This window comes from Homo sapiens, chromosome 16 (genome assembly GCF_000001405.40).
Source record: "Homo sapiens chromosome 16, GRCh38.p14 Primary Assembly".
NCBI lineage: Eukaryota > Metazoa > Chordata > Mammalia > Primates > Hominidae > Homo > Homo sapiens.
In genome coordinates this window covers 84,468,174-84,673,623 of record NC_000016.10, presented here as the reverse complement: position 1 = coordinate 84,673,623, position 205,450 = coordinate 84,468,174, and the positions used below count along the sequence as shown (strand labels likewise).

At 49.6% G+C, this 205,450-nt stretch overlaps 3 protein-coding genes and 3 long non-coding RNA genes across 20 annotated transcripts, besides 68 other annotated features; 3 read left to right on the top strand and 3 right to left on the bottom strand.

Moving 5' to 3' along the window:
* Nucleotides 644-1,145: an enhancer, noted in NCBI's record as "H3K4me1 hESC enhancer chr16:84706085-84706586 (GRCh37/hg19 assembly coordinates)". NCBI's record gives its function as "activates a minimal SCP1, AML or CMV promoter by ChIP-STARR-seq in naive and primed H9 embryonic stem cells {active_cell/tissue: H9 hESC(naive and primed)}" and the evidence as "EXISTENCE:reporter gene assay evidence [ECO:0000049][PMID:30033119]".
* On the bottom strand, nt 5,938-25,113 carry KLHL36 (kelch like family member 36). 6 transcript variants are annotated; one of them, XM_047434649.1, is made up of 5 exons: nt 24,737-25,113; nt 22,694-22,772; nt 15,680-16,753; nt 13,707-13,864; nt 5,938-12,046 (listed from the first exon to the last, which is right to left on the bottom strand). In XM_047434649.1, exons 2-5 carry the CDS (start codon nt 22,754-22,756, stop codon nt 11,491-11,493), a joined length of 1,851 nt encoding a protein of 616 aa, XP_047290605.1. In that variant the 5' UTR covers nt 22,757-22,772; nt 24,737-25,113; the 3' UTR covers nt 5,938-11,490. The 6 variants fall into 6 exon arrangements, with proteins under 6 accessions (XP_047290605.1, NP_079007.2, XP_047290604.1 ...); NM_024731.4 differs by having other exon boundaries at nt 24,975-25,113; XM_047434648.1 differs by lacking the exon at nt 24,737-25,113 and adding an exon at nt 24,558-24,684.
* Nucleotides 9,660-9,709: a silencer, noted in NCBI's record as "silent region_7790". NCBI's record gives its function as "represses an Ori minimal core promoter by ATAC-STARR-seq in GM12878 lymphoblastoid cells {active_cell/tissue: GM12878}" and the evidence as "EXISTENCE:reporter gene assay evidence [ECO:0000049][PMID:35858748]".
* Nucleotides 9,800-10,019: an enhancer, noted in NCBI's record as "active region_11252". NCBI's record gives its function as "activates an Ori minimal core promoter by ATAC-STARR-seq in GM12878 lymphoblastoid cells {active_cell/tissue: GM12878}" and the evidence as "EXISTENCE:reporter gene assay evidence [ECO:0000049][PMID:35858748]".
* On the top strand, nt 24,045-30,975 carry LOC105371376 (uncharacterized). 7 transcript variants are annotated; one of them, XR_007065153.1, is made up of 5 exons: nt 24,048-24,216; nt 24,296-24,421; nt 27,068-27,188; nt 28,320-28,440; nt 29,816-30,975. It is a non-coding gene; the product is annotated as an uncharacterized LOC105371376 (long non-coding RNA). The 7 variants fall into 7 exon arrangements; XR_007065152.1 differs by having other exon boundaries at nt 28,317-28,440; XR_007065150.1 differs by having other exon boundaries at nt 27,485-28,440.
* Nucleotides 24,540-24,819: a silencer, noted in NCBI's record as "silent region_7789". NCBI's record gives its function as "represses an Ori minimal core promoter by ATAC-STARR-seq in GM12878 lymphoblastoid cells {active_cell/tissue: GM12878}" and the evidence as "EXISTENCE:reporter gene assay evidence [ECO:0000049][PMID:35858748]".
* Nucleotides 25,030-25,219: a silencer, noted in NCBI's record as "silent region_7788". NCBI's record gives its function as "represses an Ori minimal core promoter by ATAC-STARR-seq in GM12878 lymphoblastoid cells {active_cell/tissue: GM12878}" and the evidence as "EXISTENCE:reporter gene assay evidence [ECO:0000049][PMID:35858748]".
* Nucleotides 25,280-25,449: a silencer, noted in NCBI's record as "silent region_7787". NCBI's record gives its function as "represses an Ori minimal core promoter by ATAC-STARR-seq in GM12878 lymphoblastoid cells {active_cell/tissue: GM12878}" and the evidence as "EXISTENCE:reporter gene assay evidence [ECO:0000049][PMID:35858748]".
* Nucleotides 32,133-32,691: an enhancer, noted in NCBI's record as "H3K27ac-H3K4me1 hESC enhancer chr16:84674539-84675097 (GRCh37/hg19 assembly coordinates)". NCBI's record gives its function as "activates a minimal SCP1, AML or CMV promoter by ChIP-STARR-seq in primed H9 embryonic stem cells {active_cell/tissue: H9 hESC(primed)}" and the evidence as "EXISTENCE:reporter gene assay evidence [ECO:0000049][PMID:30033119]".
* Nucleotides 55,288-55,647: a silencer, noted in NCBI's record as "silent region_7786". NCBI's record gives its function as "represses an Ori minimal core promoter by ATAC-STARR-seq in GM12878 lymphoblastoid cells {active_cell/tissue: GM12878}" and the evidence as "EXISTENCE:reporter gene assay evidence [ECO:0000049][PMID:35858748]".
* COTL1 (coactosin like F-actin binding protein 1) lies at nt 55,546-108,028 on the top strand. The gene is made up of 4 exons (NM_021149.5): nt 55,546-55,786; nt 56,041-56,123; nt 83,362-83,519; nt 106,669-108,028. Exons 1-4 carry the CDS (start codon nt 55,710-55,712, stop codon nt 106,777-106,779), a joined length of 429 nt encoding a protein of 142 aa, NP_066972.1. The 5' UTR covers nt 55,546-55,709; the 3' UTR covers nt 106,780-108,028.
* Nucleotides 55,668-55,717: a silencer, noted in NCBI's record as "silent region_7785". NCBI's record gives its function as "represses an Ori minimal core promoter by ATAC-STARR-seq in GM12878 lymphoblastoid cells {active_cell/tissue: GM12878}" and the evidence as "EXISTENCE:reporter gene assay evidence [ECO:0000049][PMID:35858748]".
* Nucleotides 58,938-59,437: an enhancer, noted in NCBI's record as "H3K4me1 hESC enhancer chr16:84647793-84648292 (GRCh37/hg19 assembly coordinates)". NCBI's record gives its function as "activates a minimal SCP1, AML or CMV promoter by ChIP-STARR-seq in primed H9 embryonic stem cells {active_cell/tissue: H9 hESC(primed)}" and the evidence as "EXISTENCE:reporter gene assay evidence [ECO:0000049][PMID:30033119]".
* Nucleotides 59,438-59,939: an enhancer, noted in NCBI's record as "H3K4me1 hESC enhancer chr16:84647291-84647792 (GRCh37/hg19 assembly coordinates)". NCBI's record gives its function as "activates a minimal SCP1, AML or CMV promoter by ChIP-STARR-seq in naive H9 embryonic stem cells {active_cell/tissue: H9 hESC(naive)}" and the evidence as "EXISTENCE:reporter gene assay evidence [ECO:0000049][PMID:30033119]".
* Nucleotides 60,065-60,204: an enhancer, noted in NCBI's record as "active region_11251". NCBI's record gives its function as "activates an Ori minimal core promoter by ATAC-STARR-seq in GM12878 lymphoblastoid cells {active_cell/tissue: GM12878}" and the evidence as "EXISTENCE:reporter gene assay evidence [ECO:0000049][PMID:35858748]".
* Nucleotides 66,606-66,655: an enhancer, noted in NCBI's record as "active region_11250". NCBI's record gives its function as "activates an Ori minimal core promoter by ATAC-STARR-seq in GM12878 lymphoblastoid cells {active_cell/tissue: GM12878}" and the evidence as "EXISTENCE:reporter gene assay evidence [ECO:0000049][PMID:35858748]".
* Nucleotides 66,856-66,915: an enhancer, noted in NCBI's record as "active region_11249". NCBI's record gives its function as "activates an Ori minimal core promoter by ATAC-STARR-seq in GM12878 lymphoblastoid cells {active_cell/tissue: GM12878}" and the evidence as "EXISTENCE:reporter gene assay evidence [ECO:0000049][PMID:35858748]".
* Nucleotides 67,076-67,195: an enhancer, noted in NCBI's record as "active region_11248". NCBI's record gives its function as "activates an Ori minimal core promoter by ATAC-STARR-seq in GM12878 lymphoblastoid cells {active_cell/tissue: GM12878}" and the evidence as "EXISTENCE:reporter gene assay evidence [ECO:0000049][PMID:35858748]".
* Nucleotides 69,621-70,185: an enhancer, noted in NCBI's record as "H3K4me1 hESC enhancer chr16:84637045-84637609 (GRCh37/hg19 assembly coordinates)". NCBI's record gives its function as "activates a minimal SCP1, AML or CMV promoter by ChIP-STARR-seq in naive H9 embryonic stem cells {active_cell/tissue: H9 hESC(naive)}" and the evidence as "EXISTENCE:reporter gene assay evidence [ECO:0000049][PMID:30033119]".
* Nucleotides 69,946-70,155: an enhancer, noted in NCBI's record as "active region_11247". NCBI's record gives its function as "activates an Ori minimal core promoter by ATAC-STARR-seq in GM12878 lymphoblastoid cells {active_cell/tissue: GM12878}" and the evidence as "EXISTENCE:reporter gene assay evidence [ECO:0000049][PMID:35858748]".
* Nucleotides 70,196-70,315: an enhancer, noted in NCBI's record as "active region_11246". NCBI's record gives its function as "activates an Ori minimal core promoter by ATAC-STARR-seq in GM12878 lymphoblastoid cells {active_cell/tissue: GM12878}" and the evidence as "EXISTENCE:reporter gene assay evidence [ECO:0000049][PMID:35858748]".
* Nucleotides 70,196-70,501: a biological region, named in NCBI's record as "Sharpr-MPRA regulatory region 4329".
* Nucleotides 70,207-70,501: a silencer, noted in NCBI's record as "tiled region #4329; K562 Repressive DNase matched - State 5:Enh". NCBI's record gives its function as "represses a minimal TATA promoter and a strong SV40 promoter by Sharpr-MPRA in K562 cells {active_cell/tissue: K562}" and the evidence as "EXISTENCE:reporter gene assay evidence [ECO:0000049][PMID:27701403]".
* Nucleotides 73,267-73,416: an enhancer, noted in NCBI's record as "active region_11245". NCBI's record gives its function as "activates an Ori minimal core promoter by ATAC-STARR-seq in GM12878 lymphoblastoid cells {active_cell/tissue: GM12878}" and the evidence as "EXISTENCE:reporter gene assay evidence [ECO:0000049][PMID:35858748]".
* Nucleotides 73,524-74,345: an enhancer, noted in NCBI's record as "NANOG-H3K27ac-H3K4me1 hESC enhancer chr16:84632885-84633706 (GRCh37/hg19 assembly coordinates)". NCBI's record gives its function as "activates a minimal SCP1, AML or CMV promoter by ChIP-STARR-seq in naive and primed H9 embryonic stem cells {active_cell/tissue: H9 hESC(naive and primed)}" and the evidence as "EXISTENCE:reporter gene assay evidence [ECO:0000049][PMID:30033119]".
* Nucleotides 73,651-73,850: a silencer, noted in NCBI's record as "fragment chr16:84633380-84633579 (GRCh37/hg19 assembly coordinates)". NCBI's record gives its function as "represses an EF-1alpha promoter that drives an FKBP-Casp9 reporter gene in an ReSE screen in K562 erythroleukemia cells {active_cell/tissue: K562}" and the evidence as "EXISTENCE:reporter gene assay evidence [ECO:0000049][PMID:32094911]".
* Nucleotides 75,088-75,587: an enhancer, noted in NCBI's record as "H3K4me1 hESC enhancer chr16:84631643-84632142 (GRCh37/hg19 assembly coordinates)". NCBI's record gives its function as "activates a minimal SCP1, AML or CMV promoter by ChIP-STARR-seq in naive H9 embryonic stem cells {active_cell/tissue: H9 hESC(naive)}" and the evidence as "EXISTENCE:reporter gene assay evidence [ECO:0000049][PMID:30033119]".
* Nucleotides 75,588-76,089: an enhancer, noted in NCBI's record as "H3K4me1 hESC enhancer chr16:84631141-84631642 (GRCh37/hg19 assembly coordinates)". NCBI's record gives its function as "activates a minimal SCP1, AML or CMV promoter by ChIP-STARR-seq in naive H9 embryonic stem cells {active_cell/tissue: H9 hESC(naive)}" and the evidence as "EXISTENCE:reporter gene assay evidence [ECO:0000049][PMID:30033119]".
* Nucleotides 79,433-79,732: an enhancer, noted in NCBI's record as "active region_11244". NCBI's record gives its function as "activates an Ori minimal core promoter by ATAC-STARR-seq in GM12878 lymphoblastoid cells {active_cell/tissue: GM12878}" and the evidence as "EXISTENCE:reporter gene assay evidence [ECO:0000049][PMID:35858748]".
* Nucleotides 82,798-83,297: an enhancer, noted in NCBI's record as "H3K4me1 hESC enhancer chr16:84623933-84624432 (GRCh37/hg19 assembly coordinates)". NCBI's record gives its function as "activates a minimal SCP1, AML or CMV promoter by ChIP-STARR-seq in naive H9 embryonic stem cells {active_cell/tissue: H9 hESC(naive)}" and the evidence as "EXISTENCE:reporter gene assay evidence [ECO:0000049][PMID:30033119]".
* Nucleotides 87,387-87,436: an enhancer, noted in NCBI's record as "active region_11243". NCBI's record gives its function as "activates an Ori minimal core promoter by ATAC-STARR-seq in GM12878 lymphoblastoid cells {active_cell/tissue: GM12878}" and the evidence as "EXISTENCE:reporter gene assay evidence [ECO:0000049][PMID:35858748]".
* Nucleotides 89,421-89,926: an enhancer, noted in NCBI's record as "H3K4me1 hESC enhancer chr16:84617304-84617809 (GRCh37/hg19 assembly coordinates)". NCBI's record gives its function as "activates a minimal SCP1, AML or CMV promoter by ChIP-STARR-seq in naive H9 embryonic stem cells {active_cell/tissue: H9 hESC(naive)}" and the evidence as "EXISTENCE:reporter gene assay evidence [ECO:0000049][PMID:30033119]".
* Nucleotides 96,280-96,459: an enhancer, noted in NCBI's record as "active region_11242". NCBI's record gives its function as "activates an Ori minimal core promoter by ATAC-STARR-seq in GM12878 lymphoblastoid cells {active_cell/tissue: GM12878}" and the evidence as "EXISTENCE:reporter gene assay evidence [ECO:0000049][PMID:35858748]".
* Nucleotides 100,769-101,301: an enhancer, noted in NCBI's record as "H3K27ac-H3K4me1 hESC enhancer chr16:84605929-84606461 (GRCh37/hg19 assembly coordinates)". NCBI's record gives its function as "activates a minimal SCP1, AML or CMV promoter by ChIP-STARR-seq in naive H9 embryonic stem cells {active_cell/tissue: H9 hESC(naive)}" and the evidence as "EXISTENCE:reporter gene assay evidence [ECO:0000049][PMID:30033119]".
* Nucleotides 110,868-111,635: an enhancer, noted in NCBI's record as "H3K27ac-H3K4me1 hESC enhancer chr16:84595595-84596362 (GRCh37/hg19 assembly coordinates)". NCBI's record gives its function as "activates a minimal SCP1, AML or CMV promoter by ChIP-STARR-seq in naive H9 embryonic stem cells {active_cell/tissue: H9 hESC(naive)}" and the evidence as "EXISTENCE:reporter gene assay evidence [ECO:0000049][PMID:30033119]".
* Nucleotides 111,636-112,403: an enhancer, noted in NCBI's record as "H3K27ac-H3K4me1 hESC enhancer chr16:84594827-84595594 (GRCh37/hg19 assembly coordinates)". NCBI's record gives its function as "activates a minimal SCP1, AML or CMV promoter by ChIP-STARR-seq in naive H9 embryonic stem cells {active_cell/tissue: H9 hESC(naive)}" and the evidence as "EXISTENCE:reporter gene assay evidence [ECO:0000049][PMID:30033119]".
* Nucleotides 113,468-113,985: an enhancer, noted in NCBI's record as "H3K4me1 hESC enhancer chr16:84593245-84593762 (GRCh37/hg19 assembly coordinates)". NCBI's record gives its function as "activates a minimal SCP1, AML or CMV promoter by ChIP-STARR-seq in naive H9 embryonic stem cells {active_cell/tissue: H9 hESC(naive)}" and the evidence as "EXISTENCE:reporter gene assay evidence [ECO:0000049][PMID:30033119]".
* Nucleotides 117,696-118,196: an enhancer, noted in NCBI's record as "H3K4me1 hESC enhancer chr16:84589034-84589534 (GRCh37/hg19 assembly coordinates)". NCBI's record gives its function as "activates a minimal SCP1, AML or CMV promoter by ChIP-STARR-seq in primed H9 embryonic stem cells {active_cell/tissue: H9 hESC(primed)}" and the evidence as "EXISTENCE:reporter gene assay evidence [ECO:0000049][PMID:30033119]".
* Nucleotides 123,983-124,732: an enhancer, noted in NCBI's record as "H3K4me1 hESC enhancer chr16:84582498-84583247 (GRCh37/hg19 assembly coordinates)". NCBI's record gives its function as "activates a minimal SCP1, AML or CMV promoter by ChIP-STARR-seq in naive and primed H9 embryonic stem cells {active_cell/tissue: H9 hESC(naive and primed)}" and the evidence as "EXISTENCE:reporter gene assay evidence [ECO:0000049][PMID:30033119]".
* Nucleotides 125,484-126,234: an enhancer, noted in NCBI's record as "H3K27ac-H3K4me1 hESC enhancer chr16:84580996-84581746 (GRCh37/hg19 assembly coordinates)". NCBI's record gives its function as "activates a minimal SCP1, AML or CMV promoter by ChIP-STARR-seq in primed H9 embryonic stem cells {active_cell/tissue: H9 hESC(primed)}" and the evidence as "EXISTENCE:reporter gene assay evidence [ECO:0000049][PMID:30033119]".
* Nucleotides 126,235-126,986: an enhancer, noted in NCBI's record as "H3K27ac-H3K4me1 hESC enhancer chr16:84580244-84580995 (GRCh37/hg19 assembly coordinates)". NCBI's record gives its function as "activates a minimal SCP1, AML or CMV promoter by ChIP-STARR-seq in primed H9 embryonic stem cells {active_cell/tissue: H9 hESC(primed)}" and the evidence as "EXISTENCE:reporter gene assay evidence [ECO:0000049][PMID:30033119]".
* Nucleotides 128,476-128,975: an enhancer, noted in NCBI's record as "H3K4me1 hESC enhancer chr16:84578255-84578754 (GRCh37/hg19 assembly coordinates)". NCBI's record gives its function as "activates a minimal SCP1, AML or CMV promoter by ChIP-STARR-seq in primed H9 embryonic stem cells {active_cell/tissue: H9 hESC(primed)}" and the evidence as "EXISTENCE:reporter gene assay evidence [ECO:0000049][PMID:30033119]".
* Nucleotides 128,976-129,477: an enhancer, noted in NCBI's record as "H3K4me1 hESC enhancer chr16:84577753-84578254 (GRCh37/hg19 assembly coordinates)". NCBI's record gives its function as "activates a minimal SCP1, AML or CMV promoter by ChIP-STARR-seq in naive H9 embryonic stem cells {active_cell/tissue: H9 hESC(naive)}" and the evidence as "EXISTENCE:reporter gene assay evidence [ECO:0000049][PMID:30033119]".
* Nucleotides 132,267-132,561: a silencer, noted in NCBI's record as "tiled region #4738; K562 Repressive DNase matched - State 5:Enh". NCBI's record gives its function as "represses a minimal TATA promoter and a strong SV40 promoter by Sharpr-MPRA in K562 cells {active_cell/tissue: K562}" and the evidence as "EXISTENCE:reporter gene assay evidence [ECO:0000049][PMID:27701403]".
* Nucleotides 139,837-140,513: an enhancer, noted in NCBI's record as "H3K27ac hESC enhancer chr16:84566717-84567393 (GRCh37/hg19 assembly coordinates)". NCBI's record gives its function as "activates a minimal SCP1, AML or CMV promoter by ChIP-STARR-seq in primed H9 embryonic stem cells {active_cell/tissue: H9 hESC(primed)}" and the evidence as "EXISTENCE:reporter gene assay evidence [ECO:0000049][PMID:30033119]".
* Nucleotides 140,514-141,192: an enhancer, noted in NCBI's record as "H3K27ac hESC enhancer chr16:84566038-84566716 (GRCh37/hg19 assembly coordinates)". NCBI's record gives its function as "activates a minimal SCP1, AML or CMV promoter by ChIP-STARR-seq in primed H9 embryonic stem cells {active_cell/tissue: H9 hESC(primed)}" and the evidence as "EXISTENCE:reporter gene assay evidence [ECO:0000049][PMID:30033119]".
* Nucleotides 141,193-141,870: an enhancer, noted in NCBI's record as "H3K27ac-H3K4me1 hESC enhancer chr16:84565360-84566037 (GRCh37/hg19 assembly coordinates)". NCBI's record gives its function as "activates a minimal SCP1, AML or CMV promoter by ChIP-STARR-seq in primed H9 embryonic stem cells {active_cell/tissue: H9 hESC(primed)}" and the evidence as "EXISTENCE:reporter gene assay evidence [ECO:0000049][PMID:30033119]".
* Nucleotides 141,407-141,701: a silencer, noted in NCBI's record as "tiled region #8267; HepG2 Repressive non-DNase unmatched - State 22:ReprW, and K562 Repressive non-DNase unmatched - State 20:ReprD". NCBI's record gives its function as "represses a minimal TATA promoter and a strong SV40 promoter by Sharpr-MPRA in HepG2 and K562 cells {active_cell/tissue: HepG2 | K562}" and the evidence as "EXISTENCE:reporter gene assay evidence [ECO:0000049][PMID:27701403]".
* Nucleotides 141,984-142,197: a silencer, noted in NCBI's record as "fragment chr16:84565033-84565246 (GRCh37/hg19 assembly coordinates)". NCBI's record gives its function as "represses an EF-1alpha promoter that drives an FKBP-Casp9 reporter gene in an ReSE screen in HepG2 liver carcinoma cells {active_cell/tissue: HepG2}" and the evidence as "EXISTENCE:reporter gene assay evidence [ECO:0000049][PMID:32094911]".
* Nucleotides 148,476-149,060: an enhancer, noted in NCBI's record as "H3K4me1 hESC enhancer chr16:84558170-84558754 (GRCh37/hg19 assembly coordinates)". NCBI's record gives its function as "activates a minimal SCP1, AML or CMV promoter by ChIP-STARR-seq in naive H9 embryonic stem cells {active_cell/tissue: H9 hESC(naive)}" and the evidence as "EXISTENCE:reporter gene assay evidence [ECO:0000049][PMID:30033119]".
* Nucleotides 149,061-149,644: an enhancer, noted in NCBI's record as "H3K4me1 hESC enhancer chr16:84557586-84558169 (GRCh37/hg19 assembly coordinates)". NCBI's record gives its function as "activates a minimal SCP1, AML or CMV promoter by ChIP-STARR-seq in naive H9 embryonic stem cells {active_cell/tissue: H9 hESC(naive)}" and the evidence as "EXISTENCE:reporter gene assay evidence [ECO:0000049][PMID:30033119]".
* Nucleotides 153,605-153,684: a silencer, noted in NCBI's record as "silent region_7784". NCBI's record gives its function as "represses an Ori minimal core promoter by ATAC-STARR-seq in GM12878 lymphoblastoid cells {active_cell/tissue: GM12878}" and the evidence as "EXISTENCE:reporter gene assay evidence [ECO:0000049][PMID:35858748]".
* LOC124903735 (uncharacterized) lies at nt 155,294-162,881 on the bottom strand. The gene is made up of 2 exons (XR_007065148.1): nt 161,902-162,881; nt 155,294-155,457 (listed from the first exon to the last, which is right to left on the bottom strand). It is a non-coding gene; the product is annotated as an uncharacterized LOC124903735 (long non-coding RNA).
* Nucleotides 158,167-158,436: an enhancer, noted in NCBI's record as "active region_11241". NCBI's record gives its function as "activates an Ori minimal core promoter by ATAC-STARR-seq in GM12878 lymphoblastoid cells {active_cell/tissue: GM12878}" and the evidence as "EXISTENCE:reporter gene assay evidence [ECO:0000049][PMID:35858748]".
* Nucleotides 158,607-158,686: an enhancer, noted in NCBI's record as "active region_11240". NCBI's record gives its function as "activates an Ori minimal core promoter by ATAC-STARR-seq in GM12878 lymphoblastoid cells {active_cell/tissue: GM12878}" and the evidence as "EXISTENCE:reporter gene assay evidence [ECO:0000049][PMID:35858748]".
* Nucleotides 158,707-158,766: an enhancer, noted in NCBI's record as "active region_11239". NCBI's record gives its function as "activates an Ori minimal core promoter by ATAC-STARR-seq in GM12878 lymphoblastoid cells {active_cell/tissue: GM12878}" and the evidence as "EXISTENCE:reporter gene assay evidence [ECO:0000049][PMID:35858748]".
* Nucleotides 158,797-158,846: an enhancer, noted in NCBI's record as "active region_11238". NCBI's record gives its function as "activates an Ori minimal core promoter by ATAC-STARR-seq in GM12878 lymphoblastoid cells {active_cell/tissue: GM12878}" and the evidence as "EXISTENCE:reporter gene assay evidence [ECO:0000049][PMID:35858748]".
* Nucleotides 159,024-159,631: an enhancer, noted in NCBI's record as "H3K4me1 hESC enhancer chr16:84547599-84548206 (GRCh37/hg19 assembly coordinates)". NCBI's record gives its function as "activates a minimal SCP1, AML or CMV promoter by ChIP-STARR-seq in naive H9 embryonic stem cells {active_cell/tissue: H9 hESC(naive)}" and the evidence as "EXISTENCE:reporter gene assay evidence [ECO:0000049][PMID:30033119]".
* Nucleotides 161,769-161,898: an enhancer, noted in NCBI's record as "active region_11237". NCBI's record gives its function as "activates an Ori minimal core promoter by ATAC-STARR-seq in GM12878 lymphoblastoid cells {active_cell/tissue: GM12878}" and the evidence as "EXISTENCE:reporter gene assay evidence [ECO:0000049][PMID:35858748]".
* Nucleotides 162,179-162,238: an enhancer, noted in NCBI's record as "active region_11236". NCBI's record gives its function as "activates an Ori minimal core promoter by ATAC-STARR-seq in GM12878 lymphoblastoid cells {active_cell/tissue: GM12878}" and the evidence as "EXISTENCE:reporter gene assay evidence [ECO:0000049][PMID:35858748]".
* Nucleotides 162,329-162,378: an enhancer, noted in NCBI's record as "active region_11235". NCBI's record gives its function as "activates an Ori minimal core promoter by ATAC-STARR-seq in GM12878 lymphoblastoid cells {active_cell/tissue: GM12878}" and the evidence as "EXISTENCE:reporter gene assay evidence [ECO:0000049][PMID:35858748]".
* Nucleotides 163,327-164,126: an enhancer, noted in NCBI's record as "H3K27ac-H3K4me1 hESC enhancer chr16:84543104-84543903 (GRCh37/hg19 assembly coordinates)". NCBI's record gives its function as "activates a minimal SCP1, AML or CMV promoter by ChIP-STARR-seq in primed H9 embryonic stem cells {active_cell/tissue: H9 hESC(primed)}" and the evidence as "EXISTENCE:reporter gene assay evidence [ECO:0000049][PMID:30033119]".
* Nucleotides 164,817-164,886: an enhancer, noted in NCBI's record as "active region_11234". NCBI's record gives its function as "activates an Ori minimal core promoter by ATAC-STARR-seq in GM12878 lymphoblastoid cells {active_cell/tissue: GM12878}" and the evidence as "EXISTENCE:reporter gene assay evidence [ECO:0000049][PMID:35858748]".
* Nucleotides 165,877-166,377: an enhancer, noted in NCBI's record as "H3K4me1 hESC enhancer chr16:84540853-84541353 (GRCh37/hg19 assembly coordinates)". NCBI's record gives its function as "activates a minimal SCP1, AML or CMV promoter by ChIP-STARR-seq in naive H9 embryonic stem cells {active_cell/tissue: H9 hESC(naive)}" and the evidence as "EXISTENCE:reporter gene assay evidence [ECO:0000049][PMID:30033119]".
* LOC124903736 (uncharacterized) lies at nt 165,945-168,822 on the bottom strand. Its single transcript, XR_007065149.1, has 2 exons — nt 168,689-168,822; nt 165,945-166,278 (listed from the first exon to the last, which is right to left on the bottom strand). It is a non-coding gene; the product is annotated as an uncharacterized LOC124903736 (long non-coding RNA).
* Nucleotides 166,650-166,886: a silencer, noted in NCBI's record as "fragment chr16:84540344-84540580 (GRCh37/hg19 assembly coordinates)". NCBI's record gives its function as "represses an EF-1alpha promoter that drives an FKBP-Casp9 reporter gene in an ReSE screen in K562 erythroleukemia cells {active_cell/tissue: K562}" and the evidence as "EXISTENCE:reporter gene assay evidence [ECO:0000049][PMID:32094911]".
* Nucleotides 166,870-166,989: a silencer, noted in NCBI's record as "silent region_7783". NCBI's record gives its function as "represses an Ori minimal core promoter by ATAC-STARR-seq in GM12878 lymphoblastoid cells {active_cell/tissue: GM12878}" and the evidence as "EXISTENCE:reporter gene assay evidence [ECO:0000049][PMID:35858748]".
* Nucleotides 167,987-168,934: an enhancer, noted in NCBI's record as "H3K27ac-H3K4me1 hESC enhancer chr16:84538296-84539243 (GRCh37/hg19 assembly coordinates)". NCBI's record gives its function as "activates a minimal SCP1, AML or CMV promoter by ChIP-STARR-seq in naive and primed H9 embryonic stem cells {active_cell/tissue: H9 hESC(naive and primed)}" and the evidence as "EXISTENCE:reporter gene assay evidence [ECO:0000049][PMID:30033119]".
* Nucleotides 168,505-168,624: an enhancer, noted in NCBI's record as "active region_11233". NCBI's record gives its function as "activates an Ori minimal core promoter by ATAC-STARR-seq in GM12878 lymphoblastoid cells {active_cell/tissue: GM12878}" and the evidence as "EXISTENCE:reporter gene assay evidence [ECO:0000049][PMID:35858748]".
* MEAK7 (MTOR associated protein MEAK7) lies at nt 168,965-197,269 on the top strand. Of its 4 annotated transcripts, XM_005256075.3 has the most exons (9): nt 168,965-169,023; nt 169,477-169,666; nt 175,513-175,690; nt 177,711-177,941; nt 184,202-184,346; nt 186,565-186,993; nt 190,914-191,032; nt 192,916-193,095; nt 193,598-197,269. In XM_005256075.3, exons 3-9 carry the CDS (start codon nt 175,538-175,540, stop codon nt 193,709-193,711), a joined length of 1,371 nt encoding a protein of 456 aa, XP_005256132.1. In that variant the 5' UTR covers nt 168,965-169,023; nt 169,477-169,666; nt 175,513-175,537; the 3' UTR covers nt 193,712-197,269. The 4 variants fall into 4 exon arrangements, with proteins under 4 accessions (XP_005256132.1, NP_065998.3, XP_016879000.1 ...); NM_020947.4 differs by lacking the exon at nt 169,477-169,666; XM_017023511.2 differs by lacking the exon at nt 169,477-169,666 and having other exon boundaries at nt 168,965-169,195.
* Nucleotides 169,055-169,555: an enhancer, noted in NCBI's record as "H3K4me1 hESC enhancer chr16:84537675-84538175 (GRCh37/hg19 assembly coordinates)". NCBI's record gives its function as "activates a minimal SCP1, AML or CMV promoter by ChIP-STARR-seq in primed H9 embryonic stem cells {active_cell/tissue: H9 hESC(primed)}" and the evidence as "EXISTENCE:reporter gene assay evidence [ECO:0000049][PMID:30033119]".
* Nucleotides 169,175-169,224: a silencer, noted in NCBI's record as "silent region_7782". NCBI's record gives its function as "represses an Ori minimal core promoter by ATAC-STARR-seq in GM12878 lymphoblastoid cells {active_cell/tissue: GM12878}" and the evidence as "EXISTENCE:reporter gene assay evidence [ECO:0000049][PMID:35858748]".
* Nucleotides 189,860-190,361: an enhancer, noted in NCBI's record as "H3K27ac hESC enhancer chr16:84516869-84517370 (GRCh37/hg19 assembly coordinates)". NCBI's record gives its function as "activates a minimal SCP1, AML or CMV promoter by ChIP-STARR-seq in primed H9 embryonic stem cells {active_cell/tissue: H9 hESC(primed)}" and the evidence as "EXISTENCE:reporter gene assay evidence [ECO:0000049][PMID:30033119]".
* Nucleotides 193,442-194,641: an enhancer, noted in NCBI's record as "BRD4-independent group 4 enhancer chr16:84512589-84513788 (GRCh37/hg19 assembly coordinates)". NCBI's record gives its function as "activates an origin of replication core promoter dependent on BRD2, P300/CBP, MED14 and CDK7 cofactors, and independent of BRD4, by STARR-seq in HCT116 cells {active_cell/tissue: HCT116}" and the evidence as "EXISTENCE:reporter gene assay evidence [ECO:0000049][PMID:35650434]".
* Nucleotides 197,270-205,450: the final 8,181 nt, after the last annotated feature.

Below are 205,450 nucleotides of genomic sequence, written 5' to 3'. Positions count from 1 at the left end.
TGGAGGCCCATTAATCATGGGCCTTATATTGGAATCCAGGCCTCTTGAATTTCAGCTTGGAGCATAAAAAGGCCCACAACACTGGTACAGTCAGAAATACAGAACCGCACTTAGGAGTTATGTATTTTTAGCACCTTTAGATGCCTGCAAGAGTGGGGCTGGGGCCCCTGGGGGGATGAATCACACTATTGCAGCATACCTGGTAAAAGGATCCCATCCGAACAGAGCATGAGGCTCTGAGCATGCTCTGAGCACACAGCCAGCGGATGCTGGACACCAGTTAAAGGGTTGGGCCATGCCACAGCCTTCCTGCTGCCATCAACAGGAAGGGCACAGAGGAGGTGACTTTCTCAGGGAGGCAACAGGTGCATGCCCCTGCAGAGGCTGACTCCAAGGCCTTTCCCAGACTTCCCAAGGCAGAAGATTCAGACCCGGCTGTGCTTAATCTGAAAGCTGCCCCTTGGTTCAGGTTTCGGCCGGAGCAAGCCAGGCACAGCTGTTGGCTATGGGCAGGGACTCATAGCTTAGGTAGGTCTGTGGGTGGAGAATGGAGACAGATACCTTTGGAGAACAGTGGTTCTCCGACTTGAGCAGGCATCAGAATCACCAGGAGAGGGCCAGGCACGGTGGCTCGCGCCTGTAATCCCAGCACTCTGGGAGGCCAAGGTGGGTGGATCACTTGAGGTCAGGAGTTCAAGACCAGCCTGGCCAACTTGGTGAATCCCACCTCACCCACCCCTCCCCTCCACGTCTCTACTAAAAATACAAAAATTGGCTGGGCGCGGTGGCGCACGCCTGTAATCCCAGCTACTTGGAAGGCTGAAGCAGGAGAATCGCTTGAACCTGGGAGGTGGAGGTGGAGGTTGCAGGGAGCAGAAATCACGCCACCGCACTCCAGCCTGGGCAACAGGGCAAGACTCCGTCTCAAAAAAAAAAAAAAAAAAAAGAATCACTGGGAGGGCTTGTAAACATTGTAAACACACGCATTGGCAGGCCCCCAGCCCAGGAGTGGCTGATTCAGCTGGTCTGGGGGTGGACCTGGCAGTTTGCATTGCTAAGTTCCCACTGTCACGGCCGCTGCTGGTCTAGGGACCGCATTTTCAGGACTGCTGCTCTAGCGCGCCCCCTGGAGGATGCCCTGAGCTCTGCTCTCACGCAGACTTGAGATGAATGTTGCCTCTAGTCTCACCGTTTTAACCCGTTTTAGAATCTAAGCAGGGAGGTTGAATTCTGCCTCTCAACCTGTACTGTCTAGGAGACCAATACACAGAACTCCGAGAATGGAGGGAAATATTGCTCTAATATTTTAAACAACTTGAGATATCATTCACATACCATACATTTCACCCATTCAAAGTGTACGATTCCATTTTTTGTACAGTCACAGATGCGTGCGACCATCACCCAGTTTTAGAACATTTTCATCACCACAAAGATAAATACCGTGCCCTTGAGCTGTTGCTCCCCATCCTTCCTCGTCCCCACCCCAGCCCTAAGCATCCACGAATCTACTTTGTCTCTATGAATTTGCCTATTCTGACGAATTCTGGACATTTCACAGAAATGGAATCATACAACATGTGGCCTTTTGTGTCTGGCTTCTTTCACTCAGCATCACGTTTCCAAGGTTCATCCATGTTGTAGCGTGGATCAGAATTTAATTCTGTATTACGGACTGGATAATAGTCCGTTGCAGGGACAGACCAGATTGTGTTTATCCATGCATCCATTAATGGGCTTTGATTTTTGTGAATAATTGGTTATTTGTTAAAATTCATAGACTTGGACACACACAAACACACACCCAGCAGCTGCCGAAGCTCTCCTTTGAAAACGAATCAGATCACCTCCTTCCCGAGCTCACAGCCTTCTGTGATGCGCCAGCTCCCATTTCTCACATTTTCAGCACTTTGCTCCTCTAACTTGCTGCACATCCTTCCCCTGCAGAGCTTTTTAAAAAAAGTTGTAGTTTGAGATTCACAAACTAATGTACTAAAATCCACTGACTTGTATACATTGAAAGTATACAATGTAGGCCAGGCACTATGGCTCACGCCTGTCCAGCACTTTGGGAGGCCAAGGGGGTGGATCACTTGAGATCAGGAGTTCGAGACCATCCTGGCCAACATGGTGAAACCCCGTCTCTACTAAAAATACAAAAATTAGCCAGGTGTGGTGTCCGGTGCCTGTAATCCCAGCTACTCGGGAGGCTGAGGCATGAGAATCACTTGAACCTGAGAGGTGGAGGTTGCAGTGAGCAGAGATCGTGCTACTGCACTCCAGACTGGGCGACAGAGGGAGACTCTGTCTCAAAAAAAAAAAAAAAAAAAAGTATACAACACAGCGGGTTTTAGTACATTCATATCACTTATCCCCACCTGACCTATGTATCTTGTTGGTCTGTTTCTGCCCCTGGGGGCAGGCAGCCTGCTTCTTTGTCCACCACCCGATCCCCAGCATCTAGTACAGCGCCTGTCTGGCACAGAGTGGAGGCTTGATGAGTACGTGTGTTGAGAGTGAACGCAGAGTTCATTCAGAACTATCGTGCTCCAGCGGGAAAGTGAGTTCTAATCGGTCTTGATTTAAGGCTGTGGGCAGGTCCTTGAGAGAGTGGCCCAGGCCTCAGCCAACAGGTAGCAACGATGGGGTCTGTGCGGGTCCTCCCTCCGCCCTCCCCTGACCCCACGAAGACGCCCTGTCCGGTATCCACTGCCTCTCTGTTCCCTTTGGGTGAGGTAACAGAAATCTCTGCCGATGGTTTTGTGGAAGTCCAGGGCTTCCCTGGTTAACCTCTCCACTCACACATTTGCATTGTAGTGGAGCCTTTGGGGACACAATTCTGAACCCTATACAGAGACTCTGGTGGTGGTTGTTTTAGAGTTGTTAAAAAATATGGCCAGGCGCGGTGGCTCACGCCTGTAATCCCAGCATTTCGGGAGGCCGAGGCAGGCGGATCACTTGAGGTCAGGAGTTTAAGACCAGCCTGGCCAATATGGGGAAGCCCTGTCTCTACTAAAAATACAAAAATTAGCTGGGCGTGGTGGTGCATACCTATAATCCCAGCTACTCGGGAGGCTGAGGCAGGAGAATCGCTGGAACCCAGGAGGCGGAGGTTGCAACGAGCTGACATTGTGCCACTGCACTCCAGCATGGGCTACAGAGTGAGATTCTGTCTCAAACAAAAAAAAATGTGGTCTTAGCTGGCAGACCTGGGTTAACATCTGCCCCTGCTGAGCAGCTACCCCTGGTGTCCTAGTGCAGGCCCTTGGCCCTCTGCTGATTCTAGCCACAGCGGCGCTGGGCACCCAGTGCAGGCTCGGGGTGGCCACGTGCTGACGGTGTCCCCTCCATCACACACTGCACTTCCGTCCCATGGCCACTCAGGCCCTGCTTGGCTGTTGGTTGGCTCTGTGTGTGCACGGCAGCCAGGAGCTGAAGTGCGCCAAGGCCTCTGGGAGCAGCCCTCACTGAGCAGCGCAGGCCCCATAAATGCTCTCCTCTCCAACCGACAGCATGCGGGCCCAGCAACATCAAACCCCTGCCGTCTGAGGCAGTGGCCTTAGGAACATACCTTCCTTCCACTGAGGGCTTTTTTTTTTTTCTTTTAAAGAACAGGGTCTTGCTCTGTAGCCCAGCCTGGAGTGCAGTGGTGTGATCATAGCTCACTGCAGCCTGAACCTCACAGGCTCAAGCAATCCTCCTGCCTCAGCCTCCCAAGCAGCTAGAACTACAACGATGCACCACCATGCCTGGCTGATTTTCCATTTTTTTTGTGGAAATCAGGTCTCACTGTGTTACCCAAGCTGGTCTTGAAATCCTGGCTTCAAGTGATCTTCTTGCCTTGGCCTCCCAAAGTGTTGGGATTACAGGTGTGAGCTACTATGCTTGAATAATTTTTTTTAAAAAAATTTTGGCTGGGCACGGTGGCTCACACCTGTAATCCCAGCACTTTGGGAGGCCGAGGTGGGCAGATGGCCTGAAGTCAGGAGTTCGAGACCAGTCTGGCCAACATGGTGAAACCCCATCTCTATTAAAAAAAATAATAATAATTAGCTGGGCATGGTGGCACACGCCTGTAGTCCCAGCTACTCGGGAGGCTGAGGCAGGAGAGTCACTTGAACCTAGGAGGCTGCAGTGAGCCAAGATCACGCCACTGTACTCCAGCCTGGGCAACAGAGCAAGACCCTGTTAAAAAAAAAAAAAAAGCCAGGCACGGTGGCTCACGCCCGTAATCCCAACACTTTGGGAGCCGAGATGAGCAGATCACCTGAGGTCAGGAGTTCAAGACCAGCCTGGCCAACATGGTGAAAACCCATCTCTACTAAAAAAATACAAAAATTAGCTGGGTGTGGTGGCGCATGCCTGTAATCTCAGCTACTCGGGAGGCTGAGACAGGAGAATCGCTTGAACCCAGGAGGTGGAGGTTGTAGTGAGCCGAGATCCTGCCACTGTATTCCAGCCTGGGTGACAGAGCAAGACTCTGTCTCAAAAAAAAAAAAAAAAAATTTTTTTTTTTGTAGAGTCAGAGGTCTCCCTATGTTGCCCCGGCTGGTCTCAGACTCCTGGGCCCAAGCAATCCTCCTGCCTAGGTCTCTAAAAGTGCTGGAATTACAGGTGTGAGCCATCACACCCAGCTCCTCCCATGGTTTGCAGATAGGGTTCCAGGGTCAGGGACGGGACACGGCTGACACCTCTCGCAGGGCCAGCAACCTGGGGGAGTTTTCTGATGGCCTCAAGAGGTGAAATGCAGCAAACTGACTCCCTGACTTCCCAGGAGGTTCTGGCAGAAGCCACGTGGCCTCTGCTCATCACACCTGGGACGTTTGCTCTGGGAGCCTTTGGCTGCCATGTAAGAAATCTAGGTGAGGCCGTGTGAAGAGACCAGAGAGAGCCAGACCAAAGTGAACAAGGAGAGAGAGAGAAAGAGACTGGGGGGGCGGGGAAGAGAAGGGGAAATGAGAAGGCAGGGAGAGAGGGAGAGAGAAGAAAGGGAGAGGGAGATGCTGGAGGAGCTGTGTGTTCTCACTCACGCCTTCAAGAGCCACTACCTGTCCATGACCATGTGACCGTGCAGGAGCCTCAGGGGAGAGCCTCTGAGCCAAGCCCAGTCAACCTGCAGAGTGGTCCGCCATGATATTGTTGGAAGCCGTGGCTTGGGGTTACTCGGCAATAAAGCACCTTCTCGTGGGCCTTCTCTCCTTCTTCATGGCATTCTGGCTTCCCGGGGACCACCTCTCTGCCCTACCTGTGTCCAAGTCCTTGTCTAAGGTTCTGCGTTGAAGAGAACTCAAACCAAGGCAACGACTGACTGGCTGGGCGGGGAAGACAATACAGTTGGGGTAAGGTAATTAACCTGAGCTTTGGATTCTTCACCTGGAAAATCGGGAGACTATCAACCTAACCTGAGATGCTTCTGAAGCGGATGCGAAAGAACCCAGGTGAGGAAGTCGGCACCGGGCAGCGGGTCCCGTTTGGGGCTCACTGGCTCAGAGGCAAATTCTAACCACCTTATCAGGTATGATGGCTGCGCAGACACCCCTCCCCAACCCTCCCGATGCTGACCTGCCGAAGGGACAAGGAAAGGGTGCACAACCGTGCCTGGGCTTCTCTGCTGGTGGCCTTGCAAAACCCCAGCAAGGCAGGGGAGCGCCCGAAGGAAAACAGAGCTGGTTCTTAGAGTATTGTGATTGCATTTTTTCTGATAAAGATAGCACACTGCTTGTCATAAGCTGTTTCCCTTGGTTTCTGTGTTTCTTTTCTAATCAAATTACCCCAGTTGACACACATTTAAGCAAATAGTTTCATTTCAGGTCACGGGGACTTAGCCCTGCAATCAAGGAACTGAATGAAATTCCTGGCAAAATACAGTAATTAGAAACACAATGAAAGCAGAATTGAAATGTCCCAGCCTCCCCACAACACCAAAAGGAAGTCTGGTTAATTTCCAAATTATATTTAGGATCAACAGGCAAGGGGTTCTTTTTCATACGGGCAGAGAAATTAGGACCAGACATCATTACAATAACCACACAAGACTAGGAATGTAATTATAAAATAAACCATACCCTAGCAAGCAAATTATTTTAATGTGTTTCAAGAATTGAATACTCTGTATGGAATTAAAAACAAAGAGAAAAAAGCAACGTGCAGAAAATTAATTAAAAAGAGTTAAGACACAGAAACTTCGAAATGTCATAAAATTACAAATACAAAAGCAACAAATTAAAAAACATACACGATTGCAGATTTCAGTAACATCAGTAGCCAGAACATACCCAATGAATCACTTAATCATCAAATATCTCGCTGATTTTGAAAGGGGGCTAGTGGTTGATGATTTAACCTCAATCAATCCAAAGGACATGACTCTTTCCTTACATTACAAGCAATCTGTAAAGATGGCTTTAAGTACCTTTGAAAAGGTGGAGTGTCCTTTCTCAAAGGAAACAGACAAGGAAGGGGTTATCCGCTCTGCCCCCCCACTACCGAAATGTGTACATTCATTCAACTCTGGTAACTAAGGCAACCAAAGGACAATTTCTTTTCTTTTTTTTTTTTTTTTTTGAGACAGTCTTACTCGGTCACCCAGGCTGGAGTGCAGTGGCGCAACCTCGGCTCACTGCAACCTCTGCCTCCTGGGTTCAAGCGATTCTCCTGCCTCAGCCTCCGGAAGAGCTGAGATTACAGGCGACCACGACTGCCTAATTTTTGTATTTTAGTAGAGACGGGGTTTCACCATGTTGGTCAGGGTGGTCTCAAACTCTTGACCTCAGGTGATCCGTCCCCCTTGGCCTCCCAGAGTGCTGGGAGTACAGGCGTGAGCCACTGCGCCCGGCCCCAAAGGACAATTTCTTGAGACCCCCACACACCTTCAGAACCACACATTCTGTTCATGTTAAAAACAAGAAATTAACAACCTCTAAAGCTAAGGACAATGATTCTGTAAAGTGCAAGAATGGTTCATTGTTTCCGCTTTTGTGGATTTCATGTTAAGAATACTTTAAAAGAAAGGGTGGGCGGGAGTAAACCAGGACCCCAGTCATATATTTGATCAAGAAATGACCCGTATGGCAAAGGTGAGACGTGGACCAGCCCTCAGGTGTCTCCAACTCTGTGCACACCACTGAGGTAGGAGCTCTAGAAGAAACGCAGACCCTCTCAGGGGGGTTAAGGTTTCCTCTTGGCAAATGAGCTGGGGGCCTGAGACAGTCATACCCACGGGCTGCATGCAACTTTGCATGCAACTTCACGAAATTCTAGAGCTGTATCACATCAGCGATGGAGAAGGGCAAGATCCAAGACAAAGCCACATGAGGCGAGGTCCTGGTGCTGCCATTTGTTGTCCAGCACAAATCAAGGGGCCGGAGGAAAGGGATGAGGTGGAAAACCCCGGCAGGCATTCTACAAAACAGTTATTAGCAAATTGTATCAAAAAGTATCAAAACATTTCAAAAAACTCTAAAAACTGCCAGGCTTGGCAGATGCGCAGGACAGGGTCTCCAAGTGCCCGTGGCGCTGCCCTATACTCCAGGCATTTATCCTAGAGGCCAGGATGCCACCCCCTCCCCTCCCCTCCTGGGCACTCAGAATCCACGGAGACACCAGGAGGTCTAAACCTCATCTGCAGCTGCCCCTCCAGGTTTGGGACCAGTGGACGGGGTTCCAACCACGGGCTCTGACAGCCACAAGGCCCATGAGATGCTGCTGCACCATGGAGGACCAGGGTGAAGGATGAAGGTCAGTGACTCTACAGGGGGTGGTGGGGGGTGTGGCAGGGGTCCCCTCACTTCCCACATTGCTGCAAGTCACTGAACGATCACTTGGCTTAGGGGCCGAGGTACACTGAACCACAGGTGAACACAACTGAGCTCACAAAGTAGGCCCCTGGACCTCAGAGGATGGACCCCACTTCCCCTCAGCATCTGGATGCCCACCTCAAAGGTGAACACCCCTTAGGGTGAGTTTCTGGGTCTCCATGAAGTCACCTTATCATGAGTGAGGGCACTCAATATAAATACACACGTGTGGTCCTGCTCAGAGCCAGGTCTGAAGTCCCACTTGATAGCCTCAATAAAATGGCAGAACAATAAAAATACCAATTGCGTGCTAACCACAGTTGATAAAATAATCTCTGTGCATTTAAAACAGCAGGAAGTTTGCTATAAGTAACAAGGGTTCATCAGCTTTCTACTCCCTCCCTTCTATTATTATAATACATCTATGTCTTAAGCAAACAGCTTTCCAACTTGGGTGAGGACCAAACCCCAAACTTACAACTAATATGAAGTTACAACTCTAATTCTTTAGAAATGAGAGAAGTCCAAACCTCAATAGAAGCCTGCCATGCTTATTTTGAAATGTTAAAAAAAAAAAAAGATCCAGGTGTCTTCAAAATTCAAGCAGAATAGCTTGAAACACTGAAAGTTTAACATGATGACATGTGTGGCTGTTTCCCTCTCAAAATGGCAGCCTGCAAGCACCTGTGCCTTCATCACTCTAGTTTAAAACCCCACATTCGTGACTGTGCGGTTCAAATGGCCACTGCATAAGCACAGCCCAAACTCTGCCCATCTGAGTTAAAAAACATTTTATTCTTTTGAGACAGGGTCTCACTCCGTCACCCAGGTTAGAGTGCAGTGGTGTGGTCATAGCTCACTGCAGCCTCAACCTCCCAGGCTCAGGTGATTCTCCCACCTCAGCCTCCTAAGCAGCTGGGACTACTGCATGCCCCACCATCCCTGGCTAATCTTTTGTAATTTTTTTGTAGAGATGGGGTTTTGCCATGTTGCCCAGGCATGGTCTCTTCCATTTTCAGTTCCATTTTCATGCACAGTAGGGTGAATTTTCAACTTAAAAAGACAAGTAACAAAAACCTGGCCCGGGCACCACCACTGGGTGCCCTTGTGCCCATCCACTGACCCCAACAAGCTCAAAAACCTTTCTTGTCACAGTGTAGCCACCATCAAATATTAGAAGTTGACCCACAAGATGAAACTTGTTTATCCTCCCTTTAAAAGGGTGGTCCCAACCTTAGTAATATTAGGGTCAAAGCCATGTCAATTACAAACCACCTTCATAGTATCAGGAGAGACACCACAAAATATGAAGCGCAGGACGTCGTATGTAACTCATGAGGCACAAGAAAATCAGAATAGAGGCCAGAAGCTCACACATTTCCAGGGACAAGTCCCAGAAGCAAAACATAAAAGAGCTGGCTTAGGCTGAAAACCAATGGCTCTCCTCTCTCCAAGGTCAAAGCTATCCCACTCCCCAAATCACTCACAGAGTCTTTCTATGTGCTCTCCCCAACTTGCCCCGAGATTCAGGCCAAACAACTGCCCGTTTGTTCATGACCCAGGCTGAGATGGGGAGAACAGCCCACGTACACCCTACCCTGCCTTCTGAGGGGTCTACAAGCAATAAAACCTTTCCCGAATAGGAAGGGGGTAAGCTATCCCAAAGTTGGCAGAAGTTCTGCAAAACATGTTTTGTGGGGGTCTGGGACTAGGTATGAGACAAACGACTTTTAGGCTCAAAGAAGTTTGGAAATGCTGGGTTGAGACTTCTCGGAACCTTTCATACACCGGAATGCTGCAGAGCTCCAAGCAGAGTTTCCAGCCTTTTGGTCTGTTTGTTTGTATGCCTCGCAGAACCTCTCAACAGTTTGTAAGCCTCCAGGGACTTCACATGCAAATAACTAGCTAGCTGAACATGCAGACTGCCCTCCTCACTAACCACAGAGGGCAGTAAGTTGGCTATTGAAGCTTTCAGTCCCCAAAATGCTCTCATCTCTTCTGGATGGCTACATAAACAGACCAGTGAGAACCACAGTAAACCCTGAAGGGAAGGGAAAGGAGGGGCAGCAAAGAAGCAGAAGAAATGGAAATTAAAGTTAACTAAGATTTTTTTCCTAGTCTAATATCAATCTTAACACATTGATCCTCATCCACTCGAGCAGCTGAGAGCCCTCTTAAAGGGCAAGTGACATCGAGACCTGCTCTCGGAACTGTCTGCAGGAAGACTGGTGTTAGACTAGGATTGAAGATGAAGCACATCTTGAAGTTTACTGATCTCTGCCATCGGATGCTGGGTGAGGTACAGCTCATTCATGCCTTCCTTGGCTCATGCTTAAAACCCATCACACTCCTATCCTCCCATAGTTCTGCACGTTTCTCATCCACTCGGGCAGCTAAGAGCCCTCTTAAAGGGCAAGCGACCCTGACACCTGCTTTAGGAACTGTTTGCAGGAGTCAGTGCAGGCCAGCTCCACATCCTGAAGGGGATGCCATCCGGGTACGAACAGCTCAGAGGCTGAATGGCCCTATCACCCGGGAGGAGCCTGGAGGGTATTCCATCTAATCCTGTGGCTAAGCGGGGTGGATGAGGGAACACACGGACTTGTTCGAGAATTTGCCCAGCAGCACGAAACTACTTAGAAGCAGAAAACTGGGGCAGGACCTGGCGTGGGAGTTAGGGAGCCCTCCACTGCCTTCTCAGGGATCCACATGTGCTCCTCTGTGCAGGAACTTTCAACAGCGCCTCAAGATAGAGTCACAGAGAACGATGGCAAATTCCATAGCACTCACTTTTTCTTTCCTGAGAAATAAACAGATTTGGGAGCTCAGTACATCAGTAATATAAAAGACAGTGGGTTCAGAAAAAAAAAAAAGGAAAAAAATGCACAAATTACAAAAAAATATGTATAAAGAGCTTCATACCTTTTTTCGTTTTTGGTTACCTGTAACGTTTTAGAATTCAAGAAGGTTTCCAATGAGGAAAGACGGAATTATTCAGAAACAGCGTTCACCTGATACGGAGAACAGCTCCCCAGCGGGAAGTCATCATGTCTCATCTGACAGTCTAGCGAGCTGCGTGGCCCCTGGTCACTCACTCACTCACCCTCATGGGTGGTCTCTGTGCACTCATTTATAAAACAAACACACTGGACCTTGCCAGTGATTCCCAGATGTGACTAATACCCAGAATTCCAAGAACTAGTTAAAATACAGCTTCTGGGCACCACCTCCTCCCCGTTCCTGGTGGTTTTGGATTCCATAATTCTGAGCGGGGCTCACGCATCTGTATTCTTAAAAGTTCAGCCAGGTTTGGGGAGGCTTGGACTAGGTGGCCTAAGAGAACCCTTTGAGGCCCAAGCTTCACTACAGAAATTTCTGTGTTACCCACGTGCCAGCTACTCTCAGGGGGACAGTCAGCAAGGACCCATGAGGAATCATAACACGGGGCAAAGACCTGTGAAGATACAAGGGGTTGCTCACTGCCTGGGCCCAGGGTTAGTTATTCAAGCAAGATATGTAAAGTTACAGATAGTATTTAATTGGTTACTGTGATATCATAGAAATACCAAGAATCATAAAAGTAAAAAAAGCTGCTAAGTTGTACATAATGTTTCCGGAATACTAAGAAGTTGCTGCTGGTCTACAGAGCCCTGGGAGGTGACGGTGAGGATGGTCCCAAGAGGCGCAGCTAGGGTCACTGGCCCCGGTCCTGGTGCCTCTTGCCTTTGCCTTTCTTCTTCTTGTCCTCTGGCCGTGGCTCCAGGGCGCAGACACAGGCGGACCCGCCAGCGATGGCCTTGGGCAGGTCGACGCCCCTGCTCCACTTGTCGGCCTCGCGGTCGTACACCTGCACGGTCTTGGAGAAGGCAGTGTTCTCCCAGCTGTAGCCGCCCAGGATGTAGATGCGGCCCTCCCACACTGCCACGCCCGACTCGCTGTTGGCGTGCAGCAGCGGCGCCACGCGGGTCCACTGGTTGCACTGCGGGCTGTAGGCCTCCACGCCCAGCACGTCGAAGCGCTCCATGGACTCGATGTTGTCATCGCTGCCCCCGATGGAGTAGATGCTGTCACCCAGGCTGCACATGCTGTGCCAGCCGCGCGCCGTGGTCATGGGCCGCCGCTCCTCCCACACGTCTGTCCGGTGGTCGTAGCATAGCAGGTTCTTGCGGTAGGGGCCAATTTGGTAGTCGTGGCCCCCCGAGATGTACACGAAGTCTTTGTAGATGGTGCCCGCGTGGCCGTACGTGAACCTGCAGGGTCGACGGGCAGAGACAGAGGGAGAGCTCAGGGCTGTGCCAGGCTTACCCCCTCCGAGCCGGGGAACAGCCTGCCGTCTTAGAGGGCCATGAGGATTTAAGAATATAGGGAGTGGGCACCCCATGAACACTCTATAGACAGTAGCCGTCATTAGCAAAGAAATGGCAGGGCAGGGCGGGGAAGTGGACAGCTTTGCAGTCAGGCCGCCTGGGCCAGAACCCAGCTTCACTCTCTCTGAGTCTCCCTTGCCCCATCTGGGAAATGGGAATAATCACAGGACCATCACCCTTTTCACAATGGCTGGAAACGACTAGAACAATGAGCTAGCAGGCACACATGCACCCGATGAATCACACATCAAAGAGGAAATACGACATACAGTCCAATTCTAACTGTGCTGGCACTCGGGAAAAGTTTTGCCTAAAACCATAGAGACAGCAAAATCAGTGGCTGCCAGGACTGTGGGGAGAGGGGAGGGAGGGATGGACAGCACGCACACAGTGGGCTTTAGGGCAGTGAAATGATTCTGCGTGATGCTGTAATGGTGGATTCATGTTGCTTTGTGTTCCTCAAAACCCACACAACTGTGCCAGGAAGTGGGAACCCTGATGTAAACCAGGGCCTTTAGTGAATAAGAAAGGATCAATATGGCCAGGTGCAGTGGCTCATGCCTGTAATCCCAGCACTTTGTGAGGGTGAGGTGGGTGGATCTCTTGAGGCTAGGAGTTCAAGACCAGCCTGGCTAACATGATGAAATCCTGTCTCTACCAAAAATACAAAACTTAGCTGGGTGTGGTGGCAGGCGCCTGCAGTCCCAGCTACTCAGAAGGCTGAGGCAGGAGAACTGCTTGAGTTCAGGAGGCAGAGATTGCAGTGAGCCGAGATCGCGCCACTGCACTCCAGCCTGGGTGACAGAGAGAGACTCTCTCTCAGAAAAACAAAAATACGAGCGCTTACCCCACACACTTCTAACTCTTACGGACACCTGGATGTATTCCACAGCAAAGACTGGTTCAGAAAGTGCACTGCTGGGTGCGGCAACAGGGAACTGGTGGAAAAAATGGTGTGCACCTTCTGCTAATCCCATGGAGATAATAAATGCTCGATACATGCACATCGGAACGCAGGGGAGACTGAGGAGGGTGAGGCGGCCACCCTGGGGCACTCCCTGCATGTGGATGCAGGTTTCACAAGCAGCACTGCATCTGCTCTGCACAACAGTGCTGTGGGGTGGGTATCATTATCGTCTACCTCTACAGATGAGGAACTAAAGGCCGAGCGGGGTGAAGACCCATGCCTGAGGCTTAGATCTAGCACATATACCCCCATCTCTTTGAACTCCTCCTGCCCAAGCTCAGGGAGATCCTCAGGTCAGGCCTCACCCTCTGAAGCTCAGCAACTGCACACACTCAGCCATGGAGGGATGTCCGTCATGGCGGCAGAGCTGACCCTTGCCCTAAGTCTGAAACCGGAGCCCGGACTGTGCACCGTCACGCCCTCCGCCCCTCATGGTGTACCCACTCTTCCTGACAAGCCGGAAGATTTCATTCCTGGAATTGGAGGCCAACATGCCCAGAAAGTGAGGCACGTGGACTGAACTATGTCCCTTAAAAACATCCCATTTGGAGAACCTTCCACCAAGCCCCAGATCACCTTGGCAAGCCGGCCACATAGGACCAGGAGTCAGTCTTGGGACTGTACGTCTCTACTGAAGAGAGCGCTCCGTTCTCATTCCGGCCGCCGATGGCCACCAGCATGTCTTCGATGGAGGCAAGGTAGAAATCCACACGGCGCTGGTTCATGGAGGCCACCTGTGGAGTTGAGATACCTGTACCTTCCCTTCCCCGAACCCGGGACAGCATCAACATCTGGCGCTGCGGTTCCCAAATGTGTCTGCGGAATGCACAACCCCGGAGAATGTTTGGGAAAGGGAACTGCACCTGAATAAAGAGGGCTTCTTCAGGTGGGAGCTCTGAGCCCCCGAGGTTTCACCAAGATGCTCTGAATCCCCAAAAGTGGGATGGAGACGCTCTGAGTCCCCAAAAGGGGGATGGAGATGCTCTGAACCCCCGAACTTCTCTGGTCATGTCGTTAGCCGCGTGGATGGGAACTCTGTGGTCACAGGGGTCAGAATTGCTGATCTAGTGGCTTTATGAAATAAAAATTCATCTTTCCTCTCCCCACATCAGATTTGTAAAGTTAGTGCTGCTCTGCCACTCCGTGTTAACAGAGCAGGACGTGGCATTCGACAGGAAATTAAACAGAAGAGGCTGGGCGCGGTGGCTCACGCCTGTAATCCTGGCACTTTGGGAAGCCAAGGTGGGTGGATTACCTGAGGTCACGGAGTTCGAGACCAGCCTGGCCAACATGGTGAAACCCCGTCTCTACTGAAAATACAAAAATTAGCCGGGCGTGGTGGCAGGCGCCTGTAATTCCAGCTACTCAGTAGGTTGAGGCGCCAGAATTGTTTGAACCTGGGAGGCAGAGGTTGCAATTAGCCGAGATCGTGCCACTGCACTCCAGCTTGGGTGACAGAACAACTCTGTCTCACACACACACACACAAAAAGTAGAAGAGCCAACTTTTTTTTTTCTTTTTTTAAACGAATCCAAGGCAAACACACTGCTGCCACTGCTGCCAGGCTTCGGGAGGAGGCTCCAAAGCCAGGGACCCTTTCCAGTGGTGACACTTCGACCTTGGAGGGCAGTCTCAGATTTCTGAGAGTAAAATCAAAAGGTCAGCTGGAGTCCATTCTGACTGGGTTTTGAGCTGAGAACAGCACTGAGCTGGGCGCGACGCTGAGGTGTGAGTATAGAGGCTGAGATGGACTGTCCCGGGGACCGAGTGGCTGGAGAGCGCTCCCAGCAGAAAGGAGACACCTTCCCTACGCCAGGGGCTTGCCAGTCAACATGAGCTACTGCACTCCCTGTCCCCCACGTATTCCCAGAAGGGGAATCCAAAATGTGGAGAGGACAAGAATCTGAAATTTCCTAGCTATGACTTAGCCAGGCTGGGATGAGACCTCAGGTCTGACATCAAGGCCCACGCTCTTCCCAGAATCAGGACACAATACATGCCCAAGGGCCAGGCGTGAGCACTAGTGGTCTCCTTAAACTATCTCCCAAAATGCTTCCAGAGGAGCCCCACAGAGACTCCAGGACCTGGGGATGTTGAACCATGGATCAAACATCTAGACCCATGCTACTGTCCAATAGGGTAGCCACGCCTCGTGCGGCCACATACACTTACACGTCAATCGGTTAAAGTGAAATAAAATTGAAAATTGACTTCTTCAGTCGCACTGGCCACATTTCAAGTGCTCAGTCGCCACATGCGGCTGTGGCTACCGTATCGGGAAGTACAGACAGACCCTTCCATCTGCACAGAAAGCCCCGCCAGGCAGTGCTGCTCTGAACGATGACGGACCCCTCGAAGGGGTGGGTCGGCTCTCCCTCTCCCTGTCCAGGATGTAGGCCCCGGGGTATTCTGCTCGTCACTTTATCATCACACCTCATTCAGAAGCAGGATAGTTGTCAAGGCCCCAGAGAGGTAAGGAAAGTCAAGGCTAGGTTAAGGAAACCGAGAGAGTCCTCAAGAGAAAAGAAATAATCTGGCTTTAATCTCACCTTGATCCACTGTTTACAGCGGGGGTCATACCTATAAAGAAGATTGGAGGCCGCATCCCCTCCGTTGTCCCGTGAGAAGCTGCCGCCGGCGATGAAGATGAAGCCCCCCAGCACCGCGACACAGTGGTGGCTCCGCCGGGCGGGCAGCGGCGTCTCTTTGACCCACTGCTCGCTCTTGGCGTCCAGGTAGCAGGTGTCGTCACTGAGCTCCAGACACCGCTCGGAGACCTCGCCGCCCACAAACAGCAGGCGCTCCTGGTTGGTGCGCAGCGCCGTGCGCTTGGTCTGCATGACGGGCTGGGCCGCCAGGTTGTTGTGGTAGCGCACGGCCTCCTCGATGAAGCCCTCGCAGTTGGCCTCCTTGGGCAGCAGCGAGCACACGGCCGGCTTGACGCGGTGCAGCAGGTCGTTCTTGGGGATGAGCGGGAAGTGGATGTTCTCCAGCACCTGGCGGGCGTGGGCCTCGCGCTCGGGCTGCTGCGTCAGCCACTGCAGGGCGGCCTGCAGGAGGTCGTGCTCACACTCCCGCTGCACCTCGCTGCTGCTCAGGTAGACACACAGCTTCTGCATGGAGACGTTCTGCAGGAAGTCGGGCGTAAAGGACAGCGTGCCGAAGTGGTTCAGGATGAAGCCATCGATGAAGGCATCAAGCCGCTTGAGGCTGTAGATGGAGGCCAGCTCCTGCAGGTACAGGTAGTTGTCCTCGCTCACCTCCTGCTCCAGGTACTCACAGCAGAAGTCTACCACCGTCCAGATCTGCAGCAGGTGAGCCGTCTCCAGGACGTAGTCAATGTTGCCGCCATCCAGCACCAGCTCCCCGCCGTACAGGAAGTCCACCACGGCCTTGAGCCCAATGTAGGAGGCGCCGATCAGCTCCACCTCCTTCTGGAAAGCTTCCCGCATGCCGATGGTGAACATGGAGTTGAAGTAGTCGCTGCACACGGCCAGCAGGTTGCGATGGGCTGGCACACGCTGCTCATCGGCCACCAGGACGACGTCGCAGAAGAGCCCGCGGAGACGCTGCTCGTTCAGCCGCTGCAGCACCGTGCTTGAGTGGTCGGCCCAGCGGTATACCTGGACAGAGAAGACACATTAGAAACGGCGCAGCAGCCTGCTCGGCCCTGGTCCAACCCAGTGGGTCCTGACCAGCATTTTCAACAAAATGAAACTGAAGAAAACAGGAAATAAAATGCTGCATCAGAGGGCACTGCAGGAAGTACAGGTGTTTCTGAGTATGCCTGTGTATCGTGGTTTTTTTTTTCCTTCTCTTATTAATATAACTTCTTTCTTTCTTTCTTTCTTTTTTTTTTTTTGACACAGAGCCTTGCTCTGTCGCCCAGGCTGGAGTGCAGTGGCACAACCTCAGCTCACTGCAACCTCTGCCTCCCGGGTTCAAGTGATTCTCCTGCCTCAGCCTCCTGAGTAGCTGGGACGACAGCCCGGCTACTGGAGTTTGAGAGCAGCCTGGCCAACATGGTGAAACCCTGTCTCTACTAAAAATACAAAATTTAGCCAGGCATGGTGGCGTGTGCCTGTAATCCTAGCTACTCAGGAGGCTGAGGCAGGAGAATTGCTTGAACCCAGGAGATGGAGGTTGCAGTGAGCCAAGAGCACACCACTACACTCCAGCCTGGGAGACAGAGCAAGAACTCCGTCTCAAAAAACAAAAAACAAACAAACAAAACAAAACAAACAAGAAAAAACAAAAAACAAACCAAAAAAACCCAAAACCAAACAACACAACAATTCAAGCCAGGCATGGTGGCTCATGCCTGTAATCTCAATGCTTTGTGAGACTGAGACGGGAGAATCACTTGAGGCCAGGAAGTTCGAGACCAACCTGGGCAACATAGCGAGATTCCTGTCTTAACAAAATATTTAAAAATTAGGTGGGCGTGGTGGCATTCGCCTGTAGTCCCAGCTGCTCAGGAGGCTGAGGCAGGAGGATCGCTCAAGCCCAGGAGCTTGAGGCTGCAGTGAGCCATGATTGTGCCACTGCACTCCAGCCTGGACGACAAAAAGAAACCCTGTCTCTAAATAAATAAATAAATGAATTCAACATAGGGAGAAACAGGTAACTGAAAACTATCACATAGATAGCTGGTCTATTCCAGGGTGACTGAGGTGAAGAACTGGCTGGGCACTAGCCTGAAGAGGGGAAATGTGGTTGGAGGAAGAAAACTGACCGAGGGCTATTAGGTATTAGCAGCTATGTGGTTCGACTTTTTTTTTTTTTTTTTTGAGACAGGGTCTCACTCTGTTGCCCAGGCTGGAGTGCAGTGGCACAATCTCGGCTCACTGCACCCTTGACCTCCTGGGCTCAAGTGATTCTCCCACCTCAGCCTCCTGAGTAGCTGGGACTACGGGTGTGTGCCACCATGCCTGGCTAATTTTAAAATTTTTTTGTAGAGACGAGGTCTCACTATGTCGCCCTTGACCTCCTGGGCTCAAGTGATTCTTCCGCCTTAGCCTCCTGAGTAACTGGGACTACAGGCACACGCTACCACGCCTGTCTGATTTTTATAATTTGCAGGGACAACGTCTCCCTAAACTGCCCAGGCTCTGAATTCTTAAAAGTTGCTTCTTAACATGTGTCCTACAGCAGTGGGTTTTATTTTTTTCTTCCCTTTCAAATCTTCTTTTTGTTGCCATACATGCGTTTGTCATTGAGACACTTTATTTCCCTGTGGTATTTCCACATCCAGTCAATTCCAACAGCAACTTCTCTGTCCATGCTACAGGAGCAGGCCACATTCTCACAGCCTGTGGAGGATGCCAGACAGATCCGACTTGGCATTTCCTTCTGAGTTCAGAGGACGGGCTCTCCCGCTCTTCCATTCCAGGCTGGCTTTTCAGTTCACAGGTCACACACGTGGAGATCTCTATTTATCCTGGTTACCCACAAAGAGAGCCAGGCTGGCCTACACCGGGCTTTTAAATTTTTTCTCATTTTTAGAAACAGGGTCTTGCTCTGTTTCCCAGGCTGGCATGCAACAGTAGATCAGAGATCACTGCGGCCTGAAACTCCTAGGCTCAGCCGGGCGTGGTGGCTCATGCCTGGAATCCCAGTACTTTGGGAGGCCGAGGTGGGCAGGTCACCTGAGGTCAGGAGTTCGAGACCAGCCTGACCAACATGGTGAAACCCCGTCTCTAGTAAAAATACAAAATTAGCTGGTTGTGGTGGCGGGCGCCTGTCATCCTAGCTACTCAGGAGGCTGACGCAGGAGAATCACTTGCACTCCGGAGGCGGAGGTTGCAGTGAGCCACTGCACTCCAGCCTGGGCAACACGAACAAAACGCCATCTCAAAAACAAAACAAAACAAAACAAAACAAAACAAAACAAAACAAAACAAAACAAAACAAAACTAGTCTCAAGCAATCCCTCCACTTCAGCTTCCTTGGCAGCTGGGACTACAGGTGTGTGCCACCATATCCAGCTATTTTTTACTTTTATTTTTTGTAGAAATGGGGTCTCACTACATTGCCCAGGCTGGTCTTCAGCTCCTGAGTTCAAACGATCCTCCTGCCTCAGCCTCCCAATGTGCTGGGATTACAGGTATAAGCCACCGTGCTAGGCCTCAGCTTCTAATTATGCAGGAATGGTCAGTGCTTCTACAGACATTGACTGGAGGCCCCTCTTGGGTGTGAGCTGAAGGAAGGAAATTAAAAAGTACTACAGTGGCGGTGATCAAGTCATAGTACAGGCTTAGCGGCCTGAGAGACGCATATGAGGGCATGAGGCGGCTATCTGCCACCCGGGGACCCTGGCTGTCTCCACGCTGGTGAGGGTGCTGGCCCTACCATGCTTAGACGGAGATACACACAACCCCAGACTGCAGTGTCAAAAGGGAAAGAGCCCAGGGGGCAGGACTGGGGAAAGCCCCAGTGAACGGCTGCCGAGGGGAGACACCAGCTCCAGTGAGCTGGGGCAGGGGGCAAGAGCAGTGTTGTTTCCAAAACTGGGTTTCTGCTCTAAGTGGGCTGGAGTGATGCTGTACCCGGGTACAATCAGCTGCAATCTGCTTCTGGTGTTTTAGCACAGCTGCATAGACAACTTTCCAAAAACACAGGCACACGAGTTCCCTTTTTTTTTTTTTTTTTTTGGATACAGAGCCTCCCTCTGTTGCCCAGGCTGGAGTGCAGTGGCTCGATCTCGGCTCACTGCAACCTCCGCCTCCCAGGTTCAGGCGATTCTCCTGCCTCAGCCTCCTGAGTAGCTGGGACTACCGGCATGTACCACCATGCCCAGCTAATTTTGTCTTTTTAGTAGAGACAGGGTTTTGCCATTTTGGCCAGGCTGGTCTTAAACTCCTGACCTCAGGTGCCACCACTCCCGGCATATATACATATATCAGTAGAGACGGGGTTTCACCATGTTGGCCTCGAACTCCTGACTTCAAGTGATCCATCCACCTCAGCCTCCCAAAGTTCTAGGATTCCAGGCGTGAGCCACTGCGCCTGGCCTATTTCCCAATTATAAAGGGACATTGGTAACAGAGTTTCCGCATTTCAGGTAACTTAGAAGCTCCAATCCACAGCATTCTCTGATGATATGAGTCTTGTTCATTTCTTTATTTCCTATTTCAGTGCCTTAATCAGATGCAAGGCCAAGTAGAGGGAGAAACTCAGGTTGTCGGGGGCTTACACCTGGGAGGAGGCGGCAGGTACCAGGTATTAGACGTGGAAAAAGAATTTAGCATCAAAAAGGAACAACACTTTTTTTTTTTGAGACAGGGTCTCGCTCTGTCACTTAGGTTGGAGTACAGTGGTGCGATCATAGCTCACTGCAACCTCTACCTCCTGGGCTCAAGTGAGCCTCCCACCTCGGCCTCCTGAGGAGCTGGGACTACAGGTGTATGCCACCAGGCTCGGCTAATTTTTGTATCTTTTGTAGAGATGAGGTTTAGCCGTGTTGTCCAAGCTGGTCTCAAACTCCGAGCTTACGAGATCCTCCCGCCTCGGCCTCCCAGGGTGCTGGGATTACAGGCGTGAGCCACTGTGCCTGGCTGAGCAACACATCTTAGGGCAGACAGGTGAACAGACACTGTGGCCACACAGTGGGAAGACACCAACATGCTGAGAAAGCAAAACCTACCACTACCAACTACATGCAGCAACACGGGTGAGGCTCAGAGGCACAATGTTGCACAAAAGAAACCACACACAAGAGTACCCGACCTCGGATCCCGTTTAGACAAAGTTCAAAAGCAGATCAAACCACAGCGGTGGGGTTGGGACAGCGACTATCTTGAGTGTAACAACTGGGAGGGTTTGGTAGTATTCTGTTTTTTACCCATCTGGGTGCTGGCAACATAGGTGTGTTTAATGTCTAGAAATTAATGGGTACACTTTTTAAAAATAAAAAGTTAGAAACAGGCCAGTCATGGTGGCTCGCGCCTGTAATCCCAGCACTTTGGGAGGCCAAGGCTGGCGGGTCACGAGGTCAAGAGATCAAGACCATCCTGGCCAACATGGTGAAACCCCGTCTCTACTAAAAATACAAAAATTAGCTGGGCATGGTGGCATGCACCTGTATTCCCAGCTCCTCAGGAGGCTGAGGTGGGAGGCTCACTTGAGCCCAGGAGGTAGAGGCTGCAGTGAGCTATGATCGCACCACTGTACTCCAACCTAAGTGACAGAGCAAGACCCTGTCTCGAAAAAAAAAAAAAGTTAGAAACATCATCCAGTGATACAGAAGCCTAGTCCTAAGAGATTCAGTTCAGACAGAAACAAACTCAGGGTCCTGGCATTAATGGACAAAGACTTCCAGTGCTGTCAAACTTAGAAAGCAGCAGTGTCTCCCAAGCTAAGCTCCCAAACAAAGCCCTTGTGAGCGAGCGGCGAGACCTCTCTGGGTTTTCACAATCGATAAAGCTGGGCTTGGCAGGAACCTTCTTGGGGAACTCACGTGAGAACAGGAGGTCATATCTCAAGAGAGCCAACCTCTCTTGAAAATGACAGCCAGTTTTTCTTTTAGAATCTGTAGAATCTCTTTCCCCCTTTTTCTCAACTCTATAGGCTGCTGCCAGCTCCCTTCATCTAAAGAAGTGTTTCTGTATCTTTTTTCATTATTGCCCCACAAGAAGGCTTTTAAGATTTTTTTCCCTAATAGCCTCCCCAGCAAAATCTTAACATCACAGATGCACTGTATGTCTGCTCATGTACTGTATGTATAATTGTGTCTTATGCATAAAAGGAGTAAAATTCCTTCCACCCTCCCGAGAACCAATTTTCTCCCACTTCAGGGCAATATCATACTCATTGAGAATCCATGATCTGAGGTAACCATAAGATTTAATCTCCAAAAGGGATACCTCTAAAGAACAGAGGGCATTACGAATATTTATAACGGGGAAACAGGTTACCAGGAACCTCATACCAATGGCTCCCCCACTCTTTACCAACAGCAGCTGTGGGGACAGGAGTTTGTGGAAAGTATAGCAGCCGGGTCTGGCTCTTGGATTTTAATGTGGCTGGTGGGAACAGGCTACATATTTCTAATTAGAACTCCCCCAGTAGCCTGGCTCTGGGGAACTTGCCCTCACTTGCTCTTAGGTCGCAGGGAATCATGACCAGGGAAGACGACTCCAGGCCCTTGGGGTCCGGGTACACGGTGTGTTGCCCTCACCCTAAGGTAGAAGGCTGGGTTCTCAATGGACCTGTCCTTGGAGTTTTTGAGCCCCCAAGCAGGCATGGGAATCCCAGTTTTCTTCCTGTCCCATCCACCTCCTTGGGTTAACGAATGAGTCAAGTTGTCACAAAAAGAAAGCTCCGGAATGTCACATGGAAAAATGAAGACATCTGGCCATAGCGTCTCTACCATCCCTCATACTTCCCACTGTCTGATTTTATGACAATTTCTGCTCCTTGCCCGTTTCCACCTTTACTTGTCATTAAGGAGACTGACAACACCAATGACAAAAAAATCAGTCTGTGATTAGAAATGAGTGAATCAGAAAAAGGATCACACTTCTTAGGCAATTTGCATAGGTGGTGAGTGAACATTCACAGACCTTTGATGATTCGCTGATCTTGTATGGCCGAGACACTCGCGTCTGCCTGCTTCCCTCCATCATTAAAGAGATTTCAGCCCTAGGAGAAGAACAGGATTTCTGAGCATGCAGTCATAACTCTAGGTCATTCATTAATTTCAGGCCCTGCTAGCAGATACCAAGGATGACAGTGAAAACAGTCACACGGAAGAAGGAGGGAGGGAGGACCGTGCACTACAAAGAACTCTTTTACACCGAGTTGAGAAATCATCGGGTTGTTAGAATTGGACAGAACATTTAACTCCCATTCCTTTATCATCTAAAATCTGATATCATGTCATTTGGTTCACTTCCTACAAATAATTACCTTTTGGCTACATCAAGGTTATAATGATAAGTTATCATTTCGGAGCCCAGACTACAGCCCTCGAACCAAGCTAAGTGACTTAAGTGTGCCATCTCATTTAACCCCCACAAAGATTATACTTGGCCAGGCTGATATCACTTATTTCATTTCACAGATGAGGATATTGATCTCATGGTCACAAAGCTAGTAAACGGCCGAGAATCACGCCTCGGTCTGTCCAGCTTCAAAACCTGGATCCATCACCATGACACGCTGCTGAATGAGGCCCGGGTTCGAGAGTATCACACTTTAAAAATATCATGATGCAGATGAGGATGTGGTACAGTGATGACTACCATGTACACAGTACATTCTAGACACACACTGTCCCCAAGTGCTTCTCTGCATCTTCACTTAGTCCCCACTGCAACCCCATGAGGCCAGCACTGTGACTGGAGGATGCTGAGAGCAGTGAGGTGAAATAAGCTGCCCGGCGTCACACAGCTGGGAACTGGCAGAATTGGGATTCCAGCTCAGGGAAGCGCCCATGCTCTTAACTCTTAGGCTACACTGCCTGGCTCTTGGGTGGGGGATCACTGCAGACAGAGTTAAGCTTTGGTGTGTGGGGGGCGGGGGAGGCAGGGGGAGGGGCAGGTGCTTCAAAGATGGAAGGGAACACAGAGAAGGGACTTTGCCAACTAATATTAGCACAAGTCACATACTGAGACGAAGGTTTTAAAGAGGATTTTTTTCCCCCGCTATTTGAGTTCATGAGAAGAGTTTGTTACCTATTGAACAAATAGTCTTCACTAATAAAGAACAATGTGACAAGAAGTCAGCACTGTTCTTAGATAACTGGGGACACAGGGAGGGCACTCCAGTGTTCCCATGGAAGGAATGAATTCGGGCACAGTCCGTCCCGTGCAACTCCCCTAGGGAGAGAAGGGGCAACTGGATTCCTCTCGACAAACTAGAAACTTTGTGACAATGACAAGCTGTTCCCACCCCGGCCCTCCCCTAGGATGCTGGAGAGCCCAGAGAGGGAAGAGAAGAAACCCAGCGTTGGTGCGGTGCCCACCGCGGACTCGACTTCATTCCACCTTCACGCTGAGAGGTGACACCGTCGTTCCCACAGTGAGACCTGGCGCTCGGGTGCCCCAGGGGGGGTTGCCCAAGGTCACAGAACAGCAAGCAGCAGGTGCCCTCTCTCTCCACCGCCCCAGGCAGCCTGCCCAGAATCAACCAGGCCTTCTAACGCTCAACGCTTTATTTTCTAGGCCAAGATACCTAGAGAGAGTTCGCGGGGCCGGAGGCTCCCTGCTGTCTCCTGCAAGTGCGTGGGGGTGGGGTCTGATTTCCACCCGTGTTGGACGTCAGCGGCCTCCGACGCTTTTTGGAAGCAGGTGAAGGGTCAAGGCCACCCCCAAGCACAGTGACAATCCCAGGTCACTGGAAAAGGTCTTCCAGTAAACATGGGACCGCAGGCCCCGTCCGGCCGGGGGTTTCCCAGAGCGCCTCCTCCCCAAGCTCCCTCCCGACCTCAGCGTTGGAGAAAGCGACGCTGCTGACACCGGCTCGCCGGCGGGGTCTCCGGGGACGCCGCTGTCGTTCGCTCGGACCCCGCAGCCCAGGCGGAACTCAGCGCAACGGCCGCCCAGCAGGCTCCAGCCGGCGGCGAGGAGGCGGAGTCGGGACGGCCCGGGGCGGGGGCCACTCACCTGCCACGCGCGGGGCGGTCCGCACAGGCCGCACCTGTGTCACCTGCGGGGGCGGCGGCCCCTCCCCCGGCCGCGGCGCCCCCACTCGCCCACCCGCCCGCCCCGGCACCAAGGGGCGCAGGGGGGTCGCGGCTCGCGGTGGCCGGGGACCCTCCCGATCTCCGCCAGCTCCCCGCCCCGGCCGGGCGCGGCTTCCTGGCGGTCCCGGGCTGGAGGGTGGGCGCGCGCGGAGGCCCACCTGGCAGGACGCGCTACGGACGCGGCGGGGACAGCCCCGGCGGCGGGGCCGGGCGGTCGGGGCGGCGGGGCCCGGGTTCAGGAGACCCCCGGCCAGCCCGCTGCGCAGCCATGGCTCCGCCAGGAAGTGCGAGGCCGAGGGCGGAGGCGGCGCGCGCGGCCAATGGCGGCGGCCGCGGGGAGGCGGGGCCGGGCGGCGCGGGGCGGGGCCTGCGGCTGAGGGCGGGACGCGGGGGCCGTGGGGTGAGCTCGCAGGGTGGACGCCCCCCTCGTCCGCGCCCCGGGGATCCCCGGTGTCCACCCCACCACGACGCCCGACTCCGTCCCTTCAAAGGCAGGCCCCAGCCCCGCCGCGCGAAATGCTCCCTGGTGCCACCCACCGTCACGGACGCAGGGCCACGGCGGGGACCAGACACGCAGGGTCCCGGGCCTCGAGGCACCGACGCGTGCGCTGGGAGCTCTTTGCTGGCCCAGAGTCGCCGGGACGGGCACCGCGCCTCTCGCCTCCTTCCGGGCTGAGCGGGAGCGTCCCTGCGGCCACCCTGCGGCGAGGCCTTTGCTGACCGCTCTGCTCGAAGTCACAGCCCCTCTCTCTGCACCCAACTTCCAACCCCATGCTTCACTTGAGCTCTTATCAGCGTCTAATATTCCAAATAATGTACTAGTTTATTCGGTTTATTGTCTCTCCTCCCTACCAGAAGCCCTCCAGGGCAGGGTTTACTGTTAGTTCTATTCCTGACTGGGTCGTCGCCAAGACTGGCACACAGTAGGTGCTCAGTAAATGTGTATGGAATGAATGAATGTAACCTTCATCGATCCATCTATCAATTGTCACACTTCGCTCATGCTACAGCGGGATGAACCTTGGAGATGTAATACTTAGTGAAAGAAGCCAGACACAAAAGACCACACACTGTATGATTCCGTGTATGTGAAATGTCCGGAACAAGCCAATCCATAGAGACAGAAAGTAGATGAGTGGTTGCCAGGGGCGGGGAGTTGCTGGAGTGGGAAATGGCTGCTGAAGGATCAGCGATTTCTTTTGTGTAGTGCTCACTACAGCCTCCACCTCCCAGGCTCAAGTGATCCTCCTGCCTCAGTCTTTCATGCAGCTGAGACCACAGGTGCCGGCTGCCACACCTGGCTATTTTTTTTTCTTTGATTTTTATAGAGACAGGGTTTCAGTTTGTTGTCCAAGCTGGTCTTGAACCCCTGGGCTCAAGCGATCCTCGTGCCTCGGTATCCCAAAGTGCTGGGATGACATGTGTGAGCCAGCACACCCAGCCCACTTACAGGATCTTTATTTTTTAATTATTTATTTATTTATTTTATTTATTTATTTATTTATTTTTTTTCTTTTTTTTTTTGAGACGGAGTCTCGCTCTGTCGCCCAGGCTGGAGTGCAGTGGCGGGATCTCGGCTCACTGCAAGCTCCGCCTCCCGGGTTCACGCCATTCTCCTGCCTCAGCCTCCCAAGTAGCTGGGACTACAGGCGTCCACCACCTCGCCCGGCTAATTTTTTGTATTTTTAGTAGAGACGGGGTTTCACCGTGTTAGCCGGGATGGTTATTTATTTTTTTGAGACAGAGTCTTTCTGTCACCCCGGCTAGAGTGCAACGGCTCAATCTCAACTCACTGAAATCTCCACTTCCTGGATTCAAGCGATTCTCCTGCCTCAGCCTCCTGAGTAGCTGGGATTACAGGCGCCCACCACCACGCCTGGCTAATTTTTGTATTTTTAGTAGAGATGGGGTTCACCATATTGGCCAGGATGGTCTCAAACTGCTGACCTCGGGTGATCTGCCTGCCTCAGGCTCCCAAAGTGCTGGGATTACAGGTGTGAGCCAAGGATCTTTAAATGATGTTCTCACTGACTGGATTGCTGTCCCCCATCTCTCTCTCTCTCTCTCCCCTTTTCTTTGGGGACTGTACACATTCACCCTGCCAAGCCTTACTTGCCTGTCTTTGACCCTTCCTGGACCTGTCCCTACCCCAGACAAAGCTAATCCTCCTGTTATTCTGTCTCCATACCGACATGTGGATGGATCTCTGTTCTGACATGAATTCATGCACTGCCTCTCATTCATCCAACAGACTTTTCAGGAACACCTGCTGTGTGGCCGGCACTGTAGTAGGTGCCAGGGATACAAAGAAGAAACTTTCAGGGCTCTTAGGAAGACAGGAAAACAAGTCAATCAGCAATGGTCCTAGCGTGGTGAGTACTGTGTTGGGGCAATACACGGAGCACCAAGAGTTGGACATATTCTTTTTTACAGCTAGAGTTAAAGATTCTCTTGATAAATAGATATAGGTAGATAAATAGATACATGCCCCTCTATATATGGGTATCTATCATATCTATTTATCTGTCTAACAAGAGATTTAGCTGTAGATATTTTAAGAGCCTATAACTCTTATATAGATAAATGGATACATGCACCTCTATATATGGGTATCTATGCTATCTATCTATCTATCTATCTATTTATCTAACAAGAGATTTCGCTGTAGAGCCTATAACTCAGCATGAACATCGGCCTTCCGGGTGTTGTGTTCATCATGAATGAGAAGACGTGCAACCTGGTGTATGGGGGCCGGAGTAAGGGCCTAAGACAAGCTCATCCACACATGACCTTGACATGAAAACGGTGTGGACTCGGCTAACTTGGCTTCACCCTGCGTTCCCCAACAGCACTTTGTGAACCACTCTCTCAGTCTTTTTCTTTCAGTAACGTTTTGTGTCCTCCCAAATTATAAAAGTAATGCATGCTTTACTCAGCTACTCTCAATACAGAAAAGTTCAAAACAAAAAACCAAACAGCCATGTGTAGTGGCTCATGCCGGTAATTCCAGCACTTTGGGAGGAAAAAGGATCACTTGAGCTCAGGAGTTCGAGACCATCCTGGGCAACATAGCAAGACTCTCGTCTGTACAAAAAAAAATTAAACATCAGCCAGTCATGGCTGCATGCATTTGTAGTCCCAGCTACTTGGGAGGCTAAGGTGGGAGGATTGCTTGAGCCCACGAGGTCGAGGTTGCAGTGAGCTGTGGTTGTGCCACTGTACTCCAGCCTGGGTAACAGAGCAAGACCTTGTCTCAAAAACAAAACAAAATAAAACAAACACTCATTTCTACATCATTCAAAAAAATTGGTTCATATTGTTCTCTCAACATTTTCCTCTTACACAATTTCTTTGCCATAATGATAATTCCAGTTTTCTAAGCACTAGGCAGTGCTGTAAGCCCTCTGCATGTATTAACTCATTTGATACTATCTCTGTACCCTGGGATGTGGATCTCCATCCTTACATGAATTCATGCACTCCCTCCTTCGTTCATTCAGCAGACTTTTCAGGAACACCTGCTGTAAGCCTGGCACTGTGGTAGGTGCCAGGGATATAAAGAAGAAAATTTCAGGGGTTTTAGGAAGACAGCCAAACAAGTCAATCAGCCATGACCCTATCATGGTGAGTTAATACCTTGATCCTTTGAGGAAGGTATCATTACTTTCCCTGTTTGCAGATGGGGAAGCTGAGTCCTGGAGAAGTTAAATCCCTTGCTCAAGGTCCCAGAACTCGTAAGGAGCAGAGCTGGGCTTTGAACCCAGGGAGTCTGCCTCCAGTGTCTGCAGCCCTAGCCTTGGCCACTGCCCAACAGTACCTCAGTGCACTGATGACAGTGATGTGTGCTCAGTGCAGACAGTTGGAAAACAGGCCCAGAAGAGGAAAACATAACCCACCTGAGGAGAACAGCTATTGGCATTTAAGGATAAACCAGCTCAATATTTTTCTCCTGCATATATTCCCTGCACGCCTATGCAAATGAGATCCTATGGTGCACACTCCTTGGTAGCTGACTTTTTCCCCATTTTGCAAATGTCATGAGTTTTTCACATGTCAGTAAGTCCTCGTTGATGACATGATGTTTAATGGCTGTGCCTGATCCTTCAGTATGGATTGTGCCCTTGACCTCCCCCCATTGTTGGGCATCCAGCTGGTGTCTCTATTATGAATCATGCCGTGGTGAACATCCTTGCTCACACATCCATATGCACATCTCTGACAGTGAAGGGGAATTGCTGGCTCCAAAGGTCTGCATATTTGTAAGACCCTAAACCATGCCTCTCCCCTGAAAGCCTGTCCTAATTGGTGCCCCCAACAGCAGCTCAACACTGTCACTTCTGAGATTCAGGCACCATCCGATGGAGCCAGCCAGCTATATGTTTTGCATGGCCCAGTGCAGGATGAAAATGTGGGCCACCTTTTGTTCCAAAAAAGCAGGAGAAAAGCTTGTTCCTTTCTTTTGCACACTCTCTCCCCAACATGGTGCCTTTTTTCCTTTTTTCTTCCTTTCTCTCTCCTTCCTTCTTTCCTTCCTTCCTTCTTTCCTTCCTTCCCTTCTTCCTTCCTTCCTTCTTTCCTCTTTCTTTTCCTTCCTTCCTTCGTTTCTTTCTTTCTTTCTTTCTCTCTCTCTCTCTCTCTTTCTTTCTTTCTTTCTTTCTTTCTTTCTTTCTTTCTTTCTTTCTTTCTTTCTTTCTTTCTTTCTTCCTTTCTTTCCTGGGTGGAACAATTGCCACTGTCACCAAAGACGACCACTCCAGGCTTAGGTTATCTCCATCCTCAATACCTCTGTGCAGAAACAAATGTCACAGAAGAGTACCCAGTGAAAGAGGCACACCATCTGGAAGCCCAGAATAGCAAAAACATGGGGCGGGGCCTGGGCAAGTTAGGCCTAGTTTGATCATAATTCATGCACAGGCCCTGTGCTAACTGCTCTGCTCCCTCCCCTGTCTAATCCTCACAGTAACCTATGGTCAATGCTATTGTTCTCCCCACTTTACAGATGAGGAAACTGAGGTTCTGAATGATTAGATGACTCACCCGATATCACACAGCTGGTAAGCACGTGAACCAGGATGAGAAACCCAGGCTATCTATGCCAGTGCCCAGTTAACCAGTTCACCAGAACACCAGAAGCCGCCCCCAGGGCTGCAAGCTGACCATGCCTGGGACACAGGAGGTTGCAGTGGTGAAGATCAACAGGCGGGGCGAGGAGCATCTCCGTCTCCCTCTGAAGACCATTTGGAAGAGGGTGTGAGAGCTGCCGCCAGGCTTTCCCAGAGAACAGCTGGGCCTGGAAGGGGCGGTCCAGGTCCCATAATAACTGCTACCTGCTGCTGCAGCAATTTTCCCTGCTGGGTGTTTCCAAGTCCGAGTCTCCTGGGGGAGGAGGCTGGGAGGAGGAGGAGGAGGAGGGCTGATTCTCTAAACTCCCCCTGCTTCTCACCAAAGGTCTGTCCTTGGCCCAGCTTCCCTTCCGAAGGTTGAGTAATCTCAAAAAATTGCAGCCTGGCATGAAAGAGCAGGCCTGCAGGCCAAGCCAGATCACGTCCGCACGCGGGATGCTTGGCCCACATGCTCCTGTACACTTGTAACTGTTAAACCAGAGGACAAGAAGCAACAGATGTCCTCAGATCACCAAACCAGCAAATGCGCAGAGCCATGGTGGGCGTCTGGCCCCAGTGCTTGGGTGGCCCCTAACATCAGATTAAGGAAAAAAGACCTCTCCTCAGCTGGAACGTCCCACTTCCTCCTCCCTCCTCCTCACCAGTATTTTTCTCTCTGCTTTGCCTGGATTGGAGTCCTGACCTGGCTACTCCCAGCTGTGTGAACTGGGCCAGCAACTTAGCTCCGTTGTGCCTCAGTTTCTCCATCTCTAAATGAAGCGCTTATTCCTCTCTCATGGAGCCGTCGTGAGAATTACGTGAATGAATACAGGCTGACTACTTTGAACAGTGCCTGGTACGTAAAGCCCTGTACACTGTAGCTTTTGCTGATGGTGGTAGACACTCTGCTATTTAGAGAGGTGTTCTTTCTCTCGAGGCTTTGATTCCTGCTAAAACAGAAATCATTTGGAAATGGACACTTTTTCTGCCATTTAGAGAGGTATTCTTTGTCTTGAGCCTTTGATTCCTGTTAAAATAGAAATGATTCAAAAATGAATACCTTTTCGTAGTCATTTATACCATAGCGTTCATCAGGTTCAGGCACTTTTTAGAGATCATGTTTGATTGGAATGAAAGGAAGACACCAGCCCCCCAGACAGAGTGATGGAGAAGGAGGGAGGGAAACAGGTAGGAGGCTTCCTGTGCATCACAGTTTTGCCTGAGCTGACTCTTGTCGTGGGGTCTGTTGGGTCAGAATTACTCTCAAACAGAATGGTCACTGAGGTCCCCAGCCAGGCTGGCATTGCCCACAACCTGTTCCTCCAAGGCACGCTGGACCTGATTGCATGTCTCTCTGACAACTATAGAAATGAAGTGGCTCAGGGACTTAGGATTTCAAGGTTGCAAACCTGGCTGGACCCCAGGCTCAGCAGGTAACCCTGTGTGAGCCTCGTTTCCTTTGGACCCGTCAAATCTCTCATATATAAAACAAAGCAACTCAGATCAAAGCCCTCCCAGCATTGTTGCCGCAGGAAGGGCACACACGCAGCTGCTTGCAACTTGCTGGTTACTTGCTGCCACTGCCAGTCACACACACACATCTCTGTATCCTGGAAACTTTTCTGTTTTGCTCTGAGATAGTAAGTTACGTACAACTCTGGGCCTCAGTTTCCTCATCTGCAAAATGAGAGTTAATCTATTTGCCAGCAAATACTTATTGAGTGTCTGCCATGTGCTAGGTACTATTTTAGGTGCTGACAACACAGCATTAATAGTGCAGATTAGAAAATTATGTTCCTCATGGTGCTGACCTTCTAAAGGAGGAATAATAATAGCATTCCTCTCCTAGGGTTAGTTTAAGGATTAAATGAGATAGAGCAGGAAAAGCATTTAACATGGTGCCTAGTACATTCTAAGTGCTTAATACGCTGCTGATTGCTAGTAATTTACCCAGCTCCCTTCTCCCATGGCTCTGCTACTCAGGATGGGGGACAGTTAACATGCATGCCTTCACTCTCCATCCCATGCCCATGGAAGCCATTGTTAGTTGATCACAGCAGACCCCAAGCTCAGAGGTCCCCATGGGATTCTAGGAGCAGAGCAGCAGGCAGCAATAACAGACACATCCTCTCAGAACTCACAGTCACCCTCTTCAACGTCACCTCCTGCATCACCTTCCCTGACAAGCTGCCTGTCCCACACAACTCTGGAGGCTGGGACCCCTTAGGTCCTGTCTGCAGAGTTCAAGCTGGAAGTCCAGGCCAGGCCTACCTCTCCTTAGGGAAATAGCAAGTGCACGGTCAGTTCCTCGTCAGCTGAGCAGCTGCTCTGACACTGACCTGGTGACAGGAAGTGGCTTCTTGCTCGGCTGCCTCTGGAGTGGATCTGGCTGTGTTCTCACCAGGGCTCCTAAAGTCTTGAATCCTGTTCTCTCCTTTATTTAAGAAAAATGGGGGCCAGGCACAGTGGCTCATGCCTGTAATCCCAACACTTTGGGAGGCCAAGGTGGGCAGATCACGGGGCCAGGAGTTCGAGACCAGCCTGACCAACACGGTGAAACCCTGTCTCTACTAAAAATACAAAAATAAAAATAAAATAAAATTAGCTGGGCGTGGTGGTGCATGCCTGTAATCCCAGCTACTCGGGAGGCAGGGGTTGCAGTGAGCCGAGATCGTACCACTGCACTCCAGCCTGGGCAAAAGAAAAATGGGGCCTAGCGTGATGTCTCACACCTGTAATCCCACACTTTGGGAGGCCGCGGCAGGCAGATCGCCTGAGGTCAGGAGTTGGAGACCAGTCTGGCCAACACGGTGAAACCCCGTCTCTATTAAAAATACAAAAATTAGCTGGGCATGGTGGTGGGTGCCTATAATCCCAACTACTTGGGAGGCTGAGGCAGGAGAATCGCTTGAGCCCTGGAGGTGGCGGTTACAGTGAGCTGAGATTGCGCCATTGCACTCCAGCCTGGGTGACAAGAGCGAAACTCCATCTCAAAAGAAAGAAAGAAAGAAAAATGGGTTGTTTCTAGGCGAGGCAAACAGTCCTGGCTGAAAGGGCTGAGTGGAACCCTGGCCCTGCGTCTGAAGTGGGAGAGGCAGGCGCATGAACATGCAATTGCAGTATCGTGAGATATAGGAAGGCAGAGGCTGGCCTTTGGCCATGGGAACCCAAGCGAAGGAGGACTGCAGGGCCCTGGGAGCCTGCTTCACACAGCAGGTGCCCATCCTCGACTGCCATCTCTGCCATCTGTAGCCAGACCCTTTAACTGGCCATCCAGGACCTTCTCTCACGCTGCAGGAACTGGCTCAGTAGGGCTCTCTTCTCTCTAGATCTTGCATCATTTTGGTGTTGCTGGTTGCATTAATTCAGTCATTCATTCAGTACAGCATGCTGGTGTAAAGATGGTCTGAGATCGACCCTTGCTTCTGCCGCTTGCCAGCTGTGTGAGCTTGGGCAAGTTACAAAGCCTCTCTGTGCCTCCCTTTCCTCCTCTGTGAGGTAAGGGTTACAATAGGGCCTACCTCAAGTGTTGCAGGGAGGATTTAGCAAGTTATGACATAGATCTCAGCACGGTGACTGAGGTGCCATAAACAAGTGACTGATACAGGCTTGCTGCTGCTGTCAGTCACACACACATCTCTGCCTCCTGGAGACTTTTCTGTTTTGCTCTGGGGATGGTAAATTCTACTAACTTTAAAAAGAAACCCTACACTTTCCTGGAATCCCTGGGATAAGGTGAATTTACTCATGATGTATAAACATTGAGGAGAGTTGTTGGAATGGTATTTGAAAGTGTAAGTGGGGGATCACCCTGCAGATGAGGGAGAGAAGGGATCCAGGTGAAGGGAAGAGCATGTGCAAAGGCCTGGAAGAACGAAGCAACATTCTGAGCCCATGAAGAGCCCAGACTGTCTGGACCACAATATGCTTGCAGGGAATGGTGGGAAATGGGGCGGAAGCAGCAGACCTTGGATTCCATGAGAGCAGAAACCACTCAGCACTGAGTTGGGTGTCTGGATGGGGTGATTAAAGTAGCTATATTTTATTGTATTTTTGTATTAGTCTGTTATCATGCTGCTGATAAAGACATATCTGAGATTGGGTAATTAATAAAGAAAATGAGGTTTAATAGACTCACACTTCCCTGTGGCTGGGGAGGCCTCACGATCACAGTGGAAGGCAAGGAGGAGCAAAGGCACATCTTACATGGTGGCAGGTAAAGAGAGAATGAGAGTCAAGCGAAAGGGGTTTCCCCTTATAAAAACCATCAGATCTTGTGAGATTTATTCACTACCATGAGAACAGTATGGGGGAAACTGCCCCCATGATTCAATTATCTCCCACCAGGTCCCTCCCACAACGTGTGAGAATTATGCGAGCTATGATTCAAGATGGGATTTGGGTGGGGACACAGCTAAACCATATCAATTTTTATTTTTATTTTTTTTTGAGACAGAGTTGCTCTCTGTCCCCCAGGCTGGAGTGCAATGGTATGATCAGAGCTCACTACAGTCTCGACCTCCCTGGCTTAAGTGATCCTCCCACCTCAGCCTCCCGAGTAGCTGGGACTACAAGTGCACACCACCACACCTGGCTAATTTTTAATTTTAACTTTAATTTTATTTTTTAAATTGTTATTTTAGGTTTGGGGGTACATGTGAAGGTTTGTTACACAGGCAAACACATGTCACAGGGGTTTGTTATACATATTTCATCACCCAGGTATTAAGCCCAGTACCCAATAGTTATCTTTTCTGCTCTCTCCCTCCGCCCAACGTCCCCTAATTTTTTAATTTCTTGCAGAGAAGAGGTCTCGCCATGTTGCCCAGGTTGGTCTCAAACTCCTGGGCTCAAGTGATCCTCCTGCCTCAGCCTCCCAAAGTGCTGGGATTACAGATATGAGCCACTACAACCAGCCAGTAGCTGTATTTTAAACTCCACAAGTAGATTGTAAACTTTGTAAAGATGAAACTCACATATTCTAACTCTTTGTCACATTCAATATACATTTGTTGTCTGCTTAAAAATCTCAGCAGCTGAGAGGCTCCTTTTTCTTATCACTTGCAAGCCACAAGCAGAGGATGCTGTCCAGGCCTCACCCACATCCCTAGTTCTGGACCCCTGCACCCATCTCCTGCCTGCTGGGACTTTCCAGCCCCTTGGGTAGGAGAATACTGAAAGTGCCTGAAAGCTTCCAGCCTCGCTCCCTGGTTGCCGAGGGCAGCGTGCAGCCGTGACTGGCCATCAGCAGGGTATAAAGGTCTGGCTCCCTTGCCTCAAGGTAGAGAGGTCAAGCGTGTGGCCCTAGCCATGCTCCACAGCTCCCTGGGGATCAGGCTGAGGCCAGGATCCTGCAGCGACGCGTCTGTGCCAGGCTTTCTCCCTGCCTTGTCATGCCCTATTTCCCTCTTCTCCCTATACATGTCTCCTGAGAGCCCCTCCTCAATAAACCACTGCACAGGAATCCATATCTCAGGTCCCGCTTCTTAGAAACCTGGCCTGGCAGGACACGGTGGCTCATGCCTGCAAGCCCAGCGCTTTGGGAAGCCCTGGCAGATGGATCGCTTTGGCCTAGGAGTTGGAGACCAGCCTGGGCAACATGGTGAAACCCCATCTCTACAAAAAATATAAAAATTAGCCAGGCGAGGTGGCATGTGCCTGCAGTCCCAGCTACTCAGGAGGCTGAGGTGGGAGGATCACTTGAGGTCAAGGCTGCAGTGAGCAGTGGCTGCATCACTGCACTATAGCTTGGGCCACAGAGTGAGAATCTGTCTCAGAAAAAAAGAAAAGAGGAGAGGAGAGGAGAAGAGAGGAGGGGAAAAGAAAGGGAAAAGAAAAGAAGAGAAGAGAGGAGAGGAGAGGAGAGGAAAGAAGAGAAGAAAAGAAAAGGAAAGGAAGAGAAAGCTGACTTAGGATGCCACAAATGAGTGACTGAATGAGTAGGCGGGGCTGGGGCTGACAGTGACTGGTTCTGTCTTCCTTCCCGCAGAGCGGTGACCCCTGCTCCCACCAATCCAGTTTTCCTTAGTCTAGGCTCCCCCTAAAGCCGCCCCTGAAGTTGGGCCTCAAGTTTGAGTAGTTAATTTGGAAAGTGCCGGAAGCACTGATTGGGAGGGGAAGTGAGACAGGGGAGAGAATGGATCCTAAAGGCATGATAAAGCGTGTCACTGATGAGGGTAACAGGGGCCTCATACCATAGAGAAGAGCCATCCCACCCAGGGGGGCGTCGGGGTACTCACACATCCATCCTGGCAGTATTGGCTGACAGCTGCTCACAGGTATTAATTAGCCCCCACTTGCAACCTGCTGGATAATTGGGAGAGCGATCTTCCGTGATTTTGGGGAAAAGCCCTCAGGCCCAGAGTCGCAGATACTGGCAGCCAAAGATTAAAGCCTAAGGGGTATGGATCAACAGCTGCACCTCCCTTTAGGGAGCTCTTTCTCCTCAATGCCTTTCCAGAAGTTTCTGTTGCAGCTGCTAATCTCTGTTGAAGCTGTCCATCTGAGAACCCCTCATAACACACCCCCATGGGCACATGGCCAGGTCCAGCCAATCATAGGCGCCTATTCCTTGGCTACAGTGATTGGCCCAAAGAATGGACATGTAGTCCCAGCAGGGCCAATCAGAATCCTTCCCTAGGATTTGTATATAGTTGTTGGGAGACAGACCTCTTCTTTCCATCTGTCACTGACTGGGAGTGAGGTAAGCTCAAAGTTCTCTGCATGGAAGAGAACTGTAGGTCATCTGTAGTAGAAGTGAATGTGGCCGGGCACGGTGGCTCACGCCTGTAATCCCAGCACTTTGGGAGGCTGAGGCGGGCAGATTACGAGGTCAGGAGATGGAGACCATCCTGGCTAACACGGTGAAACCCCGTCTCTATTAAAAATACAAAAAAATTAGCCAGGCGTGGTTGCCGGCGCCTGTAGTCCCAGCTACTCGGGAGGCTGAGGCAGGAGAATGGCGTGAACCCGGGAGACGGAGCTGGCAGTGAGCCGAGATCGCGCTGCTGCACTCCAGCCTGGGCGACAGAGCGAGTCTCCGTCTCAAAAAAAAAAAAAAAAAAAAAAAAGTGAATATGAGGCCGGGCGCAGTGGCTCATGCCTGTAATTCCAGGACTTTGGGAGGCTGAGGCAGGTGGATCACCTGAGGTTAGGAGTTCAAGACCAGCTTGGCCAATATGGTGAAACCCCATCTATACTAAAAATACAAAAATTAGCCGGGCGTGGTGGTGCATGCCTGTAATCCCACCTACACGGGAGGCTGAGGCAGGAGAATCGCTTGAACCTGGGAGGCGGGGGTTACAGTGAGCCAAGATTGTGCCACTGCACTCTAGCCTGGGCAACAGAGTGAGACTCGGTTTCAAGAAAAAAAAAAAAAAAGAAAAGAAAAATGTGACCAACACAGAGAAACAGGACTGAGAGATGAACAAGACAGAGGGAGAGAGAGGGTGAAGATGATGTTGCTCAAGTCCCCAGGTCTCTCTGTACCTCTCCTTTCTATGGGGTGTTTACCTGTGCCAGTAAATCCCCCATCTTCCCCCTGCTCCCCAAAACTGTTGGCTTAAGCTGACGTAGCTTCTGTTTCTCTCAATTGTGACAAGTGCGTCCTGACAAATGGAGGATCTAATGATATTTTAATCCCCCAAACTCAGAAGTGGCAGTATTTCAGGGATTAAGACATATTTGTCTGCTGAGAGCCCTGAGTTATGGATCTGTGTACTTGAGGCCAGTCCACGCCATTTCCATGCTGTTGATTCCCGGAAGGAAACTGGCATGCTTTGTATTTTTCTTTTCCAAGTTACATAACACGTGTAACTTGGAATGCGGGATGTGGGTGTGGAACAGGGTACTGGGGAATCCAGTCTGGGATGCACTGTCATGCCATCCAGTGTTCGGGTGACCGAGTGGTCAATCCTGTGGGAGCTCCTGGGGAGTGAAATGCATCTCAGAACTGTCCAACCAGGAGAGGAAAGGGGGACATATTCGTGTTTTTTATTCGTTTGCTTTGTTTTGTTTTTGAGATGCAGTCTCACTCTGTCACCCAGGCTGGAGGGCAGTGGCACGATCTCTGCTCACTGCAACCTGCGCCTCCCAGGTTCGAGCGATTCTCCAGCCTCAGCCTCCCGAGTAGCTGGGACTACAGGCACCCGCCACCATGCCTGGCTAATTTTTGTATTTTTAGTAGTGACAGGATTTCACCATGTTGGCTAGGCTGGTCTAGAACTGCTGACCTCAAGTGATCCGCCCGCCTTGGCCTCCCGAAGAAAGGGGGACACATTTGATTAACGGCTTTCACACTCCCATTGGTCAAGGGCCCAGCCCTGTCATCCTCTGGTTGTGCATGTATAAGTCCCTGGAGAGCTCTTCACAGTTGCACGCCATGGGGTCTGGGAAGTCCTGGGGCAGAAAACAAGAGTTCGGTGGCCCTGGCTGGTGGTCCCTGCCATTTTGCCCTTGCACAAAATATCGAGGCCTGCTCAGAGCCGCTAGCTGTGCGGCGACAGGAGGAAGATGCGAAGGATGTGTGTTTCGCCAGGACACTGTGTCTCATCTAACAGATTGACGATCACAGTCCCATGCCTACTGGGACTGCCTTGAATCAGGTTGGGAACTGTAGGGTCATCTCTGCCATCCCCTCGTGTGCCTTCTTGACCTTCAGTCTCTTCTCTTGTCTAGGTGTCACCATTAAGAACATTCCTAGATTTGTGAATTAGTTCCCTGACCCTGCCCACTGCCGCTGACCGGCTGAGAGTACTGGCACCAATAGTGGTACTGCCCTGGCTGGCATGTCCTCCTCCTGCCCCTGCCATGTCTCTTGGGTCAGTCTCAGAGAATTCTTCACATTTTAAGAAAAAAAAAAGAGGCCGGGCACGGCGGTTCACGCCTGTAATCCTAGCACTCTGGGAGGCCGAGGCAGGCAGATCACCTGTCAGGAGTTCGAGACCAGCCTGGTCAAAATGGTGAAACTCTGTCTCTACTAAAAATACAAAAAATTAGTCAGGCATGGTGGCGGGCGCCTGTAATCCCAGCTACTCAGGAGGCTGAGACAGGAGAATTGCTTGAACCCGGGAGGCGGAGGTTGCAGTGAGCCGAGATCGCGCCGCTGCACTCCAGCCTGGGAAAAAAAAAAAAAAAAGAAAGAAACCTGACTCTATTTATTAAGCAGCTTACACCACTCTTTGGCAAGCGGTGTGGGCTAGTATTCCCTGTTCACTCCCCATTTTCCACTTTCTCTGACCTTGTCTGACTTTGAAGGATGGCATCACCTGGGCTGCTCCTCCTATGACTTCTGGTTGGGTTCAGCCACTGGGAGGCACCGGAAGGAGACTGGAGGCCGGCAGGAGAGAGGTTGGGGCATTTCTCCCCAGCACACTCCCTGCTTCGGGCTGAGGTCAGCCCGTGGCCACATCCTTCCATGACCACTGCTCCTGCTGGGCGATCTTCTAACAGACAAATTATTCTGATGCTTTATTCAAAACTATTGCAATGGGGGAGAGAGACTGAGCTCAAAAACAAATGTAGCAAAGACAGCGGAGATTGGTAGCTGGTGAGCAGAGTGAGGGGTGAGTGGATGAGAAGTCACTAAGGGAAGACATTGGGGCGAGGGGAGTCCTGCTAAACCGACTTCACAGGATTCTTGCTACAGACAGACCAAGAACTTAAACAGCAAGGGTGGGGAGGATGGGGGATGTGATCAGATATCAAGGGTTGGGGCATCGTCCCTGAACTGACTTAGCAGGATTCTTTACTAAAACGGGACTCAGCAGACCAAAGACTGGATGGGTCCAAGGTCAAGGCCGAGTGGAGAGGCAGGCTCTGAGGAACTTGACTTTGGTCCAGACAATCCCTCCCCCGCGACTCCAGCTCCGCAGGCTCCAGGCACAGGCTTTCCTCCTGATCTGTCCTGCCTAGCGTGGGAACAGCGCCCATTCTTGCTCCCCTGGGTGTCTCAATTGCTCTTGTTGGCTCTTCTAACCCAGTTCTCTAAACAGTCCCTTGTTTACAGTCCCTTCAGAATTCCACCCGATATGCCTTCTGCTTGGTTTCAGCATCCTGACTCTCTACACTGGACACTTTGACTTTCAATCCATTTATCTGTCATTCTCCGGAACGGCTGCCAGGATGGCCTGTTTTCTAGGTGTCAACTTGGAGAGCCTGAACTTCTGTTCTAAAGGGAAGGTCAATCTGAACCCACAACATTTCATAGAGAGCGTATCAGGATCTACAATCAGGAGTCCTGGCTTCAGGGGCTGGCACTTTTACTTACTATTTTTCTTACTTTATTTATTTATTTATTTATTTTTGAGATGGAGTCTTGCTCTGTCACCCAGTTTGGAGTGGAATGGCACAATCTCAGCTCACTGCAACCTCCGCCTCCTGAGTTCGAGTGATTCTCCTGGTTCAGCCTCCCAAGTAGCTGGGATCACTGGCATGCACCATCATGCCTGGCTAATTTTTGTATTTTTAGTATAGACGAGGTTTCAGCATGTTGGCCGGGCTAGTCTTGAACTCCTGACCTCAGGTGATCCACCCGCCTCAGCCTCCCAAAGTGCTGGGATTATAGGCATGAGCCACCGCACCCAGCCTGCTTTTACTTACCATGTGTGTGACAATGAACAAATGGCCGAGCCTTAGTCTTACCACCAATAAAATGGGCACAGCAATACTGACCCTGCCAATCAGCCTGCAGCAAGCACTGTGTCTAGTGTTGTGAGGTCCCCAAGGGGATATTTGTTGAATGAAAAAAATGAATAGATGGGCCAGGCGCAGTGGTGCAGGCCTGTAATCTCAGCAGTTTGGGAGGCTGAGGCAGGAGGATCACTTGAGCCCAGGAATTCGAGACCAGCCTAGGCAATACAGGGTGATCTTGTCTCTACAAAAATACGAAAATTAGCTGGGCATAGTGGCATGTACCTGTTGTCCTAGAGACTTCGGAGGCTGAGGTGGGAGGATCACTTGAGCCTGGGAGGTCGAGGCTGCTGTGAGCCGTGATTGCACCACTGCACTCTAGCCTGGGTGACAATGAGACTGTGTGTCAAAAACAAAAACAAGCAAAAAGAATGAATGGATGATTGAATGAAATTAGCCAATGCATGAAAGACACCTCTAACTTCTAATGTCTAATCAAATTTTAATTATTAAGCCTTTATTTAACACGCTGTCTTAACCAACTTCTGCTGAACTCACTCACTAGATTAACAGACTTGTCCCATTTCTCCTGTGAAACATGCCAGCAGCTGCACACAGTGTGCTGAAGCCTCCTCCTGAGCATCTTCCCTAACCACCCGGGCTCTGTGCTTATCTAGAACTAGCCGCGTTTGCTCCCAAAACTGTTCGTGGCAGTTGTGTTGATTATGGTCATTAATTGATTTAATTAAATGTGACTTAAGTTGTGGGAACATGAGGATAAACAGAAGGAATATAATCGCTATAAAACTCAGATGAAACTTTGGATGACTTCAAGATGTAACTAAGACAACTGATACCGAATTAATTGCAGAAACTGGGGAAGGCTGGGTGGAGGGAATTGTGAACCCTGGAATGATTCTGCACATATATGATTTTGAAAGTGTCTTTGTGTAAAGAATAGGAAGTGGGAAATTGTAGCAGAAGGGTTACGGTTGTGGTCTATGGGAGAAGAGAGACACAACGCCTATTTCAGCCAGGCCGCTCTCAAAGAAAGGACACACTCATAAATACTAGGGCAAGAAAAAGATATACGATATAAATGAATTTAAGGTGTCTCCCTGACTTAACTGACTTTTTAGATTCACAATTAGCTGACTGACCAAAGTCCTGATTTCACAGGACAAGAAGGCTTCCACATCTTTCTGTTTTGTTTTGTTTTGTTTTGAGACAGGGTCTCACTTTGTCACCCAGACTGGAGTGCAGTGGTGCAATCTCGGCTCACTGCAACCTCCACCTCTGGGGTTCAAGCAATCCTCCCACCTCAGACCCCTAAGTAGCTGGGACTACAGGCGGACACCATCACACCTGGCTAATTTTTGTATTTTTTGTAGAGACGGGATTTCACCATGTTGACCAGGATGGTCTCGAGCTCCTGAGTTCAAGCGGTCTGCCTTTCTTGGCCTTCCATAGGGCTGGGATTACAGGTGTGAGCCACTGTACCTGGCCCCACATCTTTCTGAAGGTCTGTCTTGTCTTTGCTCCTATTCTTTCAATTTCTTTCTCTCTTTTCTCTGCTATTTTCTCTACCTATGCCCAAATATGGAACTAAAGATCATTAATTTATTATATTTACTGAATTAAATGGGGTATTCTGTGTTAATTAACTTAAACAATACTTCTTTACCTACTGCATGCCGCTGTTATAGGCTTACAGTCAAGGGCAGGCTTACTTTAGAGCCAAAGGCATGCTCGCTCACTTTAGCAAATGCTGCAGATAATTGTGGCCTTTTATTTGCACGTTGCTCACATTAATTTCTTCCTCTCTGTGGGCCTCCCCAGTGTAATACTTTCTCCTTCAGCATGTAGTAAGTGTTTCAGAAACAAACACGTATGAACCTAAAATTATATTTTTATTGTTCTGGGAAAAATTACTGTTTAAAGGACTTCTGCGGTACATTTGTGTGGTTTTGGTAAAACCAAAACCTCAGATTTTCTTTCTCTCTTGCTTTTTTTTTTTTTTTTTTTTTTTGCCTAAAGTCACACAGATAAACAAGTCTGTCTGCGGGAAACTTACAGCCTGGTAGTGGGAAATAGAACAGAGAGTTTTTACAAAGCAAGTGTAAAAACTCAATGAATGATACAAGATCCTTTGTGTCACCGTAACTTCTTTGATCCAGCAAAAGGAGAAACCAGTTCAGAATGGCCACAGCCACTAAGTCAAGAATTGACTCCTGGCTGGGTGCCGTGGCTCACACCTGTAATCCCAGCATTCCGGGAGGCCAAGGTGGGTGAATTGCTCGAGCCTGGGAGTTCGAGGCCAGCCTGGGCAACATGGTGAAACCTCGTCCCTACAAAGAATACAAACAATTAGCTGGGTGTGGTGGTGCACGCCTGGAAGGCCGAGGTGGGAAGATCACCTGAGCCTGGGAGTTCGAGGCTGCCATGAGCCATGATGACGCCACTGCACTCCAGCCTGGGCAACACAGTGAGACCCTGTTTTAAAAAAAAATTCTTTCCAAAGTACTATTAGAGGCTGGGCGCAGTGGCTCATCCTGTAATCGCAGCACTTTAGGAGGCCAAGGTGGGCGGATCACTTCAGGTCAGGAGTTTCAGACCAGCCTGGCCAACACGGTGAAACCTGTCTCTACTAAAAATACAAAAATTAGCCGGGCGTGGTGGCACATGTCTGTAGTCCCAGCTACTTGGGAGACTAAGGTAGGAGAATCCCTTGAACCCAGGACGTGGAGGTTGCAGTGAGCCCAGATCACACCATTGCACTCCAGCCTGGGTGACAGAGTGAGACGCAGTCTCAAAAAAAAAAAAAGAAAAAAAAAGCAAAGTACTATTAGAAGTAAAAATAAATAAATAAATAAATAAATAAATAAATAAATACATAAATAAAATTCTCAGAGCCCTTTGCTCTCACCGGGAACTCACTACCTCACAGAGGAGTGTATTTGGTCTCAATTGGAAAGACCTTCTTTATGTTGACCCCAACACTGTCTCTCTGTAACTGGTTTTGTTCTGCTCTCCAGAGGTTCATGCAGGAAGATGACCATCTGCGGCAAGAGAGAGCGCCTCAGGAATGGGGAGACGGTTCTCAGGTCTCATGGACCACACTTTGGGAATTGTGTTCTGATGTGCTTAAGCGGGGACTTAGCTGACACAGAGCGGGCTTAGGAGGGGAGGAGAAGCTATGGGTGTGGGTTTATCGTGCAGAAGAGAGGCTTCCTGAGGCCCTGAGACCTGAGAACCGTCTCCCGTTTCTGAGGAGCTCTCTCTTGCCGCAAAGTGTGGTTCAGCAGCTTACGGTACAGCACCCTTGTTTGGGGTGTGAGTCCCGCTATAGGGCTTGTTAGACCTGCTCCTCCCCCTTGCCCAGCCTGCTCTGCTGGGAATTGCTGTGATGCTGGGGTCTGCGGTGGGGAGGTGGAGGGGTGGGGAGGTGTCACCCTTTCAGGCTGTGTTCCTAAGTCCCTGGTCAGTGGCTCCCGGCTGGAGGGCAGGAAGGAAGAAAAGGCGGGGGTATTTCAACCTCTCTCTGGAGCAAATCTCCAGCAGCCACAGCTCTGCACTCCAGCAATCCCTGGGTGACGCTAGGTCCTGGTCTCCAGGGTCCCCCCTCCTTCCCCTGTTCTTCTGGCTGAGGGTCATTTGCTAATCTCTGTGCTGTGGCCAGTCTTGGGGGGCTTCACCAACCTGCTCAGCTTTTCAGCTTGCTTGTCCCTGATGTAGCCAATGCCAATACCTTGCATTCATTTTTTCCTAGTTTTGTTTGTTTGTTTTTTGAGATAGACTCTTGCTCTATTGCCCAGGCTGGAGTGCAGTGGTGCAATCTAGGCTCACTGCAACCTCCGCCTCCCAGGTTCAAATGATTATCCTGCATCAGCCTCCCGAGTAGCTGGAATTACAGGTGCTTGCCATCATGCCTGGCTAATTTTTGTATTTTTAGTAGAGATGGGGGTTTCACCATGTTGAACAGGCTGGTCTTGAACTCCTGACCTCAAGTGATCTGCCTGCCTCGGCCTCCCAGAGTGTTGGCATTACAGGCGTGAGCCACCGCGCCCGGCCTCCTACTTTTATATAGTTGATAGTTTCTGTTTTCCAGGGTGAAGTCTAGCATGGCGTGCTACTTTCGGTAATGTAGTTGAATACAGATATACAGGTTTGGGAAGTTGCATACAGATATACTGGTTTGGGAAGCTAGCGCTTAAAACACCTGCTATCATTACATATGTTTACATGAATTTTTTACTGTGATCCTCAAAAAATAAAAACCCTCCATGAGAGATGCTCCATTCACAGAAGAGAAAACTGGAGCTCAGGGGTATGGCAGAGCCAGGGTTTGGGTGAGCAGCTGCCCTAGCCCCTAACCATTGGAGCACACTTCCTGGCTAAGCGACCTGGGCTACCTGTGACCCCTCCCTGCCCTTCCTCACTGGAGGCTGAAGCCCCAGGTCGTGGTGCCTGGGGAGGAGCACTCAAGAGTGCCGTTTGACACTCCCTCATTCAGGGGCTCCACATCTGCATCTTCCACTGTTCCTGCGAGCCCCTTTTCAGAGATTTGACAGTCAGTGAGATCAGCACAGATTGCATAAATATCATTTTCTATAAATAGCCATTTCGTGTAAGACACCTGCTTCAGAATGACAACTACCTTGCTGAGAAAAGCAAGTTTCAGGGTTATGTTTTATTCCCAGGCTCCAATTACAGCTCAGGTGTTGTTTTTTTTTTTTTTTTTTTTTTTTAATTGGTAGCCCGAAAGAAAAAGTGGAAACCAGGACGCTGACCTTAAAGAGTCTGTGAGGTTTTTGCAATGAAAGAAATAAAGTCCATGCAAAAACCAGGTTCTTAAAAAGCCGGCACAGATTTTTCAGTTGCTTCAGGGCACATGTAGTGAGCCACCCTGGTTCAATGTCAAGGTCCCCAAACGCTACTTCTTGGTGTAGAGGCCAAGACCCTGGGTTCAAAAATGTTCAGACATGCGGAGGTGCCTTCCTGTCTTGAGGCCTGGGTTCCTTCATCTGTGTTGGGGGAACAGTTGCAGCATCTCCTCGGGTCGATGTGAGAATTCACTGGGAACATAGCCATCAGGCACGTAGCATGCAGCCTGGCACATAGCGCACAATATAGAGGAAGACGTTTCTTTTTTTTTTTTTTTTTTGAGACAGAGTCTCGCACGCACTGTTGCCTGGGGCTGGAGTGCAATGGTGCGATCTCAGCTCACTACAACCTCCACCTCCCGGGTTCACGTGATTCTCCTGCCTCGGCCTCCTGAGTAGCTGGGATTACAGGCGCACACCACTGCATCTGGCTGTTTTTATTTTTAGTAGAGATGGGGTTTCACTATGTTGGCCAGACTGGTCTCGAACTCCTGACCTCATAATCTGCATGCCTCGGCCTCCCAAAGTGCTGGGATGACAGGCGCGAGCTGCTGTGCCCAGCCAGGAAGACATTTCTATTATTAGTTTTACATAATGTGGTTACTATATAACATATATGATATGGAATATGGTTACTATTACTAATATATGTTATAATTATATAATTTTTTTTTTGGATGGAGGTTTGCTTTTGTTGCCCAGGCTGGAGTGCAATGGCGCGATCTTGGCTCACTGCAACCTCTGCCTCCTGGGTTCGAGCGATTCTCCCGCCTCAGCCTCCCAAGTAGCTGAGATTACAGATGTGTGCCACCACACCTGGCTAATTTTTGTATTTTTAGTAGAGACAGGGTTTTATCATGTTGGTCAGGCTGTTCTCGAACTCCCGACTTCAAGTGATCCACCCGCCTCAGCCTCCCAAAGTGCTGGGATTACAAGTGTGAGCCACTGCACCTGGGTGACAGAGTGAGAATCTGTTTCAAAAAAAAAAAGGAAAAAAAGTCTTCCTCCCCCTCTGGACAATCCTGTCTTCTTTGCAGGCTCCTTTCCCCATAAATGCTGGTGTTCCCTGAAGCTCTGCCCCAGACCTTCTTCTTCCACCTAAGCATCCTCCATGGGCCAACTCACACACCCTCGTGGCCTAATCACCACCGAGAGCCCTGTGGCTCCCAGAACCATATCTCCAAGCCAGGCTCTGTCCTGAGTCTCAGACCCGTCTGGCTGCTGGACGTCTCCACTGTCATGTCCTACCAGCAGCTCAAATGCAGTGACCCCAAGCATGATGCAGCACTGCCACCCCATCAACCTCCCACCTGGATGCTCAGCCCAAAACCTGGGAGCTTTCTGTGATTCTCTTTTTTTAGTTCAAAAATATAATTTTGGGACTAGTATTTTGCTGAGCTTAAAAAATATATAAGACTTTGGCCAGGCGTGGTGGCTCACCCCTGTAATCCCAACATTTTGGGAGGCTGAGGCGGGTGGATCACTTGAGGTCAGGAGTTTGAGACTAGCCTGGCCAACATGGCAAAACCCAGTTTCTACTAAAAACACAAAAATTGGCTGGGCCTGGTGGCTTACACCTATAATCCCAGGACCTTGGGAGGCCAAGGCAGGCGAATCACCAGAGGTCGGGAGTTCGTGACCAGCCTGGCCAAGATGGCGAAACTCCGTCTCTACTAAAAATACAAAAATTAGCCGGGCCTGGTGGTGTGCACCTGTAATCCCAGCCACTAGGGAAGGTGAGGCGGGAGAATCGCTTGAACCAGGGAGGTGGAGGTTTCAGTGAGCCAAGATGGCGCCACTGTACTCCAGCTGGGCGACAGAGTGAGACTCTGTCTCAATAAATAAATAAATAATAAAACATAAATAATAAAAATACAAAAATTAACTGGGTATGGTGTTGCACACCTGTAATCCCAACTTCTTGGAAGGCAGTAGAATCGCTTGAGCCCAGGATCGGAGACTGTAGTGAGCTGAGATCACGCCACTGCACTCTCTCTCAAATATATATATATATATGTATGTATGTATGCATATATATATATGACTTTTAAGTGTACAATTCAGTGATTTTTAGTGCAACCAAATTCACAAAGTTGTGCAGCCATCATCACTATTGAATTTGAAAACATTTTCTTCAACCCCTGAAGGAAACCCCACACTCACTAGCAGCCACTCCCCATTCTTCCTCCCCCGACCCTGCAGCCACCAATCGGCATTCTGTCTCCATAGATTTGCTTATTCTGGACTTTACATATAAATGGAATCATACGATGTGTGGTCTTTCGTGACTGGCTTCTTTGACTTAGCATAATGTTTTTGAGGTTCGTACATGTCGTAGAATGAATCAATACTTAACTCCTTCGTATGGCTGAATAATATCCTATTATACAGATAAACCACTTTTGTCTATCCATTCATCAGCTGACAGATATTTAGGTTTCCACTTTCTGGCCATTATGAATAATGCTGCTATGAACATGCACATACAAGTTTTCATGCGGACATATGTTTTCCTGTCTCTTGGGTATATTCCTGGGAGTGGAATTCTTGGGCCACATAATAACTCTATGTTTCACATTTTGAGAAACTGGCAAATTGTTTTCCAAAGCAGTTGCACCATTTTCCATTTCCAAAAGCACTGTGTGAGAGTTCCAGCGTCTTCACATCCTCACCAATACTGGTTATTGTCTGTCTGTCTTCTGGTGTGAAGTGGTATCTCTTGTGCTTTTTTTTTGAGATGGAGTCTTGCTCTGCTGCCCAGGCTGGAGTGCAGTGGCTCACTGCAACGTCTGCCTTCTGGGTTCCAGTGATTCTCTTGCCTCAGCCTCCCAAGTAGCTGGGATTTCAGGCACCCACCACCACACCTGGCTAATTTTTTTTATTTTAGTAGAGACGAGGTTTCTCTATGTTGGTCATGCTGGTCTGGAACTCCTGACCTCAAGTGATCCACCGGCCTCGGCCTCCCAAAGTGCTGGGATTACAGGCGTGAGCCACTGCTCTCGGCCTCCTTGTGCTTTTGATTTGCATTTCCCTAATGACCAATGACACTGAACATCTTTCCATATGCTTAGTGGCCATTTGTAAAACTTCCTTGGAGAAATCTTTCTTCAAATTCTTTGTGTATTTTTAAATTGGGCTATTTGCCTTTTTATTGTTGAGTTGTAAAAGGTTTTTGTTTTTAATATTCTGGATACTAGGCCCTTATCAGATATGATTTTGCCCGTACTTTCTTCTTTTCTGTGTATTGTCTTTTCACTTTCTTAATGGTGCCCTTTGAATCACAAAAAGTTTTTGTTTTGGCTGGGTGCAGTGGCTCATGTCTGTAATCCCAGGACTTTGGGAGGCCGAGGTGGGTGGATCACCTGAGGTCAGGAGTTCAAGACCAGCCTGACCAACATGGTGAAACCCCGTCTCTACTAAAAATACAAAAACTTAGCTGGGCGTGGTGGCAGGCGCCTGTAATCCCAGCTACTCGGGAGGCTGAGGTGGGAGAATCTCTTGAACCTGGGAGGCAGAAGTTGCAGTGAGCCGAGAGCAAGCCATTGCACTCTAGCCTGGGTGACAAGAACAAAAAACTCCATCTCAAAAAAAAGAAAAAGAAAAGAAAAAAGGAAAACAATTTAGTTTTGATGAAGTCCAATTTATCCAGTTTTTTTTAATCACTCCTGCTTTTTGTGCCACAGCTAAGAAATCTTTGCTTAATCTAATATGACAAAGATTTATGCCTATCTTTTCATCTAAGGGTAACTCTTATGTTTACGTCTGTGATCCACTTTGAGTTAATTTTTGTATATGGTGTGAGGTAAGTGTCCAACTCCATTCTTTTGCATGTGCTATCAAGTTGTCTCATCACTGTTTATTGAAAGACTGTTCTTTTTCCATTGAACTGTCTTGGTACACTTGTCAAAAATCAATTGACCAGGCCGGGCACGGTGGCTCATGCTTATAATCCCAGGACTTTGGCAGGCCAAGATGGGTGGATCACCAGAGGTCAGGAGCTTGAGACCAGCCTGGCCAACATGGTGAAACCCCATCTCTACTAAAAATACAAAAATTAGCGGGACATAGTGGCGGCTACTCAGGAGGCAGAGGCACGAGAATTGCTTGAACCCAAGGGGAGGAGGCTGCAGTGAGCCGAGATTGCACTGCTTCACTCCAGCCTGGGAGAAAGAGTGAGACTTTCTAAAAAAAAAAAAAAATTGGCCATAAATGTAAGAGTGTATTTCTGGACTCTCAGTTCTATTCCATTGATTTCTATGCCTGTGCTTTTGTCCATACCACCTTCCTTGGCTCTGCACTCCCTGTCGCTCTGCATCCTTCCATTCAACAACAAGTTGTGTGTCTGTCTGGGACTGGTGCTGTGCCGGGAACTGGCATTCAATGATGAGCAAGATGAACGTTATTCCTGCCCTCATAGACCTGATGTTCTAGGAGTGGATAGACAATATTCGAGTAAAGGGATAAATGAAAAAGGTAATTTCAGATAGTGATTAGTGAGTACTACGGAAAACAAAAAATGGTTATGGGATAGTGGCTGGAGGAGGGTTACAGAGGGGGACTTTTAAACTTTGGGATGCTGGGGAAAGCCCCTCTGAGGGAGGGGGTAACATTTGAGGTCAGAATGAGAAGTTAGCCATTCAGATTTTGGGATGGGGTGTGCCAAGCAGAGGGGTAGAATTTGCTTGAAGATGAAACTGATACACAAAGGAGGGCAAAGTAGAGACATGCAGAGCTACAGAGCCAGGAGTAAACCATGCCTGAATTCCACCTTCATCTGGACTCTTGTCAGCAGGTCTTTACTTTTTTTTTTTCCATTGTTCAAGCCCATTTGAATTGAGTTTTCTGTTGCTGACAACCAACAGTGTCCACAGTGAAGTAAATGCTTGTCACCCATAATAGACTTTAAGCCCTGAGAGGACTGGGAGATATTAGTCTAGTTCACATTTGCACACAAATAGCTCTTGTGTGCATTTTTATCACCAAAATGTAGGAATAAGAGATTTCTCAGAGACATCCAGATTTTTTGCTTTGCTGAAACAACCAGAAGCTTGGCATTGTGCATAGCAACTATGGCAGAGCTGAGAACCAGTGACTCTCTTTGGATGAGGAAGCTGCTCTGAGCATGAAACTTTCACCTGGAGGAAGACAGAACAGAGAGGATCACCTTTTCCAGAACAAATTTTCTTACATGGTCTGTGCTTGGTTCATTTACATTCCATGCCTGCCCCCTACAGGCAAGTAAGTTTGTGACCCCGCCTTGGACACGAAATAGGCTCAGTGCCAGGAAAGAATGAATGAATGGATGGATTAATTTATAGCAATTCCCAATTCCTTTTTTTTTTTTTTTTTGAGACAGAGTCTTGCTCTGTCGCCCAGGCTGGAGTGCAGTGGCCTGATCATAGCTCACTGAAGCCTTGATCTTTTTTGGTTCAAGCAATTTTCCCACCTCAGCCTCTCGCGAGTTGGGATTACAGGCACCTGCCACCATTCCTGACTAGCTTTTATTTTTATTTTTATTTAGAGACAGGGCTTTGCCATGTTGACCAGCCTGGTCTCCAAATTTTCGGCTGAAGCAACCCTTCTGCTTCGGCCTTCCCAATTGTTGGGATTACTGCGCCTGGCCTACTTCCCCAGTTCTTAACACAGTGCATAGCACATAGTTAAGTGTCAAATACTTTGATTTCTCTTAAAGAAACATGAATTGAATTAGATTGTTTTATATCACATGGATTGCAATTTAAACAAATATTTACACAGAATATTTATTTCTGATATGAGGTTTATTTTTCTCCTTTAGCTGGGCAAATGGACAGCAAGGTGCTCAAAATCAGGGTTCTCTTTCAAACCAATCCCTTACACTTTCGGTCCAGTAGAGGGCGATCGCAACAATGACTAGAAAGAGAACAGCAATGAAAGGAGGACTGAAGTGGGGCTTCCCAGTTCCCTACACATTCATAGGATTCCTCCAGGAACGCTGAACCATGGAGACTGAGGATTGAATTCAGTATGGCAGCCACGTTTCTGGGTGGTAGTTTAGCATTCTGAACAGATAATACATTCACGTGGTCGAGAACTAAACTAAAACAAGAAGGTATGTAGTAACACCCACCACCCTCCTACCCCAATCCCTAACCCTTTTTGCCTGACTTTCTGCTTCACCTCCACCACAGGTACTGTTAGTTTTCTCTTGTGTTCTCTACCAGAAGTTTCAATGCCAATGCCAATATAAACAAATGCAGGCTGGGCGTGGTGGCTCACGCCTGTAATCCCAGCACTTTGAGAGGCCAAGGCGGGCGGATCACCTGAGATGAGGAGTTCGACACCAGCCTGACCAACGTGGTGAAACCCTGTCTCTATTAAAAATACAAAAATTAGCCGGGCGTGGTGACGTGCACTGTAGTCCCAGTTACTCAGGAGGCTGAAGCAGGAGAATCACTTGAACCCGCGAGGCAGAGATTGCAGTGAGCCGAGATCGCGCCACTGCACTCCAGCCTGAGTGACAGAGCGAGACTCCCTCTGAAAAAAACAAAACAAATACAATATTAACACCCACCCCATTTTACCCAAAAGGTAGTGTTGTTCTGAACACACTATTCAGTAGCTAGCTTTGCGTATTCATGATCTATCTTGTAGAATGTTCCATACCAGCATCTAGAGAGGGTCCTCATCCTTTCTTTCTTTTACAGCTTCATAGTCGTGCATGGTTCACCAGCGTTATTACCTATTCATCTAGCCCCTCACTGATGGGGACTCAGGTTAGCCCTCACCTTCTGCCTTAAAAGTAAAGCTCAATGAATAACCCTGGATATATTTTGCACACATACAAGTGTATCTATTATCTATAGCAGTGACTTTCAGCCCCAGTCGAACGTAAGCATCACTCAGGGGGCTTTACAAAAATCCCCATACGGGTGGCACACAACTCTAATCCCAGCACTTTGGAAGGCCAAGGCGGGCAGATCACTTGAGCTCAGGAGTTCCAGACCAGCCTGGGCAACATGGCAAAAACCTGTCTCTACAAAAAAATACAAAAATTAGCCAGGCGTGGTGGCACGTGCCTGTAGTCTCAGCTACTTGAGTGGCTGAGGTGGGAGGATCGCTTGAGCCTGGGAGGTCAAGGCTGCAGTGTGCTGAGATTGCACCACTGTACTCCAGCCTGGGTGACAGAGTTTTTTGAGGCAGGCAAGACCCTGCCTTTAAAAAAAAAAAAAAAAATGCCGAGTGCGGTGTCTCATGCCTGTAATCTCAGCACTTTGGGAGGCCGAGGCGGGCAGATCACGAGGTCAGGAGTTCAAGACCAGCCTGCCAACCCCATCTCTACTAAAAATACAAACATTAGCCAGGCGTGGTGGTACGCACCTGTAACCCCAGCTACTCGGGATGCAGAGGTTGCAGTAAGCCGAGATCACGCCATTGCACTCCAGCCTGGGCAACAGAGTGAGATTCCTTCTCAAAAAAAAAAAAAAAAATCTCCATACCCAGGGCATATCTCAGACCAATTATATCAGAATGTCTGGGTGTGGGATCAGGGGACCCTGGTGATTCCCATGTCCAGCCATGGCTGGGCACCACTGACCCTATAGGGTAAATGGATTGATCAAGGGCACACAGACTTGTAAATTTGCTAGACATTGCCAACTGGCCTCTACGGCGGCTCCATGGGGGTTGTGTCAATTCACACTCCCACCAGCAATGTACAAGAGGACCTGGGTCTTCCACAGCCTCCCCAGCAAAGTAGGCTTGTCAAAGTTTTTTATTTTTACCAAACTGCTAGTTTATTTATTTATTTTTTAAAGGTATCTCAATTTTGCTTTAATTTGCATTTCTCTTACTAGGAGTTGAGGTTGAGCATCTTTTTGCATGTTTAAGATCATTTAATCTGTCTGGTCATATTCTGTGCCCATTGTTCTTTTCATTTTCTTTTTTTTAAGTTTGACTTCTCTATATTTTAGCAAGACTAATTCTTTACTTGAGTTGCAAACACTTTTTACTGCTTTGTCTTTTTATGTTTACACTTTGCATGAGGTGGTATGGTATGTTTTTTTTTTTTTTTCCTGGATCACTTTTTATGTGTTTGAATGTATTCATCTTTTCAATGGCTTTTGGATTTGGATTTGGGTAACATGGTTTATGGTTAGAAGGAAGCTCCCCATATTTTCTTCTGGCACTTTTGTGATTTCCTTTTTTTGAGACAGAGTCTCGCTTTATCGCTCAAGCTCGAGTGCAATGGTGCGATCTCAGCTCACTGCAACCTCTGCCCCCCGCCCCGGGTTCAAGCGATTCTCCTGCCTCAGCCTCCCAAGTAGCTGGGATTACAGTCGTCTGCCACCACGCCTGGCTAATTTTTGTATTTTTAGTAGAGATGGGCTTTCCCCCTGTTATCCAGGCTGGTCTCGAACTCCTGAGCTTATGAGATCCTCCCACTTCAGCCTCCCAAAATGCTGGGATTACAGGAGTGATCCACTGCGACTGGTCTGATTTCCTTTATTTGTGTTTAAATTTTTGATCCTTTTGGAATTTTCCCTGATCAAAGGATCCACCTTTGTTCTTCTTTCTAATGGCCAATTGTCCCATTACCCTTGTCAAGGAGTAAGGTAGGAATGGCTTTGTGGGGTATGAAATGTGAATTTCTTTTTGTCTTATTTATAACAGCATCTGCCTCTACTCTTCTGAAACTGTGTTCCTGTCCACCCACCCATTCAACTACCCATTGATTGACTGATTGATTGATTCATTCAATTTCTCGTTTTTGTTTTTTTGCTTGTTGAGAATTCTAACATTAATTGGACATTGTCCCTGACCTTTTGGGTTTCTATTTAGGATTTGTTTTTATCACTTAATAACCAACAATGATGACATTTTATCGAATGTCTAGTATATTTGTTCCAAGTATCATTTCAATTACACTTAAAACAAAGCAGTGATGTCAGTTATACTATTTTTCCCATTTGAGGAGTCATTTAAAAGAGGTTTTGAGGCTTTCCAATGGCCCCCAGTTGGAAAGTGGCAGTACTGGATGCAATTCAAGAGCCCAGTCTTCAGGATCCTGCCTTTTTACCTACCTGGACGCTGTAACTGGTCTCTGTGGAATGGCTGGATGAGGGAATGAATGAATGAGTCAGTGAAGGAATGAGGAAGACAGAATGAGTCAGCTCGTGCTTTCAGAGGAGCCCAAAGGGAGAGGTTAAGATAGGAATGCAAATGACCAGAATCCAGAGTAAACGCGAGCCCACCAGCGTTTTGGAAGCAGTCCACTTTCTACCCCCTCCTATTTAAAATGCTTCATTCTTTCCAGTTCCTCCCCACCTAGAATCCATGGAACCAAACGCTGGGGTAGGGACAGTGGCCAGCCTGTCTCCTTGGGTTTGACGCATTACATCATCCACGTGGAGGTCCCCTGTGGAGCTCTGCAGCCCTGCAGCCTCAGGGGCAGGGGGGTGGGGAGAATGAGGAAGGGGGAGAGGGGGAATAGGAGGAGGGAGTAGGGGACAGGGAGGGAGGAGATGCCAGGAGGGTAAGTGGAGAAGAGGGAGGCGAAGCCGGGGGCAGCAGGGGAGGGGGTCAAGGAGGAGGAAAGAGGAGAGCTTGGGGAGAAGGAAATAGGGAGGATGGAGAAGTTTTGGGCTGGGATAGGCAAGAAGAGGGAGGAGGAGAGAGGAAGAAGAATAAAGGGGGAAGGGAGAAAGAGGGGGAGGGAAGGGAGGGGGAAGAGGTCAGGGAAGTGGGGGAAGCAAGCAGTGGGGGAAGAAGAGGAAGGAGGAGGGAGAGGAGGAAGGCGGGGTGGGAAAGGGGGTTGGGGTAGTGGGAGTTTCCAGGGAGGGGTCGGGAGGGGAGGAGGGGAAGTGAGAAGGAGAAGGAGAGAGAAGAGGGATGTTGGGGGAGAAGAGAGCGGGAGGGAGGAGGGAGAGTGAGAGGGAGGAGGCAAAGCCCCTACTCCAGCCCCCACCGCGGAGTTGCGCAAGCCTTCCGGTCTGGGATTGGCCGCCAGAGAATCAAGACGCTCCGCCCCCGCAGCCCGACGGCCAATGAAGAGGCGGGCCGCCGCCTGGGCGGCCAATGGGCGCGGGGGGGCGGGGCGGGCCACGGCCTGGGGTCCCCGCGCGCTCTCCGTCCGCAGTGGAAGCCGCCGCCGCGCTCGCAGCTTGCAGGCGCCGCGTAGCCGTCGCCACCGCCGCCAGCCCGTGCGCCCTCGGCGCGTACCCGCCGCGCTCCCATCCCCGCCGCCGGCCAGGGGCGCGCTCGGCCGCCCCGGACAGTGTCCCGCTGCGGCTCCGCGGCGATGGCCACCAAGATCGACAAAGAGGCTTGCCGGGCGGCGTACAACCTGGTGCGCGACGACGGCTCGGCCGTCATCTGGTAGGAACTTTTCATTCGTCTCCACGCCCCGCTCCCCGGGCTCGCGCGGGGCCTCGTGCACCGAGCCGGCCTCCAGGCGGGACGGATTCGGGCCTCCCGCGCTGTCTTCCTCGCCTTATTCCGGGACGGCGTGCCAGGCCCCCGCGGGCTTCTCCGTGGCCAGCGCGTCTGTTAGATTGTCCTCTGCAAGCGCCGCGTCGCGCGGCCACCAGCGCTGATGTGTGTGTGTGTTTTTTTCTTCTCCCAACCCAAAGGGTGACTTTTAAATATGACGGCTCCACCATCGTCCCCGGCGAGCAGGGAGCGGAGTACCAGCACTTCATCCAGCAGTGCACAGGTAGGGAGGCGCGCCTGCCGGGCGGATGCGCGGTCGTTGGGAGGTTGTCTGCACCCGGGGAGCCCCGGCCAGAGCGAACCCGGGAGGAACCGGTGGCCACATGGGGTGCCCCTGGCGCATGGCGTGGGAGGAACCCGGTGTGAGCGTTTTAAGGCCTCATAAAACCTTCTCCCCTCTGGACATCCGAAGCAACAGAAGTGACCCACCTGCCTCCGCCATCCTACAATGCCTTCTCCAGGCGGGGCAGCTCTTTTGCCCCCTGCGGTCCACTGGTTTTCTAAGGTCAACTCCTGTGTTTCCAAACTCCAGTGTCCATCCAGCTCTTCCCACTGTCCCCTTTGATCAGTCACTGAGCCCAAATACGAACAGGCTAGGGGGCTGCTTGGAAGGGAAAGAAACTCAGCCGCGCCCTCCTTTCTCCCGCTATCATTGTCTGCCCGTGTGCTGATTTTATGTGATTTTTAATTTGACGAGTAGAATCAGATGCAAAAGAGTACACACCATATGATTCCATTTAGAAATCCTAGACAAGGCGAAACTAATCTATGGTGTGAATGTCAGAATCGAGATTAGCTTTTGGGGCTAGATAGCCACTGATGGGGAGGGGCACACCACCCGGACTGCTGGGAGCTGAAAATGTCTCTGTAGACATTTGTTGATCTGGGAGGGGGTTATGCAGGTGTGTACCCGCGTGAAAAATCATCAGACTGTATACTTAAGATTTGTGTGCCTTAGGCACTTCCCTGTGGCTTGTGAACCATGAAAAGAAAGACCACGTGGCAGGCATCGCCATAAACCCTTCGGTAGTGGCAGAGGCTCTGTGATGTTGGTAATGGGACCTTTTAAAGAGATTGGAGAATGCGACTCCCTCCCATCTCTGGTCTTTAGTTGGAAGCAAGCTTTCGGACAACGGCAGCACAGCCCGGAGGTTACGGCGTGGACCCTGAGCCAGACGGTGTGGGTTACTTATTTATTTATTTATTTATTTATTTATTTTTGAGACAGAATCTTCCTCTTTTGCCCAGGCTGGAGTGCAGTGGTACAATCTCAGCTAACTGCAACCTCCGTCTCCCGGGTTCAAGAGATTCTCCTGCCTCAGCCTCCTGAGTAGCTGGGATTACAGGCGCCCACGACCACGCCTGGCTAATTTTTTGTAATTTTAGTAGAGATGGGGTTTTCACCATTTTGGCCAGGCTGGTCTCTAACTTCTGACCTTAGGTGATCTGCCCACCTTGGCCTCTCAAAGTGCTGGGATTACAGGCGTGAGCCACTGCGCCCGGCCGACGGTGTGGGTTCGAATCCCTGAACGGCTGCTTCCTGGCTGTGTGGTTTGGAACGAGTTCCTTAATCTCTGGGGGTCTTGGTTTCCTCACCTGCACTCTCACAGTGCTGTTGCGAGGATAAGTGAGTCAGTATGTATAAAATGCTCAGAACAGTGCCTGTACAAGCTACATGATTGTTTGCGAAATAAATAAAAAGTACAAAATTGTGCCAGGGATCATGTGGGTGTTTCTTTCCTTAACTGCTTCCATAATCAAATTATATTTTGCATTTAGTTCAATTCAAAGGGTATTTGTGGTGTGACTACTAGAGGATGGGTGATACTGAGAACCCGCGTGCGCGCACACACACACACACACACACACAAAACTAAAATTACTCCTTGAGCGCTGCCTGTAGACATTCATTCATTGCTTTTGTAAACAGTTGGCCTAAAATCGCAGCATAAAGCACTGCAACGATGTGGAGAGTTGGCAGGGCAGGATTTGAACCCAGGCCTCCGTCCCTCCGCCTCTGTAGTTGAATGCTTTTGCAAGTGGAGTAAGTGCAAACTCTTAACTTTCTCCCCTCCGGTCCGTGAACAGCCAGGAGAGTCAGCAGTATTTCTGCTTTGCCGGCTCTGAGGCTATGCTTTACAGACCAGCTTCCCTCCCTAAATTCAGCTTCTTTCCTCCCGCTGGTCACCCATCCCTCCCTTCCCCCATCAAACCATGTTCTGCCTCTGAAGCTACTGTTCTCTCCAGCAAGTAGAAGGGGATGAGGAAAAGAGCATCCATCCCATCAGGAGGCTCCTGGCAGGTGCTCCCAGGCCTCAGCCCACTCTGGTGTAGTGGGAGAACACTTCCCTCCTCCCACAGGCTTGTGGTTTTCTGCTCAGACCCACCTCCTGCCCCCCAGGGATGGGAGTGGGGAGTGGCGCGTGTCTGGCGAGGAAGCTAAAAATGCTTCCCTGCTGTGTGTGGATCCTCATGAATGGGCCATGGGAGCTTCAGCTGCAGTGCTTTCTTTCCCCAGCCATCTGTTGGACAAATGCATAGGAGAATTATGGTTGCCGTGTCTGCTCTTGTTCCTCTCGGAAACGCTTGTTCCTTCCTGTCGTCGTGTCCTCATAACCCAGGGACAATGGACTCAACACTGGCACTGGCTGGATAGCAGTCACCACGCTCGACGTGCCTTATCTTGGTCATACCTCAGAACAGCCTGGTGTGGCAGGTACTAAGGTTACTCCTATTCTACAGATGAGGAAACGGAGGCCCAGAGAGGTTAATAGGCTTCCTGCATTCACCCAGCTAGAAAGTGGCAGAGTTGGGACTTGAACCCAGGCAGGCTGGCTCGGGGCAGGTGCTCTTGGCTTCTGAGGAGGTTGTTTAGATTCTCACCTCTCGTGGGATTGCTTGCAGGTTGCAAATGACATGGTTGCCCACTTGTGACTCAGAGAGGGCTCTTTTGTGGCCCCAGTTCCCTGCCAGGTATCCTGACAGGCCTGAGAAGAAAGGTTCCACTCTGGTTCGGGCTTCCTGCTTCCAAACATCTCACAAGGTGGCCAGCAGACTTGGAAGGCCAGAAACAGCACCCAGTTTCTTCCTTATAACCTCAGGGTGTGGGCCTTCCTGGGGTCCTGCTCTTCTCCCAACCCTCCCCACTCTGGCACTCAGGCATTCTCTCTGAAACACCCCCTTCCCTGGCCCTCCCACCTCAGGCTACTGTCCCTTCTCCCCTTCCTCCCCCACGGCTTTCCAGAATGGGATCTCTCCACCCAGCCTCCCCTCCTCATTTCTTCCCAGCCTCCTGGCCTGGCCTTTCCTCCCTCAGAGCTGTTTTCCAGAGGGCCACGGGGTGTCTGTGCTGCCAGGCCAGTTCCCTCCCACCCCCGCACTCATCCTCCCAATCTTTCTGCCTGCTCTGGGTCTGCGCTGCTTCTTCCCGAGCTTGCCTGGCTCCCGGCCTTCCTCGCTGCCTGCCCCTCCGCTACCTCCGCTCTTGCTTCTTGCTCCATAGCTCAGTTCGCCTGGGATGGTCAGAGACCTTGCGAGGGCGGTGAGAAATGCCCAGTGCAGATTAATGTAAGCAGAAAATCCACTGTGGCCTCTAGCCTGGAAACTCCAGGGGAAGTCCTAGCAGCAGCAAAGACTGCCCGAACTCCAAACAGCCTCTCCTCCTCCTCCTAGCTCTGTCTTCATCCTTCACCTCCATTCTTGCGGGGAGGGGGGAGGTTTAGCCCCTGGGCAGAGCCATCTTGGTGGAAAGACGGAGCAAGCCTCTTTGCCAGTGATTTTGGGGGTCCCTGGACTGTCTTTGGCCCTGAGGTCATGTGCCCATCCCTAGACCAATCATGGAGACTCTGCGTGGCCAGGCCTGGATCACATGCCCACCTCTGGAGTGGGTGGGGGGCGGGGCAGCCCCACTCAAACCAGGAGACTGACTTGAGGAGGTGGCTTCCTAGGGAAGAATGGCATGCCACTTTCACAAAAGTGTCCATTTGCCCCTTAACATCTCTGCTTTCCTCTTCATAGCAACAGTCTATTTGCCCTTAATCTTCCTTGTCTGGTATCCACTCTGTCCTCCCTTGCTGGGGTAATTCTTTCTACAGTACATTTCTAATCAAGTCACTCCTCTGCTCATTAACCTTCTATGGCTCCCTTCTGCCCCATTGGATTACACTCATGCTGTCTGCTTGGCTTTCTAGTCGGTTTGTCCCCACCCATATCTCCTCTCTAGTAGCTCCACACACCCTCCCTCACACATCTGCAGCCCAACACTGTAACATTTCCCGTCTTGGTGCTTTTGATTTTGGAGGTTTCTACCATGCGGTATTCCTCTTCCCCATCTCAACTCATTTAGGACTCAGCCACCCACCTAGCTTAGTGTGATTCCTTCTTCATTTCAACTCTGAGTACACTTTGGAATCAGAAACACTCTAGTCCGGGCGCCGTGGCTCATGCCTGTAATCCCGGCACTTTGGGAGGCCAAGGCAGGTGGATCACTTGAGGTCAGGAGTTCGAGACCAGCCTGGCCAACACAGTGAAACCCTGTCTCTACTAAAAATACAAAAATTAGCCAGGCATGGTGGCCGGCGCCTATAATCCCAGCTACTCGGAGACTGAGGCGGGAGAATCACTTGAACCCAGGAGGCAGAGGTTGCAGTGAGCCGAGATCGCGCTGTTGTACTCTAGCCTGGGCAGCAGAGTGAGACTCTATCTCAAAAAAAAAAAAGAAAGAAAGAAAGAAAGAAAGAGTCATTCTAGATTGACATCTCCGCTCTGCTTCTCACTCATTGTGTGTGTGGCCTTGGGCAAGTGCCTCCCTCCCTCTGTGCCTCAGTTTTTAGGTCTGTAAAATGGGAATCCTGACATGCCTACCTCTGAGGGTGACTGGGAGGGTTCACTGAAGTAATGCACCTAAAATGAGAGCACAGGCCACGGTGTGTGTTGGCTACCCCTACCACTGCTTTTCTTTTTTTTGAGACAAAGTTTTTCTCTGTCGCCCAGGCTGGAGTGCAGCCTCTGCCTCCCGGGGTCAAGAGATTCTCCTGCCTCAGCCTCCCAAGTAGCTGGGACTACAGGCATGTGCCACCACACACGGCAAGTTTTTGTATTTTTAGTAGAGACGGGGTTTCACCATGTTGGCCAGGCTGGTCTCAAACTCCTGACCTCAGGTGATCCACCTGCCTCAGCCTCCCAAAATGCTGGGATTACAGGCGTGAGCCACCGCGCCCGGCCTCAAATAATTATTTTTACTCTGATAGCACTCGTAGAGGCATTATGCTTTCCACTCGGAAGCTTTCAGTACACGTCCCCACTCAGCACAAAGTAGGCACCTGGCCCAGGCTGGTATGCAATAGGCATTTGGCCCCATGTGGACACGCATTAGACCCTTGGCCCGGGTCTGCATGAAGGAGCATGATGAGAGGTGCTTAGCTCAGTAGTTCAAGGTTTGGGTTTTGTCCGATTGCCTGGGTTCAAATACCTGCCATTCATGTGCTCTGGAGCAGGTGAGTTACCCATCTGGTAACCTGCTACAGTGTGGTCATTAGGAGGATTAAGGAAGCAAGTCCTTATGCTGCTTGGGACATAGTGAGCACTCCATAAATGTCAATTACTGCGATTGCCATTTTTGTTTTTGGAATTCAAGTGATGTGGAAGTAGCGTTCAAGAGCACCAAGAAGATGGAAGGGGGAGAGATGATGGGAAGGAAATGGGTGCTGAGCTGGGCTGGAGGGTCACAGGTTCACCTGACAGAGCCACTGGGAGCCTGGAGCAATCAGGGCTCAGCTGGCAGAGGTGGAGGGAAAGGGGCCATTTGCCAGACCGGTTGTATGATCTACCTGGCCACAGCAGAAAGGGCTTACAGATCACGTATGTGTGGCGAGGCAGTGGCTGGGGCTGTCTGTGAAATCACATTTTGTTTCTGCACCATTCAGATAATACATATTCTCTGTGGCATACTCATAAAGCAAGACTAAACCAAAAGAAGAGAATACCAAGTAGATATAGTTCAGATATAGTTTTGCAAACACTCAGGAACTTGTTCCTTCCTGTGTTTATTCCTTCATTCTCCTGTTTATTCATTTAATTCATTCGACATATGGGACTGCTACTCTGTGGGGCACGACTGTAGGCACTGAGGATAAATACAGAAGCAGAAAAGGCGCCTGTCCTCGTGGAGCTGACATTTTATTGTCATCTCCCAGGACAGACCGCTGGTCTCATTTTTATCTATATTCTTGAAATAGTTTTCTGTATGTAATTCTACTACAAAAGGGGATCATAGATATTTTAGAGCCACCTCCCACAACAACTGTAATGCCAAAGTTTCTTCCCTATCTTCCCCTCTTCTTCTGCAATACCAGTTTAAAAATGGCTACGTAGTTTCTCTCATACAAATGTGACATTGTTAAAGCAATCCTCTATCCATGGACCTCAAATTATGTGTTGCAAGCAGTTTTATTTTAGAAGGAATCCAGGCATCTGGGAATGAGTCCAGTTTTCTGTTGGTGCAGATTTTAGAGCTGATTGGTTAAGAGCATCAGTGGTGAGGCTGGGGCGTCTTGCTTTGAACGATAGCCTTGCTGTGCTGTGTGACCTTGGGCAGATCTCCCAGGGTCTGTGTTTTCTCGTCTGTAAAGGTGGGGATAATGATTGCATGTAGGTTGCTGTAAGGATAAACTGGCTTGTTCCATATAATGCTTGTAGAGTACTGCCTGACACAGAGTAAAGCTCAATAAATGTGGTTATTGTTAAAGTAGCACCTTCAGAAGGTGTTACATATCAATGGATAGGTTGAAATAAATTTGAGATGTGGGGTGGTTACCAGAAAAGGCTTCTTCATGAAGGGCAGCATCATGAAGATGCTTGGTTGGAGGCAGGTGCCCTGTGACATTTGTTGGATGATGGTCTGGGTGGAGATGATATTCCCATGAGGCTCTGGTCAGCCAGTAGTGTTTAACCCAAAACACCACAGAGAGAGATGTAGAGATTGATGTTTTTTTTTCTGTCCAGCATTCCCTCCTTTGGGGGAACCTCTCCCTTCCATTTCATAATAATCCTGGTCAACCAATGTAGTTCCTGTGAGAGTGCACATAACCCAGACCTGTCCAATCAGAGCAAGCCACTCTTCTGCTAACCGATTGGTTCAAGGGCCCTTGTGACTCAAATCTAGCCAATCAGATTCATCCCTGAGACTTTGGACAGAGTTGTTGGTAAAGAGTCTTTTTATCTTTCTCTGGGATTAAAACAAATAAGAATAATGAGGGCTTGGAGCTCACAGGGCATGTCTACCATTTATAGAGAGTACCTGTCTGAGAACTCAGGAACAGAGCCTGGTGGTGGGAGTGGAGACAGGTGACGTGCCAGAAAACTCTGGGATCCAGCCATGCCTGAAGCTTTCTCTTTAGACGGTTCACTTTCATGAGCCAAGTAATATTTTTTCTCAGGCCAGTGTGAGTGGGTTCTGGATTTAGTTTCCATCTAAAAGAGTCCTGGCCATAGTCTCCAGGTTAGGCAGCTGGACACAGTCTCAGAGGAGAGGAGAATCCAGGCTGGACAAGGAATTTAAAGCCTCTCATGTGAGAACTGACTGAGGAAATTGGGCATATTTAACCTTGTGAGACCAAGAGGAGAGATCCTTGGGAGACACCAGTGTTGTCTTCAGATGTTTGAGGGGCTGTCATGTGGTAAGTGTGGACTTCTTGTGTTCCTACCCCCACACCAACCCTATGTGGTAAATGGGACCACGCAGTAGGAATTCAGGGATAGTGTGTTAGTCTCTTCTCACGCTGCTATGAAGAAATACCCGTGACTGGGTAATTTATAAAGAAAAGAGGTTTAATTGGCTCACAGTTTTGCATGGCTGGGGAGGCCTCAGGAAACTTACAATCATGGCAAAAGGGGAAGCAAACACATCCTTCTTTACGTGGCAGCAGGAGACAGACTGAGAGCCAAGTGAAGGGGGAAGCCCCTTATAAAACCATCAGTTTTGTGAGAACTATCACCAAAACAGTATGGGGGAAACTGCCCCCCTGAGTCAATTATCTCCACCCCGTCCTGCCCTTGACACTTATTACAATTCAAGGTGAGATTTGGGTGGGAACCCAGAGCCAAACCATATCAGATAGATTTTGGGTTGACCTGGAGAGGAAGAGGCCCTTAAGGTAGAACGGGCTACCAGAGGAGAAAGTGAGGCCCCCATCACAGGAGGTATGTCAGGAGAGTCCGACTAACCACTTGGCATAGATGTTGAAGAAAGGATTGAAGGAGGCCTTCCTTGCCTCTGCACTCTCCTGTCTCACAGCCCCATTTTCTGGCCTGCTATGCCTCCAGGAAGACTGACTGGCCTTAGTGCAGGCCTAGGGGATGCCTCTTGGAGGTGGCATCAGCCCTACCTGGATGACAGAGACTGAGAGTGGCAGAGAGGTGGTTCCTACGGAAAACTGGAGTATAGCGACCAAAAGAAGGGAGCTGGAATGCGAAGGAGTCAAATTCACTTGCTGTCCATGACCTCTGCGTATATGGCAATACAACACACAGAGAGCCGGCAGTCTATTTATCGTGCTGTTTTGCACCTGAATATTTTTTCCCTAGCTGAACATACACACCCGGGTTTCAGAAATTTGGGCGAGAAGGGAAGGAGAGAAATTGCTTTCTTTCCTAAGGTCTAAGGGAATGTGACATCAAAAAGAAGCTCCAAATCTGTGACAGGGCTTTGGGCAGTTATAAAGTGCTGAACAGTCTGTCCGTTAATGCATGCGACAAACATTTTATTGGGTTCCTACTTTGCTCCAGAAACAATGTTGGGTTTTTAATTTAATTTAATTTTTGAGACAAGGTCGTGCCCTGTCACCCAGTCTGGAGTGCAGTGGCACGATCTTGGCTCACTGCAACCTCTGCCTCCCAGCTCAGGCGATTCTCCTACCTCAGCGTCTCCAGTAGCAGGGACTACAGGCGCCTGCTACCACGCCTGGCTCATTTTTGTATCTTTTGTAGAGACAGGGTTTCACTATGTTGTCCAGGCAGGTCTCGAACTCCTGGGCTCAAGCGATCCACTTGCCTTGGCCTCTCAAAGTGTTGGAATTACAGGCGTGAGCCACCCCGCCCGGCTGGGTTTTTGTTTTTAAGTGGTACCCTGAAGGGCTGCGAAAACATTACCTTTGTAATTTTCTGCACTATCCAGTCTCCCATTGCCTTCTTTGCCCACAGATCTGTTGCTGGGAGGCCCTGAGCCACGCTGCATAGCTTTTTTGTGTGTCCACAGGGGCGTGGGCTTTGTGGTAGCTCTTTCAGTCTACTGCATGGTGATGTTTGTGCTTTCTTTTCTGTTTGTGGCTGTGTCACCACAAACAGAAAATGATGAAGGATGATAGATGTGTATCTTCCTGGTAAGTACAGTGTCTCAAGTTCAAAAAAAGCATTCCCTAAACACTAGGTGAATTGGGTTTTTGTCCCTTGAAAATATTCAGAAGTTAATGCAAACTTTTTGAAAGCATCCCTTACAGATTTTATAGGTGTTATAAATACCTCCTTGTCTCCCATCCTTTCTTTACCCCATTTCATTCTGGTGCCCACCCACACCCAGAGCATGGAGCTCTATGTCTAGGTCTTTGGTAAATATTCCAGTTGCCAGATTTAGTGGTCATTTCTTTGTCTCTGATCCACTTTACCTCCCTCCAGCATTTGCCAGTGGCCAGCACCTCCTGAAAAGATAGTCCCCCTCGCTTGTGCTTCTGCTTCTGCGTGGCTAGACTTGCCTAGTTCTCCTTTTATGTCTCTCTCCTGTCATTCTCACTTCCTTCTGCTGCTGCTTCTGCTTCCTGCCCGATAAGTCTAGGCGTTTCTTAGGGCTCCACCCTTGATCATGACCTTGTCTTCTCCGGGACATTTCTCGAGCATCTACTATGCCCCAAGCCCTTTGCCAAGTACTGAGTTGAGTCCTTTCCCTGACCCCAGTGAGCTTGCAGTCCAGGCTAGGGGTGGCTTTCTAACCTTCAGGTCAGATTGCTCCCCCGCCTCCCACTTCCAACACCTTTTCTCCATAAGGTCCAAACGCTCAGACATGACATGGGGTGCCCTTTATGACAGGTGCTGGCCAGCCGACCCCTCCAGTGTGTGTCCCCAACACACACGATGCTGACCTTAGGGATGCCCAAGTCCCAGGCCCTACGTAGGAGCTCTGCGTGTGTTAGTTTATCTAATTTATCTTCTCTCTGAGGGAGTAATGAGCAGAGTGACACCCACAAGTAGAAATTATCCCCACTTCACTGAGGAGGAACCTGACATTTTCCTTGGAGAGCCAGAGTCGCTTGCTGGAGATGCTGCAGTTGGGAAGAACTGCACTTTGAATCCAGATCTGTGTCCGAGGCTCTCAGCTCTTCCCCTGTGCCGCGCTGGCCTGCCTTCCCGCTTCCCTAGGCCTGTGGACTCTCTTCCCTCTGCCTGCACTGTCTTCATCTGTTTCGCCTTCCTGGAGGACTCCTACACACCCGTCAAGGCCCGGTGTGAATGTTCCCTCTGCTCGGATGCCCTCCTTGTCTTTGTGGTGTTGGTGTCCCGTATGGTGGTCGTGTGCATGTCTGTTTCTTCAACTCCTTGGCGAAGTCCTCCTGGAGAGAGGGACTTTGTCCCTTTGGTGGTGGTATCCTTGGCGGGGAATCCCCATCCTTCATGGTTAGATGGCTGCCAATCTCTTTCCCCCATGGGTGTGTTGCTCCCTTGAGTGGGCCCAAGTCATGGGCTGAATCCTGGGTCATAGGCTTTTCCCAGCACGTGCTGGCTGTCCACTCCTTTGTCTCTTGCTTATAGAAGAGAACCCGTAATGCCTGGGTTCAAATTTCAGCTCTACTTCTTATGGGCTGTAGGCGCCTGGGACAGAATCCTACAGTTACTGCTGTGGGCACCTGGGACAGAATCCCTCAGGGACCCTAAGAGGAACATGGAGGGTGCAGCCCTGGGAGGCGGGGGCACGTAGCCACCGACTCTTATCCCCCATTGGTTGAGGGGTCCTTTAGGGGCTTTAGGGTTTCTGCACTCCAGGCTGTGCCTCTGTGAGGTTGAGCAGCTAGACGTGGCAGGATGTCATGGTGTACCCAAGTGGCTACGCCCACTACCACTGAAACCAGACATGGCCTTGGAGAAGGTGACAAGGAGTCAAAAAGCATCTCCTTGCAGCATTTAGCAGTGCCTAAGATCATAGCCACATGTGCAGTTATGCACCTGTTTATCTTGTGACTTTCCTGGGAGCATCCAAGCCCCGTGGGGCAACCAGGTCAGCTTTGTTCTCTGCAGTATTGGCAGCGCTGGGAACAGTACCTGGCAGCCTGCACAGATGTTGTTGAGTAGGCAAATGAGTGACAGTCCATGTAGATGTCTGAGAGCTAAGCTCACACAGGAGGGCCCGCCGTCCCCTCCTCCAAAGTAACAGCCCAGTGGCCCACAAGGCTCCCGGCCGCTACCACTGGCCATGTGACTGCTCTGGCCCCAGGCCTCTTACTCCAGAGCCCAGGCATCGCCACCTTCCTCTCCCACTTAAGCAAGTGCCTGTGACTTTTCTGATTCAGCTCAGTGGCCTCAGCAGTGGCAGGTCCCCAGAGGCTGGTTTTTGAAGGCAGGCATGGCACGTCAGCATTTAATATTTTATTTCATGAGTGCATTTTGAAATTAACCTGCCATAGATCTTGTTTTTAGTTCTGTACTTAGTTTATGGTCATCACGCTTTTCTTCATGCACTTATTCTTACTTTGTCTTCTAGGTACTTAGGTAAGCTTCCTTGCGAGCAATAAATAAATAAGTTGATAACAACAATGGTTAACAGTGGACCTTTATTAGGCCAGGCATTAGCCAGGGTCATTGTGTTACTTTCCTATGGCCACTGTAACAAATGACCACAAACTTGGTGAATTAAAACAACATAAATGCATCATCTTATAGTTCTGCAAGTCAAAAGTCTGACATGAGCCTCACAGGACTAAAATCCAGGTGTGGACAGGGCTGCTTTCTCCTGGAGGCTCCAGGGGAGAATCCATTTTCTTGCCTTCTTGTGCTTCCAGAGACTGCCTGCATTCTTTGGCTTGTGGCCACTTCCTCTGTCTTCAAAGCCAGTACTGGCAGGTCGAGTCCTCATGATGCCAGCTCTCTGGTTCTGGCCCTCTTCCCCACCCTTCCCCATTTAAGGACTGCAGTGATCACGTGGGTGTCACCCAGATAACCCAGGAGAATCTCCCATCTCAGGATCCTTACCTTAACCACACCCTCAAAGCCCTTTTGCCATGTGAGGGACATATTCACAGTTTTGGGGTTTAGGACATAGATGTCTTAGGGGCCGTTGTTTTGCCTGCCGCAGTCACTTGTGATTTCATTTAATATGCCCAGTGACCCAGCATCGCGGGCCCTGTTGTTATCCCATTTCACAGCCGAGGCAGTACGCAGGCCAGGCTGCAATTCTTACCTGGCGTGTGTGCTTCTCGCCCCCACTCCTGACACCCCCTGCACCCCAGCTTGCAATGTAAAATCTTTGTGAAACAAGAAGGGAAGACCACGGGAGGCTCTTCTGTGGAACACCGTGGGGCAGACCTAAGGCCCAGGCCCAGGCCATGGGGGGCCGTGGGAAGTGTTTAGAGGCCACTGTTGTTTAGAGGCCATTTCTGCCATTGTTGTTGACACAGAAAGCCTGTGCGTGTGTCTGGGGAGCAATGCTCCTTAATTCCTGAACCCGAGTGTTCCCTCCTGCCCTGGAGAGACTTTCCCAGGAAATCCCGATTTCCCTACTTTTGCCTGCAGGGCTCGCCTTTGGAGGTCTGCTCTGACCCGGAAGCACTTTTCTCCCCGTTTCTGGCTAGAATTCTACGCTGCTTATAAAATGGAGTGTATTGTTCATGGCTTGCAAATAAAAGCTGCTGCTGCTTCAGGCGGGCCAGGGGTCAGCTGGAGCTGGGGGAGGGGTGAAAAGAACCTGGCTTGAGATGCAAAGAGCCAGGCTCCTGGCGGCCCCTGTGTGACCCCTACAGCCACAGCCCCCTCTGGGCCCCTGCCTAACAGAGGGACAGAGAGAGGGCTGTGTCCACCCTGCAGCTCTCTGGATTTGGCCAAACCTGGCTGCTGTGTGGCCCATTCTTGGGAACACCACACTCTCTTCCTGGGTGACTTTGGTCACTCATCCCCCCAACACATATAAACTGAGCACTCACGGTCTGCTGGGCACTCGTGCTGGGAGAGCTCAGTGGGGTGCATCACCATGCACAACCTTGTGAATGGACCGAAACCCACTGAAATGTCCACTTTCACAGGGTGCAGTTCATGCTGTGTAAATAATATCTTAGGATGAAAAAGCATAAAGAAAAAAGGAGGATGAGGCTCCTGGGTGGGCAGGAGGACAGGAACCTAGTAGGGCCATGGGGTGGGGGCCGTGGGAGGGGAGCGTGGGTGGGGAGTGAGGGTGGAGAGCAGGGGGTGAGGGCTGTGGAGGGTGAGTGTGGGGTGGGGAGCAGGGGGTGGGGACCGTGGCATGAGGGCTATGGCCGGTGAGTGTGGATGGGGAGCGCAGGGGTTGGGGAGTAGGGGGTAGTGTAGGTGGGGGCCATGGGGTGAGGGCTGTGGAGCAGGGAGCATGGGTGGGGAGTGGGAGGGGAGCATGGGTGAGAAGGCGGTTGGGGAGTATGGGGTTGGGCCGTGGTGGGGCAGCGGGAGGGAGAGGGGAGTTGCGGGGGTAGTAGGGAGTGGGGAGCATGGGGTGGGGGCCATCAGGGAGGGAGGTGGGTGGGGAGTGGCGGGTAGAAAGTGGGGGGAGGTGGGTAGCTGGCAGGGCCCAGGGTGCAGTGGCCCCGGGAGCCATGTGAGGCCTCTGGGTTTTCCTGGAGCAGTGCGCATTTTATTCTGATCACTTTTGTTTCATGTCCTCCTAGAACTTTGCCTTGGCCCTTTCTGTGGCTCATTCCCAGCTGGGCAGGGTCTTATTCTGCCACTTCTTCTGGGTCCCCAGGCATGATGCGCCAACCCCACAGGCCCTGAGCAGCCCTTTTCCCTGAGCACAGCCCTGCCTCTCCCCTCTGAACTCCCGGCTCCCCCACTGCCTCCATTCGCTTCATAGTCTGTTGCCATTGTCACCGTTGGTCCCAAGGCCGCCTTGTCCTTATCATCCTCACCTAGCGCTTCCCAACACTTCCTGTGTGCCAGGCCCGATTCCCAGGGCATCACCCCCTCAGCTGGCTGATGAGGATCAACGTGCTGTGTCACCGATGAGGAGACCTCCAGGGGGAGGCTTGCTGGTCCCCTGGGCTCTCAGTGGGTCCCCCTGTGTTTACGGCAGAGCTGTGACGCCGTGTTGTACCCACGGCCGGGTTTCCAGTGTGTTCACTCAGAGCCTGGCGCAGAGCCCTGGCTGAGTCACACTTCGTTGCCTCAGTCCTTTGGGAAGAGGGGAGGTTCTGCCTCGGATGTTGCATGGGGTAATGAATAAGTGAATCCGTAGAAGAGTAAAGTGAGTCAGCTGTCCCCGTGGGGGCTGGTGTGCGCAGGCTTGCGGGCTGGAGTGTTGTTAAAGTCCACGGGGAAGGAAAACTGGCTGCGAGTCTGCCCCCACCAACCAGGGGCTCCCAGGCAGAGATGGAGAGGCCTCCGGGGAACTGGGGGGCAGAGAGGGGAAGTCGCTGGGCCATTGTTACATGGGAGGAAAGGGGCAGAGCCAGGACCTGAACCCTGGTCTCCAGGCTCTCATGCCGCTGAGGTTTCAAGCCAGCTGCGTCCCTCTGGGCTACCGTTCTTGGTGCATGTGAAAGGTGGAGAAGCAGCTTCCTTGTTACGCAGGCATCACTGACTCTGGCATCGCTGACTCCAGCAACACTGCCTTTTTGGCCTTCCCTTTCCATGCACTTTTTTTTTTTTTTGAGATGAAGTCTCTGTCGCCCAGGCTGGAGTGCAGTGGCATGATCTCAGCTTACTGCAACCTCTGCCTCCTGGACTCAAGCAATTCTCCTACGTCAGCCTCCCGAGTAGCTGGGATTACAGGTGTGCACCACCATGAATGGCTAATTTTTGTATTTTTAGTAGAGACAGGGTTTTGCCGGGTTGGCCAGGCTGGTCTCGAATTCCTGAGCTCAAGTGATCTGCTCGCCTTGGCCTCCCAAAGTGCTGGGATTACAGGCATGAGCCACTGCGTCTGGCCACATGTGCTTTTATTAAACCACAAATTTGTCAAAACAAATCAGTTGTTATGTCTGTCCATATCCATTCGTTCCTGCCTGTCTATTCATTCCTGCTCTCTGGGGGTGGAAGTCACACTTTAAAAATCCTGACAAAGAATTGGTTTTATTCTTTTTTTTTTTTAATTAAAAGAAAAAAAGTTTTTTGAGACAGAGTCTCACTGTGGCCCAGGCTGGAGTGCAGTGGTGCGATCATAGTTCACTGCAGCCTCAACCTCCTGGGCTCAAGCAATCCTCCTGCCTCGGCCTCCCAAAGTGTTGGGATTACAGGTGTGAGCTGCTGTGCCCATCTGCTTGGTTTTACTCTTATAAAATGGCACCCCCCCCACCCCCATTGAACTGAAACGCAGCTGCAAATTTGGAACTGAAAAGCCTCTGAGAAGTCAAAGATGCCATGTAGATGCCCTTCATTTATTCGGGAAGTATGTATTGAGTACATGTGGGGCATCGTCTGGGTGCTTTGGATGTGCTAGGGAACGAGATTCCTTCCCTCCTGGAGTAGGGCTGAGCAAGCTGAAGGAGGCCTGTAGCTCATTCTGAGCCTTTAAGCTCTTAGTTTGCACACAGTTATCATCAGCTGCATCATATGCCCTTCTGGCTTGTGGTGAGTCGGAAAAAGAGAGAAGGGCTGGTGGAGGAAGGCGTTTTGAACTTGCCAGCAGAGGCTGTTGCTTTGTCTGGAGTTCTGTCACAATCTCCCTCTCAAATTGTCAACAAGAACCCTCTTTGTCCTTACCCTGTTCTCTGGAGGAACTCTGAGTCATCCTTCAAGACCCTGATCAGGATGGGTGCGGTGGCTTATGCCTGTAGTCCCAGCACTTTGGGAGGCCAGGATGGGGGGATCACGAGGTCAAGAGTTCGAGACCAGCCTGGCCAACATGGTGAAACCTGGTCTATATTAAAATACAAAAATTAGCTGGGTGTGGTGGAGCGTGCCAGTAATCCCAGCTACTCGGGAGGCTGAGGCAGGAGAACTGCTTGAACCCGGGAGGCGGAGGTTGCATGAGCCGAGATTGTGCCCCTGCACTCCAGCCTGGGTGACAGAGCAAGACTCCGTCTCGGGGGGATAAAAGAAAAAGACCCTAATCAAACATCACCTCCTCTGCAAAGCCAGTCCTGGTCACAGCTGCCCAGGCAGAGCGGATTTCCTTCTTTCCTTGATGCTCCTGTAACTGCCAGTCACAACTCTTTGCCATAGCAGTAATTTCATGGTATTCACACACTACATTTTTGTTTGCTATGGTAGACTGTATATTTTTTGAAGGTAGGGATTGCATTTTCAGCAAAATCCCTGTATCACAGATTGTCAGTAAGTGTTTGTCAAATAACCAACCCACAGCGATGGAAGAGGCAGCACAACAGTGAAAAGCAGACACAAGAGTATAAAGCAGTGTGTGCCAGGGCTGTTCAGTGATTGGGAGCCAGACGCTGAACCCCTCAGTGGCGCAGCGTCTCCTTATAGATGCTATAGATACTGTAATAAGGTCCTCAGAGCCTCCAGGGACTGCTTTACAGCCACTCTTCTCTAAGTCAGAGGGTGGAGTCAGGTCTAACACACTAACTCCCATTTAAGGAAGTAGAGAATTATCATGAAAGAAAGTGCTAGTGCTTTGTCATAGGGGGAAAACCTTTAGCTCTCGGTTTAATTTGGGTATCCAGATCAGCTTATACCCTGGAGGTTCTGCCGAAGTAATCATCTTTCTTTTCCTCTGGCCATCCTGTACTTCATTTTCTTATGTTCTCTGTCAAGCTAGGAAAGCTGGGTCATTCACACCTAGTGAAAATGCAATGAATCGGGGATCATTTGAGGAGTCTCCTGCGTGGGATATCAAACCGCATTTACAGTGTGAGCTCCAATGCAGAAACAATGTGCCTACACGCAGATACCCACACAATGCGGATCACATAAAGAAACAGAGCCTTGGCCGGGCGCAGTGGCTCGCGCCTGTAATCCTGGCTCTTTGGGAGACTGAGGCGGGCAGTTCACCTGAGGTCAGGGGTTCGAGATCAGCCTGGCCAACACGGTGAAAGCCCGTCTGTACTAAAACTACAAAAATTAGCCGAGCATGGTGGCAGGTGCCTGTAATCCCTGCTATTCAGGAGGCTGAGGCAGGAGAATCGCTTGAACCCAGGAGGCGGAGGTTGCAGTAAGCTGAGATCGTGCCACGGCACTGCAGGCTGGACAACAGAGCGAGATTTCGTCTCAAAAAAAAAAAAAAAAAAGAGCCTTTATTCATGCCCTATAAGGAATAAACCAAAAGGAGTTTAGAAATAAACAGAGTAATGGGTTTCAGTTTTTACACTTTTTAATACTTTTGCAAAGTTTTTTGAGCAGGACAGGAGGGTGTTTTTGGTTTGGTTTTGTTTTTGTCAACTGCAGGGAGTTACGAAAGTCACTCTGAAAAAAGACAGCAAGTGGTATAGTGATATCAGGCCTCTTAGTAATGAGAGCTCTCCCTTCAACTTCAGCAACGAACCTGGCCCCTTCCAGCCCCAGCCTCAGGCCCCCTCCCTCTTACAGACGTGGGCGGCCACTGAGCCCTCCTTCCTCTTTGGTGGCAAGAAGACATTTCTCCTTCCCCAGCCTTGCCCTCTCTCCCCTTAGCAGCCTGCTAGAAGCCAGCCGCTGCCATGGCGACTGCCCAGCTGTCCCCTTGCTCTGGGCAGCAGGATGTAAGAATTCTTTCCCATTTCCTTTCATCCTCGCTCCAGGGAGCTCCCTCGGTGGAAGCTGACAGCTCAGCTTTTTGGTGTGTGGGTTGTTTTTTCCCTTCCTGAGCCGTGTTTGCATAACCTCTCCGGAGTCTCTGTAAAGTTAGGGCAGCTTTAGAGTGAGCTGCAATCTTGCCGCTCTCTGGGGCAACTTCCTCCTGTCCTCCCCTTCCCCCTTTCTTTGGCCTTGCTCTAAAGTTCAGTGTTGGGTGGAAATTCTGAAATGATTCTTTTTTCTTTCCATTGGCCCACAGATAACGTATAAGGTGCCTATGACATGCCTGGCATGGTGATCAGTGCTGGGGCCATAACAAGACCCAGACAGATGTGAAAGTAGCTGAAAAGATCCAAAGGACTTACGCTAAAAAGTTTCTAGGGTGGTGGGGGATCCTTAATTTCTTCATTTTGCTTTTTTGTGTTTCTCATTATTCTACACCTAGTATGTGTTTTTGTAATGAAAAAAGGTTGTTCAAAACATTTGCAAAAGTGTTAAGAAAGTTACACAGTGCTCGACCCATAGCAGATCCTCCTTCCTCGGGGGTTTGGTCCTCCAGCCAGGACTGGCTTTGGCGATACGCAGAGGAGACTAGAATCTCTTTGGGGAAAAGGCAGAGGCCCCCAGTCAATGTGGATCCTGGGTGGGGGCCGCCCTGGTGAGAACACTGGGTGCCTGGTCAGAATCTCTTCCTCAGTGCTGACCTGAGCCTGAGATTTCAAGTTTGGGTGGGAGGGGGAAGGGGGGGAGGGGCAAGCCTTCAGAGCTTAGTGGGGACCATATGCCGTTTGTAACTTTTGGGGAGTTATTAGAGCGGCTCATCCTGGTGGCTTTGGTGATTACAGGTAATTCTTGCCTTTACCCCCCTCCCTAGCCCCTTTGTGGTCATCCTCTGTTTCTGTTGTCACTGGGTTTTCTCCCACATCCCCATCCCTTTGACTGCCCAGCAGCTCCAGCCTGATCACCCCCGACCCCGCTTGGACCCCCCCTGCTTGCTCCCCCCCACCCCTGCCGCTTGGTCCCCGCCGCCCCCACTTGGTTCTCCCGCTTGGTCTCCTGCTTGGTCTCCTTGTGTGGTCCTTCCCACCCCCACTGTCTCTCCTTTACCCCCTCTGGCCTTTCCCTGCCCCATCCCTCTCTCTTCCAGAGAGGTCGGGGTTGGTGGGGGGGGTTGGGGGGGAGAAGGGGAGGAGGAGGCACAGATGGGGAGGAGGTGGGAGAGGCGTAAAGGCACCTCCAGGACCCAGGGGAAAGGTCAGAGGAGAGCCAGGAGAGGGAAAGGCCAGAGAAAAGAGCATGTAACAGCCACCAGGGCCGGCTGCTGAGTTCACAGCTCTGCGCCAGGCGGTATCCTGAGAACGTTAGGATGCTGATTTGTTGACACAGATGAACTTACTTAGTAAATGAAGGCAGAGAACCTTGAAGAGATGACCTGGGCATTGGACTGAGGCTCCCTTTACCTACCTTCAGGGCCCTGCCTGGGGCTTCTAGGTCCCCACGGGTCCTTTGCAGGAGCCAAAGCTCCATCATTGGCTTCTGATGAGGCTTCATAGACCAGTGGAAGGAAGGGTCCGGCTCTTTTGAGAGTGAAGTTTTATTAACGTTAAACATAACAGCTGTGTCTTTTCATGAACAAGACTCTCTCTGGGTGGGAAGGGGAGGGCATCCATAGTCTTCAAATCAGGGACATCCAGCGTGCAATTGGCCTGGGCTCTGAGTGCATGACACCGACCAGAAGGAAACCACCGTCCTCAGGATGGGGCTCCTGACCTTGCTGTATCCTCAGTGACGGCAGCCCTGAGATGGGGCTCAGTGTGATGCTATGATATGCATCTGAATCCTCGTGGCTTATGGGCAAGCAGAGGAGCTAGAGGCAGCACAGGCAGAAAGGCCTCCTGGTACCCAGGGCTGATAGTCAGTAGCTCTCTTGCTAATGATGGCTGTTCCCTCTCTTGGGGTGTGGGATTTTGGGGAGGGAGCACTGGAGGGACTGTCCTGGTGGTCTTTGATGGGCGTGCTCAGGAACCACGGACTCTGCAGGAAGCTGCTTCATGCAGTCATTTGCTTAAAATAAAAGGCAGACAGGCAGCAAGGAGGGCGTGGGGGCTGAACTCTGAGCACTTCAGCTTTTCTGTCCTTGAGACCTTTGTCTCGTCCCCTCTCCCAACAGTGAGTTCTCACCATTTCCTCTTCTCCACCTCTTCCTCTAAGTCAGTGGGTCTCAAGGTTTGGCAGCCTCAGAATCACCCTGGGGCTCATTCGAGCACAGTTTCAGAGCTCCACTCCCAGCGTCTGGATCAGTAGGGCTGAGTGGAGCCTGAGTACCCACATTTCTAATAAGTTCCCGGGTGCTGTGGTGCTGCTGGTCCGAGGACCACACTTTGAGAACTGCTGCTGTGGACTTCAGCAGCTCTGCAGCGGGCAGGGAGAATTGTGTGGCTCATTCTCACTTCACCTCTCCAAGCCTCAGTTTCTTCATCTGTGAAATGGGACTGCGATCTGTGCTGCCCTCACAGAGGAGAAGAATCTGCAGTGTGCAGATTCTTAGAGTGGGGACTGGCCCCTCATAAGTGCTTAGTAGACTTGGGGCTCAGTTACCTCTCAGACCTTCACTGTCTTCCATCTCTCCTCAAGAAAGACTCACAGAAGGAGTGACTCCGTGACTGTGTGCCTCGGAGTGCCTCACTCTGAAACCCAGAGCTGGATGCAGAAAGTGGTCCCCATTCTACAGCTGGAACAGCTGAGGCTCAGAGCATGAAGCACCCTCATCTGATGTTCCATAGCTAGAAGGAAGCCGGCTGGGATGCGGCCCCTGCTAGGATGCGGCCCTGGCTGGGATGCGGCCCTGGCTGGCTGATCTCTGGAGTTTGTGCTCTTCTAAGTGCTCCAGATTGCCTTAGCGAACAGTTGTGTGTAAGGGGTGCGAGGTGCCAGGAAATGGCGAGAAACAGAGGGCAGACTCTGTCCACCTTGTTAAGGACAGAGCAGTGGAGAGTTGTGAGGGCAGGGGCTGGTGCGTCAGTGTTCTGTGGTGGTAGCTGAGATCTCCCAGGGAGAGAGTGTCAGGGGAAAGGAGAGGATGAGGTGGAACCCTGGGGAGTGTGTGTGTGGAGACAGAGGGGGTGGAAGAGCCGGGGAGAAAGTAGAAGGCGGGATCAGTGCTCTGAGAACCAAGATGGCACCATGCCCTGGGTGCCGTGGGAAGGGAGAGGTTCAAGGAGGGCAGAATTGATAATGGCGTGAAACGCCACCAGTGGGCATGGAGAAGATGCTGTTGGCTTTGGCAATTAGGAGGCCCCTGTGGACCCCTGAGGGCAGTTTCACTGGAGAGGTGTTGGGGGTCAAAAATCAGCAATGATTCCCATCAGCCAACCCTTCAGATCTCATTTCTTTTTCATGTAATCCTCCCAACCACTTTATGAGGTAAGTATTTGACCCATTTTGTGGATGAGGAAACTGAGGCTTAGAGACATTCAGGACTCTGGGCTGGGTCACAAGGCTAGTACATGTGGGGGTAAGTTTCTAAAGGATTCTGGAATTTGAACTTGCACCCTGGACATTGCAGAGAAGGTTAAGGGTATAGACCACTCCCCTGTGCTGAGGGCTCCAGCAGAAGGAGCTCATGGCATCTGTCTCTGGTACCTGTGTTTGGGTGAAGTCCTGGGTCCCCCGTCCCCCACTGGGGTTGCCCAGTCTCCCTGTCTCCTCTGCGTAGACCTGGACTCTCAGCTTCAGTTTGAAGAGATGGACCATTGGCCCTGTTGGGGACCAAGTGGCACAGTGAGGGTGATGGAAAGCCCAGGTACCAACCTTCTTCTGGGCAGTTTTGCCGTCTTAGTGCATACACACACACATATACACATACATGTATATATAACACACATACACATACACATACATGTATATATATAACACACACATACACATACATGTATATATAACACACATACACAAATACATGAATATATATACACACATATATACACCTGTACTCACAAATGTATGTATATACACACATATACAAACACACCTGTACACATATAGACACATATTATACACACAAATATATGTATATATACACATACACAAATATATACGCACACACATATCACACTAATATATACAGGACAGCGTTTCTCTGTGCCCTTTAGTAGATATGCCAGTGTTCCCGCGTACAGGAGTGACAATAGCCCGACATAGACGAGGGAGCCTAGGGCTCCCCACTGCTGATGTGGGGCTGTGACTGCCACTGGGGTTTGTGGACCCAATTTGTTCAGAAGAGGGAAAGTAACTAAACCAGGGATGAAGAACTAGCGATTCCCCTTCCACTGCCCAGTGTGAGGTCAAAAGGGACCGAGAACCTCCTTCAGGGTGAGCAGGGTTGGGGAGAGGCCTCCAGTCTGCCGGGCAGCTGCAAAAACGGTGCGCAGACCAACAGGTTTTCCGTCTCCGACTCAGCTGACCCGTCACTGTCGTGCCAGATCTCTAGCAGCAAACATTTGTAAGCATAACGTGACTCGGATTTTCAAAAACAGGCCTGTCAGCAATCTTGTTGACCAAACCATTGTCGGATAAGCACGCAGCAGTCACCTAGCAAACCACGTCCCTCTTTACCCCGCTCCCCCACGATCATTTAAATGACATCAGGCTGTGGTTCTGGAAGGTTCCCAGTGTCCTTGGGGTTGTGGGTGTAACTTACTTATTGTACATCTATCTTGTGCCAGGCCCTGGGCTGGTACTTGGGACACAGGGACAATGCCTGTGGTTCTTCAACAAGAATCTGTGACCCTCCGGGGGCAAAGGGTGTTGCCCAAGGTAGACCTGGGGAGGTCTGAAAGAGGGGAAGGGTGGATGTGGAGGGTTGGAGGTGCGCAGAGCATGGCCGGCATGTGGAGGCACTTGGCAGCCAGCAGAGAGGGCAGACGCTGGAAAAGCCATGGAGCTCCGCAGAGGAGCCAGCCAGAGCCGTGGGAGGGGGCGACACTGAGAAGAGAGAGAGGCTGGGAGAGCTGGCTCAGCCCGAAGCCTTGGCCATGGGCTGAACACATGGTTGAGGTCCCCAAAAACTGCGTTGGCCCAAAGCAGGGCTGGTAACTTACCTCCATGGAGGCTTGGGCCAGGGATGGGTAGTTTGGATCCAAGTCCGGGCTGACCAATGTGGAAATGGGAACCCGAGAGCGGTTACCATGGAAACACACTCACCGTGTTCTTTTGCTTGTGAAATGCAGTCGGAGGCGGATGTTCAGCCCCTCCTCCCCCTCAGGTCAAGGCTGCCATTTAATTAAGCACTTTGGTGTTGATGCTCTGACGACACTCCTCAAAACAGAGCCCTGGCTTCCCAGACACCACGGGGACTGCTGAGAAATGCTCTCGAGCTAAAGCGCTGCTCCCCCACACTCCAAGTCTGCACCAGCCGCCTGTGGCTGCGCACTTTGCACCTTACAAGTGAGGAACTGCCATCTCTTGCACCAGTCTCGTTTCCTGTGCGCTGTGGCCACCTGGCAGCCCCGCCCTGTGTCAGGAGCTTTAGGTTGGAGGTTCCACCCTGATGGGCTAGGTGGGTTTTGTAGCTTTCACTTTCAGTCATCATGGTCAACTGATAAGGGAGGCGTGAAATCACCCCATTTTGGAAGGATCCCAAATGTCTATCAACTGATGCACTGATAAGCAAAATGTGCTCTCTCCATGCAATGGAGTGCTGTTCAGCCATAAAAGGAATGAAGTGGTGACCCGCACATGCGGCAGCAGGGATGATCCTTGGAGATGTGACGCTGAGTGAAAGCCAGACCGCAGAGGCCACATAGCATATGAGTCCATTTCAATGAAATGTCCAGCACAGGCCAATCCATAGAGACAGAAAGTGGAAGAGTGGCTGCCAGGGCCTGGGGGAATGGGGTGGAGAATGGGGAGTGACTGTTCTTGAGGACGGGAGTTCTCGTTGGAGTGGTGAAATTAGATAGTAGCGATGATGGCACAACATTGTGAGTGTCCTTAAAGCCACTGAATTGGATGCTTTAAAGTGGTTAAAATGGCCGGGCGCGGTGGCTCACGCTTGTAATCCCAGCACTTTGGGAGGCCGAGGTGGGCGGATCACGAGGTCAGGAGATCAAGACCACGGTGAAACCCCGTCTCTACTAAAAATACAAAAAATTAGCCGGGCGTGGTGGCGGGCGCCTGTAGTCCCAGCTACTCGGGGGGCTGAGGCAGGAGAATGGTGTGAACCCGGGAGGCGGAGCTTGCAGTGAGCCGAGATCGCGCCACTGCACTCCAGCCTGGGCGACGGAGCGAGACTCCCTTCTCAAAAAAAAAAAAAGTGGTTAAAATGGTGAATTTTGTTATGTGACTTTTATCTCAATAAAGAAAAGAACGTGTTTTACAGGTGAGGCAGCCCAGGCTGATGTTTGGGAATTCAGGCACAGTCCCCGGGGCATGGGAGGTGGGGCCCTCACCCCTCGGGGTCTCCTGTGCCCTGGACTCCTCTGTCCTCACCTTCTCACATCCAGTTGGTCACCAGGCCCTGTGGATTCACCTGCGCAGTGTCCCTGAGACCATCCTTCCTTCTATCCCTGCTGCGTTGTTACCTACTGACCCCCAGATAGCCATGGCCTGGTGGGGCATTTCCCTGGAGAAAGGGGGCTGAGCACACACACCCAAGGTGTCCAGGCCCTTGGCTCTGGCCTCGTGTTGAGAGTCTGGCCACATCACGTGGCCTCTGAGCCTCCAGCCCTTATCAATGAAGGTGATTTGGATGTTGATGATGAAAGTGGCCATGACGTCTCTACCTCATCTGCCTCCCAGCGTTGTTACAAAGACCAAATGAGATGAAATAGAAGCATGTTTTGTAAACTGAAAAGTGGTGTGCCAATGTGAGTGGTGATGACGATCAGTTTCCTTTAAGAAGTAAGTGTTGTGGAGTCCCTGACCCTGGACTGCAGCTAGGATCACGCATTCATGGTCTGCTGAGAGCTGCGTGTTCCTTAGCTCCCGGGGACAAATGGATGACCCGTTAGACCACCCGGCTTCTTGTTGAAGGCGAACGTGCTGGTTACCCCCTCCGGTTTTGAGATAATCACCAGGAAGTGAGCTTGTCAGCTGCAGGCCAGTATCTCCTGTAGACAGGTGGTTTGTGTCCTTGGGTCTTGGTGCTAACCTACATGCTTCGTGCGGGACTCTGCAGGGACGTACTTAGATTCTAGGAAGAAACGCAGATTGATTTTTTTTTTTTTTTTTAACTCAGTGTGATCCTTTGACCAGTAGCATCAGCATCACTGGGAAGCTTCTTAGAAGCGTAGACCCCAGAGCTGTTTAATCAGAAGCTGCGTTTAAGATTTCCCCAGTGATTCAAATCCACACAATGTTTGAGAAGCAAACATATCGCTCTACGATATCATTAGGTGCCTGAGAAACCCTCACACCAGCAACTAAACGCCCTGAGAGAGCATCAGTTTATGCAAGTGGCTAATACAAGGTGAATGACTCCAAACCAGTGGCATCCCTATGTGCCAGCAACCACCACTTAGGAATTGTAATGAGATCTTGGTGATAATGGCAGTTAAAATATGAACTGTTTGTGAAGTAAGCTGAATAAGGATATGTGATCCCCTCAAGAGGCACAGAACTTTGTTGGAAAACACAAAAGGGGTCCCAATTAAATGGGGACACCAACGGTTTACAGCAGAGGTTCTCAACTGGGGGTGTTCTGCCCCCTTTGGAGGACATCTGCAATGTATGGAGGCATTTTTGTTTGTCATAACTGGTGGGGCCAGGTGAGGGGTGCTGCTCAGCACCCTGCAATTTACGGGATGGTTCCTACCAGAGAGAATGATCTGGCCCCAGATGCCAGTTGAGCTGATGTTGAACAATTTTGGTTTATCCTAGTGGGGTACACATGCACCCGCATGCACACGCACACACATGCAATGCACACATACACATGCACGCACATATTTTTATTTTATTTTATTTTATTTTATTTTATTTTATTTTATTTTATTTTATTTTATTTGAGACAGGGTCTCAGTTGGCCACCCAGGCTGGAGTACAGTGGCGTAATCTCTACTCAACTGCAGTCTCAACCTCCTGGGCTCAAGTGATCCTCCCACCTTAGCCTCCCTGGTAGCTGGGACTACAGGTGCCTGCCACCGTGCCCAGCTAATTTTTTGGTTTTTTTTTTTTTTTTTTTTTTTTTTTTTTTAGAGAGGTGATTTCTCCATGTTGCCCAGGTTGGTCTCAAGCTCTTGGGCTGAAGTGATCCTCCCACCTTTGCCTCCCAAAGTGCTGGGATTACAGGGGTGAGCCACCATACCTGGCCAATACACACATCACTTTAAAAATTCAAAAAATCAGGCTGGGCGCGGTGGCTCACGCCTGTAATCCCAGCACTTTGGGAGGCTGAGGCGGGTGGAATACAAGGTCAGGAGATCAAGATTCATCCTGGCTAACACAGTGAAACCCCATCTCTACTAAAAATACAAAAAATTAGCCAGGTGTGGTGGTGGGCGCCTGTAGTCCCAGCTACTCGGGAGGCTGAGGCAGGAGAATGGTGTGAACCCTAGAGGCCAAGCTTGCAGTGAGTCGAGATCGCGCCACTGCACTTCAGCCTGGGCGACAGAGCGAGACTCTGTCTCAAAAAAAAAAAAAAAAATTCCAGAATATCAAATGATATTTTGATAATACAGAGCAGTGGAGGGTGGGGGAACTTAGCATAGTGGATTGTGAAACAAATTTTAAAGTCATGATAATAAAAACAGTGTGGCATTGAAATAAAACTTAATGTGGATCAATGGAACAAAATAGCCCTCAAAGCCATTTTAATAAAAATGACTATATAAGATAGAACAAGCATAACACAGCCAATGGAAATGTGTTCAGAATTCATTGTTGACCTAATTGCCCTAGTCATAAGTGAAATATCCTCGGAGCCATATCCCGGGCCAAATTAAGAGCCATTTTCTTTGTTTCCTCTTCATACCCAGCACCCCCCTTGCCCCTCCTGTCTCTCTACAGTGTAGAGTCTCATTCCAAACTGCAAAGATTGAGGCAAAAAGAGTTGATGAATTTCTGGTCTACAAAGAGGATGAATTTCTGGTCCCTAAATAAGATCCATAATTTGAGCCTTTTTAAATTTTTATTTTTAAATTTTTTTTGGCTGGGCCCTGGCACTGCTGGCGGCACCCACATCTGTGCAATGGGCCCACCCAGACTTTGAGCCTTGATTGTAGGAAGGCTGTAGGCGTTGCAGCCAGAAAGGCCTGGGTTTAAATCCCAGCATGACCTTGAATTCCCTCACAACCTTGAAAGTGCCATGTGACTTCTCTGAATCTCCATTTCCCATCTGTGAAATGGGCATGAAGCCTGCAGCACTGTTGCCAGGATTCAGGGGAGTGTGACAAGGGCAGCGGATGAGTGCTTCCCTCCTGTCCTCTGCACATGGTGCTCCCAGGGAACTGCACCGGTCTCCTGCTGTGCTGCTCCAGGCGCACTCGTGGCTCACAGCCTCTCCCCAGGGACATGACATGGGGGTGTTTTAACGCAGCACCATGTTCTCTTTTCGCTTTTGGCCACAGATGACGTCCGGTTGTTTGCCTTCGTGCGCTTCACCACCGGGGATGCCATGAGCAAGAGGTCCAAGTTTGCCCTCATCACGTGGATCGGTGAGAACGTCAGCGGGCTGCAGCGCGCCAAAACCGGGACGGACAAGACCCTGGTGAAGGAGGTCGTACAGGTACTGAGTTCCTCCAGAGTCTGGAGGTCAAAGCTCGCCAAGGGTCACCATCCTGCAAGGAGGGAGAGGGCTGGGTTCGACTCCTGGGTCTGTAGCTTAGCTGTGACTTGGGACAAGCCATGCTATGTCTCTGCACCAGTAAAGCCATTGGTGAAATGTCACCAGAATTGTTTCAGGATGCTGGCTAGGAGGAGTTAACTGTGTTTACGATCCCACCTATCCCATAACAGAAGCTTGGCAGCTGGGTGCCTGCCTCCGTGGGTGGGGCAGGTTGCTTGCTTCTAGAGACGGGAACTGGTGGGGGGACCAGAATAGCGGCCACTACCCTGTGGTGTCCTGGCTGACTGTCGGCGGTGGTCGCAAGGATCCCGTGGGAGAATTCATTTGTACCCTCTCTGAACAGTGCCTACTTTAAGTCTTTTCCATTCTGGCCATTAAAGAAAATGGACATTTGCAATGTCAGAAACTTCCAAGGTTGTTCACTTGGGGTACGGGTAACACGGTCATGTTGAGAAAAGAAAATCTGAACTCCAAAAGGTAACCCCGGGGTAGGGTAGATGAGGGAGAGAGGTCTTTCCCTACTAAAGGGATCTCCATTTCGCAAAAGGATTTCTCACAACCCATGAAGTAGGGAATCTCTCCCTCTTACTGCGCCTTTAAACTGTTGTTCAGGTGACCAGAAACAGTGTGTTACACGTCCCTTCAGCAGCTTGTCTGTTACAGAGGGCGGGGGGTACCACTGCCCATCCTCCACCATGCACATTATTTTAAAGATTCAAAGCAATGTAATTGGTCCATGATAAAACAAACGTTTAAAAACAATAGACTCAGCTGGGTGCGGTGGCTCACGCCTGTAAATCACAGCACTTTGGAAGGCTGAGGTGGGAGGATTGCTTGGCTAAGGAGTCTGAGACCAACCTGGGCAACATAGTGAGACCCCATCTCTACAAAACATAACAAAATAAAATGAGCCAGGCATGGTGGCACATGGCTGTAGTCCCAGCTACTTGGGAGGCTGAGGCGGGAGGTTCGCTGGAAACCAGGAGGTCAAGGGTGCAGTGAGCCATGATCGCACCACTGCACTCCAGCCTGGGCAACAGAGCGAATTCCTGTCTCAAAATAAATAAAAAACAAATAAAAAATAATAGTCTAATGATGGAAGTGGGTGATAGCTAAAGACACAGGGTTTCTTTTTGAGGTCATGAAAATGCTTTAAAATTGACTATCATGGTGGTTGCACATATCTGTGAATATACCAGAAATCACCAAATTGTCAAAAACAAAAACGGGCTGAGCACAGTGACTCACACCTGTCATCTCAGCACTTTGGGAGGCTAAGGTGGGAGGATTGCTTGTGTCCAAGAGTTCAAGACCAGCCTGGGCAACATAGTATTAATAATACTCCATCTGTACAAAAGAATAAAAAATTAGCCCTGTGTGGTGGTGCATACCGGTAGTCCCAGCTACTTGGGAGGCTGAGGTGGGAGGATGGCTTGAGCCTAGGAGGGCGAGGCTGCAGTGAGCCAAGATCTCGCCACTGCACTCAGACTGAGTGAGTGTAGTCAGACTGAGTGAGACCCTGTTGCAAAAAGAAAAACAAACAAAAAAATAGGCTATCTGCAATGTGCTATCTTGAATTGGACCTTAGAACAGAAAAGCTGTTGAAATATAAATAAAGTCGGGAGTTTAATTAATTGTAATGTACCAATGTTGACGTTTTCACTGTGACAAATGTACCACAGTAATGTAAGATGTTAACAGTAGTGAAATATGTATGTGTGTGTTAAGAGGAAGGTAATATGGAAACTCGGTGCTACCTCTTGCAACTTTTCTGTAACTCCAAAGCTCTTCTAAAATAAATTATTATTATTATTATTATTATTTTTAAGAGAGACAGGATCTCACTATATTGCCCAGGCTGGCCTCGAATTCCTGGACTCAAGCATTCCTACACCTCAGCCTCCGAAAGTGCTTGGATTATAGGCCACCACGCCCAGCCCCTAATAAAACTTTTATTTAAAAAATAACAATATGGCCAGGTGTCATGGCTCCCTCCTGTAATCCTAGCACTTTGGGAGGCCAAGGCAGGCGGATCACGTAAGGTCAGGAGTTTGAGACCAGCCTGGCCAACATGGCAAAACTCTGTCTCTGCTAAAAATACAGAAATTAGCCGGGTGTGGTGGTGGGCACCTGTAATCCCACCTACTCAGGAGGCTGAGACAGGAGAATCTCTTGAAACCAGGAGGCGGAAGTTGCAGTGAGCCAAGATCTAGCCTTTTTTGGAGCGAGTCTCCAAAAAAATAAATAAAATAAATAAATAAATAAATAAATAATGATAGGACATAATAGAGTCCTGTGGTCCCCCTGTCAGTTCCCGCTTTTGGACGTCCCTCCTGGCCACTCTCTGGACGGGCTCGCCTCCTGCCTTTCGGCTTTGCTGTGGTCCCAGCCTATAGGTCACACTCTCATCTGCAGCTGCTTTTTTTAAGGTTAATGTAATTTCATAAATGATATGGATGCACCACCTTTGTAATTCATGGTTTTCTGGTAGCAGAGTGTCCTGGTTCACAAGTGTACCGTCATGTACTAAATGTTCCCCTGTTCTTGGCCTCTTAAGTTGCTTCCAATTTTTATTTTTATAAAGAATGTTCCAACCAACATTTTAATACATGCAGCTCCTTTCTGTCTTCTGTTGAGTTATTCTTTTAGAAAACAATCTCGGGAGGTGGGGTTCCGGAGTTAAGAGGCGAGATAATCATTTTTAAAAGGTATGGGCATCAGATTGGCTTTGAGCAGTGCTAGCACTGTGCCTGGGACCGAGGAAATGCTGACAAAGGCCATTTGTTTCACATGTAGTCAGCGTTCCTGGTTGACACTGCTGTCTGCACCCTGTCTGGCCTGGGAGCCCTTGTTTTGGAAAACCACTTATTCAACCCTACAGGCTGTTTTTCTCCAGGCCAGTTGGGTTTTAATGGTTAACCAGCTTCCAGGGGTCTTCCGAGTGGCAGCAGGATGGAAAATGAAAAAGAAGTCCTGTTCTGTGGCCAAAGGTCTCCTGCTGAATTCCGCCCGCCGTGCTTGGCCCACTCCTGGACGTCGCCGGGAGGAAAGGGAGCAGAGGGAGGGGGCTCGCCAGGATGTGTACACGGGGCACCACATTGCAGATCTTGCAATTCTCTTTTGTCTTCCTATTTAAAAAACTGTGGTAAAATACAGGCCAGGCGTGGTGGCTCATGCCTGTAATCCTAGCACCTTGGGAGACCAAGGCAGCCGGTCACCTGAGGTCAGGAGTTCGAGACCAGCCTGGCGAACATGCCAACACAAACCCCGTCTCTACTAAAAATACCAAAAAAGTAGCCAGGCATGGTGGCACGTGGCCTGTAGTCCCAGCTACTCGGGAGGCTGAGGCAGGAGAATTGCTTGAACCCAGGAGATCAACTCAGGAGACTGAGCCGAGATTGCAGCAAGACTCTGTCTAAAATAAATTAAATAAATAATAAAAAATTGTAAAATACAATAACATAAAGTTTACCATTGTAGCCATTTTAAAGTACAATTCAGCTACATTAAACAGAGTTCCAATGTTGTGTAGCCATCACTGCTGTCTAGTTCCAGAACTTTCTCATCACCCCCAAAGGAAACCTCATACCCACTAAGGCAGTCTGCAGAGTTTCTTTCCTCTCTAGAACTCTTTTCAGTTTGGGTAGGTGCGCCGGTGACTGAGGGGGATTGGAGGAAATTAATTCCCTGCTGGGAACCTTTAGGTGGGAGTAGTGGTGATAATTCTTACGTTTGCAAGCTCAAGTAAGTTGAAGCACAAAGAGGAATTGCTTGGCTCTTGGTAGTGGGAAGTGCAGGGGTTTCGGCTTTAGGTGTGGCTAGATCGAGGGCTCATGCAGTATTTTCATCTCATCTCTCAGTTCTGTTTTTCTCTGGGGTTGGCGTCAGGCAGCCTCTGCACAGCCAAAGAAACGGTCCATGCTATGGTGGTCCCTCTGGGTCAGGATCCCAGAAGAGAGAGGCCTCTTTCCTCAGTGTCCGTCAATCTCTTAAGAGGACCCTGATTGGCCCAGCTTGGGTCACGTGCACACGCCTTTGGGCAGGGAGGCGGGGTTTCATGATTGGCAGCTCCAGCGTGATCCCAGTTGTTAGAGAAAGGGATGCTGGTGAATGAAGAAGCGCAGATGTGCATTGCAGTGGGGGAGCTGGAATACTGGCCTGAACTACAGGTGCAGGCTCATATTTTGACCATTATCATTTGCATTTTCCACCTCTCCACTTACGAATGTTAATTATCTGAAGCTGCTACAAGACCTTACATTTATACTGCAGTTGCAAATATAGCCATTTAGGTGACAAAGGGTCCATTCTGCTGGTATAATGCTGTCTTTCCACGGCCGCTAAAACCATGCAGAGACTGGCATGCCTATCAACTTCCCCTCTGCTTCACGGGGATTCAGAGCGGATGTTCTCTAAGGGACCTTCCAGATGGGCCCATTCCGGGTGCCATGTCTTGGGGACCAGGTCACTTCCCCAGCTGCACTTTTTGCCATCATTTCCATATGAAGAAGAAGTAGATTGGCTTTTAGTTTAAGATTACTGTATTAATAAACCCTTGACTTTTTGACAGTAATAAAGTAATGCACATGCATTCTTGTGCTTTGTGTGAAACGTGGAGGGTGTAAATTAATTGCACGGTCATTGATGTGGAGGAACTTGAATCCAGGGGGGCGATTTTTTTTTTTTTTTTTGGAGACAATCTCACTCTGTCACCCAGTCTGGAGTACAGTGGCACAATCTCAGCTCACTGCAGCCTCTGCCTCCCATGCTTAAGCAATTCTGGTGCTTCAGCCTCTCGAGAAGCTGGGGATTACAGGTGTGTGTCACCACACCCAGCTAATTTTAGTGGAGGGATCTGTATGTCACTAACCACCTGCCTGACCATGGGCAAGTCTCTCCCTCCCTGGGCCTCAGTGTCCTCATTTGTAAAATGAAGAATGGGATGAGTTGACTTGCTGTGTCATATTCTATTTTGGCGTATTCTGGAAATTTTTCTTTTCTTTTGTTTTAATGGAGTAATTTGTTTATGAAGGCATTTTACCTTTAAATGAACCTTATTTTACTTTGCCAAGGGGGAAGGTGTAGTACGGTGGACTTTGGAGCCAGATGGCGTGGGTTCAAATTTCAGCTCCATCACTTACTGTGTGGCCTTGGGCACATGGCTTACCCTCTCTGGGCTCAGTCACCTGATGTATAAAGTAAGGGCAATATAGTGCCTGCCTTGTAGGGTTGTGGTGGGGATTAAATGAGCAAATATAGGGAAAGTGCTTAGAACAATGTCTTAATTTCTGGGACCCGGAAGTAGTAGCTGTTATTTCCAGTTTTCTGTTTAGACAACACCGTGATGCACAGTTCACGCAAGAAATGTTTCTACACTGTAGATTATTTCCTTAGGAGATGCTAGATACAGATGCTCAGCTCCAGGACACAGGGCGTGAATCTTGTTGTTCACGGATATTGCCAGCCGTCAGCCACACAGGAAGGGTCTGGCCTCACCCACACTTGCCAGCGCTGACCTCAAAAAGCTCATACTTCACCTGTGGCCGGCACACAGGTGCATCAGCATATGGGGAAACTGAGGCCCACAGCAGTGCTAGGACCTGCCCTAAACTCACAGTTAATGAGTGATAGAGCTGGGGCTAGAGCCTGGAAGAATTAGGAGTGAAGTTCAACTCTGATCCTCTTTAATCTGTATTCAGAGCCTGAGAAACTGAGAGGCGTCTGTGGCTGGGGGAAAACAAGACAAAACAAGACAAATGCCAGCAAGGCCACGGGGCAGCAGGGGCTGCCAGGCAAGCTGGGCAGGGCGATTGCGATGCCCAGACTCCAGTCCGGGGAATGCGCTGAACGCACAGCACGCACGGCTGGCTGGCCACAGCTGTTGTCTGCCACACAGAAGTACCCGGCTGGTGCCCAGGACAGAACCTCGCTCCTATCGTTCTCGTGTCTCTGCAGGATTGTGGGGACAATGCAGTGACCGCTGGTAGTGACCTGCGATGTGCCAGGGCCAGGCTCTCTTGATTTAGAGCCATGCTTGGTCAGTGCTGCATCATGCTTGTCTTGCAGGATGGGTTCATTCACCTGATCCTTTTATTGATTCTTTAACATAATATGAACGTTCACGGAGCCAGGAATCCAGAAGGCATGCAGCTCAGCTTTCAGGAACAGAGGACAACAGAGGCTGCTGCCTCCAAGGAGAAGTGGAGGTGGGAAGGATGGACGTGCCAGGGATGGTGTGAACTAGCCAATTGGAGTCTATTCTGATAGCTTCTGAGCCCCAGGACTAACCAGGCTTAGTGGCGCACACCTGTAATCCCAACATTTTGGGAGACCAAGGCAGGAGGATTGCTTGAGCCCAGGAGTTGGAGACCAGCCTGGTCAACATAGTGGGACCTCGTCTCTACTAAAAACAAAAAAAAATTAGCTGGGGCATGGTGTCGCATGCCTGTTGTCCCAGCTACTCAGGAGTCTGAGGTGGGAGGATCGCTTGAGCCCAGGAGTTGGAGGCTGCATGAGCTGTGCTCGTGTCATTGCATTCCAGCCTGGGTGACAGAGGAAAACCCTGTCTCAAAAATAAGTAAATAAATAAATAAAAATAAACCCCAGGGGCAGGATCGGCTTCATTTCTGGGACCAGATTTAGCCACCCCTCCCCTCTGAGGGCCTCTTTTGGGTACCAATGTGGCAATAATATGAATAACAATAGTTTTATTGTGGCCCTACTATGTGCCTGACACTCTGTGAAGGACTTTCCGTGTATTAAATCATTTGTCCTTCACGAGGCCAGGTCTGCCACTTGCCCTGTTTTATAGATGAGGAGCTTGGGATCCGAAGAAGCTGAGTAACTTGCTCAAGGTCCGGGTGCTTGGACATGGCAAAGCTATGCCTGGAATCCAGGCTGTGGGCTCAGAGCCCCGACACGGCCACTTCACCACACTGCACATTTCCCAAGGCTTCTGGCACCAGGGAAGAGGTTCGAAGGCCGCAAGCAGGGCTGGATGCTCCTTTTGTAGACTCGTGTTGCACATGAAATTAGTTTTTAAATTTCCTGATTCTCGATCTTCCTTGATGGTGGAAGCTTTAAACTGGAACGTGAACTTTTTTGCTCTGTGCTTACTTTAAAAAAGTGCTGCTGTGTGAAATGGAGAAAGTTACGGCGTGTAGGGGAGTGAGACTCAAGTTGATATTCTGGCGCCATCAGCTCACAGGTGTAGGACTTTGGGCAGGTATTTATCACTAGAATTTCTGTGTTTTCACTTAGGAAAAAGAGAATGTAAAATTTCACAGAGTGGTTGGAATGATTAAAGAAAAGCAGTAGGTGTGAAAAGGGCTTCTCCATTTTGATGCCTGGTGAACTATTCATCCTTCAAAACCCGGATTTCTTACCCCATTCTCCTACCAGCCTCAATCAGAATTAATTGTGCCTATATCTGTATCTACTATGGTCTAGATAGTATTATAATTAAGGAATTATAATTAAGTAACTAACAAGGAAATAATCTCCTAAAAGGCAGAAGCCATGGCTGCTTTGTGATTGTACTCCTAGTGCTGGAAGATTACTGTGTGCTAGCACATAACAAGGGCTAAGAAATGAAGAAATGAGGCCGGGCGCCATGGCTTATGCCTGTAATCCTAGTACTTTTTGAGGCTGGAGCAGGTGGATTGCTTGAGCTCAGGAGCCTGAAACCAGCCTGGGCAACATTGTGAGACTGCATCTCTGTTTTAACATAATTTTTAAAAATTAAGAAATGGGCTGGGCGCAGTGGCTCATGCCTGTAATCCCAGCACTTTGGGAGGCCGAGGTGGGTGGATCACTTGAGGTCAGGAGTTCGCGACCAACCTGGCCAACATAGTAAAACCCCGTCTCTACTAAAAATACAAAAATTAGCTGGATATGGTGGCATGTGCCTGTAATCCCAGCTACCAGCTACTCAGGAGGCTGAGGCACGAGAATTGCTTGAACCCAGGAGGCAGAGGTTGCAGTGAGCCGAGAGATTGCACCACTGCACTCCAGCCTGGGCAACAGAGCAAGACTCCATCTCAAAAAAAAAAAAAAAAAAAAAAAAAGAAGAAATGTATCTGCTCATGTAGGCTCTTTGTGTATTACCAGGACAGAAGCTTATAAATGCTCAGTAACTGTTCTCTGCATTAAATTAAATTGTGGAAGCTAATTACACTCAGGGGACTTGGGGCTAGGTTGAAATTTCCAAATCTCTGCTTCTGTTTCAATAGAAAGCAGGAGGCTGAGCGCAGTGGCTCATGCCTGTAATCCTAGCACTTTGGGAGGCCAAGGCGGGTAGATCACCTGAGGTCAGGAGTTCGAGACCAGCCAGGCCAACATGGGGAACTCTCATCTCTACTAAAAATACAAAAATTAGGCTGGGCATAGTGGCACACGCCTGTAATCCCAGCTACTCCGGAGGCTGCGGCAGGAGAATCGCTTGAACCCAGGAGGAAGAGGTTGGAGTGAGCCGAGATTGTGCCACCTGCACTGCAGCCTCGGTGACAGAGTGATACTCCATCTCAACAACAACAACAAAAAATTAGAGAAAGCAGGAGTGAGAGCTGACTGGGGCAGCCGGGAGAACCTACAACCCTCCATGGGATGAGATTTACGAGGCTGCTGCTCCCCCTTGCAAAGCATGAGTTACCACTTAGCACTCTGCGGACCATCCACAGACTGTTCGCTGCCTTCAAAGGGTTTCAGCTGTTTATTTCTATGTGGCGTGTTTACACTTCCTTAAGCCAGTGGTTCATGGAAGGACGGTATTTGCATAACCAGAAGGGCCTTTTTGGCCTGATGCATTTCACCTGGGCCTGGGCTCAGGCCGGGGGCACTTCTTGTTGCTCATGTCATACATACATACATACATACATATATTTATTTGTTTGTTTGTTTGTTTTTAGATGGAATCTCACTCTGTTGCCTAGGCTGGAGTGCAGTGGCGACATCTTGGCTCACTGCAGCCTCCGTCTCCTGGGTTCAGGCGATTCTCCTGCCTCAGCCTCTCAAGTAGCTGGGACCACAGGCACCTGCCACCATGCCCAGCCTAATTTTTGTATTTTTAGTAGAGATGGGGTTTCACCATGTTGGCCAGGCTGGTCTCAGACTGACCTCAGGTGATCTGCCCGCCTCAGCCTCCCAAAGTGCTGGCATTACAGGCGTGAGCCACCATGCCTGGCCTCATGTCATATATTTTTAAAACACAAATTGCACAATTGAAAAATAAAAAGCTCCCATGCAGCCTGTGAATGGTGGGATCAGGTATCGTATATGGAGGGCCAGGCTTATTCATCCATGAGCCGGGGGCTGTACTGACCCCAATATACAGATGAGGAAACTGAGGCTTAGGGAGGACTAGTTCTTGAGCCAAGGTGAGTGTTCAGGTGGAAGCCAGATGGTGGGGGACTGGAGGCCACTTTAAATGTGGGGCTTTTATAATGGGAGGGCAGTGAGGAGCCCTGGGAAGATCTGAAACTCAAAAGCGATGCATCTGCTTTGTTGATCTTTTACTAAAGAGGTTAAGAGCCCTTAGGGGAGCTGAAGTGGGAGGATTGCTTGAGCCCAGGAGTTCCAGACCAGCCTGGGCAATATAGTGAGACCCTGCTGCTACAAAAAATATATGAAAAAATTAGCCGAGCATGGTGTTATGTACCTGTAGTCCAAGCTACTCGGGAGGCTGAGCCCAGGAGGTCAAGGATGCAGTGAGCTATGATCACACCACTGTGAGGATGCAGTGGCACTCCAGTGTGGGCGACAGAGCAAGACCTTGTCTCAAAAACAAGTCTTAGAGGGAAAAACAGTCTCCTAGGAGAAAGAAGGAGATCCCTGCACCCTAGGTTTGGGCCTGGCATGTAAATAAAGCCACCTGAATAAGCAAAGAATTCTGCCCAGCGGGCTGTGACCTGGCTGCCCTCCACCAAACTCCAGACCAGTGCCAGCCCTTGGCCAGCCTGCCCTAGCCTGGTACCTGCCCCAGGCACCTGCCAGCAGCTGGCCTCCGGACGCTGTGGTGCAGTGATTCCCGACACAGTCGCTAGCACGGTATACAGTCGCTGTGCCGTGAGGATGCAGCATTCGAACGTGTACAGGTCTTAACCTGAAGAAATGAATCTGGAGAGCTCTTTGTGTGTGAAGTGCATGTTTCCCAGCCTTCATGAAAGGCCGAAGGCTCACTGCACTCTACATCTTGCCCCTGTGTATGAGTGTCTTTCCTCCCCCTCTTCTCTTCCTCTTCCCTGGACCACTGCATACTTTTGTCCACCTCTTGTCATTCTTTATTCTCGGACATCTTGCCTCGTGAGATTCCCTTATGAAACAAGCACACACGCTTAGTCTTCGCCCCGTGGTGGTTTTATTCTAAGTCGCTGTGGTTTGCCGAAAGGGTTCCGACAAAATGCAGGAGCTAAGTGATCAGCCACTACCCCCCACCTCACACAGAGGGGTCTGCCCCTTCCCGTGGAGCCCTTGCCACAGCCTTTAGCAGAGCAGAGATATAGCCTGTGTCCTTTCTCTTGACATTTCCTAAATGCTTTTTGTTTTTATAATTTGTTTTTGAGATGGCATTTTGATCTTGTCACCGAGGCTTGGAGTGCAGTGGCACGATCTCGGCTCACAGCAACCTCTGCCTCGTGGTTCAAGTGATTCTCCTGCCTCAGCCTCCCAAGAAGCTGGGACTACAGGTGTATGCCAACACACCCAGCTAATTTGGTATTTTTAATAGAGATGCCATGTTGGCCAGACTGGTCGCGAACTCCTGACCTCAGGTGATCCACCTGCCTGGGCCTCCCAAAGTGCTGGGATTACAGGCATGAGCCACCATGCCCGGCCTGTTTCTATTATTGTAATGGCCAAATATTATTTTGTAAGTGGATGTAGTACAACATATGTAAGTCTGTGATACCCATTTTGTGTGTGTGCACACCTCTGTATGGTGGTGTGTGTGCATGCCTGTGTGTGGGAGTGGATGTGTGTGTGCCTGTGTGTATATATGTGTATGTGTGTGCACTACTGTGTATGAGGGTGGATGTGTGTGCATGCATGTGTATATGTGTGTACGCATGCTTGGATGTGCATGTGTGTGCATACCTGTGTGCACCTGTGTGTGCATGCATGTATCTGTGTGTATGCATGCATGTGTCTGTGTGTGCATGCGTCTGTGTGTATGCATGCCTGCATGTGTATGTGTGTGTGCATACCTGTGTTTCTATGCACCTGTGTGTGTATACGTTTGTGTGGACATATCCCTGTGTGTCTGTGTGTGTATGTCTGCACATGCCTGTATGTGCATGTGCATGTATGTGTGTGAGAGGGTGTGTGCATGCCTGTGTGTGTGCACCTGTGTGGGTACATTCCTGTGTGTGTGTGTGCACACTTGTGTGGGTGCATGCCTGTGTGTGTGTGTATGCCTGCGTGTGTGTGTGTTGGTGTGTGCATATCTGTGTTTGTGTGCGTGCATGCCTGTGTGTGTCTGTTCCTCCACCTGGTGAGTTCCCTGGCGTGGAGTGAATCCTGTGATCTGCTGGCTACTTCACTTCCTTTGTCCTCAGTTTTCTCATCTGAAAAATGTGTATGATAATATCTCATGGAATTGTGAAAATTCAATAAGATACCATGTATAATAATTGCCTGGCGTATATGAAGTGTTACGTAGATAGTATTTACTTATTTATCCAACTTTTGCTGAAAAATGGAAACAGCCTGGTATTTACTGGCAATGAACATCTTTGAGTATGTATGTTGTTATTTTTTAAAAATTCTGTTATTTCTTTGGGAAAAATCCCCAAACATGGATGTGGCTGAGGAATAAGAAATGCTGGGCACAGTTTTGATGGGGCAGAAGTTGAAGATCTGAACCTGGATTTAATCTCTAGCTTGTCAACTGATCAATAAGCTTGGGCTATTTGGAGCTCCGGGTTAAGGGAGATTCTGAGGTTAAGCCTGGACTCGGTGGGGAAAGTGCCATGATTAATTTGTGATGTCTCCTGTGGACACCGGAGAGAGGAGAGTATGTTTCCCACTTGCTTTCCATGCCTGGTCTAGATGAAGCCGTAGTTAGAAATTAGGCAAGGTGCGTTTGGGGCTTCTGTAAATCTCTGTGGTCAGGAAAGCCGAGCCTGAGACTCCAGGCAGTTGCCCAAATGCTGAAGAGGTCAGGGGCCCTGTCGGGGTCACAGATCCAGGCATAGGAACAGCCGCCTCTATTTGGTTTTGGCCAAAACACTCACAGCGTGCTTCTAGGACATCACAGTGTGCTTCTAGGACACCATGCCTTCCATCTTCATTAGATGGTTACCCTGTGTCCACCCGAAATACAGCCGTGTGCCTCTGTCTTGGCTTTTGTTCCTCAAGTACAGCAGGGTCGCGTCACTCCTGAGCTACGAGGGTTTGACACAGGTGCCTTTGTTCCTGAATCTGTCAAACCCGAGCCCGTGCCATTTTGATCTGTTAGTTTTTCCCTTTATCTATAATGACTCATGCCTATTATAAGAACCTGTTCCGGCCAGGCATGGTGGCTCGTGCCTGTAATCCCAGCACTTTGGGAGACCGAGGCAGGTGGATCACCTGAGGTCAGGAGTTCAAGACCAGCCTGGCCAACATGGTGAAACCCTGTCTCTACTAAAAATACAAAAAATAGCTGGGTGTGATGGCGCATGCCTGTAGTCCCAGCTACTTGGGAGACTGTGGCAGGACAATCGCTTGAACTTAGGAGATGGAGGTTGCAGTGAGCCGAGATGGTACCACTGTACTCCAGACTGGGCAGTGGAGCAAGACTCTGTCTCAAAAAACCAAAACCAAAACCAAAACCAACAAACAAAAAAGAACCCATTCCTTTTGAGTAAATTATACCTTGCTGGTAGAGTTTTTAAAACCTCGGTCTTTCAAGCACTTTGAATAGTTGTGGGAGGGAGGTGTAGGGGCCTCGGTGGGGTTGGCAGCAGGTGCCCAGTGGGTTTCATAGCTGTGTGTTTTCATTTGGCTCCTCTTCCTTGGGGATTGCCTTGTCTCCTAGCAAGATTCAGGGTGCTGGGGACTGTGGCTGTATTTCTTCAGCAGTTCAGAGTCTTTGGTTTATTGGTCATCATCACCCACTTGTGGAAAAGACACATTCATGTGTCCAGCACATGTCTTGTCTATCCCCGGCTCCATCTTATGCCTGCGGGAGGGGAGATTCTAGTCCCCACACCGTGTTGTGAGGGTTTGGGAAGGACCTGAAGCCAGCAGGCAGCCTTCATTGTGAGAGCTATGCTCTGATCCCAAAGCTGACTTTTCCATGCCAGGTTTCCCCATTGCCCTAGGATCTGGTGTCCCTGGTGGAACTTCGTCCCGTGTCTATGTGCTCTGGAGGCTTAGGTGTAGGATCCCTGGATGACTGGTGGGGAAAGGCTGGGGGACCCTGTTGTCCAGCCTTCTTCTTTCACAGAGGTGGAAACCAGGGCCCAGAGCCATTAAATACTGCCTTCCGGGCATTTCAGAGCCCGCTGCTTCTATTTTTCTATTCTCAGTCTGTCAGAGAGACCAGTAAGTACCAGAATTTTGACTTCCCAGAGCCTAGGAGAGTGTATGGCATATGACAGGTGTTTATTAATGTGTGTTCGTGGGAAGAACAAATTGTGTCGCTTTCATTGTCTTTCAATACAATGAAGATCAGTTCCTCTCCTGGGCCCCACTTCATAGAAATATGCATTCCTGACTTCACAAATGGAACTGCCCAAGAATCCCCACTCATGTTTTCTCCCCGGAGCTTCCCCTGCACCCACATTCTCTGCATTGGTTAGGAATATCCTCATAGGCGCAACACTCCTGAATAGCAGACCTTACACTTGTACCCCGACAGGCCTCCTTGTTCCCTGAAGCTAACCCTGGGCCTGGCTTTGGGGTTTGCAGCCGGATTTGTCATCTTCTGTCTGCCAGTTTCACTGACTTGGTTATTCCAAGGAATTCCTGGGACTTCCCTTTGTTAAAAAATAAACGTTAGGAATGAGAAGAGGAACTAGCTACTGCCTGTGTCTTCACTCTGAGTGACTGAGGGAACTTCATTAAATCTCAGATTCCCCTAACGATCCTGAGAATGAAGGTGAACCCACAGTCCTGTAGAACATTCTCTCTGACTGTTGAGCACTCCGCTTTGTACCAGGTGTTCTCATCAAGTGTGCAAGCCCCTTTTATGCTCATACGACCCTCCCAACAGCCCTAGGATGTGAAGCTGCTATTGTCCGCATTTGCAGATGAGGAGACTCAGGCTCAGGGAGGTTGAGTCCCCAGGGAGGCTCAGGCCACTGGAGATGCCTGTGGACAAGGGTGCCTGTTTGTATTTGGCCTGGACCTGCTCCCAGCATGCTGGGGTTTAAACCTGGGCAGTTGGGAGCCATTAAAAAATGAAAAGGGGTCAGGTGTGGTGGCTCATGCCTGTGATCCCAGCACTTTGGGAGGCCAAGGGGGGGAGATCACTTGAGGCCAGGAGTTCGAGACCAGTCTGGCCAACATGATGAAACCCTGTCTCTAATAAAAATACAAAAATGAGCCGGCCGTGGTGGTACGTGCCTGTAATCCCAGCTACTTCAGAGGCTGAGGCAGGAGAATTGCTTGAACCTGGAAGTGGAGGTTGTGCTGAGCTGAGATTGCACCACTGCACTCCAGTCTGGGCGACAGAGTGAGACTCCGTCTCAAAAAATGAAAATAAATAAAAATAAAAATGAAAAGGATGGGCTGGGCGTGGTGACTCACCCCTGTAATCCCAGCACTTTGGGAGGCTGAGGCGAGTGGATCACCTGAGGTCCGGAGTTCAAGACCAGCCTGGCCAACATGGTGAAACCCCGTCTCTACTAAAAATACAAAAGTTAGCCAGGTGTGATGGTGGGCGCCTGTAATTCCAGCTACTCGAGAGGCTGAGGCAGGAGAATCGCTTGAACCCGGGAGGTGGAGGTTACAGTGAACTGAGATTGCACCACTGCACTCCAGCCTAGGTGACAAGAACAAAAACTTCATCTCAAAAGATAAATAAATAAATGAGAAAAGAATGATTTAAAACCAAGACAGGAGAACATGCACTTTAAAATCCAGCGTGGCAAATAGATGGCTAGACTCTGTACAGAGCCCCTGTACCTAACCCGTACCCTCTGCTATATTACCCTCCTCAGAAAGGTGGAGACAGGTTTCAATGGATGTTTATTTTGCATCTTTGAGGCATGAATCTATAAGCACTTGAGAAAGGTCACAGGGACAAAACTTGTCTTCATTCATGACCAGCCTGGCCAACATGGTGAAACCCCGTCTCTACTAAAAATACAAAAATTAGCCAGGCGTGGTGGTGGTTGTCTGTAATCCCAGCTACTCAGGAGGTAGAGGCAGGAGAATCACTTGAACCCGGGAGGCAGAGGTTGCAGTGAGCCGATCGCACTATTGCACTCCAGCCTGGGCAACAGAGTGAGAGTCCGTCTCAGAAAAAACAAAAACAAAAAAACTGGTCTTCCACTTGCTGGTTGCATAATTCCAAACCATTCAAGCAGCTTCAGCCGCTTGGAGTGAGACTTCGTCGGATGAGGCCCTTGGAAGAAAATCCTGCTTTGGCAAGAAAAGAGAAGTCCCCCGTCTGGCAGCTATGAGAGAGCGACACCGAGTTCCCAGACAAAACAAAGAGCTTTCTTCAGCCACAGGTGACGGTGCCCCCAGACTGACACATGTTGCTGTGCAGTCTCTGGCAGGTTGTGGCAGCTGCCTCGAGGGCTTGGCAGTCTAGAGCAGCCCCTGGAGGCGGGATGTGGGGAGAAAGTGGGGCTGGCACCAGGAACGCATCCCCAGGGCCCTGCCGGGAAGTTGCTGTGTCCCCTGGGATGAACTGCGTCCCCTCTCTGGGTTGTTGCTGGTCCTCTACATAATGAAGAGGTGAATGGCAGGTCTCAAGGGTGGAGTGCAGTGGTGCGATCATGGCTCACGGCAGCCTCGACCTCCCAGGCTCAAGTGATCTTCCTGCCTCAGCCTCCCAAGTAGCTGGGACAACAGGCGCACACCACCACTGTTGGCTATTTATTACTATTATTATTATTATTATTTGTAGAGAAAGGGTCCCACTGTTCCCCAGGCTAGTCTTGGAACTCCGGGGTTCAAGCGATTCTCCCTTCTCGACCTCCCAAAGTGCTTGGGATTACCGGCGTGAGCCACAGCGCCCCACCTCCCTTCACTATTTTGTTCAGCTGAAACACAATTTACATAGAGTAAAACGCAGAGATCTTCGGAATACTACTCGTTGAGTGTGTGTGTGTGTGTGTGTGTGTGTATGTATATATATATATTTTTTTTTTTTTGAGACAGAGTTTCGCTCTTGTCACCCAGGCTGGAGTGCAATGGTGCGATCTAAGCTCACTGCAACTTCCGCCTCCCCGGTTCAAGCGATTCTCCCGCCTCTCACACCCAGCTAATTCTTTGTATTTTTAGTAGAGATGGGGTTTCACCATGTTGGCCAGGCTGGCCTTGAACTGCTGACCTCAGGTGATCCACTCACCTCGGCCTCCCAAAGTGCTGGGCATGAGCCACTGCATCTGGCCCAAGTTTTGTGTATTTTGAATGTTCATGATGCATACCTTTGAAGCCACCACCCAGATCTGGACATGGCGCAGATGTCCACCCCTGTCGGATGGGCTCTAATGCTCTGCGATTCATGATTCTGTTTGCCTGATCACATTATTCTTTCAGACGCTTTCGTGTTCTGTCTAGACCTGCGCTGTTGCTGGCCACGTGTGGCCACTGAGCGCCTGAAAGCGCACCCAGCCATATCAGTGTGTGCCGTATACCCGGAGGGCACACAGCGTTTCTAAGGCTGGGTTCAAAAGAAATGAATGTAAAGGACCTCGTCAGTACCTTTTAGCATTGATTACATTGTGGAAATGACAATATTTTGCATATATTGGATTAGATAAAATACTATTAAAATAAATGGCACTGGTTTCTTTCTTACATTTTTCAATGTGGCTAGTAGCAAATTGAAAATTCCCGGCCAGGCAAAGTGGCTCACGCCTGTAATTCTAGCACTTTGGGAGGCCGAGGTCAGTGGATCACTTCATCTCAGGAGTTTGAGACCAGCCTGGGCAACATGGTAAAACCCCATTATCTACCAAAAAAAAAAAAATTAGTCGGGCATGGTGGTGTGTACCTGTAGTCCCGGCTACTTCGGTGGCTGAGGTGGTAGGATTGCTTGAGCACAGGCGGTGGAGGTTGCAGTGAGCTGAGATTGCACCAGTGCCCTCCAGCCTGGCAGCGTGGGTGACAGAGTGAGACCTGTCTAAGAAAAAAAAGGAAAGAAAGAAAATTCAAAATTCTGGCCTTTGGGAGGCCAAGATGGGTGGATCGCTTGAGCCCAGGAGTTGGAGACCAGCCTGGGCAACATGACGAAACCACGTCTCTACAGAAAAATACAAAAATCAGCTGGACGTGGTGGCTTGTGCCTGTATTTCTAGCTATTAGGAAGGCGGAGGTGGGAGGATCGCTTGAACCTAGGAGGTTGAGCCTGCAGTGAGCCGAGATCGCACCACTGCACGCCAGCTTGGGTGACAGAGTGAGACTGTGTTTCAAAAAAAGAGAAATTAACATTCTGTGTGTGTCCGCATTGCTCTAGGCCCTGGAAGTCTCCTTCTGATGAAGGACTTGCCTCCTGAGTCTTGCCACCTGCCCCTGCCCCCGTGGGTGTTGGTGGCATGTGGGTGCTGGCAAGTGCTGTGTCTTGAGGTGTGTGTGGTGTAGGGGTGGCCACGCTTTGCATGCATATGTTCCCTCTGGTTTCCAGCCTCAGGTGCAAGGCAGACTTCAGCTGCTCCACGCAGGCTCCCTCCAGTTTCAGGCATTGCTCCCAAGTCAGAGTCTGTCTGCCCAGAGCTGTTTTGCTCAGCTTCTGCCTCGTTTTGAAAACATGCAATGAAGCCCACTCCCCAGTGGTGCTTGCAACTCCCTTATCTCATGGGAGCCGCTGGAAGGCGTGGAGGTGGAGAGGTGTGGAGGTTGTTGTCAGTTGGTTTTTAGGCTGAGGCTCAGGTTAGACATTTTGGGGACATTCTGTGGAGTCCACGCCCTGAATGGAAGGTGCTGGCTCACCTTTGTAAGCCTCTGGGGGCTTGGGAGCACCCCGTGTAGGATGGAGGCCTGCTAGTACCCCCTCCATGCGGCCTGACCACCTGGGCCCCTGCAGAGTTGCTGCTGGCCCTATAGAAGGTGGGAGCGGCTCGGTGTCCACTCAGGAGCAGGCTGGGGTCCAGCTCTGGCTGCAAGGGAACTGACCACTGTTGGTCACAGGCCCGTCTCACCGTCTCACCCATGTGTCCACGTGACGTCCAGGCAATGGGCCCGTGCATGACCAGTCTGCCGGTGAGGTGACAGCGGGGAGCCGATCCCAGGGGGATGATTGGATGGAGATGTAGACACTTTATTTGGAAGGTGCTAGGAGTCACTGCCAGGCTCAAAGAACGGGGAAGGGGTGGACAAGACACAGGAGCAGCACGAGGAGGAGACACAAAGAGGGGAGGGAAGCTGATGGGCAGGGGGGAGAGATGAGCGGACCCAGGTGCAAGGGTGGAGAGCAGTGGGCTGGGGCATGACTGCCGCTTAACCAGCCTCATGGTGTCACTCGCCGAGCCTCAGTTTCCCCTTCTGAATTGAGGGGCAAGAGATGACCTCTAAGGACCACCAACCCTGCTGTCTATGAGGCCATGGTGATACTAAGGCCCAGAGGGAGCCCGGACCTCCAGTGTCCTCCGTCCATCCCTTCTCTCTGCTCGGCTTTGCACTGGCGTGGGCTGCATCGAGTCCCAGGCTGTACACCTTGGCAGTCACGCGGCGGGGGCTCTCGTGTGAGGACGGGAGCAGAGCCAAATGCACCAGCTGTCAGCCAGACTGAAGGTGAAGGGAGCCAACAGGCTCATGTCTGAATACAAGGTCTTCAGCCCACCCCTGGAGGCAGTATGTCAGGATTCTTCCGAACAGAGAATCTGGGGTCTGTTCTAAAGGGGCCTAGAGCATGGCCATGGTCACTGTATCTTCAGAAATGTTTAAAGTTTTGTCTTTCTTGGTCATTGGAAGAGGCAAAAAAGGAAAAAAAAAAAAAGCAGGAATGAGGGAAGACTCAATTTTGCACATTCTCTCTGTGTTCCCCTGAGGATAAATTGGAAACGAAATAGGAATACAGGACTTTTAGGTATGAGCCAGTTCAGTGTGTTAAGACACTTGCTTTCTAACCCTTTGCTTTTTGGCAGTAATCGGATTGCTGGACGACTTGTCTTTTAAGACCTCTCTAAGTACTGATGATAAAAACAGCCCTTCAACAGGGAAAATAACCTTCCATTCTATTTTCTACCGAGCAGAGAGGAAAGAACATCAGCTGAGCCAGGAGGGTTATCAAGTTGCAGGATGACCCTGTTTATCTTGTGAGACTCAGTTTGCTTTAAATGTTTTCAGAGATCATATGGTTGCTTTTGTATATACTTTTGTTTGTATAACTTGGAATCATTTTTCTGCTAATCTTTTGATTTTAAATATGTCTCTGGTATGTAGTACAAGGTTTGAGGGTTTTTTTTTTGTAGTTTGAAACATAGCATTTTTAAAGATAATTTTGTTCATTTACATTTATTGTTATGTTTTACTAGATCTGCTGTCTGTTTTGCTTGTTTTTGTTTCATTATAATTTGATTTCCTAAGTACTTGTGGTTTTAGGTTGACCTGTGCCTAGCTCCATGTATCTTTCATTTGAGATTTCTTAGACCTTATCAAACTTATTTTTCTTTTTTTGAGATGGAATCTCGCTCTGTTGCCAGGCTGGAGTGCAGTGGCGCCATCTTGGCTCACTGCCATTTCTGCCTCCCAGGTTCAAGCCATTCTCCTGCCTTAGCCTCCTGAGTAGCTGGGATTACAGGCTCGCGCCACTACACCCAGCTGATTTTTATATTTTTAGTAGATTAGGGTTTTCACCGTGTTGGCCAGGCTGGTCTCGATCTCCTGACCTCATGATCTGCTCTCCTCAGCCTCCCAAAGTGCTGGGATTACAGGCATGAGCCACCATCCATGGCTCTCAAACTTATTTTTCTTAATCTAAATCTTCTAATAGCTAACCGACTGGAACTTCAAGTGTTCTTATTTCTGTAGATTGCCATATATAGCTATCACAAAGCAGAGGAACTTTGGACTTTTCTTCTATAAGCATCTTAAGCTGTTGGCTTCCTCCTTCTGAAAGCTCTCTGCCCCTCCCTCATGCCGTGGGGCTCAGGGTTGAGAAATACATTAATTCTCAATTCTCCTTTCTGGCTCTTACATCCAACTTGTGTTCTTTCATTGCACGGATCACATACACTTAGTAACACACTGTAGTGGGGTGGGAACAGAAAGGATCTCAAGGGTGTTCTGTCATTCTGGGCAAATCTCTCCAAGCCCAGCCCATGAGTCTTATCTTCAAAAAGTAAAATAAAATAAAGTTAATATACTGAGGGCTGAACGAGAACATGAGTGAGGCTGTTCCTGGCACACATCAGCTGCTTGATAAAAATTAACCTCCCGTTCTCCACTTTGTTAGTGTTCTCAGTGGCTTTGCGCGCCAAATGCATTGTCTTTTTATTGTAAAGCTTGACTTCGGGATGCTCCTGGGCTCATCATTCTTGGCAATATGGCGACTTTTTTGTTTTTTATTTTTTAATTGTGGTGGAATTCATTTAACATAAAATGAACCTTTTTATGTTTATTTATTTATTTTGAGACAGATCTCACCCTGTCGCCCAGGCTGGAGTGCAGTGGCGCGATCTTGGCTCACTGCAACGTCCGCCTCCCGGGTTCAAGCGATTCTCCTGCCTCAGCCTCCCCAGTAGCTGGGATTGCAGGCGCCCGCCACCACGCCCGGCTGATTTTTGTAGTTTTAGTAGAGATGGGGTTCCGCCATGTTGGCCAGGCTGGTCTCGAACTCCTGACCTCAGGTGATCTGCCTGCCTCGGCCTCCAAAGTGCTGGGATGACGGGCGTGAGCCACCGCACCTGGCCTGAACCATTTTAAAGTGTACAATTCAGTGGCTTTCAGAACATTCACAGTGTTGTGCAAGCCCTACCTCTGTCTGGTTCCAAAACTTTTTCATCACCCCAAAAGGAGATGGTGGCTCTTTCAAGACGCCAGCTTTGGCATCAACTGGACCTTCTGGTTGTCTGACTTCGGACAAGCATTGTAATTTCCAGCCTTTGTTTCCTCACCTTTAAAATGGAAATAATGTTGATCACCTTACGGGCCTTTTTAAAAAGAACTTGATTGAGGTATGATGTATGTACCTCAAAATCAAGTCATCCTAAGTGTACTTTTTCAGTACTTTTTCGTGAATTTGTGGAGTTGTGCACCCATTACCACAATCCCAATTTTAGAACGTCTCTATCATTTCCTGTTCCCATCTCCAGCTCTGTGTAACCACGAGTCTGCTTTCTGTCTGTATGGGTTTGCCTTTTTTAGACATTTATACCAATGGCAGCTGACAGTACATGGTCTTCATGCCTGGCTTCTTTCACTCAGCATCCTGTTTCCGAGGTTCATCCATGTAGTTGCGTGTGGCAGCGCTTCATTCCTCTCTGTGGCTGAGGAATATTCCATTGTGTGGACGGACCGTGTTTTGATAATCCACTCCTCTGTTGATGGACATAGGGGTTGCTTCCACCTTCCATGATTCATATTTACTACTGTGTGTCATTCTCAGTACTGTGGCACTGTGCTGGTACACATAAGTGCTTAATAATTGTGGTTAGCCGGGCGTGGTGGCTCACGCCTGTAGTGCCAACACCTTGGGAGGCCAAGCTGGGCGGATCACTTAAGGCCAGGAGTTTGAGACCAGCCTGGCCAATGTGGCGAAACCCTGCTTCTACTAAAAATACAAAAAATAGCTGGGTGTGGTGGCAGACGCCTGTAGTTCGAGCTACTTGGGAGGCTGAGACATGAGAATGGCTTGAACCCTGGGGGCAGAGGTTGCTGTGAGCCAAGATTGCGCCACTGCACTCCAGCCTGGGCAACAGGCTTTTCTCTCAAGAAAAAGAAAAATGGTGGTCATTGTTTATGTTATTTCCTTATGGGCTTTTTTTTTTAATGTGGATGATTTTCTTACCTTTAGACGTGTTATTTGTGGTTTTGATAGCTTTTTTTTGTCAAGCTGTCCGTCATCGTTCTGAAATTTTGTTTGTTAAAGTCTTATGATCCACATATGGCAGTAACTGTGTATCATCATGGCTTAAGGGTGTCTGATAAGCCAGGTCACCTGGTTCCCTCATTCATGCCACAAGCGTTTACTGAGTGCATCATGGGTGCCTGCGGGTTCTATGGGTGAAACCTGTGTACTGCAAGAGGAAAGACTGACTGCATCCATTTTGCTGAGCCCTGTAGCCCCACAGCCTGGCGTGGTATTTGTTGAAAGAAGGCAGAGCCTCTACCCTCGTGTAACTCAGTGCGGGTGGAGAGCCCATGGCAGACCCAGGACTGGAGGCTCCTGCGTCATTAGGAACATTGGTGGCTGAAGCTTGCTTGTCCCAGCTGGCGAGAGCCAATTACGCCTGTCTCCTTCCACCTCCACGTATGGTGACATCACTTTGATAGCTTGACGTCAGCCACTGGGGGACTATTTACATCATGGATATGGGCAAAAGACACCAATCTGAGCTTTTGTCCTTTTCTTTTTTTTGGAGTGCCTGCACACCCGTGAGCCTTTCCAACCTCGTAACCTATTATTTTCCTGACGAGATAGTTTTTTACAGATGAGAAAGTTGAGGCACAGAGAATTGAAGGGACTTGGCCAAGGTAACAGCCCAAATTCAAGCCCCAGCTTCCTCGGGCCATCCCCACGGACATGGGAAGACGCAGCATCAGATCTGCCCCACTCCCTCCTCCCAGTCAGGTTTTTTCTGCCAGATGACTCTGCTGTTCAATTTCCATTGACTCTGCTGCTGAATTTCCATTGACTGACTCTGCTGCTGAATTTCCATTTCCATCTCTCATCAGGGTTTTCAGTGCTTTGCTTCCCAGTGTGTTGCCTGAGCCACCCTCACATCCTGTGCCTTCCTTCTTAATAGGAACGCTGTGTTTTCCTTTGTTCTTGCAGAATTTCGCTAAGGAGTTTGTGATCAGTGATCGGAAGGAGCTGGAGGAAGATTTCATCAAGAGCGAGCTGAAGAAGGCGGGGGGAGCCAATTACGACGCCCAGACGGAGTAACCCCAGCCCCCGCCACACCACCCCTTGCCAAAGTCATCTGCCTGCTCCCCGGGGGAGAGGACCGCCGGCCTCAGCTACTAGCCCACCAGCCCACCAGGGAGAAAAGAAGCCATGAGAGGCAGCGCCCGCCACCCTGTGTCCACAGCCCCCACCTTCCCGCTTCCCTTAGAACCCTGCCGTGTCCTATCTCATGACGCTCATGGAACCTCTTTCTTTGATCTTCTTTTTCTTTTCTCCCCCTCTTTTTTGTTCTAAAGAAAAGTCATTTTGATGCAAGGTCCTGCCTGCCATCAGATCCGAGGTGCCTCCTGCAGTGACCCCTTTTCCTGGCATTTCTCTTCCACGCGACGAGGTCTGCCTAGTGAGATCTGCATGACCTCACGTTGCTTTCCAGAGCCCGGGCCTATTTTGCCATCTCAGTTTTCCTGGACCCTGCTTCCTGTGTACCACTGAGGGGCAGCTGGGCCAGGAGCTGTGCCCGGTGCCTGCAGCCTTCATAAGCACACACGTCCATTCCCTACTAAGGCCCAGACCTCCTGGTATCTGCCCCGGGCTCCCTCATCCCACCTCCATCCGGAGTTGCCTAAGATGCATGTCCAGCATAGGCAGGATTGCTCGGTGGTGAGAAGGTTAGGTCCGGCTCAGACTGAATAAGAAGAGATAAAATTTGCCTTAAAACTTACCTGGCAGTGGCTTTGCTGCACGGTCTGAAACCACCTGTTCCCACCCTCTTGACCGAAATTTCCTTGTGACACAGAGAAGGGCAAAGGTCTGAGCCCAGAGTTGACGGAGGGAGTATTTCAGGGTTCACTTCAGGGGCTCCCAAAGCGACAAGATCGTTAGGGAGAGAGGCCCAGGGTGGGGACTGGGAATTTAAGGAGAGCTGGGAACGGATCCCTTAGGTTCAGGAAGCTTCTGTGTAAGCTGCGAGGATGGCTTGGGCCGAAGGGTTGCTCTGCCCGCCGCGCTAGCTGTGAGCTGAGCAAAGCCCTGGGCTCACAGCACCCCAAAAGCCTGTGGCTTCAGTCCTGCGTCTGCACCACACATTCAAAAGGATCGTTTTGTTTTGTTTTTAAAGAAAGGTGAGATTGGCTTGGTTCTTCATGAGCACATTTGATATAGCTCTTTTTCTGTTTTTCCTTGCTCATTTCGTTTTGGGGAAGAAATCTGTACTGTATTGGGATTGTAAAGAACATCTCTGCACTCAGACAGTTTACAGAAATAAATGTTTTTTTTGTTTTTCAGAAAACAGTTTGGTTTCTGATTTGTCCTACAAAGTTCTTTTTTTTTTTTTGCTGTAATAACAGAGGCAGTCATCATCGCCTTCAGATTTAATAGGTGTTTGCGGAGCTGCTGAGGCGGGGCACATTCACATTCAATTGCTTATTTAATTCTTAGCAACCATAAGAAACAGGTGCTGCTTTTGTCCCCATTTCCTGAAATCTGAGGCTCAGAGGGATTCATTCACCCGAGGTCACCCAGATAGAAAGTGGCAGAGCTGGGATTTTTTTTTTTTTTTTTTTTGGTGACAGAGTCTCACTCTGTGGCCCAGGCTGGAGTGCAGTGGGGAGATCTCAGCTCACTGCAACCTCCATCTCCCAGATTCAAGAGATTCTCCTGCTTCAGCCTCCATAGTAGCTGGGATTACAGGTACCCGTCACCATGCCTGGCTAATTATTGTATTTTTAGTAGAGATGGAGTTTCGCCATGTTGGCCAGGCTGGTCTCGAGCTCCTGACCTCAGGTGATCTGCCCGTCTTGGCCTCCCAAAGTGCTGGGATTACAGGCGTGAGCCACCACACCCGGCCAGAGCTGGGATTTGAACTGAGATCTCTCAAAGTCCCTGGTGCTGTGGCTTGTGAGGGGAGCGGGGAGGCCACACATTTGGGATAGCGATGGGACCACAGGTAGTGATTCTTTTTGAGTGGCCAGAACTCCCCTGTCTGCCTGTTTAGGAAAAGCCAAGAGAAAGCATCTTCCTCGTTGGCCATGACATCCTTTCTGAGGTTATCCTACAGCTGAGAAACTGGACTTCCAGCACACCAGACCCTGTGGGAGCCCAGAATCAGGGCAGAGGAGTTTCAGACACAGACAGCGGGGCTTGGAGGAGCTGAGTGTGGGGCAGGGAGAGTGCGGAGAGAGGGCAGAAGCCGAAATCAGGGCAGGAAGGAATCCTACAAGGTATGGGCAAGGCCCTGATCATGCTGCCCAGGGTGGCAGGGGGCCATAGGTCACCACCCTCCCCAGCCCCAGCCCGCCCCAGCCACGTCTGGGTTCTAATTTCTGCTCATCTGTTCACAGCTGTGTGGATTTAGGCAATTTAGTTAACCTCTCAGCCTCGGTTTCCTCATCTGCAAAATAGACAACATTGCCTACGTGTAGAAAGGCTTAAGGAGCAGCGAGGATTGTGCAGGCAAAGGGCGCCTGTCAGGGTGCAGTGTTCTTATCTCACGCCTGCCACTGGTCTTGTTAGCTCTGTGGGCTTCCGTCTTTTCCTATACCCAGAGCTGAGGGAGCTAAACTAGGTCCGTTCCCAGTGCACGGGTTTTAGCTCCGTTCAGAACATGGGCTCAGTAGGTGCATGACTTCATGTCACTCATGCACTGCGTCCCGCAAGCCTTCCATCCTCTCCTGGAATCTCCTGGTCGGCCAAGCCCTCCTCCAGGCCCACTGCCCACCCCACTCCCTGCCCCAAAGCAGACTAGAAAGAATGAGCAGCTCTCAAATCTGCCCCTAGGCCTGTGGTCTCATCCCTGGCTGTGAATTAGGATCACTGGGAGCTTTGAAAATACAGATGAGGCCTCTATCCCAGACTAGTGAGTGAAATTGGAGTGCCAGACTCAACGAACGCCAGCTTTTCCTTTCCAGACAGCTGCAGAAGTGGCCCTGATCCCGGGCAGGAGGGGCTGGAAGGGAGGCCTGCCTCTCCCTCTGTGGGTTCCTCTCGTGAGTGGAATCTTGTTTGTTTTCATTTTGTTAGTTTTGAGACAGGGTCTCACTCTGCCACCCAGGCTGGAGTGCAGCGGCACAATCACAGCTCACTGCAGTCTCCATCTCCTGGGCTCAATCGATCCTTCTGCCTCAGCCTCCTGAGTAGCTGGGACTACAGGTGTGCACCACCATGCCCAGCTAAGTTTTGTATTTTTTTAGATAGGAGGTCTCCCTATGCTGCCCAGGCTGGTCTCAAACTCCTGGACTTGAGCGATCCTCCCACCTCAACCTCTCAGAGTGTAGGGCTTACAGGCGTGAGCCACTGCACCCAGCCATGACTGGAATCTTGAAGGGCAAGTGCAGACAGGTTTATTGAGCACCTACTATGTGCCAGGCACTGGCCTAGGTATGGGGATTTGATGATGAACAAACTCAGACAGCCCCCACCCTCAAGGAGGCTGAGTCTAGCAGGGATGATGGATATTAATCAGCTTGTCCCACCAGAGGGTGTGTGTTTCCAGATGAGGATAAGTCTCCTTCAGAGAAAAAAGCCCAGGTTCCATGAGAGCTCACAAGGGCCCTGGATCTGGCTAGGGTATGGGGGAGGGCTTCCCTAAGGAGGTGGTACCTGAGCTGAGAACGCGGGGAAAGGAGGGGAGGAACAGGAAAGCGTGGACATAAGCTCCATGGAATGTTTGCCCACGGGTGAGCCAGGGTCTGAAGCAGCTTGTTCGTGTGTCAAGGAGCTTGGCTTTAACTTGAAAACTGCAGCTTGGGCCTTTGCTGGGGATCCCAAGGGATCATGAGACCACTGAAGGCAGAGAAACCTTGCCTTTTTTTTTTTTTTCTGAGACAGAGTCTTGCTCGGTCACCCAGGCTGGAGTGCAATGGCGCTATGTCGGCCCACTGCAACCTCCGCCTCCTGGGTTGCAGCGATTCTCCTGCCTCAGCCTCCCCAGTAGCTGGGGTTACAGGTGCCCGCCACCATGCCCAGCGAATTTTTGTGTTTTTAGTAGAGACAGGGTTTCACCATGTTGGCCAGGCTGGTGTCTAACTCCTGACCTTGTGATCCACCCACCTCGGCCTCCCAAAGTGCTGGGATTACAGGCGTGAACCACCACACTCAGCCCTATTTCTCAGCTGTGCCAGGTGTTTATACCCCAGAGGTTATCTGGGGCTGGTGAGGGAGTCCAGGCCCAGGGTGCGGCCCTGGCTGGGGGAAAGTTCCCGTGCAGCTCCTGCCCTGAGGATGGGCTGCCCTCGTTGAAATCTTTCTGTTCCCCATTTCTTAGTGAACCATAAAAGAGAGAAACAAGAAGCAGAAAATGTGCATAGTCCAAGTGATGTAGAAAGAATTTTTTGAAAGAACCAGAAACGGCCGCGGCCACCAGATGACTCAGTAAGAGACAGTAGGCAGCACAGCCGTGGCTCAGAGCTCAGCCTTGGGCTCAGGTTTGAGTCCGAGGTCCGTGGTTCACCCGCCAGATGACCTTGGCCAGTAGTGTCACCTCTCTGAGCCTCAGTTTCCCCCTCTAAAGATCACAGCACTTCCCTCATGCATTTATTACAAGGACTAAGTGAGCTGAGCCTTGCCAGGTGCTTAGCGTGATGTGATCTGTTAGATTCCGATGGGGACTCTGCACAGTCCTGGGGGACCATCCTCGTTTGGAGCAAGGGCTGTGGCCATGAACAGCTCAGGCCTAACCCCGAGGCAGTGACAGAGCCGTCTGATCCTTCTACCCCTGCTTGTCAGTGTCGCCGCCCGTGGGCTGCTGCTACGAATCTAGGGCTTGGCTGGCATCACTTTGGGTACACAAATGTCTCCACCTGGGCAGGGTCTGGGAGGGAGCAAAAGACATGGCTCTTCGATCCCTGTTGGGAAGGTGGGGCTGGGACTGGGAGCCAGCACAGTGTGAGGGGAACGGTTGGAACCCGAGTTCCCCGCCTACAGGCCGTGTGACCTTAGGCAGGATGCTTGCCTCCTCTGAAGAGTTCCCAAGGTAAGTCACACAGCTATACGAGGTTCAGCCGGGCAGGGATGTACCAGTCTCTTGCAAGGGGGGTCACCAAACGTTTGTGAAGAGAAATACAGCCTACCACACACACCTAGGAAACAGCTGAGCCAGGATTTGAACCCAGGCAGTGCCGGGTTCAAGCATCTTTTCATGAGGTCATGCTGTAGGATTTCACAGAAGTGAATGAATGAGTGAGCCCTAACATTCTGTGCAATGGAAAGAGACTGGCTAGTCTGCCGGGGTCCTCAGCTGCCTCATGGACCAGGACAACAGCACTCCCCAGCACTCCCTCAGCAGGTGCTCCCTGCAGGCTGGAGGAAGGATGGAGCAGGAATTTCAGTAATCCAGGTTGCTATCCAAAGAGGAAGAAGGACCAGGCGGCCAAACTTCACCATGGCCAGGTGTCCCAACAGCATAAAAACAAAAGCTAGCCAGGCGCAGTGCGCACACCTGTAGTCCTAGGTATTTGAGGCTCAGGCAGGAGACACCTTGAGCCCAGGAGTTCTGGTCTGCGGTGCACTGTGCTGACCAGGTGGCATCAATACAGTGAGACTTCCTGGGAGCGAGAGAAGCTTGGGTTGCTTTCAGCTCCGAGATTCCTCCCAGCCTGACAGATGAGGCACCTGCAACATTCCATTTTTGTTTGAATGTAAATGAATTCCTTTTTTTTTTCTTTTCTTTTCTTTTTTTTTTTTTTTTGAAGCAGAGTCTCCCTCTGTTGCCCAGGCAGGAATGCAGTGGCACGATCTCTGCCTCCCAGGTTCAAGCGATTCTCCTGCCTCAGCCTCCCAAGTAGCTGGGATTATAAGCACCCACCACCATGCCCAGCTAATTTGTGTGTGTGTTTTGTTTTGTTTTGTTTTGTTTTGTTTTTTGCAACGGAGTCTCACTCTGTCGCCCAGGCTGGAGTGCAGTGGTGTGATCTCGCCTCACGGCAACCTCCGCCTCCCGGGTTCAAGCAATTCTCCTGCCTCAGCCTCCTGAGTAGCTGGGATTACAGGTGTGCACCACCACGCCTGGCTAATTTTTGTGTTTTTGGTAGAGATGGGGTTTCACCATGCTGGCCAGGTTGGTCTCAAACTCCTGACCTCAGGTGATCTGCCCACCTCGGCCTCCCAAAGTGCTGGGATTACAGGCATGAGCCACCACACCGGCTAAATGAATTCTTAAGGCATGAAACTAAGGGAAAAATATTTTTTAGAGCTTTTTTTCTTCAGGATTATGCCTTAATTTTGAGCCTTTCCTTGCCCATCAGAACAGTTCATCCTAAATTAAGAAAAGAATTTCACCTTTTTCCAACAGCAGCTCCATGTTAGCTTTTTGCTACCCCTCACCCACTCAGCATCCTGTGGTCAATGGCAAACTTCCGGAAGGGCTGGAGGGGCTCTGCGTGTCCCTCTAGCCAGGACCTTGTCCACCTTCCTCCTCGCATGCCCGCATCCGGGCCCTGACATCCTTCCTCTACTTTTCTGAAGGCTCCTCTCTTTCCCTCTAGAGAGAGACTGGTCTCTGCTGGTCTGCCTCTTCTAGAAGGTTCCCTGTGTCCTGTGAAGTGGGCTGAATCATGGCTCCCAAAAGATTTGTCTGTGCCCCAGAACCTGTAAATGTGATCTTATGTAGGAAAAGGGTCTTTATAGATATAATTAAAGATCATCCTGGATTTAGGGCAGCACCTAAATCCCGTAACAGGCATCACAGGGAGATTTTAGACAGAGACAAGAGGCAAGAGAGATGAGAGATGAGAGACAAGAGAGGCGGACACGTGAAGGCAGAGGCAGAGATTGGAGTGAGGCCTCTGCAAGCTTGGAGCCACCAGGAGCTAGAAGAGGCAGGAAGCTTCCCCTAGAGCTTCCAGAGGGAGCATGGCCCTGCCCACACTTTGATTTTTGAATTCTGACCTCCAGAATCGTGAGAGAATATCTTTGTGTTGTGTTGAGCCCCCGGTGTGGTGACTGACTGTGGCAGCCATGGGGAATGAGTCCGCCCTCTTCCCTCCCTCCTCCAGTTGCTTCTCCCCTCCCCCACTAACTGTGCGCCTCTCTGGGGCAGGTGCCCCATCCCAGTGCCTGGCGTGAGGCCTTGTACACAGTAGGTGCTCACTAAGTGGTCAGTGAATCAGCTTCAGTGGAGTTCCCCAGTCTGAAAGGGGAGGAGGTGGGGCCCTGCCCAGCTCTTTGAGCCACACCCAGAATCCATACCTGCTCAGATGGGGCTCGGACCTAGCCTATGCCGAACTAGGCAATGAGACCAGACGCCTTTCTGGCTTTCTCCGCCTGGGTGCTGGCTCTTGCCTCTGGCTCTGCCCCAGGGCTGGCCCTGGAGGACAGCTATCCCGTGCGCCTGTCCACCTGTCTGGCTCTTCCAACCCAGCTGCTTGACCCCGTTACCCTGAGTCCTCCACCCTTTTAATCGTCTCTGAGGGAGTCTTAAGATACCGCTACCAGGAGGGGGCTGTGGAGGCTGCCGTGTGCTCCAGGCTTTGGGTTCTGCCAAGTGCTCCCCAGGTGCGAGGTGTGGGACTTTGAATCCCTCTGGGTGGGGCAGGAGAGGCAGGTGTTGCCCTAAGGCTAAAGGCACACCAGGAAGTCTGGGGCAGGGGCTGTTCTATCTGCCTGTGCTGGGAACGTGTTGAGGGAGCTGCCACTGCAACTGGGGGATAAGCGAGTAAAGAGGCCCCTTTGGGCCTGGAGTGGTGGCTCATGCCTGCCATCCCAGCACTTTGGGAGGCTGAGGCAGGAGGATCGCTTGAGCCTTGGAGTTCGAGACCAGCCTAGGGAACAATGAGAGACTTTATCTCAGGGGAAAAAAATAGAGATGGGATCTTGCTATGTTGCCCAGGCTGGTCTTGAACTCCTGGGCTCAAGTGATCCTCCTGCCTCAGCCTCCCAAAGTGGTGGGATTATAGGTGTGAGCCATTGTGCCCGGCCAGAGACCCCATCTCTACGAAAAATAAAAATAAAATTAGCTGGGCATGGTGGCATGTGTCTGTGGTCCCAGCTACTCAGGAGGCTGAGGTGGGAGAATTGCTTGAGTCCAGGAGGTCAAGTTTGCAGTGAACCATGATCGCGCCACTGCACCCCAGTGTGAGCAACAGAGCAAGACCCAGTCTCAAAAAAAGAAAAAGAAAAAGAAAAACCCCTTTGAACTGAAGGCTACAGTCCATGGGTTATTTCTGGTAAACCTGAGAGAATGAGAGAGCAGGCACTGAATTCTTTGCTCCTTGGTTCATCCCCAGCAGTTCCCATGTCCGGTGTCACTGCGGAGGACAGGCCACACCACTGCGTGCACGCACAGGCAAGACAAGCTGTGATGGCTCTATTAAACCCCAGAACATAAAGGCAGGTATAAAAGGCAGCTTACAAAGTGATCGGGGAACAGTGATAACACTTGTGCTAAATTTCCAAACAAAATCCTCAGACCTTGGTTTTGAGTAGGTCCACCCGAGCAGAGATGCATCGGGCACAATGAAAACGAGAGGTGAGCCCTGGGAGGAGGGTGGGAGGAGGGTGGGAGGAGGGAGGGAAGAGGGGAAAGACAGTGCTGGAGTGGAGCTTTGCTGTGTCTTTCTGGGCTCATGTATTTTTTAAAAAGCTGAAGGAAATAAGTAAGATGTTAGCATCTGGGTAACAAACCTTACAGATGCATATAGTAAGATGTTATCATCTGTGTAATGGGTAGGTGGAAATTAGATAATTTTCCCTAGTTTTCTGTCTTTTTGGAGTATTAAAGTTAAGAAACGTTTTTTAAACACAGAAGGGAATTCATGTAGTACATATCAGTCAGAGGGAGGAATGTCAAACTGCTCACCTGGAACAGGTGATTTGGTTTAAAATACACCTGTTGGAAGAGTCGGCAGGATGCTAAGAAGAAAGTAATGAGGGTTCTTACAATGGGTCAATTAAGATCAGAGAGGATAGATTGCTGCTCAATGCACGAGTTCTGAGTATGAAGATTCAAACACTACCACAATGCAGCTGGTTGCTGCTGAGAACCAAATTCGTTGTCTGAAAGGTCAAGAGACTGAAGCTCCCAGTGCCCTCCTGTAGACTGCCTCCCTCAGCCCGGGAGCATTCACTGCCCAGGCCCTCGTTTCCTATACCCCTGTCCCCATCCCCCAGCCTCCTCAGATGCCTTCCACCTGGGTGCTGGCTGCCTCTGGCTCCCCGCAGTCCCTATCATCCCTAGTAGAGCCCAGGGCTGCAGCAGGGGCATGTCTTATACATCTGTCCAGCTCCTCCAGCTCCTGGCCCAGTGCCTGGCAAACAGTGGGAGCCCAGTAGCTGCTCACTTAATATATGGATGCCACCTAAATGAGTTCATACCACAAAGAGACCAGCAATCCCTCGATCCCATCTCCAGGTTGGCTTTTAGAACCGTGCTTCTCAAAGGCTGTCCCCAGAAACCACCTACAGCAAAACCACCCTGTATATTTATGAAAATGCAGGTTCCTGGGCACCGCTCCAGACCCCGTGAGTTTCAGTCTTTGGGGATGGTCCCAGGACTACATTTTAAACGAGTTTACCAGATGATTCTTAGATATTCTTATGAGAATATCTTTACAGAGGATAGAGCCTAATAAGGCTTTTGTTCCAGTGTTTGGAATGCATGGTCTGGGGACCCAAGCACTAGCGTCACCTGGATACTAGCTTAAACAGCACATTCCACAAGACCTATCCCAGGCACAGCCAGGGCAGGTAGTAATCTGTGTTTGAGCTAACTGTCCAGGGCCATGCTGAAATACGTTGGAGTTTGAAAAGCATTGCTTTTGGCCACAGTCCTACTCTCTTCCTTTTTGCTAGAAAACGAACTTTGATTTCATTTTAGAAGAATTATTGTTATTATTTTTTGAGACAGGGTCTCACTCTGTTGCCCAGACTAGAGTGCAGTGGCTCGATCATGGCTCACTGCAGGCTCGACTGCCCAGACTCAAGCGATCCTCCCACTTCAGCCTCCCAAGTAGCTGGGACTACAGGCGCAGGCCACCACGCCCAGCCTTTTTTTTTTTTTTTTTTTTTTTAATTTGTAGAGACGGGGCTTTGCCATGTTGCTCAGGCTGGTCTCCAACTCCTGGGCTCAAGCGACCTGCCCATCTTGGCGTCCCAAAGTGCTGGGGTTACAAGTGTGAGACACTGCGTTCAGCCATTAGAAGAATTTTTGGAATGAACTTAAATTTTTTAATTTTATAAGTATTTACATGCCATCAAAAAATATTGAGAAAACACAGAGATAAAGAAGATGAAAATAAAAATGACTTTATACCTCTCTGAGGTTACTGTTGTCACATTTGGGGGTGCAACCTTGCAGACTATTTTGAAAAATTTTAAGTTCTGGGGTACATGTACTGGATGTGCACGTTTGTTATATGGGTAAACGTGTGCCAAGGTAGTTTGCTACACCTATCAACCCATCACCTAGGTACCAAGCCCAGCAGGCATTAGCTCTTCTTCCTAATGCCCTCCCTCCTCTCTTTTTGCAGACTTTTTAATGCAACGTGTACATCTTTATTTTCAAAAACTAAGATTATGCTCTGTTTATATTTTTGTAATGTGCTTTTTTCACATGTCAATATATTGTGAACACCTTTTCACATCTATGAACGCTATTCACTATTTTTGGTGGCTTATATTGGTTAGTTGAACAATAATTTCTCTAGCCAGACCTCTACGGCTGGATACTTAGAATTGGAATTGGCACACTGGTGACAAGCCAAATTCGGCCCCCTGACATTACAGGACTACACACACCTGGCTGCGCAGTGTGCAGTTTACTGTAGGGAGCACTCCACACTGGAACAAACATGAAACCGACGTCCTCGGAGTCGTGCAGGGCATGACTTGCACAACAGCGCCTGGAAGTCCCAGTCCGAAGTTTGGATTGGGTGCTAACATTTAAAGATGCAAAGGTTTCACCTAAAAATCTAGCTTTCAGCTTTTCTTGACAAACCTGAAGATCCAGTAACCTTGGGTTTACATTCCTGCGGAGTAACAAGGGGCTATGATTGAGCTGCAGCTGCCTGCGTGGATGGGGGCAGGGGGAGGTGCACTACCCAGGGCCCTCCAGCCCCCAGCTACCCAATGAACCTCCCTGCCGTCCTTTCCTTAGCTCCTTTACGTTGTCTGTTCGCTTCCTGTGAGCATTTGCTTTTGCCACCCCTGGGTGACACTGTTAAACGTCTGCTGAAGGAGTCATTCTTCAAAGTCACAATAGTCTGCAGAGAGAAGTTGCTTCCTTTATTTCATTCAAATAGCCCAGATGGGGAGTTGCTATGGCAACTCTGGGACCATATTGTAGATCGCTTCAGGGAGGATCACAGAGCATCCTCCAAGAAGCAGGCCCTCCTCCCCCGAGCCCGCCTCCCACCCTGGCTCCACGGGTAGTAACTTCCAGCATGGATGCGGTCCCAGTTGCTACTGAACAGAGAATAAAGAGGCATGCTTGTAGAACAGAATGTTGGCTCTGAAATGGCACAGGGGTCACTGAGTACCACAGGCTCCGGTTCCTTCCCTACAAAGCATTCCTTTTACTATTCACCTCCCCATGCATTTTATATTTTGGGACAATTGTCTTCCAAACAAACTTGATTTAGGAAGCACAGATTTGTTTTCTTATTTAAAAATAAAATCAGAATGAATAGTGGCAGCCAATGTCATCAAGTGGTTCAGCAAATAGGTTCTAATCCTGGCTCTGTCATTTACTTGCTGTGTGACCTTGGGCAAGTTATAAAACCTCTCTGAGCCTCAGTTTCATCACCTTCTAAACGATAATAGTAACGACAGTCCTAATCATATACGGTTGCTGTAAAATACCTGATGCAGAGTAATGCACGATGCTCTCAGCACAGTGCTTGGCAAGCAACAGCCACTCAAGGCAGAACAGCCACTAAGATTGTGATGATCAATAATTACCAGAGTGCGAGCTTCGCAGGAGTGAATCTGCTCAGCTATCTGAGGTTAAAGCAGAGAAACTTGATCCCGATACTATGTTTAAAGACCACAAGGTCACCCAGGAAACCTAGACCGGGGACCAGGTCAAGGTGTCAAGGCTTTCGCTGCAGCTGGAGTGGTGATAAAGTTTGTATACTTGGCCCTGCTCAAATCTCATGTTGAACTGTAGTCCCCAGTGTTGGAGGTGGGGCCTGGTGGGAGGTGACTGGATCATGGTAGTGGATTTCTATTTTTTTTTTTTTTTTTGAGGCAAGGTCCCACTTTGTCACCCAGGCTGGAGTGCAGTGGCGCCATCTCAGCTCACTGCAGCCTCCGCCTCCTGGGTGGGGTGGATTTCTCATGGATGGTTTAGCTCATGCCCTTGGTGCTGTCGTTGTGATAGTGAGTAAATTCTTATGAGATCTCGTTGTTTAATTGTGTGGCACCTCCTCGCCGCCTCTCTTTCTTGCTCCTGCTCACGCAATGTGAGCTCCCTCTTTGCCTTCTGCCACGATTGGGAGCTTTCTGGGGCCTCCCCAGAAGCAGATGCCAGTGCTATGCTTTCTGTACAGCCTGCAGAACCATGAGCCAATTAAATCTCTTTTCTTATAAAGTGTCCAGTCTCAGGTGTTTCTGTACAGCAATGCAAGCGTGGCCCAGCTCAGACAGTGAACATGGCGTTGGACCTTGTAGCTTGATTCTCTCCCACCTCCTGGGCCCCAGTCTGAGTTCTTGGCCTCCCGTGGTGTAGTCCCCATCCTAGGTAGTGACTCTTGGTACTCAGCATCCATTCCCACTTCCTTCCAGGGCTTTCAACACTGAAAACTTAAAATGAATTACCCAGACTCTCTGACATCCGGGGTTTTGGGGGCACATTTGGTTGTGACAGTTAAGCACGTTCACATGAGATTTGGAAGACAGGAGGGAGGCAGAAGCATCTCTCAGTGGCCCATTTTCTCTTGGCAGGCAAGGTTGTGCGGATATGAGTGTCCAGTCTCCAGCTTCGTGGGTGCCTGGAGGCAGGTGCGGAGGTAGGTGCGGAGGCAGCTGTGGGGCTCCGATCCCTGGGGTGCAGCTCTGAGGGTGTGCTTGGCTCAACGGTCCCTCGGGAAGGTTTCTGATTCTCCGTATTCCTGATCATGGCAGCCTTGCTGGTGAGTCGGTTCTGCAGCATCTGGGGGGTCCTTACAGCCCTCCATCCAACCCGTCAGTTTCGTCAGCATCGAACACCTTGTGTTCAGTTGTCTTCTGCCTGAAATGCTTATGTAGGGAAGGAAATTGTTCATTTTCCTCTACCCATCTTAGGTTCCTTAACTGAGGCCCTGTGAAATGACAAAAGATTGAGGCTGCAATGAGCTGTGACAGTGCCACTGCACTCCAGCCTGGGTGAGAGTGAGAGCCTGTCTCAAGACATATTAACTAGAGAAAAACCAACAGAAGTTTATTAACATGTGTGTCACAGATACACCCAGGATCACCCACTGACAAGTAACTCCAGGGGTGGTGAGAACTTGAACTTGCATTCCACCTCAACCAAAAAAGCAACTCATCTGTACAGAAGGGACAAGACCAAAAGAAAAAAAGAGAAGGTCTTGAGAGTTTCTGGGGCAACAGAAGATTGGGGGAAGGCAAAGATGGGGAAACCGATAGAAGATAAGGGCCAGTTAGCAACATTTGTTGCGTAGATTCCTGTGGTGCCATCTGGGCAGTAAGGGTCTAGGGCTGTGTCTGGTGATGAATTTCTGCCCTTCCTGGTAGAAAGATGGCCAGGAGGCACTGTTAGAAATATATGTCCTGCTTTTAGGGCCAGGCATGGTGGCTCACGCCTGTCATCCCAGCACTTCGGGAGGCCAAGGTGGGCAGATCACTTGAGGTCAGGAGTTCAAGACCAGGCTGGCCACCATGGTGAAACCCCATCTCTACTAAAAACACAAAACATTAGCCGGGCATGGTGGCAGGTGCCTGTAGTCCCAGCTACTCAGAAGGCTGAGGCTAGAGAATCGCTTGAACCTAGGAGGTAGAGACTGCAGGAGCTGAGATCGTGCCATTGCACTTCAGCCTGGGCAACAAGAGTGAAACTCCATCTCAAAAAAAAAAAAAAAGCTGGACATGGGGGTATGCACCTGTAGTCCCAGCTACTCGGGAAGCTGAGGCAGGAGAATCACTTGAGCCTCGGAGGAGTTTGCATTGAGCCGAGATCACGCCGCTGCACTACAGCCTGGGCTACTGAGTGACACTCTGTCTCAAAAAAAAAAAAAAAAAAGAAAAAAAGAAATCTATGTCCTGCTTAAATAGGGTAGGGCAGAGCTTTTCCTTCATCTGCTTCTTCTCAACTGTCTTCAGCTCAAAATAATCCTGATGCCAGAATGGCATATTTTGGGGTGGCCTAGTCTGTGACCCTCTGGCAGAATAGAATCATTCCTACTTTGGGCACCAAGCCTGACTTATACCACCCTGCTGGGAACCCATCCCTGCTGCCTGGTGTGTGAGCCCACCCCGCTCCATCCTCTCCAGCTCTTGACCCTCAGCCTGATTCAGGTCTCAGGGGTGCTGCTGACCTCCAGTGTGGACAGTCCCTCTACCCTGCCGCTGTCTGCACAGAGGTATTTGGGCCCCTCTGAGAGAACAGAGCATCGGGTGTGGTTCTGGGTCCTCACCACGCTCTGATTTCTAGACCTCTCACTTAACAATGAGGAAGTTCAAGAGTCACTAAGAAATAGTTCAAAACTGAAAAATAACAAGTCTGGGCTGGACACAGTGGCTCATGCTTGCAATCCCAGCACTTTGAGAGGCTACAGAGGGAGGATCACTTGAGCCCAGGAGTTTGACACAAGCTGGGAAACATAATGAGGCTCCCCATGTCTACAGAAAAATAAAGATTAGCCAGATGTGATGGTATGCACCTGTAATCTCAGCTACTTGGGAGGTTGAGGCTAGAGGATCACCTGAGTCCATGAGGTTGAGGCTGCAATGAGCTATGATGGTGTCATTGCACTCCAGCCTGGGTGACAGAGTAAGACCCTGTCTCAAAACAAACAAACAAACAAACAAACAAAAAACAAAACAAAAGATGAGCTGGCTTGAGAATTTCTCCCAGTGAGGGGGAGGCCAGTCAGGGGGGACCAGCTTTCCTTTATGAACCTTAAAAATTTAGTGATTACATTGTGAGCTTGTTTTAAATTTAATGTTTCAATCTTTTTTTTTTTTTTTTTGAGACAGAGTTTTGCTCTTGTTGCCCAGGCTGGCGTGCACTGGTGTGAGCTCACTGCAACCTCCGCCTCCTGGGTTCATATGATTCTCCTACCTCAGCCTCCCGAGCAGCTGGGATGACAGGTGTGCACCGCCATGCCTGGGTAATTTTTGTATTTTTAGTAGAGACAGGGTTTCACCATGTTGGCCAGGCTGGTCTCGAACTCCTGACCTCAGGTGATCCACCCGCCTCAGCCTCCCAAAGTGCTGGGACTACAGGCGTGAGCCACTGTACCTGGCCCTTAATCTTTTTAACTGTGAAAGTAATACATATTCAATGTAACTAATTTTAATAATACAGAGTATATAAAATAAAAAGTGAGAATTCTGCTTCATACAGCCTCCCTTCTTTGAGGTACTTGCTATTTATAGTTTGGTCTATATTCTTCCAGACTTTTCTTTGTGCATGTACACATACACACACTTGTACAAGAATGCATAGATTTCTTTTTTTTTTTTTTTTTTTTTTGAGACAGAGTCTCACTCTGTCGCCCAGGCTGGGGTGCAGTGGCATGATCTAGACTCACTGCAACCTCTGCCTCCTGGGCTCAAGTGATCCTTGTGCCTCAGCCTCCTGAGTAGCTGGGACTATAGGCACCCACCACCACACCCAGCTAATTTTTTGTATTTTAGTAGAGATAGGGTTTCACCATGTTGCCCAGGGTGGTCTTGAACTCCTGAGCTCAGGCAATCTGCTTGCCTCGGCCTCCCAAAGTGCTAGGATTACAGGTGTGAGCCACCGCACCCGGGCCATGCATAGATTTTTTTTTTTTTTAACAAAATGAAATTTTATATATGTAAGTGAAATTGTACATATACAATTATACATGAAATTATATATATATAATAGGTATATGTGTAGTTTTGCAATTACATCAAGGAAACTGATGAAATTGCATCAATTATTTGCATGTCGTTAACAACACCTCAAGGAAAATGTTCATATAGAGATATCTCATTTATTGAAAAAGTCTCCAGTATTTGAGATTATGGAGATGAACTAGTCCCCTGTTGACAGACACTGTTGAGGCTGACGTCTATACCCCATAAAGGATCCTACCAACGTGATGGGGGTATCACTCTGTGATTAGATTAGAGTGTGTTTTATGACATTGTTGACTTTGAGAATGGGAGATGACCCTCAGTGGGCCTGACCCAATCAGTCGAGCCCTTAAAAGGGCTGGGATTCTTTCTGACAGGGAGATTGTAAGTAGGAGAGGGATTTGACTTCAGGGAACAGGGAAATTCTCCATTGTTGCGGGGGGTGGGTCAGAAAGGCCTCCAGGAGGTAAGGATGGCTCATGGCTCTCACAGTTGGGAAATACGGGAACCCCTGTCTTAAAGCCACCAAGTGATCTCAGAAGAGGCCCTTGGGCTCCAGGTGAGAATGCAGTGAGCTGGCACCTTGATTTTGGCCTTAGGATGCCCTGAGCAGAGAGTCCAACCGTGCTTGTCCAGACTTCTCAACTGCAGAACTGTGACATCACCAGTGACTTGGGTGTTTTTATGGGGAGGGAAGAGTGTTGTCTGAAGTCATCAAGTTTGTTGTACTTTGTTACACAACAAAAGAAAACTGGTAAGGCATTCCTATGGTTTCCAGCAATTGCGCTTTTAAGGAACACTTCTGTCTTGAACCTCCTTTCACACAAGTCTTTATTTCAGAATTTCTGTGGGGTGGATTTCTAAAAGATTTTTGGGCTAACCATTTAAATTATCGATGTGTGCTGCATGAGCAGTGGCTCATTCCTGTCATCGCAGCACTTCGAGAGGCCGAATTGGGAGGATCACTTGAGGCCAGGAGTTTGAGACCAGCTGGGGCAACAAAATGAGATCCCCGTCTCTACAAAAAATAAAAATTAAAAATTAAAACATAAAAAAGGACATTATGGATGTGAATTACCAAATTGTCCTCCCGAAGCCACGTGTTGATTGACAGTCTGCCCCCTTTCCCCTGCCCTCACCAACAATGGATATGAGTCATCTTTTTTTAACTGTGGTAAGATACACGCGACATAGGACTTACCATTTTAACTATTTTAAAGTGATCCAGTCCGTTGCATTCAGCACACTCACGATATTGTGCCACCCCCGCTGCTCTAGCCCCAGAACTTTCCTGTCACCCCAAAAGGAAAACTCGTATCAATTAGGCAGTCACTCCCCACCCCCTCCCTGGCCCCCGGCAGCCACTCATCTGCTTTCTGTCTCCTATCATTAATCTTTTACTTGTTGCCAATCGGATACACAAATAGGGGCATTTATTTCAAGCTGCTCTGATGACAGGATGTGCACACAGCTCTCTCTTCCTGGAACTCAGACAAGCGCATGTCCCGGTTGCCGACAGAACGGCCCCACCACAGGTCAGGGCTCCGGACGCATGGACACATTCTCTGCCTTTCCTGCTTCTCCCAGCAGGCCCTGTCTCTGCCACCTCCCCATCAGCCCCGTGTTCTCCAGCTTGAGACCTTGGCATGTCCTTCCTCCATCCTCCTGCCTCTCCTCCTCCACCCTCTGTATCACTGGTGGCTGATTCTAAGTGGGCAAGGCCTCCTGCGTCTCAGCCTGCCTCCCTGCTCGGTTGAGACTCTCGTCTGGCATGGGGTTGGCTGCCCCGGGGCATCTCTGGGCAGGGGACTGGGGATCCAAGGCCTCCGGGGCCTGGCAAGTACGGGGAGGAGGGCTGGAGGCTGGGCACCAAGGAGACAACAGGGAGAGGTGGGGACTGTGGCCAGGGGAGGGCGCGTGTCTTTCTAAAGAGGGCAGCTGCATGGTGACTGTGTGCTCCCAGATTTTCTTATTTTCTAAAGGAGTCCTAAATATAGATATTTATATACAAGTGATTGACATTTCATCAAAACAAGCACATTCTCATTACCCTGGCCAACCAACACGGAGGAGTCGGGGTGGTGGAAGCAGGCAGCCACTCGCCCCACAGGCTGGCTCCGTGTGAGAGGCGAGGCGTGGAGACAGCAGGTCTCCAGGTTGCTGGAGGCTTGAAAGCCTGAATAGATGCACCCGGCTGCATCTCCAGGTCCCCAGGCTCCTGCCAGGCCAGGCTCTTTGTGGATTCTAGAACATTCTCTTCAGCTGCCTGAGCCCCTGTGGCTGTTTCCATGGCCCTGCAGGGTCTGAGGGAAAAGTGAGCCCTGTGCTGCTTTTTTTTTTTTTTTTTTTGAGATCGAGTTTCACTCTTGTTGCTGCCCAGGCTGGAGTGCAATGGCACAATCTCGGCTCACCGCAACCTCCGCCTCCTGGGTTCAAGTGATTCTCCTGCCTCAGCCTCCTGAGTAGCTGGGATTACAGGCATTTGCCACCACGTCCAGCTAATTTTGTGTTTTTAGCAACGACAGGGTTTCTCCATGTTGGTCAGGCTGGTCTCAAACTCCTGACCTCAGGTGATCTGCCTGCCTCAGCCTCCCAAAGTGCTGGGATTACAGGCGTGAGCCACCGCGCCCAGCCGTGTGCTGCTGTCTTTAGAGCCTCTCGAGGCCCCGCTTTCGGCTGAGCACCCCCCCCCCTCCTATGTGACATGGAGATGCCCCAGGCCTGGGATTGTCCCCGTGGATTTGCGAGCATCTTGGGCAGATGCTGTGGGAGGGCCTGACCTCTCCTGCAGGGTGAATGAACTGTTTGTGTATGTGTGTGGGTTGGGCGGGTGGGTGCTGGGTTATTCCTGGGCTGACAAAGAGACCCCAACCCCAAAGCCCAGCCTCGGGAAGCAGGCTCAGCCCACCAGCTGTCAGGGAGGGATCCCGGGCTGGGGGAGTTGGAGGGGGCTGTCAGACAGAAGAAAATGTTGCCTCCCACAAGCCCCTGGGGGCCTTCAAACCCGGCCCCTGCTGAGATGTTTTTCTAAAAGGCTCTTCGTGGCAATAGCCATTAGGCCCAAAGGTCTGCAGTTGATACGACCTTAGGGTCTCAGGTTTCTTTGAGTCTCAGGTTTCTTTGACGTGTGGAAAGGCATTCCCTCTGGGCCTCCATGGAGCCTACAGCCTAAACAGGGGCCCCTGAGCCACAGCGCTGCTGCTGCAGAGGAGTTGGCTGGGTCTTCTGGGGGTAGGGGCAGGACAGAGGGAAGCTTCTGTTTTCACTTGGGACCTACGGAAAAAGCGCCGTAGTGGGAACTTTGGTGACATCATTCTCTCCTATGAGAGGCGGCGTGGTTAAACCATTTTACACAACAGGAGACTGAGGCTCAGAGAGACGAAGCTGGTTGCCTGAGGAGGTGGAGGAGCTGGGATTTGAACTCGTCAGTGAGCTGGACAATCTGGTGTTTCCCCTCTTCCCTCCTTGCTTTCCTCCCTTTCTTCCTTTTCTCTCTCCCTCTCCCCCTCCCCCTTTTCTCTTCCGTTACTCCCAGAACCGTCCACCGTGGCCTCTTTACATTCCAAGCTGGATTTTCTCCTGATCGCTCCAGTTCTCGAGGCGAAAAGCAAAGTCAGTGCTATGCAACAAGGCCGGCTGTGGTTGTGCCCCCAATGTCTCACTGGCTTCGTCGCCCACCACGGTCCTCATTTATTCTGTTGCAGGCCCTCGGGTCTCCTCGCTGGGCCTCCTGCTCACACAGCACCATCCTGCCTCAGGGGGACTCCTGCTGTGCCTGGAGCCCACTGACCTCTAAGTACCCATGCTGGTCCCTCATTCATGCAGCTCCCTGCTCAATGTCACCTTAGTGGAGTAGAATGTCACCTTGCCCTGACCCCATTCTAAAACAGCACCTGTGTCTTTTCGAGGTCCCCGAGCCCCACTTATGTTTCTTTGTAGCACTTATCACCACCTGATACCGTGTGTCTATTCGCTTGTTCATTGCTGTCTTTCCCCGCCAGAAGACAAAGTGTAATCTCCAGAGGGTAATCTCCAGTAGAGCAGAGACTTCATTTTGATCGTCGTTACTTGCTCAGCACCAAGAACAGTTCCAGGCATGGGGCAGGTGCTCAATAAAACTCGTTGAATGCATGACTCTGTATCTGTATCTATGTCTATATAGATAAATAGCTTAGCTTTATTTATTTATTTATTTATTTATTGAGACATGATTTTGCTCTGCTGCCCAGGCTGGAGTGCAGTGGTGCCATCACGGCTCACTGCAACCTCTGCCTCCCGGGTTCAAGCAATCCTCCTACCTCAGCCTCCTGAATAGCTGGGACTACAGGTGTGCACCACCACGCCCAGTTACGTTTTTCTATTTTTTAGAATAGAAATCTGGGATTACAGATTTGAACCACCACACCTGACCAGCATTGTATTTTTTTAATGCAGACAGTTCTGTAACTTTTTTTTTCATGTATTAGTCTGTTTTGGAGACCTTTATACTTCACTGCATATAGACTGGCTGTCCTCAACCACGGGCAATTTTGCCCCCAGGGAACACTCGGCAATGTCTGGATGCATTTCTGGGTGTCACACCAAGGAGGCTGGTGCTACTGGCATCTGGTAGGTAGAGCCAGGGATACCGCTAAACCTCCTGCAATGCACAGGACACTCCCCCCCCCAACCACAAAGGATGATCCAGCCCAAATGTCACTTGTACCCATGTTGAGAAACCCAGATATAGACATAGCATTCTTTCTTATGGTAACAGATTCCATAGTGTAAATGTACCATCATTTAACCACTCACTTACTGATGAGCATTTTAGGATATTTCCAATTCTTTACTGTTGCAAACAATGCTGCAAGGAACATCCCTGCATAAGCATCCATGCCTCTTCATGCACATGGGCAGGTATTTCCCGAGGACAGATAGCCAGCAGAGGGTCAAAAGAGGACGTGCACCATGTTTTATTTTTTATTTTTTTTGAGATGGAGTCTCGCTCTGTCCCAGGCTGGAGTGCAGTGGCGCGATCTCCGCTCACTGTAACCTCTGCCTTCTGGGTTCAAGTGATTCTCCTGTCTCAGCCTCTAGAGTAGCTGGGATTACAGGTGTCTGCCACCATGCCTGGCTAATTTTTGTATTTTTAGTAGACACGAGGTTTCACCATGTTGGCCAGGCTGGCAAACTCCTGACCTCAGGAGATTCACCCACCTCGGCCTCCCAAAGTGCTGGGATTCCAGGCGTGAGCCACCGCCCCTGGTCAGGACATGCACCTTTGACATGGAGACAGCCTCTGTCAAGTCGCCCTTCACACAGGCTGTAACCAAAGCACACTTCCAGCACAGCATGGCAGGGGTGCCAGCTTCCACCATCTGTGCTGTGGGTGATGGCTTTGAGACCTTCCCCAGGGGCCTCTCAACACAGTGCACTTAATCAGAGGGAGACTTGTCCTGAGCATGGAGCGAAGGCAATCCACTTTTGCTGTTTCTCTCTGTGCCAGCTCCTCCCCACCCTTCTCTGTGACACTTCAGATCCCAGCTCTGCCACTTATCGTCACCTCACCTCTCCGTGCCTTAGTTTCTCCATCTGTAAAATGGAGCTAACAATAGCAACTTCTGCTCAAGGAGAGTTGGGAGAATTACATAAGTTAATACTTGCAAAAACTTTCAGGCCGGCTAAGCAGTCCTCGAACATGAGCTATTATCCTGTGACATTCCTCCAGAGACAGCAGCGTGCATCATCTATAGTGCCGAAAATTGGAAGCAGGCAGGTGTCCCCCCTGTAACGGAAACACCAAGTGCTTTGCACGGCACCATGAAGCAGCGTGATATCCAGGCTTTAAAAATAATCCCAGGATTCAGGCTCAGGGGTCAGCCAGGAGGAGAGGACACCCGAGAATAGCCCCGATGGAATGCAAATCCTGAATTTACCCAGGAACTGGCCAAAGGGGCTTTTGAGCCTGAACGAGGTCAATTATCCTAAAGTGCCACCTTTCCGAGTTTTCTACTACTTCATAAGCACACGGAGTGCAGTTAGAAATTGAATTTCATTTTTGCACATTTAAACGAAATGATCCTGGGGACTCTGGGGCACAGAGGAAATGCCCAGATGGTGTGAAATGAGGGTGTGTGCAGCCCCTGATGCCCCCGGCCCAGGTTTCAGGCCTCCAGGCCCCTTCGTCTGCTTTATTTTCTTTGCAGGAGTCTCGGGCTGCAATGACATGGTTTGCTTCGGGTTCTCCGGCGCCGCCTGCCTCCTCTGTCAGATGCCGGTGTTCGGGGGTGGCTTCGTTGGCTTCCTTCCTTCTCTGTTCCAGACCTAAGAGGATGCCTGGGCCCTCGTGGGTGCTCGGCAAACAGGTGTTCCGTTCCCGTTGTAAAATATTGGCAGTGTGACAATGACTGCGGGGGAGTGTGGGGGCAATTCCGAACTGTGTGTAGATCAGGCTTCATGACATAAAAAGTGGGGAAAGTTGAGATGAGCTGTACACAGATTTCTCCAAAGGTCAAACTGGCACCTCCATGAGTTACGTGTACAGAAGTAAAAAGAATCTTTAATAAATCCAGAAAGGGAAGGTAGGGGACGGCCGAGGCCAGGGCACCAGGTAAGCAGGAAGGTGGCGTGAACGCTGTTTGTAATGAATGTTCCCCTTGGGGACACCTGGCAGGGAGGACCCTGTGCACACATCCCAGAGTGCTCTGGGAACCCCTAGGAATCCATTATAAGGACAAGACAGCTATTTAATTTCCCATGAGTCATATTTCTTTTCCAGTGTTTTTATAAGAGTTAATGTCAGAGGCTAGGCCAGGCGCAGTGGCTCGCGCTTGTAATCCCACTCTGGGAGGCTGGAGCGGGGGATCACTTGAGCCCAGAAGTGTGATATCAGCCTGGAAAACATGGCAAAACCCTGTCTCTATGAAAGAAATTTTTTTTAATTAGCTGGGCGTGGTGGCATGCCTGTAGTCCCAGCTACTCAAGAGGCTAAGGTGGGAGGATCACCTGGGCTCAGGGGTTCGAGGCTGCAGTGAACTATGATGGTGCCACTGCACTCCAGCCTGGGTGACAGAGCGAGACCCTGACTCGTAAAACAAACCAGAGAGTTAAAGTCAGAAGGCTTGTCCACGGTTCCTTAGGTTTTGTTCCAAAACGCACATCTGGGCTGTGGTCACAGAGTTGCTTATTTCAACCCTGGGATGACCTAGTGGCCCCTTTACCAAAACCACCTTTAGTGACCTCTCATTGGTAGCCTGAAATCAGCCACAATGGAAGTGTTTACACCAGGGAAATTGGAAATCAGTAAAGGCCTTCCTTCCAAGCCATTGTTAAACAGTTACCAGCACACCACTGCATGCCCACAGCTGTTCTAAGAACTCTACATAATTCACTCATTTAATCCTTTCGGCCACCCTGTGATATGTGGTATTATTATTATTCCCATTCTACAGATGGGAAAACTGAGGACCAAGAAGTTTAAGTAACTTGCCCAAAGTCACACAACTGTAGAGGATGCAGGCTTTAAACCTAGACATTCTGGATCCACTGTCTGTGTTGTTGACTGCTGAACTCTATAGCTCACTGAAACCCTGACTTCGTGGACATTATTGCTTAGAGTTATGCTGAGAAAGGCAGAAAAAAAAATCACACAGTAGGTTGACTTAAAAAAATATGGGCTGGGTGCAGTGGCTCACGACTGCAATCCCTGCACTTTTGGAGGCTGAGGCAAGAGGATCACTTGAGCCCGGGAGTTTGAGACAAGCCTGGGCAACATAATGAGACCCCTATCACTGTAAAAAAAAATTTAAAGGCTGGGCGCGGTGGCTCACGCCTGTAATCCCAGCACTTTGGGAGGCCAAGGCGGGCAGATCACCTGAGGTCAGGAGCAGAAGTTGGAGACCAGCCTGGCCGACATGGCAAAGCCCTGTCTCTACTAAAAATACAAAATTAGCTGGGCATGGTGGTGCATGCCTGTAGTCCCAGCTACTCGGGAAGCTGAGGCAGGAGAATCGCCTGAACCCGGGAGGAGGAGATTGCAGTGAGCCAAGATTGCACCATTGCATTCCAGCCTGGGCAACAAAAGCAAAACTCTGTCTCAAAAAAAAAAAAAAAAAAAGATTAAAAATTAGCTGGGCATAGTGGTGCAGGCCTGGAGTCCCAGCTACTCAGGAGGCTGAGGTGGGAGGATGGCTTGAGCCTGGGAAGTTGAGGCTACAGCCCCCACCCTCATCCCGAGCTGACCGCTGCCTGGACCTAACACCTGAGCTTGGCTTTGCTGGTTTGTGTTAATGTTTTACACACAGGGTGGACTTTTTGTCTGGCTGCTTTCCCTCCCCGTCGTGTCTGAACTCCATACAAATTTAGGGTTTAGTTGTAAATCATTCTTTCTCAACTTTTGCACAGTTTTTCATGGTTGGTTGTATATGTTTTGGGGAGACAGAAGACATCAACCAATACATGATTTTCACAAATTTACACCCCTATTTATTCACCCATTCCACTGTGATGAGTATTGGGGTGGTTTCTTATTTGAAGCTATTATGAAGAGAGCTGCTATGAACATTCTAGGACATTCTAGGCTTTTGGTGTGTACATTTCTATTGCGTATATCCTAGGAGTGGACTTGCTGGGTCATAGGAATACAAGCGTCCAGGGAAAGATGGAGTTTTATCTGAAATCTCCTGACTTTACAGTGACAGAGGCTAATGCATATATTTTTTTAAACAACAAAGACTCAGCCAAGCAAAACATTCTTCAGGCAAGTCAGACCTGCTAGTGGCCAATTTACAGCCTTTAGTCTAGATTAGACTTCGCTTTCTCTACTAGCCCAAGATCTGTTTCATTGTTTCATTTTGTTTTTTACATTTTTATAACTGTTTTCATTATAAAAGAACTATAACTGCATTATGAAAAATTCAGAAAATGGAGTAAAGAAAATAAATTCACCAAGAGTTCAGCCCCCTAAAGCAAACACAGTCATAGCTTCGTATATCTTGTTCTAGTGCTTTTTTCCTGTGCATATGTATTTTAAAATAAATTTGCAATATTGCTTCATATAAATTATATAAACTGCCATTTGATGTGATCATTTTTGCATTTGCCTGTTATTACACAGTCGTCATATTCCACTACGGTCGGTTTTCGATTCACTTAATTTTCTGAGTAGAGAAAACAATTCCTGTCTTTCTATTTTAGACTTATTAAATCTATAAATAAAAGGCTGCTGGAAAGAGGGCGTTTTCTGCTATAATAATAAGGCTTTATTCAAGGCATAAGGAATGTGGTTTTAAGAGGATGAAGCTGGACACAGTGGCTCATGCCTGTAATCCCAGCACTTTGGGAGGCCGAGGCAGGCAGATCACTTGAGGTCAGGAGTTCAAGATCAGCCTGGCCAACATGGCAAAAGCCCATCTTACAAAAATTACAAAAATTAGCCAGGTGTGGTGGTGTGCGCCTGTGGTCCCAGCTACTCAGGAGGCTGAGGTGGGAGAATCGCTTGAGCCCAGGAGGCGGAGGTTGCAGCGAGCTGAGATCACACCACTGCACTCCAGCCTCGGCAACGATGAGACCCTGTCTAAAAAAAAAAAAAAAGGATGGAGCCTGCAGCCACACTACTTGGATTCAGAATCCTAACTCTACTCAATCCCCACTGAGTGACCACTCCAGGCCTCGGTTTGCTTCATCTTGAAAATGGAGATGATAAACAGCTCCTGACTCACAGCTTGTCATGAGGATTAAATGAGGTGATACCTGTAATGTGCTCAGAACAGGGGTTGGAATGTTACAAACATATAGCAAGGGTTGGCTATTGATTACTAGGTACAATGGTCACTATTTTGTTCATCATAGAACGAAAGCCCAGCAAGAACCCCTGTGAACATTTGTGGGAATATTCTGCTGGGCTTGTATTAGTGCCTACGTAATATGCACATGCAGACACCAAATGTGCAGATTCACACATGTATACTGTTTTGTTATCTGTTTCTTGGCGACTCTAAATTTTTTCTTTTCTTTTCTTTTTTTTTGAGATGGAGTCTTGCTGTGTCACCCAGGCTGGTGTGCAGTAGAGCAATTTCAGCTCACTGCAACCTCCGGCTCCTGGGTTCAAGTGATTCTCCTGCCTCAGCCTCCCAAGTAGCTGGGACTACACCTCAGCCTCCCAAGTAGCTGGGTGCATGCCATGATGCCTGGCTAATTTTTGTATTTTTAGTAGAGACAGGGTTTCGCCTTGTTGGCCAAGCTAGTCTCGAACTCCTGACCTCAGGTTATCTAGCCGCCTCAGCCTGCCAAAGTGCTAGGATTACAGGCGTGAGCCACCATGCCCGGCCTAAATTTTCTTTCTGTGTCATTGTTGGGAGACAGTTCTCCATGGGTCTCTCAGGTTTCTACATGTCTTGCAAGTAGAAGAACTATCTTTACAAGGATGTTTATATAGCAAACAACTTTGTTAGACAGAGACAGTGTGTCCCCTCAGATCAAAGGGCAAATTTGTTTTCTGTCCAATATAGATAGATGTTTGCCCCCAGGGCAAGGATCAGGATTTCTTATAAGAAATTTGGGCTCCCTGAGCTCAGGGATCCTCAGCTGTGAGAAATGTGCTGTGTGCGCAACACCCACCCCTTCCGGGCCCCTTTGCATGGCCCCTGTGGGACTTGGGGACAAGGGAAACCGATGCAAACATAAAGCTCATGCTACTTGCTGTGCTGCGAGTAATAAAGTCACTTGTCTCTGACCCAGGAGGCTCGTGTCTTCTGCCAGCAACCATGGCACTGCAGCAGGCTCACCTGGGGGCTTTCACAGAGGGTCAAATCCCAGCTCATCCATGGGCCTTGAGAATCATGAAACAGTCTTCCCCAGCATCACTTCCAGGTTCTACCAGAGTCCCCTCATTTGGCCCCTCTATCATTCTTTGGGTTAATCTTCCATCTTTGGAAACGTAGCTTGCTTTCCATTTTGTCACTGTTTTAAACAATGCTGTAGTGTGCACTTGTAGCTGAGCTTCGTTCTCATGTGACTACCCCGATACTGTAAATCAGAGATTCTGAGGAGTGTTGGCAGGACCCCTGATGCCAGCAAGTTCAGCCTCTTGATGCCCATCGCACATTGAGGCCTAGTGGGTCCTGAGCCACTGGGAGTTCCCCTCACCCCTCATTCTCCACTGGCCTCTCTCCCTGGGCCTGTAGAATCTTCCCAGCCTCCCTCATCCTCCCGAGTCTCCCTGGGGGGCATTTAACACACTGGACTCTAATTGAGGGGTCCTTTCTCTCCAGATCCTGAGCTCTTTGAGGGCAGGGACTTCCTCATCCTTGTGTCCCCAGGACCTGGCACATTGGGTGCTCATCCAATGTTAACAGAACCTAAACAGAAACCATCAACAGATTCAAAAAGGACATCCAGGCACCGTACGTTAGGGCGTCGAGCCTACTGGTTCACTCTCGTACCTCTGTACTCCAGGAGGTATTCTGAGTGTCGCAGAATCACATCTACTGTCAGGGAGCTGCAGTCAAAGGAAACCAAGGACTGGAAGGAAGAGTTGCACTGAGGAGGGGCAGAGTCAGCTCCTTAACCTCCCTAAGGCTTCTCACAGTGAGCCCTCTAGAAAGGTTTATTTATTTATCTTTTACTTTTACTTTTTGATTTGTATTATTTATTTATTTATTTATTTGAGATGGAGTCTAGCTTTGTTGCCTAGGTTGGAGTGCAGTGGCGTGATGTCGGCTCACTGCAATCTCCACCTCCCAGGTTCAAGTGATTTTCCTGCCTCAGCCTCATGAGTAGCTGGGATTACAGGCATGTGCCACCACACCCGGCTAATTTTTGTATTTTTAGTAGAGATGGGGTTTCATCATGTTAGCCATGCTGGTCTTGAACTCCTGACCTCAGGTGATCCGCCTGCCTTGGCCTCCCAAAGTGCTGGGATTACAGATATGAGCCACCACGCCCGGCCTTATTTTTATTTTTTAAGCCCCCATTCTGAGAAGCAACTTTTATTTTTTATTGAGATACAGTATATACAGAGAAGTGCACACGTCTGAAGTGTACAGCTCCAAGAACACTCACACACTAAGCACAACCATGCAATGGCATTCAGGTCAATAACACACTAGTGTCAGCCCCCAAGCCCCACTTCATGCCCCCTATTGAGTCACCCTCAACAGTAAGCGTGACTCGAACTTCCAACAGCACAGAACCATATGCTGTGTACGCTGTTGTGTCTGGCTTCTTTCATTCCGTATTGTTTGTGAGAGTCGGCCATATTGTGTGTAGTTTGAAGCCATTCTTCTTTCTGTGTGGTTTTCCATCACTTGGACAGACCACATTTATTTAGCCATTCTACTATTGATGGGCATTTGGGTGGTTTCCAATGTGGGGCTATTGTGAACAGTGTTGCAAAGAACATTCTAGTTCAACTCCTTATCCACACACATCCCCCTTCTGGGTGTATACACAGTGAAAATGCTGGGTTATGGTGCAGATCTATGGTCTGCTTTAGTGGATGCTCTGAAATTCTTAGAAAAATATTTATTTAATGAATAACTTTCCTGAGTCAAAGAATCAGGGTGATGGATAAGTTGAAATTATAGCTACAGTCAGGGCCAGTCTCGTGGGTAATTATCTCCCAGGGCAGCAGCCAAGGGCCCTGCACTCAGAAGGGCCTGTGCTTGGGATTTAATTCTTTGAAATTCCTAATAATTTTACTGATGGGACAACAGAGCATGTCCCGATTACCCTCCGCATCCCCCGGTGGCATCGGCAGAAGGCCTGGCTGACATTTATGGCTGAGAGGTTGTCAGTCCCCTGGGGCTGGCGTGAAGGAGCCATGGGGGACATAGCCCTGAAGGGGCCAAGGGGTCTCCGACAGCTGGGCAGCCTAAGGCTGGGGAGTGGCCATTTCGGAGCGTGAAAAGCTTGTGAAATGATCTTGAGGCCCCATTCATAATGCATGAGAGGTCGGGTGGGGGAGCCTCTCTGGACACAGGGCCTTTGTTCCTGCCAGGACTATGGGAGCACTTTCTTCATAATCGTCTCAGAGAGGAAGGAAGCGAAGAAGATTTATCTCCCAGAGTCGAATCCGCTTCCTTGGGAGAGGCGGCTATCTGTCCCTCACAGAACTGAGTGCCCCCAAGAGAATTCTTTGCAATGAGTTACAAAGAGCCAGACTTTGAAGGGTCAAAGATATATAGCTTGCTGACACAGCCTTAGATAATATACATTGTGTGCATGGAGAGAGAGAGAGAAGCTTCTCCCCACACCAGCCTTTTTCACAGCTGTCTATATTGTGCGCCCTCCCAGCCTCCTTGTGAAGGAGTTTTGTTTGTTTGCTTTGCTTTGTTTTTAAACAGGAGAAAGAAAATGACAATAGAGGATAGGATTTTCTCTAAACCCCCAGCACAAAAGTCAATAGCTCAGCTAGAAATGGGCTTGAGGCCAATGGTCAATTAATCAATCACCAAACACATTTTGAGGGCATTTCTAGAAGGGGCGCCCATAGGATAGTCAGCATGAGATGGCTGGGCAGTGAGTCTGGGGCTGCTGCAGCGGGTGGGGTGGGGCCTGGCTAAATGTGTTTCCTGGAAACTTCAAGGCGAATCTGTTTTTTGCAAACTGCTGACTGTTTCCTGCTTCCATATGGGCGCCCTGTTGGCACTATGGGACCCTGCCCCGTGGGGTGGAGCTGATTGGACCAGGGCTGGACACCTGACCCAAGCTGGGCTAATCAGAGTCTCTGTCTCATGAAATTGCCATTGGGTCTGATATCTGGGACAAAGGAGATGGAGTCTTGGGTGGGGCCAGCAGCCGTGTTGTCTCTCTCAGAGAGAAAATAAGACAGAAATGGGCCAGGCACGGTGGCTCACACCTGTAATCCCAGCACTTTGGGAGGCCGAGGTGGGCGGATCACCTGAGGTCAGGAGTTCGAGATCAGCCTGGCCAACATGGTGAAACCCCATCTCTACTAAAAATACAAAAATTGATCGAGCATGGTGGTGTGTGCCTGTAGTCCCAGCTACTCGGGATGCTGAGGCAGGAGAATCGCTTGAACCTGGGAGGCGGAGGTTGCAGTGAGCCGAGATCACGCTACTGCATTGCAGCCTGGGCGACAGAGCAAGACATCATCTAAAAAAAAAAAAAAAAAAAAAAAAAAAAAACAGAATAAGACAAATGAAGCACAAGTAGAGACAGAGGGAGAGAGAGACTGTGAGCGAGTACCGGCCTCCTGGACTCTGGTTTTCCAGGCCCTGCTTCCAGTTCTCACCTTTGGGTTCTGAGAGACACCCCTTGTCCTTCTCGTAAATCTCCCCTTGGTAATCCAAGTTACCAGAATGGCTTTATGCAGGGCCAACTACAGAACTTAGAGGCTTAATGCAAAAGGAAATGGTGGGGCCTTTTGTTCAAAATGTGTTAAGAATTTCAATATGGCAGCAGCAGAACCCGAAACAAAGCATGAAGCCATTCTGAATGCGAGCCTGTGCGGCTGGTAGCTTGCGTGCCCGTGGAGGCCGCCGTGGGTTTATGTCGGCTGCAACCAAAAGAACCTTGAGCAAGACTGTCCTGTTTGGAAAGGTGGCCTTCCCGTGTGAAGGAAAGGCATTGAAATGGCTATGTTGTCTGGGGTATACACCCTGGGGTTGTTTGTCTCCTGCGGAGAAAGAATTCAGGACACGGACATATGTGGGTGAGTTAAGGAGTGGAAAGTTTAATAGAAGGAAGAAGAGAGGAGAGCAGCTCCTTGAGAGAGAACGTCGGAAAAAAAGGGGGAGGTGGCGGACCGCATCAGATTTTATAGGCAGGCTGGAGAAGGGGGTGTCTGATTTACGTAGGGCTTACAGATTGGTTCGATCATGTATGACGTTTACGTAGTGTACAGGGAAGTCTGGTTGCCCCACCCTAAACTTATTATACAAATGGACTTCCCAGTTGATTGTGCCATCTTGCCTGCTCCTTTGCACAGGTGGCTGACAAAGACAAAGGAAGATGGAGCCTCCATCTTTAAGATGATTGGCACAACTGCCAGTATCTATGTCTGTAACTCGATTTTACAGGCTGCTCTTTGTTAGAAAAGAAAATAATTTGGGGCTGCTTTTCGTTTAAAAGAAAAGCCTTACTGCGAACTCCCATACCGTTACTATCTGCCTAATTTCTTCTTAACTCCTATATCAGCATTTAGAAATCTTGCCTAGAATTACATCAAAGGGGCAGCTATAGGCAGTAAAACTTCAGAGGACAGAGAAAGTTCGGCATGACTAAACAACATGAAAGAAAAGGCATTCCTGGGGCAGGTGGTCAACAGAGAGCCTTTGGGGGGATGGGAGCAAACGCCTTTAAACTCCATGCTACTGGCCCAAGAGCAGACGGGGCCCAAGGCCCAGGGAGGGCTGTTCGTAGGGCAGATGGTACAGTCCAAGAATCCAAAAGGCACTAACACAGGCGGGATGATGAGGAGGAGTCCAGATCAGATCAGGACAAAGAGACATAGGCCTTTCTCTTCACCAAATGTATCAGCAATGCAGTGAGAGGGGCCAGGCAGGACCCTGACATTTCTTGCTAATGTGTCCAAACACTTGCAGCTTTGGCTATATTATGTTTAATTAACTGGAATTAACTGAATACCGTACTCATTCTCCATGGTGGTTTCAAATACCGCCCTCCAATTCTTTATAAACTCTTAGGTTAGAAAGAAGAAGAAAAGAAAAGAAGAAGGAGAAGAAGAAGGAGAAGGAGGAAGAGGAGGGGAAAGAGGGGGAGGGGGAGGAGTGGGAGAAGGAGGAGGGAGTAGGGGGAGGGGGGAGGAGTGAGAGAAGGAAGAGAAGTTGGGGGAGAAGGAGGAAGAAGGGGAGGGAGGAGGAGTGGGAGAAGGAAGAGGAGTAAGGGGAGAAGGAATAGGAGCAGGAGGGGAGGAGTGGGAGAAGGAGGAGGAATGGGGAGAGGAGGAGGAGGAATGGGGGGAAAAGGAGGGCGAGGAGGGGGAGAAGGAGAAAGAAGAAGATGATTTTGGATTGGATAAAACCGTTCTGTGTGCAGCATCCGAGTTGCTGGGGCTCCGAGTGGAAGGGGATCAGTCAGCGGTGACCATACAGGGGGCTCTCTTAGCTGGCTGTGTCTGCCCAGGTCAGGAGCACATTGCATCTAGGCACCATGCTGAGGGCTGATGGGGCATGGGCGTATCAGAGATAGCCTGCCTCTCTGCCTCTTTCCAGATCGCTCATTAGACTGTTGGCCAGGACATGCTGAGCCCATAGCCCTGTGACATGTCACCCCCTTGGGTGGCCATCAGTCCTGCCCATGAATCAGTAGGTTCCCATTCAGGGCTGTCTTGCAACAATTTGGAACCCACCTAACTGGATTAAATGTCAAGGAAATAATGAGAGACCTTGCCAGCCATCTGACATCCAGGTTCACTGTGTCTGTTGCCTTTTCCTGGTTGACAGCCTTTTGTAGCCTGTTGGAAATAGGTTGGCATGGTGCTCTTAGTGTCATGGAGATCAGGCTTAGGTTGTGAATGGGTCTAGATCTGAGTCACAGCATCTCCACTTATGGGCTCTGTAGCCTTGGGAAAGTCACTTAACCTGTCTGAGCTTCCCTTTTCCTCAGCTGGAAAATGAGAATAATAATATTTCTTTATCCCCCCAAGATGGCTATGAGGCATAGGGAGATAATTTGATCTTTAATGATCTGGAAATCATTCGATAAAGTTGCCTGGCATGTAGTGATGGAAATTACTAATATTATTATTAATTCATGTGACTTCGTCATGAACATGAATGATTTCTTTTCCAAGTGTTTCCCGCTTTCCAGGTCCTCCATTGAATAATCCATTCTAGAGTCCTGGCTGGGGCTCACATCAGGCTTGTTTGTTAATCATACCTGAAATAATGCTGTTTCCCCTGGCTCTTTAGTGACCAGAGCTCACCTAGTTTTTCAGGCTTGCACAATAGGTGCATAAAGAGTGAACATCAAAGAGACAACCATGCACTGTAATAAATCACAGAACATCTACTGAAGAGAACATCACTCATTTAGTAAATACTGGTGGGATGCGTGCATGATTTCAGCCACTAAAAGTTATGTTATGAGGCTGGGTGCAGTGGCTCACATCTGTAATCCCAGCTCTTTGGGAGGCTGAGGTGGGCAGTTCACTTGAGGTCAGTTGGAGACCAGCCTGGCCAACATGGCAAAACCACATCTCTACTAAAAATAAAAAAAAATTAGCCAGGCGTGGTGGCACGCACCTGTAGTCCCAGCTACTTGGGAGGTGGAGGCAGGAGGATCACTTGAACCTGGGAGGCAGAGGTTGTAGTCAGCCAAGATTACACCACTGCACTACAGCCTGGGCAACAGAGTGAGACTCTGTCTCAAAAAAAAAATTATGATATCAAGTGAAAAAAAATATAAAATTGTATAATTCTGTGTTGCTTCACTTCATGTGACAAGATTATAATTAAGATGTATAAATAGTCACAGGTTAAAAAAAGGAAAGAAAGGAGGGCGATTCACAGAACTGCTAGGGGTGGCCGTATTCCAGCTGCATATATGTGGTTGTGCAGACAGAAGTTAGTATAGCAGGCTTGAGACTGCTATCTTTCGGAAGACCTGCTTGCTAGGTTGACTCTTGGCTGGTGTCTGGGAACTTGGCACTTGAGCTGTTTCCTAAATGATAAAAGTGGTTCACTGTGCTTAGACCACAAACAATGTGGTTCGTGCTAAACACGTGCTTCCCTTCGGGAGCTGGGAATTTGGTACCTGCTAAGAAGAAGGTGCCAACTGACCAGCCCTTAGAAAAACTCTGGGGTGCTGAGTCTCTGATGGGCTTCCTTGGACAGAAGCCTTGCAGACACACAGCTGCATTTTTGTTGATGGGGACGGAATGTGCTCTGTGCAACCCTTCTTGGGGAGGGGAGGGCGTGAGAGAGCCTCATAATGGACTCCTGCAGACTCCAACTCTACGGTTTCGCCTTTTGAGCTGATTGTGTATCCTTACTGCACTGTTGTAAATAAATCTTAGCCACACATACAGCTACCTGAATATGCCGAAGCCCATATGAATTCTTTTAGCAAATCTATGAATGTGAGGGTGGTCTTCGGGACTCCCAGCATAATCTGTGTGAGGTTTCTTGCTTCTCTCTTCTGGAAGGTGGTTATGTTACTTTCATAAGGAAAAAAAATAAACACGCTTCTAAATTTTGCCAAATGAATGTGCAGCTATGATGTTCTGACAGTCATAAGGTTGTGTTCCTGGTGCCGCATCCTCAGCGGGAGTTTCCAGTAGCCGCTTAGCTGGCAGCTTCCTTCCTGCCCTGGCCTTGGCTCTAACATCCCTCCTATGGAGATTGTCAGAAGCCACCACTAACTCTCTTCCTACTGGGCCGCAGGCAGGAAACGACCCAGATAGCCTGGAGCTGAGGCCTTGCCCTGAAAGGGAACCGCACATGAATGCAACAAGACACAAGAACTCCCAAATATGGACATGAGATGTTAAGCAGCCAAGAATGTGCTTTTAGAAATGGTACCAAGTTCCTCGGCTGCTCCTGGGGAATTCCTCTCGGGAATGCGGAGGCGAATGGTCATTCTTTTCTGGAAAGGTCACTGCTTGTGTTAACATTCACCCTCCCAGTGAGTGCCCTGGCTGAGCTTGTGAATGAGAGAATCAGAATGGAGGGATTTCAGCAAGCAGAGGGGACTAAAGGGACATTTTGCCAAAAATGCAAACCCAGCAGCCAAGATTGCAGTCATTTTCAATAAATGTCAAGCTGCAATACATTTTCAAGTTGCAATCAGTTTGCAAGTTGGTAACATTTTTGGGTTCCTTTGTTCAGGTTCTGGCTTGTCTGCTTGGAGGGTGCGTTCATCTGGAGTGTCAAGACTGACCTGGGGGCGGAGGTGTGGGTGGCGCCGGGGACTTGTTCACCTGGGAAGGATACCACGTCTCTCAGCCTTTGGAAGGAGTGAATGGATGAGCAAATGAATGAGTGCATGAGCAGGCATGATGCTTAGAAACGCAGTGAACCAACTCCGATCCCAAACTGCAGCAGGCTTCATGACAAAGGGAGCAGAACGTACTGGTGAGAACAAGGGCTGTGCTGTCAGACAGACTTGGTTTCCAGACCTGCCTCCACCACAGTGAACTGGGACAAGCCATGCATCTGACTTGTGTATTGGCCACAGATATCTTGGGCAAGATCTCTGAGCATCTGTTTCCTCATCTGTCGCATGGTGCCCATCATTTCTACTTTGAGGGGCACTGTGAGATGAAATGCAATCATGCATGTCAAGTGCAGGCACTCAGGCAGCTACCGGCTCCTCAGGGTTTATTAGGAGGGCACATCAGGAGGAGGGTAAAGTTTCTACCTTCCAGCTGGGTGTGGCTCACACCTGTAATCCCAGCACTTTGGGAGGCTGAAGTGGGAGGATCGCTTGAGACCAGGAGTTAAAGTCCAGCCTGGGCAACATAGCGAGATCCCGTCTCTACAGAAAATAGGAAAATTAGCTGGGTATGGTGGCATGCGCCTGTGGTCCCAACTACTCAGGAGCCTCAGGTGGGAGGATCGCTTGAGCCCAGGAGGTTGAGGCTGTGGTGAGCTATGATCGTGCCACTGTACTCCAGCCTGGGCGACAGAGTAAGACCCTGTCTCAAAAAAAATAGTTTCTACATTATGGTGGGGGCAGAAAGGAAGGGTGGGGAAAGAAAATTAACCTTTATCAAAATCAAAATGTACCAGGAACTTTAAATTTTATTTAATCCAAATCGGAAGTCTTTTCAGGTGGGGTTGGCCTTTTCAAAAATTAATGTACACATGAATTCCTTAGAGATTTCATTAAAATGTAGACTCTGATTTAGCAGGTCCCAGGTTGGGGGCTGAGAGTCAGGATTTCCTTTTTTTTTCTCCCTGCCTGGCTAATTTTTAAATGTTTTATAGAGACAGGGTCTCATTATGTTGCCCAGGCTGGTCTCAAACTCCCGGGCTCAAGCACTTGTCCTGCCTCAGCCTCTCTAACTAAGTGCTGGGACTACAAGTGTGAGCCATGCCACTCAGCCCCACCTGCATTTCTGTCAAGCTGGAGGGTGATGCTAATGCTCCTGGTCTGTGACCACACTTTGAAAGACAAGAAGGTAGGCAACTCTTACTGTGCCCATTGCATAGATGAGGAAACCGAGGCTCAATGAGGAAACCCAGGACTGTCTGGCTCCAAAGCCCGTACTCTTTCTCTTGTGTGGCTCAAGGTTTCTCAGTGGCTGATGACCGTCTGATGGGCGTATGCCATCAGGGAAGGGTGACACACCCAGAGGATTGAAGAGTCTCTTCAGAGAGGATGGGCAGGTCAGAGGGACCAGAACAGGATGCCAGAGCACCCAGCAAGCTGCAGCAGGTGTGAGAGGAGAGAATGGTGTCAGGGAGTTTGCGAGCCAGCGACGCAGCATGGGATGAGGTTTACAGACAGGAGCCAAGACCATAGCAGAAGAATGGAGCCACTGCTGAAAGCAAACCCAGTGTGAGTGGCGCTGAGGGGAGGGTGACGGGTGCCCTGGCCTCTGTCTCCTGCCAGCCTCTGAGCTCCTGCTAGTGCCTCCCACTGGCCAAATCCAAGGGAGCCTAAGGGACGAGATCCTAGAGATCAGCTTTCCGGGCTGGAGAGCAGAGAAGAGAAAGATCGAGAATGGGTGGGGAAGGGCACACAGGAAGTAGTTGGCATGTCCTGGAATCCCAGATCTGCTACTTACTAGACACATGGTCTTGGGCCAGACATTATCATCTCTGAGCCTTGGTTTCTGTCACTGCAAAGTAGAGCAAATAATAGGCCCTTTCCCACAGGCTTATGGCAAACATCATCAAGGTACTGCACGTCACCGCCACTTGTAATAACCCTGCTGATCAGGAAAGAAGTTTTGGGAAAGGAAACTCAGATGCCAAGAGCTAAAGATACAGTGGTTCTGTTAAAAGTGTCAAGAGTTCAAGCTGGAGTTCTGCTTTGCAAATAACAAGACCTCCAGGCCCTCTGTAATGTAGTGGTGGATCAGTCCCAAATCACCAGCACTCTGCTCAAGCATAGCAACTGTCTCCACATTTTGATGGTTTACATACAGTGCAGAGGCTTTGAAGATGCTACTTGATGCAGCTTTGGCTGCATCTGATGACTCTGGTGGAGAAACAACTGAGTAGACAGGGAGCTGCAAAACAACAACCCGTTCCTGTCACTGTCTCAATGAAGGACCCCGCTACATTCCCAGATGTACATTCCAGAAACCCAGGAGGCATCTTGATGGCACCGAGTCCAGCTCCCTTCCACTTCCAGCCCTCTAGTCAAAGCCCCTGCCATCCTACACCTCCTCACTGGGTTCCACTCTTTCCATCTATTCCCATACAGCAGCCAAAGTGACGTTCCTACAATGCATAGCTCAGCATGACACTTACTGCTGAAACCTGTGAGCCCCTCCCATTGCTCTGAGAACGCGGTCCTACAGGCCCCTCCTGAGCTGGTCTTGCCCACATCTGTCCTGGCTTGCTCTTCTCCAACGAACACCTGCTTCCTTTAGACTCTCCACATGGCTCTTTCTCCTTCCCCAGGCCTCCCTATAGCCTGGACTGATGTCCATTCTCTCCCCTCATCCATCTTTTCCTCTCCATCTCCTAGGTCTCAGCTGGTCTTTCACCTCCTCAGGAAGCCCCTCTTCTCCCTGAGTGGTTGCCATCCAGCTGTTATATACCCTGTGGGCCCTGTGGTGTTTTTCTCCTCAGCACTTGTGACTAAGGGATTATGTGCATAATATGGGGTTTGCTGGTATCTTCCCTTTAGAGTGGCAGAAACCGTGTCCATCACCACACTTTGGCAGTGCTTAGCCTGGTGCCCAGCAAGGAGTAGGTGCTCCAGAAAGATTTGTTGGATGAGTGAATGAGAAAATAAAGAAATGACAGCCAGGTGCGGTGGCTGTCATGCCTGTAATCCCAGCACTTTGGGAGGCCAAGGCGCGGGAATCACTTGAGCCTAGGAGTAGCCAACATGGCAAAACCCCATCTCTACTAAAACTACAAAAATTAGCCAGGTGCGGTGGTGCATGCCTGTAATCCCAGCTACTCGGGAGGCTGAGGCAGGAGAATCACTTGAACCCGGGAGGTGGAGGTTGCATTGAGCTGAGATCGGGCCACTGCACTCCAACCTGGGTGACAGAGTGAGACCCTGTCTCAAGAAAAAAAAAAAAAAAAAAGAAAAGAAAGAAAATGAAGAAATGAGACACGCTCTCCATAGGCACCTTCTGTCTCTAGCTCCTAAGTCTTCACACTCACGGTTTCAGCACGGGAGGAGCTGAAACACTAGTTCCCTCTTTGAAGTCATGAACATCGAGGGTTTGGGTGTCCAAGTGAGAGAAGTAACCCACAGAAACAGTTGTGACCCCTTTATGACCTTTATAAAAGCCATAGGCAGAAATCACAAGCCCCCTGTGGCCCATATATGGATGGCGCTAAGTGAGCTTGGCAGCTTCTGCAGGCGGTGCAGCATCCCTGCAAATTCACTCCAGCTTTCAAAGAGGGGTCAGGTGGGGGTGGTCTGGCAGGTGTATGGAACTGGGCAGAAAGACAGGCCTATGAGAGATGCCCTGTTGCACCCTTAGGAAGAGCGGGCACTGTCCTAGGAGCTCTTGTTCGTTAGGTGCCCAAAGTCTGAAGCAGGTGTCACCCACCCACATCTTACAGATGGGGAGAGTGAGGCTAGTTAGATAGCTGGCTCAGGTCACACAGCCAGTGGATGTGCAGAGCGTGGCTCCTTGGCCCCAGCTCTTTGTCCCCACGCTCTGCTGCCTCTGGCTGATGGGGAGCACTTTACAACGAGCTGCCCCACGCACAGGCCTTCAGGATTTCTGCTCTGTCATGTGATTCAGTGAGTGACCTTGGGCATCAGCCCAACCCACTTCTCTTTTCTTGGTGTCTCCTTTCTGTTCTCTGTGATCTAGGGCAGTGGCTGAGGACATCAATTCTGGAGTTAGATCCGAGGTGTGAGCCCCCAGCTCCTCCCCTCCTGTGTGATTTCGAGCAAGTCAGACCACCTTTCTGTGCCTTGATTTCCTCATATATAATATTTGCATAATACCTGAGCTTGCTTCATCAAATTGTGGAGATGATGACATAAGTCACTGCTGGTAAAGGCCTTAGAATAGTGCTTGGCACATAGAGCAATGCGCATGCCTGCTATTAACATATTTTAAGATAACAAATCCACATTGGCTCAAAGAACGGAACTTTGTTGGAAAATTCTCTTAATCTGTTCCTGGGTGCCCTGCCAAGCAGTCTGCTCTGCTTAGAGCCAGGAGGCTCAGCTGGAGTCCCTGCCCACCCTGCCCGCCCCGGCCCCCCCTCGCTGTGTGCCCTTGGGCAAGTTGCTGGATCTTCCTGAGCATTCATTTTCACGCCTGTGAAATCAGGCGTCGTTCTTCTCCGCAAGAGGCCTCTGAGCATTCAAAGAAATACTGACTCAAAAGCAGCAAGTAGCTCAATCTGAGAGTCTTTTCTCTTCCTTCTAACCACGTCATCCAAGATTCACACGGGCACATCAAACATCCCAGGACTCACCCTGCTTCCGTGAGCGTGGCCGCCTGCCACCATTGGAAAGCCCTCGGAGTCATTAATAACATAGTCTCAAAAATAATAGCCACCGTCTTTTCCTGTTTTCCAGCTTGTGGGCTGACGAGCGGCTGGAATTGTCATCTCCACAGTGGGATTGGCAGAGGGACTGGAAGGACTTTGGGAACTCTAAGTCCTAACAAAGAAAACAGTCCGCCCGGGGCTCTCCGAGGCTGTGGCCTCCACTGTGGGTGTGTGCTGAGGCTTGGACCCGTTTGCCCCTTCCCGAGGCATCACATGACTCTCCTGAGCGGGAGAAAGGTCCCCCTTCCTTGTCGTGTGTGCAGGGGGAGCCCTTGCCTGGTTGTGCTGACCGGGTGGATTTGTGCTTTCTGACGGGGATTTGCACGAAATCTGCTTAGACCGTTAGCCCGGCTGGTGCTGCCAGACAAAAGGCAGCAGCAGAGGCGGGGTCCACGTGGCTGCAGGAAGGAGATGGAAGAGCAGAAGGAAACACCCCTCCTCCAGTCTGGAGCGGAGACACTGCCCTGCACACAGGGCTGCGGTGGGAGGCCTGATCACTTGCGGCTGTTGTGATTTTCAAGGATAGGCTCAGGGAGAAGAGATGGGGTCAGAGAGCCTTCGAGGCAGTTTCTGGAGGCAGGGGCTCTGAAAGCTCCCCTCTTAGGTTCTTCTGAGCAAATGGCCACCCGTTCCCTGGACCTTCATTTCCACAACCAAGGGATGCTTAGTAGTAATGCAGAAAGTGAGTTGTGAGGGTAAAGTATCTTAACCATTACGCTGGTGTCCTTGGGGCAGGGACAAAAATATTAACAAACAGGCCAGCATGGTGGCACACACCTGTAATCCCAACACTTTGGGAGGTAGATGTGGGAGGATCACTTGAGCCCAGTTCAAGACCAGCCTGGGTAACAAAGTGGGACCCTGTTTCTTTCTTTCTTTTTCTTCTTTTTTTTTTTTTTTGACTTGGAGTCTCGCTCTGCTGCCCAGGCTGGAGTGTAGTGGCGCAATCTTGGCTCACTGCAACCTCTGCCTCCCGGGTTCAAGTGATTCTCCTGCTTCAGCCTCCCGAGTAGCTGGGATTATAGGTGCCCGCCACCACACATGGCTAATTTTTTGTAGTTTTTAGTAAAGACAGGGTTTCACCATGTTGGTCAGGCTGGTCTCGAACTTCTGACCTCAGGTGATCCACCACCTTGGCCTCCCAAAGTGCTGGGATTACAGGCCTGAGCTATCACACCTGGCCAGAACCCTGTTTCTAAAAAACGAAACCAAAACAACAACAACAACATTAGCCGTGTGGTGGCGTGCACCTGTAGAACCAACTACCCAGGAGGCTGAGGCAGGAGGATCGCTTGAGCCCAGGAGGTTGAGGCCGCAGTGAGTCGTGATGGTGCTGCCGCACCCCAGCCTGCGTAACAGAGCAAGACCGTGTCTCCAAAAAAAATTAAAAAATTAAAAAATTAAAAGTTAACACGTCTCCATGTCCTCTGAGCTTCCAAGTAGGGCTGGTGAATGGATGAACGGTTTGGCAGGTCTGGGATCCTGGTGGCTCTGATCAGGTAGCAGCTTATGTTGACATCAGGGAGAGTGCCGTGGAAAGATCCACGGAAGAGGAGGTCATGCAGGGGTGAGGAAGAGGTGTTGGAGGCCCACGCTGGGCAGGCTGCTGCTTGGCGTGGGCCTCTGGGGCCACGTGTGAGCACCGAGGACGCTTGTTACATGTCTTTGGAATCCCATTCCTAGATTTGGGGGCAAGCACACATTATGAGTTCTGAGCTAGAAACCACTCTTTGCCAGTTCCAGTCTCATGGGAAACAGATTCGAATCCCGAGTGGGAGTTAGATGTGCCAGCAATGTACTGGATGTAATGCCCATGTGGGTCGAGGAACTGGGGAGAGGAGTGGGTGCTGAAGGGCTTCAGCCGTGGGACGTGTCTGACACTGACAGAGCGGAGGGGGAGGGAGGATGGCAGTTTGGGAGCGGGGAAGAGCCTCAGCCTGCAGAGCAGCAATGAGAAAGTCGGGGAGCCCAGAATAAAGAGGACTGAGCGGAGGGGGCGGAGTGGCCGGGCTCTAGGAGAGGACTGAGTGGAGGGGGCGGAGTGGCCGGGCTCTAGGAGAGGACTGAGTGGAGGGGGCGGAGTGGCCGGGCTCTAGGAGAGGACTGAGTGGAGGGGGCGGAGTGGCCGGGCTCTAGGAGAGGACTGAGTGGAGGGGGCGGAGTGGCCGGGCTCTAGGAGCCATGCCCTGTCTCACATTGGCTGGGAGCCGGGACACCACCAGATTCTGTCTTGCAGGGAGATCTGAGCCGTGCACCCCCATGGCCACCACAAACCCAAGAACACAGACACAGTAGCCCAAAAAGAGGGATGGATTCTGTTATTGGAGCTGGGGTAAGGTGAGGAGGGGGTCCCAGGCTGAGGGCTGCAGGGGGACCCATAGGATGGAAGCACTTTCAACACTGTTTCAAACAGGCTGCCACATGGGAACCACCTAGACCTGCAGGTTCCTAAAGCTGCCCTTTGGTGCCACAAGGCCCCATGTCTTCCCAAAGCTCCCGCCGGTGTGACAACAGATTATAGTTACATACCAGTGGTTCTTGGTGCTGCTGGTCATTGGAACCCCCGGTGCCTGCACCCCATCTCCCAGAGCTTGCCACTCAGCCGGTCTGGGAGCAGCCCTGGCAGCCGGGCTTGTCTAAGCATCCCACGAGATCCTGGCAGCAGGGCAGCGGGGCTCAGGGCTGCTGGCCACAACAAGAGCAACAGGAGGTCTGATCTTTTGACTCAACTAGCTGTTGGCTGCGGTCGACAGCGTGCGCTATCAAAGTCTGTGCATCCATGTGTGTGTCTCAGCTCAGGCGAGCTCTGAGGCTGCCTGAAGCCTGCTCACCAGGGCCATGGACCCTCCCATTCTGTGGGTCTCATCAACCCAACCCCCAGGTCCCTTAGCGTCAGGTGTTAGAGGTTTCAAAAAGCACAGCCAGATGAACGTTCTTTTTTTTTTTTTTTTTTTTTTTTTTTGAAATGGAGTCTTGCTCTGTTGCCCAGGCTGGAGTGCCATGGCGCAAACTCAGCTCACTGCAAGCTCCACCTCCCGGCTTCACACCATTCTGTCTCAGCCTCCCGAGTAGCTGGGACTACAGGCGGCCGCCACCACGCCCGGCTAATTTTTTTGTACCTTCAGTAGAGACAGGGTTTCACCGTATTAGCCAGGATGGTCTCGATCTCCTGACTTTGTGATCCGCCCGCCTCGGCCTCCCAAAGTGCTGGGATTACAGGCGTGAGCCACCGTGCCCGGCCAAACGTTCTTTTATTCAGGGCCAGATCATTTCCTGGTGGCCTCCCCTGGGTGTTGGTGCCCCAGATTAGTCCGTGAAATCTGCAGGACTGCGGGTAGGGCTGTGTCTGAAGGCCAAAGGATGCTCCCCCCATTCTGTGGGCCATCCGGCTGTGGTGCCCACATGGTATCCTTTCGAGGCGGGAGCTGCTGAGCTCCAGCCCCCTAGCTGCCCCTTTCTGCCCTCTGTTTCCTGGTGAGTGTAAAAAGCTGTCACCGGGGTTGTCAGCCAGTCATGGGAATGCACACAGCCTCCCTGCCAACTGGCAGAGGGCTGAAATCTCTTTAAAGGAGGACACAACCTTTCTTCCTTCCGGAGAAGAAAAGAGACCAAACAGATGTAAAACTGCCTGGAGAACAGTGACTTGAATACTCACAGGTGTGAGCCGCAGAGTAGGCCTGTCATGAGTTGAATGGTGGACATGTCCAGTCCTAAGCCCTGCACCTGTGGCCTTATTTAGACAGAGGGTCTTTGCAGATGAGATCATCCTAGATTAGGGGTGGGTCCTAAATCCAATGACTAGTGTCCTTCTAAGAGGCAGAAGAGGGCTGGGTGCAGTGTCTCACGCCTATAATCCCAGCACTTTGGGAGGCAGAGGCAGGAGGATCACTTGAGCCCAGGAGTTTGAGACCAGCCTGGGCAGCAAAGTGAGACCTTGTCTCTACTAAAAGTGAAAAAAAAAAAAAAAAATTAGCCAGGTGCGTTGGGGCACCTGTGGTCCCAGCTACTCAGAAGGCTGAGGTGGGAGAATCACCTGAGCCCAGGAGGTTGAGGCTTCAGTGAGCTGTGATCGTACCACTGCATTCTAGCCTGGGTGACAGAGTGAGATCCTGTCTCAAAAAAACCCACAAAAACCCAACCAAAACAGAAGAAGCAGAAAAGAAGAAGAGATGGACACAGAGAAGGCCACGTGAAGCTGGAGGCAGCGATTGGAGCAATGTGGCCACAAGCCTGGGACTGCAGGCAACCCCCTGAGGTGAAGCAGCGGAAAGGCTGGTCAGATTCTTCCTCACAGTGCTCAGAAGGAACCAGCCCTGTGGATGCCTCGTTTTGGACTTCTGGCCTCCTGAACTGTGACACAAAAGACTTTGTTGCTTTCAGGCACCCAGTTGGTGATACTTTGTTACAGCAGCTACAGGAAACAAATACAAGATCTATTCCAGAAGAAATCAAGCTCTAGCCCTGGAGCTTGAGCTCCAATACCGGTCCCCGAAGAAGGGGCTAGGCAGATGGAGGGCTGGGAGTGCCCATACCCAAGAGCGCCAAGGGTCCCCTCATCACCTCCAAGCCTGGGTCAGGGACATCCTTGGGCAGCGCCTAGTCAGCTTTAAGGTGCACACGAGTCTCCCAGGATCTTGTTAAAATGCGGATTCCGATTCAGTAGGTCCTGGCGGCCGGAGGCTGCCTTCCTAACAGGCTGTCTAGCGACGCCGGTGCTGCTGGTCCCGGATCACCCTCTGAGCAGTGAGGTCTTAGATTAGTGCTTCTTCCTGGGTGTTTCCTGGTCTACATATATCAATGTCACCCAGATGCTGGTTAAAAATTGGAAAATCCGCTGGACGTGGTGGCTCACGCCTGTAATCCAGCACTTTGGGAGGCCATGGCAGGCGGATCACGAGGTGAAGAGATCGAGACCATCCTGGCCAACATGGTGAAACCCCGTCTCTACTAAAAATACAAAAATTAGCTGGACGTGCTGGCACATGCCTGTCATCCCAGCTACTCAGGAGGCTGAGGCAGGAAAATTGCTTGAATCCAGAAGGCGGAGGTTGCAGTGAGCCGAGATTGTGCCACTCCACTCCAGCCTGGGCGACAGAGTGAGACTCTGTAACAACAACAACAACAAAAAATTGGAAAATCCAGGACATCATTCCTGACCTACAAAATCAGGCTGCTTGGGACTGAGCCCCAGACATTTGTGTGTTTAACTGCGTCCCAGGACAGTCATATAACTACCGAGGCTTAAAGTATTCAGGGTTGGGCTGGGTGCAGGGGCTCATACCTATAATCCCAGTGCTTTGGGAGGCCAAGTCAGGAGGACTGCTTGAGGCCAGGAGTTTGAGACCAGCCTGGACAACATAGTGAGAACTTCATGTCCACACATACACAAAATCAAAACAATTAGCTGGGCGTGGTGGTGCATGCCTGTAGTCTCAGCTATTTGGGAGGCTGAGGCAGGAGGAGCTCTTGAGCCCAGGAGGTCGACGCTACAGTGAGCCATGATCACACCACTGCGGTCCAGCCTGGGCAACAGAGCAAGACCCTGCCTCAATTTTTAAAAAAAGTACTCAGGGTCTTGAGAACATAAAATAGACATGCCACATCTTTGTGGGTTTCTAGGATGATCAAGGCTGAGACAGTGGCCTTTGGAGGAACCTGAGCCTTTCTACTGGAAGAGGCAGGGGAAGGAACCACCCACGTGTTTAGAGCTCCTGGTGCTGTGCCAGGCCCTGCGCCTTACATTCATTAGCGTATTTCATCCTCAGAGCATCCCGTGAGGCAGGTCCTGTCCTTACTCCCATTTTACAGACGAGGAGCCTGAAGCCCAGAGAGACAAAATGTCTACTCAATGTCGCACAAACAGAGGTGGCAGAGTCAGCTTTCCAGTCAGCTGCCTGACGAGGCACCCCTCCCAGTTTCACAGTGTGACCCCTGCCGCCTGGCTTGGTCTCAGTATAGCTCTGTTTAAGCTGGTGCTTCTCAAACTTCAATGTGGATGTGAGTCACCTGGTTAAAATGCAGATTCTGGCTCCAGGTGATGCCAGCCCTGTTGGCTTGGGACCAGGCCTTGGTTGGTACGGGGTTGCGAGCAAGCGTACCGCTCCACAAACCCTCAAGAGGCACCTATGATGGAGTGGGGGCAAGTCCTGACCTGGGCAACTCCGTCCTGTTTTCCAGCCATGGTAACACCTGGGTAATAGGAACCACTTTGCCTTGGAATTGCAGAGCAATTGGCATTTCATAGAGCCGAGAAGTTTATTTGCTTGGTGAGCACCTGCTAACAGATTTCTTTGAAAACCCGACAGCTGTCCAGTGGCCTGCTGGTCTCATTAGGCACCTGGATGGAATTACCTTCTCCAAGCACCCAATGAGAATGGACACGCTCACTCTAAATTAGAAGAGCCTGGGAAATCAGGGCGATATAATTGCAGACAGGATGGAGGGAGGCGGTAGGAGTTCCTCTTACAGAATTGTGCCCTTGGGAGGCGGGAGGGGGAGCAGCTACAGCTGGTGGGGGCTTGGGCGTGCTACTCATCTCATCTCCCCTTTTCCTTTGAAGAACCGTGTTGGAGAGCTGCAGATCCCTGGTCACGTGAGAAAGCGATGTGTTCACTTTGGTTTTTTGAATCTGTCTTTTCTAAGGTTTAGGTTAAAATGACTTTATTTTGTGAAACAGGCAATGATAAAGGGTATTACTTTTTTTTTTCTTTTAAATATCCTTAGTGGGTGAAATAAGAGACAGCTTTGGATTACTCTCTTGATGTTTTAACTTGCCTATGAAACCCACAGTCTGGGAACAATATTTAGCCATCTGTATGTAGGAAGATGTGCATACTAGGATGTTAAACAAGTGTTGTACATAAAAGCAAAAGACGGAGCAACTGAAGTGCCTCTCAACGGGAATTGGCTCAATAAATTATTATCGACTTAGACAGTGGCAGGTTAGGAAAACGTAGATTGGCGTGAGCTCCTAATATATTGTTAAACGAGAAAAAAGTCAAGGAGTAAGACAGTCGTCTGCTTCCCGTGTGTCCATGTTTAAAGGCTGTAGGTGGAGGTGAATATGCACCTCTAGAACTTTGGGAAAATCCACGGGAAGCTTCTCGTGGCGGTTGCCTCCAGGGAGCAGGTCTGGAGGAGGTGGAGAGGAAGTTGCCTTTTTCTTAAGTCTTTAGGACTTTTTGAAAATGTTACTGTGTTTGCGGATGATGAAGGAAACTCCCAGGTCAGGGGCTGTGGTTGTGGGATTTTGTTTCTTTACACCTTGTTGTAGACAGAGCTGATCACACTGAAACCCCTGTGGGTTGGTCCGGGGGCTGCCTGAGTGCACACAGCGTGGGGCCTGCACGTCTTCTCGTCCGGGTTCTCACTCTCAAGCCTGCATCGGAGCCCCCAGGACGGCTCCTCAAAATGCAGTCAGCAGCCCACTCCAGGAATCTCTGACCCAAGAGCTGTGTGTGCGGCTTGAGGATTTTTGTAGTTTAACAAGTTCCTAAGGGGCTGCTGTGAGTCAAAACCCACACTGAGGACCAGAGCTGCCGGGGTTCCAGCCCTGGTGTTGGGTATTTCTCTCTCCAAATAACTTACTACCCTTTCCCCGCAAAACAGCAGGCGGCAGATGAGGGTCCATCCTTTGTGCCGAAACCCCTATTAACCTCAATAGGGAAGGCACCAGGTTCAAGAGGCCAACGAAGAGACTCAGAGACAGTGAACGAGACACAGGTTTTACTGCGGCGTACGGACAGGGGAGAGCGGGCTGCACAGGAGAGCCACGGCCGTCTGCAAACATCGTGCAGTTTACCCAGCATTTTCATTTAACCCCCTCCCCCTAACGGCCTCCACCTGGCAACCTGCATTTAACCAAAAACTCAGGGCCTCAACCTCCTGTACAGCTCGTGTTCCACGGGCCAGGCTGGGGTTGGGGTGGGGGAGAGGGAACTGAGGCTCAGATGTGTCTCATAGACAAGGAACGGATCTCGGGGTTGGCCAACCCAGATTCCCTAGCTCGGAACATGCATCCGCGTGCATCTGCCATCCAGGGTCATCCCCACCTTCTCAGGTACACTTCAGTGACTGTCCTCAGGCGCCCTACACCACCTGGCTGCTGTTTCCTGGTTAACCAGGAGAGCAGCTTCGTGACTCCACGCTGGCCTTGCCTGCAGTGTAGTCTCAGTTTTAAAAGCACCCACACCTGAGCCCCGCCCAGACCTGGGACATCGGAATCGTTAGTGTGGGCTCCGCCATGGGTATTTTTAAGAAAACCACAGGTGAACTTTGGATAGGGACTGTGGATTCATTTCCTAGGTCTGCTGTACCACAAACTGCGGGCAGGGGGTTAAAATCACCAGAAATCGACTTCCTCACAGCTCTGGATGCCACAAACCCAAAGTCAAGGTGTCAGCAGGGCTGGTGCATCTCGAGGCCTGTGGACGCTGTCTTCCTGTGTGACTCTTCACAATACCTTCCCTCCGTGCATGGCTGTCTCTGTCCAATGAAAAAGAAAAAAAGGCCATGCATGGTGGCTCCTGCCTATAATCCTAGCACTTTAGGAGGCCAGGGCGGGTGGATCACCTGAGGTCAGGAGTTCAAGACCAGCCTGGCCAACATGGCAAAACCCCAGCTCTATTAAAAATATACAAAAAAAAAAAAAAAAAAATTAGCCAGGCGTGGTGGTGTATGCCTGTAATCCCAGCTACTCAGGAGGCTAAGGCAGGAGAATCGCTTGAATCTGGGAGGCAGAGGCTGCAGTGAACCGAGATCTCACCACTGCACTCCAGCCTGGGCAACAGAGTGAGACTCCACCTCAAAAAAAAAAAAAAAAAATACCAGTCACACTAGATCATAGGCCCAGTACCCTGCTGTGACCTCATCTTAACTAATTCCATCTGCAATGACTCTATTTTCAAATAAGTCACATAGTCATATCCTGGGGCACTGGGAGAAAGACTTTAACACATGAATTTTGTGGAGGGATAGAATTTAATCCAATGAGACTGAATATAAGGTTTGCTTCTGGGCTGGGCGGAGCAGCTCACACCTATAATCCCAGCACTTTGGGAGGCTGAGGTGGGTGGATCACTTGAGTCCAGGAGTTCCAGACCAGCCTGGGCAACTTGGCAAGACCCTGGAAAATAAAATAAAAATCAGCCAGGTGTAGTGGCATGTGCCTGTAGTCCCAGCTACTCGAGAGGCTGACGCGGGAGGATCACTTGAGCCCAGGAAGTGGAGGCTGCAGTGAGCTATGATTGCACCACTGCACTCCAGCCTCAATGACAGCGAGACCCTGTCTCCAAAAAAATAGTTTGTTCCTCCAACCATCATGAGTACATGAAGTACTCAGACCTTGTGAAGGTGCGGATTCTGATTCAGGAGGTCTGGGGTAAAGCCGGGAGACTCTGCATTACCAACCAGAGTCCAGCAATTGACGCTCAGGTTCTATGACAAAATGATTGTTAATGTTGTTAGATGCATTGACAGTTCTGTGGTTAGTACAACGGCATCATTTTTTAAAAAATGCGTCAAATATGTTGAAAGCTTAAATGTCAGAATTGACCCACTTCGAACATTCCAACGAACAGTAGGAAAGGGCAGAATGTTAGCAATGGCTGAGTCTGGGTGGTGGGTATAAAGAGGGCTTGTTTTTTTAGTCTGGTTTTCCGCATATTAGACGTTTTTCATAATCTCTTTGGAAAAGCTTTCCAGCGCCTGGGGCTGAGTATCTCTGGGACGGGCCCTGGGGGATGGGTCTCGTGGGGCCTGGTATCAGTTCCCAGCTGGCGGTCGAGTTCTCTAGGGGAACAGGGCCTGCATGTAGCAGTATTTTTATTATTTTCAACCGCAGTCGCTTCTTCCTGTTGCCTTCTGGGTACTGGGAGGCACCCGGGAAGAGCTGGGATTCTGGGGTCCCCCAGTATGGTTTACCTGCTCTGGGGCAACAGGGACAATTTGGGTTTCTAAGCAACATTCTGGCTGGGTGCCGTGGCTCATGCCTGTAATCCCAGCACTTTGGGAGGCCGAGGTGGGCAGATCACCTGAGGTCAGGAGTTCGAGACCAGCCTGGCCAACATGATGAAACCCCATCTCTACTAAAAATACAAAAATTAGGTGGGTGCGGTGGTGGACCCTGGTCATCCCAGCTACTTGGGAGGCTGAGGCAGGAGAATTGCTTGAACCTGGGAGGTGGAGGTTGCAGTGAGCCGAGATCGCGCCATTGCACTCCAGCCTGGGCGACAGAGTAAGACTCCATCTCAAAAAAAAAAAAAAAAAAAATTCTTTGTTTCTGCTGTTTATTTGCTGACAGTGCATGCGTTTCTTTTCCTTACTGTGTGTGGGGGAGTCTGTGCCATGTTCTTAAGTCCTCTCCCTTGCTGTTTTTATTTAACCCCTTCTGGGTCCCAACTCTACCTGGCGGTGCTTGTGGACTGACCCTTCTCACTACTAGCCCGTGTGTGAGCCTTTACAGGGCATCTCCTCTCCCTCTGGAGGACATGGTCTCTCTCGCTGCCTCCTGTGTCCCCTGCCTTTACGTGATGCCCAGCACATAGGCACTCAAGTGTGCCGAACAGTGACTCTTACAGGTCTGGTCTACTCCCACGGAGCCTAGCTCAGGGAGGTTAATTAACCCATCCAAAGCAACCGAGCTGTGGTCTGAACTTCGGAGCCGGTGCTGTCCAACATCCAAATACAGACAATGGAGGTAGAACACAAGCCCTGTGTGCGATTCTAAGGTTTTCATTGTTCATGTTTTAAAACGAGAAATGGTAACATTAATATGCTTTGAACCTAATATAGCCAAAATACTATTTCTACATGGAATTTCTATTTCACAATTATTTTGGGGCAACATGGAAGAGATCATCGTGGTGATGGAACACTTCTGTATCTTCAGCATAGATGGAATAGTTGTGTTTTGTAGTGATGGTCACACGACTCTACTACCCTCGTGGGGAAATGACAGAATTGGACACACACATTGATTGCATCAATGTCTCTTTCCCAGTTTGGATTAGGTGAGTTAGAACCACAGGGAAACTTGGTGCAGGGTATATTGGACCTCTGTGCACTGTCTTTGCAACTTTCTGTTGAATCTATAATTATTTCTAAATAGTAGTTTATTTTTTTGAGATGGAGTCTTACTCTGTTGCCCAGGCTAGAGTGCAGTGGTGCAGTCTCGGCTCACTGCAACCTCAACCTCTTGGGCTCAAGCGATTCTCCTGCCTCAGCCTCCAGAGTAGCTGGGACCACAGATGCCCACCACCACTCTTGGCTAATTTTTGTATTTTTAGTAGAGACAGGATTTCGCCATGTTGGCCAGGCTGGTCTCGAACTCCTGACCTTGGGTGATCTGCCTGCGTTGGCCTCCCAAAGTGCTGGGATTATAGGCTTGAGCCACTGCTCCTGGCCATAAAATAGTAGTTTAAAATGTGAGATTTTAAAATTTAAAAAAATCAACCAAGTCTTTGAACACTGCTGCGTCTTTCACGCTTATAGCACATCTAGGTTTGGACCCGAGACATTCAAGCAGCGGGTGTGGCCCGAGGCCACAGTGTCAGACAGCCATGTCCCTTGCTCCCTGCCCCAGCACAGCCTTCTTGAGCTGGGATTGCAGGAGGCCTGCACTGTCTCTGCCATGGACCGGTTGCCTGGTAGAGAAGCTACTGTCCTGCTTGGAGCCTCAGTTTGTGTATCTGTTAAGTGCGAAGAATGACAGTGCCTATCCCAGAGTGCTGGCTGCCAGGGTTAAGTGGGATGCTGCGTGTTCGGCACTTAGCATGGGCCTGGCCCATGGGCGGGTGATTGTGAGCCTGGACCACATCTACCTGTATTAATCATGTTTACAATCCCAAACGGCAGCTTCATCTGGTTGTACCTAGTGTTAGAAAGCCCTGCTGCCTCCCTCTGTTCATCTCCGCGAAACAGTCCATTCCTGGCCATGTCTTCTCCTTTGAACTGCTGGGCAGGAAGCAGAATGACCTGTCTGCATTTAGTCTGGGCACCGACTCCCTGGTTGCCCTCGATGCCTGGTGACTTCTGGAAAGGTGGCTTGCTGCCTGCCTGCCTGCTTGGAGGCCAGACCTTCTGTAAAGATCCGTGCAAAGCCTCTTTCGAAACTGAGGACTTCCGTCACCAGCCCTGGCTGCACGTTGTCACTGGGCCTGTTCACCATATAAGGCAATCCCTGCAGAGGCAGGGACCCAGGTAAGCAGGCGGCCCCACAAGCCTCGCTCCACTAAGCCACAAAGGCTCCCCAGCCGAGTGTGTGCACAGAGGACTTCAGCAACTAGGAGATTTTGTCACCTTTTATGGTGTTAGAAGAAGAAAAAGACCTGTGTACCACAAAAGCAGAAACAGAGCCTTAGCGCAGTGAGAACCGTGGGTTGAACTCACAGCGACTCTTACTGCAAAAGCAACGTTTTGTGAGAGGCCCAGGATGAAGCTACCTCTGCAGGGTGCCTGGTGCCCAAGATAAAGTGACAGGAGCTCTGAGCCTGGGGTTCCTGTGCAGTGGCAAGACAGCAGCGGCAGAAATCAGCTGCAGAATTTAAGTTGGTGGGGCTTTTGGATGGGGCATAACCCTCCCCCACGACCCCTCCTTAGCCTCGTGGCTCACCCACGGGGTCTTTCCCCACACCATCCTCCCCCAGATCAGGCTTCTCCACTGTCCTTGAAGCCTGTACTGTCGTCAAAGAACATCACCTCCCTCCACCCCCATTATTTTCATCCCAGTTCTGGGCTGCGGGCCACGTAAGCCAAGGTGGGGTGGAGAGTGGGCAGGAAGATCTTGGGGACACCTGAAGGATGAGGGAGGGAAGAACATGGGGACACGTGTTCCAGGCAAAGTGGAAAGGCCCGGGTGAAGGAGTTGAGCTGGGCCGTGCGCGTGGGGAGAGAGGACCATGGAAAGGTCGGGGTGAAGGAGTCGAGCTGGGCCCTGCATGTGGGGAGAGACCAGGCCCAGATGGTGGGGGCTGAGTGAGAGGGCAGCCTAGGGTGGTGGGCAGTCGTGGAAGGGTTTTAAAGTAGGTGAGAGGCAGGATCCATTTTACCTGGGGGAACTGAGTGGGGCAGGAGCAACCAACCGACCATTTGTTCATTCGGTAGCCATTTCTTTTTCTTTCTTTCTTTCTTTTTTTTTTTTTTTTGACTGGCTCTGTCACCCAGGCTGAAGTGTGGTGACACAATCACAACTCGCTTTAGCCTCTACATCCTAGGCTCAAGCAATCTTCCCTCCCCAGCCTCCCGAGTAGCTGGGACCAGAGACGTGGGCCACCACGCCCAGCTAATTTTTGACTCTTTGTAGGGTTGAGGGACCTCCCTGTGTTGCCCAGGCTGGTCTTGAAATCCTGGGCTCAAGTGATCCTCCCATCTTGGCCTCCCAAAGTGCTGGGATTCCAGGTGTGAGCCACCACTCTCGGTGAGCAGCTGTTTCTTGAGCCCCGGCTGCGGGCCAGACCAGGCCCAGGTGCAAGGGACATACACATGACGTCCCTGCGCTCAGGCTCTGTGTCTTGGTGGCACTTAGAGGACAGGGTGACAGTCTCCCTCAGCCTTTTGGACGCTGCTTTTCCTTTGCTGCCTTTTCCTGGATTTTTCTTGTTATCCGAAAGACCGCCAGGGTGGCTAAATGGTAGAAAGGAGAGCTTGGCGGGGGTATCAGTTTGCAAACTGGAAGAGACGGTCTCCAGTGTGTGCCAAAGGTAACCCCTCTTCCAAGAGGGGAGGAACAGGCTGGGTTTTATGCCTAACAGGGCCTGTAGCCCACAATAGTTGTACATATTCAGCAGGTTCGGGAGGAAGTGATATATATTTATGAAGGGAGCCGAGTGCATGGGCAGTGGGTAAACACATGTGACATACATATAACGTATATCACATGTTCACGTTGGAGTGAGGTTAGCATTAAAGAGAGGTGGAACTTGGCTCTTTGTGTGAAAAGGTGAACTGTAGGGCACACAGTCTGTGGGTAGCTTCTGTAAGCCGCCGAAACAGGCTTAAGGTCTGTAATTACTTATGGGAAAAGAATGTAAGTCCATTCCTTCGTCCGGTCAGAGTTGTAGCGGTTGGGATTGTAAATCAGAGTTAGGATAATTTGCCTGATAGCTCCAATTATTAGGGTGTTTTGCAAATGTGTTTTTTTTTTTCTTGCCGCCATAGGGATTTTAAAATTTGCCATGCCAGGCCAGGTGCAGTGGCTCATGCCTGTAATACCAGCACTTTGGGAAGCTGAGGTGGGCAGATCACGTGAGGTCAGGAGTTCGAGACTAGCCTGGGCAACATGATGAAACCCTGTCTGTACAAAAAATATAAAAATTAGCCAGGTATGGTGGCACATGCCTGTAATCCCAGATTCTTGGGAGGCTGAGGTGGGAGAATCGCTTCAGCCCAGGAGGCAGAGGTTGCACTGAGCCAAGATCGCGCCACTGCACTCCAGCCGGGGTGTCAAATAAATAAATTGGGCCAGGTGTGGTGGCTCACACCTGTAAACCCAGGACTTTGGGAGGCTGAGGCGGGCTGATCACGAGGTCAGGAGTTTGAGACCAGCCTGGCCAACATTGTGAAACCCCGTCTCTACCACAAATACAAAAATTAGCTGGGTGTGGTGGCGCATGCCTATAATCCCAGCTACTCAGGAGTTTGAGGTGGGAGAATTGCTTGAACCTGGGAGGCGGAGGTTGCAGTGAGCCGAGAGCACGCCATTGTACTCCAGCCTGGATGACAGTGAGACTCTGTCTCAAAAAAGAAAAAAATTAATTAATTTCCCATGCCAGCTGGGCCCTGAACCTTGAACACTGGAACCACAGGTAACTTTGTTTCCTTAACCTTATGGTCCATCTTAGCTGATACAGGGGCATCTATTTTGGCCTCTCAGATCACATTTCCTATCACCTCTGAAAGGATCCTGACTTAAGTTTTACCTGGGTAATTCAGAGGTGGGAAGAGGCAAGAACCCTAAGTTACTATTGGGTGCCCTAACTTTGAAAACCGCTGGGCCCTTCCCCCTGGTTGTAAGTTTCCACTTTGTTCTCACACCATGTGACCAGCACCCTGTCCCCCAATTCTCACCCCTACCTCCACTGTCCTAACCGAACTCAGTGCTCCAATGGCCAAGCGTTCAGGAAATGGTTTCCAAAAGCCAAAAAATGATCCAAGAGTACAGAATAGAAGGGGAGTGGAAGGGCAGCCTCATAGCAGGAGAGGCGGACAGGTGCCACCTCAGCCAGGTACTCAAGGGCGACATCGACGGCCGTGAGCCACACTGATAGTTCTGGCCCTTGAAACGATGTGACGAGAAGGGCCACTTCACCTCTGGGGTCTGTCTCCCAGACCCATACCCCCGTCCAATCACGAGGAGACCATCAGCTAAATCACAATAGTGGGGGACACTTGACTGAATCCCTGACCAGGACTCCTCAAATTGTCAAGAGCATCAGAAACAAAGAGTCTGAGCAACCGCGAGAGCCAGGAGCAGCCTGGGGACACCTGATGGCTAAATGTCTCGTGGGACCTGGGGTAGAAAAGGACATTAGGCAAACACGAAGGAAGAGTGAATAAAATGCAGGTGACTTACTCATATATGAATTGGCTCCTTCATGGTGACAGATGGACCAGAGTCATGTCAGATGTTAAGGCGCAGTGGAACAGGGTGCGGGTCGCACACGAACTCTCTATCATATTCTCAACAGTCCTTTATGTCTAAAACCATTGTAAGATTTCTTATTTAAAAACCATCACGGTAGCCATGTGTTTTGCGGTGATCGCGAGCGCCACCTGGTGGACACAGGACAGCATTGGCCGTGACCAACCTCCCTGGAAAGGAAGGAACCATTGCAGAGGATGCATGATGCGATGAGCCGCTGTGATTGATTCCGGTCTTGGGAAATGGAAAAGGCAGCTTCCTGCCCCGCAGTGGCTCCCAGTCCGGTGGAGGGAAATGGTGCAAGGCAAATTCAGGACTCCTGGTCACAGCCAGCATCTGTTCCATCTTTACCTGGGGTTAGGGACCAAGCTGACGGATCCCATCTTAACTCGTCCAAGGCAGCCTGGAGGGGTGCCACAATGCAGTCAGCCTTGTTTCCTGCTGCCCCTCAAACCTGCTCAGTGGGAACGCGGGAAGAGGGCTGCCCTCTTGTCCCTTCTTTCTACGCTATGAAAAGCCCAGACCTTTCCCGTGATTTTTTTTTTTTTTTTTTGACTATTCCTAGGGAATTAGTTCCTGGTACCACTTTAGATCAAAAGCAGTCTCTATTCATGAATTTAAAATGTTCGGTCCCAGGTAGTAAAATGTGGATGCTGACTTACCATTAGCTTTCCCCCATGCCCCCAAGAGCCTACTGGGGCAGCAGGGACTGTGGTTTTTCTCTTCCCTGCTACCCTCCTTCCATGTAGCTGCTGTTTTTGATGAGGATTGCCAGATAACAGGATGCCAAGCTAAGTTTGCATTTCAGATAAAGAGTGAACACTTTTTTAGTATAATTACATCTCATGCAATATTGGGGTCTTTTTCTACTAAAAAAAAAGTATTTGAAACTCAAACTTAGCTGGGCTTTTTTTTTTTTTTTTTTGACAGGATCTCACTCTGTTGCCGAGGCTGGAGTACAGTGGTACGATCATAGCTCACTGCAGCCTTGACCTCGTAGGCTCAAGTGATCCTCCTATCTTAGCCTCCCAAGTAGCTGGGGCCACAGGCTATTCATGAATTTAAAATTCATGCACCACCATGCCAGGCTAATTTTTGTCTAAGATACAAGGTCTCAATATGTTCTCCAGACTGGTCTTGAACTTCTGGACTAAAGCAATCCTCCTGCCTTGGTCTCCCAAAGCATTGGGAGCCACTGCACCTGGCCACTATCCTCTATTTTTTTTTTTTTTTTTTTTGAGTTGGAGTCTGGCTCTGTCACTCAGGCTGGAGTGCAGTGGCGTGATTTTGGCCCACTGCAAACTCTGCCTCCCGGGTTCAAGCAATTCTCCTTTTTCAGCCTCCTGAGTAGCTGGGATTACAGGAGTGCATCACCGCCCCTGGCTAATTTTTGTTTTTTAGTAGAGACAGGGTTTCACCATGTTGGCCAGGCTGGTTTCGAACTCCTGACATTGTGATCTGCTCGCCTCGGCCTCCCAAAGTGCTGGGATTACAGGCGTGAGCCACTGTACCTGGCCACCTATATTTTTATTTTTGGTGTCTGACCGCCTGATTTGTGACCCCCTTCCGGCTCGGAAGGAGGGATAGGGCACGGGAAGTTTTCACTTGCCCAGTGGGGTGAGATGTTGGCTTCCCATTGGTGCTATGAGAAATGACCCAAAAACTCAGTGGCTGAAGACACGTTAATGTGTTCTTACAGTCCCGCAATCAGAAGCCTAAAATCAAGGGGTCAGCAGCATGGTGTCCTCTGTGGAGGCTCTAGAGGAGATTCCCTTCCCTCTTCCATCTTCAGGGCGGTAGCGTGGCACTGTCCAGTGCCTCCTGCCCCCACCTGCTTCCCTACTTCCATCGCGGTCTCCTCCCAACCCTGAGCCTCCTGTCTTCCCCCATTAGGATTGCTGTGATTGCCTGGGGCCCACCTGGGTAATCCAGGATAATCGCCTCATTTCAAAGTCCTTAACTCAGTCGCATATGCGAAGTCCCTCTTGCCGTGTCAGGTAACATATGCGCAGGTTCTGGGGATTAGGTCATGGACGTCTTTGGGGGCTGTTCTGTGTCCCAAGGGGGTAAGCTGGCTTCAGGCGATCTGTGGCCCATGTTTCAAGTTGACTTTGAGCTTGTGGTCACTTGTGTGGATGTCCTTTGCGACTCTCCTAGCAGGCGGTGCCTGCTGCAGCCCTTAGCTGGGCAGTACCTGGCCTTTCACCCTCCTGGTTCACCCTGGGTCCTGGTTCACCCTGGGTCCTGGGTCACCCTGGGTCCTGGTTCACCCTGGGTCCTGGTCCTGTAGCCCCTCACTGCTGGGCTCCTGGTGTTCTACGGAAGGTCTCCTTCTGCGATGTCTCCAGGCTGCTGTGGCCACCTGTCCCAGATGCCCCACCTCTGACCTGCTGCTGGGAGGCAGGGCAGTCAGTTCCTGGCAACAGACCTTGCTCTGCTGCCCTGGCCCCTCAGCTGCCTCACGCGTGACATGGCCATTGGCTGGAGCTCTCCGAGGCAGGGCCACTGAAGCCCCCGAGCCCTGAGAGGCTGACCCTGCACTCACTCTAAGGGGAAATGGAACTCGGCCCTCTAGCAGGCCTCCACAGCCTTGACCCTTTCACACCACCATCTGTGTGAGGCCTCAAAAGATTGTGCACTTTCCTTGAAAAAAAAAAAAAAAAAAGAAAAATCTTAGTATCACTCCCATCGCATAAAATTAAGCATATTGAAGTGTATAATTCCATGACATTGAGGATAATACGTTCACAATTGCTGTACTATTGCCTCTGTTTAGTCCCAAAATATTTTTATTACCCCTGAAGGAGACCCCAGAGCCATTATTAGCAGTCACTCCTCATTCCTAACGCTCCAGCACTGGCAACCGCAATCTACTTTCTGTCTCTAAATTTGTCTTTTCTGAACATTTTACATCAAAGCTACAATATGTGGTCCTTTGTGTCTGGCTGCTTTCACGTAACCACAGTTTTTTTTTTTTTTTTTTTTTGAGGCAAAGTCTTACTCTGTCACCCAGGCTGTAGTGCAGTGCGCGATCTTGGCTCACTGCAACCTCTGCCTCCTGGATTCAAGCAATTCTCACGTCTCAGCCTCTTGAGTAGCTAAAATTACAGGCGCCCACCACCATGCCCGACTAATTTTTGTATTTTTAGTAGAGACAGGGTTTCACCATGTTGGCCAGGCTGGTCTGAAACTCCTGAGCTCAGGTGATCCACCGAGGTAGGTGATCCACCTACCTCGGCCTCCCAAAGTGCTGCGATTACAGGCATGAGCCACTGCGCCTGGCCATAACATCAGATTTTCAAGGATTATCCACGTTGTAATGTGTCAGTGGTTCATTCCTTTTTTTTAAATTGCCAAATATTATTCCATTGTGTGGATATACCATATCTTGTCTATCCATTCTTCAGATGGGCTTTTATCTTTTTTCCACTTTAGGCTATCGTGAACAGTGCTGCTTGAACATCCAGTACTAGTGTGTGTTTGAATACAGGTTTTCAGCTTTGTGGTGTATCTAGGCGTGGGACTGCTGGTCCTATGGTAACTCTGTTTAACTTTTTGAGGACTGATTTCCCCCATGGCTGAACCATTTCACCAGCAGTGCGGGAGGAGAGAACTACCTCCTCTCCAACACTCGCTATTTAAAAAACTTTAGCCCTCTTAGGCCGGGCATGGTGGCTCATGTCTGTAATCCCAGCACTTTGGGAGGTCAAGGTGTGAGGATCGCTTGAGCCCAGGAGTTCGAGACCAGCCTGGGCAACATCGCGAGGCCCCATCTCTACAAAAAATAAAAATAGCCTGGTGTGGTGGGGTACGCCGGTGGTCCCAGCTACTTACGAGGCTGAGGTGGGAGGATGGCTTGAGCCTGGGAGGTCGAGGCTGCAGTGAGCTGAGCCGTGATTGCATCACTGCACTCCAGACTGGGTGATAGAGCAAGATCCTGTCTCAAAAACAAAACAAAAACGTTAGCTATCCTAGTGGGTGAGCCGTACATTTATTTTTGATTTTCAATTTTGAATTGTTGCATGTGGTCCGGCAAGCACTGCACAATAGAATAACTGCCTGCCACATGTGGCCATTCAAACTGAAAATGAGAATAAATTCAATAAAATGAACTCGACTTCCTCTACTGCACAAGTCAGCCGTGGCTTCCGGCTCCATGCTGGCGGCACAGATGGATCGTTGCCCGCCTCACCGAGTGCTGCTGGAGGCTGCTGGTGGTGCCTCCTCAGGGCACGGCTGCTCCTGCGTTTGCTGCTTGGTGGTGGCCTCCTAACAGCCTGGCCCAGAAGGTGGTCCATGCAGCCCAAACTTGGGTTCCAGAGATGGGGAGTCGGGGGCAAGGAGCACATGGGGAAGAGAGAGTGGATGCTCAGCCACAATGGGGGCCCGGTGGTGGCTCAGCCTTTCTGTGGAGGTGTCAAAGCTGGACATGGAAAATTGGGCAGGGATGTCGCTAGCAGAGGCACCGCTGTGGATGGCAGGACCAGCCTGGTCAGGACCTCTGGGAGCCAAGGAGAGTTCAGTGCCCAAAGTCAGCATAAAAAACAGAAGCTGGTGCCCCGGGGGCAGTTGGACAGCCCATGGACATCCCCGGGAGCACCAGCTTGTTGAAATAGCATGATGTATATTTTTAAAAGAGTCTCACTTTATATGCAAAATGTCAAGCAATATAAATCTCTTATTTAAAAAAATTGAGAATACCAGGGGCGGTGGCTCATGCCTGTAATCCCAGCATTTTGGGAGGCCGAGGTGGGTGGATTACCTAAGGTCAGGAGTTCGAGACCAGCCTGGCCAACGTGGTGAAACCCCGTCTCTACTAAAAATATAAAAATTAACTGGGTGTGGTGGCCTATGCCTGTAATCCCAGCTACTCGGGAGGCTGAGGCAGGAGAATTGCTTGAACCTGGGAGGTGGAGGCTGCAGTGAGCCGAGATTGCGCCATTGCACTCCAGCCTGGGCAACAAGAGTGAAACTCCATCAAAAACAGAAACTTTCCAACCAGGCAGGTGGGCAGATTGGAGTGTAGGCTGTTTCTGGAGGGTATGGCCACGAGGTGGCGCCACTTCGGTAGCTCTCAAACGGCGCCGCTCCGCATTTGCTTCTGTGGTTTTCTGGGGGATTTTGTTTCACCGTTTTAATAACAAGATCTCACTTTCCTGCCCAGGCTGGAGTGCAGTGGTGCAATCACGGCTCACTGCAGTCTCGCCCTCTGAGGCTCAAGCGATCCTCCTGCCTCGGCTCCCTGAGTAGCTGGGACTACGGGTGTGCCATACCACGCCCGGCCAAGCTTTTCATTTTTTGTAGAGATGGAGTCTCACTATGTTGCCCAGGCTGACACATCGGCTCCGGTTTGCTCCTGCGGACCCCCCAGTACCTGCACCTGAGAGGCCACCATTGCTGTCCACCCTTGGTGTGCCTCAGCCTACAAAAAACTGTTGCTATGTCAAAAATGCCACTACCTCGGATGGCACTGAAAAAGACACACCTGGTTGATGTGTGCAGGAAGTACAGGGGTGTGAAGGCTGGAAACAGGGTCTAGTCCTTCATGTCTAAAGGCCCGTGTGTCTTGGGCATCAGGAGCCCTGGCTGCAGGTGACAGGCACCTACTCTAAGAAGCCGAGGTGAAGAGCTGGGGCTACTCGTGTCATTGGCATCCACAGCTGGGGGTACCCTGGCTGTAGATGCGTTAGTTTGTGGAGCTGCTTCTCCTGGGACATTGGCCTTGGATCTCAGAGCAATGTCTTGGTGAGGGGCCCTACCTTGTGCACTGTCACCAGCCAGGCCTGCTGCCCTCAGGCAGAAAGCCTTCTATTTTTGTTCCAGCTTAAAGAATAAGAGGTGACCAGCCGGGTGCAGTGGCTAACCCCTACAATTCTAGCACTGTGGGAGGCCGAGGCAGGCAGATCACCTGAGGTCAGGAGTTCGAGACCAACTCAAGCGGACGTTGGCGGGCGAAGTCACGGTTTTCCAGGCTGGAAAACCAGCAGGCCGTGCAGGGGAGAGAACTGGTACCATGGACATGCGGGAGCTGAATCTGCAGGAAGGTGGACCCCAGGGAGGATGCGTGGGGTGGAGAGAGTAGGGAGAAGTCGAGAAACTCCAGGGCAGAAGCCAGAAGGGCCCAGGGAAGACCACCAGGGACAGCGAGCGAGCCAGGGCCAGGAATGGGCGCCGGGGTGCCCAAGAGAGAGGTCTGATGAGAGCACGATCACCAAGCGCCAAATGCTGCCTGCGAGGACCCAAAGCGCACCTCGGATGTAGTGAGCAGGCCCCCGGGACCAGGTTTCGGTGGGTTTGAGAAGGAACGAGCTGAAGAAGTGGGGTGACAGGTTCAGACGTCTTGGAGTGAACGGGAACCGGCTGAAGAGGCGCACGTGGGGTGGAGGGAGTCTGTTTAGCCAGGCTGTGGAGCTGGCGCCTGATGGCTGCCGGGAAGGACCTGGTGCCAGGGAAGAGCGAGGCAGGGGCAGCTGGCAGAGGGAGGCCCGAGGGGAGGCGGACCCGAGGCTCTAGGCCAGGACCAGCAGGCCGGGGAGTCAGGGGAGAGTTGCCTGGGGCCCAGGAGGCTGCACTGCAGAGGCCTCTGCATGGGCTCCACATGGGCCACTCTCCTCCCCCGGGTGTCTTCACCCCCAAGCTCAGCCTCTCCCCCAGGATCTCCCACACCCTGGCTACTCCGCTCCAGCGCCCAGCCCAGACACCCCTTCTCCCCAGGTACCACTGCTGGCCTGGCCTGGCCTGAGTCATTGGCCGCCCTCTCCAGGCGCCTCCTTGGTACGCACGCAGCCGGGCCGGATTCCCGGGCCTGCAGCCGCTCCTCCCGCAGACCGCGGCCCCGCCCCGAGCCGCACCCACCGGGTTCGGCTCACTCCCTGTGAGGCGCGTCACCATTGGCTGACTCCTCTCTTGGGTTCCGCCCCACACCTCCGCTTCCACGATTGGACCAAATGACTGCCCCTCAGCAATGTTGCCTGGCAACAGGGAAGGGGCGGCTCTCGAGAGGAGCCCGTGGGCTGCTGGACCGGACCGGACAGCACCAGGAAGCCCGGCAGGGTAGGTACCTGGGCTGAGGTTCGCAGTGAGCTGACCCAGAGGCGCAGGCCCAGCTGAGTCGGGGGACTGGAGCAGACGGGTCCAGAGTAGGCCTGGGCCCTGCCCCTCCCTGGCCTCCCACGCCTCTTCAGGCCCTCGGGTCGGGGGAGGGAGAGGTGAAGGCTGCGGGGAGGTGAGGGGTGGGGACAGCGGGGCGGGATGGAGGGAGGGTCTCCTGGGGGGGATCAGAATCATCCTGCACCTCCCGCTGTTTATGTGGTCAAGGTAAGAGGGTGGCGAGGTGCTTCCCCCAGGGCCAAGGCCAGCCGTGTTGAAGGGGGATTCAGAGCCTGTGTAGACGCGGAAAGGGAGGGGTGCCTCCACGGAGGAGGCGAGTCTGGGGTAGACACTGAAGTGTGTGTGGAGGGGGTTTTCCTTCTTGTATTCTGACCACACCCATCTGGGCTTTTCCAGGACAGTGAGCTGATAACTGTTCCCAGGCCATGTAGGTGGCCAGCACAGGACAGGTCACCTTCTGGCCCACAGGAACTTCTTGCCCAGGCTCAAGCTGCCCCTTCGCACAAGGGCCTCTGGGCTCTGAGACACAGACAGGACTTCGAAGCCTGTCCAGATGAGGCAGTTGGAATCTCCCCAGCTTGTGGGGGTACGGAGGGACCCTTGTGTGGCTCTAGGGATGCGGGGCCCTTGGAGTAGAGAGTTGGAGCTTGGCAGCCAGGGTGGGAAGCAGCCATGTAACAGCCTGTTGGAGAAGCTCTGAGCAGGAGGTGACTAAGCCATTCCTAGGATACTAGTGGGAACCTTGGGGGCCATCCTGCAGACAATCGGTCCCTGTCCACCCCTCCATCACGGAGGCAGAGCAACCTTCCGTTTCTTCCAAGCAGGGCAGTTTCTCTTGTTCTAAGACAAGATCCCAAGGAGCCATTCTCTGTTGTCTTGGGCCCATTATTCTGTCTCTGACCTCCAGTAAGCAGATCAAATGCCCTGGGTTACCTTATTTAATCTTCTCAACCTTATGTTAAAGAAATTAATTAATGATGCTTATTAAAAGCACATTAATTATTGAAGACCATTGCAATGGGTATAGGGACCACAGCAATGGGATTTTGTAGTAAAGGAGAGAGATTGGGCTCAACTCTGATTATAGCATGGGCAAGTGGGAAGCCAGGAAGCAGGGTGGGGATCAGTGGATGGAAGATGACTGAGGAAACATCAGGGCGCTAGGGTGGATTCTGGGTAAGCTTACCTAGCAGTTTGTTACTGAAGGCAGGCCAGGGTGATCAGACATCACCTAGGGCAAGCTCGTCCAACCCGTGGGCCATATGTGGCCTAAGGCGGCTTTGAATGACATCCAACACAAATTCATAAGCTTTCTTAAAACATGAGATTTTTTTTTTACCATATATGTAGATATATGCACTTATCAGTTATTGTTAGTGGGTTTTATGTGTGGCCCAAGACAGTTCTTCCAGTGTGGCCCAGGGAAACTGAAAGATTGGATATCCCTAACCTAAGCATTAAACCTGGTTAGATAGCAAGTGAACAGATAATGGTGATCAAATATCAAGGATGAGTGGTTTTGTGGGTTTTTTTGTTTGTTTGTTTTTTGTTTTGCTAAAACCAGATTTTACAAAGAGGTACACAGATGGGCCCAGGAGCCTGACTAAAGTCTGGTCAAGCAAAACATCTTGGTCACTTATTATGGGCTGCTGGAACTTTTGTTTGTGTTTTTATGAGACAGAGTCTTGCTCTGTCACCCAGGCTGGAGTGCACTGTTGTGATCTTGGCTCACTGCGACCTCTGCCTCCTGGTTCAAGCGATCTTCCCACCTCAGCCTCCTGAATAGCTGGAACTATAGTCACACGCCACCACACCCGGCTGAGGTTTGTATTTTTGGCAGAGACGAAGTCTCACTATGTTGCCCAGGCTGGTCTCAAACTCCTGGCCTCAAATGATCCTCCCAAAGTTCTGGGATTATAGGCTTGATGATGGAAAGCTTTCAGTCCCTGGCAAGTTTTCTCGGTGTCATGGGACTTTCACAGTACACCTGGGTACATGGGGTGGCCTCTTCTCTGCAAAGCTGTGCATAACACAACCCTACATTGGCCTCGAGACTTCTGTGGGTTCCCTTGTATCAAGTTCCGCTTCCATTTTGTTCCGCTGCCCTACATCCTCAGAAGCCAGGTTTTCTCACCTTCAGCCCTACCGATGTCTGGGACGGACACTTCCTCGTCGTAAGGCCATCCTGTGCACTGTAGGATTTTTAGCAGTATCCCTGGCCTCTGCCTGCTAGATGCCAACGGCACTCCCCTCCCCCAGTTGTGGCAACCACACACTTTTCCAGTCATTGCCAAATGCCCCTGGGGGACGAAACTGCTCCAGTCGAGCTCCACTGGTACAAGCAACCTTGATGTGCGCTGTCAGCACCAGCACCAGCGTGCATTGTCTTTTTTTTTTTTGAGACCGAGTTTCACTCTTGTTGCCCAGGCTGGAGTGCAATGGCATGATCTTGGCTCATTGCAACCTCCGCCCCCTGGGTTCAAGCAATTCTCCTGCCTCAGCCTCTCAAGTAGCTGGGATTACAGGCATGCACCACCACACCCGGTTAATTTTGTATTTTTAGTAGAGACAGGGTTTCTCCATGTTGGTCCAGCTAGTCTCGAACTCCCGACCTCAGGAGATCCACCCGCCTCGGCCTCCCAAAGTGCTGGGATTACAGGCGTGAGCCACCACACCATTGCCATTTCTTTATCTTGCCTGGCACGGGGCTCTCAAAGGAGACGGGCTGTCCTTGAGCCGTTCTGAGACGTGTCCCTTCACCAGCACTCTGCAGGTACTAAGAATGGCAGTGCTGTGGACAGCGCTGTGTTCTTAGGGGCTGCCCACCTTCCCACCTCACTGGCACCAGCCCTGGGGTTCCTACTGGGGCCTCCCATGCAACCTCCTCTCTCCTGCTTGAAAAAGTGGCGTTGCCAGCCTGGCTCTGCGTCCAAGCCTTTCCTGTCATCTCCTGGGCCTGCCCTGGTCTGCGCCGCTTCTGTGCATTTCTGGGTTCCTGTCCTGCCTGTTGGCACTTGCCCAGCCCTGCACCTTTCTCCCGGCTGTCTGGGGTTGGTGAGGGCTGGCCAGGCTGCACCCTGCTGCTGTTCTCCGACCACAGTGGGGGAGCCTGTTTCTGGCAGAAAGTGGGAGTTGGGGTGGGATGGAAGTGAGGGGCTGGGTGGAGTCAGGCCTGGGCCCCCTTCTGCTGCAGCCCTCTGCTGCCCTCCCCCACGTGCCCTGAGTTCCACCCTTGCCTCGCTGATCCCAACGCTCTTGCTTATGCCCCGTGCGTGCTGTTCCCACTTCCTGGTGAATCACCTGTGAGTCTCTGAAGACTCAGCTGGAATGTGACCTTTGGGACCTTTTCCACTCTTCACTCTTCTTGTTACACCCCCAGGCCACACCCATCCCCATGCCCTTGTCTCTGTTTCCCCTCTTTTTTTTTTTTTTTTTTTTCTTTTTTTTTTTGAGACGAGTCTAACTCTGTTGCCCAGGCTGGAGTGTAGTGGCGTGGTCTCGGCTCACTGCGACTTCCGCTGTCCGTGTTCAACCAATTCTTCTGCCTCAGCCTCCCAAGTAGCTGGGATTACAGGTGCACAGCACCATGCCTGGCTAATTTTTTTGTATTTTTAGTAGAGATGGGGTTTCATGTCGTTGGCCAACCTAGTTTCGAACTCCTGACCTCAGGAGATGGTGTGGCCCACCTTGCAGGCTCTTCGAGTTGATGCAGAGGGTGGGTCTGCTTTGTTTTGGCTGCTTGGGCTGTGTCCCTGCAGCACCCAGACTCAGCCGGTGCAGCCCCTCTGTTTCAGAGCTGGGGACAGCCGCCTGCCGCTGGACATTGAGTCCAGGCTGGAGGTTTTCCTTCTGGGCTCTTCTGCTGCTGCGAAACGTGAGGAGTGGAAGCGGTGAGATCAGATGGGGCGTGGGTGAGCACCCAAACGGGGTCGGGTAAGCCCTCGTTTCCAGCCTGTCTGTGTAAAGTGCACCCCCATCCCCTTCCAAGGAGCCCCCCAGTGGAGACTTCCTGTGCAGAGGGGCACATTAGCAGTGAGGCCTGTTAAAGGCCCATCCGCTGCGAAGATGGGTGTCATATAAAAGGCGGAGAAATAACTCGCTTTAGTGGGGGTGTGGATAGATGGAAGCTCATGCTTTACTGATGGGATTATAGAGTGGAGAGCACTTGGCGGCCCCTCAGAATGTTAAACAGAATTACCATGTGACCCAGCAAGTCCACTCCTAGGTGTCGACACTGGAAATTGGAACAGGGGGACTCAGGTACTCAGATGTTCATTGCAGCACTATTCATGATAGCCGGAAGGTGGAAACAGCCCCAGTGTCCTTCAGCTAATGATGGATAAGCAAAAGGTGGTCCATCCATACAACAAAATACTAATCAGCCATAAAAAGGAGTGGAATGCTGACCCGCGCTACAACATAGGTGGGCCTCAAAAACACGATGCTAAATGAAAAGAGACAATCACAAAAGGCCACACATCATATAATTCCATTTATTATTTTTTTAGAGACGGGGTCTTGCCCTTTTACCCAGGCTGGAGTGCAGTGGCACGATCATAGCTCACTGCAGCCTTGACGTCCTGTGCTCACGCGATCCTCCCGCCTCAGCCTTTGGAGCAGCTAGGACTGTAAGCACATACCACCGTGCCTGGCGAATTTTTACGTTTTTAGTAGAGATGAGGTCTTGCTACGTTGCTGTGGCTGGTCTCAAACTCCTGGGCTCGAGTGATTCTCCTGCCTTGGCCTCCCAAAGTGCTCGGATGACAGGTGTGAGCCACCACGCCTGGCCATATAATTGCATTTATATGAAATGCCCAGAATACAGAAATGCATCAGGACAGAAAGTAGACGGGTGATGGCCAGGGCATGTGGGAGGGAGGAATGAGAGGAGATTGCTCGTGTACAGGGTTTTCTCCGAGGGTGATGAACATGTTTTGGATCTGTGAGGGTTGCACCGTATTGTGAAGGTCCTAAATGCCACTGTACACTTTAAAATGGTTAATTTTATGTGAATCTCATCGCAATGAAGAGAAAGATCCTGATTACCCTGTTACCCCTTGAGGGTTTGAGTTGTCATGGCTTGGTGCGGACCATGACTCATGCCCCACCCTAGTAGCATGGCCTTTCCCCCTTGGCTAAATACCTTGGGGGAAAGTTTACTGCTGCAGTGACTTTGTTTATCAAGGTGCCTGTGTGGGAGAAGGTCGTTTTCTCTCCAGCAGTCTCATTGACACTGGGTTTCCGGAAAAAGTCCAGGGCCAGGAATTAACAGTCACAGCACCTTACCTCTTGAGAGATTTTTTGTTTGTTTTCATTTCCAACCATGCTTTTTTGTTTGAATCCCCCGATTGCTTGACACTTGTCTTTTCCTATAATGAGGTTTGTGACAGTGAACAAGGCCCCAGGTCACCTGCTCTTGGTGCCAGTCTCTGTTAACGCTACCCCAGCGCCTCAAACAGATGAGGCTCACGGGCCGGGATCATACAGGCACGGTCAGTGCCAGGCAGGTCTTGGCCCTTTGCTTTGGTTGACTTGGTTGATAATCACGGCAATCTTCTGAGGCTGGGCTGTGACTCCTCTTGCTTTACAAATGGGGAAATTGAGGCAGAGAGCGTTTTAGTAGCTTGCCCAAGACTACACAGCTAGGAGGAGGCAGAGCCAGGATCACAAAGGAAAAACTTCCCAACTAGTGTGTAGCAGTATTCTCAAGGTGAGTTTATTCAAATACAGGTGATTGTTCAGCCTTTGATTTATATTTTCTAACTCTGGTTTTAAAGAATGAATATTTAGATTGATTAAAATACAGATTTTTTTGTCCTGCCTTTGATTATATTAGCTTGGGCACTATGTTCTCAAACCCAGACTTTGTGACAATTATGGGTGTGTTTCAGTAGGTCATGGGCGTCACGATGGGCTTTTCCAGCTTTGTTTGTATCAGCTATTGATTTCTGTCACATCAAAACAATATTAGCTAGTCACGGTGGTTCACATCTCTAATCCCAACACTTTGGGAGGCTGAGGCAGGAGAATCACTTAAGGCCAGAAGCTGGAGACCAGCCTGGGCAACATAGCAAGACCCCATCTCTACAGAAGACAAAAAAAAAAAAATTAGCCAGGCATCCTGGTGTGGTCCTGTAGTCCCAGCTACTCAGGAGGCTGAGTGGGGAGGATTGCCCGAGCCCAGGAGGTTGAGGCTGCAGGGAGCTGTGATGGCACCACTGCACTCCAGCCTGGTCAGCAGAGTGAGATCCCACCTCAGCAACACAAAACAAAAACAAAACCCAAAACCCAGTATTATGTAGCTCTGATGTGTTTTAGCTACATTTTGTGGCTATATCAGTATATATTAACTTGACCATATAATTCTCAACATTTATTTTCTGTGATTATTAAATTTTGATTTTTCTAATGTTGTGTCTTTTCCTTCTGCAGAGAATTCTGCCAGATATCAGGACAGATGGGGAACAGCAGAAGCCGTGTGGGGCGGAGCTTTTGTTCACAGTTTCTTCCTGAGGAACAGGCAGAGATTGATCAATTGTTTGATGCTCTGTCATCAGATAAAAACAGCCCGAATGTCTCATCCAAATCCTTCTCTCTGAAGGCACTACAGGCAAGAGTAACAACCCGTGGTTCATGTTTAGTTGGGAGCAGGGGTCTGCAAACTGTGGCTTTCAGGCCAGAATCTGCTTTCGTGTTTTTGTAATGGGATGGATGGCAACACTGAAAAGTTGGTTTTCTGTAAAGGGCCAGATGTGACCTAGTTTTGGCTTTGTGAGCTATGCGGTCTCTGTTGTAGCTCCTCTGCTCTGCCGTTACTGTGTGAAAATAGCCATAGACAGTGTCTAAACGCATCCCTCCCCGTTTTTGAAATCAATAGTCTCTTATCTGTACTACAGAAAGGAACCTGGAGTAGATAATGAATGATTCACACGACATTTGGGGACATTTCTAACTTGAGATGAACATCAGAGGAGAGAGATAGCCTGCCTCGTGTGTCTCTTGAACCACGTCCCTCCTGACTGCCCTCCCAGAGATGGGGAGACAGACGCGGTGATGGGTCTGCCCTCCTGGACTCGTCGGTCCAGGAACCATGACGTGTCAGGTGCACCGTTGCCTCTAGAATGTGTATGTGTTTGATGGCTAGGAATTTCATGATATTCCTAACAAAATAATCACATTTTAGATTCAAGGCTCATCTTGCAGGGAGTTAAAACTGCCCATTTGCCCATGTTTTTCCCCGTTCCATGGGGCTCTCAGCTGCAGGTTTGAGTGCTCGGACTGAGGCAAGACACTGACAAGGAGATGCCGTCAGCTCATCTTCCTGGGAGTCCAGGCAGCCATCCTAGCAGCCTCCTCCCTCTTCTAGAATGTGCAGCATGGGAGCAGATGAGGAAACTGGCCAGGGGGTTACATCCAGTGAGCTGTGATTGAGCCACCACACTCCATCCTGGGTGACAGAGGGAGACCCTGTCTCAAACAAACAAACAAACAAAAAACCAAAAAAAACCTAAATTTAAATAAAAATGAATGAAAAATACATGCTGAGCCCAAGGAACATGGACAGGAAGTAAAAGCTGGTATATTTGGAAACCCCTAACGTAGAGACGAAATTAGCTGTACACAGACATATGTTACATGTGTTAATAAATTCCGACATGCAAATGGCAGCTGCTAGAATCTAGAATGAAGATGATGTTCAAAGTAGAGTGAAGCTCAGATGGTGGCCAGAGGCAGGAATGACAAGACAGGAGAGTTTGGAGGCAGGATGGGAGCAGATTGTGGGAGAGTCTGATGGCCAAAGTGAGCTACACCCAGGACGCTTAGGTGGTGTGAGGCCCTTCGGTGAGAGAACGTCCTGCATCCTGGTGATGCAGGAGCATTTGGGAGCTGACAGCAGCATTGTGAAGTGGCCGAGGTTGGTCTGGGCCCCCTACTTATTTTCCTGTGATACTACTGATACGGCTCACGATGAGTGGAAGAACACCAGGGTTCTTGGTCCTTATGCCAGTTTAGATAAAATGACATGGACACACGTGGAGTGGCTTTAAGGAGCGGAGAGTTTAATAGGCAAGAAGGAAGGAGAAGGCGGAAGGAAGAGGCTCCCCTGTACAGAGACGGAGGGAGGGGTAGCTCCAAAGCCAAAAGAAGAGGTCCTCAAGTGCGGTGGACACCAGCCAGGTATATATGCAGAGGCTGGAGGAGGCGATGTCTGATTTGCACAGGGCTCTGGATTGGTTTGACCAGGTATGTCATTCACGTAGCCCATGAAAAAGCTGGCCCTCCCACCCTAGCCTTTTAATAAGTAAATGCAGGGCACCATGGATGTTCTATACACGTGGGGATATGTGGAGGCGGCCATGTTGCCAGGAACATGTGGGGAAAGGGCAAGAAAGCCATGGGAATCACCTTGGTGGGTGGACCCAGTTTCTAATGGCCGGCATTTGCATATCAAAGTTTCCGGCCTGGCTCTAAGAGACGGGGCTTTACAAGAAACTTTTTCAGAGATGCTTTAAAAAACGAAAACTTCCCAAGGACCCCTTTTCCTCTCTATCTGCCTAAAATAATAACTCCTAGTAACCAAGTTCAACTTGTGCACTGTCTAACCATATTTTTCTGCTTGTCCCCGGCAGAACCACGTCGGGGAAGCTCTTCCCCCAGAGATGGTCACCAGGCTGTATGATGGCATGCGGAGGGTCGACCTGACAGGGAAGGCGAAGGGACCCAGTGAGAACGTGTCCCAGGAGCAGTTCACAGCATCCATGTCCCACCTGTTGAAAGGAAACTCCGAGGAGAAGAGTCTCATGATTATGAAAATGATTTCTGCCACAGAAGGTCCCGTGAAGGCCAGAGAAGTCCAAAAGGTAGTGAGGCCGCGAGGTCCTTTGCAGCCTCCTCAGCAGTCTTGGTGACCATCGGTGGGGGGATGGAGGCCAGTTACATGGCACATGGAGGAGTAAACCAAAAAGTATTTGAGCTGGGTTTCAATTAATCGGAGTTTATTTTGCCAAGGTTAAGGGCATGTCTGGGAGAGAGGCCTGTGCCTTTCTCCAAAGATGATTTTGAGGGCTTCAGGACTTAAAGCGGAAAAGCAGACTGCAGGGGAAGGAGGGAGGGTCTGGTCCCATTACTGAATCCATATTTTGTTAAGAGGAAGGGAGCAGGTAGGGAAATAGTCAATGTGTGTTTGTCTTGCACTCAGTAAATCAGCACTTTACATATGATCAGGTGAGCATAGTCACTACCTGTGGAGATTTTATTTTATTTATTTATTTTTTGAAATGGAGTCTTGATCTGTCACCCAGGCTGGAGTTGAGTGGCGCGATCTTGACTCACTGCAACCTCTGCCTCTCAGGTTCAAGTGGTTCTCCTGCCTCAGCCTCCTGAGTAGCTGGGGCTACAGGCACACACCACCGTGCCTGGCCGATTTTTGTATTTTTAGTAGAAACGGGGTTTCACCACGTTGGCCAGGCTGGTCTCCAACTCCTGAGCTTAGGTGGTCCGCCTGCCTTGGCCTCCCAAAGTGGTAGGATTATAGGCATGAGCCACCACGCTGGCCAGCTGTGGAGATTTTAAACCTTTTATCTGTAGCTGTCTGCTTAGGAACAAAGGGAAAGGCAGTTTCTTGCAAGACTCAGCTTTTAGCTTAATTTTTCCTTTTGGCAGAGTGAATTGGAGTCCTGAGTTTTTATTTTTTCCTGCTTTGTCTTTCAGAAATCTTTTGGAGAAAGGATTTTAGAGGAAAATGAGTCTCAGGGCTTGGGTTTTGTCTGATCTGTCATGTCCAGAATGGTTTATTCCTAGTCAGATATGTTTTTAGGTAAGCTCATTTTTACCAGGTTGTGAAGTCTCATGTCCCGTGAAGAAAAAATAGTGGGGGAGGAAGAGAGAAAAACAACAAACAAAAAAGGGAAGACAACACTGGAAAACTCATATAGGCCATATTACTCTGAAGTCCATATATCAGCAGGCAGGTACGAAAATGGTTCTGTATATAAATAGGTCGCTGTTACTCCAGAGTTTAAGTTGTCTAGCTTTAGTTCTCAGAGCTTTAAGAAGAGCACAGCTTATTTTTTAATGATTTCAAATCAGAAAAATGGGGGGAAAAAAAGGAATAGAAGGAAGGAGAAAGATTGAAATGTTATTTTAAAGACTTGTAGCCAGGAAAAAATTCTAGGGTTCAGTCCAAATTGTAGAAAATAATAAAAATTGACACTGGTCAAAGCTAGAATCCAATAACCAGTGTACTATGGTTTATTTTGAAACATTTTTCTCTCTTCAGTTCCCCACTTTCATTAAAGACAAAATCATAGTAGGACCAACTTATTTGTAAAATAAGTTGTAGTCTAATTATACTTAGCTTGATTATTTTGCATAAAGTGCAGCAACAGTGATAATTTGCCATATAGACACTGACTCTCTTTGAATTATCTTTGCTAGAACTTTTCCTTAAGGAGTCTGAGATTAGACATTTTTATTTATTTTATTTTATTTTATTTCATTTTTTTAGATTAGACCTTTCTAAAAGCTCCAAGCCTAGCCAAGAATTTATCTGTGCCTGTAGATACCCATGTGACTTGGGTGAATTCCTCTCTCTTTGAGGTCCCAAGAAAACTTGGAGTATTTGGGCCTGTCAGAAAGTGACATCCTTTACTTACAGATCAGGACCCTGTAAAGGACAGTGTGAGGCCAGTTTGTCCAGTGGCTTTTATCAGCTCTACAGGTCAGCTTCATTTTCTCAAGGTAATCTGAAAATGCTGTTCCAGTCAAAGCCTTCATGAAATAACCAGTGTTTCCAATTATGTCCTGTTATAAAAGAAAACAGATTCTTATTGAATGTATGCAAATAATTATATTGCCATAAATTAAGAATACTCACAAATAGTTTCCAAATTTTAGAGAAATTAGGTAGACAGAAAGGGATTATGTTTTAAATTTTGCTCACTAGAGTATATTTTAATTGTTAAAAGCTGTAAATAGCTTAAAAGAGAAAGTTTTCTTGACTCTGGAAAAAAAACAGCTAATGTTGTAAACAAAATGTCATAAAAGATTATTTCGGTCATCTGTTAGTTCGGTCCACGCAATTAACTTCTTGCTTGCTTGATATTGGATCGGCAATCCTCATGAATACGTCAGCCCCCTATGAGTCCTAGAAGTTTTCCTTTCTATTCCAACAGCACAATCTCTGAAGTTATCGGAACCGATATTTAAGAGTACTCTTCAGAGTTCTATAGCTGACTATAAACTGCCCTATAAAAGGATCAAAGTAAAACAATTGTGGATGTCAAAAGTCTTAGAACAGCCATGGTTAAAGACACAATTGACAAGGAAATTTGGGTACTTCTCTGGCATACAACAACTTTACATAATAGTAATTACTACTGATAACATATACTAAGACACATCAGAATCACAGGAATCTCATAGAATTTTGGAACACATACTAATAACACACTTACATAAATGTGGTCCAAAGATGGTTAAACACCATTTCATATTTGACAGTGCTTCCTGTATGATTGTATTATACCAAGTAAGCCCAATATGTCTCCCTTGGAGCTCAAGGGACCTAATATCAAAACAATAATTGAGGTCAAAAGGACTGAATTTTGAATTTGATTCTGGAAAGTTTGTCAAATATCAGAAGTTTAAAACACTTGATATAGGCTGGGCGTAGTGGCTGACGCCTGTAATGCCAGCACTTTGGGAGGCCAAGGTGGGTGGATTATCTGAGGTCAAGAGTTCAAGACCAGCCTCGCTAACATGGTGAAACCCTGTCTCTACCAAAAATACAAAAATTGGCCAGGCGTGGTGGCACACACCTGTAGTCCCAGCTACTCGGGAGGCCAAGGCAGGAGAATCGCTTGAACTCGAGAGGTGGAGGTTGCAGTGAGCCAAGATTGTGCCACTGCACTCTAGCCTGGGTGACAGAGTCAGACTTCATCTCCAAAAATAAATAAATAAATAAATAAATAAAATAAAACACTTGATATCACAAAATAAGATCACAGGTCATTGTAAAATAAGTCATTTAGCCAAAGTGCTAACTCAAAGGTTTTGAAAAAAAGGGTAAAAACCTTTATTTTTTTGAGAGAGGAGACTTAATTTCCCAAACAATAAGCCCTAATAAAGACAGTATGAGGCCACTTAAATCTCTGTGAAGTCTTATAAACAAATCTATTAAATTTTAATCATCTTGACCATAAGATGTAATTTGTATAAACCTTTTTATAACCTTTTATAATTCTTTAAATGAAAAGGTGGGTTATGCTCCAAGAAAACCTTGTTAATCTGACACAAGGACCCAGATGCTGGTGTTGGATCAGTGTATGTTTGATATTAATATTTAATTTACAGAGAACCTCTGAACTAATTTTCTCTCTCAAAATCGGCCCTTACAATCTCATACATCCACCTCTTCCACAATAGTCCCTGGGCCTAGAGGGGTTAAATATTTTAAATTTCAGGCCCTGTGTCTCGTGAACACAGTTTGATTGCCATCTTTTCCTGGGTCTCAAAATGAGGCTTTAATTGTTTTCAGTGTTGAAGATTTAGCAGGATTCAAGTCTCTTTTAGCCCTAGGAATCACAGCCCTGTAACTTAACAGCAAAAGGACTTTAAAAACAATACAAAATGTTACATGGATATGATAACCTTAATTTAAAAAAATTTAAATCTGTTTTCTTTTTTCTTTTCTTTTTTTTTTTTTTGAGACGGAGTCTTGCGCCTTCACCGAGGCTGGAGTGCAGTGGCGCGATCTCAGTCACTGCAAGCTCCGCCTCCTGGGTTCACGTCATTCTCCTGCCTTAGCTTCCCAAGTGGCTGGGACTACAGGTGCACGCCACCACGCCCAGGTAATTTTTTGTACTTTTAGTAGAGATGGGGTTTCACCATGTTAGCCAGTATGGCCTTGATCTCCTGACCTCGTGATCCACCTGCCTCGGCCTCCCAAAGTGCTGGGATTATAGGCGTGAGTCACCGTGCCCAGACGTTTTTTTTTTTTTTTTTAAGACAGGGTCTCGCTCCGTTGCCCAGTCTGGAGTGCAGTGGCACAACCTCAGCTCACTACAACCTCTGCCTCCCAGGCTCAAGCGATTCTCCTGCCTCAGCATCCCAAGTAGGTAGGATTACAGGTGTGTGTCACCATACCTGGTTAATTTTTGTATTTTTAGTAGAGACGGGGGTCTCATCATGTTGGCCAGGCTGGTCGCGACCTCCTAACCTCAAATGATCTGCCCACCTTGGCCTCCCAAAGTTAATTTTTGTATTTTTAGAGATACAGTTTCACCACGTTGGCCAGACTGGTCTCGAACTCCTGACCTCAAGTAATCCACTCGCCTTGGCCTCCCAAAGTGGAGGGATTACAGGCGTGAGCCACCACGCCCAGCCCCCTACTTCTGTTTTTGATTTAAATAATTTGAATTGTCTCCCTTTTTTCTGTCAGTGTAGCTAAAGATTCTTCATATTTTTGTTGATCTTTTCAATGAACCAACTTTTGGTTTCATTAAAGAGTAGCTGTGTAGTAATAACTTTTTTAGACAAAAATCAGGTAACACAGTAGAAAAGCAGCTTAAGAGCTGAGAGGAACTGGTCTGTTTATAACTTTGGGGTTCTGTAAAGAAACAAATTTCTCTCAGAAACGAGTGTGGCACCTTCTCTGTTTTCTTTAAGGAATCCCAGACTCTTAGACATTATTTTAGGTCCTTCATACAGCGGAGGGTAGCAAGAGGAAGGAGAGACACGCAGAAGCAAATGGAGAAAAAAATTCAGTTGATTGAGAAGGAAATAAATCTTCTTTTTTCTAAAAACAAGACCCTAGGAGAGACAAAAAGGCATTATGTCCCTTTAAATACACACACACACACACACACACACACACACACACACACACATCTTGATTAGCTTTTAATTAAGCTGACTTTAACCATTGAGCTCTTTAAAAAAATCATTTTAAATCTTTTACTACCGTATTTTACCTGGGACAAAAATGACTGGTATTTCAAAAGTAACACAAATATCAAACCAGAAAGGATTTTGATGTAGGAACCAAACTCAGGCTGTTGAGGTAAAAAAAAAAAAAAAAAAAAAAAAAAAAAAAAAAAAGGCGGGGCAGAAACTTAGCCGCCCAGCGAGAGTGTGGGCCGCTGCCCTGGGTCTTTTAGTTTGGGCCTGGCTAGTAAAGGTTATGGAAATAAAGCCCCTCAAGGCAGTCAAAATGTTTTTTTCCTTTTGGTGGCCTTGCTCTTTCCTTCTTTTTTTTTTTTTTCCCCCAGCTATGGGAATTTAGCCAATTCAGAGGCCTTGTTTCCCTATAATTTGGAACGTTCCCTCGGATTTGACCAAGTCAGGTAGAGTTGATCAAACCAAGTGGGAAAAAGACTGAAACAATAAAAACAGAAGCCACAAATAAAAACAGTTCAGCAAAACAAACACACGCTCACACAGTTTGTACAATTACTGAGTGCTCTAATGGTAAGGAGAAGACCATTGGTAAATGAAGACCAGTTGGTTGTTTAAGTTTTAGTCATCAGGAGAATTTTTAAGACAAAACCCCAATTCATCTACTTTCCTAGGAGTGGGGCCCAGGCTGCAGACTGCCCTCTGCCATCTTAGAAGCAGGAAAACCTCCAATTCCCCTTCCCTGTTGGAAGCGAGCTGCAACTCCAGAAAGCAGTTGCTTGCCCTCTATCATTATGGAAACAGGAAGACTTGCCTTCCTTTTTGGAAGCAAGTAAAACTCAGCAAAATAAACCTTAGATCTCAACCAAATTTGGGGAGATCAGGGATTTTCTGGAGGGGGTAGCTCCTGGGCCTCAGCAAATCATCCTGTTGGTTTGAGCAATGAAGACAGCAGGCATTGTGGAGCTGTCCATCCTCGGGGAGTCCTAAACCCCAATACTGTTGGGATGAGGTCAGAACTCCTGGACAAAGGCTTTGGGAAAAGTTCTAGGCCAGCCAAGTGCATCATTAGAAAAACGAGTAACTACATACATTGCATGACCTTTCCCCACATTGTGGCCCATCATAGTTGGTGTTAAAGAAAATTGCCCTTCTCCATGTGGGCATGACATAGGTCTCAGGATATGGTGGAACTGTTTTTAATGGTAAAATTGTGATCTTACAGTTTACAGAGGATCTGGTTGGCTCTGTGGTGCACGTGCTAAGCCACAGACAGGAGCTGAGAGGCTGGACTGGGAAGGAAGCCCCAGGGCCCAACCCCCGGGTGCAGGTGCTGGCTGCTCAGCTGCTCTCTGACATGAAGCTGCAAGGCAAGTGTGCGTGGACGCGGTGATGCAGGTCTTTTGCTGTAGAGCGGTACCTGCTGTCTCCATTACTGTAGCTGTGTAGTAAAGCTTTGAAACCAGAATGCGTGAGCCCTCGAACCTTCTTCTAGGTTTTCTAGTTTGTTGGCATATTTTAAAATAATCCTTATTTTCCCAAAAGCAATAGGGATGTCCCCACTTCCATTACTGATTTAAATAATTTGTCTCTTGTCCCTTTTTCCTCTTAGTCTAGCTAAAGGGTTTTCACATTTTTGTCGGTACTTTTTGAAGAACCAGCTTTTAGTTTCATTAATTTTCTGTTGTCTTTCTAGTTTCTATTTATTTTCCTCTAGCTTTTATTTTCTTCCTTCTGTTTGCTTTAAATTTGTTTGGTCTTCTTTTCCTAGTTTCTTAAGATAGAATACTAGGTTATTGATTCGAGATCTTCTTTTTCAAATAAGCATTTACACTTGCACATTTCCCTTTCAGCACTGCCTTCGCTGCATGCCATAAGTTTTGATAGGTTATGTTTTTATTTTCATTGATCTCAATATTTTCTAATGTCCCTTAGGATTTTTTCATTTGGCCTACTGGCTATGTAACAGTGTGTTATTTAATTTCTCCATGCCTGTGAATTCCTCAAATTGCCTTTTAGTACTGATTTTTGATTATATTTCATTATGTTTAGAGAAGATACTTTGTATTATTTGAATCCTTTAAAATTTGTTGATGCATCATTTATGGCCTATAGTATGGTCACTTCTGGATAATGTTTAAAGCACATTTGAGAAGAATGTGTATTCTGTTGTTGGGTGAGAAGCAGTATATATTTAAATTTAATTGGGATTAAAAAAAAAAACCTTGTGGCAAATCACTTTGCAAAGCAGACTTACTTTATAAATATGTTGCCCTTTTGTTTTAAAGCCAGATTTTAAAGTACAGCTTGAAAATAGGTTATATTTCAGAAGTTAGTTTAGATGAGGTATTTGGAACTTGGAAAGAATTTTACAAGTAAGTATCAGTAATTCGTCTTATGGGTAAACTGTTCATCCATCTAGAATCAGTATGTTTTAAAAGAAGAATCATGAAAATAAAAATTAAAGTTTTCAGTGAAGTAGAAAAGGTAATTCAGACGATTAAAATTATCCTTAAGATTTCAAGTAATATATAGGTAATGAGAAATGAAACTGTTTGAAAAATAAATAGAAATGATAGGAATTTTGAATTATCAGAAGTTGGGAGTACTTTTACATTTCCTGCTTAATAAAATGGGCCTGAGTTACACAAAATATTTCAGCTTAGTCAAATTTTCGCTAGGTTGGGAATTATAATCTCTGTAAATGGGGCCTTTGTGTCAGCAAGAGCTTAAGACGTAAAAGCTCCTCTGTTCCTTGTAATAACCGAGCGGGGCAGGTTCTGGCCTTACCTCCATTTTATACCTGAGGAAACTGAGGCACAGAGGTCCAGACCTTGGCAAGGTCATGCTGTTCCTGAGCTCGGGTTTGAAGCCAGCTGTTCGAGTCCCAGGTGTGTGCTCCCACGCTCTTACTGTCACCTCCACTCTTAGTGGGTGAGGGATGGAAAATAGGGCTCCAAGTGCTGTATGATTAAGCCTGATTAGTGGCGAATGAAACCCGCACTTCCCAGATAAACTGCAGGAGTCCCAGGAAGTGCCCTACCAGCCCCTTGACTGGCTGGGAACATTCCCCTTCCAGTGACCTTGGCAGGACCGACGCCCTTGGATGAGCGGCTCCAGGTGTAGCTCAGGCATTTATTCCAGCCCCATTGCCAGGGCACTGCCATCTCGAGGGGTTCTGAAATGCTGCTTGGAGAGGAGAGAAAAGTGTTGAAGTCGGATTGTTTAGATCAGTGCTGGCCAATAGACAAAGCAAGCCCCATGTGAAATTTTCCCTTTTCTAGGGACCATGTTAAAAGAGTAAAGAGAAACAGGGGAAAACTGATTCTAATAATATGTCCTAAATACAATTTTGAAATGTAATGAATATTTAAAAATTGAGATATTTTACATTCTTTTTTCATACCAAATCTTTGAAATCAAGTGTGCCTTTTACACTGACGGCACCTCTCAATTCACACGAGCCCTGTTTTCTGTGCTCAGTAATTGCATGTGACTCGTGGCTCCCACACTGATCAGTGTGGGTTTAGATAGTAGCTAAATGGTGACATAACAGCCCCACTAATGCTGACCATCCCCTTCCCCTAGATGGCAAGAGACTTCTGGGGCCCCAGTGGCTGGACTATGACTGTGACCGAGCTGTGATCGAGGACTGGGTGTTCAGGGTCCCCCATGTGGCCATATTCCTGAGTGTGGTCATTTGCAAGGGCTTTCTCATCCTGTGCTCGTCTCTTGATCTGACTACCCTGGTCCCTGAGCGTCAAGTGGACCAGGGCAGGGGTTTTGAGAGCATCCTGGATGTCCTCTCTGTCATGTACATCAACGCCCAGCTGCCTCGGGAGCAGCGGCACCGCTGGTGCCTGCTCTTTTCGTCTGAGCTCCATGGACACAGCTTCTCCCAGCTCTGTGGCCACATCACTCACCGGGGACCCTGTGTGGCTGTCCTCGAGGACCATGACAAGCATGTGTTCGGTGGGTTTGCCTCTTGCTCTTGGGAGGTGAAGCCTCAGTTTCAAGGTAAGACTTGGTGTCCTGAACCTTGACGAGTGGCACAGCACGGGCAAAGAGCTCTGGAGAAAGGGAGAGGGTGGGGGTGCTAAATAGGGCTCTCCCATCTTCTCCAAGTGTTTCTCTAGACGCAGTCGGGGCGATAGGAAAATGTGATGCTGCTCTATGGTGTTTATCACATCAGAGTTCTTCAGGACAGGCCGTGTGACCCCCAGTTTTCAGGCGAGGACACGGGCCCAGTTATTACACGGTGCCGGGTCTATGGGGCGTGGGAGAAGTCAAGCCACAGATGCCTCCGAGGGGACCAGGAGATGGTAATTGGTTCAGATCGGACATTTTCCTTCCCTGGGCCTTCCTGCCCCTGCCCCCACCGCCACGCGTTTGCTTGTTGGAATTTGGAAGCTTTGTGCATGACCTTGAATGCACTGGATGAAAGGTTCTAAGTAAATTCTTTTCCTTCCCTCAAGGAAGAATACTCTGATGAAAAGAGTCCTTTAAAAATATTTAAAACACAGGCCAGGTGCAGTGGCTCACACCTGGAATCCCAGCATTTTGGGAGGCTGAGGCAGGAGGATCACTTGAACCCAGGAGTTTGAGACCAGCATGGGCAACATAGTGAGACCTTGCCTCTATCTTAAAAAAAAAAAAAAAATAATAAGGCTGGGCGTGGTGGCTCAAGCCTGTAATCCCAGCACTTTGGGAGTCCGAGGCAGGTGGATCACTTGAGGTCAGGCATTTGAGACCAGCCTGGTGAACGTGGTGAAACCACGTCTCTACTGAAAGTACACAAATTAGATGGGTGTGGTGGCGCATGCCTGTAATCCCAGCTACGTGGGAGGCTGAGGCATGAGAATTGCTTGAACCTCGGAAGCAGAGTTGCAGTGAGCCGAGATCATACCACCGCACTCCAGCCTGAGCAACAGAGCGAGACTCCATCTCTAGATAGATAGATAGATAGATAGATAGGTAGATAGATGGATGGATGGATGGATGGATGGATAGATAGATAGTTTTTGAAATGTTTACAGATGCGTCGCCCATCAGTGGGCTGTCCTCTGTACTTGAGAGTGGGCCACCATCCCCAGGGTTTGCCTTTGGCATTCCCCGGTACATCCTGTATCTTACCCCGCACCTCTGGAATCGTCATTTCTCCACCAGGCAGAGGTTCTGAAGGCCGGGAACTGTGTCCAGGTGGAGTTGCCCTTGCAGGAGAGCTTTCAGCAGAGGCTAGGTGGCATCTGGCTGGAATAGGTAGCAGGGGTCACCAGGTTGAGGGTTGGGCACCTCTATCTCCTAGATTGCATTGTTTCTAGGGTTTGATTTATATCTAGGTTTCAGGATGTTCTAGATCTTTATCTTAGTTCTGGGAATGGTGGGAATTCTCCCCAAATCAAAGTTTCCAGGTGCCAGCCCAGGGCCGGCCCTGCAGGTGGGCCTTTCTAGAGACAGCAGCCTCAGCCTTGCCACGGCCACTCTCTTCTGCACACCCACCTTGCCCTGCCTCCATGTCACAGGCATAGGGCATGTGCCCACCAGCCCAGCCTCGGGCTCCGGGGAAATTACACATTGCTCTGCCTCACTGCATGGCTGAAGGCTCGGCTTTAGGATATGAAGAGACCCTGAGCATCATGATCAGGGTAAAGCTGCTGCTCCCTCCAGAGCCTTTAATGTTAATTTCAGATGGACTCTGCTGGCTCTTTATGTTTTATTAACAAGCAGACTTAATCTTGCTGAAGCATGTGGGAAAAATGCAGTGGCCAAGTTTTCAAACCCGAGTTCATTCTGTTGCAGTACGTGTCCATACTCACGAAACAACAGCAGAGGGCAGCCTCACACCACGCATGGTACAAATCCGTGGACTGTGGGTCAAGTTCGGAGAGCGTGCTGTCCGCTTGTCCTGGAAATAATGACCTCTAATATCTGAGACTTTAAGTGATTTAATAGCTGTGGGACAAACAATGAAGGCAAATGCTGGGGAGGGTGGCCACCTCCTTGAGTACAGAGGATATTTCCCTGCGGGGTAATGTGGCTTCGTAAACCTTTTTAAAGGACTGTTTTCATCAGAGTGTTTTTGCTTGAGGAAAGAAGAACTGATTATACTTAGAGCCTTTTGGCTTGTGTTTTCTGTGCAATCATTGAAAAGGCCCAAGGCTTTGGATTGAACACAGGATTTTGAGTCCCAGCTCTAGCCCTGGGCAAGGTGATTGATTCATTTTCTGGGCCTCAGCTCCTCAGAATTACACGAAACCATGCTGTGTGGGCAGGCAGCTCCTCGGCGGCCGAGCGTCAGGTGCTGGTGGCCGCACGCTTGGGTATTGTTTTATGGGAATGAGATAAGGAGTCCTCGTTGTTGGTGTCACTTTTTTCCACAGATAATCATAACTCATCAGGTCCTTGCCCTGTATTCTGGGAATGATGCTTCCCCCTCCTGGCTTTCCCTATGGAGAACAGCCCTTGGGGGTGGACTAGGATCTGGGCCTATCGCAGCTGAGGCCTGAACTCTGTGGCCCTGCGACCTTGCTCCGCAGCAAGACGGGCTCAGGATTGCAAAGCAAAGGGCCGCTTACCTGAAGTCCAGTCGGGGAGAGCGGGGCGGGGGCAGTGCAGACGGGTGTGACCCAGCTGTTCATGGCGGCGTCTAAACCTGCCCTCAAGCCTCTGGGGCTGCTGAAACCCAGTGAAGCAAGCCTGAGTCTGTAGCCCAGAGTAAAGCCCTTCACTTAGCTGGTTCCAGTGGAACTTTCTAGCCTAACTATCCTCCTTCCTCCACCCGATGCTCTCAAGCCCCACTGTTCCGTACCTGTCCCACACCTTGTCCTCATGGGATCCCTTCTCCATGGGGACTCTTGCCCCAGCCAGCTCTGTTTCAGGGCCTCCCTCTTGACCTCGGAAGCTGCCTCCCAGAAGCCTCCCAGACCCTGATGGCAGAGGCCCCCCAGCGATCTTTCTAGATTGGAGCCTTGGGCGGTGTCAGCCCACACTCTACAGACTGAGCCCTGTTGGCTTGCTCGGGGCCATCGTCCTCTTCCAGCCTCCTGGTCTTGGTGCCCCCTTCTTATCTGCGTTCCATCATGGTGCCCCCAATTTGCTTCCTGTGACTTCTTTCCCACCTGATGAATAGCCCAACCCCAAATTCCCATGAGCTTGTTTCTCTGCAGCCTTCCAGCTTGTTGTGACAGTTGTGTATGCTGGTGTCGAGGCGGGCAGCCCTTCCGGCCAAGTCCTCAGAACATGGTGGGAAGTGTCCCTCGCTGGGAGCTCCGAGGACGAGGCCTGGCCTACGGCCCTGTCCCCAGTGCTGAGGTGCTTATGGAGTGGAGGAGTCTCTGAGACTGGGGACCCATAGTTTCCAGAGTTTTGACTGGTACCTTTCTTTTAATGGCCTGTGTGCCCACCCCATGCCTTTGGGCGAGGGTAAACTACTTCCTTTCGTAGGCCGTGCCCCTGGGGACAGCTCTGCAGCTGCAGGTTTTCTCTCTCTGCATGGTACGTTCTTTCAGGCCGGGGTCAGCACTACGCAGCGTCACTTGCCTGCTCAGGTAGGCTGTGCTGGAGGCCTCAGTCTCTGCGGAGTGACCACCTGCCCCGTGCTCATAAGCTAAAGGAAGCCTGCTCTTTCTGGCTCGGATGTGCTTGGCCAGCCTGAACTGATTCCAGCAGACAGTGGGCAGAGTTCTGATCTCTGCTCCCCTGGCCAGAGCTAAAAGATGTCCCATTCCTTATTAGCTGTCCCTCTAATCCCTGCATCCCCAGCTCATCCACCTGGGTCCCTAGCAGCTTGTCCCAAACCCTGATCTGCCGACACCTGGACATGGGTGAGAAGGGTCTTGGCCCTGTTGCTTCCTGAGCTGCAGCTTACCGGCATTTCCGGCCCTGTGGGACCGGCTCAGACACCGACCCTGTTTGTTTTGTTCTCTGGCTACTTTCAGGGGACAACAGATGCTTCCTGTTCTCCATCTGCCCCAGCATGGCTGTGTACACACACACGGGCTACAACGACCACTACATGTACTTGAACCATGGACAGCAGACGATCCCGAACGGACTGGTGAGCCCGGGCAGAGCGTGGTGGTCTTGCCTTGGTGATGTCCCCCAGCAAAGGTGTCAACCCCGAGGCTCAGCTCCACAGATCAGGGCAGGGCGCGTGGCATTCAGTTCCTCACGCACGCCATGTCCAGTTCCTTCTGTTTCCAGGGCCGGTGCTGGGGGCAGTGACAGCTGGGCCAGGGTTTCCCTTAGAGAAGGATGTGGCCTCTGCTGGGGCTTCTCAGTGGTTTGTGTGCAGATGGCACACTTGGCCCATTTTTCTGGCCCTCAGATGATTGGTTTGTAGCCTTTGTGGCTAGGGATGGTGTCAGCGCCAGACCTGTCCCTGCGCGTCGCTGGCCTGCCTCATACGTGGGAGTGCTGGACCAAGGGGAATGGACGGCCGGCAGCTCATGAGACAGCATGTGGGGCCCCAGTTGGGGTGACCGTGGCTCCTGTCCAGCCCTCGCTTCAGCTTGGTGACATGGCACAGGAAGCAGGGGGAAGCGGGGGAGGCCTAGGCCGGGTGCAGGGAGTGGGTGGGCACGGGTCCAGGCAGGCCCGAGGGCAGGAGTTGGGGCAGCATCCACGCCGAAGCTCAGCTTGCTCCTGCCAGCTCCCCTGCTGATTTCTTTCCTCTGCTGCTTGACAGAAAGCTCTTTTCTTTTCTTTTTTTTCTTTTTGAGATGGAGTCCACTCTTGTCCAGGCTGGAGTGCAGTGGCGCGATCTCGGCTCACTGCAAGCTCCGCCTCCCAGGTTCACGCCATTCTCCTGCCTCAGCCTCCCAAGTAGCTGGGACCACAGGCACCCGCTATCACGCCTGGCTAATTTTTTTGTATTTTTAGTAGAGACGGGGTTTCACCATGTTAGCCAGGATGGTCTCCATCTCCTGACCTCGTGATCCACCCGCCTTGGCCTCCTAAAGTGCTGGGATTACAGGCGTGAGCCACTGCGCCCAGCTGACAGAAAGCTCTTATTGGGAAAATCCAGCCCTGTTTCTGCAGAGCTGAGGGCAGAGAAGGCTGGTCCGATATAGGGACCAGCGTCCTTCCCAGGCTTACCACACTGCTGCCCTGGAGAGAGGGAGGGGCGTGGCCAGGCCACCTAGAACACCTGGCACCTTCTGGAAAGGGCGGTCTGGTGGCGGCAGGAGTGAGGGTGCCAGCCTCACAGGCAGCACCCGGCAGGCCCCGGTCATCGCTCGTCATTGGCCCTGAGAGAGCGGCTCCGCGTGTCAACTCTGGGCAGTGTGCTCGGGTCTCTGGTTGCCCAAGGTCAGAACTAGGGCGTGCCAGGTGTTACAGGCCTACCAGGGACCAGAGGAGGTTCTCTGCAGGGTGAGATTGAACAGCTCAGAGCCCAGCCATGTGACTGAGGGTGGAAGGCACAGGGGTTCGCATCCGCCTCCGGGTCTGCCTCCGCATCCTGTAAGCCACACACTCGGAGCTGAGTTTCCCAGCCTGTCTTGGGGTGAGGATCGCTGCCCGGAAGCGGGGCACTGGGGCCCCAACACAGGGGGTTTGCAGTGTCAGCTTCTGTGTTCACCTCTCCCCTTATCTTAACTGGGCGGGGCCCTGGGCCCTGGAGGTCTCTTTCTCTATATATATTTAACATTTTTAATTCTCTGATGTCACTTGTGCTTTCAGCCAGCAAATCTTCTTGAGAAAGAGCCATGGGGTGGGTGTCTGGAGACATAGATGACTGTTCTAGTAACTTGGCATGGGATGCTTAAATGGCAGTAATTGATATATTTCACAGTTAAGGAAAACAAGATGATGGCATTCACCACTCACCCGCCCCTGTCTCAGGCTGGTACTTAAGGCGAGAGGCTGGCTTGTGGTATTTGATGTCCACAGACCCTGAGGAGTTGCTGATGCTATTCTCTGTCCTGGCTTCCTTTGCAGGGTATGGGGGGGCAGCACAATTACTTTGGGCTTTGGGTGGATGTTGATTTTGGGAAAGGACACAGCAGAGCCAAGCCCACGTGCACCACGTACAACAGCCCGCAGCTGTCGGCTCAGGAGAACTTCCAGTTTGATAAGATGGAGGTGTGGGCGGTTGGAGACCCCTCAGAGGAGCAGTTGGTGAGTGGAGCTGTCCTCTGCATCCCAGGATGGCCCCTTGAGCCTGGGGGCCTTTCTGCATTTTCTTACCATTACCCCTTTACTCTTCTGTCTGCAGATAGTTTATCCCAAATTTGATCCTGGTAGCTGATGCTGGCTTGGATGCCAGGAGATGCATGGCTGGAAGTCTTGTCTGGGATTTGTGGGTGGTTTAGTAGAGCAGCCCTGGGAAGGGGGGTTCCCCAAGTGCGAGCCCAGGTGGCCCTTCATTCTCTCTGCCCACCTGCAAGAGGAGGAATGTCTAGGGTTCCTTCCGCTTCCCTGGTTCTGCACCTGAGTTGCTGTTGGCCCCTGAACCTCCTGTAATACCTCCTACCCACCCAGCCACTGAATCCCAGAGTGGGAGGGGCCTTAGGGGGAACCGGAGCCTGATTCCACCCAAGAAGGCTGGAAAACTAGCAGGAAGCTGCTGCCTCTTGTTGGGCCATCATGGAACACACCCACCCTTTCTTCTCTTCTCAAGGCCAAGGGCAACAAGAGCATCCTGGATGCGGACCCTGAGGCCCAGGCCCTGCTGGAGATCAGTGGGCATTCGCGCCACAGCGAAGGGCTCCGGGAAGTCCCGGACGATGAATGAGGAGCCGCCTGAGCCTTCCTGGAGCCAGGACCTGGATTCCTCTGGGTAGAGGGCAACGCCTGCAGCCCCTCTTCCCTCCCACATGGTTTAACTGTAATAGCGTACCGCACGGGTCACAGCCTGGTAGTCCCACATGTGCCAAGAAGACGCCCTCTGAAGCCATGTCCTGACTCATGGGTGGATCTCCCAGAAATAGATGTTTTTTAAGTTTTCTTTTTTTCCCTACAGGGTCACCCTCAGGATCTCTCCAAGAAATCTTGTGTCAAATTAGTAACTCAGTCTTATACTTTGTTCTTTTTTACCAACGAAATCCTAAGCAGCTGAGACCTTTCAGACCCCCGCTGGCATTAGGGAATTCCGCTGGCATTAGGGAATTCCGCTGGCATTAGGGAATTCCGCTGGCATTAGGGAATTCCGCTGGCATTAGGGAATTCCGCTGGCATTAGGGAATTCCGCTGGCATTAGGGAATTCCGCTGGCATTAGGGAATTCCGCTGGCATTAGGGAATTCCGCTGGCATTAGCATTGCTGGGATCTCAACTTCTCTATTGAGGAGGGGGTTCCTCCCGCTGGGGTTCATATGGCCTCACTCAGGCCATCCCTGTTAGAAGGTGGTACCTGATGGTCTGTTCTGACGGGTGAGGGACAGAGGCATCTGGATGAAAATCTCGACGCTTTCTGGGAACAGCTTCCAATGGCATGGGAGTTCTGTATTTAAAAGCATGAACTGTGTATAAAATGGGGAAATGGAGGCAGGAGACTTTGAGGTAACATGGTCTGGTGGTGGCATGAGTCCTCAGAAGGTATTTGTAATAAGGTTCCACACCCAGCTCTCTCAGCTGTTTTTAAATGAATGTGTGTGAGGAACAGATGGGAAAGTTGGGAGATCTGTCTACAGAGAAGCAAAGTTGTGGTTCTCTTGCTAACTTCAAGGTGAGGGACATTGGGCACCCTAAGTTTGGGAACTTGGTTGATAAATACGTATATGGTCCATTCCATAAATCAGTGGTGAGTGACTGGCCTGGGTTCTAGACCTCTGGGAACCAGCACCTGAGTCACAGCTGTCTAGGCCTCGGTGCTGGCCTGGGTTCTAGATCTCTGGGAACCAGTGCCTGAGTCACAGCTGTCAGTGCAGCCATTTGCCCAGGGCTGCTCCCGAGGGGGATGATGGGAAATTCAGCAGTGTAGACTGACTTTAAACAAGCTCCGGTGATCCTGAAATGCTGAAGATCGTGTAGGTGGGTTGTGGGGTCAGCAGAGCTGCCATCTGCCCACGTCTGGAAAACAACACACGGTGAGTCACCGGTTGGCCATGAGATCTCCCCACTTAAAGGTGCTGTGAGCTTGTCTCTAAGATATATACCTCTTCCTTTTGTCTTTTGCTGTAAGCTTTGACCTTTTGCAGATCTGATGAAAATACAACCTCTTATTGTATAGTTTGCCTTGATTATAAGCCATAGTAAATCGAGCTGTTCGCATTTTTGCAGGCCTTGCATTTTCTACTGGGAGGTTCATCAAACCTTCCACTTAGCAATAGCCCTGACTCAGGCAGAATGCCTCATAAATTAGCCTTCGAAAGAAAAGTGCACGCTCAGACAGTGTGTGGAGGGGCAGGAGCGTGATGCAGACAAGGACTTAGTCATGACTGATTTTCCTTAGCCAGTTTGTAATGGCTTATGGGGAACATTGTGAGCTTCCTACCTGACATGTTGGCAGAAGTAGAATATTAGGATCCTCAAGCATCTCTACCGTAAGTCCAAAGAATTTAGGTCCCTATTGTCACTTTGTTTTGCAATGTTTTTTATAAAAATGCAATTAAATACCTCACTATTAAACTGCCATGATGCCTCAGTTAAAAAAAAAATTAAATGTCCGTCAGTGTCTGTGCCTTGGTGACCATTGATTGCTGCTTCTGCCCAGGCCGCTGCAAAGGTTAGGACTTTGTCCACTCACATGCTTTCCACCCTGAGCTTGTTCTAAGGAGAGTGCAGATCACGAATGCACCTGCTTCCAGGCAGTGCACTTAGAGAAAGGTCACTGGCCCGGGCTTGGGAGCCTGGGGGATGCAGCTCTCTCTGTGGGCTTCTCTTGGTGCACGGTTCTGCCTCTGGACACTCAAACCTTTTTAGGGCGTGTGCAGGGCTGGGGCCAGTGGACCTGACAGTACCTTACCTGGCTCTGAGAAACTCGCAATCCTAGTTTGCACAAATGAATAGTTTGTTCTTTTGTGAAACCAGAATGAGAATTCAGGTTCTAAGGACTAGAGGTCTCCCTACAAATGAAGACTTATCAGGGCCCTAGAAAGTGCTAGGAGGAAGGGGTTAAAAAAAAAATTTGTCCGCGTTGCAAACTATTATAAATGATTGCCACATTGCAAGCTATTATTTTCTCCCACCATATTTTTTAATTAAAAAAAAGTCTGGGGCCGGGTGCGGTGGCTCACGCCTGTAATCCCAGCACTTTGGGAGGCCGAGGTAGGCGGATCACCTGAGGTCGGAAGTTCGAGACCAGCCTGACCAACATGGAGAAACCCCATCTCTACTAAAAATACAAAATTAGCTGGGCATGGTGGCACATGCCTGTAATCTCAGCTACTCAGGAGGCTGAGGTAGTAGAATTGCTTGAACCAGGGAGGCAGAGGTTGTGGTGAGCCGAGATCGTGCCATTGCACTCTAGCCTGGGCAACAAGAGTGAAACTCCGTTTCAAGAAAAAAAAAAAGGCTGGGTGTGATGGCTCACGCCTGTAATCCCAGCATTTTGGGAGCTTGAGGCAGGCCGATTGCTTGAGCCCAGGAGTTCAAGACCAGCCTGGGCAACATGGCGAAAACCCATCTCTACAAAAAAAAATACGAAAATTAACCAGGCATGGTAACACATGCCTGTGGTCCTAGCTACTTGGGAGGCTGAGGTGTGAGGATCATTTAGGCCTGGAAGGTTGAGGCTGCTATAAGCTGTGATTGTGCCACTGCACTCCAGCCTGGGCAACACAGCAAGACCCTATGTTTAAAAAAAATTGTGTACCTGGTTTAGAAAAAAAAGATAAAAGGATACAACTTAAAGTCAGTCATCTTCCTGCCTCTTCTCCAGCTATTTTCCCTCCTGACAGGCAAAGGCACTGATGCAAAAATCACTCAGGTCTCCTCCCTGTGACTTGGTGCACACCTGGGCATCACTGTCTTTTACACACTGATGTGTCCCTCGCTTTCTTTTTTAAAGGGAGGTCCGTAACCACCCACCTGCCTCCCTCTTGTCTTTATGGACTGCGTGATGTCCCACCATATGGATGCTCTCGGGCCTAGCGTTCCACCGTCTGCAGCTGGGGAACATTTTGTTTGCAGCTAATCATTGTCATGAATATCGTTTATGTGTGCCTTGCTGTGATGGTGTCTGTGGGATAAACTCTTAGAATTGGAATTGTTGGATTGAGAGGTATATGCCTTTTATTTAGATATAGATGAATTAAAAAAACCTCTTGAGCTCAATTTATACTCAATATACCGGGGTGCCTGTTTGCCATGTTTTCAGCAAAACTGTATTAAAATATGTTTTTTTAACCTGATAGACAAAAACTATATTTTGTTGATATAATATTTACATACTTATGGGGTACATGTATTTGCTACATGTGTAGACTGTGTAATGATCAAGTGAGGGTATTTAGGGGTGTCCGTCAACTTGAGTATCCTTTCCACATTCCAAGCATTGCAAGTCTTCCCTTATGTCTACTGTGAAATACACAGTGCATTGTTGCCGACTCTGGTCACCCAGTGCTGCTATAGAACATGAGAACTTATCTCTTCTAACTGTATGTTTGTACCCCCTTGTGGGGCACCCGGTTCTGTTGCTGTTTGGGGTGCAACTAAGTAATCCTCATGGACCTAGGGGGACCGAACAAAGGGGGCGAACATGGGAATAAAAGACAAGAGACAAAAGAGTATGTTTGGAAGAAGGGGTCAGGGGGCACCTTGCCTCTAGTGGACAAGGGCCCTGAACTTTACACAGCCCTCCGTATTTGTTATGCAAAAGACATAGTGAGAAGGGGGGTGGAAGAAGGGGTCAGCTGCTCAGTCCGGAGTAGGCTTGCAAGACTGCATTCCTCAAACAACAGGCTCTAGATGTCGCAGTAGATAACCTTGGTGACAGGGAGTGATGGCCTCCAGCAAACCTGTTGGCAGGAGCAGTCATGAGTTTGCCCACATCCTGCATTCATGATAAACAGTTTGCTGTTTGATCACACAGCCTCCAGTGGAATGCTGAGTTGGTCACGTCCCACGGGCCTTCGGCTCCCTGCACCCACTAGCCGACATCTCTTGCTCCCTCCCTCCCACTCATATATCCTTCCCATCCTCTAGTATCTATCGTTCTTTTCTCTACCTCCATGAGATCCACTTTTTTTTTTTTTTAGCTGACATACATCAGTGAGAACATGCAGAATTTGTCTTTCTGTGTCTGCCTTTTTCACTGAACATAATGACCTCCAGTACCATCCATGTTGTTGCAAATGACATGATTTCACTTTTTATGGCCAAATAATATTCCATCGTGTATATATACTCTTCCTTTTTTAAAAAATTAAGTTCCAGGGTACATGTGCAGGATGTGCAGATTTGTTACATAGGTAAATGTGTGCCATGGTGGTTTGCTGAACCTATCAACCCATCACCTACGTATTAAGCCCAGCATGCGTTAGCTATTTTTCCTAATCCTCTCCCTCCCGCAGCCCTACCACCAACAGGCCCCAGTCTGTGTTTTTCCCCTCCCTGCATCCATGTGTTCTTACTGTTCAGCTTCCACTTATAAGTGAGAACATGCAGTGTTTGGTTTTCTCTTCCTGTGCCAGTTTGCTGAGGGTAATGGCTCCCAGCTCCATCCATGTTCCTGCAAAGGACATGATCTCATTCTTTTTGATGGCTACTTAGTATTCCATGGTATATATGTGCCACATTTTTAAAATCCAGTCTATCACTAATGGGCATTTGGGTTGATACCATGTCTTTGTTATTGTGAATAGCGCTGCCGTGAACATATGTGTGCATGTATCTTTGTAACATATGATTTATATTCCTTTGGGTATGTACCTAGTAATGGGATTGCTGCGTCCAGTGGTATTTCTGATTCTAGATCTTTGAGGAATCGCCACACTGTCTTCCACAATGGTTGAACTAATTTACATTACCACCAACAGTGGAAGAGCGTTCCTGTTTTTTCTTTTTTTTTTTTTTTTTTCTTGAGACGGAGTCTCACTCTGTTGCCCAGGCTGGAGTGCAGTGGCGTGACCTCCGCTCACTGCAAGCTCCACCTCCCCGGTTCACGCCATTCTCCTGCCTCAGCCTCCCGAGTAGCTGGGACTACAGGCGCCCGCCACCACGCCCGGCTAATTTTTTTGTATTTTTAGTAGGGACAGAGTTTCACCGTGTTAGCCAGGATGGTCTCGATCTCCTGACCTTGTGATCCGTCCACCTCAGCCTCCCAAAATGCTGGGATTACAGGCGTGAGCCACTGCGCCCAGCCGCGTTCCTGTTTTTCTACGATCTCATCAGCATCTATTGTTTCTTGACATTTTAATAATTGCCATGCTGACTGGCATGAGAGGGTATATACCGCGTTTTCTTTATCCGTTCATCCATTGGTGGATGTTTAGGTTGTGTCTACATCTTTGCTATTGCGAATAGTGCTGCAGTAAATGTCGGCATGCAGATATCCCTTGGACACACTGATTCTTTTCCTTTGAATAAATACTCAGTAGTGGGATTGCTGGATTGGATGATAGTTAGTGATGTTGAGCTCTTTTTTTTTTTTTCTTATAGCTGTTGGCCATTATATGTCTTCTTTTGAGAAATGTCTATTCATGTCCTTTGTCTACTTTTTAATGGGATTGTTTATTTTTAAATTGTTGGGTTCGTGAATTGTTTTCCCTGTTTTCTTCTAGTAGTTTTATAGTTTTGGGTCTTACATTTAAATCTTTAATTCGTCTTCATCTGGTTTTTGTAGATGGTGAGAGGTAGGGTTTCATTCTTCTGCATATGGATATCCAATTATCCCAGCACCATTTATTGAAGACACTGTCCTTACCCCAGTGTATGTTTTTGGCAACTTTGTTGAACATAAGTTGGCTATAGATATGTAGACTTATTTCTGGTTTCTCTATTCTGTTCCATTGGTCCATGTGTCTCTTTTTAAATTTTTTTTAAAGCAATACCATGCTATTTTGGTTACTATAGCCCTGTAATAGATTTTGAAGTGAGGTGGTATGCTGCCTGCAACCTTGTTCTTTTTGCTCAGGATTGCTTAGGCTACTTGGGCTCTCTTTTGGTTCCATATGAACTTTAGGATTTGTTTTTAATTTTGTGAAAAATGACATATTTTGATAGGGATGGCATTGAATCTCTAGATGGCTTTGGGCAGTACGGTCATTTTAATGGTATTAGTTCTGATCCATGAGCATGGGATGTTTTCCATTTGTTTGTGTCCTCTTCAATGTCTTTCATTAGTGCTTTGTAGTTTTCCTTGTATAGATCTTTTACTTCTTGGTTAAATTTATTCCTAGGTTTTTTTTTTTTTTTTTTGTAGTAATTGTCAATGGGGTTATTGTCTTGAATTATTTCTCAGATATTCCATTATCTGTATGTAGAAACACTACTGATTTCTGTATGTTGATTTTGTATCCTGTAACTTTACTGAATTTATGAGATCTAATAGTTTTTTGATGGAGTCTTTCTAGATACAGGATCATATCATCAGCAAAAAGGGACAATTTGAGTTCCTCTTTGCCAGTTGGGATGCTTTTTATTTCTTTCTCTTGCCTGATTGCTCTGGCCAGGACTTCCAATATTATGTTGCATAGGAGTGGTAAAAGTGGGCATCCTTGTCTTGTTCCAGTTCTTAGAGGAAAGGCTTTCAGCTTTTCCCCATTCAGGATGATGTCAGCTGTGGGTTTGTCATATATGGTCTTGATTATGTTGAGGTATGTCCCTTCTGTCTGGTTTGTTGACAGTTTTTTTTCAGGAAGGAATGTCGTGTTTTATCAAATGCTTTTTCTGCATCAGTTTACTAATTGCTTATATCTGATCATATGGTTTTTGTCCTTCATTCTATTAATGTGATGTATCACATTTATTGATTTCTGTATGTTGAACCATCCTTGCATAAGTGGGATAAATCTCACTTTATTGTGGTGTATTATTTTTGTTTTGTTTTGCTTTTTGAGATGGAATATTGCTTTGTCGCTCAGGCTGGAGTGCAGTGGCAGAATGTCGACTCACTGCAACCTCTGCCTGCTATGTTCAAGCAATTCTCCTGCCTCAGCCTCCCAAGTAGTGGGGATTACAGGCACCCACCCCCACACCTGGCTAATATTTGTATTTTTACTAGAGACAGGGTTTCACCATGTTGGCCAGGCTGGTCTCGAACTCCAGGCTTCAAGTGATCCACCCGCCTTGACCTCCCAAAGTGCTGGGATTACAGGCGTGAGCTACCACACCCGGCCTGTTTTCTTTTTTTCTTTTTTTCTTTTTTTTTTTTGATGTGCTGTTGGATTCAGTTTGCTAGTGTTTTGTTGAGGATAGCTTGCTTGGATGCTAAATGGCAGCAGTGGGCCAGGTGGCTGGGCTCTTGGGCCCCTGGGCAGCCAGTGTGGCATAGGAGATGGTAGTGGCAGTGGCAATGGCAGGGTAACCCTCTGGGTCCCTAGTAGTGTACCTGGTAGTGGTGGTGGCTGTGATGAGCTGGGTGGGCCAGTCTCCAGGCCCACAGGTGGCACGTGCATGTAGATGCCAACTAGTGCAGGTAGTGGCAGGGTGGGTGAACCCACCCTCAGCAGTCTGAGAGGAGTGCTCAGGTACCAATAGTGGTGGCCTCGGCTGGGCCGTCCCCAGTCATCTAGACTGTGTGTTCCAGCATAGGGTGTGTGTATTAGTCCGTTCTCATATGCTGCTAATAAAGACATATCTGAGCCTGGATAATTTCTAAAGGAAAGACGTTTAATTGGCTCACAGTTCAGCATGGCTAGGGAGGCCTCAGGAAACTTACAATCATGGCGGAAGGGGAAGCAAACATGTCCTTCTTCACATGATGGTAGGAAGGAGAAGTGCAGAGCAAAGCAGGAGCAAAGCCCCTTATAAAACCATCAGATCGTGTCAGAACTCACTATCATGAAAACAGCATGGAGGTAACTACCCCCATGATTCAATTACCTCCCCCACCCGGCTCCCTCCCATGACACGTGGAGATTATGGGAAGTACAAGATGAGATTTGGGTGGGGTCACAGCCAAGCCATATCAGCATGTGCGGCAAAGCCAGGCTGGGCGGGCTTGTCTGAGGTCCCTCCATGGCATACGCAGGCATTTTCTGTGGTAGCTGGGGAGGGGGCAGTCCCCAGGCCTCTGGTGGAATGCTTGGGTGGGAGGTAACAGCAGTTGTGCTGTGACCTTGCCACTGGGGAGGGTGAGGCTGCTTTCAGTGGCAGCAGCCCATGCCAGTGAGTGGGAACACGCACCCCACTTGCACCTTGGCAGTGGCAGCCCGCACTTTGCTGTGCCTCTGCCCTGGTGCTGCTGAGCCCCAGGCTGGTGTGCAGTCTCTTGTGGGCTGGGCTCCCATATGGTGTCTTGCTCAAAACTGTACTGTTTAAATTTTTCTACCAAGTGACAGTGAACAGCCTCATTTTTCAAAAGCTTTCTGTATCATATCTTTTTCTTGGTTTTCTAGGGTGTCGGTCTTTTTCTTATCGATTTGTAACAGTGCTTTTAAAAAATAAAATAGAAATGAGGTCTCAATATGTTGCCCAAGCTGGTCTTGAACTCCTGAACTCAAGGGATCCTCCTGCCTCAGCCTCCGAAAGTGCTGGGATTACAGGTGCAAGCCACCACACCCGGCCAACAGTGCTTTTTATGAATGAAGTAGCATTTCCCATGTATGGTCAATGTTTTCTACGGTTTATTTGACTTCGTTTGTGGCGTTTTTCTGCCCATAAATTTTACAGTTTCTGTCATATTTCCCAGCATTTCTGCTTAAGGGTCTTTGGATTTGCCGTTTGTTTAGGCAGTCTGTCTCTACTCTGAGTATTAAAAATCATTTTCTTCTACTGTGGTTTCTGTTTTTACCTCTTAAATCTTTTATCTATTCAAAAGGCTTTTATATATATATATGTGTGTGTGTGTGTATATATATATATTTTTATGTGTGTGTATATATATAAATTATATATGTGTGTGTGTGTATGCATATATATATATATATATATATTTTTTTTTTACTTTTTGAGATGGAGTCTCACTCTGTCACCCAGGTGGAGTGCAGTGGTGTGATCTCAGCTGACTGCAACCTCCGCCTCCTAGGTTCAAGACATTAGCCTGCCTCAGCCTCCCGAGTAGCTGGGATTACAGGTGCTTGCCATCACACCTGGCTAATTTTTGTATTTTTAGTAGAGATGGGGTTTCACCATGTTGGCCAGGCTGGTCTCGAACTCCTGACCTCAGGTGATCCTCCCATTTTAGCCTCCCAAAGTGCTGGGATTACAGGCATGAGCCACCGTGCCTGGCCTTCAAAAGGCATTTAAACATATAGTCCTATCTTAGCCCAAAATAAAGTCCCATTACCTTGTATATTAAGTGGTTTGTCTTTTCCCATTGACTTCTAATGATACTTTGTCATCAGCTGAGTTTCTGTATGAATTGAGGTCTCTCTCATGTTTTAATTGCTGGAATTTGGTGATAAAAATATGTAAGAGCCGTTTTTCTCTTACTACTGTTTTTTGGAATTTTTCGGCAAATGCTTGGCTGCTTATTTTCTCCGACCTTTGCACTGTGACCACTTCTAAAAAATAGGATAGTACTTTCCAAATGGTTCTGCCTATGTTAATGTATATTTAATGCTGACATTTGGCTAACGTTGATGCTTCTATCCAAGAACAGGGACATCTAGCTTCTTAGGTAAATTTTTATTGTCATTTCTGGGACTGTCAGTGGACATTTTTTCCTAAGTGATGGTTATTTTAACATAGGAAGCTCTTGATTTTTGTAGTTTTTATTCCCAGTTACCTTACTGAATTCTTTTTTTTTTTTTTTTCTTTTTGAGATGGAATCTTGCTCTGTCATCCAGGCTGGAGTGCAGTAGCGTGATCTTGGCTCACTGCAATCTCCGCGTCCTGGGTTCAAGCAGTTCTCCTGCCTCAGCCTTCCGAGTGGCTGGGACTACAGGTGTGCAACCACCATGCCTGGCTGATGTTTTGTATTTTAGTAGAGATGAGGTTTCACCATGTTGGCCAGGATGGTCTCAATCTCCTGACCTTGTGATCTACCCACCTCAACCTCCCAAAGTGCCAGGATTACAGGCGTGAGACACCGTGCCGGTTTTTTTTTTTGTTTGTTTTTTTTTTTTGAGACAGGGTCTTGCTCTATTATCCAGGCTGGAATGCAGTGACATGACCTCAACTCATTTCAGCCTCTGCCTCCAGAGTCAAGCAATCCTCCCACCTCAGCCTCCCGAGTAGCTGGGACTACAGATGCACACCACCACTCCCAGCTAAATTTCGTGTTTTTTGTAGAGGTGGTTTCGCCATGTTGCCCAGGTTGGTCTCAAACCCCTGAGCTCAAGCAATCCACCCACCACAGCCTCCCAAAGTGCTGGGATTCCAGGCATGAACCACCGTTCCAGGCCTCTTACTGACCTCTTTTATCCAGTAGTTCTCCCCGCTTGAGCATGCATCAGATTTGCCTAGAGAGCTTCTTAAAATGCATATTGCAGGTCTGCATTCCTGCTTCTGATGATGTAGGTGAGGATGGGATTAACTCTTGACAACCTTATCCATTTCTTTTACCATTGGATTGTTTTAAATCTCTGCTGGAAGTCTTCAAATTACTTTATGTAATATTGACCCCAAAGTATTGAAACTCTTTTGTAGTTATGTTTTTTTTCCTTTTCTTGTGTTTTCATTTTCCTAGATTGGATTCAGTTACTAATTTTGCTTTTATATTATTCCTGCTTTTCTTCAGTTTTTTTTTTTCAGTTTTTTGAGTTATTTTACTAAATAAAAAATAATGGAAGTAGATGAATACATAAAGCTATTACTTTTTTCTTGGGCCCTGAGTTATTTTGCAGTATTGTATAGATAGGTGTGTGTTGATCATAAGCTTCTAGATTTTCTGTGGCCTTCATTTTGATTTTCTCTTGTACCCAAGAGTTTTTAAATTTTGCTGTGCTAGAGAATTTCCCCTAGTCCTGTCACTCGTCTTTAAATTAGATTGCATAGTGATTAGAGATGTCATCTGTATTATTATTTTTTTAAGACAGAGCCTCACTTCATTGCCCAGGCTGGAGTGCCATGGTGTGATCTCAGCTCACTGCTACCTCTGCCTCCCAGGTTCAAGCGATTCTCCTGCCTCAGCCTCCCGAGTAGCCTGGGATTACAGGCGCCCACCACCATGCCCAGCTAATTTTTGTATTTTTAGTAGAGATGGGGTTTCGCTATGTTGCCCAGGCTGGTCTCAAACTCCTTACCTCAAGTGATCCAACCGCCTCGGCCTCCCAAAGTTCTGGGATTACAGGTCTGAGCCACCATGCCCGACCAAGAAGTCATCTATATTAGATCTACTCTTTGGAATCACTGAGGTTTTGTGTCCTTTCATGTGGTAAGTTAATATAATGAATTTTCTGTATCCTTTGCCTGAATTTCCCATACTGTTTCCTCTTTAAATTTGAATGTTGTGTTGGTACATAGTCTGGCCTATGGATTTTTCAGTG

Excerpts from the sequence above, each read along its gene's own strand:
- KLHL36 (XM_047434649.1), bottom strand. The coding sequence starts at position 22,756 with ATGATGGAGGGAAGCAGGCAGACGCGAGTGTCTCGGCCATACAAGATC. Across the intron at positions 13,865-15,679 it reads GCTGTAAACAGTGGATCAAG|GTGGCCTCCATGAACCAGCG; the intron begins GTGAGATTAAAG and ends TCAACTCCACAG. Across the intron at positions 12,047-13,706 it reads TATGTGGCCGGCTTGCCAAG|GTTCACGTACGGCCACGCGG; the intron begins GTGATCTGGGGC and ends TCGACCCTGCAG.
- COTL1 (NM_021149.5), top strand. The coding sequence starts at position 55,710 with ATGGCCACCAAGATCGACAAAGAGGCTTGCCGGGCGGCGTACAACCTG. Across the intron at positions 55,787-56,040 it reads GACGGCTCGGCCGTCATCTG|GGTGACTTTTAAATATGACG; the intron begins GTAGGAACTTTT and ends CCCAACCCAAAG. Across the intron at positions 56,124-83,361 it reads CTTCATCCAGCAGTGCACAG|ATGACGTCCGGTTGTTTGCC; the intron begins GTAGGGAGGCGC and ends TTTTGGCCACAG.
- MEAK7 (NM_020947.4), top strand. The coding sequence starts at position 175,538 with ATGGGGAACAGCAGAAGCCGTGTGGGGCGGAGCTTTTGTTCACAGTTT. Across the intron at positions 186,994-190,913 it reads GGTGAAGCCTCAGTTTCAAG|GGGACAACAGATGCTTCCTG; the intron begins GTAAGACTTGGT and ends GGCTACTTTCAG. Across the intron at positions 193,096-193,597 it reads ACCCCTCAGAGGAGCAGTTG|GCCAAGGGCAACAAGAGCAT; the intron begins GTGAGTGGAGCT and ends TCTCTTCTCAAG.